Source organism: Lepidochelys olivacea, assembly GCF_965140295.1.
Source record: "Lepidochelys olivacea isolate rLepOli2 genome assembly, chromosome: 20".
NCBI lineage: Eukaryota > Metazoa > Chordata > Testudines > Cheloniidae > Lepidochelys > Lepidochelys olivacea.
In genome coordinates, this window is record NC_140430.1 from 17735915 (window position 1) to 18016159 (window position 280245).

Sequence of the window (280245 nt, forward strand, 5' to 3'; positions counted from 1 at the left end):
TCTAATTACCCTGTAAGGTATCTACCATCCTGATTTTACAGAGGTGATTCCTTTACTTCTATTAAGTCTTCTTGTAAAAAAACTGAATGCTTTTTCATTGTTCTCAGATCCAAGGGTTTGGGTCTGTGGTCACCTATACAAATTGGTGAGGATTTTTACCAAACCTTCCCCAGGAAGTGGGGTGCAAGGGTTGGGAGGATTTTGGGGGGAAAGACGTGTCCAAACTATGTTTCCCAGTAAATCCAGTTAAAGTTTGGTGGTGGCAGTGGACATTCCAAGGGCAAAGGGTAAAATTAATTTGTACCTTTGGGAAGTTTTAACCTAAGCTGGTAAAAGTAAGCTTCGGAGGTTTTCATGCAGGTCCCCACATCTGTACCCTAGAGTTCAGAGTGGGGGAGGAACCTTGACATGGTGGCAGAGTGGTGGGATTAACCTGAAATCCTTTTGAGATCAATTTGAGATTTTTTGAACCAGAAAAACAGATTTTAAAAAGGAAATATTTTTTTTCCTTTGGGGCTGCTGGAAAGGAGGTCCAACTGAAAGCAGCTAGTTTTTTCTCTGCTTTGGGGCCAGAGCAGAGACAAAAGGGGATTATCTTTGTGAATTGCAGGTTTTCTTTGCCTGGAGGCAGAGTAATTAACTCCTGCAGGGAAATTCACAGTCTTTGCAAACCAGAGGGTTCTTTTTCCCTAAAAGTAAATAAGGGGGGTGTTCTACTTGTTTGCCTGGAGACAAAAGTGGCAGGGGGTTTTTTTAGGATTTTGATTTTTTTTTTTTTTTTTACGAGGAGCACAGGTTTGAAAGGATTTTTTTTTCCTTTGGGCTGCTGGTAAGCAGGTTTCCAAGTAGTTGGAGGTTTTTTGCTTTGATTTGGGCCCAGAGCAGAGACAAAGGGAATTGTCTTTTTCTGTAGGCTGACAATCACTATCAGAGAATAGGTATCCTATTCCAGCACAGCAAAATTTTACAGCCAAGTTTTGTTTGTTTATTTCTAAACCTCGGGTGTAAAGTTAGTTAAAAACAGAGCGTTTAGAATGACAGAATCCGCGGCTCAACAAAAGCTGGAATTAGCCAGATTTCAGGCTGAGGAAAAACAAAAGGAACGTGAAAGACAGATAGAACTCATGCGGCTGCAGAAGGAGGTACAGGAGGCTGCCCACAGGAGGGAAATGGAGGCAAGGGCCAAAGAACTGGAGGAGAAGGAAAAAGAGAGGAAGCATGTGGAGGAGATGGAGAAGATAAAGGCTCAGCAGAATATACCAACAAACCCTAGCAATCCTTCTCCAGGTACCACTTCCCATCCCAGAAAGTTCCCCACCTACAAGGCAGGCGATGATACGGAGGTCTTCTTAGAAAACTTCGAAAGGGCCTGCCTTGGGTACAGCATCTCTACCGACCAATACATGGTAAAGCTGAGGCCACAGCTCAGTGGACCCTTAGCTGAGGTGGCGGCTGAAATGCCTAAAGAACACATGAACAAGTATGAACTGTTTAAATCCAAGGCAAGAGTCAGAATGGGGATAACACCCAAGCATTCTCGTCGGAGGTTCAGAGCCCTAAGGTGGAAACCAGACGTGTCATTTACCAAGATACCTACCACATTGTGAAACATTGGGATGCCTGGATATCAGGAGCAAGTATTGAATCTCCAGTAAATTTGCCCTTCCTAATGCAAATGGAACAATTCTTAGAGGGTGTTTCTGAGGAAATAGAAAGATACATCCTAGATGGGAAGCCCAAAACTGTAATCGAGGCAGGAGAGATTGGAGCCAGATGGGTGGAGGTGGCAGAGAAGAAGAAAACTGGTCGAGTTGGAGCGGAGACCAGAAGGGACAACCCCAGACCACACCCTATTACCGGGGGCCGCCCAAAGCCCCACCTACCTCCCAAAGAACCCTCCAGACACCTTATCGTCCCACCACCCCGTTCTCCAGCAACCCACCTCGCCCCAGTGACCCGTCAGCTGGACAATGTTTTAAATGTAATGAGCTGGGGCATGTAAAGGCCAACTGCCCCAAGACCCCCAACAGATTACAGTTCATTGCACTGGAATCACACCAGAGGTCTGCAGGCCCAGATACCTCCCAGATACCCTTGGAGCGGAGGGAAACTGTGAGTGTGGGCGGGAAGAAGGTCACCACGTGGAGGGACACCGGAGCACAAGTGTCAGCTATCCATGCTTCCTTAGTGGACCCCAGTTTAATCAACCCAGAGATCCAAGTGACGATTCAACCCTTCCAGTCCAACTCTTTCGATTTGCCTACAGCCAAGTTGCCTGTCCAGTACAAGGGCTGGTCAGGAACGTGGACTTTTGCAGTCTATGATGATTATCCCATCCCCATGCTGTTGGGGGAAGACTTGGCCAATCATGTGAAGCGGGCCAAGAGGGTGGGAATGGTCACCCGCAGCCAGGCTAAACAAGCCATGAGGCCTAGCTCTGTTCTGGAAACTTCTATCAGGACCCAGTCAGAGGTGATGGACCCGGACCCCAGGCCAAGGTCTGCAACAGCAGTCGTGGATCCAGTCCCAGAGACCCAGACGGAACCAGTTCCAGAACCGGAACCAGCCGAACAACCAACACCAGACCCCGTGTCAGCACTGAATCCAGTACTTGCAACCTCAACACCAGAGGGCCCCACCGAACCTGAGCCGGCAGCAGCCCATAACCCTACACAAGAGGCTCAGCCGGAGCCTGAACCCCAACATAGTGTCCCAGCGGAAAGCGGTTCACCGTCAATGGAAACAGCCCCATCCCCTACATTGCTTCCAGAGGGACCAAGCATAGGTCCACAATCCAATGAGGAACTGATGTCTCCAGCATCAAGGGAACCATTCCAGACTGAACAGGAAGCAGATGGAAGCCTCCAGAGAGATAGGACGGCGGCACAGAGCAACCCACCGCCTCTCAGCTCTTCTAATCGATCCAGGTTTGTTGTAGAAAGAGGACTTTTATATAAGGAAACTCTTTCTGGTGGACACCAGGAAGACTGGTGTCCTCACAGACAGTTGATAGTTCCAACTAAATACCGGGCCAAGCTCTTGAGCTTAGCCCACAATCATCCTACTGGCCATGCTGGGGTGAACAGGACCAAAGACCGTTTGGGGGGGGTCATTCCACTGGGAGGGAATGGGCAAGGATGTCTATCTACCGATGTCCGATCTTGTGAAGTATGCCAAAGAGTGGGAAAACCCCAAGACCAGGTCAAAGCACCTCTCCAGCCACTCCCCATCATTGAAGTTCCATTTCAGCGAGTAGCTGTGGATATTCTGGGTCCTTTTCCGAAAAAGACACCCAGAGGAAAGCAGTACATACTGACTTTTCATGGATTTTGCCACCCGATGGCCGGAAGCAGTAGCTCTAAGCAACTCCAGGGCTAAAAGTGTGTGCCAGGCACTAGCAGACATTTTTGCCAGGGTAGGTTGGCCCTCCGACATCCTCACAGATGCGGGGACTAATTTCCTGGCAGGAACTATGGAAAACCTTTGGGAAGCCCATGGGGCAAATCACTTGGTTGCCACTCCTTACCACCATCAAACAAATGGCCTGGTGGAGAAGTTTAATGGAACTTTGGGGGCCATGATACGTAAATTTGTAAATGAGCACTCCAATGATTGGGACCTAGTGTTGCAGCAGTTGCTCTTTGCCTACAGAGCTGTACCACATCCCAGTTTAGGGTTTTCCCCATTTGAACTTATATATGGCCGTGAGGTTAAGGGGCCATTGCAGTTGGTGAAGCAGCAATGGGAGGGATTTACACCTTCTCCAGGAACTAACATTCTGGACTTTGTAACCACCCTACAAAACACCCTCCGAACCTCTTTAGCCCTTGCTAAAGAAAACTTACAGGATGCTCAAAAAGAACAAAAAGTCTGATATGATAAACATGCCAGAGAGCATTCCTTCAAAGTAGGGTACCAGGTCATGGTCTTAAAGGCACTCCAGGCCCATAAAATGGAAGCATCGTGGGAAGGGCCATTTACAGTCCAGGAGCGCCTGGGAGCTGTTAATTATCTCATAGCATTCCCCACCTCCAACCAAAAGCCTAAGGTGTACCATATTAATTCTCTAAAGCCCTTTTTTTCCAGAGAATTAAAGGTTTGTCAGTTTACAGCCCAGGAAGGAGACGACACTGAGTGGCCTGAAGGTGTCTACTACGAAGGGAAAAGTGCTGGTGGTGTGGAAGAGGTGAACCTCTCCATGACCCTTGGGCGTATGCAGCGACAGCAGATCCAGGAGCTGTGCGCTAGCTACGCGCCAACGTTCTCAGCCACCCCAGGACGGACTGAACAGGCATACCACTCCATTGACACAGGTAATGCTCACCCAATTAGAGTCCAACCTTACTGGGTGTCTCCTCAAGCTAAAACTGCTATAGAACGGGAGATCCAGGATATGTTACAGATGGGTGTAATCCGCCCTTCTGGAAGTGCATGGGCATCTCCAGTGGTTCTAGTTCCCAAACCAGATGGGGAGATATGTTTTTGCGTGGACTACCGTAAGCTAAATGGTGTAACTTGCCCTGACAACTATCCAATGCCACGCACAGATGAACTATTAGAGAAACTGGGACGGGCCCAGTTCATCTCTACCTTGGACTTAACCAAGGGGTACTGGCAGGTACCGCTAGATGAATCCGCCAAGGAAAGGTCAGTCTTCACCACACATCTCGGGCTGTATGAATTTAATGTACTCCCTTTCAGGCCGCGAAATGCACCCGCCACCTTCCAAAGACTTGTAGATGGTCTCCTAGCAGGATAAGGAGAATATGCAGTTGCCTACCTTGACGATGTGGCCATATTTTTGGATTCCTGGGCAGAACACCTGGAACATCTACAAAAAGTCCTTGAGTGCATAAGGGAGGCAGGACTAACAGTTAAGGCTAAGAAGTGTCAAATAGGCCTAAACAGGGTGACTTTCCTTGGACACCAGGTGGGTCAAGGAACTATCAGCCCCCTAAAGGCCAAAGTGGATGCTATCCAAAAGTGGCCTGTCCCAAAGTCAAAGAAACAGGTTCAATCCTTCTTAGGCTTGGCCAGTTATTGCAGATGATTTGTACCGCAATACAGCGGAATCGCCGCCCCACTGACAGACCTAACCAAAAAGAAACAGCCAAATGCCGTTCAGTGGACCGAACAGTGTCAGAAGGCCTTTAACCAGCTTAAAGCGACACTCATGTCTGACCCTGTACTAAGGGCCCCAGACTTTGACAAACCGTTCCTAGTAACCACAGATGCGTCCGAGCGTGGTGTGGGAGCAGTTTTAATGCAGAAAGGACCTGATCAAGAATTCCACCCTGTAGTGTTTCTCAGCAAAAAACTGTCTGAGAGGGAAAGCAACTCGTCAGTCATTGAAAAAGAATGTTACGCCATTGTCTACGCTCTGGAAAAGCTACGCCCATATGTTTGGGGACGGCGTTTCCACCTGCAAACCGACCATGCTGCACTGAAGTGGCTTCATACCGCCATGGGAAATAACAAAAAACTTATTTGGTAGAGTTTAGCTCTCCAAGGTTTTGATTTTGACATCCAACACATCTCAGGAGCTTCTAACAAAGTGGCTGATGCACTCTCCCGTGAAAGTTTCCCAGAATCAACTGGTTAAAATCGTCCTTGAGATGTGGAAAATATTGTTAGTCTTTATGTACTTGGTAGTATATTTAGAGGTGCATGTGTCTTATTAACTCTGTTTTTCCTAGAGCTCCAGGAAGAAATCACAGCCAGCGTTCCCCCCTAGCTGAGATTTGGGGGGCGTGTCATAAATATAAAGGGAAGGGTAAACCCCTTTAAAATCCCTCCTGGCCAGAGGAAAAATCCTCTCACTTGTAAAGGGTTAAGAAGCTAAAGGTAACCTCGCTGGCACCTGACCAAAATGACCAATGAGGAGACAAGATACTTTCAAAAGCTGGGAGGAAGGATAAAAACAAAGGGTCTGGGGCTGTCTGTATGCTGCTTTTGCCGGGGACAGAACAGGAATGGAGTCGTAGAACTTTTAGTAAGTAATCTAGCTAGGTATGTGTTAGATTATGATTTCTTTAACTGGCTGAGAAAAGAACTGTGCTGAATAGAATGACTATCCCTGTCTGTGTGTCTTTTTTGTAACTTAAGGTTTTGCCTAGAGGGATTCTCTATGTTTTGAATCTAATTACCCTGTAAGGTATCTACCATCCTGATTTTACAGAAGTGATTCCTTTACTTCTATTAAAAGTCTTCTTGTAAGAAAACTGAATGCTTTTTCATTGTTCTAAGATCCAAGGGTTTGGGTCTGTGGTCACCTATGCAAATTGGTGAGGATTTTTACCAAACCTTCCCCAGGAAGTGGGGTGCAAGGGTTGGGAGGATTTTGGGGGAAAAGACGTGTCCAAACTACGTTTCCCAGTAAATCCAGTTAAAGTTTGGTGGTGGCAGTGGAAATTCCAAGGGCAAAGGGTAAAATTAATTTGTACCTTGGGGAAGTTTTAACCTAAGCTGATAAAAGTAAGCTTCGGAGGTTTTCATGCAGGTCCCCACATCTGTACCCTAGAGTTCAGAGTGGGGGAGGAACCTTGACAGTACCTTATCGTCCCCCTCTCATCCTGGGCTAGTGAGCTCGTTGGGGTGGGGACCGTGTCGCAGTCGGTGTTTGTGCAGCACAATAATTAGCACTTAGAGCACATTACAAAGGAGATGCGTATCGCTCACCCCATTTTACAGTGGGGGAAACTGAGGCTCTGCGATCTGGCAGGACTTGCCCAGGGTCACCTAGCAGCAGAGAAATAGAACCCGGGTTTCGTCAGTAGACGTCCCGTGCCGCTCGCTCGCATGCATGCACCCTGAGGCCACAATGTTCTGCTTGAAACTAAGTGCTTCCGTTTTCCTTGGGTTTCCTGGAATATTGCACAAACTCAAGACCCGGGGGAAAATGCTGAGCCAGGGTTGAACTTACTGGTAGCTCACCAAAACACTGTAATGTATTCTGGCTCTGATCCCAACACTCTCCCACCCCACTTTTATCTCTTCCCAACCCCCATGGCCACTGGGCCTAGGCCGCATTTCCCTGTGTTGTGGAGCCTAGCAGGGGCAACGTGCTGGCCTGGCACACCCACACCTCGGTTTCTGTGCCTGACTCTGCTGCTGGGTGACGTGGGGCAAGCTGCTTCCCTGCTCTGTGCCTCAGTTTCTTAGAGAACCATATTATCACCACCACCACACCATTTGGAGGTAACAGCGCCATTTAGGGGTAGCTACTTTGGATGCTAACACAGTACTAGGCCTGGCGTGGCTGGGAATTGATGCTAAAGGGTGTCCGTGTCCCCAGGATCTACCCTGGCAGCTCATCCCCCTGGAAAATGCACTGCAGAGCCAATGGAGCAGAAGGGAGGAAACCCCACACGGCCTGGGGTTTAGGCAGCATAGTGCAATGAAATGAATGAGTGAAGCGGACAAAAGGGAGGGGAACGTACATCAGCAAATGTTTTGGTGCCTCCTTTTCACTTTCATTAAGTTCCATTCTCAGCTCTGGGGGTGGAATGGGGGCTCATGAGTTAGAGGGGAATGGGATTCAGGACTCCTGGTTTCTCTTCCCTCTTCTGGGAGTGGAGTGGGGTCTAGCTGTTGCAGGGGTTCTCAAACTGGGGGTCATGAGGTAATGGGGGGGGCGCATGTCACAGGCCCCCATGCATGCCCGGGCTCTGGCTGTCCGCCTTGTGCAGGGCGGACTGTCTGAGCCCTTCAAAGCTGGGTGTCTGGAGAGCAGCGGCTGCTGGCCAGGCGCCCAGCTCTGAAGGCAGCGTGGCCTCCAGCAACAGCTCAGAAGTAAGGGTGGCATGGTATGGGGTGGAGGGGTCGTCACTTTTGTGGGGGGGTCATCACAGCCTGAAATATTTTCGGGGGGCGGGGCCAGCAAAAAAAGGGTGAGAACCCTTCCATTAAAGCATGGTGGGAGAATGGGAGTCAGGACTCCTGTGTTCTCTCCCCAGCTCAGGGAGGGGAGTGAGGCCTAGTGGTTAGAGCGGGAGGAGGGGCTCTGAAAGTCAAGACCCCCAGGTCCTAATGCTGGCCCTAAGAGAGGTTTAATTTAGTGCTTCGGAGCGACGGGCTGAAAGTCAGGGCTGCTGGATCTAACCCCAGTGCTGGGAGGAAGTGTGTGTGACGGTGCCCCCTAAGACTTTATGGAAATAGGCTTATGAATATATATATATATATATATATATATATATATATATATGACATAACTGGCATATGTTTTATGCTACATATACCATGTAACATATCTATGTAAAGGTTATGATCTATTGAATCTATTAATCCTACTTGTAGGCATATGTCAGTTTTGTATTCAAATATGAATATTGGCTGTGTACTGGCTTGATTTTTTTAAGTAGCCTTTGTAAAGCATTTGGTCAGCTTCTTGAGAAAGGAACGTGCAAATTAAGTATGCAGTCAAGCAGCATTTAACAAACAATGGATGTTGGAAGGCTCCAATCCACATAAGAAGTCTTCCTGGAGACATTCAAGATAGCATGTGGGCAATGGCTGCCACCTGTAAGTTCTGACTCATGCATGGACATATGACTTGCCCATGTGACTCCAAAACTCCATCGTGTAGCTGGACTTTGCATAGGAGAGAAGAGGGGGGCTCCACCCACAAGAGAGTCTATTTAAGCCCGTGGGAGACCCCCTCCATTTGGTCTTCAGCTGGCTAAAGAGAGAACCTCTCCACCCCCAGCAAGGATACCTGAAAGAAACTGGAACAAAGGACAGTACAGGGGGTGTGAGTGATTGCTGGACCCAGACTAGAAGGAGGCTAGTCTGTAAAAGGAAGCTTACTGGATGAGGATTTTATCTGTATTCAGTTTTATTACTGTTCTAGACTTAGACTTGCGTGTTTTATTTTATATTTTGCTTGCTAATTCACTTTGTTCTGTCTGTTAGTATTTGGAACCACTTAAATCCTACTGTCTGTATTTAATAAAATCACTTTTTACTTATTAATTAGCCCAGAGTATGTATTAATACCTGGGGGGGGGGGGGCAAACAGTTGTGCATATCTCTCTATCAGTGTTACAGAGGGTGAACAATTTATGAGTTTACCCTGTATAAGCTTTATACAGGGTAAAACAGATTTATTTGGGGTTTGGACCCCATTGGGAGTTGGGCATCTGAGTGTTAAAGACAGGAACACTTCTTAAATTGCTTTCAGTTAAGTCTGCAGCTTTGCGGCATGTGGTTCAGACCCTGGGTCTGTGTTGGAGCAGACTGGTGTGTCTGGCTCAGCAAGACAGGGTGCTGGAGTCCCAAGGTGGCAGGGAAAGTTGGGACAGAAATAGTCTTGGCACATCAGGGAGTTTCTGTGATCCAACCCGTCACAGTGTGGTCTAGTGGTTAGAAGAGGGGCCTGGCTGTCAGGACTCCTGGGTTCTGTTCCTGGCTCATAAATTGACTTGCCAGCAAGTCCCCCACCCCCACCCCGGATGCCTTGGCTCACCCTGCTGACCAACTTAGTAAAGGGTTAATGTGATACCCGTCAGCTCTGTGTTCTTGGGGAACCAGGGCACAGTATCCAGCCTGTCTGACTCATAAAGGATGCCCCCAGCCTCTGCTTCAACCAAAATCGATCGGAGAAAAGACTTGCAGAGAGCAGTGAAGGGCAGTGTGAGACACACCTAGACCCCTCCTGACAAGGGTGATAGGATTAAGGCAACTCCCCTAGCCTCATCTGCATCAAAGATAGGACAAGGAGGCATCTCCATTAGCATACAGAACGGAGAACGGAGATTCCAAGGCAAGAACCGCAGGGAACTCTGGGACCAGAAAAGCAGGGAAGCACAGCATGATGAGGGATCTCTGCTCCAGATGTTAATGAACCCATGCCTGCACACACCCAGCTCAGCAGTTATCAGACCAATTCTAGTAACGAATCCTTGATTGGTATCCAAAATACTGAAACTGCCTAATTGCATTGTGAGCTCTCTCCAAGGAACATCACCCATAGCCAGGAATGATCAGCTCCCATGTCAAGCCTGAATGATGTAGTGTTCTCCCATGAACCATTGATGTTTCTCTACAAAACCCCCCTACCTATGTTCAAGTAAGTGTTCTGATGCCTGGATCCAAACTCTGCATCAGTTCTATTGGGACTTCATCTTCTCCTGACTGATCATGCTGGGGGCTCTGCCTGTTTCCAGCATTCAGGGCCCTGAGCAACTACCATCACCTGGGAACCCCGACCAGTTCAAACTTCATGGAGCAGTGAGATCCTCCCCACTCTGTTTTCTTTTCTTCCTCAGGTATAACTTTCTAACCCTGACTTGTTTGATCAGGTACCGTTTTCTATATATGACTTTTGTAACCTTTAATAATGTAACTGTTATTTTGGTTTAGGCTCTCCTTGTGTAGTTATCACTGTTATTCAATAAATAACTTTTATGGTTAAGCTGGTTGCTTCCCTCCCTCTCTTTCTCTCTGAACTTTACTCTTTTGTGGTTTTGGCTTCCCCATTTACTCTGAAGCAATGCTCCTCTTACCTAAGCTAAAGATCCCTATAGCGCCCCAAAATCCTGTGGGGTTTGCTCATCCACCCCACCCCCACCCCCCTAGAAGAGTAACCCTAATAAATGAGCATACCTAACGGGCAAATCTGGTAACAAAGGGCAATCACGTGAGCCTGTTGCCATCTGGGCTCTGCCTATGCTGGAGGGAATATAAAGGTGACAGTGGGCAAGAGATCCTCCCTCCTTAGGGGACCGCCTCCTACCCATTCACGTGGTGGCAGCCCTCTGGGCTCCATACTCCGGCGCCTGATGGGGCAGTTGGATCATGGCACGGACTGGAGAGAAAAGGGCTTTTGGGGGCAGGGTGGCAGACGATACATCCCCAGCCCGTCTACCCATCCAGTTTATTCAACACAAAACTTCCTTTACATGCGTGAGAGAAGAGAAAGAGAAGAGGGTTCCGAAAGTTCATAAATTAATAGTCCAGGGGGTGCTATTTCCCGCCGCACTTGCCACTGGGCACCAACACAACATTTCTTCCTGCTACAGAGACCCCTTCCAGGCCTGGCTCCGCGTGAGCTCACAGTGTGAGCTCTGCGTGAGCCCACGGGAATCCTGTGGGTCATGATCTCAGGTGGGAAAAAAATTACACAGGGCTCCAGACCTCAGCAATATTCCGAATAATCTTCCTCCACGTAATTCGCTGGGAACCAGCCAACCTAGGAGGGGAAAACCCAGTGAGACGTTCAGTTGTTATCACAAAACAGCCATTGGAACATGGCCCATGTGTCAGATACACATTGCTGCCCTCTTCTGGATGAGATGGGTGCTGCTTACCTGTGTGTCATAAGCCCTTTACTGCTAAGAGCTAACAGGGATTCTCCTGTAACTCAGCTGGTTTTCACAGCAGGAAGATCTGTGTGCTACCCCCAATGCTGTGGTGAGATATGCTGGCCATGCCATGTGGCACAAGGGCCACTAACCTGAGGCATGGGTAGCAGGGATTGAACTGTGGACCTCTGGATCTAAAGGCACCAGCCTCTACCGCTTGACCTAAAAGCCCCGCTCCATTAGCTGGCTCCTCAGCCGCTACTGTCCCAGCCACCACTAGGGGGAGACAAAGTGCCACGGAAGTCACCAGCTGGCCACAGATTTCTTGGCATTTTATACTCGCTCTGATACCAGATGCATCAGAACGTGTGGGCGCAGGCATGTGGCGCGATCGGGCGTGTGCACGTACGTGTGTGTGGAGAACGTACATGTGTGTGTGCAGGCATGCAGAGATTGTGGGCGCGTGGGCACATCACGCGCGGATTGTGTGTGTGCATGCAGAGATTGTGGGCGTGTGTAGAGGTGTGAAGAACCCTGCCCTCTGCTGGATGGGATATGTCAGAGCGGGGCGTCTGCGTGTATATGTGTGTAACACTGCCCCCTAGTGGACGGGTTTGTCAGGCCCGTTCTGGTGTATAAGGGGGCTGTAAAACTCCGCCGGTCCCAACCCCCTCTTGGCGGTGCACTCACCCGGCCATAGATCTCCCCTTTCCACCAGCCCTGCTGCCCTTTCTTGCTCAGGATCTTTATGATGTCACCCTCCTTGAGTGTCAACTCCGTCCGGTCCCGCGCGCAGAAATCGTAGCGAGCCTTTGCCGAACCAAAGTACTTCAGCCCTCCTGCTGCAAGGGGACAGACCCACACTAGAGACAGGACTGGACACCCTCAAATAAAGATCTACCCCTCTGGTGGGATCCTGGAAAGCGAGCAGCCCCCAGAAGCGCTCGTCACCCACCACATGGCTGGAGGCAGTGAACTCATGGTGAAAGACTGGCTCTCTCCCCTCCTAGGGCTCCGAAGGCTTGAGCCGCAGAGCGTTAATTTCAAGAGACCACCAGGGTGGAGTCCATGCACCAGCCATGATGCACAGAATCATGGAAATATCATGGAGCAGGTTCTCAAGGAATCAATTCTGAAGCACTTAGAGGAGAGGAAAGTGATCAGGAATAGTCAGCATGGATTCACCAAGGGCAAGTCATTCCTGACTAACCTAATTGCCTTCTATGACGAGATAACTGGCTCTGTGCATGAAGGGAAAGCAGTGGACTTGTTGTTCCTTGACTTTAGCAAAGCTTTTGACACGGTCTCCCACAGTATTCTTGCCAGCAAGTTAAAGAAGTATGGGCTGGATAAATGGACGATAAGGTGGATAGAAAGCTGGCTAGATTGTTGGGCTCAACGGGTAGTGATCAATGGTTCCATGTCTAGTTGGCAGCCGGTATCAAGTGGAGTGCCCCAAGGGTCGGTCCTCGGGCCGGTTTTGTTCAATATCTTCATTAATGATCTGGAGGATGGTGTGGATTGCACCCTCCGCAAGTTTGCAAATGACATTAAACTGGGAGGAGAGGTAGATACACTGGAGGGTAGGGATAGGATACAGAGGGCCCTAGACAAATTAGAGGATTGGGCCAAAAGAAATCTGATGAGGTTCAACAAGGACAAGTGCAGAGTCCTGCACTTAGGACGGAAGAATCCCATGCACCACTAGAGACTAGGGACTGAATGGCTAGGCAGCAGTTCTGCAGAAAAGGACCTAGGGGTTACAGTGGATGAGAAGCTGGATATGAGTCAACAGTGTGCCCTTGTTGCCAAGAAGGCCAATGGCATTTTGGGATGTATAAGTAGGGGCATTGTCTGCAGATCGAGGGACGTGATCGTTCCCCTCTATTCAACGGTGGTGAGGCCTCACCTGGAGTACTGTGTCCAGTTTTGGGCCCCACACTACAAAAAGGATGTGGAAAAATTGGAAAACGTCCAGAGGAGGGCAACAAAAATGATTATGGGACTGGAACAGGTGACTTATGAGGAGAGGCTAAGGAAACTGGGATTGTTTAGTCTGCGGAAGAGAAGAATGAGGGAGGATTTGATAACTGCTTTCAACCAACTGAAAGGGGGTTCCAAAGAGGATGGATCTAGATTGTTCTCAGTGATAGCACATGACAGAACGAGGAGTAATGGTCTCAAGTTGCAGTGGGGGAGGTTTAGGTTGGATATTAGGAAAAACTTTTTCACTGGAAGGGTGGTGAAGCACTGGAATGTGTTACCTAGGGAGGTGGTGGAATCTCCTTCCTTAGAAGTTTTTAAGGTCAGGGTTGACAAAGCCCTGGCTGGGATGATTTAGTTGGGGATTGGTCCTACTTTGAGCAGGGGGTTGGACTAGATGACCTCCTGAGGTCCCTTCCAACCCTGATATTCTATGATTCTATGATTTTTAATAGAGAGGGCCCTCGGGGGGCCATGGCCGCCGACCAGTATGATCGGTTCCAGCTGGGGCTGGGAAATGACGGGTTTTGCCTCCAGACATTTTTCTCCTGGTTTTGTCCCAATTTTACCATTTCTGTTGAAAGCCCCAATTTTGGGGCCCCCCACACTAAACCCTGGATATTTGACAAAAACTAGGAGGGGGGGGCAAAAAATTGGGTTGAAAAGCCACCGTCCCTCAAGAAAAATGTTTTGGGGGAAATTTCCATCCCACATATGCCCAGTCATGAGAATCTATCCCAAGAACCCCGGGGGCTGAGATCCTGCAGCCCTGAGGGAGGGCTCTCAAGGTCTCCCTGCCCCAGCTTCAGCACTGGTCCCCGAGCACCCTACCAGGAGGTCTGGAGATGGCCCTCTGCTCGGGCTCCTTGAACGGGAACTGCAGTGTGGTGTCGAGTGTTTTGAAGCAGTCTTTCAGGGAGTTCTGCTGGTAAAACTCCACCAGCTCCTAGGGAGGAAGTACAGAGGGGCTCTGAGCATGCGGAGATTCCTTCTCATAGGTATCAAGGTCAGAAGGGACCATTATGATCATCTAGTCTGACCTCCTGCACAATGCAGGCCACAGAATCTCACCCACCCACTCCTGCAATAAACCTCTCACCTATGTCTGAGCTATTGAAGTCCTCAAATCGTGGTTTAAGGACTTCAAGGTGCAGAGAATCCTCCAGCAAGTGACCCATGCCCCATGCTACAGAGGAAGGCGAAAACCCCCCAGGGCCTCGGCCAATCTGCCCTGGAAGAAAATTCCTTCCCGACCCCAAATGTGGCGATCAGCTGAAACCCTGAGCATGTGGGCAAGATTCACCAGCCAGATACCCAGGAAAGAATTCTCTGTAGTAACTCAGATCCCATCCCATCTAACTTCCCATCACAGGCCATTGGGCCTATTTACCATGAATAGTTAAAGATCAGAGCAGGAACAGAGACCGTAACAACTAGACCCCACTCCCCCAGCCCCTCCAGCCAGAAATAGAACCCAGGAGGCCTGATTCCCAGCCACCTCCTCCTCTAACCCACTAGCCCCCCTCCCCCCCCCGCCCTCGCTGGGAACAGAACCCAAGAGTCCTGGATCCCAGCCCCTCCTGCTCTATTCAGTACACCATACTGCCTTCCTGAGGGCTAAGCGGCTGGTGTTGCACTAAGCATTCCCCCAGTGGCCGGAGCCTTCCAGTGAAGATGGAGTTGAAGCAGTGGATGGGAAATCCGCTCAATCCTTACTATGAGTCCTTTGAACGCCTTCTTCTCCGTGATGCGGTACAGGCCCTCCGACGTCAGGATCTTGATGTGTTTGATTTCTACGTTAAACCTGGGGGGACAGACACCAGCTCTCAGGGGACCGCAGGTTTCCTAACGATCTCAACAGCTGTAATTTTCCAGTGTATTGCACCTTTCAATTTCTAGCTGTCTGCTCTCTGGGGAGGGCAGGGCTTTGTGCATGGAGGGTAGATGCAGCTGGTTACAGAAGAGAGGCACACATTGTACTCTCTCTCTCTCACAGGGTCTTTCAGAAAGAACTAAGATGGAGATCTGGCCCCACCGACTCCAATGGAGCGACACCGATTTATGCCAGTTGGGGCTCTGGCCCTAGGAATATAGGATTCTCCATAATTGCACCGCTCTGGCCTTATATCCCACCTCAAGTGGCAAGCACATCCAGATGGAAGATCATTCTATGCACTGCAGCTTAAGGCACTTTCCCCTGCTCCCCTAGCTGGTGCTGTTGGAGATGCTATTCTTAAATATCTAACCCTATCTTCTTAACTTACGAAGCAATTTACCTTCATAAGATCATGAGGTAGGGAGTCCCACAGGTTAACTACCTGTTGCATATAAAAATATTTACTTTTACCAGGTCGGCATTTAATTTTGTTATGCGCCCCCTGGTGTTTGCATTATAGGGAAGGGCCCAAAAGAGTTCTTTCTGAGCGGCAGGCTATTCACGCACACAAAGATGTTGCTCTTTAGAAGCTGTTACTAAGGTTAGGATTACTTGATGCTGATGGCAAACTCGGCCGCGTCCTTGACCCTCTGCCGCACCAGGAATGTGCCGTCTGAACGGTTTGTGAGGATTTGCTCCGCCTCTGCTCTCTCCATAGGTCCCGCGTACCTGGAAGGAGCGACATCCACACAGGAGTTATTACTTGAAGTCTACAATTCAGCCACTAGATGTTGCTGTGGGCTGTATGCCATACCAGCGAGGGTGTGGTTTCCTGGTAAACAATGGAGGCAAATCTGGAACTCAAGCTGGTTTAAGACAGTCTGTGATTTCATAGAGCATGATGCATAGAAGGCTGGACTCCAGACTAAACAGCAATAAATTATGTAGATGCAGAAATGTTTCAATTCTATAATTTTACTTACCAAAGATAAACAGAAAAATCTGGGGGAGGATTCTGGGGGGGGGAAAGAAAAAGGTTTTATTTTCTTGCAGTAAATAAAAGGGAGAAGAAAGAGTTATGTCTGGCCCAGGAGAGCTGATGTCTGATGTCAGCACTCTGTTATTCTGGAGTTTCATTTTGCTCCCAGTGTCATATCACAAATAATTCATTTTTTTAAAAATTATGTATATAACAGAACAAAGAATGGGTCCCCATTGTGCCAGGCATTGCATAGACCTTCCCCAAGATCAGGGCCCTGGGTGCTGCCCAGACACATAGTGAAAGACAGGTCCTGCCCCAGACAGCATATAAACAAAGAAAGAATGATTATACTCCATTTAAAAATGAGGAGATGAGGTACAAGGAGATGAAGTGACTTGCTCACAGGCAGTCTGTGGCAGAGCCAAGAATTTCACTCAAATTTTCTGAGCCCCACTCCAACGCCTTACCCACAAAACCCACCCTTTCTTCTGCTGCTAAGCATCCTGGATTGTAGACGGACATCTGCCCTTTGTCCCCAGATCAGATGCAACCCACCCAAACTTGTCTAAGGAATTTAGAGACCCTACAAAAACATCCAGCATCTACCAGCTAATCAAGCAAATGTGAAAGGAGTTGCTACTCACACACACATACGGTTTGACTTTTTGGCATGGGAACCAGCCGATCTCATTCGTGGATGTGTTTCTGCCCTGCAAAGCGGAAGCCAATGCATGTCAGATCTATCGTAAATCGGGTGACCAGATGTCCCAATTTTATAGGGACAATCCCGATATTTGGGGCTTTTTCTTATATAGGTGTCTATAACCCCCCACCCCTCATCCCGATTTTTCACACTTGCTATCTGGTCACCCTAATCATAAAGAGCTATCATGGCAGAGGCCGAAGGGGCTGCTCTGGGCCTGGTTTGCAGAGGGACTATGGTAGGCTGGAGGTTTAAGCCGAGAGCAGAAATATTTCAATTTGGCTATCTTGCTGTGGTGTTTCTTGGGAATTGTAGTTTGGTTTTCTCGTGCCCCTATTCTCTATGGGCCAGGCTCCCCAGCCAGACTACTTCTCCCAGGATGCACCATGGTCAGGGCCTCCCATAATACAACCGTCTCCCCTCACCAAGAGGGCAGACTGTGGTGCATCATGGGAGATGTAGTCTGACCAGGAAGCATGGCCTTTTGAAGAGAAATGGGAGCATGAAGCAACCGAACTACAACTCCAACAAGGCACCGGGACTACAGTCCCCCACCGTAATATTTCATTTTTTCCCCCAAAAGTTGACCATTTTGCACAGGAAAAAGCCCCCTTTTTCCAACCAACTCTAGCCTGAAGGCCTGAGCCAACCCCCACTGAAGTCAATGGGCATCTTCTCCATGGGCTCCTGTGGGTTTTGGATGAAACCCTGCCCACCTCTTTTCCACTGGCTCCAGTGGGTTTTGGATCAAACCCTGCCTAACACTCTGATCAGAGCCAGCACTGAGATCAGGGCCCCATTGTGCCAGGTGCTGCACAGACTCCAACTGAGATCAGAGCTCCATCGTGCCAGGAATTAACTGGGAGAAGACAAGGCATGGGTGACCCTGCCAAAGGGGCTATTTATTGCTGCTAAAGCCTGAGGTATAAACACAGAGACACTGAAAGCAGGTTGGACACCGCGGCTGCTGGACGGGGCAGACCCAGTGGTTCTCTCTGGCCTTCACTGCCTGGCATCACCACTAAGAGGAGTCTGCCTCCCTCTTGGCCTCATCAGGAAAGTCGAATACAGGGCTCAACAACTGAGCCATGCTCAGAAGTGGCCCAGATCAGTTGTTTCATCATTCGGAGCCTGATGCCGCCTGGCCTCCCGAACAACAAGAGGCTAAAGCACGAATTGATTTATGCTGCTCTCCTCTTTGACACCTGATTTTAAAGACACCCCTCCCCACCATCATTTCTTATCATGAGCTACGGTCATCAGCAGGGCTTGGCGGCTGGAATGTCAGCGCTGACAGACCTCTCCCACTTGAGCTAACGTGAGCTCCATTAGCCAGCTGCACTAATTTGCGGTGTCTTGAAAACTGCATTGCACCTGTACGCTATCCCTTTAAACGCTCAAGGGGTGGTGGTGGGGTGTTCCTGGTCCTGCTTATGGGCAGAGAGCTCTGTAGGAAGTTCTGAGATGTGGGCCTAGCAATAGTTAGATTGCAGCCAGCCAGCTTGGAGTAAGCTGGGGTGAGTTATGCCTCAGGGAGAAGCCTGTTTTGTCTCTCTCTGTTTTGGGGTTCTTATGTGTTATCATTCTGGATTCAATTAAATAAAGTTGTGTTACATTGCAACCTTCCAGCAAGAGTATTCTGGGTTTATCTAGTTTCTCGGTTTGTATGCCATGAACATAACAGTAGTCAGACTGTTACCCTCTGGGTGGACCAGCCATCCAAAGGAGATGTCCTCATGTGGCGGAGCCCTGTGGTTTTGGAACCAGAAGTCACAGCTTCAAGTCCCCACTGACCAAATTTATGTGCAATTCCTCTAGTCCAGCAGTTCCCAAACTGTGGGTCTCAACCCCAAGTGGGGTCACCCCATCAGCGGGTGGGGTTGCAAGTCCGAGTGCGTAGACAAACGAAATCTCAGCAGCAGGTCTAGCGATGTAGTTATGGGGTGGTGGGAATCTGTGGGATTGAACGCTCAGGAACTGCTGTTCTAGTCAGCATTTCTCCATGAGGGCACCCGGAGTGGGGGGTGGATGGCTGCGGAGACACCTACCTCCCACCATAGCTGCTGCGCCTCAGCTTTGGTCAGCTCCACAATGTCCCCCAGGCTGAGTCGCAGCGACGGGCCAAATGCCACGGGTGGCGGGGGCAGCCCGTAATACTCCTGGCAGACCTCCATTTTGGGCAGCCCTAAGGAAACAAGGACATTGGCAAGGAACCGGTCACAGAGCAACCCCATGTATCTCCCTGCAGCAAACGCCTGCCACCCGGCCTTATCTGCGCCCAGCGCTCTTCCCACCCACTACGGGGACACACGTGGACGGCCACATCTTCCTGGTGCGAGGGGGACAGAAAATCCTCCCCATGCTCTACATGGGGGATAGAGGGAAAGCCCTGGGGCAGGCCTCATTTGCCCCTCCAGGACAGGGATTCTGCATGCAGGAAGGTGTATTTTAAGGGCTTATTGTCTCCTGAACCCTCGTCCACCCAGAGCTCCCATGAGCCAGTGGGGCTTTCCTGCAGGTGCCCTGAATTTAAGCTGGAGCTCAGCATCCCAGCACAGATCAGGAATCCAGCTAGTCCGGTGTCCAGCCTGTGGGAATGGTAGCTCAGTTACCACATGTCCTCCTCTATGGGGCAAGCTCCCCAGCCGGACTGCATCTCCCATGATGCACTACAGCTTCAGAGGGATGTGGTTATAGTATTCCAGTCCCCCACAGTACAGCAGATCTAGCAGAACTTAAAGGGGGGTCCTTTATTGAGGCGTTAGACCCAGAGCAGACCCTCGGCTTTCTCCAGGCTGCAGTGCCTGGTGTCACCAATAGGGGTCTCCATCACACCAGGCCTAATCAGGACTGCTGATTACAAGAAAGGAAATTCCTTCCTGACCCCCCTGCCTGCCCTGAAGCATGAGAGTGGGTGCCTGCCACAGGACTTACCAAGGTCATTCTTCTTTCTCTCCTGGGTGTGTCGGTTGGATTTGTTCTGCAGAGGGAAGACAAGGATCCTGGCTCAGATAAGGAGGATGTGTGGGATCTGTCTGAAGTTCAGCAGGCACAGACCCTGCTATAAATCAGCAGGGGGTGTAGTATTATGAGCAGAACTGGAGTAAGAGGGTGGGGCTTGAGGAGGGACTTAGGCCAGTGTGGTACTAGGGGAGGGCTCAGCAAGGCAAATATAACAACCCCCCATGTGGTACTTAATCCCCTTCTAATGGTAATTGAGCCATAGACAGAGGCTGATGAGCCTGCTGCTAGGTCAGGTTTTAGACCCAAAGGTCCCAGGTTTGATGCCCATTCGTGGTGACTCCCCCAGCAACATCATATAAGCTGGGACCAAGCTCCTTTGCGCCCAGTCTCTAGACCCTCAGCATGTAAAGATCTCCCTTGTCCCGCATCACTTATTGCTAAGAACCATGGGTAGGGCTCTGTGATCTCCTGATGCTGCCATTTAGGCTGTGACTAGGGCTGATCCGAAACATTTTCCATTTGGGGTTTTTCTGAGAAACACCATTTTTTCACGAAAAGTGTCAGCTTTCTGCAGAAAAATGGCTAATTTTTCATCAAAAAATCCCCCAAAGGCCTGAAAATTTCCATATGCTGCCCCAGTGCCTCCTGGGAGTTGTAGTTCAGTGGCCCCGTGCCCCCGTTTTCTTCTATGGGCCTGGCTCCCTGGCTGGATTACATCTCCCGTGTGCTCTCCCGCATCAGCCAGAAGGCCTGGCTCTATGCTCACTGACACTGGAGCATCACAGGTGTAAAATAAGGCATGGGTGAGCGAGAAATTAGGTGCAACATCTGTCTGATAAACAGTATTAGGAGCTGGAAATGGCCCACCTTGATTATCATACACATTTTAAGGAGAGTGATCACTTTACATAAGCTATTACCAGCAAGAGAGTGGGGTGGGGGGAGAGAAAACCTTTTGTAGTGATAAACACCCATTTTTTCATGGTTTGTGTGTATAAAAACATCTTCTGTATTTTCCACAGTATGCATCCGATGAAGTGAGCTGTAGCTCACGAAAGCTTATGCTCAAATAAATTGGTTAGTCTCTAAGGTGCCACAAGTACTCCTGTTCTTTTTAGTATGAGGAGAGAAAGCCAGGCAGCAAATGAGCTGAGGTGAAGGGAACCTTGATTAAAAGTTAGTGGTGCTTCAAGGGGCAGTATTGCCCAGCGGATGGAGCACTGGACTGGGACTCAAGAGACCTGCCTTCTATTTCCAACTCTGACTTGTGTGATCCTGGCCAAATCCCCTCCCCTCTCCAGGCCTCAGTTTCCAAACCCTCCTACTTAATTATTATTCGTATTTATTAGGTGTCTCACGGTACGCCTAGGACTCCGCCTCCCCCCCAAACCCAGGACTCCGTTGTGCTAGGCGCTGTACAGACACAGAACAAAAAGACAGTCCCAGCCTCTTACTAGGCGCTTTTCGGAGCCCAGCACAGTAAAAGTCTCAATCTCGGCTGGGGCTTCTAGCTCCTATCACAATACAACTACTAAATCCACCCCCCAGATGAGAACGTTTTCTCCCTAAGAGATTTAAGGTTGTTCGGGGTTGGTTTGTTTGTTTACCTTTTTCATCGTAGACCCATAATCTGGATTAAACAGAAAAGGGGGGAAACGATTACTCAGTTAGTTGCGAAATCTCATCCTGCGAGTTCTCAGACTGAATCAAAGCAGAATTGTATTTCTGGTTGTGAGTGACCAGTATGTGCCAGGGAGGCTGGGATAGAAAACCCACCTCCTGTCCCACGTGATGCCCCTTTGTCACCCCACTGGCACCTCAGCGGCACGTGGCCAAAGCGCAGATGGTGATACAGAGCAGCAGCAGTGAAGGGGTTAACTCGTGCCCGTAGGCCAACCCTTTCCTTCCTCTGCTCTTGTATTCAGCCACTTGCAACTGCAGCCTCCTCAGATGTATCCCAGAATCCTTTGTGCTGCCATACCCCAGCTGCATCCCAGAATCCCTTGCACCATTTTGCGCATCCCTTGCATGACTTTGTCCAGCTGCATCCCAGAATCTCTTGCACCTCATGGCCTAGATGCATCTCAGAATTCCTTGTCCCAATTTGTCCCAACTGCATCCCACAATCCCTTGCAACACTTGGCCCAGATGCATCCCAGAATGCATTGCACTTCATGGCCTAGAAGCATCCCACAATCTCTTGCCCCCAACCCTTCAGATAAGACGCTCTGGGAATCAGCTGATTAGTTTCCGGGTTGTCCTAAGGAGGGCTGGCCTCAGGCAGGCTCAGGTAGCAGGAACGGAGTTGTACCTCCCGCCAACGCTGCTGACCTGGGCTGGGCACAGACACGTACCTGAGCTCGACTTCCCGCAGGGGGCTACCCGGCCCAGACACTCCTTGTGAGCCGGGGCTTTGCATCGGCTGCAGCGATAGCCCTGGTAGAACGTGCCCCTGTTCCCACCGCCAAGAGAGAGAACATGTGTGTTAGAGTCACCGTGGTAAATCGGGGCTTGATGTCATCCCGCCACACCCTTCTGCCCTGCCCTATTAACCCCTACCTCCCCATGCCCCATTCCCAGCTCAGCCCTGCCCCACAAATTAACCCCAAGCACGGGAACGGCCAATCTCAGGAGACGCCTTAGCTGGGAGCAGTAGTACAGATCAGTGGCTGGCATGGGCATCGCACATGGATCCAGGCAGCGCCTACCTGAGCAGCATCTGGCAGGATTTGCAGGACGCATTCTCCTCGAAGGAGTACATGTGGAAGTCGTGGCCATTGGACGTGGCATTCTCGGGGTAGATATTGGAGCTACGGGAATCAGGAGAGAGAGACAGACCGAGTTATGCTTATGATTATTATGATTATTATTGTTATTTATTAGGTGTATTACGGTAGCACCTAGGCGTCCCAGTCATTGGCCAGCTCCCTTTCGTGCTCGGCACTGAATATTACGGTAGCACCCAGGAGCACGTCATCCCCTCGTTCTGATGGAGCCGGCGCGCTGAAAATAGCAGTGTAGCCGAGGTGGGGTGAGGAGCGGGACGATCTGGCCACCCTGAGGACGAGCCTACAGGCTTGGACGGGATCGTACTCAGGGCGGCTAGTCCCGCCTGCCGTTTGCACCCCCACAGCTACACTTCCATTTTTAGTGCAAGGCTTGAACAGATCTAGCACAGGTATGTCTGCTCGGGCTGGAAATTACAGCCGCAGTTCAGATCGTAGATTTACCCTATGTGTCTGTGCAGTGCCTGGCACAACGGGGCCCTGATCTCAGCTGGGGCAGGGACCGTCTCTCGCTGTGTCCGTGCAGCGCCTGGCACAACAGGGCCCTGATCCTCATCAGAACCTCTGGCCACTGCCACTTTACCACTAATAATCTAGCGAGCAACAACCAACCGAGGGGAGAGGGGGGCAGGACATGGCAGAGAAGTTTCAGAGAAGGGCTGGGACAGTTTTTTGACACCGAATCTGGGGAGATTCAGTGGGGAATGATGGGAGTGAGGGTGTGTGGGGTGGAGGGGGACGTACATGGACATTTCAAACTGCTCCATCCACTTCTTCTTCAGCTCTCGCGTCTTGAAGAAGAGCTCGTAACCCTGGGTCCCGTAACAACAGATCAGGTGGAACATGTGAGTCCACTGGAAAAGACAAGTGCACGGATGTTTAACAGTCCCCCTGGAACTCATGGGCAGTGGGGGGGGGGTCCCACCTTCCCAGTAACTGCATATCAGACAAGGGGACTCAAAGAGAGACGTGAAACCACACTCCCGCCCACCAGCAGCAGACAGGGGCAGTGCGGACTAGAAATTAGAGCAAGGGAGTGGGGAGCCAGGATGCCAGGGGTCTATTCCCAGCTTTGGAAGGGGAGAGAAGTCTAGTGATTACAGCTAGGGAAGCAGGAGTTGGACTACCAGGGTTCTACAGCTGGCTTTTGGAAGGAGCGTTGACTAGTAGTTAGAGCAGGGTGTGCGTGGAAGCCAGGACTCCTGGGTTCTTTTCCTGGCTGTTGGGAAGAGTGTGCCCAGGAGTCGAAGCAGGGCGACTGGCAGCTAGGATGACTGGGTTCTATTCCTGGCTGATGGGAGGAATGTGCCCAGGGTTAGAGCAGAGGAACTAGGCATGGGAGTTATTTTGCTGACTCTCCCTGGCAGCCAGAACTGGCAGGTCTCATTAGCTCCAACCCAGGACAGAAAAGGGTTGAGCCAGGGGGAAGCGGAGCTAGCACAGGGCCAAATACTGGGATCAGCCAAGCTAAGGAGACGCCTTGGGCTGAAGACTGTGTGGAAATGGTGCAGACTCTGTATGTGTGTGGTCGCTGCCCCCTACTGGGGGGAAATACCTGCTCTGAGTAAGTGTGGGTATGGATGTGCAGGATGGAGTGCACACATGTTGTGTTAGCAGGGTGGGAGAGGCTCCAGCTCACACACACACACACATCCCACAGCGTTACCTTCTTATTGTCCTTTTCTCCTGAGGAGTCATCCCGGATCTGGTAAGTATGGAGGTCGATGAAATCCCTCATCTCGTAGGAGTCCCCTTTTCTCTTGCAAATGAGCAGGGCTTGGTCCAGAAGGAAGGCATACCTGCAAGGAACAGGCCCCAACACGGAGAAGGATGCAGACAGAACCTGGGACAGATGAACCACCGACGGGCCGGGGGCGGGAGGAACGCACATCTGGCTTATATGAGCCCCAAGACTTGAGCCCTGCTCCTGGGAGGCCGTACACTTAAGCCAGGTCTACATGCAAAAATTACGTCGACCCAGCTATGTCACTCCGGGGTGTGAAACATCCACACCCCTGAGCGACGAAGTTAAGCTGATCTAAACCCCAGTGCAGACAGCACTAGGTTGCTGAGAGAATTCGTCCATCAGCCCAGCTACTGACTCTTCGGGAAGTGGATTAGCTGTGGCGATAGGAGAACCCCTCCGGTGATTGTCTGCACAGAAACGCTGGCTGTTCTCTGGCTTTTCTCTAAGATGTTCTCCAACCTTTGTTATTCTCTGGACCTCAGGATGACACTATTAAGGACCGTATCTGCTCTAGATCCCCCTACCGCCCCAGAGCTTGATTTTGAAATAGGCAGAGGGGAGGCGGTTCAAGACAGCAAATTATTTTAATTTCGTTTTAGTTGCAGGAAGTGTCCTTAAAAAAAATCAATTTTGGTTTTATCAAAATTTCCTGTCCCCCCACCCCAAAACTGTGGCCCAAAAACCCCAACCAACCCAAATCTGGTTTTCCAGTTGAAATTGTCGATACAAAGGATTTCTGAAAAAAACATTCATTTTTGTAGGAATCATTTTGTCCAGCAAGGGCATTTCCCCACCACCCCATTTGTTTTCAATGAAAAGCTGGTTTTTGTTGTTGAATTTGAAAAGAACCCAACCAACCCTGCCAGGAAAGGCCAGATTTTGAATGGTACTAAGACATGCTATCCCTTGAAAACGCTGATGCTAAAACCCCAGTTCAGGACAGCACTTAAACATGTGTGTAAGTGCCCTTCCTGAAAAGGGACGTGCTCCTGAGTGGATGCCGGATGCATGCGCTGAATTCTAAGTGCGTGAGCAGTCAGTGTGACTTAAAGCTCAGCGTGTACTTAAATGGGGGCCCAGAGCTCTTAGCATCTTGCGGGCTGGAGCCCCACTCTGTCGGTCGCAGAGATGGCTGCCATGGGCCATGGCCTGAGAACCGCTGTCTCAGACACTTGTTATGTGATCAGATGCATCGTGGTCCCTTCTGCTGAAAGTCAGCAGCCTAAGAGCAATGGGATGAGCCCTGGAGTTGGCCCCACAACTCAAGGAGGTAAAAGAGCTTGTAAACCACTTGTAGGACCTTAAGTCAAGATGGCAAACCTTCCATCACGTCGGGGGTTTATTGATCGTATCTGTACTGCATGGACAAGCCCTCCACCATCGATTCAGCCCCCACTCCCACCTAAGCGACATGCCCACGGTCACCCAGCAGGCCGGTGACAAAGCCGGTAGAACCCAGGTCTCCAGTCCAGTGCTCTGTCCACTAGGCCGCGCTGCCACCCCTCAAAGCCACACAGCTCAGCCTGCCCTTACCTGTCCGTCTTGGAGCGTTTCTCAGTGCTGGTGACCTTTAGCTCCCCGTCAATCTTCGGCCTCCCGTACTGAGCCAGGGACCGTGACTAAAAGGAGAAGGGGGACAGAAAACCAAACCCGTTTACAGGAATTCAGTCTGAGACAAAAGGAACCAGCAGGCTGAACAGATGCCATATACCTCCCTAATGGCTGGCCCAAAGATGGTAAGAGTCTACGACTGCTACTGGATGATGGAGCAACTCTTATAGCTACAGAGGGAAAACCTCTGTGCTTGGTCCTGGGTTCACTCCATGGGAGGCCATATTAGGCTGCACAAGGTTCCTAGAGCTGTACAAAGGGTGGTAGCGAGAATGCTGGGAAATACCACAGCGACCAGGAGGAGCCAGGAAAGGGAACTGATCTAGACAGGAGCAGCTCTAACAAAGGCCAGCCAGCAGGAAGCTGTTGAGTGTGTATAACATGCACTCAGGTTTGTATTGTATATACGTATTCCAGGGGAGAGGCGAAGAGTGACACAGGCAGCTGGGGAAAAAATAATTTCATGGCACTTGTTTGAAATAATTAGTTCATTAAAGAGAACGCGCAAATGAAAAGAACTGAATGAAAGAACAACAAAAAATGAAAAGAAAAGCGTAAACCAGTGAAAATGAATGAAAAAGAATGAAAGAGGGGAAACGAATGAACCAGTGAATGAAAGAACCAACCAACAGGTGAATGAATGAAAAAAAGAACAAATGAGTAAAAGAAAATGAATTAAAGAACAAAAAAAAAAGAAAAAGAGGAAGAATGATCGACCGAACAAATGAATAAAGGAGCGAACAAAAGGTTGAGAGAGGAAAAATGAATGAACAAGTAAAGGAGTGAATAAATACAGGAGTAAACGAACGCAAGATTGAAAGAGGAAGAATGAACGAATAAAGGAATGAACAGATAAAGGAGCGAACGTGAAACATGGTGGAGGAAGAATGAATGAATGAATGCAGGAAGAAATAAATGGAGGAATAAATAAATGAAAGAGGAAAAATGAAGGAATGAATGAAGGAACAAAGAAACAGACAAGGAAGAAAGGAAAAAGAAAGACAGAGACCGACGGAAGCAGCAAAGGCAGCCAGGCCAGGTGACAGTAGGTGTGGCCCAGGGACTCACCAGTTTCTCTATGGAGAGCTGGAAGTTGGTGATCTGTTTCAGGGTCTCGTTGTCTCTCTTGATCTCATTCACGCACTGTGCCAGGTCCTAAGGGATGGGGGGGACACAATGAGCCCTTGGTCAGCACCAGCCGTGCTTGGGGATGTGATCCATGGTTGGGTTTTCCCTTCAGGGTCCCCAGGGCATTCTCTGCTGGGGGGAATGGCCGTCTGATGTCTGACTATCAAAGAGGGCAGTTTCCTTGGGGCAGAGTGACATCCCTTGCTAGCAAAGGGGGCGCCAGACCCCCTCCATTACTGCTCTGCCCCGCCGCCACCCAATGGGGTGTACTGAATAGCCCCAGCCCAGCACCCCAGTAGCAGCCCCAGCCTCCCCACCCCACAAACCCCCCCACTCTGCAGCCCCCCCCGCCCACAAACCCCCACCACAGTAGCACAAGCCCCCCCACCACTCCCCTCCGCACCATCCTCCCCACCTCACGAGCCCCTGCACTTGGCACCACTTCCTCCACTCCCAGCCCATTGCACCAACCGCAAAGTAGTCACCGGATATTTCCTACAGTGTATTTACACGGTGTTTATTCTCGTGTATTTGTTTAGGGTGAGCAGATTTTTTTGAATTTTCACTGAGACTATGAACGTTTTTTTTTTAATCGATTTTTGTAGATTTAAATTTTCACAGTTGCACGAATTTACGGGTTTTAAGCATTTTTTCCCCCCTATTTTTATTGGTCGAAATGTTCACACTTCGGGATAATTATGAGGTGCTCAGGCGATGCACTGACAGCAGATTCAAAACCTGTGAACATCACACGTCACGTACACAAAGTAAAGACCCTCCAATCAACAAATCACCCCTGTTTTCACGAGTCATTTGCTAGTCCGGTGGTTCTCAACTGGGGGTCCGTAGCCCCCTCGGGGTCCACAAGCCCTTTCAGGGGGGGCCGCAGAACCCCGCCGCTGAAACCCAGTGCCCCGCGCCCTGGCACCCCCTGTAGGGCTGAAGCGTTGAGGGGGCACAAGGGTGCTGCTCCCCAAACTGCAGTGCCTAACCCAGAGTGGAGTAGTTCTGGGGGCAGCTCCTTCCCCCCACCCCCTCCTCTCCCTCAGCCCCCCGCCCCCCGGCCAGATCCTAGGCAGGAAGACAGAGCCAGGTAGTGCGAGGCAGCTGCTCTCTGGCTGATGGTGCCAGGGAGTGGGCAGCGGTGGCATCCCCCCATCTGCCCCTGGTGCCTGGGGTTGCGTCTGCTTCTCAGCTCCCAGCCTCCTTTGACTGCTCACGCAGATGGTCAGAGCTGCCCAGGCAGCTCCAGGCCCAGCAGAGCCCTTGGGGAGTAGCCACGGGCTACAGCCCCAGACAGGTGGGTGGCCTGATGAGGTGAGTCATGGGGTGGAGATGGTGCTCCCTCCCCAGACCCCGCTGTGCAGAGCTGGCCCGAGCCCTGACGGCCCTTCCCCCTCTGCCCCCCACAATAGAAGTCAAACTGCGGCTGTGCCCCAGGGTCCCGGGCCCGGAGCCCCCACCCCACCCCACCCTGGCTGGGCCCCGGCATTTTTCTAGCATGTTGAGGGGGCCTCAGAAAGAAAAAGTTTGAGAACCCCTGCGCTAGTCCACTTGTAACACACCTAACTCAAAAGTCTAAGTCCCTGGATTTGGACTCTAATACGGTCTCAACTGGCATTCTTCTTACTTTGCCTACCTCTAAATGTCGATTATCATCAGTGGAAATATTTTTGTTGGTTTGTGTGTGTGCGGTGAAATCGATGCTTACCAACATTTACGATAAAAATCAAATACTTCCAAGCCTTATTAACTAATTTATTATATTACCTCAGGAGCGGCGGAGGTAAGTGCCCTAAAAGCGGGGGGCCACAGGCACCCGAACCGTGGCCCCGCACTCCTGTGCCCCATCACCCCCCCCAGCCCTGCCCCCACACTGCCCCTTCTCCCCAAGGCGTCCCCCCTGCCTCTTCCCCAGATCCTCTGCTTCCACACTGCCTCTTCCCTGCAGTGACCCAGCCCCCCGCTCGCTCCTCTTCGCCCCCCCATCACTTGCCCTTACAGCCAGTGAAAAGTGGGGGGGGCCATGACCCCCTGGTCCCCCCCGTTCTGGTGCCCCTGTATATTATATTATATTATATTATATTATATTATATTTAAGGTGTGTCTACGCTTAAACATTTTCAGAAGTAGCTATTCCGGAATAAATCCACTTCCAAAGTGCATTAAGCTAAATTGGAAAAGGCATTCATCTTCCAGAATAAGAGTATCCACACTGGTACTTATACCAAAAGAACTATTCTGGAATAGTGAAATTATTATTAATTATTATTACAGTTATTATTTATTATTGTTGTTGTTGTTATTATATTTTATCATTATTCCAGAAGAGCTATTTATAATTATTACTATGATGTCATTTATTTAATAATTATTCCAGAGTAGCTACTTATAATTATTATTTTCATTACTATGTTTATTTTATTGGTATACAATAATTATTCTGGAATCGATTTTTTTATTATTACTCCATTTTAAAAGAATTATCCTAGAATTTTCTTATTAGGTAATTATTCCAGAATTATTCCATGTCTCCACAAGCCCTCGAGTCCCTGAGATGTTCCGAATCAAAATTTTTCAGCAGTTCCATTCTCAGGAAAATTTCAGACTCAGGGCGATGGTCCCCATCCCCCTCTCCCTCCCCCGTACTTGCAGTGTCAGAATTTCCCCTGGGAGGAAAGTCCCCCTTCCACCCAGCCTTACACAGGAACTTTCCTACCCTCACCCCGCAAGCATAAGCCCCTCTGGTGCGCACACCCACCCACCAGGCCCCGGAGCGTTTTGCGACCAAAACACTGAGAGTCCCTCATGACCATCCCGAAAGTTGGCGGCACCCAAGAGCCGGAGAGCCGGCCTCACCCGCATGGCATCCAGCGCCAGCCGCAAGTTCTCCTTTTCTGTCGGCTCCACGGTATGTTTCACCAGCTCCTGGAGAGAGGAAATTAACCGGGATGGATTTGACTGACTCAAAGGCATTTCTGGCTCCTCCCGCAGAGGGTTCCAGGGTTCCCCAGCTCCCCAGAGCGAAGCATCGTGGGGCAGAGCCAGGAACCCATATAGTGCTGGGCGCTGTATGTGATTTATTAGGGGTATTACGGTAGCACCTAGGTGCCCCAGTCGTGGCTCAGGACCCCGCAAAGAGAACATAAAGACGGCTCCTGCCCCAAAGAGCAGACTTCCTAGTCTGAAGCTGACCCCAGGCTTCGATGGAAGAGCTGGCCAGACCCAGCTGGCACTGATGGGGATTATACCATGCCAGAAACCTATAGGGCTTTCTTTCTGATGGTGGTCATTGTTCTGCCTATTTTATAGAGAGAAACTGAGGCACTGAGCGGGGAAAGGACTTGCCTATGGTCACACAGCAGGCCAACGGCACAGCCAGGAATAGAACCCAGGAGTCTTGATCCCCAGCCTACCCCCTGCTTTAGCCCACAAGACCCCACTCCACTCCCTGAGCTGAAAATAGAACCCTGACTGCCAACCTGTGACCCTTCTGCACAGACTACCCCCACCTCCCCATGACCAGGGCCTTTCGTGCCCACCCCCAGCTTCCCGCCAAGGGTCTGTACCTGCAGAAGCAGATGGTACTTCAGCACCCGTTGCATGGGCACCATCAGCAGGTCACGCAGGGTGAAGCGCCCATTGTTGGCTCGTTGGGAGCATTCCTGCACGACAAGAAGGGGCATTGGCGGGGGAAATGCCCAGTGTGCTGAGGGCTGGCCAGAAGGTCCCACAGAGACTAGGGCCAGTCCTATGCGATGGGACACCCATAGGGCCCCAGCTAGCTCCTGACTGAGCCAGGACTATGGAACCCATCCACCCCTGTGACCCCATGGCACCTCCTGCCATGCCCTCTGAACCCCCTGACCCTGGCACCTCCTGCCATGTTCTCTGAGCCCCCCGACCCCATGGCACCTCCTGCCGTGCCCTCTGAACCCCCCGGCTCAATGGCACCTCCTGCCATGCCCTCTGAACCCCCCAACCCTGGCACCTCCTGCCACATTCTCTGAACCCCCCAATCCTGGCACCTCCTGCCGTGCCCTCTGAACCCTCCTGGCCCCATAGCACCTCCTGCCATGTTCTCTGAGCCCCCTGACCCCATGGCACCTCCTGCCACGTTCTCTGAACCCCCCCAACCCTGGCACCTCCTGCCGTGCCCTCTGAACCCCCCTGGCCCCATGGCACCTCCTGCCATGCCCTCTGAGCCCCCCGACCCCATGGCACCTCCTGCCACGTTCTCTGAACCCCCCAACCCTGGCACCTCCTGCCGTGCCCTCTGAACCCCCCTGGCCCCATAGCACCTCCTGCCATGTTCTCTGAGCCCCCTGACCCCATGGCACCTCCTGCCACGTTCTCTGAACCCCCCCAACCCTGGCACCTCCTGCCGTGCCCTCTGAACCCCCCTGGCCCCATGGCATCTCCTGCCATGTTCTCTGAGCCCCCCGACCCCATGGCACCTCCTGCCACGTTCTCTGAACCCCCCAACCCTGGCACCTCCTGCCGTGCCCTCTGAACCCCCCTGGCCCCATGGCACCTCCTGCCATGTTCTCTGAGCCCCCCAACCCCATGGCACCTCCTGCCACGTTCTCTGAACCCCCCAACCCTGGCACCTCCTGCCGTGCTCTCTGAACCCCCCTGACCCCATGGCATCTCCTGCTGTGCCATCTGAACCTCCCAACCCTGGCACCTCCTGCTGTGCCCTCTGAACCCCCCTGACCCCATGGCACCTCCTGATGTGCCCTCTGAACCCCCTGACCCTGGCACCTCTGCCATGTCCTCTGATGTCCCCAGCCTATTCCTGCTTAGGGGGTTTCCGTTAGCACGGAGGGATGTGGGGGATGGGGCTGTTGTTAGAGGATGGATGGGGAGGGGGGAGTGGCTAGGATGATTCAGAACCATGGCCCTGACCTCCAGCTTCATCCTCACGTCCATGCTGGCACCAGCCACTTGGTCCAGACACCGGCTGGCTGCTTCCACCTGACTGCAGTATCTGCCATAGAGCAGGAACCTGGGAGGGCAAAAGGAAGTATGGCCATGAGCCGGGCGAGGGGAGGGAGAGCTGGCCCTGGCCTAGTCTGGAAAGGACCCTGGGCTTGTCTTCTTCCCGTCTCCACTCATAGCCAAGGGGAGAAATAGAAAGGTGGGAACTCGGGAAAGAGGTGCTGGGAGCCCCGTATCGTGGGAATGGAGAGTGGGGAACACTGGTACCATCTGTGCCCTGACTCCCTTGTCCCTCCTCTGCTCTCCACGTGCGAAGAGAGCGCCCACAAGGTGGGCTTAGTTTTCTTGCTCGGCTGGGGGGGTGCCATGTGGGCAGGGAATACAGAAGTGGGGTGAGGGGGTGGACAGAAGGGGACATCTCCACGGATTCTTCTAGATACTGAGCTCTCAGGGCAGGAAGGAGAATGGGGAACCGACCCTCCCCCCAGCAAGGGGGTCTGGGTCGAGGGGGACGGGGAAGAACATGTGGCTATGGAGCATACCCAAGAGACCCCACTAGGGGAAGCTCCTCCACCCCTTCCCAGGGGTTCTTCTCCCCACCATCACCTTTCCAGACAATCCTCACCTTTCCTTGTACTTGATAAAGACCTGGTAGAGGTTCTGGGCGTTGCTGAAGGACAGGACGTTCTTCAGGTCATCCAAAAAGAATCGATGCACCTTCACGAGGTCCTGGGAGCGTGTTGGGGGGGAGGTGGGGGGAAATCAGCTCAGAGCCACTCAACCTGCTACAACTAGCTCAGTCACCAGCTATGGGCTGTACAGAAACATCACGTGCACCACAAGTCTCATGCTGGAGGCCCAGGGGAGGCGGACTTAGATCTAGACCCCAAGATTAGACTGTGGAACCCACCAGGACATGGGCTTCCTGGGCTAACAGCTGATGTGAAATTTGCCCAGTCCCCACTTACAGAGCAGGAACCCATTGTACTGGGTGCTGTACACACACAGAACAAAAATATCAGTGGGGCCAGATCCCCGGCGGGTGCAAATGGGTGTGGCCCCACTGAAGTCAATGGGCCAGACCCCCCAGTTGTGTTAATGAGATCCCCTGGTTGTAACAATCAGGCCTCACTCCTATCCAGGACCAGAAAGAGAATCCAGGAGTCCCGACAAACAATCCATCTTGATCTAACCAATAGACCCACAGCAAAGAATAGAACCCAGGAGTCCTGACTACCAATCCTTCTTGATCTAACCCCTAGACCAGATTCCTTCCTAGAGCCAGGAATAGAACCCATGAGTTCTGACTACTAAGCTGGCTCACCCTAACCAGTAAGCCACACTCCCCTACCAGAGCCTTTTAGTTCTAGGAACCTACCCATGACCTACTGCAGGAGACAGTGTGACATTCATAACTACCCCTGCATGGATTGCCAATGAAATTTGGATCCAGGGCCTTCAGCACAGGCTGCTGCCTTTTGAGCTAAAAGAGCAACTCCATTAGCTGCTAGCAGTAGCAGGTTGTTATACACTTTGTGGAACAGCCACTAGAATGTGGGGATATATAGCACATACTGAACTTCTGAGTCACACAGTCCCCTAAACAGGGAAGGTGGATTGATGGGTGGTATTTAGCCTGGGTTTCCAGGATGGAGCTCAGTTTGAGTCAGGAGAGGTACATGAAGAAGAGAGTAACTTACCTCAATGTTGATGAAAATGTTCTCCATGTCCTCCAGCTTTAGAAATCTCTGCAGGGGCTTCATAAAGTGCTGCAAACACACAACGGGGAGTTGTCAAACAGGGCAGACCTGTCTGAATCACACGGCTTGGGGCCAGATTCCACAGACAAACCCTGGCTGGATTTTCATGGAACATACCCAAGGGAGCGAGATTGGGTAGTGGGAAAGGAAATAGCATTGTCATTTAAAGGGACCACCCTCCTGGAGAGGGTAAAACATGCACCTCTGTGATTCAGGGGTTCAAGGTCAAATGTGTATGCTAAAGGTTGAAGGTTAAAGTAATCCAGGAGTTAAAGCTTCGCTCAATCTAAAGTTAAAGTGAGCTCAATCCATTTAGCTTAACAAAGAGAAGGTTAAGGGGTGATGTGATTATGGCCAGTAAGTACTGACATGGGAAACAAATATTAGATAACGGGCTCTTCTGTCAAGCAGAGAAAGGTCTAACATGATCCAATGGCTGGAAGTTGAAGCTAGACAAATTCAGACTGGAAACAAGGCGTAAACTTTTAACGGGGAGGGTAATTAACCATTGAAACAATTGACCAAGAGTTGTGGTGGATTCTCCCATCACTTTTTAAATCAAAATTGGATGTTTTTGTAAAAGATCTACTCTAGGAATTATTTTTGAGGAAGTTCTTTGGCCTGTGTCATTCAGGAGGTCAGACTAGATGATCACCATGGGCCTTTGTAGGCTTGGAATCATTCTATGTCTCTATGCTTGAAGGGTAAAGTGATCCAGGAGTTAAAGGTTGGTCCAAATTTTTCTGTTGAAATTTTTTGGATGAAAAATTGGAGCGTTGACATTTTCACAGAAAGCGTCTGCCTTCCTCCAACATTTTTGATTTTTCTTTTTTGGGTCAGAAAACTGAAAAACGTCCAGCTTTGGACCAAATCTCTTGGAGGTGGTTTCGTTTCTTTTCATTTTTTCATCAAAAACATTTCAGGTTTTTGATGTAAAATCAAAATTGGTCACTGAAAACTGTGTTCTCAATTAAATGTTTTGCAGAACCCCCAGCATTTTTCTACCGGCTCTAGGGGAAAGCTCCTCTTCTCCTTAGGTACGGTGAGAACTAGCGGACTCATCCCCCATGGTGGGGAGGTTGTCTCTGGGGACTGAACCTGCAGCATCTGGAGCTAAAAGCTGGTCGTTCTGTTGCTTGAGCTGTAGGTGGTAGAATGCTTTTACACGGCTACATATGGTGCAGTCACTAAAGGGCTAGGAAGGGCTATACACTCTGCAGTCACTGCCTCAAGTAGCACCATGGTGACCTTTGCCCACATGGGCTCTGACCCTCTTTCATGCCAACCTGGCCTTTTCAAGGGTGTCCCCCCAGCTCCTGCCGCCCACACAACCCTCCCATTAAGGGGGCAGGGGAAGCCAAACTGAGATGAGCCCCTTGTTCACCATGTCATAAAATCATAGAATCATAGACTATCAGGGTTGGAAGGGACCTCAGGAGGTTCTCGTCCAACCCCCTGCTCAAAGCAGGACCTAATCCCCAACTAAATCATCCCAGCCATACCTCTGCCTATGTCACAGGGGGAACGGTCTGCACCCCCAGCGGGCCGAGTGGCCAGCAGAGATGGCAGGACTGGTGGGCCGCCCACCTGCCATACCTGGTAGATTGATTCTAATGTGTCTGTGTATTTCTCCTCCGTCTGTCTGATTTCTTGAAGGCAGCAGTTCCGCTTATCCAGCTCTGTCATCTTCTGTTGCAGGAAGACACAGTGCAGATACCTGCCATTCAGTAACCTTAACCGCTGGGGCCAGATGCCCAGCTGGAGACCCACAGCCCTCCCCAAGCTCGTAATCGAACCCAGGGGTCCAGACTCAAAGCCCCCTCTACTCTAACCACTAGACTCCAGCTCTCTTCCCAAGCTGGGAACAAAGCCCAGGAGAGCTGACTCCCACTCCTCTCTGCTCTACCCCCTAGGCTCCACTCCCCTTCCAGAGCTGGGAATGGAACCCAGGAGTCCTAGAATATCTCCACATGCTGAATACCTCGAGCCACCTTCGGGGTACATCCCACTCCAGCAGCAGGGACTCAGAAACGTACCCTTCCTGTTACTTACTGGCATGACAACCGGCTCCGACCTCATCAGGTCTTCGTAGATTTCATCTCCTTCTGCCTCCTCATTCTCCACGCAGTCGTACAGGTCGTCATCTTCCTCCACCGTGTCACTGGGGAGTTGAGAGCGAGAAGGAAGCTCAGTGCCCTGCACCGGGTCTGACCCCTTATCTTGCAGAACATCCAGATGTTCCAACTCACAGGCCAAAATTCAATATTTAGGCACCTAAATAAGTGGTCTGATTCTCAGAAGTGATGAGCTCCCCCAAGGGTTCCTCAGCACCCAATGATTAATATCTGTACAGACCCCAACTGAGATCAGGGCCCCATTGTGCCAGGTGCTGCACAGACCTGGATGGAGATCAGGGCCCCCATTGTGCCAGGTGTTGCTAGGGTTGCCAGGTGTCCGGATTTTGACCAGAACACCTGGTCAAAAAGGGATCCTGGAAGCTCAGGTCAGCACCACTGACCAGGCCATTAAAGGTCCGGTTGGCAGGGCTGGCAGGCTTCTTACCTTGCTTCGCGCATGTCCCTATGGTCCCTAGACGTAGGGTCTGCCAGGGGGGCTCTGTGTGTTGCCCCCCCCCCCCGTGCCAGCTCCTCAGCTCCCGTTGGCCGGGAACTGCGGCCAATGGGAGCTGTGGGAGCAGCACCTGCGGTGGACGGGGGCAGTGCATAAAGCCGCCTGGCCGCACCTCCACCTAGGAGCCGAGGGACATGTAGCCACTTCTGGGAGTCACCTGAGGTGAGCACCACCTGAAGCCCGCACCCCTTACCCCCTCCCCCACCCCAATCCCCTGCCCCAGCCCCGAGCCCCCTCCTGCACCCAAACTTCCTCCTGGAGCCTGCACCCCGCACCCCCTCCCGCACTTCAACCCACTGCCCCAGCTCAGAGCCCCCTCCCGCACCCCAAACCCCTCATCCCTGGCCCCACCCCAGAGCCCACACTCCCAGCCAGACTCTACACCTCCTCCTGCACCCTAGCCCGAAGCCCCCTCCTGCACCCTGAACCCCTCATTTCTGGCCTCCCCTTGAGCCCGCACCCTCAGCCCCCAGCCCATCCCCCGTCCCACACCCCAACCCCCTGCCTCAGCCTGGAGCCCCATCCCACACTCTGAAGCCCTCACCCCCCTCCCACACCCCAACCCCCTGCCCCAGCCTGGTGAAAAGGAGCGAGTGAGGGTGGGGGAGAGCAAGCAACAGAGGGAGGGGGGATGGAGTGAGCGGGGGCAGGGCCTCAGAGAAGGGGCAGGGCCTTGGGGAAGGGGCAAGGCAAGGGTGTTCGGTTTTGTGCTATTAGAAAGCTGGCAACCCTCTGCATGGACTGAGATCAGGGCCCCCATTTTGCCAGGCGCTGCACAGACCCCAACTGAGATCAGGGCCTGTTGTCTCGGGCACTGCACAGACTCCCCAGAAAGATGGGGGCCCCCGTTGTGCCAGACACCTCACAGACTCCAAGTGAGATCAGGGCCCTCATTGTTCCAGGCACTCCACAGACCCCAACCAAGTTCGGGGCCTCCCCGTGCTGGGCCAGTGCTTGGCAGTGCAGAGCCCCGGCACCTCCGGGCTTGGTAGTGCGTCGCCCCGGCACCTCTAGGCTGGGCACTTCAGAGCCCCGGCACCTCCGGGCTTGGTAGTGTGTCGCCCCGGCACCTCTAGGCTGGGCACTTCAGAGCCCCGGCACCTCCGGGCTTGTTGCATCTATTCGACATTGGTGAGGCCTCATCTGGAGTCCTGTGTCCAGTTTTGGGCCCCACACTACAAGAAGGATGTGGATAAATTGGAGAGAGTCCAGCGAAGGGCAACAAAAATGATTCGGGGTCTAGAACACATGACTTATGAGGAGAGGCTGAGGGAGCTGGGATTGTTTAGCCCGCAGAAGAGAAGAATGAGGGGGGATTTGATAGCTGCTTTCAACTACCTGAAAGGGGGTTCCAAAGAGGATGGCTCTAGACTGTTCTCAGTGGTAGCAGATGACAGAACAAGGAGTAATGGTCTCAAGTTGCAGTGGGGGAGGTTTAGGTTGGATATTAGGAAAAACTTTTTCACTAGGAGGGTGATGAAGCACTGGAATGCGTTGCCTAGGGAGGTGGTAGAATCTCCTTCCTTAGAGGTTTTTAAGGTCAGGCTTGACAAAGCCCTGGCTGGGATGATTTAACTGGGAATTGGTCCTGCTTCGAGCAGGGGGTTGGACTAGATGACCTTCAGGGGTCCCTTCCAACCCTGATATTCTATGATTCTATGATCTGTTATGAATCTAAAAAAATGACTTGAGTCCCAGCACCTTTTTCATTACATATGAAGCACCGTGGGGGGCACTGCACAGACGCGTAATGAGAGAGTCCCCGCCCCGAAGATTTTGCAGAATAAACAGGCAAGACAAAGTCAAGAGCGTGGCCTCCATTTTACAGAGGCAGAGTCGCCCAGTGGAAAAGCAGGGAACAGGACCCTTTCGACTGCCAAGCCAATGCTCTCTCCAGGTCACGCCCTATGGCTTTTGGTGGAGACGCAGGGGGGCACTTACTCAATCTGATCCGAAAGGTCGCCGTAAATGTCATTGTCCGCGACGCTGTCCTCGGTGGGGAAGGGGCTGAAAGAGGACGGAGCCAGCTCATGATCAGGTTATAACGCGGGCAAGCCTCGGTCGCGACCGTCTCCTCTCCAGGAGGGTTCGTCTCTCTGGCCTTTTCTGCCCTCAGTTTTACCCCGGCTGCCCCCATGTCCCAGCGGCACAGGGCTGCCTGCATCCCTGCCCCTCTCATGGAGCTGATCAGCCAGAAGGGGTCACTCAAGAGACTGTCCGTGGGCAAACTTGGACAGATGTCACAGTCAACCAAGGTGGCCATTTACTAACCACATGACCACCACAGCTGATAACTTCTAATTGAGGGGAAGGTCTAGGAGGTAGGACTAGGCCCTCAGATAGGGTTTGGTGGGGAAAGGTTTTCCCGTCCTGCGAATAAGAGTTGAAAATTTTTTCCATAATGAATTGGGGGCAAAAGGCTGCAATCTTGAAACTAGTCCCGCATGGAGAAAACTAATTTTTTTTTTCGTTTCTGGTGCACTGAAATGTTTCATTTCAATCTTTTCAACCCCAGTTTTGTTCAGACTGGCCAATTTATTCTCTTTTTTTTAAATCCTTTTCTTTTTTTACCCATCTGATTAGCTTCAATCTCCCAATGAAAAGTTGTTTCCAACTGGAGAACCGAAATTTTTCCATTTTGAAAATGTCCAAACGACACATTCTGACCATCTCAAAACTTTCTTCAGAGTCAGGAAGAATTTGGTCAACCTGTCCCTCTTTCACAGCCAGTTTTGGTGTCAACGAATCAGCATTTCGGATGAAAAAATGATTTGCTGGAAAATTCCTACCCTCGATATCACCCAGTGCAGGACTCTGGATACCTGGCTCGTGGATTCTAGACCCATGTAGGCTGCCTGATTTGGACCATAAACTAGGATCCTTCCCAGCAAGGAGAGGCCAGGTGATATTAATGAACTACCAGGCTGATTTTCCCATCCACCAGCACATTCCAAAGAGAAATGAAGCCACCCCTCTCATGCATATTCAAATTCCTTGCTGTAGCACTTAGCCGAGGTTCGTCACCATCCATACTTACATGATCCCTTTGGATTGAGCTATCTGAGTCCATGAGAGAATCGACAAGGTCTCGATCACCTGTAAGGGGAGAGAGGGGCGTGCTACATCAGGGGACAAGATGGACAATTGCAGGGATGGCAACAGAACTGTAGCAAGGGTGGATTGGACCCACAGAACCCGGATTGGAACTCCCCGAGGCTCTGGGAATGCAGCGTTGCCCTGTGAGATGCTCTAATAAATTTCTTAGTCTCTAAGGTGCCACAAGTACTCTTTTTCTTTTTACGGATACAGCCTAATACGGCTGCTACTCTGAAACCACCCATTGAGCGCTATGGAAACTCCCACTGCCAGGGGAGCTGCTGAATGCTCAGCACGCCTGCAAATATGGCCCATTGGTGCTAAACCCGAGGGGTTTCCATGCCCTGGGTTAAAATGAGCAGCAGGCTGGGGATCTTCCCAGGATTTTCGCAGCCCCAAAGCCTGCTGGGCCAGCTGACCTCAATCCCCAAATGTGAGGCTTTCCCAAAGTACAAAAAGAAAAAACCAGGAATGTCTCTGTCCAGGGAGCTTTTATTCCGGAAAGCAAGAAAGAACCAATGTAAAGTCTCCATGAAAGCGAGATGAACATGTACTCAGAGACGCAGGGTCTCTCACACACAAAGCCCCTTTGTAACACCCGGCACCTGGACTGCAACACAGAACAGAAGCTGCCCAGCAGCTGTCTCTGCAAACAGATAAGGAGAACCCTCCTGGACACAGATCTTCTTTCAAGCACCATATATCGCTACAAACAGCACACCAATTATCTGGGGGCTTTGGGTGCTCCCCACTAACCCAAGACATTCACATTCTTGGGCTTCTTCTGTACACATGATTTTAAGGACTTTGGGATGTTTGGATTGAAAGGGGCAATATAAATCTATGTGAAACTCCTGCTTCCAGAATGCCCCCTGCTGCTGTGATGGGGAAAGCACCACAAAACCAACACGGGAGCTACTCAGAGGCCAGGTGGGGACACCCACTCACTTCTCAAGAACTGTTATTTATTATTGTTATTATTTATTCGTGTTACAGTAGCACCTACAGATCCCTAAGTGAGATCAGTCCCCCCCCACATTGTTCTGGGCACTGCACAGACCCCCCCCCCCGCCCCAAGATCAGGGCCCCATTGTTCTGGGCGCTGCACAGACACAGTAAGAGACAGTCCCTGCCCTGAAGAGTTTATAATCTAAATAGACAAAGGGTAGGCGGGGAAACAGAGACCCGAGGGGGGAAGCGACTTGCCCAAGGTCACCCAGCAGTTCAGTGGCAGGAAATGCTCCCGACCTTGTCCCCAAACTCTGGGGCATTTGACAAGGGTCTCGGTCCGAGACTGGGGCTCCCAGGCACGGCCATAAACACGATAAATAATAATTCTCGGCTCGATCCAGCAACACCGAGGTGACACTAAGGGACTATTCCAGACCCAGAACGATGTCGCTGGGCCGCAGCGTGACATGGCAGCCCTGCAGACAGTGCCCAGCGCGCTGATCCTGCTAGGCAAAGGTTGTGGCTCTGACCTCCTGCCTTCTTCCCTAAGACAGAGCTGGAGCGTCGGGGCTGGCTGGGGAGCAAGGGAAGTGAGTTTTTGGGGGTGCGTACAGTAGGGCCTAACTCGCTCCGTGGCTCCGGATGGCTCTCCAAGATGGCTGCCTCATGAGCCAAAGCCCCAAGTGACTCCAAACTAGGGCTGCCAACCGGACAGTCCAGGTTTCAGCTTGTGTGTCCGGGTGCCATTTGACAAGCCCTGAGGTCCTGCATTTTGAAGTGGGGGAGAGGTGGAGCAGGGCGGGGCTTTGTGGAAAGAGGCGGGGCCTTGGGGGTCCGGTTATCAGTCATTAGAAAGGTGGCACCCTACTCCAGTCAAGGCCAAAAGGGGGTGAGGGAGGGTGTGGGTGTGCTTGGGCACTCAATGGTCCACAGGCACCTTAAAGCCTCTTAAAGGGGGCAGGGCAGGGTGGAGAAAGACGCAGTGATAAGCTCTGTGGGATATCTCGGGCCATTTGATCTGCGGTGCAGGTTATGTCACCTCAGACTGGCCTGTCTGGGAGGAAGCACAAAACTCTCCACTTCCTCCTTGGCCAAGACTATTCGACATGCTCTCGGGCGTGCCGGGGGAGCCTTTCCCTTTTCCCTGCTCAGCAGAGTTCATGGGAGACAGCTCCGGGGAGGGTGTCACTGTCACAAAAGTCACTGAGAGGCAGCAGGGAGGTGGATTTACTAGCACTGACCATGAAGCCTAGTGCATGGATGGGGGGCTTTAGAGACGGGCGACGGGAATGATCAGGAGCCTGGAAGAACTCTCCTATGAAGAGAGATTGAAGCGAACAGGAGATAAATATACGGATACAGAATAAGGAATTCATAGATTATAAAACCAGAAGGGACAAATTTGATCAAGTCTGACAACTAGAGAAAACAGAGGGGGAGCTTTTAGTTGCCCTGTCAGGCTACCGGCACAAGTGGCCCCTTTGAATGAAATTGAACAGTGGCAAAGGAAGTGCTTTTTCCACAACACGGGTGATTAGCCGGTGGAACTCATTGCCACAGGACACTGCCATGGCCAAGAATTCGCCAAGATTCAAAGGGGAATTGGCTGTTTACCTGGACAACAAGGAGATCCAGAGTTAGACCAGCAAATGTTAAATGTTTTGGAAGAGAGAGAAACGCATGAGGGCACAAAACAACCCCTCACTATTGGGGATTAAGAGAAGATTTTCCTGAGGGGAGATTATCCCACCTGAGTCTCTGCAGCATGTGGTGCTGGCCACTGTCTAAGGCAAAATAGGGGACTAGATGGATTCTGAGTCTGACTATTATTGTTATTTATTAGGTTTATTATGGCAGTGCTAGAAACCCCATTTCTGCACTAGGACCCCATTGTACTAGGCACTGTACATTATTTATTAGGTGTATTATGGGTAGTGCTAGAAACCCCACTCATAAATCAGGTGCTAATTGTGCTAGGTGCTGTACAAACATAGACAAAAGAGACAGTCCCTGCCTCAAAGAACTTTTTCAGTCTGGCAGTTCCTATGTTATTTCCCCAAAGCCCGGTAAACTACTAGTTCTCTTCCCTAGGTGCTTATCTGTCCCCCACCCCTGTCATGTCCGAGCACCTCACAATCTTTACTGCATTTACTCTCACAATACCCCTGGATGGCAGAGCAGGACTGTTGTGCCCACTGTACAGATGGGAATTGAGGCACAGAGATTTGCCCAAGGTCACACAGAGAAGCTGTATAGTATAAAGGGGGAAACTGAGGCACAGGAGGTGGGGGCGAGGAAGCGATGTGCTTAAAGTCATGCAGTGAGTCAGTGGCAAAAATGGGAATAGAATCCAGACTCCCAGGCACCCTGCTCTAACCACTAGATGCCACTCCCCTCCCAGAACTGGATTTAGAACCCAGGAGTCCTGACTCCTAGCCCACCCTGTTCTAAACACTACACTCCCCTCTCAAAGCTGGGGAGAGAACCCAGAAGCAGCTATTACTCCAAAACTAACAAATGCCAGACCGTGGCACATAGGTAAGGAGACCATCCATCCATAGTTGGAAATGCCAGGCAAATAGGAGACAGCTTGCTGAGTAGGCAGCCCAGGAGACACTGAACCAGGGGATCTCCACAGCTTTCAGCATGAGTCTCTCCAGCTTCCGCTCCACAAGCAGCTTCATTGCAGCTCTGGACAAAGGCTAATGTGGTGCCCATCTTTAAAAAAGGGAAGAAGGAGGATCCTGGGAACTACAGGCCAGTCAGCCTCACCTCAGTCCCTGGAAAAATCATGGAGCAGGTCCTCAAAGAATCAATCCTGAAGCACTTGCATGAGAGGAAAGTGATCAGGAACAGCCAGCATGGATTCACCAAGGGAAGGTCATGCCTGACTAATCTAATCGCCTTTTATGATGAGATTACTGGTTCTGTGGATGAAGGGAAAGCAGTGGACGTGTTGCTTCTTGACTTTAGCAAAGCTTTTGACACGGTCTCTCATAGTATTCTTGTCAGCAAGTTAAGGAAGTATGGGCTGGATGAATGCACTATAAGGTGGGTAGAAAGCTGGTTAGATTGTCGGGCTCAACGGGTAGTGATCAATGGCTCCATGTCTAGTTGGCAGCCGGTATCAAGTGGAGTGCCCCAAGGGTCGGTCCTGGGGCCGGTTTTATTCAATATCTTCATAAATGATCTGGAGGATGGTGTGGATTGCACTCTCAGCAAATTTACGGATGATACTAAACTGGGAGGAGTGGTAGATACGCTGGAGGGGAGGGATAGGATACAGAAGGACCTAGACCAATTGGAAGATTGGGCCAAAAGGAATCTGATGAGGTTCAATAAGGATAAGTGCAGGGTCCTGCACTTAGGACGGAAGAACCCAATGCACAGCTACAGACTAGGGACCGAATGGCTAGGCAGCAGTTCTGCGGAAAAGGACCTAGGGGTGACAGTGGACGAGAAGCTGGATATGAGTCAGCAGTGTGCCCTTGTTGCCAAGAAGGCCAATGGCATTTTGGGATGTATAAGTAGGGGCATAGCGAGCAGATCGAGGGACGTGATCGTTACCCTCTATTCGACATTGGTGAGGCCTCATCTGGAGTACTGTGTCCAGTTTTGGGCCCCACACTTCAAGAAGGATGTGGATAAATTGGAGAGAGTCCAGCGAAGGGCAACAAAAATGATTAGGGGACTGGAACACATGAGTTATGAGGAGAGGCTGAGGGAGCTGGGATTGTTTAGTCTGCAGAAGAGAAGAATGAGGGGGGATTTGATAGCTGCTTTCAACTACCTGAAAGGGGGTTCCAAAGAGGATGGCTCTAGACTGTTCTCAATGGTAGCAGATGACAGAACGAGGAGTAATGGTCTCAAGTTGCAGTGGGGGAGGTTTAGATTGGATATTAGGAAAAACTTTTTCACTAAGAGGGTGGTGAAACACTGGAATGCGTTACCTAGGGAGGTGGTAGAATCTCCTTCCTTAGAGGTTTTTAAGGTCAGGCTTGACAAAGCCCTGGCTGGGATGATTTAACTGGGAATTGGTCCTGCTTTGAGCAGGGGGTTGGACTAGATGACCTTCTGGGGTCCCTTCCAACCCTGATATTCTATGATTCTATGATTCTATGATTCTAACCAACCCACTGTCTCTGTGGCTCAGGCACAGAACGGGGGACACATAACACACACAGATTGCACGTGCACCCCAACCCCTTCCTGGATGGAATCAGAACTGGGTCAACCCTGTGTGTGTGTGTGTGTGTGTGTCATAGGCCCTATACTGCCAACAGGAAATGGCATTTCCGCCATTGCACTGGTGTCAGAGGATGACCTATAGCAATAATAGTATCATCTAGCGCTTTTCATCTCAAAGCCCTTTGCAAAGGAAGCCAGGTTTGTTATCCCCATTTTACAGAGGGGAAAACTGAGTCATGGGGAGGCAACATGATTTGCCCACAGTCACCGGCAAAGCTAGGACTAGAACAGAGGTCTCCCAGTTCAATGGTCTAACCACTAGACCACACTGCCTCATATTATCAGACCTTTATGGCCCCAAATATCACAATATCTGAGCACCTGACTCTCTTTAATCTGTATGAATCCTCACACCATCCAGAGCGGTAAGGCAGTGCTATGATCCCCATCTGATAGCTAGGGGAGCAGATGCACAGAGAGATCTGCCCAAGGTCACACTGGAAGCCTGTAGCAAAGCAGGGCCTTGCACCCAGCTGGGCAGCAAGTGCTCTAACCATTGCACCACCCCGTCCCTGAGTCTCAGCTCTGAAGTTTGAGCCTCCACCCCTGTCACTGTGAAGCCTTCGTCCCCCATGATGTACAGCAGCATCGTAGCACGCAGCCGGTACGTGACACCCGCACCCAACCATTCAGCTCTGTGAAAGCCAGAGAAAGCTGCCGGCCCCAGCTCCTCTTCCACGCCCCAGCAGAACAGAAACTGAGCGAGCAGCCCAACCTCGACAGGATGCGAAATCTAAAAGAAAAACCACACACGGGCTGCAGCACCAGAGCCTCAGAGACACAGCAGGCGCGTCTCACGTGCAGTGAGAACGCGGCCTTCGCAGATCCGCAGATTTTGGGACCAGACGAGACCATTCAAGCATCCAATCGACGCTCCCGTAGAGCTCAGGCAGGAGAATTTCACCCCGTCACCGTGTCTTGAGCCCAACCACTTCCGTATTTGAAGACCTCAAGAGATGGAGAATCCACCACTTCCCTGGGGAGTTTCTGTCAATGATTCCCACCCCCTCACTGTTTAAAATTGGTGCCTAGTTTCTAATTTGAATGAGTCTGGCTTTTCCCTTCCAGCTGCTGGTTCTTGCTGATCCTTTCTTCAATTGATTAAAGAGCCCTTTAATAGACGGTATTTTTCTTCTGGATCTGTGGGTATGTTGTCTACACTGTACATTCTGTCATGTTTAAACTGCAGTCATAGACCCATGGCACGGCCGAGGCTGGCCCAGGTCAGTTGACTCGGGATTGCAGGGCTGGCAAATTACAGTGTAGTTATTTGAGCTCGGGTTGGGGGCGGGTCTCAGAACCCCGGGTCCAGCCTGAGTGTCTACACTGCTATTTCTAGCCCCGCCGCCCAAGCCCCACAAGCCCGAGTCAGCTGGGCCAGGCTCTGAGATTTGCTGCCCGGGGTTTTATAATCACAGTGTAGACGTACCCCAAGCCTGGGGTCTGATTCAGGTTTGAGCCCAAGCCCCCCTTTCGTCTATGCACAAATCAGTCTGTCTCGGGTCAGCAAGCACTCCACATCTTTTAGGGGACTGGGTCAGAGCCCAAGTCCTGCGGTGACTTGGGTCCAAGCCCTGTCATTTTACTGTGTGGATGCAGCTCAAGCCACAGATCCGAGTCGGAAAGCCTGTGTCGTGCAGTGTGAGCCGAGTCCAGCAACTGGCTTACGATGCAGTGTGGACAGTCAAGCTCGGGCTGGGAAACACTGAGTCCACAAGCCTGGATCCCATAGACCTGGGCTTCCTGTGCAGTGTAGACATACCCAGTGGGATCAGGAGGGCTAGCAAGTCAACTTTTCTTGGGGAAAGGTTGACACTCCCTAAAGCAGTGGTTCCCAAACTTGTTCAGCCACTTGTGCAGGGAAAGCCCCTGATGGGCAGGGCCGGTTTGTTTACGTTTCTCAAACGCAGCCACCATGGCTGCATGTGGCCACCAGGGGCTTTATGTGAGGCCACGAAGGCCTCCTGGGCGGTGATGGGGGGGCAAAGCATTGCAACCCCCCCCACCTTTGTTGCTCCTGGATGCGCCGCCCCGCCCCGACTCTGGAGACAGGTGGGGAACAACGCTGCAGGAGCAAGGTGAGTTCTTAACCCACGTTGGAGGGAGGGGGTTTGGGCGACAGGTTCCAGTGGTGGGACTCCAAGATCCTGGCAATGCAGCCCCGGGCTCTGACCGCGGGGCAGCGGGTTCTGAGCCCCCTGGCTCTGGCCACGCGGCCCTGGCTTCCAGCTGCCGGGCTTCAGCCTCCAGCCCCTGGTTCCAGCTGGGTGGCCGGCAGGCGCTGACCCCTGGATCTAGTCCCAGACTCCAGCCGCACAGCAGCAAGCTCCAATCCCTGGCTCTAGCCACGCGGTTCCTGTCCCCAGCTCCAGGTTCTGGCTGCGGGCACTGGGCCCTGGCCCTAGTCACATGGCAGCAGACACTGGGTCCTGACTCTGGCCACACAACAGTGGGGCTCATCACTCCTCCCCCCCCAGACCCTGCTACCTTCCTGGCCTCGCATCCATCCCCCGCATTGCCCTAGGCCCCCGCTGCCTCCCCTTTCAGCTCCCTCATCCCCCCAGTCCAGGGCTTAATGGGTCCTGGGGCTTGCTGAGAAAAGTGATATTAGCAAACATGCAAGTATCCCTTTTCACAGCAGACTTACTAGCTATCTGTGAAAAGTGATACTTGTATGTTTGTTAACATCACTTATCGCTTTTCATAGCCTCCCAGGTAGCTACTAACTGTGCTGTGACATTAACAAATACACAAATAGAAAAGGAGCACTTGTGGCACCTTAGAGATGAATAAATTTATTAGAGCATAAACTTTCGCGAGCTACAGCTCACTTCATCGGATGCATTCAGTGGAAAATACAGTGGGGAGATTTATATACACAGAGAATATGAAACAATGGGTGTTACCATACACACTGTAACGAGAGTGATCAGGTAAGGTGAGCTATTACCAGCAGGAGAGTGGTATAGGGTGGTGTTTATGTGACCATTGCTTATTAGCACCGTAGTGTCCAGGAAGTGGATCTCTTGTGTGGACTGGTCCAGGCTGAGGTTGATGGTGGGATGGAAATTGTTGAAATCATGGTGGAATTCCTCAAGGGCTTCTTTTCCATGGGTCCAGAATATGAAGATGTCATCAATGTAGCGCAAGTAGAATAGGGGCATTAGGGGACGAGCGCTGAGGAAGCGTTGTTCTAAGTTGGCCATACAAATGTTGGCATACTGTGGGGCCATGCGGATACCCATAGCAGTGCCGCTGATTTGAAGGTATACATTGTCCCCAAATGTGAAATAGTCATGGGTGAGGACAAAGGCACAAAGTTCAGCCACCAGGTTTGCCGTGACATTATCGGGGATTCTACTGGAAACCTACTGACTGCTATGACTACCTACATGCCTCCAGCTTTCATCCAGACCACACCACACGATCCATTGTCTACAGCCAAGCTCTACGATACAACTGCATTTGCTCCAACCCCTCAGACAGAGACAAACACCTACAAGATCTCTATCAAGCATTCTTACAACTACAATACCCACCTGCTGAAGTGAAGAAACAGATTGACAGAGCCAGAAGAGTTCCCAGAAGTCACCTACTACAGGACAGGCCCAACAAAGAAAGTAACGGAACGCCCCTAGCCATCATCTTCAGCCCCCCAACTAAAACCTCTCCAATGCATCATCAAGGATCTACAACCTATCCTGAAGGAGGACCCATCACTCTCACAGATCTTGGGAGACAGGCCAGTCCTTGCTTACAGACAGCCCCGCAACCTGAAGCAAATACTCACCAGCAACCACACACCACACAACAAAAACACTACCCCAGGAACCTATCCTTGCAACAAAGCCCGTTGCCAACTGTGCCCACATATCTATTGAAGGGACACCATCATAGGACCTAATCACATCAGCCACACTATCAGAGGCTCGTTCACCTGCACATCTACCAATGTGATATATGCCATCACGTGCCAGCAATGCCCCTCTGCCATGTACATTGGCCAAACTGGACAGTCTCTACGTAAAAGAATAAATGGACACAAATCAGACATCAAGAATTATAACATTCAAAAACCAGTCAGACAACACTTCAATCTCTCTGGTCACGCGATTACAGACCTAAAAGTGGCAATTCTTCAACAAAAAAATTTCAAAAACAGACTCCAAGGAGAGACTGCTGAATTGGAATTAATTTGCAAACTGGATACAATTGACTTAGGCTTGAATAAAGACTGGGAGTGGATGGGTCATTACACAAAGTAAAACTATTTCCCCATGTTTATTCCCACCCCAACCCTTCCTCAGACGTTCTTGTCAACTGCTGGAAATGGCCTACCTTGATTATCACTACAAAAGGTTCCCCCCCCCCCGCCCCGCGCTCTCCTGCTGGTAATAGCTCACCTTACCTGATCACTCTCATTACAGTGTGTATGGTAACACCCATTGTTTCATGTTGTCTGTGTATATAAATCTCTCCACTGTATTTTCCACTGAATGCATCCGATGAAGTGAGCTGTAGCTCACGAAAGCTTATGCTCAAATAAATTTGTTCGTCTCTAAGGTGCCACGAGTCCTCCTGTTCTTTTTGAGGATGCAGACTAACACGGCTGCTCCTCTGAAACCTGAACTACGCTAATGCCACTTTTCACAGCAAGCCCCAGGATCCATTAAGCCCCGGATGAGGGGGCAGAGGGGGGAAGGCATTATTTTTGTTATTCAGTCTGCCAAAAATCCCTAGAAATATAAATTACAGTGATCTGGGTGTGAATCTGTGCATAGTGAACTGTTTTTCCTACAGTTAATTAAGTATTTTAGGGGGAAAGTGTCAGTGCACCCACCAATGAGAGTTGTTGTGAGACCCCTTGCCCTAAAGAGAGAAGATTTATTGTCCAACAGATACATACTCAAAGCACTTTACAACAGTGAGCCATTAACCCCATTTTACAGTTGGGGAAACTGAGGCACAGAGCAATTTGTCGCGTCTTCAAGGTCTCACAGAGTCAGGAATAGAACCCACTTCTTGTGAGGGTTAGTCCACTGCTCTAGCCACTAGACCATACTGCTTTAGGAGGCAAGTGGCTCTCCTTGAAGGCTTAGCCTGAAAGTCCCAGCCTTGCAATGGCCTTGGCTGCAACGATAAATTCATTATGGCCAGCCCCAAGCATTCAAAAATCGGGAGCCAGATTGGCTTACACATCACGAGATTTAAAAACAATAATAATGCTCCATTTGGGGTTCTTTTTCAGATCTTTCGTTTAGCATTTTAATACGAAATTTTTCAGTAGAGGAAAAAAATGCAATAAAACGTGGGACAATTATTTTGAAAAAAAACGTTAATGACAATTTTGGTAAAAATGTCACTAAAATGTTCACCCCCAAATTCATCAATATTTTCACTTTCCCCCTTTTTCCCCCCCCAAATATTGTCCCCCTAACTCACTAGTATTTCTTGAAGATTTTCATTAATATTTTCCCCAAAATCTGTGTGCATTTTTCCCCAAAACCACTAAAGTTTCCAAGAAAATTTTCACTAATATTTTCATGACACTTTTCACCATTAACGCACAATTGGTTGCTAACATTTCCACCAACGTTTCACATTTTCACACACAAAAGTCACCCACAAAAATTCACAAATATTTTTGTGCAAATGGGTCTGTTTCGATCCATGTTGACATGTTGATATTTTTCACCAAATCGGTTCACAGCTTGTCAACCACTCATTACGGCACTTGCTAAATGCTAGCCGTGACTCATTGAGGCTGGGGTTAGGGGGCAGGGGAGCTGGGTTTGGGAGGACTCTGACTCTTTCTGAAACTATTTGAGAAACCTCAGGTGTAAAAAGAAACTGAAAAAACCAAAAAGAGGTTCCACTTCTCTGGTGTGGGTGGAGCGGGGAGAGGCAAGATTGGGGCAATGGGTCTCACTATGGCACGCTAAACACACAGATCTCTCACAGATCTTGGGAGACAGCCCAGTCCTTGCTTACAGACAGCCCCCCAACCTGAAGCAAATACTCACCAGCAACCACACACCACACAACAAAAACACTACCCCAGGAACCTATCCTTGCAACAAAGCCCGTTGCCAACTGTGCCCACAGATCTATTCAGGGGACACCATCATAGGGCCTAATCACATCAGCCACACTATCAGAGGCTCGTTCACCTGCACATCTACCAATGTGATATATGCCATCAACTGCCAGCAATGCCCCCGTGCCATGTACATTGGCCAAACTGGACAGTCTCTACGTAAAAGAATAAATGGACACAAATCAGACATCAAGAATTATAACATTCAAAATCCAGTTGGAAAACACTTCAATCTCTTTGGTCACTCGCTTACAGACCTAAAAGTGGCAATTCTTCAACAAAAAAACTTCAGAAACAGACTCCAAGGAGAGACTGCAGAACTGGAAATTAATTTGCAAACTGGATACAATTAACCTAGGCTTGAATAAAGACTGGGAGTGGATGGGTCATTACACAAAGTAAAACTATTTCCCCTTGTTTATTTCCCCGCCTACTGTTCTTGTCAACTGCTGGAAATGGCCCACCTTGATTATCACTACAAAAGGTCCCCGCCTCCCACCCCCGCTCTCCTGCTGGAAATAGCTCTCCTTTCCTGATCACTCTGGTTACAGTGTGTATGGTGACACCCATTGTTTCATATTCTCCATGCATATAAAATCTCCCCACTATATTTTCCACTGTATGCATCCGATGAAGTGAGCTGTAGCTCACGAAAGCTTATGCTCAAATAAATTTGTTCGTCTCTAAGGTGCCACAAGTCCTCCTGTTCTTTTTGCGAATACAGACTAACACGGGTGCTACTCTGAAACCTAAACACACAACGTGGCCATTTATTTTGATACGGGCAATGGTTATACTGTACACTGTCTAAACAGCAGTGGGGTGTAGGTTAGAGCAAGGCACGGAGCGGATGGGAGTCAGGACTCCTGGGTTCTATCCACAGCTCTGGGAGGGGGCTGGGGGCTAGTGGTCAGAGCAGGGGGGCACCCAGGAGCCAGGGCTCTTGAGTTCTTTCTCCAGCTCTAGGAGAGGAGGGGAAGGCAGTGAGGTCTAGTGGTTAGAGCAGGGAGGCTGGGAGTCAGGACACCTGTGTTCTGTTGCCAGCCCTGGGAGGGTAGTGGTGTCTGGTGGTTGGGGGGGGGGGGCGGCATTGGGTTGGGAGCCAGGTCTTGTGGGTTCATCACCAGCTCTGAGAATAAGTGTGGTTTAGTGGTTAGAGAGGGACACTAGGCGCAAGGATTCTTGGCTTTACTGCTGATGCGCTGTGCGGCCCTTTGTCAAGACACTTCCCCTCTTTGAGCCTCAATTTCCCCACTAGGGTGACCAGACAGCTAATGTGAAAAATCGGGATGGGGTGGGAGTAATAGGAACCTATATAAGAAAAAGACCGAAAAATAGGGACTGTCCCTATAGAATCGGGACATCCGATCACCCAATTCTCCACAGACCATCTCAGAGTCGAGAACAAGACTGGGGGATCCATTCCCTGCTCTGCCACCGACTCCCTGGGGAACCGTGGGCAAGTCATTTAGCCACCCTGTGCCTCAGTTTCCCCATCTTAACACAGGGATATTAGCATTTCCCTGCTATGCAATGGGGTTCCATGGAAAAATGCATTAAAGACCATGAGTTGCCCAGATGCCACCATGACGGGCACCAAATAGATACCAATCAATAATCCAACCAAACAAAGGCTGACCTTCCCGAAATCCCGTACGTCGAAGAGATCGAAGACTTCAAAGAGCTCGTTCTTGCGCAGGCCGAATTTATCACAGCAGGTGGAGAGGAAGGTGCGGATGTTCTTGAGACACAGGAACTGAAAAGGAAACAGGAGCTGATGCTTAATCTGCAAGCTCATTGGGGCAGGGACTTCCCTTTTATGGCCACGTGTCTGTGGCAGCCCCAGAGGTCCCTGATCCCTGACTGGGGGCCCAGGGCCTGCTGCATTACAGATACATGATAATAAATTGGGGATGGCAGGCCTTTTCCTCACCAGTGCCTCCTCTGTGCTGGAACTGGTGGCCACCAGTAAAGCAGCATCGCGTCCCACTGCTCAGTCCCCAGGACATGAGCCTGCTACTGGCCGGCTCATCCGCTTGAGCCCTCAGCTCAGTCCCTGTTTTGGAAGCCACTGTGCGGGGTTCGTCAGGGGGAGAGCAGATCTCGAGAGAGGGGGATCTGGGAATGGTGACAGGGCAGTCCCAGGGGACAGGGAATTGGAGAGTCAGACAGAAAGTGGGCTCCGGGGGGGGTGGGGGGAGATTCCTCAGAGAAGGTGCGGGACACCGCAAGCCGTTCCAGCCACCCAAACAGCAAAGGCTGGTGCTGGGAGGTGACATCAGGCACAGCCAGGTCATGGCACAAAATTTGCAAATGAAGAAGCTTAAGACAGAGTGACACAGATAGGGTGAGATGAGCAGTTTCTGTGCATAAACTTGTTTTTTTAATACGTCCAGCTCCGTGTTGGATTAGATTTGCTCTTAGTGTAATAAATATGACACTTTGTTTTCACTAACTCCAAGCCTATGGCCTAGTCTACGCTAAACACTTCAGTCGACCCAGCTACGTAGCACAGGGGTGTGAAAAATCTACCCCCCTTGAATGGTGAAGTTAACCGACCTAACCCCTAATGTAGACAACACTAGGTTGATGGAAGAATTCATCTGACCTCCTGTATAAAACAGGCCACAAAACTTCCCCAGGGTAATTACTAGAACAGAGAAACACACTCATTCCCAGAGACTTGGGCCCAGACCATCAGAGGTGTTTGAGCTCCTAACTTCCACTGAAATCAATAGGAGTTAGGTGCCTAAATACCTCCCAGAAGCTGTGCCTCTGGGACTGCCTGGGGGCAGCGAAAAGGCTAGGGGGGCTATCAACCCCTTCCCAGTCCTGCATTTTGAGGCCCTGCCTGGCCACTGGGGTCATTTAGAGCAGCCTCAAGGCTGTTCTAATTCTTCCTCTGCTTCACTAGGAAGCTGAAAATAGCTGTCGTGCAGTGTATTCTGGCTGTGAGGCTGGGAACACAGTACCTGTAGGACTCTTACAAGTTCCACACTGGTCCCCTCTCTGAGGAGATTCTCAGGGAGGCTGTTTCCACCCGCTTTAAGGCCCCTCTATGCTGCACCAGTTTAGCTACACCGGTGGCTTAAAATCCCACCATAGATAAGGCCCAAGTCTGAGTCCTGTTTTAGTCACCATCACTGAAATAGACTGAGATGTGTCTCCAAAGCATTGTGAGGTCTCAGTGGTCAGGTGCAATCCGTGAGACATTCAAAACTGGCCTGAGATTTGTGTCTGCTCGTTGCTCCCGGAAGAGATGGCTTAGGTTCCTGGCCTGTGCATGCTCTGAATGCAAAACCCACGTGGAGCTGCTGAACCAGCTAAGCTTCGGACCTTCATTGTAGCCGGTCAAAGCTACCAACTCTCCCAGGGGATCTGCTCTTGGAAGGCCTGAAGGCTGCAGAATGGGGCACCATCACTTGCAGAATGGACAGTGGCAAAGGGACATATCCTTTTCCATTTGCCGACCTCAAATCCCTCAGGTGACCCTCTTCCTTGACCTCAGCCTTGGACACTGCAATCTCCTTGATCGTCTGCCGCACTATCCTGGTGTCCTCAACCCCTAAATAACATGTGTTGCACGCCCCACCCCTGGGCATCTTGTCTCGTCTCCCTCTCCAGGCCACACCCTCTCCCATGGTGGTTAGGCCGTTTCACACTTTAACCACAATTGTCCCCTTCCTGCCAACTTTCTCTCTCACGCCGGCCCCATCAGTAAGCTGGCTCCGTCTTACCTCGAGTGGCAGTCTGGGCTAGCGGACAGGGCACCAAGCTAGGACTTAGTAAACATGCGTTCCATTCCCAGCTCTTCCGCTAGCTTACTCAGTGATGCTGGGCATATCTCTTCTCCTTGCCGTGCCTCAGTTTCCCCTCCCACCTTTAGACTATAAACCCTTTGGGGCAGGTGCTGCCTCATGTGTGTACTACACCCCCACAATGAAGCCCTGATCTTGGTCAGCATCTCTAGATGTTACTGTAATACCCATAATAGCTTCATGAACCTGCTTTCCCATCTTATAATCTTGGGAGTCATCCTTAACCTTCCGGGTCTCCTGGCATTCCTGCCCCCTTCAAAAGTTTGCCAGAAGATGCCCACTTTCCTGTGGTGAACAGGAACAGGGTGGTATCCCTTTAAATACCGAGGGAGCCCTCTGATGGTGCACACTATGTTCCGTAAAAAGAAAAGGAGTACTTTGTGGCACCTTAGAGACTAACCAATTTATTTGAGCATGAGCTTTCGTGAGCTACAGCTCACTTCATCGGATGCATACCGTGGAAACTGCAGAAGACAATTATATACACACAGAGACCATGAAACAATACCTCCTCCCACCCCACATTGTGAAGAGAGTGGTCACTTTGGATGGGCTATTACCAGCAGGAGAGTGAGTTTGTGGGGGGGGGAGGGTGAGAAAACCTGGATTTGTGCTGGAAATGGCCCAACTTGATGATCACTTTAGATAAGCTATTACCAGCAGGAGAGTGGGGTGGGAGGAGGTATTGGTTCATGGTCTCTGTGTATATAATGTCTTCTGCAGTTTCCACGGTATGCATCCGATGAAGTGAGCTGTAGCTCACGAAAGCTCATGCTCAAATAAATTGGTTAGTCTCTAAGGTGCCACAAGTCCTCCTTTTCTTTTTGCGAATACAGACTAACACGGCTGTTACTCTGAAACCTGTCACTATGTTCCGTGTTTTAGAAGCCACCAGAAACCAACCAGAGCAAACGGTGTGGCCGGAGCTGGGCCTTGTGTGTTTGTATATATGCAGTGAACACAATAGGTTATTTGGTTATGCCCACACGGCTGTTTTGCGTAAAGAGCAGAAGGCACAACACATGGCCTGGGAGCTTATCCTCTGAGATTCAGCGGAGATCTGAGCTGAGCTCTGCTGAAAACCTGGTCACCTCTTCCGGTGCCTAAGTTGGAGCCCAGATCTTTGGAGATCTGGCTCCAGTTTGACTAGGAGCTCAACACAGGTCACGAGTGGATGGCCGGGTGTTATGCAGGACAGCAGACTAGATGATCGAATGGTCCCTCCCCATCTGAAAATCTCTGGTGATGAATTTCATTCCCTAGCCCTCTGCCAGTAAATTGGAGACCTAGATATAAAGATTCCAGATCACCACAGCCAACCATTCCTCCAAACACCTGCTTCTGCGGAGAGTCACACGTTGGCTGCTGCAGAATGGGACCTATGACACATACTTGGACAGATCTTACATTTCAGCCATGATGCTACAGGCTTTTTAAAGCCTCAACATGGCTGCCATGAGACCAGGCTGGGAATTTTGATAGGGTCTCCATCCCTCCTCCCCAGGCAGGAAGCTGTCAGGAGAGAAGATCTACTGGTGGACTGTCTTTGCAGCTCTCCAGCTGCAGTGGTTCATCACATCAGCCCCGCTACTATGGCTGCTCCTTGAATGGCCTTTATCCCAAAGACACAAAAGCCTCCAGAAATTATCTTGGCAGTACAGATTCATAAAATAGCCCTTTTGCCATTCTAAGCAAATGGTCCAGGATTAAGTTTGCGTAACAAATCGTGTGTGTGTGTATGGCATTGTTAAAGGGGAAAAAACAAGCATTATGTTTCAAAGCACACAAGGAAAGCTGGACAGCCCAGGGGCATCAAGGTTTGGAACCCTGTGTGGCAAGGTAGAGCTATTTCTCCTGATTCAGCCTGGCAGCCAGGACAGGTGGGTACTTTTATTGCCAGCTCAGGAGTATCGAAGGGTTTGAATGTCCTGCTGTCAAGTACCAAGAACCTTTGCAGAGATGCAGGGCGACTTCTGCTGATGCACCCCAATGCCAGGACCATGCTGAGCGATATCTCTGCCAATTCACCCCAATGCCAAGAGCTTCACGTGGAGCGGCAGAGCTACTTTTGCTGACTCACCCCGATGCCACGTCCCTGCACAGAAAGATGGAGCCTTTGCACCACTCTCACAGCTCAGAAACGCAGCACTATTTCTGCCGACTCACGCTTGCTTCCAGAGCAGAGGCTTCCTACTAATTCCAGCCTGGGAATATGAAAAGGCATGTGCGTCCCAGAGAGAATTAAGGTTAGGAACTGAGGAGGTTTTATAAAAAGCAACAGTCAAGCTCGAGAGGAAGCGCCAGTTGAAGTCTGTGTTTTGGTGTTGTTCAAATGAGGAAAGGGACAAGCACCGAGAAGCCCTGGTTGTGGGTTGGTGCTGCAGAGGCTACAGGGAGGAAACACTTTAATGCACCCCTACTCGTCTCTCATCCCAAGGACCAACCGGCTCTGGTCATGCTTAGTCTCCAAAATCGTAGCCTAATCCCCCCGTGTCAGCGTGTAACTACAGATCCCAGTCGGTCCCTGATCCACAGAGGATATGAGTCGATTACAGCGTGAGCTAGCACAAGCCACAGCATCAGTCTACGCTCTGGAGGTTCCCAGGTCTATCCCCAGTGTGGCAGTCAAAATGGTGGCCATCACGTTAACATTTCTTGAGACTAGAGCCAGACGGGAACTTTTCAGGAGAAGGTTTTTTCACTGACAAAATACATCTTACGAAACGTTTCAGGGGAAAGGGTTGGTTCTGACAATGATCTCTGCTAAGAAAAACAGGTGAAACAGGTTTTTGACTTAAAAAAAAAACAAAAAAACCCGTTGAAAAAAGTTCTGAAGTTGTCAAACGGTTCTGCGTCGACGGGAGAAATTTCTCAAGGAAAATTCTGGTTCCCTCTTTGAAAATGTAAGCAAATTAGAGTTGAAAAAAATTGCTTTTCAATCAAATAAGGGATGAAATCAAAATGAAACATTTCAAAATTCTTGAAACCGAAATATTTCTATTGACCTGAACTGGGGTGGGGGTGGGGGAGAACCTGGCTTATCGGTCTGTGAAGTTTTACAAGATTTCAACCTCGTTTGGGGGAGGAAACTTTTGCAGGAAACTATGGCCTAGCCCTCTGGGGCCTGACCGAGGCTGAGGGCCGGAGCAAGGGACAGACCCGTGATATCTTTGGGGAGGATGCACCACCAACTCTGGCTCGTAGAAGTAGCGTGTGTTTGGCCTGGCCTACTGGGGAATTTTGATTTTAAACACCCCAGAAGTTTGCGGGCGCTCACATTTGTGGGGGGGGTCCTCCAGTTTGAGGGGATGGGGACACTCGGGCCAAGAAGCAAGGCCTAGCTCCACCCCGTCTCTCACAGGAACATCCAGCTGCAGCCCCCCGCACCCCAGCGACGGCGGGACGGGGGGTCCACAGGAGCTGAGCCACTTCTGCTCTTTAAAATCACTTGTTTTCTCTCCTCCACCCCTGGATTCCCTCCCCCACGCCTTCCTCTTCCTCTCTCCTGCACCTCCCCTGGTATGCCCTCCCCTCCCCCTACTTCCTTTCCCTCACCCCTTCTCCTCCCCCTCCCCCTTCCCCTGCCTGCCTCCTCTCCTCTAAACTTCCTCCTTCCCCCCTTTTTCTCCCCCCATTTACAGTAACTGGAAGCTTCACACCCCCTGTCAGCTAGCTCGTTCACAGCCCGGAGGCCCTGGGCCAGCTAAGCCCACAGAGCCCACCGCAAGCTGAGCTCATCAGCCGCAAATATGCCCCCGACTCCCTGGTTTCACTTTCCTCTCCTTGCTAAATTTCAAGGACCCCGAGTTCGAAAGAGAAAGAGAGACTGGGGAAGGGGGCACGTCAGACCCAGAACCCCGGATCGGAATGCGCCCAGCTCTGGGGGAGCACCTGGGGCCCTGGTGCTAGAACAGGCCAAAGAATCCAGACCTGAACTCAGTGTAACCAGGCCCAACTCAGCAGAGCAACGAGATGCCACTGCCAACCCTGGGGCAATGGAAACCAGCTCTGCTGCTTGGGGAATGCCCAAGGTAGGGGTGGTTAAGTGGCTTTATGCACCCCCTTACATTCCCTGGATGCTGGGGCTGTGCAGAGCCCTGCCTGGCTCTTGGCATCAGTGAGAGCAACCTCTGGGCTGCTCTAACTCATGCTCTTCGCCCTATGAACCCAAGGGGAACAGGGAATAGTCACAGAGCAGTGCACGCCAGCCATACCCCTCATCCACCCCCTATGGGCTCAGGGCCGGGAGGGAGGGAGGGGTGGAAAATACACACAGTTCAGTGTACTCCAGCCATGCTCTCAATCCGACCCCTTCGGGCCCTGGAGAGTAGGAATAGCCACAGTGAAGCACACGACCCAGTCCACCCCGGCACTAGAGGCTGGAGGCTCCCTGCACTGGAAGGGTTCTCAGGGGCCAGAGCAATCGGAAGGATCTTAGCATAAGCAAGAATCCAGCCCAATGGGTCAAAACTCATCTCTGGTTTGACTCCACCAAACTCAACAGAGCACTAATGGACAGAGAAGCCAAGAGAGAGTGTAGCCTGGGAAAGTTCACGGCCGCGGGATAGTTCAAGGGGAGAAGGAGCAAACCTGAATTTGGTAAACACCAGATTATGTGTATCCCAGACAGGAAGGATCATCCAGGGGTAAAGGCATTAACGTACAATTTGGGAGACCCAGAGTCAATTCTTAGCTTCGCTCCAGATTCCCTGGGTGACCATGGGCAGGTCACTCCATCTCTCTGCGCCTCAGTTTCCCCATCTGTATCATATAGATAATAGCAATGACCTGTCTCATAGGATGTTGGGATGACTACATTAAAGACTGGGAGGTGCTCAGATCCGACAGTGATGGGGGCCAGCTAGGTAGCTTACGTAGCTATCACCCAGGACTCCATTGTGCTGGGTGCTGTACGTACACAGAATGAAAACACAGTCCCTTCCCCCAAAGACCTCACAATCTGAAGCTTGAAACTCTGAAACCTAAAGGGCACAACCACTAAAAGGCACATAAAGAGAACCCCCACTTTTGTTGTTATTTAAAAATCTCATGATTTTAAAGCCAATCTCACAATTTTTATTTTTTTGGATGGGGCTGCACTGTATTTTTTTGGCAGACGTGAGGCTGGCAGCATTGCGTGGGACATGGCAATGTCACAGCCAGGCCGGCAATGCTGCAAGGGGACTGGCAATGCGAGGCTGGGGCTGGGGCTGCCGCCTGGGGGCTGACAAAGCGAGGCCGCATGGGGGTCTGGTGAGGCTGCACCGGGACTGGCGATGCCCGGTTGGGTGGTGCAAGATCCACCGAGAGGTCATGCTCCCTTCTACCAGCCACATCTCTTTACGACTAGGGAGGGCTGGGCCGGAAACAGGAAGCTCTGCAGAGCCATCAGAACGGCTTCCTCCTCCCCCGACCCCCCACGGGGGAAATTGGCTACCGCAGAGAGCAACCAATGAGCGCAACAGGGCTGGCGTTTTCCTCTGGTTGCGTCTGCACAGCCTGGGCTGGGGATGTCCCATATCAGACCTACCCACTGGATGCTGTGCTGCCTGGAGCATACGCTTAGCAGCAAGCGAATCCAGACCGAGTCTGAGCCGGCGGCTCATCGGTGTCCATTACATCATTGGTGTCAGTTACACTGGCTTAGACCCCACCCCTCGCGCTTGATTCTCAGTTACCCCATTCCCCTGCTTTGGGCAGGAATGGGGGGGGGGCTTTTAAACCACCCTTTGTGGTCCTCGTATTCTGGGTCCTGCCCGGCTTCTGGTCCAAGTTAGAGCAGCCTCAGGGCTGCTCTAACTCAGTGGCCCCTGGGAAGCAAAGAACAGCTGCAGCGCGGTGCACTGTAGCCGTGCCACTGCTCCACCCTCTGTGGGAGCAGAGCCTGCCCCTTCCACCAGATCCATCAGGTGGGGAGGCCCCCACGTGGGTGGAGGGGATGCTCAGGGCGGGTGTACGCTCCTGCAGCAGCCTAAAGGGCCCTTAGCATCACCAAGAATCAAGCCCCCGGGGCCTCCAGCTGCCCCACTGGGATGGCCAGTGGGCTATGAGCAGCCCCGATGCAGGATGCTAATGGAGTTGCCACAGGGCCAACTCCCACCAGTGCCACGATGCTGCCTCCCTCGCTATTAGCGATTCAGGGGCTCGGTGCAGAGCCCCGCTCTACTCGCGAGGTCTGACCTTAGCCAGGCTGAGTCTGGGCTGCAGACACCCATCTCCTCTCTCTGCGGCTGCTCTGGAGACAAGCTCCTCTGTGGCTTGGGGGCCTTGTGCTAGCTGGAAACCACCGGCTCTGTCTGTAGCTGCCCTTTCAGAAACCCCAGAGCTCTGAGGTCTCCACGCCCCCGCAGGGCTCTGAGCATGCTCCCCAAAGGGAATCAAAGCACAAGGCGAGTTCCCAGGTGAAGAGCAGGTCTTCACTGCAGAGTTAGCCTTTGCAGCATGGCCCCGCAACTCCCCTTCTGGTTCCATCCACACATAAACCCCGCCCAGCTGGCCCAGCGGGTTAGAGCCGGGTGCCACTTGCACTTTGCAGTGTGGATGCAGGTTAAAACCACTCTAGTTCTCCAACGCCTTCCCACAAGGGCAGAGAAGTTCTCCCACAAGGATCAGAGCTTAATGCCGCACTGAGATCCCCGGGCATGTGCCTGCAGCCGTTCGAGCAGCGGCAGCTAGTGGACCAGTAACTGGGGTCGGGCTGGGCTGCTCCCGCCCGGGCTAAGCTGAGCCAGGCGCCAATCAGCTGGGCTATGCAGTGAAGCACTATCTGGGGTCTGTTGTATTTGCCTACACCGCACTGGCTTTGTACTGGAGAAGGCCGATCGAAGAAGTGTGTCTGGTGCTTGGAAGAAGAGGAGGGGAGGTTTGGAATGGTCCCTAGTTCTTGTGGCAGGTAGTTCCACCGTCTGGGACAAGGAGGCTCTGTCTGGGGCCTGAGCAGCAGGAATGTTGACTATAGGCCCCGTCCCGGAGCTTAAGGCTGGGCCCAGGCCAGCAAGAAGCTTGACGAGAAAGACCGAGCCCTTGAACTTGACTCTCTATCCAACGGGAGCTGGTGCTGAGAGCAGCAGGCAGGGTGATGGGTTTGCGGGAGGCGTGCTGCAGACTACTGTATGAGCTGGAGTTTCCCACACACTGAAGGCTTCAGCCAGGTCTATCACATGGCTGTAGTTCAGTGACGAAGGCCTGAGTCACTGAGGCCAGGTCTTTGTCCAGCAGGATGGGATGGAGTCCCCTAGCCAGCCGGCTGCACGCTCCTCAGCGGGCTTCCCTCAGTCCTCCAGCGTCACCTCTGTCTTGCTCAGGTTCAGTGTCTCTTCAGCTGTTCTTCAGCCACGTGCTGACCTCGTCCCGTCCCTGGGCCACATGGGGGTGGGCGGTGCATGGTGATGGATAGGCAACATCTGCTTATTGCTGGTACGTAAGTCCATGTTGTCTGACCTCGTGCCCGCATGGAGATGTTGACTGGGACCAGCGGAAGAATGGATTTCTGTGGGACTCCACCAGGGAGGGGTCCAGTGGCCGAGGGGCAGTTCCCCATCACTGCTTGTCGGGCGCATCCCTCCAGGAAGGACTTAAACTATTTCGGTGCATTCCCTGGACCCCATGTCATGGCGCAATGATCCCCACGCTGTGACCCACCGCACCACGAGACGGGATGCCGGAGTAGATGGGCCATTGGTCAGATCTGGTTGGGGCAGGGACCATCTTTTTGTTCTGTGTTCATGGGCAGTGCCTAGCACCATGGGGTCTCGATCCACGAGTGGGACTCCTAGGCAATACCATAATGTACCTAATACATAATAATAATATGGCAGTGGGTCGCACACCAGGCTAGTTAGACCGTTGCTCTGATTCAGTGCAGCAGGGGACGAGAACCAGATTAGATTACTAGGAACACAGGGATTGCTGGACAGGATCGGACCCGAGGTCCTTGCAGCCCAGGATCTTTTCTCTGACAGTGGTCAGTGCCAGATGGTTCAGAGGAAAGGGAGGAGGTTTGGGAATGGTCCCTAGTTCTTGTGGCAGGTAGTTGCACCAGCTGGGACAAGGAGGTTCTGCAGTAGCAAATAGGGAATAATCTGCCCCTCACATTAGGTCTCCTGGTCTCAGAGATCATCTCAAACCCTGAAGTTTAATCTCCTTTCCCAATGTGGCCACCAATAATTATTACAATTCTGGATATTATGTGTATTACGGTAGCAGCCAGAGGCCCCAACCTAGATCGGGGTCCCCCATTATGCCAGGCGCTGCACAGACCCCGACCAAGATCAGGGCCCCGTTGTGCCAGGCGCTGCACAGACCCTGACTGAGATCAGGGCCCCGATGTGCCGGTTGCTGCAAAGGCCCCAGCTCTATTTAGGTGCCAAAATCCCATTGACTTTCAATGACACTTAGGCTCCTGGGACCCCAATTTACTTCTGAAAATGGGACTTTAGGCACCTAAGTCATGTAGGCGCTTTTGAAAATCGCACCACAACAAGTTGGGAGCAGCGTGGAAAGCAGCTCTGGGGAGAAGCAGCGAGAGCGAGCGGCTCCTGCAAGCGGAACTGAGGAAGGAACTTGAGTGCAAACCCAGCAGAATGACGAGTTTCAGCGAAACAAACAGCTTTGCTCTCTCAGCATCTGCCCGAGTCACACACACGTGCAGGGAGGCTGGTACGTTTCATGTCTCCTGGGAAAGCTCTGATTGGCCGCCCCCCTCACCCGTCTTCCCCTGCAACCAAGGGGCTAGAGACTCTCAACCAAGCCTGTGTTCACTCACCAAAGGAGTAGCTAGCACACCTAGGGTTGGATCCAAACGCCCTCTGAATATCGGTTCATGGACTGCACTGAAGTTCAAGTCCACCTCTAATTTCCACAGCGCATCATCCATCCCGTGAGACCTCAGAGCACTTTACAAACTAGACAAGGATCGCTTTGCCACCACTAAAATGCAGCCACCTCTGAGGTAGGACGTGGCAGCTGATCAACGGCACATGGTGATGCTGAGCAGGCATTGCTCACCCTGCACTGAAATGCAGCTAACTCTGGTGTGGGACACAGCAACTGTCCAGCGGGACACAGCAACACTGTGCAAGGGATCACTCAGCAAGTGTTGAAATGCAGCCACTTCTGGGGTGGGATGCAGCAGCTGCTTAATAGCTGAATTGCAATGCTACACATTGATTGCTCACCCAGCACTGAAATGCAGCTGCCTCTGAGGTGGGACGTGGCAGCTGATCAATGGTACACGGCAACACTGCGCAAGGGATCGCTCACCCAATACTGAAATGCAGCTATCTCTGGGGTGGGATGCAACAGCTGCTTAACAGCTGCACAGCTGAAACGCGCAACAACTGCCTGGGACAGAAAGCGAAGGAGAATTAAAACAGCAAGGGGGATAATTTAGAGAGGCAGAATGGAATGACTGAGATTAGAAATCGGGTAGAGCACCAGAGTTCACACCCTTGAGCAAATTGCCCTGGGCTCTTTAGTGACCTAAATCCCCCAGTGATAGGTGCCTCCGAAATATAGAAGTGGTGAGAGCCTCAGAACAGGTGAGAGCTAGCCAGCAGGGCTTTCCATGGCGGTGACACCAGGACTAAGTGACACCAGGGGCCAAGAGAGAACCATAGGGCTGGTGTGCGTCCAGCAGCCTCCGTAGAGAATCCTATTTACAGTCATCACAGCTGAGTCCTAGGTTGTTCCGACCACCAGGGACGCTCTGGATGGTCTCCCAAAGTGCAGCACCCTGGTGACGGTGTATTGGGGTCCGTCCTGGAGTCAGGTGGCAACCCTCCCCCAACAGCACTCTGGGTTTCCCATCCAAGAAGCAACAAGACCTGGCTAAACCACAGTATAACCCAGCACTGAGTGCACATTACGGATCTCCCTGAAGCCCCTATCCACGGGGAACACGAGCTTGTTACAGCCCCAGAGCACAGGGCTCACCCACCCACCACTGAAATGCAACCACCTCTGGAGTGGGATGCAGCAGCTGCTTAACAGTGGCAGAGCCATAGCAGACAACAGTCCAGGACGGGAAGTGGGGCAGTGTTAAAACCGCCGGGGGAGGGGGATTTTGAGAGGCAGCTAGGGAAGCCTGGCTCTTCAGTTCAAGCCGCTGTGGCTTTGAGCTCTGGGGCATTCAGTTCAATGACCGTGACCGGTGTGTCAGCCAAGATAATTCGCTTAGCAGCTTCCTTAAAGCTCCTCTTCTTGGGAGGGCCTGCCTGGGGCATTCTGGTTCCATTGTTCAGTCTGTGGTCACCCTAGGAACAGTCCCGTAACACGGCAACCTCACCGGGGATTTGACTATCTAAACACCGCAGGAGCTGTTTACAGCATTTTCCCCAATCAATGGGGATGTTGTTTTTAAACACGGGGCCAAGTTTACATCTTGTTGGGGCCAGTTCCTAGAGGCAGTAGAGCCTAGTGGGCAGAGCACTAGACTGGGACTCAACAGACCTGCATTCTAGTCTCAGATCTGCAGCTGGGTGACCACGGGCAGCTCTGTGCTTCAGTTTCCCCACCTGTAAAATAGGGATGTTGGTGCTTAACCTCCTTTGAGATCTACCAATGAAAAGGGAGAGCTAGGGATGATTATTATTCAGGACCCAAGTCCTATTTGGCGATAGGCAGGGAATATACGGTCTGCCAAACTCTTATCGACCAGCACTCCCTTGAGCCCAGTGCCAGCTAGTTCCACAGTCTCATAGAGTTTAAGGTTAGACGGGACCATTAGACCACCTAGTCTGCTCTCCTGTGGAGTACAGGCCACTATATCCCACCCAGACACCCCTATACTGAGCCCAGTGACTCTACTTAGACCAAAGCACTTCAGCCCTCAAGAGACTAAATTGCTTTGTACCACACACAGAGACCTGGAGAAACTGAGGCCCCTGTGATGGCAGATCAGGTGAGACATGCCCCGGTGATCCGCCAGAAAGGCATAAAACCACCAACATCCCTGCCAATTTGACCCAGAGGAAAATTCCTGTTCCGATAAGTTGCTTCAGAAGCGAGGGGAGCCCATATGCTGCATCTAATGATGTGACCGCAAAGCACTCCCTATCCGCAAGTCTCAAAGAGTTTTATTCTCATCCCCAGAGGGAGGAAACTGAGGCACAGAGCGAGACCGGTCACCCAAGCGTGTTGGTGGAACCCTGGCGTCCTGACTCCCAATCTGGTATCCTGTCCACTAGAGCCAGGGAGCGGATAGTTCTCGCTGACCCTGGTCAGCGGTCAGCCCTGAAACCTGGAGACGGCACTGCAGCATAACGCCTTTCCAAAGAAGTTCCACGTCGTCATCTGCCATTTGTGCAAATAGGGAAACGGAGGGCCAGGAGGGGAAGCAGCTTCACAGGCAGAAGCAGTGGCAGGCTCGGAAATGAAACATAAAAGTCCCAACCGCCCCACCCCTTGCGCCACTCACCCGCACTTCCCTCCCGGTGCTGGGAATAGAGAGAACTCAGGAGAGCTCCCAGCCAGCCTGCTCCGACCCTGCTTCCCTCCCAGAACCCAGGAGTCCTGATACCCAGTCCTGCTTGTCTGATCACTTCCTCCCAGAGCTGGGACTAGAACCCAGGAGTCCTGAGTCCCAACACCATATAGAACCCAGTTAGTAAACACTGCAATTGGGACTCAGCAGCACACAATCATGCCAGGGTTGGCCACACACACTCTCCTGCTCTGACTGGTTTCTGGCAGCTTCTCAAACACAGAACACAGGGAGCGTCACTCGTCACTCGGGGACTCACAGATCATTTAAAGGGAGACTCCCCTATTCCCACGCACGCACGACAAAAGGCCTTTCTTGCCAAGCAGGATTCCAAGATGATTGTCACCCTAGATATGGCGCCCGCCCGGAGGAAGACCTTAGTTAACAAAGACAAGGGCTCACCTAACACAACCCCCCACATTTCCTTTTGATCTGGTGTAAATCTGGAGTAAGTGCCTTGACATGCTGGATTTACACCGGGGTAAGTCAGAGCCTGCCCTAGCCTCCCTTTTTCCTCGAGTCTCTGAGGAGTAAGAGACTGAGAGCGATTTGTTTCTTTTGTCTCTCAGCGCAATCACATGGGAATGATTGAGACACCCGAGGACTCATTTCCAGACAGTCACTGTCTTACCACTAAGAGAAACGCTGGCCCATTCTGCCCTGCTATCCTGAACCCAGACCACTGCCAGTACCGATCAGTGCCCCCTCACCCCAGAGCATGTGTCAGGGGTGGAAACCAAGCCCAACTTTTGCCTTATCTCAATACACCCAATTCCGGATTTTCCATCCCTTCTGACCCTCCTTCGAGCCTAGATCAGATTTCATGGAGGCTTAATTCACCTCCTGGCCATGATTTCCAGATCTCACACGTTTGGGCCTGGTTATTTAAAAGTAACGCCAGCCTAGCTGCATCAGTTAGGGATGTGGGTTTTTACCGCCCTAGCTAAGCTCTAGTTTGTAGGGACGCGGCTATACCAGGAGAAGAGGGCCGGAGAACCAAAATCAGCAATTCCAGCGAAAGCCCTCCGAGGACAGGTCTACATTAAAAACGTTGCCAGTGTAATAATGTTGCTTAGGGACGTGACATCCCCTTACCAGCAAAAACTCTGCTAGAACTGCAGTTACCGTGGCCTAGACGTGTGTATGCCGGTATCATTTATTTTGTTGTACGATGGAAGCACTCGTTTGCCACAAGCTGCGTCTCTAATAACTATCCGTTAGCCTTTAAGGTGCCACCGGGCTCCTCGTTGTCTTTATACTAGGAGGGTTTGCCGGTGCAGCTATTCCAATATAAACCAGGCCTTAGTGTCCACACTAGGAGGGCATGGCTGGTATAGCTATGCTGGGAAAACTTAAGTGTAGACGTAACTTGAAGGTCCATTTCGTAGAATATCAGGGTTGGAAGGGATCTCAGGAGGTCATCTAGTCCAACCCCCTGCTCAAAGCAGGACCAATCCCCAATTTTTGCCCCAGATCCCTAAAGGGCCCCCTCAAGGATTGAACTCACAACCCTGGATTTAGCAGGCCAAAGCTCAAACGACTGAGCTCTCCCTCCCCCCATTTGTACTGGCATCTTTCGTAGCAGGACAATTGTTGTTGTAAAAGTTGGTCCAATATTTCCTCACCCACCTTGTTTCTCTAATAGCAGGACCATGACAGAGCTGGGAAAGGAACCCAGGAACCTTGACTTCCAGCCTCCCCTGGTCTAACTACTAGACCCCACTCCCTTCCCAGAGCCATGGATGGAACCCAGGAGTCCTGACTCTCATTCGCCCCTGCTCTCACCCACTTGACCCTACACCCCTCCCAGAGCTGGGAACAGGGCTCCCCAGTCCTGTCGTAAATTCCTCTCCACCTACATGCATGCTGCACGCACTCACCCGGATGGTGGTTAATGCATTGAACCTCAAATTTACTTTGAGAAATGGTCTTATTAAAGCACAAGTCTGAGCATCAGGACTCCTGGGTCCTGTCTCCAGTTCTAGGAGGGGAGCAGGATTTAGGGGTTAGAATGGGGCGGGGGGGGTCAGGAGGGTGCGAATCAGGACTCCTGGGTCCTGTTCCCAGTGCTGGGAAAGTAATGAGGTCTAGTGGACTGAACCAGGAGGGCTGGGAGTCCGGACACCTGGGTTCTATTCCTTGCTACCATTGGCGTGTTATGAAAGGCTCCGATTCTGCCCACTTTGAGTCTCACACCAAGCCCCAAAACTGAGGGCCTACTGAGGGCCCAAAACTGAGGGCTCACTGAGCCTGCCACTCTCCAATTCCGGGCACAGCTGGGTATCCGTTCCCCAGTCCCCTCCTATGACTGTCGGTCCTCTACAGAGCCAGGGCCTGCTCGCGTCTCCCGCCAAGGCTTTGCAGCTAGGACTCCAACCCCGCTCAACAGGGCTTGCCAGCCCCCACCCCACCATCATTCACCCTCCTGCCTGTGCCCTGACCCAGGGGAGCTGCCCCAGTGCCCTGGCCCTGCTCCAGGGGCTGCATTCCCATGTGCCAGGTTCACCCCAGGGCCCATCTCAGCCCCCACCGCCACCCAGCCATCCCTGCTGTTAACCCCTTAGCTGCTGAAGGGTTCGTTGCCGGTGTCTGCTTCCCCCCACTGGATCCCATTTCCTCCCCATCCCCAAAGACAGCAATGCCTGCAAGCACCCTCCTCCCACACCACCCACCTTCCTGTTAACCCCTTAGCTGCCAGGTGAGGAAGCGTGTAAGACTCCCCAGTTCCGTGTTAACCTCTTAGCTGTCAACTGGGGCCCATAACCACCCACCACCCTGCTGTTAACCATTTAGCTGCCAGCTGTCCCAGCAACTCCCCACCCCCAGACACACACACTACTGTTAACCCCTTGCTTGACAAACGGGTCTCATAAACCCGCTCCATCTCTCTCTCAAACACACACACAGTGTTAATCCCTTAGCTATCAGCTGGACTCCATGAACTCCCCCTCCTCTTGGATGTTAACCCTTTAACTGTCAACTGGGTCTCAATCCCTCCACCCCTTTGGGGGGGGGGTGGATATTAACCCCTTAGCTGCCAGTGAGCCCCCATAAGCCTTGCCTCCCCCTTTTGACGTTTACCCCTGAGTTACCAGCTTGATGCCATTAACTCCCCCACCCCATGGACATTAACCGCTTCACGGCCAGCTGGATCCCATAAGCCTCCGGCTCAGCTCCCAGATTAACACCTTAGCTGCCAGGCCCCATTCCTCCCCCGGTTCTCCCGCTCACCCACCTGGGACATCTGGGGCCGCAAGTTGATCTCCCGCAGGTTGACGGCATGGGGCATTAGGTTGTTGAGAAGCTGGCAGAGTAGGACGCCGTCGCGCAGGGCCTGAGCCAGTTCGCACACCTGGGAGCTGGGCCAGGTCACTCGGTGGTTGGGGGGCAGCACCCGGCACTGGATCAGCCAGTTGGCACACTGCTTCCACAGCTCCATCTCCCTGACCGAGCGTCCTTGCTGGCTGGCTGCTGACGGCTTCGGCTGCCTCCGCCTCCTCCTCGTGTCTGGGAAACCGATGCCTGAGAGCGACAGCTTCCTCTTTTGCAACTGACAACACCAAACCACAGAGCAAGGGAGCCCATGTGGGGGCTGGGGTGGAGCAGGCCTGGGAGCTTCCCCCTCCCTCACCCCAGGGAGGAGCTACAAGGGAAGGGTGCCCCTCTCCTCCAGGGGCATCAGAGACAGCTTCTCTGGTGAGCAGGATAAGTGCTGGCAGAGGAGGCAGGCCCCTTTTAAAAGCACCTACTGGGAAAAAAAAGTCACAGTTCGTTCCTGTGTGCACACAGCTTGGGGAGCCGGGGCTAGTCGCTCTGCTCTGCTCCCAAAGACTTTGGTCCCCTGAGCTAAAGGAAAAGCTCCTCTGCTTGCGGCAGTAGTAGACACCTTATCTTCTCTGTAGAACCGGGCAGTATGCTCTTGCTGTCTCTTTCACACACACGCACCACATGGCAGGCAGGTCAGTATGATCCCTGTTTCACAGGTGGGGAAACCGAGGCACAGAGCAAGGGAGCGATTTCCCAAAGATCAGCTAGGAAGTCGCCAGCAGACTTAATAGAAGCGACTCCCTGTTTCTGTCATAAGAAGGGTGGGTGGCTGTTCTTTATGGCATGTTTGCCCCTCGTAAGGCAAATCAGTTCCCATCAAGCACAGCCGGAGGGGGTGACAAGAAGCAGAGACGCAGCCAGCGATCTGAGCAGTGGAAGCAACAGGTGGGTTTGCTTCCATGGGGAGATCGTGGGAGGGGGCAGGCTGAGGAGCTGGTATCTACAGTGAGATGCCCTGGGTGGGTCAGCTTCTGCACTGAGCCTAGAGCAGTCTCCATCCACTAACCTCCCCGTCCCCACTGCAAATTCATAGCAGTGCTTCCAACCCTATCTCCTCCTCCCCACACCTTCTCCATTTAAATCCCTGCGGGGCGGCCACCTGTTTGCCCAAAGTGACCACTAGGGGTCACTCTTCACCACATTTTGCAGGGGAGGGGGCAGGGCTTGCAGACAGATTTGTGAGTGGATGGTAGGAAGTGGTTGGGCTCGGACCTGAGTCTGATCTCTGGATTTACAACGCAGTGTAAACAGCACATTGGGATGCCTGGCCCTTCACACCCACACAGCTGGGATCTAACCCTTTACCTGGGCTAAAGGGCTGTATCCAGATTGTATCCTCAGGGTGGGGAGTGGAGTATGGAGAGAGAGAGACAATATCTATTTATCCCCATGGTCACCTATTCATCTATCCCCATTAACAACCCAATGCCCCTCTGCCATGTACATTGGGCAAACTGGACAGTCTCTACATAAAAGAATAAATGGACACAAATCAGACGTCAAGAATTGTAACATTCAAAAACCAGTCAGAGAACACTTCAATCTCTCTGGTCACTCGATTTCTGATCTCAGAGTGACTATCCTTCAACAAAAAACCTTCGAAAACACACTCCAAGAGAGACTGCGGAATTGGAATTAATTTGCAAATTGGATACAATTAACTTAGGCTTGAATAGAGACTGGGAGTGGTTGAGTCATTATACTAAGTGAAACTATTTCCCCTTGTTTATTCCCTCCCCCCCCCTTCCCGGTTCCTCAGATGTTCTTGTTAACTCCTGGAAATGGCCCACCTTGATTATCACTTCAAAAGGTTTTCTCTTCCCCCCACCCCACTCTCCAGCTGGTAATAGCTCATCTTAAGTGATCACTCTCCTTACAATGTATATTTTTTCAAGGTCTGTGTGTATATAAAATCTCCTCACTGTACTTTCCACTTTATGAATCCGATGAAGTGAGCTGTAGCTCACGAAAGCTCATGCTCAAATAAATTGGTTAGTCTCTAAGGTGCCACAAGTCCTCCTTTTCTTTTTGCGGATACAGACTAACACGGCTGCTACTCTGAAACCCAGACTCTGTCTGTCAAAAGCAGTGGATCTCAACCCGAGGTATGCATACCCCTGGGAGTACACAGGGGTCTTCCGGGGGGTCCACCAACTCATCTGGATATTTGCCTAGTTTTACAACAGGCTACATAAAAGCCCTAGCGAAGTCAGTACACACTACAATTTCATACAGTGATTGGTTTAAACTGCTCTATGTACTATCCACTGAAATGTAAGTACAATACTTATAATCCAATTGATTTATTGGATAATTGTACGGTAAAAATGAGAAAGTCAGCCACTTGTCAGTTTTGTAATACTGTGCTGGGACACTTTTGTATTTTTATGCCTGACTTTGTAAGCAAGTGCTTTTTAAGTGTCGTGAACCTTGGGGTACACAAGACAAATCAGACTCCTGGAAGGGGTACAGTAGCCTGGAAAGATTGAGAGCCACTGATCTATGTAGCAGTAGTTGTCAACCTGTGGTCCTTGGATTCCTGTGGATCCACAGACTGTGTGTAAGATTTCCAAAGGGGACCAGACCTCCTTTTGAAAATTTTAGGGGTCCACAAATGAAAAAAGGTTGAAAGCCGCTGATCTATAGCCAGGAGAACTGTTTGGAAATGGATGCTGTGTTTCATAATTTTTTTTAAAGCTCATTTTCCAAATTTTCAAAAATCCACAGAAAATTTTGACCCCCAAAAACCCAAAAATGTTTTAGTTTTTTAGTTGTGAGGGCAGGAATGGTCTCTTGCTATGTGTCTGTGCAGACCTGGCACAACGGGGGCCCTGATCTCCGTCAGGGTCTGTGCAGCATCTGTGTTTGGCTAAAGCATGTTTTCTGGAAAGGCATCCACTCTGGATCCGAAGACATCAGAGATGGAGAAGCTGCCCCTTCCCTTGGTAGTCTGTTCCAATGGCTATTCACCCTCACTGTTAAAAATACCTGCCCTAGTTTCTAACTGGAACGTGTCCAGCCTTCCTGTCCAGCCGTCAGCTTCTGTGCTGCCTGTGGGAGTACTTACCCAGCCTGATCAAGTCACCACATCTGTGGTCGTGGGTTTGGAGCTGAGTTAAACCAACCTCAATGCCAGGTCATTTCCTGCCCAGTCACCCAGCTCAGAGTTCCCCATCAGAGCACCTGCAAGGAAGGTAGGTTTCTGAGTCACCACAGCAGCAGTGGAGACCCCCAGTGCCAAAGCTCCAGTTCAAAATCTGTGAAACTCCTCATCGCTCACATCTGCCATGCCGCACCTGATAACAAGCTAGGCATGCTGCAACCACTGCTCCTGTTTGGCCAAGGATCGGGCCCATCCAATTCTTCCTGTAAAACCAACTTCCCTGGCCCCCCACCCCCACCCCCCGGCATCTCATTTGTCTCACCCACCCTATTACCATATACCTCACCATACATGAGGCAGGAAAGGGATTTTATGTCAGTTTCACAGTTGGGGAAACCGAGGCACAGTCACACATACACTCTGTCTATAGAAAAAGGGGAGAGTGGAAGCAACTTTGCCAGGGCTGCAGACAAAGCCTGTGACAGAGCAAGGAATTGAACCTGGTCTGCCTTAAACCCCAGGCTAGTGCTCTAACCACTGGACCACTCTTCCCCTTTCTTTTCTGCTTTGTCTACTTGACTCAGAAGCCCCTCGGAGTGGACCTGACATTTTCCATGTTTGTCAGCACCTAGCACAGCTGCAGCTCTCTGTGCTACTGTTTACTGTTTAAAAATTTAATAAACAACAACATACTCTGGCATGTGAGAGGCAGTGGGGTCTAGTGGCTAGGGCATGGGCTAGGGACTGAGAACCTCTGGGTTCTAATCCCGCCTCTCCCGCTGTCCTGCCAGGTGGCCTTGAGAAAGTCATGCCCCTCTCTGTGCCTCAGTTTCCCCTCCCTTTGTCTGTTTGGAAGGGGAGCCCTTGGGGGTGGGGACTGTGTGTAAGTGCACCATTGAACTCCCTGGAGTTCAGCCGATTTACACCAGCTAGGGAGTTGGTCCCCAGGTCAAGGCTGGTGATTGCAGCCCCCGGGTGACCTAATAGTGACAGCATCATCCTTCCCGACGCAGAGATTACTCATGGCCCCGGACACGGTGCTGCTGAGATGAGAGTCAGCCAGCTTCTCTCAGCCTCAGCTCTGTTCCAGGCTGACACAGTCATGGTAACAGCGGGGAAAGCTGTCAGCAAGTACCCACCACCTGTCCAAGAAACTCGTTGGAAAAGTCAACCCACTCCTTCCAGCCCCAGCTGCCACCAGCCATCTGGCCCATTGTTCCTGCTTCAATCCTTACTGGGCTCCTACTTCCACAGTCTTTTATAAGGGAAAAGTCTTTTATAAGGCCGCGATCTAATCCCTCAAGCGAGGTCGGGCTGGATCCGACCTGGGATGGGGAACCTTGCACTAAAGAGAGTGGTGAGGGTGGTTCCGAAGGGGGCGCTCTCCGTTCCGAATCAGCGCTGGCCCCACTACCCCAGGGCAGCACTAGGGGGCGCTGTGCTGCAGGAAGCAGAGTGGGTGGGTGGCTGGCTTATTCAAGAGGGCTCTCCCCTCCGAATCAGTTCCGATCCCAATCCCATAGCCTGGTGGCAGGGGGCGCTGTGCTCCAGGGAGCGGGGTGATGACTCAGTAGGGGGCGCTCTCCCCTCTGAATCAGTTCCGATCCCAATCCCATAGCCTGGTGGCAGGGGGCGCTGTGCTCCAGGGAGCGGGGTGACGACTCAGTAGGGGGCGCTCTCCCCTCTGAATCAGTTCCGATCCCAATCCCATAGCCTGGTGGCAGGGGGCGCTGTGCTCCAGGGAGCGGGGTGATGACTCAGTAGGGGGCGCTCTCCCCTCTGAATCAGTTCCGATCCCAATCCCATAGCCTGGTGGCAGGGGGCGCTGTGCTCCAGGGAGCGGGGTGATGACTCAGTAGGGGGCGCTCTCCCCTCTGAATCAGTTCCGATCCCAATCCCATAGCCTGGTGGCAGGGGGCGCTGTGCCACAGGGGAGTGGTCACATCTACCGCACAAACAGCAACCCTCGCCATGGCTCTGCTTACACCCTCACCCCCCATCACACCCACACCAGCTGCCCCTCCACAATCGGACTCACAATAACTCATAATCACGCAGGCTCCCAAACACACTTCTCACACCTTCAAGGCTACACAAACACACTAGCACCCAGGCACACTCGAAACACAGACTCACAAAGACAACCCAGCTGACACCCACAAGCCTACCTGAGGGCGAACGTGCCATTACACCAATGTACACCCAGAGATCAGTCAGACTCGCAGACATACCAGCTCACACTCATACTCTTCAAACTCACACCCAAAACACACAACCAGACTCACCATCTCAGTCAGAGACACACTCAAACTCACACCCATATCACATCCAAAACACAAAACCCAACTCACCATCACACAGATACATTCAATCTCACACTCACTAACACACCCAGAATACACAATCCAACTCAGCAACGCACAAACTCAGTCACATACACTCCAATCACACCCAAAACACACAACCAGACTCACTTTCTCACAGTCACAGAGATGCTCTCAAACTTACACCCACTATCACCCCCAGAATACACAACCCGACTCACCAACTCAGTCACACAGATACATTCAGACTCACACCCACTAACACACCCATAATACACCAGACTCAGCAACACAAACTCACAGTCCCAGAGATACACTCAAACTCACACCCAGAACACACAACCCAACTCACAGGGATACACTCAAACCCACACCCAGAACACACAACCCAACTCACAGTCACACAGATACATTCAGACTCACACCCACTAACACACCCATAATACACCAGACTCAGCAACACGGACTCACAGTCCCAGAGATACACTCAAACTCACACCCAGAACACACAACCCAACTCACAGGGATACACTCAAACTCACACCCAGAACACACAACCCAACTCACAGGGATACACTCAAACCCACACCCAGAACACACAACCCAACTCACAGGGATACACTCAAACCCACACCCAGAACACACAACCCAACTCACAGTCACACAGATACATTCAAACTCACACCCACTGTCACACCCAGAACACACAACCCAACTCACAGCCACAGGGGTACACTCCACCTCACTCCCAGACTCACAAGCGTTCCCCACCTCACATCGTCACCCCCACAGCCCCTCACCGTTGCACGCAGCCCCGCCCACACCCACAGGCTCGCAACCCCCCCGGCTCCGGCGCCCCTGCCTGCTCCCGGGCTCCGCTGCTCCCGGGGGTGGGTCCGGGCCCTGGGCGGAGCCGCTGCCGGGCGCTGGAATGTGCGGAATGGGGAGAGCGGCGAGCCCGGGGCTGGCGGGGACCTGCCGGGGCTGGAGGGAGCCGGAGCCGCGCACGGGACCCCCAAGCGCTGCGCCCCAACCGCTCAGGTACGGGAGAGACATTGGACACCCACCCCTGCGCCTGCCCTGGCTGGGGGTGGCCAGGAAGGGGGAGCCCTGCGGGGGGGGGCTGCAGGGGACCCGTTGCTTCTGTTTGGGGGAGCGGCTAGAATCGGGGGGGGGGGTGTATCCTGGAGGTGAGATCTGGGTGGGTGCCCTGCCCTATAGGAAAGGAAAGGAGCCAGATGGGGTGGGGGACTGCCCGGGAGGTGAGGTGCGGGGGGAGGGGACCTTGCCCATAGGAGGAGATCCAGATGGCGGGGGTGTCCTGGAGGTGAGATCTAGCGGGGGGAGCCCTACCCTATAAGAGGTGGCCAGGATGGGGGGCAGCTATCCAGGGCCTTGAGGGGAGATCTGGAGGGGGTGCAGCCCAATAAGAGGTGGCCAGGATCTGGGAGGGGGGAATCTACTCTGGGGACCCCTGCCCTGGCAGTGACATGGGAGACGTTCCCACTGGCTCCTGCCCTGATGGGGTACCCAGTTACAGGGGTGGGAGGAGATTTGTTTGCGGGGAGTATGTTAGCAAAGACCTTCTCCCCCACCCCTCGGAGCCTAGGGGGAATCTTCTCTCTGTTCCCCATCGCCGTTTTTCAGACTGTTTCCCCAGAGAGACTGGAGCTCTCCCTAAATCCCCTGCATACCCTGCCCACACCCCAACACCCTTTGTTTGTTGGTTACCCCCCAACACACACACAAACACACACACACACCCTACAGCTGGCTTAAAAGCACAACCCCCCTTATCTAGCCCTTGGAAAAGGGGCTTTGGCTGCGTGATGATCTGTCTGCGGGCAAGACAATTGGGGGGTGTAGGGGCTGGTTCAGCCCCGACCCCGTGGCAGTCGGAGGGGGACCCTGGATTTACCCTGGGGTATCTGAAATCAGCACGTGGCCAGCATGTGTCCTGCCTATGCTGCGGTCAGGTGGCCCGCGGTGCCCACGGAGCCCTGGCAGGGGTGAGTCCCACAGGCTTCACTGGTGGTGGTGGGCCGTGGCTGATCGGAACAAATACACGTCACGTCACTTATTTCGGGTGACCGGCTTCCTTCCCTGGCAGTCGTCCAGTCGTTGGTGTCCGTTCCCTTTGCCAGTTTTCCTTTTGGGCCCCGGGTAGATGGGCGTTGCTCCGCGGGAGTTGATGGGGCCAGATCCCCAGCTGGTGTAAACTGGCTCTGCTCCTTTGAAGTCGTGGCTGATTTACACCGGCTGAGTTCCCCAGGGAGTGTGGGAGGAGGATCCAATCCCTGAGCCTGCCTCAGCGCTGGTGCTGTTCCAGCAAACCGGGCCTGCAATGGCCGGCGGGGTGGGGGGGGAAGCACGCCAGGGTGGAGGATTTCCTCCCCATTGTGTGGCCGCCCAGCCCTTTGTGTTTGGATTCCCAGGGATGGAGCCACAGGGCCAGGGTTTCCATGTCCTGAGCCAGGCGTGCAGCTCCCGTCCAGTGGGGCTGCGCTGGGGGATTAGAAGGGTGATGAGAGCCAGGAAAACTACAGCATCACCAGGCCCCTGCATTGCCGCTCACCTAGTGCCATGGAGTTCAGGGGCCAGGACTCAGGGACTGTCCTGCAGGATCAGGCCAATGAGCCCATCTAGCCCGGTATCCCACCTCCTCCCTCCCCACCCCATGGTGCCAGGTCAGGCCAATGGGACCATCTAGCTCAGTATCCTGCCCGCCCCACCCTGGATCAGCTCCATGGACCCATCTAGCTCAGTATTGCCTCACCCTTGATGGGCCCATTGGTCTGAGCTGTCACAGCCAGCCTGGTATCCCCTCCAGCCCCCCCAACCCCCCGGTCCCTGTTGCATTAGATCCAGACAATAGTGTCAATCCGGGGATGTCACTGAAGTGACTCTGGATTTACACCACCCTAGCCGAGGCCAGAGCCCGACCCTGCGTCTCCCCATTCTCCGTGGAGCTTGACTGGTGCACGCACCTGGCTTAGCTGCTTATTTGGTCTGCCCCACGGATAAAGATCAGGACCCAGCATGTGTCATCATCTCCCTGTGATTTTTTATCTGTCTCTTTAATTCTTTGCTGATGAAGACACCAGGGCTCCGGGTCTGGGCCCAAGAGCTTGGGAGCCGCCCCTTCTTTCATCTCACTTGACTCGCCATTCAGTTTCTTCCCAGGGGGCTTTTGATCTGAATCTCATCCCCTTTTAGGAGGAAGCATCTCTGCGGGGGGTTGGCGTGAGCCCTGGAGGGTGGAGACCCAGTGGTGAATGGTCCTAGCGGGTTGGATGCCCCGTCAGACTGGGCATCCCCTCACGTGAGGCCCCGGAGTTGCCTGTACGTCGTAGATTCTTGTATCCCTTGATCAGAGTGATTCAAACCGGCCTCAGAGTAACAGCCGTGTTAGTCTGTATTCGCAAAAAGAAAAGGAGTATGCATCCGATGAAGTGAGCTGTAGCTCACGAAAGCTTATGCTCAAATAAATTGGTTAGTCTCTAAGGTGCCACAAGTCCTCCTTTTCTTTTTTCAAACTGGCCTGACTCTGAGAGAATTAAGCAGCCTGATTTGTTTCGGTTAAGAGGTGACTTGATCACAGCTTAGAAGCACCTATGCTAGGCAGCTCTGACATTTAGCAGGAAGAGATGCAGCGGCTGGAAGCTGAGGCCAGACAAATTCATGCTGCAAATAAGAATCACATTTTTAACAGTGAGGGGGAATTAGCCACGGGGGAGGTCATGTCAGATCTGGGCTTGTGATTTACAGAGCTGGGAAGCTGCACTGGCTGGCTCTGGTGTAGGGGGCTCAGCCCTTCTGTAGACGGGGGCCTGTCCCTGACCTTGGCAGGAATTTTGTCTTGGGAGCTCTGCTGCAAAGATCAAAGGAAAAAAGCAGAGGGCTGGCTGGCTGAGCAGGGGATATAATCAGAGCTCTAACACGGTGCTTTTCACAAGCAGATCTCAAAGCCCTTCACCGGCTTTAATACATTTATCCTCCCAACTCTTCATCTGAGACAGGACACTGCTGGTACCCCCATTGTACAAATGGGGAAACTGAGGCTCAGAGAGGCTACGTGACTTGCCGAAGGTCACCCTGGGAGTCTGTGGCAGAGCAGGGATTAGAACGTGGGTCTCCCAAGTCCTAGGCTAGGGCCCAAATTATTGGAACATCATTCCTCTTGGAGCCTTTTCCTCTCTGATTCCAGCGCAGGTCTGTAGCAGCTGGTGCCCACCCTTGGCAGCTCAGCAGCACCTGTGTTGAATGAAGGGGTGGGTCTGAGCCCTGTTCCATATGGGCTTGTGTCCCTCCTGTGGGAACCCGGTGTCAAGATTCAGGGGGGGCAGAGCATCCTGGCATCTGCAGGATGGCGGCCCAGGGGGTGAGTCACCATCCTTTAGGTCTCCAGGGACAGCCTGAGGTCCAAATTAGGACTGTGGGGTCCTAAATTGCAGGCCATTGTGCCACATGTTTGTGCCCATGTGGGAAAATGCTCCCTCCCAGTCCCACGTGTGAGTGGTGTGGACGCTCGGGTAGCTAATGCATGGGGCTGGGAGTCAAGAGAACGGACCGCTGCCCACACTCAGGGCCTGATCCTAGACCTGTTGCCATCAGCTGCAGAATGCCCACTGAGTGGGATCAGGTCTGGAGGTAGAGCTTTTCTGATGCCAGAGCTGGGGCGGGGGGCCCATGCTGCAGCACCCCACAGCTGGAGATGGGACACCACGGGGACCGGTGCTCTGAGGAGGTCCAGAGATGTCTGGCTGGTGGGTCTTGCTCACCTGCTCAGGGTCAAACTGATGGCCAGATCTGAGGTCAGGCAGGAATTCCCCCCCCCTGCCCTGGATTGGCAGGGACCTGGGAAGTGACGGGATTTGCCACCTTCTGCAGCACGGAGCGTGCATTACCTGCCGGGGTCATCTGGGCATGTCCCCATGCCCTGATCATTTTGGGCCTCTAGCTTGTTGGGCCGAGGAAGCGGGTTAAACGGCAATCGCTCCTCTTTCGCCCAGCAGCATCCTTGTGCCGGATGGGCCTGTCCTTGTTAATTGCATTCGAGGCAAGCAGGCTTTGCGGGCGCCTAGTCCCCTGCGAGGAGGCTTCAGACCAGAATCCCAGTTGGCGGCTGTCTGATGTCGTCTAAAGGGGGTAGAGCGTCCGTCCGGCTTGGTTGTGGTACCTGCGGGTGCAGAGATGCGCTAAGTCTAGACAGGGGTTCTCAAGCTTTTTCTTTCCGAGCCCCCTTCCCCTCTCCCCCTGCCCCATGCTATACAAATTCCACGGCCCACCTGCGTCACAAGGGTTTTTCTGCATATCCGGTAGATTAAAAGACAGGGCGGAGGTCAGAGGGTAGCAAGCAGGGCAATTGCCCGGGGCCCCACGCCCCACAGGGGAGCCCCCGTGATGCTAAGTTGCTCGGGCTTCGGCTTCAGCCCCAGGTGGTGGGGCTCGGGCTTGGGCTTCCTGCCCTGGGCCCCAGCCAGTTGAACGCCGGCCCCGCTCTGGTTTGTTTTGGCGGGCCCTGCTGAAACCGGCTCGCAGCCCCCCGAGTTGAGAACCACTGCTCTAGGGTGCCCGTCGTGGAGACGCACCCAGGCCACAGGGAAGGACGGTGTTTGGGGCCAAAGGGCCTGGGTGAGCCTCAGTGACCCACCGAGTTTGGGATCCCTCTGCTGCCTCTGTTGTAGAAGTACCACGGTAGGAAATGTAGGCTACCCCAGCCCTGGCCTCTCCCAGCAGGGGGCGCTGTGGGGAGCGGGGCAGGAGCGCTGGCTGTCGTGGGAGCTCCTGGCTACCCCAGCCCTGGCCTCTCCCAGCAGGGGGCGCTGTGGGGAGCGGGGCAGGAGCGCTGGCTGTCGTGGGAGCTCCTGGCTACCCCAGCCCTGGCCTCTCCCAGCAGGGGGCGCTGTGGGGAGCGGGGCAGGAGCGCTGGCTGTCGTGGGAGCTCCTGGCTACCCCAGCCCTGGCCTCTCCCAGCAGGGGGCGCTGTGGGGAGCGGGGCAGGAGCGCTGGCTGTCGTGGGAGCTCCTGGCTACCCCAGCCCTGGCCTCTCCCAGCAGGGGGCGCTGTGGGGAGCGGGGCAGGAGCGCTGGCTGTCGTGGGAGCTCCTGGCTACCCCAGCCCTGGCCTCTCCCAGCAGGGGGCGCTGTGGGGAGCGGGGCAGGAGCGCTGGCTGTCGTGGGAGCTCCTGACTACCCCAGCCCTGGCCTCTCCCAGCAGGGGGCGCTGTGGGGAGCGGGGCAGGAGCGCTGGCTGTCGTGGGAGCTCCTGGCTACTCCAGTCCCAGTCTCTCCCAGCAGGGGGCGCTGTGGAGAGCGGGGCAGGAGCGCTGGCTGTCGTGGGAGCTCCTGGCTACTCCAGTCCCAGTCTCTCCCAGCAGGGGGTGCTGTGGGGAGCGGGGCAGGAGCGCTGGCTGTGGGAGGTGCTCAAGGCCACTCCAGTCCCAGCCCCTCCCAGCAGGGACTGGGAGCCCCAAGGTGCAGCCCCTAACTGGAGGGACCACAGCTGTGAAGAGTCATGTGACTTATTGGGGGTCTCTGTAAGTAGAAGAGGCTGGGTGTCCGGGGTGGGTGGAGGAGACGGGGTGCTTGTGGGGGCTGGGGGAAGTCACAGCAGGAGCAGGGACAGGAGTCCAGCAGCAAGGGTAGCAGGGGGTCCTGATCCGAGGGTGACCGAAGCCCTAGGAAAGGACTAGACGGACGTGGGGATCCTGGATCCAAGGGCTGAAGGTGACTGTTTTCTGTTCAGTAAGATGAATTAACCAGGCTCTGGGAGGGCAGTGGGGTGTAGTGGTCGGTGGGGAGACTGAATTAGAACCCAGGAGTCCTAGCTCTGGAAGGGGAGCGCCAGGCGGGCTGGGGAGTAGGACTCCTGCATTCTGTTCCCAGTTGCCATGGTCTCTGAGTGCCACCACGGTGAAGGAGGAGGGGAAACTGAGGCACACACGCAACCAGGGTGCAGTGACCTTGTGGGGCGCATGCTGGCTGCAGGGCAAACCCCCAGCTCCTGCAGTGCCCTCTCCCTCTCCTCCATAAGCAGGAGCGCAGACTTGTATCGAACGGCCCCGTCCCCTGTGCTGAGAGCTCTTGCACGCCAGCCGGTTGGAGCTGCACCACGGGGCCCGCTCGCTGGGCTGGAACTCTTCCGGCCTGCCAGGGTCACGGGCTGCTGGCGGGCTCCCAGTGCCGCTGACTCAGAGCCCAAGCATCCCAAGGTGTGCTCGGCGTCTGATAACCTGCCTAGGCAAGGAGCTGCGTGAACCGGAAGGAACCGCCCCGAGCAGGCAGTCCGGAGGAGCCACCGTTGGGACAGGAGGATCTGATCCTGAGGACTAGACTCCTCCGGGGCCGGGTGAACAGCCAGGCTCCTCGCTGGGTAAAGGGATCGGAGAGGGTTACATGCCATGGCTGCTTTTGGCACTTTGCTCTTTCCACTCCCCCCGTCTTATCGTCTTCCCCTCATCTTCCCCCTCTTTGCACAGCCATCCCGGGCGCCAACCGCAACCTTAGTGGTGATCTGACAGTAGGTTCTAGAGCCGTGGTTCTCAGGAAATCAGTTACTGTGGCATGGGGGGCGGGGGGCGGCGTGGAGTTTTTATAGCATGTTGGGGAGGCCTCACAAAGGAAAAAGTTGAGAACGCCTGGTCTAGAGGCTCCCCCTGCCATCGGGCTGGGTGCTGTGCAGGCCCCAGTTGAGATTGGGGGTGCCCCGGCCATGCCGGGTGCTGCTCAGCCCTGAAGAGCGTCTCTGCCCTGAAGAGCTCACAGACTAAAGAGACACAGCGAGAGGAAGGATTGGTATCCTGCATTTTACCATTTTGTCTATTTCTCGTTGTCTGCAGTGTCCGGCACAGCGGGGCTCTGATCTCAACGGGGGTATGGACATGCAGGGGGTGGGACTCGATGACCTCCTGTGGTCCCTTCCAACCCGGATAGTCTGTGATTCTATGACACTGCCCTGTCCTGAGGTCAGAGGCTGGGAGAGATCAGGCTGCGTGGGTCTGGGGGGGACGGGACGGGAGGTCAGAGTCCGGGGGGCGGGGAGAGGGGGGCACTAAACCAGTTGCTGGGAGGAAGATGTTGCTGCTGACCTGTGACCCTTTGCCGCCCAGGAGGCCTACGCAGAGGTGACCATGGAGTTGGCCAAGGAGAAGCTCAGGAAGGAGCTGGAGGAAGAGCTGAAGCTCAGCACGGAGGAGCTGCGGAGCCACGCGTGGTACCACGGCTGCCTGCCACGGGAGGTACCCACGATTCCGATCTATTAGGCGTATTATGGTAGTGCCCAGAGGCCCCAGCTGAGGTCAGGCCCCATTGCCCTGGCTGGGGCATAGATCCCATGGAGCTCAGTCCCACCAGCCCAGGAGGCTCGGTATCCCTGGTTTACGGAGGGGGACCCAGAAGTGCAGGGAGGGGAAGTGACTTGGCCAAGGTCACACAGAAAGTCAGTGACAGAGCCAGGGATGGATCCCAGGAGTCCTGACTCCCAGCCCCCCTCCCCCCCGCTCTAACCACTAGACCCCACTCCCCTCCCAGAGCCAGAAATGGAAAGCAGGAGTCATGACTCCCAGCACCCCCCCGCTCTAACCACTAGACCCCACTCCCCTCCCAGAGCCAGAAAAGGAACCCAGGAGTCCTGTCTCCCAGCCCCTGCTCTAAACACTAGACCCCGCTCCCCTCCCAGAGCCAGAAAAGGAACCCAGGAGTCCTGTCTCCCAGCCCCTGCTCTAACCACTAGACCCCGCTCCCCTCCCAGAGCCGGGAATGAAACCCAGGAGTCCTGTCTCCCAGCCCCTACTCTAACCACTAGACCCCACTCCCCTCCCAGAGCCAGGAATGAAACCCAGGAGTCCTGTCTCCCAGCCCCTGCTCTAACCACTAGACCCCACTCCCCTCCCAGAGCCAGAAAAGGAACCCAGGAGTCCTGTCTCCCAGCCCCTGCTCTAAACACTAGACCCCGCTCCCCTCCCAGAGCCAGAAAAGGAACCCAGGAGTCCTGTCTCCCTGCCCCCGCTCTAACCACTAGACTCCACTCCCCTCCCAGAGCCAGGAATGAAACCCAGGAGTCCTGTCTCCCTGCCCCCGCTCTAACCACTAGACCCCGCTCCCCTCCCAGAGCCAGAAAAGGAACCCAGGAGTCCTGTCTCCCAGCCCCCCCCGCTCTAACCACTAGTCCCGCTGCCTGCCATCCCCGCCAATGAACAGCCCTTGTCTCCCCAGGAGGCCGAGTCCCTGCTGGGGGAGGACGGGGATTTCCTGATCCGGGACTCAGGCTCCAGCCAGGGGGACTATGTGCTGTCCTGCCGCTGGCGGGGCGAGACCCTGCACTTCAAGATCATCCGGGTGGTGCTGCGCCCTCGCCAGGGCTACTCCCGCACCCTCTTCCAGTTCGAGCAGGACCAGTTTGACAACGTGCCGGCCCTGGTGCGCTTCTACGTGGGCAACTGCAAGCCCATCTCAGAGACCTCGGGCGCCGTGGTCTCTCGGCCCCTCAACCGGGACGTGCCGCTGCGCTGGCTGCAAGAGTGCTACGGGGCCACCGGCCAGCCCCGTCTGGACGAGCAGGAGCCGGCCGAGGGGGACGCGGCTCCTGCCCAGAGACTCGGCCGCCACAGACTCACCGCTGGGGAGATGCCGACAGAGGGGAACCTGCTCCGGTGAGCGCTGGGATGGGAAATGGCGCTGGTTAGAGCTGGGGCTGGGAGTCCGGACTCCTGGGTTCTCCGCTCAATTCCAGGAGGGAGGTGGGGTCTAGTGGTTAGAGCCAGGGAAGGGCAGGGAGTCAGGACGCCTGGGTTCGGTTCCCAGCCCTGGGAGGGGAGTGGGGGGGGTTGTGGGTTTGAACAGGGAGGACTCGGAGTCAGGACTCCTGGATTCTATTCCCGCTGTACCATAGAGTCACAATGTGACCTCGGGGGAAGCCCGTTCCCCTTTCCTTGCCTCAGTTTTCCCATCAGTGAAGTGGGTCTTCTGATCTTCTCACCTGGAGATGGGTTGTGATGCTAAATTCCTTGCTAAGTGCTTTCCGAACCCAGGGGGATAGGGGCTGCCCTCATTATTAACCCTGTGTCTGCCAAACTGCCCCCCGCGCTGTGGGCTGGGTCTGAAAGGCCGGTCCCTGGTGCCGTGCATGACTCACACGAGTGACTCGGGCTCCAAACTGGCTTCCCCACGAATGATCACGTTCCATGAAGCAGCCCAGCCCTGGCACGGAGGGCAGGATCCCCGATCCAACAGCTGGGCACATTACTCCGGCATCCCCTTCATTCTGGGCGTGGGTCCTTTGCAGCTTGGGGGTCTGCAGCGGCCGGGGGCTCACAGTGTCGCCGCTTCTCCCTGCAGGGTGAAAGACAGGAGCGGGAGCCAGCCCACCGGGCTGGATCAGCTGGGCCGGCGCCCCCTGCTCTACACGGCACAGTCAGACAGTAACCTGCGGACAGGTGCGTGGGAGCTGGGGCTGGAGGGCAAAGGCTGCCTCCACTGGGGGGAGGGGTATTAACCCCTTTCACCACCTGGGGGGGTACAGGGCAGGGGATGGTTTGGCTGCTACCTTCAATGCAGTTCCTCTGGATTTACGCCGGTGTAACAGGATTTGTGCAGCCCCCTAGTGCAATGCTCCCAGGTGGTTCCGTAATGCACCTAATAGATAATGTACAGTGCCTAGCACGCTCCTGGTCCATTAGCGGGGCTCCTAGGTGCTACCATAATGCATCTATTAGATGCCTTAATATGCAGAAGGTTTAAAACAAACAAAAGGAAGTATTTTTTCACACAACACACAGTTAACCTGTGGAACTCCTTGCCGGAGGATGGTGTGAAGGCCAAGACTATAACAGGGTTAAAAAAAGAACTAGATAAGTTCATGGAGGGTAGGTCCATCAATGGCTATTAGCCGGGATGGGCAGGGATGGTGTCCTTAGCCTCTGTTTGCCAGAAGCTGGGAATGGGCGACAGGGGATGGATCATGTGATGATTCCCTGTTCTGTTCATTCCCTCTGGGGCACCTGGCATTGGCCGCTGTCAGAAGACAGGATACTGGGATAGATTGACCTTTGGTCTGACCCAGTGTGGCTGTTCTTATGTATAATGTACAGCGCCTAGCACACCCCTGGTCCACGAGCAGGGCGCCTAGACACTACCATAATACATCTAATAGATAATGTACAGTTCCTAGCACAACAGGGTTCTGGACCATGACAAGGGCTCCCAGGCATTACCGTAATACACCAAATAACGGACTCCTTATAAACCAGATCCTCAAGCTGGTGTAAATTTGCATCTCTCCATTGACTCCAATGGAGCGATAGCCCATTTCTGCCAGCTGGGGATCTGGCCCTGCTACATATCACCATCGCTCTGATTGCCACCCCGCTGCTTTCACGCCGGTGTAACTCCCCTGTCCCTTTGGGAGCGACTCCGGATTCACACCAGTCCTGGCTGAGATCAGAACCAGGCTCTGTGGGAACCATGTGTCCGGCTGCTCCGCTCCCCGCTCTGACATGGTCCTGTCTCCTTCTGCAGGCAGCCCGGAAGCTCCAGCCGGCACCCAGGAATGGAGCAAGCTCCCGCCCCCCTCACCCGTCTTCCGCACTGGCAGCGACCCCGTGCTGCGGCCCCCCGCCCCCCGGTGCCTGGACCCCGAGGGGGGTGCAGCCCTGAGCGGCTCGGAGGGGCAGCTGCACTCCAGGGCTCCCCCCAAGCCCCTGAGGGCCCCTTCCATGCTGGTGGGCGACGCCCCCCAGGAGCAGCCCAGCACCTACTGCGAGCTGGTGCCCAAAGCCCCGGCCGGCCTGCGGAGCCACGTGGCTCGGCTGCACACCGAGGAGAAGTGGCGTGGCCGGGCCCGGGCCACAGACACGGCCTTCGGCTTCCTCGAGGATGAGGGGGTGCCGCTCCCCCGGCCACGCCACTACGAGGAGGACTTTGTGCGCCCCCTACTGGAGACAGCCTCCTCCTTCCAGCCCCACAGCTTCCCCTCGCTCCTCCTGCCCCCCGACAACAAGCCCCTGGAGCCCGGCGCCCTCAAACGGCTCAAGGACCTCTTCACCCGGCATGACTGCCGGACCATGGCCCTGCATGTCCTCTACATGGACTGTCTGGTAAGGGGGAGCTGGGAGCCAGGACTCCTGGGTTCTATCCCTAGTTCTGAGAGGGGAGTGGGGTGTAGTGGTTAGAGCAGGAGGGTGCTGGGAGCCAGGACTCCTGGATTCTATCCCCAGCTCTCGGAGGGGACTGGGGTCTAATAGTTAGGGGGGGCACGGTGCCAGGATTCCTGGGTTCCAGTCCCAGCTCTCTTGCCAACTCACTATGCAACTATGGCCTGTGCCTCAGTTTCCCCCATCTGTATGGTGAGGGGGATGAGAGTGCCCTCCAGGGCAGTGGGGTGCGGGGAGGTGAGCTGGTTGTGAGGTTTTGAGATCCTTTTTGTGGAAGACCCCACAGAGCCATAGCATTTAAGGCCAGACAGGATCACTGGCCTGGATATCACGGGCTACCAGCGCCATGGTAGCCAGTGGCACCCAGCACCCAGACGCTAAACCCGACCGGCATGGGTATGTGGGTGGCATTACCCCCTGCCTCTAACAGCCCTGGACCCCAGGACCCCCTGGGAATGCAGTCGGACCCTGGGGGTAAAAACTGGCCACTGGGGTCTGTGCACTTGTACCCCAGCCATGCCCGGCGGCTGCTCCGCTCTCCCCCGGGGGGAAGCTCAGGGGGCTTGTTATCCTGCGCGGGTGGCCCCATCTCATACCTCTCCAGCCCAATTCATAGAGAGCTCCTCTCCTCTCATGCCCAGCCCCACCCGTGGTTCTCAGACTCTCCCCCCTCCAAGAGGGCCCATTGCACTGGCCCTTCCCAGAGCTGAGACCTTGCCAGCTTAGTGAAGCTGCAGCCTGTGGGTAGAAAGGGTTAAATATTGAGGGGGTGGGGGAATGCTTGGGGGGGTAGGGGATCTCGGGGGCTATGGAACTGTCCCCACCCCCACCATAAGGGGAATGGGTAGGAGCCCCATAGCTCCGATGGGAAGCAGCCCTGGAGAACAGGAAGTCGGAGATCGGCATAGTTATAGCGGGTTGGGGTCGGCACTGCCTGTGGGGGGAGAGTGCCCCCTCCTGAGCCCCCCGCCCTGCTCCTTTGTAGCACAGTACCCCCTAGCATAACTGTGTGGGGAGAGCGCCCCCTACTGATCCCCACTCCCTGCAGCCCAGCGATCCTGGAGATGAGTAGGGGGTGGCTTATGGACCGACGGGGACCCTCCCTCCTTGGTCTTTGCATGGGCCTGCTTAAGCCTGGCTGGGGGTACTGCTCGCTCCCCAGCAAATGTGGAATGGGGGGATCGGAGTATCCAGGGGCTCTCAGTGTAATAAGAAAAGGCCCTGTCCCTTGGGGGACCCAGTGACCTCGCTCCCCCCGCCGGCAGGAGGGTCCCTTTGTCCCGGCAGATCTCAGGCCCTCACCCCTGCGCTTGTTTGTTGCTTGCACCAGGTTAGCAGGATCACCAGGGTGCCCAGGGAGCAGCAGCAAGCGATGGGGGTAAGCTCGGGTCTGGAGCTGATCACCCTGCCTCACGGGCACCAGCTGCGCCTGGACCTGTTGGAAAGGTACCAGCCTGGGGGAGCAGGGTGTGGGGACGGAGGCTGCGGGATGAGGTGTAGCAGTGTGGAAATGCGGCTGCCTCTGGGTGAGGGCGTGAGGGTGGCGCAACAGCTCAGCAGGATTTGCACTGGCAGGAGGAGGCGCTGGAGTCTAGTGAAAGCCGCGGGGGACAGTTAGAATAAAACTTAGCCGGGACATGGCTGGGTAAAGCCCTTTACTGACCACAGAATAGGTTAAGACTGCACTTAAGGGCTCGTCTGCATGAACATTTAGTTTGCGGCAAGCTAGGGTGGGAGCCGACCCACCCCCCACCCTCCCGGCCTGCACGCTCTGTCCCTGTGCACCCAGGTGACGTGCGACGTGCAGTACCAGCTTGTGAATGTGCTTTCAAACTCGACTGCATCAACTCACATTTCCAGGGGGCATCAGCCGGGGGGCTGGTGGTGGGGGGCAGTTCCCACCCCTGGGTGCCGGAGTTATAGGTGTGTAGTGGAGACCAGATCTTAGAGCGTGGCCGGCTGGGGTAAGTTCCCAGCCCCAGCTTGCTGGGGACTAAATGTTTGTGTAGACAAGCTCGGGGCCTCCGGTGAAAGATGGCAGAGCGCCTCCTAGCACTGCAGTGTGGTACTGAGGTCTGCACTGGCTGCCAGGGGGAGAGCGCCCCCTCCTGAAAGCCCCACTCACTGCAGCAGACCCCAGTAGCACCATGCTGGGGCATTAGGATCTGCGCGGACTTAGAGCATGTCTACGCTACACGCCCTACGGCTGCAACGTGCCCCCCCCCCCCCCGGCACGACAGAAGGGGTTTTCCCATCGCCAAGCCACCCCCTCCAGCGGCAGTAACTAGGGCAACGGAAGAATTCTTCTGTCACCCTAGGGTGTTTGCATTGGGGCTTAGCTTGGCTGATCTAGATCATAGGGGGAAAGGGGGGGGGATTAATTTCTTACACGTAGGCGGTTAACCTATGTTTTAAGGAGCACTCCCCCTCCTGAGCCCCTCCCCACGTTACGCAGGGGGGTGTTTCCCTTGCAGGTCTCCCATTTAACACACGCCCAAGCCCAGACCTGCTTAGCTTGCCCCAGGTAACGCCAGCCTCCCTTGAGCAGCTACAGGCCCACCGCCCGCCCTGCTAGCGAGCGGTGGGGTTCAGCCCCTTGCGGTGTCTCTGTCCCTTCCAGGCACCATCTCATGGCCCTGGGCATCGCGGTGGACATCCTGGGCTGCACCGGGGGCGTGGCGGAGCGAGCCGGCACCCTGCACAAGATCGTCCAGCTGGCTGTGGAGCTGAAGGGCTCGGCCGGGGACCTGTTTGCTCTGTCGGCCGTGATGAAGGGCCTGCAGCTGCCCCAGGTGGGGGGCGAGCCGGGGGGGGAGGGGGGGACACTTAGCTCCTGCTCCCCATGGAGGCTGGCCCTGGCCCCAGCCTGTAAGGCAGCCTTGATGAGGCCGACAGAGGGGGACGGTTCGGGCTGGCCCATAGAGAGGGGCGTATGGAATTGTCTCGTCACGGGGTGGGCTGTGAGCCCTGGAGCTTGGGTGGCTGGATGGAGCCCTGGGGAAAAAGACGGGAGGGAGCAGAACTGTCTTGGTCCCCATTAGTGGGGAGGAGAGGGAGGGTTAGGGGGAGGTAACGTGTTAATGGACGAGGGAGACCTGTGACCTTGGACAAGTCGCTTCTCGTCTCTGGGCCTCGGTTTCCCCTGCCCGCACTGTGCGTGTTCACAGTGAGCTGTTCAGGGCAAGGACTGCCTATGGGTCTGGGCAGCACCCAGCCCATGGGGGACCCCCCCGATCTCAGCCAGCACCTGAGCAACACCTGGCACCAGGTGGCCCCGACCTTGGTCAGCTGGTCTGTGCAGTGCCCGGCCCAGTCTTGAGTCGCTCCATCGTAATGGGATCCAATAGGCCTTGATCTACCCCTAAGGAACGGGACTCCCATCCATCTGGCGAGCGGCCTGCGTCTGGTCCACGACGCTTGCCCCAAGGCATGGCACCCACCGTAGCCCGCCCCCCAATGTCTCACTCCTGTCCCTGCCCCCCCCCACCACTCTGCAGGTTGCGCGGCTGGATCAGACGTGGCAGAAGCTGCGGCAGACCCACACCGAGAGCGCCATCGCCTTCGAGAAGGACCTCAAGCCCTTCGTGAAACGCCTCAACCAGGGGGAAGGTGAAGCACGGCCTGCTGGGTGCCCAGTCCGTGGACCTGAGAGGGGATGAAACAAGCTGGGGAGGGATCTGCCTGGGCAAGGAGGGGCCATGGTGGGAGCATCATGGGGGTGAATCTCGCCCCGGGAAGAGAGGGCTGCAGGGGGTGGCTGACACCTGGAGAGGTGGGAATTAGGCTGGGGCAGGGGGGTATGGACGGATGGCCTCACCTGGGTTTGTGTGCCACCAGCCTGGGCTGGCTCAAAGCCAGGCCCCCTTCCCCCACCTCTGATGCCAAATGGTACAGGTCCCCTAAATGTGCTGCTCTTCCCCCCCCACCCCACAAATACCCTTTTATGCCAGAGTCCTGGCCCAGTCCAGGAGGATGGCTTTCCCAGTGGTTAGAGTGATGGCCTGAGACTAGGGAAAACTAGCTTCAAGTCCCGGCTCTGCTCCAGCAGCCCGGTGGACAAATCACATAGGCCCTCTGTGCCTCAGTTTCCCCATCTGTACAATGGGGATGAGAGCCCTGCCTCTCTGGGGGTGGTGAGGATAAATGCATTAATGACAGGAAGGTGCCCAGCTGCTAGGGTGGTGGGTGCCAGGTCAGTATCTAAGCTAGAGTGGACACCCTTCTTTCTGTCCATGCGGGGGAGAGGATTCCTGTCTCAAATGGGATCCAATCTTCTTCTTCTCCCAGCATCCCCTGCACTGAGCCTCAGTGCTGGCCATGGATCCACCCTTTACACCAGGGCTGCATTTCACCCTCCATGGCCAGTCCTTCTTACTCTAGCCCCAGCCTGCAACAGCAAAGCATCATTCAGGTAGAAGGGAGAGAATTAGACCCTCCCCTCCAGGCCCCATACTGACTAACGCTAGGTGTGACGTGTGATGGCTGGAAGCACCTACAATCATGTGGGAGGGCACGGGGGGGAAGCTGTTGCCCATTTATCCGAGCAGCTTCCACTGCAGTTTCGGGGCGGGGGGATGTGATTAGGACAGACCTCTTCTGTGCCTGGTTGCCGGATACATCAACCCCAGTGGCTAGACTTGCAGAGACCAGGGCCCGAGATAAAAAAGCTGCTGCTGAAGCGTTCTTCCAGCTTGAGCGGCCACGGTGTGCATGTCTGGGGTTGCCGGCCCAGCTCCCGCTGGGTGCCTGGCCTCCAAGGCACAGGCTGGATACGTGACCCTGCTTGGAGGTGGCTCTCTGACCCCTTGTCCCCCTACTGCAGGGAACTCCTCCCCCGGAGAGGTCGCCATCCCTCACCTCCTGCCTCTCATCAGCCTCATGGAAGGGGAGCAGCTCTGGGACGACCACGAGGAGAGCTGCGACCTCCTCTTACGGACGCTGGAGTCCGCCCGCTCCATTGCCACCAGCGCCGGGGCGTACAAAGCCACCGCAGAGGCCAAGCTCCAAGGTAGGGCTGCAAGGAGCCGTGTCTATCAGCCCAGCTTGGGGCAGGCTGAAGGTTTTCCAGAGCCTCAGCGGAGTTGTAGTTCGGTTACCTCCTCATGCTCCCCGTTGTCTCTGGGCTGGATTCCCCAGCTGGACTACATCTCCCATGATGCCCCCCTGACCTGGGACTCCCATGATGCCATTGCTTTACTGCACCATGAAGTGATGCTGTAGTGAATCATGGGAGATGTAGTCCAACAAGGGAGCCCTGCCCCTAGAGGTGGTGGTGGAGATGCGGCCACTGCACTGCAACTCCCACAAGGCAGGGCCGAGGCAGATCCAAACAGTAATATTCTCAAACCCAGCTGTGATGGAAATGGTTTGAGTAGCCCCACTGGATGTAGAGCTTGGTCTCGCCTTCAATAAAGCCAGTTCTTAGTCCCCGGGCCTGCGATTACACAAACAGCATAGGAAGGGGCGGGGGGAGGGAGAGCTCAGTGGTTTGAGCATTGGCCTGCTAAACCCAGGGTTGTGAGTTCAATCCTTGAGAGGGCCATTTAGGGATCTGGGGCAAAAATTGGGGATTGATCCTGCTTTGAGCAGGGGGTTGGACTAGATGACCTCCTGAGGTCCCTTCCAACCCTGATCCTCTATGAAGGAATGAGCCAGAGCCCCAGCCCTCCTGCACCTCTCAACCCTTCCCTGGTATCTTCTCTCCTCTTGCTAGGATTCCAAGCCACGGCGGAGCTCCTCGAAGCTTTCCAAACCGAGTTCGCGCTCCGCTTATTCTGGGGCAGCAAAGGAGCAGCCGCAGACCGGGCCGAGCGCTACAGGAAATTCGACGCCATCCTCACGGTGCTGTCCCAGAAACTAGAACCAGCGAGGAAAACGGAGCCCTGAGTTTCCTCCACCGCCACGGCACAGCCCACGAACAATGGCTTGCAGAGCCAAGACAGGATGGAGGAGCAACAGCGCCCCACTGCCTGGAGATCTCTCCCTTAGCCTGGCCGCCAGTGCCGGTAGCAGGATGGGGGCAGGGGAACGAGCCCGAGCCCAAAAGCCTCCTGGGCCCCACCGCTGCAGAGGACGGGGGGTACAGAAATTTCAGCGGCTTACGCCCGGGCAGTATTCTACCAGCCCCCCCTGCCCCGCGCCTTGCTGCTGGAGGCGGCTGCTCCGTGTGCAGAAGCTTGCAGGAGTGAGGAGGATTGGTGGACCCATTGCACCCACGGCTTTTTAAATGCAAAATGCCAATGCAGCTGCAGCTTCCCCCGCCTCTTTGCCAGCGTGGGAGGGTGTGAGATGGTGAAAGGGAGCAAAGCAGCAGGGGGGAATCCCCCTCCCAGCAAAGCGTGTGTGGGAGGGATGGTGGTTGTAGCAATAGTAATAAACCAAAGCCTTCCAACTGGTTTTGGTAACGGCTGCAAGGGTTGCTCCAGGTCCTGGGGTGCTGCAGTTACGCAGAGGCGGCGATGCGGGGCTCTGGCAGAGGGGGGCTAAGTTGCAGCCTAGGGCAAGTTGGACTGGTGCAGGAGGAGTGGGGCTAGAACTCTCAGCCTGGGGCTTGAGGGCTGTTGTCTTTCCCAGGACAGGGCAGGGCGGTAGACACCCACTGGGCCCTATACCCCCATTCAGGGGGTGCCCTAGCCTGAAGGGGAATCCACGCCCTGCCCCCTTAGAATGACCAATGGAGGCTTAGAGGAAGTTAAAAATCTCTGCCCCTGTCCCCTTCTCCCCTGAAATGAAGCAGGTTTGTGCTGCCCTCAATGCATGGGGGGAGCTCCCCTGAGCAGGGGTGGCAAGGAGGCTGTTATCTCTGCCCCGGAGGTGAAGAATTGCCTAATGGTTACAGCAGGAGACACCTGGGTTTGGCAGCCAGTTCTGCAGCAGCAGGAGCAGAAGGGGTGAAGACCTAGAAGAGGCTGGCCAGGAGTTAGACTAGGACCCCCGCAGCGTCCCCACCGCCACCCCGGTCCCCCAACACGCTCCTCAGCCGAGGGCAGTGGGGAAGTGAAACCAGACAATGCACCACAGAGGGGAACAGTCCAAGCCAGGCTGTGGTGTCCCCCCCGAGTCTATGCTCATGTGAGGGGAACCAGCTTGAGGCAGTGCCCTCCCCCCCCCCCCCCCGAGTCTATGCTCATGTGAGGGGAACCAGCCTGAGGCTGTGCCCGTCCAATGCCCTAAGGAGCGGCTGGCCAGGAGGGTTATGCCTATGAGAGCCTAAGCTGGGAATTTAAACGAGGGTAGTTACAACAGGGCTTAGCCCTGTGTGGATGCTCTGAACTCAGGCGAAGCCCTTGTCTGAGGGGAAGCCATACCACTCCAAGTGAGGGTGTTAATTTAAGCCCCCTGCTCTCTGTAAACCAATGCACACTCCAGCTCCACTAAACTGCTCTTCCCTTCATGGGGTCCCCCTCTCTTCCCCACATCCACTGTGGAGTAAGAAGGGGGGTGGCTGGAGACAGCACAAGGGTGGCTGGCCCCTTGCTCTGCTCTAGCAGAAATTAGCAATTGAAATGTTGCCTCTAACACACTATTGAGAACTTCCGAATGGAAGTAAAAGTACCACGTCCCTGACGGGGAAACTGAGACAGGCCGATAGTCACACAGCAAAATCAAGGGAAGGCAAAGATAGGACTCCACACCTACTTGAGCCCATGCCCCTCCCACAGCTGAGAATAGAACCCAGGAGTCCAGACTCCCAGTCCCCCTCCTCCCCTGGGCCTAGCCCTGCTAATGGAACCCAGGAGTCCTGGTGGCCAATTCCCCCTACTCTAAACCCACTAGCACCCTGTGAGGCCACCTGTGTTCCCGTCCACCACGGCGCAGCTGGGGGGTTGTCACTGCCTCTGTTCCTCCGTTTCCCCAAGCGAAAAACAGGGATAATCGTTCCTTAGCTCTGTCCTCACTGAAAAACCAGGATGCATTTTTACTGCCGGGTAGCCGCAAGAGGGCTGTACATCGCATGAGCAGACAGGGTAATTTACCTCACCCGAGGTAGTCCAGAACAACCCTCCAAAGCTGGGGCTGGCCTCAACTAGCTACATAGCATTTAAAAGCTTCCCGGGCCACATCCCCATCCAGGCTCTCCAGCACACGAGCAAAAAAGAAGCGCCCTTAACTCGTTAGCCAACACACTGACGCAAGGCGGAGCTCCAGGGAAGAGCGGGCATAGCCTCAGGGAAACCTTAAGCCCCTCCGTAGTTTGTAGCTGGACCTGCTAGCACCTGTGAACACTAGACCCTGCCTCGGCCACACGAGAGCGTCCTCACCTGTATGAGAATCCCTCCGGGTTTGTCTTCGCCGTACAGCTGCATCGCTGTAGTGCGGGAGTGAAAACGCTCCTCTCCCGCCAGGGGAGCTGCTCCCGGCGGCGTAGTTAAGCCTCCGCCCCGAGAGGCAGCAGCCATGGCGCCGGGAGAAACTCTCCCGTCAACAGAGCGCCGTGTACACAGGGGGTAAGTCGGTATAACGGCATTGCTCAGGGGTGTGGATTTTTCACACCCCCTAGATCGACAGAGGGGGTGTGGTGTAGACCTCACCCTAGTGAGGACGAGGACCGGATGCCTGGCCCCCGGGCCACCACAATGGGGTCCTGCTCTCAGCTGGGGGGCTTCTAGACAGGACGGTAACCTACACAACTAGCCACGCCCCTCTCCCTAAGAGCAGGGTGGGCTAGGTGGCGCTGGAATATGGACGAACCGCTCTGCTCCCCTCCCACGGCCGAAACAAACCGAGGCCACAGAGTCTGTACTGTTTTTATAAACTTCTTAAAAACTGCACTGGGGAAGGGAGAGAGAGAAATCAACTATTTACATAAAGTGTAAAAGGCACCAGGCTGCAGTGGAAATACATTCTATGGCTCGGGGGCCACGGGCTCCAGCACAGCGACACCCCCCCCAGACCCACTTCTCAGAACCGGAGGGGAGACAGGATCTGCCCCCCCCACCCCCGGTAGGGTGAACAGACGCCAAGACCACTGGGACATTTACACTTATGTTACAGGTTAACTGAGGCATAGGCTAAAACGAGCAGTAATTGGTCACTGTATAAAAGGCTAATATATTAGAGTCCTCTAAAAAAAATTACACACAAGGGGTGGGCTGCAGCGCGGACCCCTGGGCTCCCCCCCAGCGAGATCACCCCCCCACATTCCCCCCCAGGGGACAGATTCATTTATGCAGCAGGCACTTTATGCATATTTTTCCCCCCTTGGCTGGGCGAGTTTTGGAGTCTGGGGAATAAAGTGCATTTCGTGGCCCCAGCGGCGGAAGGGGAAGTGGGCTGGAGCTCGGCCAACGCTCGAGCTGGTGGCATTAGCTGCAACGGGCACTCGCTCCCACCCATGGCCCCTGGCAGAGAATGGCCAGAGGTTCAGGCCCGGGGGCTCCCGGCCGGCTGGCACCTCTGTTCCATTAACATCTGGGCTGGCGCCAGCCTAAGCAGGAAGCCACAGGTCCTGGGTTCAAATCCCAGAAAGGCAACAACTGACCCAGGACTGAGGTTCGGCATGCTGCTTAACATGCACCTGGAAGACACCCAGATGCCAGGGTGATGAACATGGAAGAATCGATGCACTTTCTATTCCATAGCCCCGCTATTCCATACAGGCTCTGCTCATCACACCCCCATTGAGCCTGGATCCCTTTGCCCTAAACTAGCAGGAGGCAGTGCAGCTCCCTTCACCCCAAAGACCTCATGCAGCCGCCCCCCCCCCACAGGAGGAAATAATAACAGGCTCCTATGAGCCCCACCCAGGAGGGGGTGGGGGGTAGCATGGGAACCATGTCCCCACTGAGTATAGAGGGATGGAATCTGAACCATACCCCCTTGTGGACACAGGGATTATTGCAGCCACGCCCCTGGGGGAAATGTGGGGTTCACAGCCCAGGTGCTTAAGAGCAGGGGAGAGGGCAGGGTGCAGCAAATGCTTTTAGGAGGAGGTTGAGTTACTCACTCACGGGGAACTGACAGAGGGGGCACAGTATGGGAGTATGCAGGGGCAGCAGCCAGAAACCCAGTCCACCCCTCCCCCCAGCACCCACTGCGACCTCCCCCCGCAAGCCGAGAGGCCGTGCTGAAATGCGAAATGCCATAGAGCTGGGGCTTGGGCAGAAGGGGGGGGGGGGGGTTCTCCTTCCCCTCACAGGCGATCTGCTTTGCAAGCGGGCACCACTGCTTGCCCACAAGGGCCACTTGTCTATGCAGGGCCAGGGGCCACTCCCAAGCCTGTACCCGTGGAGTCCCAACCCCCAGGCTCCAGCAGCGTTGCTCCAATCCCCGCCGCCCCCCCTGCAGCTCCACAAGCCGGCTGCCGCTCTCCAGCCGGGCGGGGAGGCCCGCGCTCAGTTCAGGGTGACCCGCAGGTAGGACGTCGGCACGTAGCCCTCGTCGCCTTTGCTCCTCCGCACGCGGGTCCAGCCGTCGCCTTTGTCCTCCTCCATCAGGCTCAGCTCCTCCCCCTCCGTCATGGAGATGGTGCCTTCGCTGGAACCTGGGGGGGGGGGAGAGGGAGGGAGGAAGGGGGTGGGGGAAATCCAGGCAACGGGGTGAGAAGAATCGCTCGTTTCAGAGCTCAGCTAGGTTCCCCTCCCTCATCCCTGTGAAGGGATGGGAGGGCCCGTATGTTAGAGCTCCCAGAAGCCCTGGGGGAATCACACCTGCAGCAATAGGCCACTGGGGGCTGGAAGTTTCCACTGGAAGACATGGGTGAATGACACAGACCCTAAGTGACCCTTCCTTGTCCCCCATTAGCCAGGAAATATCCCAGTGGACAGCAGTTAGAGGGGAACTTATGCCAAACCCCTACCTGGGGGTGTGGACCGAACAGGGGGTTGGAGATGTAGCCTGCTTGGCGGTGAAGGCTCCAACCCCTAAGCGGAGTTTGAACTCAAGGCCTTTCAGTAGGTTCCTACTGTTTGACCTAAAGGAGGAGCTCTGTTAGCAGCCAGCACTAGTAAGACTGTTATCCTCATTGCGCACCAGGCACTGGGGTGTGGAGGGAGGGGGAACTGGCAAAGGATGGTTGAAAAATTTCCAGCAGAAAACTGGTTTTTGACTAAATGAGATTTTTCAGGTTAAGTAACAGCTTCCCATGGAAATGTCCATTTTCTGTTGAAAAACTACCCAAAAAGCAGAATATTTTTTATGAGGAAATGCTGCCATGATGCCTCATGGGAGTCATGGTTCAGGTGTGCCTCATTCTCCTTTCTGGGCCCAACTCCCAAGCGGGACTTCATTTCCCATGATGCACCATGGCCCAAGACTCCCATAATGCACTGCTTTCTCAGTCAAAGAGGGGCAAGACCCTGGTGAATCATGGGAGATGTAGTCCAACCTGGGACCCTGCCTCCGAAGTGTCTTGGGCAAGTACCTTCAAACTGGTACATGGCCACACAGGTGCCGATGGGCGAGGCCAGGTCCTCCTCGAAGTCCTCATCAAACTCTGTGTAGATTGGCTGGTTCAGGGCATCTTGGCTGTCGTCAGAGTGTGTAGCATCAGGGCTGAGGGGGGAATGACACAGAGTGAGCAATTGTTTCTGGGGGTAGCTCCAGCCACAGGGAGTCCAGTGTGGCTGTTCAGAAGCAGGAGTGTCGTCTAGTGGTTAGAGCAGGGGGTGGCGGGCTGACAACCAGGACTCCTAAATTCTAATCCCCATTCCGGGAGCGGTGCAGGATCTAGTGATGAGAACAGGGAGCTAAGGAGCCAGGACTCCTGGGTTCTGTTCAATGAAAAAAAATCCTTCCCTGGCGAGACAGACGGTACCCGGCCCAGAGATCCCAAACCACACATGCGGATGAGGATTCAGCAGCACCCACACCTGGGTATTACGGCTGCCTGCTCCCTCTAGCTCCTGGAGGCAGGACATTTCACCTCCTCACCTGTCCTTCTCGTGGGAGCCGTTGTTGTTCAGGGTGGTGGCGTGGTCCAGGTGACGGCTCTGTCTCAGGATGCTGTCCGGCCGGTTACTCAGCATTCTGCTCTCTGCTTCAGCCAGCCATGACTGGGAGGCGCGGGGGAGAAAGAGAGAGGTTCAAGCATTTCATTTCTGCCTCCCCACAGCAGAGATGGCTCGCACATGGGGGCAAGCGTCTTCATTCACATGGGGCTTCCTTCTCTGCTCCTAGGCCTAGTCCCCTGGCAAGGCATGCCCCTCAGCAGCTGTCCCCCGTGGGGTCTTGGCCCCATCCCTGCCCTCAGACTATCTACAAACCCAGTCCTCGGCCAGGCAGTCAGGTGCTTTTCCAGAGCAGCTGCAAGTACCCCGATGCTCAGTTCTGCTTCACGCAGTCTTTGGGCTCCCCATATTTTGTCTTGCCCGGCCCGACCCGCCCCCAGCGTAAGGTAGTGCAAAATCAGAGCTCAGAACCCAGGAATCTTGGCTCCCTGCTCTAACCACTAGACCCCCATTCCTCCATGGCGGTGCTAGGCATAAGCAGACTAAGCAACTGCTTATGGCCCCAAACGGCTCACGGGGGACCCGCTTTAGTATTACCCCCAAAATACCATTCACCCTATTTAACAAGCTTATCAGTTAAGTGTGTTGGTATAGTTATGGAAATACCATTCGTAGTTTTAGGAGGTGGGTGAGGGGCAATGGGGGGGCTCCCCCCAAAAATATTCCCGTTGAGGGCCCCCAATGGGCTAGCATCGCCTCTGCCACTTCCTCCAGAGCTGCAAATAGAACCCAGGAGTCCTGCCTCCCAGCGAGTTTGATACTGGAGTGGGCAGGATGGGACTGTAGCTGAGACATGGGCTATGTATGTACTGTAGGAACAGGACACACCCAAGAGGGTCTGAATCACCGGAGGAAGGGGCGGGGGAAGGTGCCACGACCTGAGCTTTTATCAGGTTATGCAAACTCAGCCGACTCATTCATAAAATAAACCGGTGGCCGAGAATAACTTCCTTAGCGAATAAGGAAACTGGGCAGAGCCTTTTAACAGGTTTGTCTAGTGTAACGTTCGTCGCTTGAGAAAGAGGAAGCGACTGAAGGCCCAGGTTGTTTCTGTGAATGAAACGATACTGGACACTGGGTTACACACGATTCACCCCAGAATAACTTAGGTCTGACTCAGCTGCTCATAAATCAAACCAGCAGCCTTTGAGTCATAAGGACACCTAACCTAAGAACCAATGCAGTCGTGACACCATTATTTGTAGGGTCTCTGCCTGGTTTAAGATATTTTCTCATCTTTTGATATTATTCATATTGTGGGTAATGCCTAGGAGCCTCAGTCATGACCCAGGTCTCCGTTGTGCTAGGTGCTGTACATTATTTATTAGCAAAAAGAAAAGGAGTACTTGTGGCACCTTAGAGACTAACCAATTTATTTGAGCATAAGCTTTCGTGAGCTACAGACTAACACGGCTGTTACTCTGAAATTATTTATTAGGTGTATTACGATAGTGCCTAGGCACCCCAGTCATGGCCTAGGTCTCCACTGTGCTAGGTGCTGCACGAACACAGAACAAGATGCTGGTCCTTGCCCCAAATAGCTTCTAATCTGAGTGGGACCCCACTACGCCTTACAGAAGCAGGATGGTGCAGCAGATAGGGCACTAGCCTAAGACTTAAGTCCCAGGTTCAAGTCCCTGCTCTGCCACAGACTTCCTGTCACTTAGCTTCTCTGTGCCTCAGTCTCCCCATCTGTACAATGGGGATAACAGCTTTGCCCTGGGAGGATAAATACACTAGAAATGGTGCGATGCTCAGCTGCACCTGTGACCGGGACCAGATAAGGACCTAAAATACTTAGAATCTCTCAGTAAGACAATGGACAATGAGTGGACCTGGAGCACATTGTGCTGGGGACCAGACAATTTTGACCATGTATTTATATCGGTTAGGGGGTGTGATTTTTTACATTCTTATTGCAATATACAAATGCTATTGCTAATGTCGCTTATTTCGCTTGGAGAACCAGTAGACGCTACCCTATCGAAAGCATTCTTCTGCCACTACAAGCTGCGTCAACTGCGTCTACACTAAGAGTAGGCTTCCTAGCGTCCACTTGCTAGTGTAGATGAGGCCTTAAATGCAGAGTAGCGTGGCCTAGTGGATAGAACACTTAGCCAGGGACTCAGGAGATCTAGGTTTTATTCCCAGCTCCGACACTGGCCTGCTGGGTCAGCCTGGGCAAGTCACTTCCCCTGTGTTTTGCCTCAGTTTCCCCCGCCGTAACATGGGGATAACACAGCTCCACAGATGAAAAGCGCTCGAGAAGAGTGAGGTGCTGTTACAGGGTTCGGCCACTAGAGGGCGATAAAGACATCCCTTATGGCTTTACCGCACTTTGAACCGGTTCAAAGGAAGGACTGGCCGGACACACCGGGCATCGCGTGTGTCTGGAGCCACAGATGGCAGGACAGCAGAGCCAGATGCGTGGATTCCCAAAGGGGCCTGGGGAGCGTGTCAGAGGTAACCCCACCCTGTGACCCCCGCACTCCCCCCTTACCTCGTACTTCTGGATTTCTAGGCGCAGCTTCTCGATGTTGCTGAGGGTCTCCGAGATCTTTGGCTCCAGGCTAGCGGGATCGCCCATCTGGGGCGTCTTCTGGTACACGTCCTTCATCTTGTTTAAGGCATCTCTGGGGGGAAAGCGTGGGGGGGGGGGGGGCGGGAAAGAGTTCGGGGAAGGAATTTAAAGGGACAGCACACACAAAACTTCTGCCTTCTGGCAAAGAGATCTGAATGCAAATTGTAGGATGAAAACTGATTGGTTCCCTCCCTATATATCCTCCTGCATATAGAGAGAACAAGGGGAAGGAGTTCTTCCTAACAGATAGGGCACTGGACTAGGAGCTACATAACATCAGAATGGCCTCACTGGGTCAGCCCAGTGGTCCATCTTGCCCAGTATCCAGTCTTCTGACAGTGGCCAACACCCGACCTTTCACAGGCAGTGAACAGGACAGGCAATTATCAAGTGATTAAACCCCTGTCATCCACTTCCAGCAAGCAGAGGCTAGGGATGCCCAGAGCATGGGGTTGCATCCCTGACCATCTTGACTAATAGCCATGGATGGACTTATCCTCCAGGAACTTATCTAGTTCTTTTTTGAGCCCCGTTTAGTTTTGGCCTTCACAACATCCTCTGGCAAGGAGTTCCGCAGGTTGACTGTGCGTTGCGTGAAGAAGCACTTCCTTTTGTTTGTTTTAAACCTGCTGCCTAGTTCTTGTGTTATGAGGAGTAAATAACACTTCCCTAGTCACTTTCTCTGCACCAGTCACGATTTCATAGACCTCTATCACACCCCCCCTTAGTCTCTTTTCAATTACTGGCTGTGCCCCTGACCTGGGGGAAATCATTTCTCCTCCTCCTGTTTTCCCATCCTACCCTGGTCTATTTAGACTGTAGACAAACTGGGGCAGGGACTGGCTCTCACAATGCATGTCCAGCGCCTGGCACAATGGGGCTGCCCATCTCGCTTGGGGTCACTGTACAATGATTATTTGAAGGAGTGATTACAGTTCAAGCGCACACGCTATGTGGAAATAGCTTTTCCCTATTGTGCGCAATCTACAGAACTCACTGCAGCAGGAGGCCAGACTGTGGATAAACCCTCAGGGACTAAGAGCCTGGAGAAGGGAGGGGTGGTGCATTGCGGGAGTCCCTGTCCGTGAAGCCTCATGGAAGAGGTAGTCCAGCAGGCGAGCCGCCACCAGAGGAGGAGAACAAAGACAGGAGACACCCAAAAGGCACCGTGCACTTGTACCTCTGGTCGATTTCCTTCTGCAGCTCCCGGGTCCTCTCCTCGATCTTCTGCTGCAGCTTTTTCCTCCTCTGCTCCGGCGGCAAGTGGCTGAAATCTTCCGTGATCACAGGCTGGCGGCGGGAAGGGGAAGAAAAGGATACATCAGTTCCCTTCATGATGAAACACCCCCCCACCCCCGTGGCCCCCGACTCCTTCACACCATGGGTTGCAGGGGCTGCCGACAGCCCCTGCCCTGACTTGCAAGACGCTGGCCAGTGCCAGGGGAACGTGCGTGTCCCTCTCTGAGGGCCCGGGCCTCCTCAACCTTCACTGGTCACTGGGAGAGCTCGGTACCTAGCAGGATCGGGACAGCCCTTGGAAGCAGGGCAAGACGCTGCACGAGGCCGTTCTGCAGCAGTGGCCGGGATCCGGAGATCTAGGGTTGTGCAGCGAAGAGCGCTTGGCACCTAGCTGTCAGGGAGACACCAGCCACGGCCCTGCAGCTTTACACCAACGCGGGCCGGATCTCGGCCTCCACCAGCAGCACGGAGGGTTAAGATCCCGGCTGCAGAACCCTCAGCCCGTGGAGGAGGAGACAGCTCACAGCATCCGCCCCAGCAGTTCCGGCTACGGGGGAAACCCAGCACTGAGCTGGGACTCAGGAGACCCGGGTGGCCCTCCGGCAAGTCACTTGGTGGACAGGCCTTGGACAGCGGTATGCAGCACTACAGCCCCGTGTAACCAGGCCCAGGCAGAGCAAAGATCAGCCCATCGAGGCCAGGTCCTCGGAAGCATCAGGCGCCGCTCGAGATGCTACTAGCTGGACCGTGGTCCAGCCTGGCAATACTTTTATTCACACGACACAGTTACTCAGTTGGAGAGCAACTAATTTCCACCCCTTGCCAAGGCAGCACCAAGCAAAGACATCTGTGATTTTATTTATTTATTTATTTATTTTAAAGCGAAACACACTGGGATCTTGGCACAATAACCACGTGCCCTCAGCCTGGCAGAGTCAGGGCCCCCCCCCGCGGCATGGAGGGTGAAAGCCATGTGGGCAAGCCCTGGTTTGTGGAGGTGCTCCTACGTCCTGGGAATCCTGGAGGTGGTGGGGGAAGAGGTGCCGGGGGAGAGGGAGAGAGGAGATGAGAAATTGGCTGCTAGATTGGGTCTTTGGTCTCCTGCCTTGCAATGGTTCATTTAGAACAGGAAACGGTTTGATGTTGACTGGGGCTTGACCCCACCCCCACAGAGTCTGTACCCCAAGCAGCAAATGCAGCTTCCTAACAGGAGAAGGCAACAGAAGGGAAGCCTGGAAAGCAAGGGACGGCTTGGGGTTTGATGTGGCACAGGAGCGGAGGCTGCAAATGCTCCTGGCTGGAGGATGCAAAAGGGGCAGCTCCTGGTTTGGATGGGCAGAACAAGGTGGAATATGGTGCTGTGAGGGGCAGGCGAAGGGCTGGGCTAGGAAGACTGGAAGGAAGGCGCATGTCTGGGGAGCTGATGTTTTTGAAATGGGTGGAAGCACTGACTGCTGTACCATGCAAGGGAGGCTGGAGCTACGTGGAAAAGAGCGAGAACATGGGGGTTTAAGAAGTGACCAGTAAAATAAGAAATAATTGGGTGTGTGCTGGGGCTGGGCAAAAATTCCCATGGAAACTGAATTTTTATGGGAAAAACTTGGATTTGGGGAAACACATCTGCTTTGGGCAGAAAGATCTGATGTTCTCATTGAGCAAAACAAAGACCTGAAACCCAATGCATTTAGATTTGACTATGCTGCCGCGGTGCCTCCTGGGAGTTGTAGTTCAGTTAGTCTCTGTCAAGCTCCTTCAGCGGGCTACATCTCCCATAATGCACCACAGTCTGCCCTCTTTGTAGGGGGAGGTGGCGCATCATGGGAGATGCAGTCCCATCAGGAGCCGAGCTCACAGCGGAGAACAGGGACATGAAGCAACCGAACTGCATATTCCTGTTCTCCTTTGTGAGCTCGGCTCCTGATGGGACTGCATCTCCCATGATGCACCACCTCTCCTTACAAAGAGGGCACACCATGGTGCATTATGGGAGGTGTTGTCCAACCAGGGAGCCTGGTCCAGAGGACAATGGGCTCATAAGGCACGTGAACTACAGCTCCCAGGAGGCACTACGGTAGCATTTCTGAATAGTTCCATTTTCAGGGGGGGGTTTGCCAGAAAGCCAAAGTAGATGCAATAGGGCCTTTAAAAAAAACAAAACCAAAAAAAACCTTTAAGCCTCCTTCCTGCACAGCCCCGCTGTGTTTCTCTCTTTGCAGGTGCCCTTCATAACAGCAGCAACTTCCCCCGGCTTGGTACAAAGCAAAAGACAAGACACAAAACTTACCCCCCGTTTGAGGCTGCGGAAGGAGGCGATGCGGGGTTTGACTGTCTTATTGATCTCATTCAGACAGTAAGACAGAGGGTCCCGGGTGAATTTGGGGGATGGAGGTCCGTTGGTGGCAGACGAGGAGGAAGGAGGAGGGGCAGAGATCACCGGGGAGAGGGGAGGGGGTGGGAGCTAGGGACAGACAAAGGGACAACAGAACACATGGGGACACACAATGGAGAGAACTCTGTAAGAAAATAAACAGGCACGCACACACACAAAAAAAAACCCCAACGCAGCACAGGGAATAAAGGGGAGAGGGGTCAGGACAAGCTGCACCATCACAACCCACCAGCCGGGGGCAGCGAGGGGGAGGCCCACCACTCATTTTGGCTGTCTCCCACGTGTAGAGAATCCCAGCAGCGAAGGGAAGGGGATTAGGCTCAGAACCCTTTCAAGGCCAGGTATTGTTCAAATGATCCTAAAGGGACCCGAGTCCCATGGGAAGACAAAGGACTTTGGGTGACTAATTCCCCTAAGACCCTTGGAAATATGCCTGTTTTAAACCCTTGGGGTCCCATCCTGCACCAGGGGTGTGACTGACACCATGGATCAGGCCCCACCCTGCACCCTTGGCCCTTCCTCGCACCCATGTGACTGGGAAGCTTGACACCGACAAGAGGACCTGGCTTTCGGCTCCCACCTTCCTCTCTTGGTAGAGGGGCACTTTGGTGGGAAAAGTGAACTTTGTTCATGTCTCCCATGATGCACCACCTACCCTCACAAAGAGGGGAGACCATAATGCATCATGGGAGATGGTAAGGAGACTTGGGGAGGGGGACATGTTACAGCAGGAGGTGAGCAACATGAAGGTCCCTTGTCTGCTAAACCAGAGGCGGCTTTGCTCCTACAGGCCTGTGTATAACCCCCCCACACACACCCTCATCTCACTCTCTCAGCCTACCTCCCTTCCCATCACAGGCCCCCCCCAGCTAGGGCAGCTTGAAGCGTTTCGCTGGATCCGGGCCTAAATTCCTGCCAGCTTCAGTGTGGACAGTTGGTCTCATTCCCTTTAGCAAACCCCTGCCAGGGTGTGGGGGGAATATCCATTCCCCTACCCCACCCCTTACAGCAAGCTACTAGTCCCTCCATAGGGATCCTTCCATGTGATAACTCCCCCCCACCTTCTTGAGTGCCTTGCACCCCATGACATATCCCCCCATAGAGGGAGCTTTTGGTTAACTGATGCACCCTCACCCCAGAGGTCACCTACCTCAGCTGGAGTGGGGGAGGGGGGAAAGGAGAGGGGTGTGGAAATCTGAAGGCAGGATAGAAGGGTGAGGGTCTGCAGGAAGCATTCATGGGAACACATGGCTAATCAGGGGGTGGGGACTGATGCCCTAGAGTCTCTGCCTTGGATATATGTTCCCTAGGCCTCCTTATCTCGTCACCCTCCTTACCCACCCCTGCATGGCACCAATGCCCCCTGCTTGCCGCATGGCACAATGTGCCCTACCCCCACTGCAGCTCCAGGGGTGAGAAGAGGCGAGATGCTATTTTTATACCCCTGCTGGCAGAGGGGAAATAGGGCCCCAAGCCAGAAACCCCAGATCCAAACCACAGCTTGGGTTTCCCACCCGTGGGCTACCTCCTACAGGGGAGACCCCTTCGGGTTTTCCCCCATGCCACCCCGCTCCCGGGCGGACGCAGGGCGCCGAGCATCGATGTCTGCGTGTTGCCAGGTAGGAGTTTTTAGCGCATGCACAAAGCGAAGCAGCAAGCGGCTTGGCTATGAAACAGGCGCGAGACGAGGAGAGCAAGAAGTTCCCTCTGGGGTGGGTGAGGGAGGGAAAACTTGACCCGGCCAGCAGTGCCTGTGAAATGGGCCCAGCACACCCAGGGAGGCCCACGGAGCCTGGGGCGTAGTAGTGGCTCGGCGTGCAGAGTGCTAGAGCCCAGGTCCTTTTCTACAGGCTGCCATAAGCTGGGAGTCCCCATCCAGCTTTGCTGATTGGCCGGCCAGATCTGGAGCAGGAGGGGGTACTTGGCCTACTAACCAATTGGGCTTCACTCAGCCCTTCCCCGCCCCCTTCTCCTGCTCAACGTCCTTCCTGAGGGCTGCTCTAACTTACTCTCTGCTTCCCATAGGTCCCAGGCAGCGGAAAAAGCCATAGCGTGGATCACGCTGGCCATGTCCCCAGTATGCTGGGGGGCAGGCCCTTATGCCAGCTCCACGCTGGCCTGGGAGGTCCCTGAACAGGGTCTTCTCCACCCACATTAAGTCCCCTTTATGCACTGCAAAAAGAACGAGGAGTACTTGTGGCACTTTAGAGATTAAATTTATTTGAGCATAAGCTTTCGTGGGCTAAAGCCCACTTTATCAGATGCATGCAGTGGAAAATACAGTAGGAAGATACACACACACACTGAAAAAATGGGGGTTGCCATACCAACTCTAACAAGACTCATCGATTAAGGTGGGCTATTATCAGCAGGAGAAAAATACTTATGTAGTGATAATCAGGATGGCCCATTTCAAACAGTTGACAAGAAGGTGTGAGTAACAGTAGGGGGAAAATTAGCATGGGGAAATAGTTTTTAGTTTGTGAAATGACCCATCCACTCCCAGTCTTTATTCAAGCCTAAGTTAATGGAATTAATTTGCAAACTATTTACCAGTTCTGCAGTTTCTCCTTGGAGTCTGTTTTTGAAGTTTTTTTGTTGAAGAATTGTGACTTTTAGGTCTGTAATTGAGTGACCAAGGAGGTTGAAGTGTTCTCCGACTGGTTTTTGAATATTATAATTCTTGATGTCTGATTTGTGTCCATTTATTCTTTTATGTAGAGACTGTCCAGTTTGGCCAATGTACATGGCAGGGGGCATTGCTGGCACATGATGGCAGATATCACATTGGTAGATGTGCAGGTGAACGAGCCTCTGATATAGTGTGGCTGATGCGATTAGGCCCTATGATGGTGTCCCTTGAACAGATATGTGGACACAGTTGGCAACGGGCTTTCTTGCAAGGATAGGTTCCTGGGTTAGTGTTTTTGTTGTGTGGTGTGTGGTTCCTGGTGAGTGTTTGCTTCAGGTTGGGGGGCTGTCTGTAAGCGAGGACTGGCCTGTCTCCCAAGATCTGTGGGAGTGATGGATCGTCCTTCAGGATAGGTTGTAGATCCTTGGTGATGCGCTGGAGAGGTTTTAGTTGGGGGGCTGAAGATGATGGCTAGGGGCGTTCCGTTACTTTCTTTGTTGGGCCTGTCCTGTAGTAGGTGACTTCTGAGTACTCTTCTTGCTCTGTCAATCTGTTTCTTCACCTCAGCAGGTGGATCTCTTGTGTGGACTCATCCAGGCTGAGGTTGATGGTGGGATGGAAATTGTTGAAATCATAGTGGAATTCCTCAAAGGCGGAATCATGGTGGAATTCCCCGATAATGTCACAGCAAACCTGGTGGCTGAACTTTGTGACTTTGTCCTCACCCACAACTATTTCACATTTGGGGACAATGTATACCTTTAAGTCAGTGTCACTGCTATGGGTACCCGCATGGCCCCACAGTATGCCAACATTTTTGTGGCTGACTTAGAACAACGCTTCCTCAGCTCTCGTCCCCTAATGCCCCTGCTCTACTTGCGCTATATTGATGACATCTTCATCATCTGGACCCATGGAAAAGAAGCTCTTGAGGAATTCCACCATGATTTCAACAATTTCCATCCCACCATCAACCTCAGCTTGGACCAGTCCACACAAGAGATCCACTTCCTGGACACTTCAGTGCTAATAAGCGATGGTCACAAACACCACCCTATACCGGAAACCTACTGACCGCTATTCCTACCTACATGCCTCCAGCTTTCACCCAGACCACACCACATGATCCGTTGTCTACAGCCAAGCTCTGCGATACAACCGCATTTGCTCCAACCCCTCAGACAGGGACAAACACCTACAAGATCTCTATTGAGCATTCTTACAACTACAATACCCACCTGCTGAAGTGAAGAAACACACTGTTTCTCTACTGTTACTCACACCTTCTTGTCAACTGTTTGAAATGGGCCATCCTGATTATCACTACAAAAGTTTTTTTTTCTCCTGCTGATAATAGCCCATCTTAATCGATGAGTCTTGTTAGAGTTGGTATGGCAACCCCCATTTTTTCATATATATGTGTGTGTATGTGTATCTTCCTACTGTATTTTCCACTGCATGCATCTGATGAAGTGGGCTTTAGCCCACGAAAACTTATGCTCAAATACAGTTGTTAGTTTTTAAAGTGCCACAAGGACTCCTCGTTCTTTTTGCTGATACAGACTAACACGGCTGCCACTCTGAAACCTGTCTTTATGCACTGCGTGACCAAATGGGGCCTCCAAACCATCTTTCACTAGACAGCAGCTCCAGGATCCCCAGCATCGGAGAGACGGGACAGCCCTGTGACAGACTTACAGTAACCCCTAATATCCTGGACAAAGTGAAGAGAAACTTTCCTGAATGAAGCTGCACTTCTCTGTGTTAAGAGTTCATACCTTGGGGGAGCGCTGTATGAAAATGCACCGGGCTGGGTGTGCATGGGGTGTACCTTCTCTAAGAGGGAGGGGGAATGCTAATTAACTCGGTTGGCCACCTGGGGAGGCATCCATGTCCCTGTTCAAACAGGATTCTCCATAGACCAGGAAGAGACGATCTGGATAAAAGCCAGGGTTCTAGCTAGATCAGAGCCTTCTTTCTGATCCAGCCAACGGACTGGTCCACGGAGGGGCCAGATCCTCAGGGAGCCTTGAAAGGACTAAGGCTGTTGGGAGCCGAAGTGCGGAGGAACCGCAAAGGAATGGGTAGGGCAGGGTGATACCGGGGGAGCTCGCTCGCTAGCGGGCATATGGGTTCTTTTATTGTTCATAGAGGTTCTCTCTGTAATGCTCTTTATCTTAAGCATGAAGGTGTAACACAGATCTGAAGCAATCCCTCCGTTCTCAGCAGGGCTGTCCTTGCTAGGAAACGCACAGCGAAGGCAGGGAACCGTGCAGCCGGGACTCCCCCCGGCAGAAGAGCGAGACTCGGGGCTCCCTGCAGAAAGGGGACCGCCGCCGTTGCCCCAAATTGTGACGAGCCTCAGTGGGAGTTATAGAAAAGCCCAGAAAAGCCGAAGGGAGCTGACCGCACCATTGCCCCCATCCCCAAGGATTTCTCTGCCAGAAACATGTCCCTTCCTCAGAGCAGCAGCCTGCGCTAGCCTCCCACACAGGCCAGGATGTACAAGGGGAAAGGGGAGAATGCAGCCAGAACGTGGACGCTGGAGGAAGATGGAGCATGCAAAGGACAAACGTGACGCGGGGGAGCAGAGCTCAGAGGACAGCCAGGTCAGCGGTTCGGATCGGGGCTCCGTTCTGGCCTTAGTCTGACCTCCTGTGTCACCCACCCAGCACCTGCCCACTAAAGCCAATAGGCCAAATACAGCCCACTAGAGACTAAACACACACATGCCGCAGGCAGAGAATCGGAGGGACCCCTCCCTGGGGCCCTGTGTCGGCAGGGAATTAAGTGAGATAAACCCAGATAAACCGACTCACACTCCACGCTGCAGAGGAAGGTGGAGAAAAAAAACAAAACCCAAGGCTGTGGCCACTCTGACCAGTGCGATCTGGGGTGATCTCTGTTCTGCACAGTACAGACGGGACATGGGGGTTAGGACACAGGTAACACATGGGGGAAGAGGACGGAAGAGAAATCCTACAAACACAGACGTGACCCTGGGGGGCGGGTCTCAAAGGGCTGAGACGCATGTGACTGTGACCTGCTTTTGCTAACAAGCCTCTTGCTAAACCGGGCGTGTTGGGAGACCGAGTTTTTTTTATTATTATTTTGAAAAGGATCCCACAGACGAGAGAGAGCTGTCTTGGAGCATGGCCATCATTGATCCTGACCCATTCCACAGGGGAGCGTGTGTGTGTGTGGCGGGGGGGGCAGGTTATTAATAAACAGCCTCAGTTATTCAGGGATCCCAGAACCAAGATGCAAAAAACACACCCACCCCCTCCCTGCCCCAAGAGCTCTAACCTGGCATAAAAGCCAGGTCAAGATTCCTTGTTGGAACAGCATGTTCCCAAGGCTGCTCTCCTAGGGCGCGGGAGGGAGGGGTGCCTCGGATGTGACTCATGGAGGACAAGAGGACTGGGCAGGGCCAGCAGTGGAGGAGACAGAAAGAGAGGGGCTCATGCTGGCTGATTTGCAGCCTGTGCTCCAGAACTGGTTAATTATTATTAGCATCTCAGCCTCGCTGGCTCACACCCGACCAGCGCTGGAGAAAGACAGGGGCTTAATGCTCTTTTATGGCATCATGCATAGGCAGGAAGATGCAGCCAGGGAGAACGATCACAGACCGGGGTCAAACGGGGGCGTAGCCTGCAGCAAAGGGGGTTGCAGGCCACTAGCTACCCGGGCATCTTAGCAGCGCTCGGGCCGGGGGGTGGGGGGGCAGCAGCCGAGGCCCAGAGCCCCCAGAACTGCATTTGGCAGCTGTTCCTCTACAGTTGATAAGGGATGTGGCCCAGGACCGGTGCCTGGTAGCACCTGCCCCTCTGCATAGCTAGTAGGCTAGACAAAGGGGCAGAAGGAGATATGGACGGGCTCATGCCAATTGGTAGTGTAGGAGGTGGGGGGGGTGTCTAGTGGTTAGGGCAGGGAGTCAGGACTCGTGGGTGCTAGTCACAACTCCGGGAGGGGAGTGGGGCTGGGAGTCAGGACTCCCGGAGCTGTGAACGGAACCCAGGAGTTCTGACTCCCAGCCCCCCTGCTCTAGCCACTAGACTCACCCGCCACAGCTGGGACTAAAACCCAGGAGTCCTGACCCGCACCCCCGAGAGGGGACTAGAACCCAGGAGTCCTGACTTCCAATTCAGTGCTTCGACCGCAAGGTCCCGCTCCCAGTTCCAGCCAGGCTGAGCTGCCCCAGCCCGAGCAGCGCCCAGAGCCAGTGACTCAGGGCCTTACTGCCAGTTCCTACCTTATTCTTCTTGCTGAAGAGCCAGCGCTTCCCTTTATTCTTGCCTAGCAGGCGGGGGTCCAGCCGGCCATCCAGGGTGCCCCGGGGCGTCCCCAGGCTGCTGTCCGAAGAGGTGCGGTTGATAGGCTGGCTGAAGTCTTCGAAGTCCACGTCTCCCGGCCTCTCGAAGCCGGACTTGTGTAATTCGATCAGCACCTGGGAGTCCTGCCGGCGGTGGGGCGAGGGGGAGGGCGTCACCGCCGGGAGAACCAGAGCTGCTACCCTCCCCACCTAGCGCCCGCTCCTCCTCACTGCAGCGTTCCCATCTCCCCAGAAACACTTGCACATAGGGCTGGGCTCCAGCTCCTTGAAATGGGCTCTTCCCCCGCTCCACATTGATCTCTACAGATCGGACGCCAATCCTTATTCTATCCACGGACACAAGTCCAAATAGGACCCAGGCATCCTGACTCTCAGCCCTATCCCCCCTCCACTAGACCCCACTCCCCTCGCAGGGTCCTGACTCCCTGGGTCTGCAAGAGGAGCAGGTGTGGTGGTTAGAGCAGGGTGAGTTGGAGTCAGGATGCCTGGGTCCTTTTCCCATTCCCTAGGACACAAATACCCACAAATCCCTCTGGGTTTGCAATCTGGGGCCAGACTGACTTAACTCCTCCAGGTGAAGTAAAAGCAAAACTGCCCCCATGCTGGCCCGGGGCCCCTAGTGGAGGGTGGAGGTTATGACACCTGGATCCCACCCAGTTAGCCCCGCCTACTTGGGGGGGGAGGTCTGCCTTCCTATTGGACGGCAGGTGCTGTAGCAACTCCAATGGGCTTTCCACTCCTGGGGCACTACATTTAAAGAGACTGCAGGACCCACGTTCTTCTCGTTCACTGAGTCGGCCGCTGCCTTCATGCCGTCTAGGCACTTGCCGATGATGGGCATGACTTGCCGCTCAGTCTCGGAGAAGATGCCGTAGCCTTCCTTCAGCCGCACCGTCCGCCTTTCGTCCATCTCCTGCAGCTTCTGCAAGGGGCAGGGAGCAGAAAACAGTGAGAATGATAAAAGCCCTGGAAAAGACTACAATTATTATTAATTATTATTATTAATACCCAGCTCTTATAAAGTGCTTTATCCACAGATCTCCCAGTGCTTTACAAAGGAGGTCAGTGCCATTATCCCCATTTCACTTATGGGGAAACAGAGGCACAGAGAGGGGGCATGACTTGCCTAAAGTCACGCAGCAGGCCAGTGGAAGAGCCAGATATAGGACCCAGGAGTCCTATATGCTGGATGGGCAGCTAGTTTGATTGAAAAAGGCTAGAGTTGTTTACCTTGGGGATGAGACCGACCCCACAAAAATCCACACAATAATGGGTGAGATTGAGAAGGGAAGATCGGGTAGGGCTGTTCCCACAACACAAGAGCAATGGGATATGTGTTTTGAATTTTCCACCTTTCAGTTTTAGTAGATGAGGAAGAAATACTTTTCCTCACGTGTGTACTTTGCCATCCTTGAGCAGTGAGTTCCGCAGGCTACGAGACCAGGACCTTCCCAAGATTCACACACAAAAGCTATGTAGTGAAAGCATCACAACTCCCCATAGCGCACAGGCTGTTCTATTCCCATCTAGCTATTTCCTTACTTAGGCTGGAAGCTGTCTGAGGCAGTGACGACAACTTGATCCGTGTTTAGACAGCACCAAGCACGGGAGTCCAAGCCACGGGCCAGGACTCTGCTAACATGTCAAAACCTGGCCTAGTGGTTAGAGCACTGCACAGGGCCTCGGAGACCTAGGTTCTATTTTTGGCTCTGCCACTGGCCTGCTTGGTGACCTTGGGAAAAATCACTTTCCCTCTCTATACCTCAGTTTCCCCATCTGTAAAACACGGATAATGATACCTTTTGTGAAGGGCTTTGAGATCCACAGATAAGAGCTAGAAATCATTATTATATTGGTATAACTGGCATGAAGAGGGAAAGAAAAAGAAGGGAAGGACAGAAAGGAGGAGGCAGGGCTAAGATTAAGTAGAAGGGGCTTATATTGATGGGGAGGAGCTTACAGTCAAGGGGAGGGGCTTACATTGAAGATCTGCGGCATCTCCAGGAAGTAGAACTGGCTCTGGTCCCGATTGAATTTCTGCAGGAAGGAGGCGTATTCGTTCTTGCTCTCCTCCGCCATGTGACTGCGCAGATTGGCCTGCTGCTTCGCCTGCCAGGGTTAGAGCGATCATCACACCAGGCCCAGCTCCGTCCCCGGGGGCAGACGCAGCCCAGGGAATCCCTTGTATCCAAACCTTGGGCCGGGGGCAAATTCCCCATCCTCAATGGCAAGCCCTGGGGAGGGCCTCTCTCCCACCTGCTCTTCTCCCCTGCACCATACAGTTAACCCCCCCGCCCCCCCATCACTGCACCCCCTGGTAAGGCTGGGAGGGGAGTGCCCTGCATCGTGCCAGGTGCTGCAGACACGGCCCCTGAGAGGTCAGCCTGAACAGCCTCAGGAAGGATTGTTAGCCCCATCACAGAGAGAGTGAAACTGAGGCACAGATGAAGTGACTGGCCCAAGGTCACCTGGAGCTGGGGGGGGTGGTCTATGGCAGAGCCAGGAACTGAACCAAGATCTCTCCAAGCCTGAACTCCGGCACCATCCTCTTTCTCTAATGCAGCCTCTCTGAACGCGGCCAGTTCTGGATAGTCAGCTCTTTGGGGCAGAAACCTGGTCTTCATACCAATCTGTGAAGCAGCTAGCAAAACCCATGGACTACATCACCCAATGGGTCCCCTCCTATCCTGCTGGACCCATTCCCATGCTGCCTGATGGTTCCCCCGTCCCCAACAGGCCCACGCTAGAGGGATTCAAGCCAAGGAGACAGCAGTGTTCCAACCTTCTCCACGTCCGCCTTGGTGGCATTGAGGTCCTGGTCGAGCTTCTCGGCTGCCAGCATAGCTTTCTCCGCCTCCCTGCAGTCCCGCTCGAACTTGCGTTTGCTCTGTGGGGAGCGGGAAGGGGGGACGGCGGGGATACAAGCCAGCGTTACCTTGCTGGAGCGCACAGCCCCTTCCCACCCACAGGATTTGGGGGAACCACAGGGAAGGGGGCTCAGGGACTCTCCCCCATTACAGAGGAGGAAGCTAAAGTGAAAGGTTAAGGGACTTGCCCTAAAGCATGGAGCGAGTGTGTGGCAGAGGTGGGAATGGAACCAAGGTGTCCTGACTCCCAGCTAACCCACTTGACCCCACTCCCCTCCCAGAGCTCGAAACAGAACCCAGGAGTCCTGACTCCCAGCACCTCCCATTGGTCTAATGCAGCAGTTCTCAAACTGTGGGTCACGACCCTACTTTCGCGGGGTTGCCAGGGCTGGCGTTAGACTTGCTGGGGCCCAGGGCCAAAGCCCGAGCCCCACTGCCTAGGGCCAAAGCAGAAGCCTGAGGGTTTCAGCCCTGGGTGGCGGGGCACAAGTTACAGGCCCCCTGCCTGGAGCTGAAGCCCGTGGGCTTCAGACCCCACTGACGGGGGACTCTGGCTTTGGCCCCTGCACCCGGGATGGCGGGACTGGGTGCGGGGGGAGGCGCTTCGGCTTCAGTCCCCCCTCCTGGGGTCATATAGTAAATTTTGTTGTCAGAAGGGGGTCATGGTTCAATGAATTTTGAGAACCCCTGGTCTCATGCATCAGAGCCCACTGCCTTCCCTGAGTTAGCAACAGAACCCAGGAGTCCTGACTTCCAGCCTTCCCCCCACCCGAACCACAGAACAGTTTTGCTGCACATGTTCTGAACTTCCTCTGAATAAAGCCCCTTTCATTCTCCTGAAGGCATTTCCTTCCACCAGCTGTGCTCTCTGCAAAGCACCAGCTGACCCGTGCAGCTGGGTCTTGGCGAGTGCCATCCAAAGCTTCCTCGCGGCCAACGGAAAGGCTCCAGGCGGCTCCAAAGAGCTTGGATCAGGCCCAAAGCGAGCATGAACAGAACGTAAACAGCTGGCCCTGTTCCCCGGGACTCACGTTTTCGAGTTGCTTGAAGGAGTTTTCTAGCTGCTGCTGGGCTCGCCGGCCCTCCTGGAAGTGCTGCAAAGAGGAGAAACGTCAGCAGAACCTCGTGATTTTCAGCCGTCTCTCCGTTCTGTGTTTGTACCGCACCTAGCGCGGCAAGGCACTACCAATGAATAACGTACAGCGCCTAGCACCAAGGAGCCCTGGCCTCTACCGTAATACACCTAACGAATAAATTAGCCAACACCAGAATGTTCTTCATCACAACCAGAATTTGCAGAAGTGGCTAGAGATTTGGGAAGTTTGAGACTCCTTCAACTGACCCTGATTTTCAGACAGCACCAAGCACCCTGCCCCAGTGAAAAAGTCGGGGTCCCTTTAAGAAGTCTCAAGGGCCCCAAATCACTAGGCACTTCTGAAAATTCAGGCTGTGATGAAAAACGCTCTGGTGTTGGCTAATTTATTCATTAGGTGTATTACAGTAGCGGCCAGGGCTCCATGGTGCTAGGCGCTGTACGTTATTCATTGATAGTGCCTTGATAGATGTCCTGCTGTTGGCTATTTATTAGGTGTATTATGGTAACACTTAGACAGCCCCAGTCCAGGGACGCTCTTGAACCCCTATAAGCTGTATTACAGCAGCACCACGGGGCACGTACACGTCCCTTCTCCTCTCCAGGACGACGGCAATTTTGGTAGTTCCCCAGATTCTAAAAAAGCTCCCCAAAAGCAGCGTGACTACTGCACCCTACGATGCGCCCACCGATCCCATGTCCAGCCACGTGCAAACCCTCCAGGAAGGCAGAGGTGGCCCCAACTCCCAGAGGGAACGTCAGTCATTACAGCGAGCTGGCCGAAATTCTCACCCAAAGGACGCAGCATCTGCAGGGACTGAACCTGGGTCCCGCTGGAGCTAAAAGCACCCTCCCTCTACCACTTGAGCCAAAGGCCCCAGTACCTTACTTCAAGGCAGTAGCAGGCTGTTTCCCCCTAGTGGGTGGGCCCTGCAAAGAGGCACACTTGGCTGGTACCATTACCCAAGCTCTTCAGGCTCAGTGGGGACCCCACGTATGTAACCCGGCCGCAAAGGATGCTCAGGGCTTAGCTGGATCCACATCCCCCACCCCTCTAGATATTACTAAGCCCTGGACAGTTGCACTGGAAGACAGGGAGGGAGAAAGCGTTACCGATTTCCTCTCCTGCTTGAGCTCCTGGGCATTCTTAGAGAGCTCCATGCAGATCTGTGTCATCAGGTTCTCCGCCACCACCTCCCTCTGCCCAGCAAAGTCATTGAGCTCCTTCACCACCTGCAGGAAGGCCTGGTACTGGCAAAACCTGGAGCACGGGCAGAGTTATGGGGCGAGCAACAAGATCATGCGAAGGTCGTTGGTGCAGAGGCTCAGTACATACACCCCCAGCCCCTCAACCCCCCAGCTCATCTGCCCCAGGCATCTCCAAACTCAGCCTGGATCAGAACAGGTTTCAGTCTAGGCCAGGATCCCGCCTCTGCTAAGCCCAGATGGGAATCTCCATGATGCACAAGGCCGCTCCACCGTGAGGAGGGGCTCAGTGCAACTACCTCTGGAGGGAATCCTCCAGCCTGCAGGAGGTCACGGATTCAAGGTCAAAGACTTCGAGTGATGGAGGATCCACCACATCCCTCCGATGAGTTGGCCCAAACCTGTACCTGGAGGGGTCTACCTAGCTTCATCTTCCGGCCATCAGATCTCATTCTGTCTTTCTCTGCTAGAACAAGAGGCCTCAGCTACCGGAAACCTTCTCCCCAAGTGGCTATTATAAAATAATCATAACGGTTCATTCTGGCCTTAATCTAGGAATCAATATGAGCTGCCTTAGAGGATGGTGCAAGAAACTCTCAATTAGTGCATGACAGGATAACCTGCTGACAGGGAAAGATGTCTCCGGCCCCCCTGCAGTTAAAGGCTGGGGCATATGCCTTGAATCATGAGGCTTTATATCCTTTCCAAAACTTTTTTTTTTTAAACGTTATTATTCTAACTCTAGATTTTCTAGATGAGGCAGGGAGAAGAGAAATCCATTACTAAAACCGGAGCCTTATCTGAGCTTTGAGATGGTTTAACTGTCAATGAAACAGAACTTAGATCCAAAGCCACTGAGACTAAAGATTTTGCAAACCCAGAACCCAGTTTCCTTCATCCACAATAGTGACATCCTTGTCTCTCAATACAGCCGATTGCAAACACTCCGGCGCAGTTCTCCAACTGGCCAGCAGGGGGCATCCTACTATTGACAGATCACCTGGCAGCTCTATTAACGCTCCCAGCACTACAATGGTAATCCTGGCCCAGTGCAGAGGCAAGGCTGGGGGGTGGGCCTGGAAAGCAAGCCCCTGCCCCTATCCCCACTCACCCCGCAGCAGCAGCAGCTCGGGCAGCCCCTGTGTCCCGGGGAGCTGGGCCCAGCGCTCGGCTCCCGGCATGGCACCCTGGCGTACGGGATCAGCGTGCTGCTTGGGCTTGGCCCGGCCAGACCTGAGCAGCGCCGTGAGCCGGTGCTCTGGGTGGCGACACCTGCAGCGGGGAGCTGGGTCCAGCCCCACAGGAACCGCTGCTGCGGGGTGAGTCACAGACACAGAAGAAAGCCACGGACAAAATGGGAAAAGTCACAGGGGTTTTCCCCAGCCACAGCATTTATGTTTTGTAGCCAATTTCTCTGTAAATGGAACAGCCACCTGTTTCGTGCAGGCCCAGCAAGGGGAAGACGTTTGGGGTGCAAAGTTCTGGGCTGGAAAGTTCTAAAGGAAGTGGCCAGTCTCGATATTGGCAGCGGAGCAGAGGGTTAGAGGAGGGTGTCTGATGGGCTGGATTAGGGCCAGAGACAGAGGTTGATCCAGGCTGAAGGTTTGGATCAGCCATGGTCACCGGCTCCGGTGGGCTGCCTGGCAAGCTAAGTGTTCTGCCGCTTCTGGCCGATCTCATGAGAGCAGCAGATCTCAGTCAATTTCCCCACCATCCAAGGGCAGAGCCCGGACCCAAACTGGGGGGCAAACAAACAACAAGATCAAATCCAATGGCCCGACACTCCTGACGTTTCTGGGGTCCGGCTGAGAGGTTCCAGCCCATCTCTGCACCCTCACAGAAGCCTTTCCAGTGCTCTGTGCCAATCAGAAGTCATGGGCCTGGGGCAGGAATACACCAGACTGCATCAGACAGGCAGTCTACTCCATCGAGTCCAGGATCCGGACAATGCCAGCACTAGACTGGATCTAGACTGTTCTCAGTGGTAGCAGGTGACAGGACAAGGAGTAATGATCTCAAATTGCAGTGGGGGAGGTTTAGGTTGGATATTAGGAAAAACTTTTTCACTAGGAGGGTGGTGAAACACTGGAATGCGTTACCTAGGGAGGTGGTAGAATCTCCTTCCTTAGATATTTTTAAGGTCAGGCTTGACAAAGCCCTGGCTGGGATGATTTAGTTGGCGATTGGTCCTGCTTTGAGCAGGGGGTTGGACTAGATGACCTCCTGAGGTCCCTTCCAACCCTGATATTCTATGATTCTAGACGGCAGGTGTAAGAACCCCGCTGTATCCCATGTAAAATAATCTGCTCCCAGCATTAAGTCCCATCCTGGCCTCTAATAGAGAGCAGTTTAAATCCCAATGCCTGAGGTTTAATAACCCTTCCAGAATAGTCGTTAGCTGTAATTGTGATCACTCTGGATATTCCTGCTCCCCACATAAAAGTGTCCAATCCCTTTTTGAAACTTACTAAATTCCTGGTTTCAACCACTTCCTGTCGCAAGGAGTTCCAAAGGGTGACATTCTCTGGCCTTTTATGTACATCAGGCTAGAGGACAATGCTCCCTTCTGGCCTTTAGATCTATTAAAGAAACTTGAACCATTCCAATTCATAGAGTTTAAGGCCAGAAGGGGCTATTCTGTTATCTCCTCTGACCTCCTGGAGGGCACGGGCCAGAGAATTTCACGCAATTACTCCTGTGCCAAGCCTGATAACTTGCGTTAGTCCAACACAAATGCACCTTCCAGAAAGGCAGCCGGCCTGGATTTGAAGATCAAGGGATGGAGACTCCACTGCTTCCTTGGGGAAGTTGGACCAATGGTTTATCACCCTACCATTAAAGCATTGTGCCTTATTTCTAACTTGAAGTTGTCTGGCTTTAAACTTAGAATCATAGAAACATTGGGCTGGCAGGGACCTCAAAAGGTCATCTAGTCCATCCCCTGCCACACTGAGGCAGGACCATTTATACCTAGCCAGGCATTTGTGTCCTTAAAAACACCCAGTCTTTGGTTCTCATTCTGTCTCTCTCAACTAGCTTCAAGAGAATGACGCGCCAAGATCAGATAGACAGAGGCACTTACTTGGATTCTGGATCTTCTCTTGTGTTCCGTTTCGGAAGATACTTTTTCACCAGATTCCTGCAAACGGGAAAGAAAAAAACCCACAGGAGAGTGGAGGTTTCCTGGGAAACAAGGGTAGGGGGTTCCCTGCACCAGGAAGATTCCAAGACAGTTACCAGTCAGAGAGAGGCCATCAGACCAGAAGGCCCCGGATAGATAGAAACCATCGTAAGAAGTCGTCAAGGAACCCCGAGCCCCAGTTCCAGCACCAGAAATCTACCAGCCCCACCCTGAGGACAACGGGAAAGCTGCAGACTTTTTGTGAGAGCGCAGCCCTGCTCCAAACTGTTCGTGAGCTAATCCAGGCCAGCAGTGTGAGGGGCAGCTGAGGCAGGGAGAGAGGTAGTGACTTGCCCAGGGTCATCGGCAAAGCTGGGAACAGAATCAGCTCTGCCAAGTCTCAGTGCAGCATCTGATCCACTGGACCCAGCTGGAACTATGTTGTAAAGTCCTTGGAATCCCTGTCTGTCTGTCGTACTTACCTGGTACTGTAACGTCTGAGTGCCCCTCAAACTTTAATATACTTCTCCACACAGCCCATCAGGTAGGGCTGTTATCCCCACGTCACAGATGGGGAAACTGAGGCAATGAGCAAGAAAGAAAGAAAGACGGACAGACTTGATCATTTCCATATAGTGAACCAGTGGCAGAGTTGAGATGAACCCAGGAGTCCTGATTTCCAGGTCCCCTCTGCTTAACCACTGCACCTCACTCCCAGAGCTGGTCACAGAACCCAGGAGTGTAGTCTACTAGCCAGAGCAGGGCACAAGGAGCCAGGACTCCTGGGTTCTCACCCTGGCTCTTGGAGGGGAGTGGTATCTAGTGGTTTCAGCAGGTGGGGCGGGGAGTCATGACTCCCGAGTCCTACTCCCAGCTCAGAAGAGAAGATTCTGTACTTCCAATTTCCCCTCTGATGTGGCACTAAACCACGATAAAAACCCAGGAGTCCTGACACCCAATCTCCCACTGCTCCAACCATTCGACCCCACTCCCCAGAGCCAAGAAGAAAACCCAGATCTCCCACTGGGGCAGTGGAAGAAAGAGGGCATCATGGGAATGGAACAAAACAAAACAAAACCCTTTTCTACACACAGCCATGACGGGAAGGTGCTTTTTGGTGGGATTTCACCCCAAGGCCTGACGCAAGCGGTCTCTGAAAAAGCTGGGCAAGAAAAGAGAAATGAAACCAAAAATCTCCTCTGCTAGGAGCTCGGAGAACCCCCCGGAGTGGAGGGACAGACAGGCAGCCTGGTGTGAAATGGGCTCGAGAGGGCAGCTCCCTGTAATGTGGTTTGCAAGAAAAAGGCAGCGTTCAGACTTCTCTGCCACATGCCTGCTCTTCTTGTCAGCTACCCCGGGGCTGAGCCAGCCTGGATGGGGCTCTTCCTTCCTCCTGCTAAATATAGCCCAGTGGATTCTGACTGGCCTGTGGCAGAGACCTGCTTAGCAGAAAGGCTAGTCTGGCCTGGCACTTGCCCGCAGCGTGAACAGCGGCTGCTGCCCCTTAAAGGGGACAGGACGAGGTGGCTGCCTTCACCACCAGCGTCAGCAGGAGGTGAGGGTCTGAGAAGCAGGAGATGGGGATGAGGTTTTAAAGGAACAGGCCACCCCCTTCCCACCCACCCATTGGGCCCAAGCCTCTTGATCAATAATAAAGCACATTTCACCCACAAGCCTTCAAGCACTTCACAAAAGCATCACAACCCTCGTTTTAGAGATGGGGAAACTGAGGCACAAGAGGCAGCAGCAACTTGACCCAGGACACCCAGCTCTGGCTGCCGGCAGAAACAGAGGCCCAAGCCCCAGCACATCCATTCCCAGATACACACAGCCCACCCTGCTAGCACGGAACCAACCATTGTTTATTACAGTCACAGCTACAGGGCCCCAGCGGAGACCGGGGTCCGCCATGTGCTGGGTGCTGCCCAGACAAAGGCCCTGCCCTAAAGGGGCTAGAGAAGAGTGTGTCCTAGGGAAAGTGAGGCAGGGAGTGGGGACACAGAACAGGGGAGGGGCAGAGCTCAGAACAGAACCCAAGTCTCCCAGCCCACTAGGCAACGCTGCCTATGCTGGCTGGTTGGTTCAGGACAGACTTAAATGGCACGACCCCCTCTGCCTCAAACAGAGAATTTCCTAGCCCTGGCAGGAAACTCCCCGCCTCTCTTACATGATGCAGCCTTCCTAGAAACCAGAGCCACGGAGAGAGCCAGGCAGCCCATGGTATCACCTGCAAGTTTGGGCACAGCCCCTCCCAAGAGCTGGGAGTTTCTTTCCTGGTTAGAAAGGAGATGGAGCCTATTAGATGAGAAAGAGGGAAAAAAAAAAAAAAAACACTGGACATCCAAGAAGCACCTTGCAAACAAATCCACACCACACTGCTGAGTTGGCAAGATCTAGCTCGCTCAATTCACCAACAGACGAAGCACGGCAGAGCTGGCCATGAGCCCACGATACTGCCAGACGCTGCCTCTCCCGGCTTTGTCTGCCACTCTTTAGTCATGATCTGGAGGCAGGGCTGTTGCATAGCAAAATCTTGTCCCCTCGCCCTGAGTTTCACGTTGGGTCTTTTTTTTTTTTTTTAATTCACCTACTGGTGGGGGCCCGGGGGGGGGTGCTTTTTGGTTTGTTTGTTTGTTTTTTACTTCAAGTCAGTTTCAAGCTTTTCCCAGCAGCCACAAGGGCTAGAAATTTACATTTTAAACCATCTTGTCAGCAGAGATGCTTGCGCAGACAGCTGCGGCCAGGAGCCGAAGCGTTCGGAGACATGCTGTAAGTCGCGAGACTCGCAATACAGTGACAAGAGTTGGCTGCCCCCTACTTGAATTACGCCTTGCGTGCGTGTCCGCCCAGGCAGAACGCTGCCCCCAGCTGGCGGGGTGGATCACAGCTCTGCAAGTGTGTATTTACAGCCCACTGACCGACCACATCCCCTCCCCCCACCTCATCCGCCATGGCGCTTTTGCGCCAAGGCCAGCAATCATCATTGCCGCTTGGCCCCATTTAGACAGGGGAGCAGCGGATATGGACAGTCGCTCCTCTGCTGCATTGTACGCGGTATTATTGACCGATCGGCGTCCCAACTCACTCACCCACAGCGACTGGGATCTGAAGTGGCCACTAACCACGGGCCGCCGAAGGCGTAACACGACTAGATCGGTTCTGTGGCTGGATGGGTCTGGCCTGCGAAAGTTTGTTGGTAAGAGACCAAGGACTGGGCCAGGCTGGAGAAAGACGCCGAGACAGATCGCTCTAGGGCAGGGAGTGGAGGTGCACCAGCAGAGGAAGGGGCAGCAAGACACTTAACTCACTTAACGCCCTCCCGCTTAACGTTGTTTCCAAGTTACGCTGCTACTCCATTAGGGAACGTGCTCCTTTAAAGTTGTGCAATGGTCCCTTATAACGTGGTTTGGCTGCCTGGTCTGTCCACTGCTTGTATGATTCTGTGAAAGAGCAGCGACTTTACAAGGGAGCATTGCCCAAGTTCCTCTTCACCGCCTCCTTCCTCTCCCTCCCAGCGCTTCCCCCGCCGCCAAACAGCTGTTTGGCAGTGCTTAGGACTTTCTGGGGAGGGAGGGAGCAGGGAAGCTGCCCTCCCCTGGCGAGGCAGGGGCATTAGGGGCTGCAGGACCCTGGGCTGAGGGGTCCCGGGGCCCTGCCTGAAGCTCTAAAGCCGCTTTCGGAATGTGGCGGGCCGGAGGAGAAGGGGCAGCCGCGCAGCCAGTGGCCGGAGAGAAGCTGTACTTTCCCCTTCAAAGCACCGCTTCTCTCCGGCCGGCTGGCTGCGTGGCTGCCCTTGCTGCTCCCGAGTCCTCCAGCCCGTGCTTGCAGGGCCGCATTCCAAAAGGGGCTTTAGAGCTGCAGGCCAGGGCTCTGCAGCCCCCGCGTTCCAGGTGGCCCTGCCTGGCCAGGGGGGGCAGCTCCCAGAATCGTGGCCATGGGGGCGGTGCTTCACTGCGCAGAGCCACCTGCACCAAACAGGAGCTGCCCCAGGTAAGTGCTCTGCACCTCCTGCCTGCCCCAGCCCTGAGCCCCCTCCCACACCCTAACTCCCTCCCCGACCCTGCACCCCCACCTTGAGCCCCCTCCCACACCCTAACTCCCTCCCCGACCCTGCACCCCCACCTTGAGCCCCCTCCCACACCCTAACTCCCTCCCCGACCCTGCACCCCCACCTTGAGCCCCCTCCCACACCCTAACTCCCTCCCAGACCCTGCACCCCCACCTTGAGCCCCCTCCCACACCCTAACTCCCTCCCCGACCCTGCATCCCCAGCCCCAGGAGGAAAATGGAGAGAAAAAATGAAAAACGGGGGGGGGGGGGAGATGAGGGGATGCTCCCCCTGCGGGGTGGGGGGGGTGGAATGAAGCTGAGCACAGGGCCCCACTAACTCTAAATCTGCCACTGGAGGGAAGGGGAGGAACGGGGAAGTGCCGCGTCCCTGCTCCTCCCCCCCTCTCTCCCAGAAAGTCCTAAGTGCCTCCAAACAGCTGTTTGGCGGCAGGGAAGCGCTGGGAGGAAGTGGGAGGAACAAGGATGCGGCGTGCTCCGGGGAGGAGGTGGAGTGGGGGTGGGAAGAGGCAGGCCTGGAGCAGAGCAGGGACGGGAAGAGGCAGGCCTGGAGCATCCCACAGCAAAGTTAGGGCTTGTTCTTCTCGGGGGAAGCTGCTGCTGCACAAGGTACTTCCCAGCGTCCTTGCCTGCCTCATTGTCTGCAGCGGGCTGTGCCTGTGTGGGATAAGCCAGGGGCGCATCCCCACCACAGTACAGTACTGTGCAGTATAGAATGCCAAAACAGCTTCCTTGGAACCTAACCCCCCACATTTGCATTAAATCTTATGGGAAAACTGGATTCATTTAACACAGTTTCACTTAAAGTTGCATTTTTCAGGAACAGAACTACACTGTTAAGTGAGGAGTTACTGTATCACCACGACTCCTAGTATCTTCCAGAGGAGCTTTTCTGAAAGCCAGTGGGGCAATGAAACCTTTAAAGGGCCAGTGACCACTTCAAAGCACTGTTCCCTAGGCCGGGTAGAGACCCCCAAACAGCCACTAAGAGCTAGCATAGGAGGACCCAAGTATGAAAGTGACACATCAGAGGGAAAGTGACTTAAGGCTCCCTGGTGAAGAAAGCATGTAAATAGGGAACCGGCCAGAGAGCAGGCCTTGAGGTTTGTATAATTAGTCATCCCAGTGCACCACAACCGTGGGGGAGGGAGAGAAGAGGAGAGTTTGTTTTATTTTTAACACTATTTGAATTTATTGTCTGGCCAGCATCCCTGCAATAATAGGAGGGGATGTGGGGTTGGGCTGAGCAGGGGGGAGAGAGTGTGTCCGTGTACCACTCACTGCTCTCTGCTAGGTGGAATCAGAATGACTTGATTCTGTGTCATAGGCCCTGTACTGCTAACAGAGATTCTTCTGGGGAGGACAAAGGAGTGGGATGTGGGGGGATATTTGGGGTCGATCCCAGCTGCTCTTATCTGTCTAGCTAAGGAATTTATCTAACACCCCTGCCCCACACACACACACACACACACACAGTGATACCCTTCAGGGCAGGAACACTTTACAGGTGGGGAATGGAGGCCGGGAGAAGATAAGGGCCAGGTTTTACAAGGTATTTAAGTACCCAATTCCTGTTGATTTCAATAGAAATTAGGCATCCTAAATACCTTGAAAAATCTGACCCTAAGTGACTTGCCCACATCTCCCAGGGGTTTGGGCAGAGCTGGGTTTAGAACCCAGATCTCTTACATCTGAACAGCCAGTCCCCCGTCCACTGAACCATACGGCCACCCAAGGCCCATGCTAGAGCCCTAGCCACCGCACTGTCCAGGCTTCCTCGGGATAAAATGCCCAGCAGCCGTGCTGTGCCACATAGGGGCAGTCGTGTAGCATACGTGGGAATCACAGAGCCCCTAACTCAGAAAGGCTCACCCCTGCATCCTCAGAGTCCCCCCTGAACAGCACAGTGTGCAAGGGGGAGCAGCAAGTTGCTCTCTTCCACCCCAGAAGCAGCCGCATTCAGCCAGCATCCAACCCTCCCCAGATGCTCGAGAGAAACATGTTACCCGGCAGCCAGGTCAAGAAAGCACCTTGCGTTTCCACGCTGGGTCAGCTCAATGGGGTGGGGAGGAAGCCCCGAGCAGGGCAGAGGGACTCGGCAGACAGAGGTTAGAGGAAAAGGCTGGGACCCAGGTGACCTGGATTCTGTTCGGGTTCTGCCACTCATCTGCTGGGTAAGTCACCGCCGCCGGCACTGCAGAGGAGCGTTAGGTGCTTTCCAGCTAGGCTCCCTCCACTTTCTCACGCAGTTTTTGGTTCCCTCCCTTGGAGGTTGCTAGGATCCCTGACTGATATCGCCAGCCCCCTTGCCCCGGGATCTGAACACCCGATTCCTTTTAAATTCTAACAGGAAGGGAGTGTCTACACCCCTTCGCCTGCTTGGGAGCATTCCCCTGCCATCCTCTGAGCCGTCTAGTCCCCCTTGCCTGGGTGGGCCTGGCTTGGCCGCTTCTCCCTGGGCTCGGTCTTCTCTGCAGAGTTAACTGAAGTGTTGTCCCGAACACGGGTCCTGTCGGTGCACAAACCCCTCCCTCCTGTGCTGCGGGGCTGCTAACTCGAGCCAGTTGGCCCAAGATGGAGCATAGGCTAAAGCCGGAGCGAGCACATCTCATCAGCTGCTAACACAGCCACCTTGGAGTGTAGACTTGGCCGCAGGCTCGTGCCCCTTGGATGCTGCTAGCCTTCCCACCATCCCCCACACAAAAGGATAGCCAAGTTCTCCCAGGATGCACTGGGAAGGAAGTCACAGAGGGGCTCAACTTAGTGCAGTGCTAAGAATCATGGGACACGCCCCCAGAAGCCCCAGCAAGCACAAAAACTGGGGTAGTGATGAATACTGAAGGGGTCAGGTCCCTCACACAGAGTGATCTGGGTGGCTTGGTAAAATCGGTGGAAGCAAACCACGTGTGTTTTAATACAGCTAAATGTAAATGTGTACATCTGGGACACCCAGAACGCACGCCATGCTTACAGGATGGGGGCCTCTAGCCTTGGAAGCGGTGACTTTGGAAAGGATCTGGAGGTCATGGTGGATAATCAGCTGAACACAAGCTCCCATTGTGAAACTGTGGCCAAAAGGGCTAATGCGATCATAGAAGATTAGGGTTGGAAGAGACCTCAGGAGGTCATCTAGTCCAACCCCCTGCTCAAGGCAGGGCCAACACCAACTAAATCATCCCAGCCACGGCGCTGTCAAGCTGGGCATTAAAAACCTCTAAGGATGGAGACTCCACCACCTCCCTAGGTAACCCAGTCCAGTGCTTCACTACCCTCCTAGTGAAATAGTGTTTTCTAATATCCAGCCTAGACTTCCCCCACTGCAACTTGAGACCATTGCTTCTTGTTCTGTCATCTGGGACCACTGAGAACAGTCAAGCTCCATCCTCTTTGGAACCCCCTTTCAGGTAGTTGAAGGCTGCTATCAAATCCCCCCTCACTCTTCTCTTCTGCAGACTAAATAACCCCCGTTACCTCAGCCTCTCCTCATAAGTCATGTGCCCCAGCCCCCTGATCATTTTCGTTGCCCTCCGCTGGACTTTCTCCAATTTGTCCACATCCTTTCTGTAGTGGGGGGGACTAAAACTGGACGCAGTACTCCAGGTGTGGCATCACCAATGCCGAATAGAGGGGAACAATCGCTTCCATCGATCTGCTGGCAATGCTCCGACTAATGCAGCCCAATATGCCATTGGCCTTCTTGGCAACAAGGGCACACTGCTGACTCATATCCAGCTTCTCATCCACTGTACTCCCCAGGTCCTTTTCTGCAGAACTGCTGCTTAACTAGTCGGTCCCCAGCCTGCAGCGGTGCATGGGATTCTTCCATCCTAAGTGCAGGACCCTGCACTTGCCCTTGTTGAACTTCATCAGATTTCTTTTGGCCCAATCCTTCAATTTGTCTAGGACCCTCTGGACCCTATCCCTACCCTCCAGCGTATCTACCTCTCCTGCCAGCTTAGTGTCCTCTGCGAACTTGCTGAGGGTGCAATCCATCCCATCATCCAGATCATTAGTAACGATGTTGAACAAAACCGGCCTCAGGACCGACCCCTGGGGTACTCCACTTGATACCGGCTGTCAACTAGACATCGAGTCGTTGATCACCATCTGTTGAGCCCAACAACCTAGCCACCTTTCTATCCACCTTATAGTTCATTCATCCAATCCATACATTTTTATGGATTGGATACTGGCAAGAATACTGTGGGAGACCGTATCAAAAGCTTTGCTAAAGTCAAGATATATCACGTCCACCACTTTCCCCATATCCACACAGCCAGTTATCTCATCATAGAAGGCAATCATCTTGGTCAGGCATGACTTGCCCTTGGTGAATCCATGTTGACGGTTCCTGATCACCTTCCTCTCCTCCAAGTGCTTCAAAATGGATTCCTTGAGGACCTGCTCCATGATTTTTCCAAGAGACCGAGGTGGGGCTGACCGGTCTGTAGATCCCTGGGTTCTCCTTCTTCCCTTTTTTAAAAATGGGCACTATATTTGCCTTTTTCCAATCGTCCGGGACCTCCCCCGATCACCACACGTTTTCAAAGATAATGGCCAATGGCTCTGCAATCACATCAGCCAATTCCCTCAGAACCCTTGGATGCATTAGATCTGGACCCAGGGACTTGTGTATGTCCAGCTTTTCTAAACAGTCCTTAAGCTGTTTTCACCACTGAGGGCTGCTCACCTCCTCCCCGTGCTGTGTGGCCTCTGCAGCAGTGGGATGTGTAAACAGAGGAATCTCAAGCAGGGGCAGAGAGGTTATTGTCCCTCTATCTGGCACTAGTGCGACCACTGCTGGAATCCTGCATCCAGTTCTGGTGCCCATAATTCAAGGAGGATGGGGAGAGGTCAAAGAAGAGCCACGAGAATGAGGAAAGGGTTAGAAAACCTGCCTGATAGCGAGAGACTCCAGGAACGCCAATTTCTTTGCGTAACAAAGACGGTTAAGCGGTGACTTGATCACTGTCTATACGTACCTACCTGGGGGACAAATCTTTTATAAGGGGCTCTTCAATCTAGCAGCAAAAGGTCTAACACGGTCCAATGACTGGGAGCTGAAGCTAGACCAATTCTGACTGGAAATAAGGCATACATTTTTTAACAGGGAGAGTCACTGAACACTGGAACAACCTGCCAATGGCCATGGTGGATCCTCCATCACTGAGGTTTTAAATTTAGGTTGGATCTTTTTCTAAAAGCTCTGCTCTAGGAATTATTTGGGGGCAGTTATCCAGGAGGTCAGACCAGATGATCACAGTGGTCCCGTCTGGCCTGGGAATCTGTAAATGTGGGCAGGAGGCGGAGGGCAGCCTACCCTGCCACTGCCCCATGCCATGCGCCAGTTTCTCCTGATGCCCATCACCAGGGTATCTGGGAGGCAGCGAGCATATCTGCTTTGGAGCTAGGCAGAAGACGGTCTCCGGGGCAGTCCACAGCAGATTCACCAACAACTCCCCCCGAACCAAGGGCCAGAGCATAAAGCAAGGAGTCACTGGTAAAATCCAGCCAGCAACCCGGGAAGGAGTCAAACAAACTTGGACAGCAGGTCCCAAATCTCCCCCCCAATTCGTCTGTATTCCAGGCTGGAAGCGCCAAGGGGCTGGCTGCCCTGCTGGCAGAGCAGCAGCTTTTGGGAGGGGAAGAGGTGGAAAATTAACTAGGAAACATTGAGTTGCACCTAGTTAACCCTTTGCTCCCTGCTAGGCCAGGCCAAGCAGGGATCTTGGAGCACAATGCAGATAATATGGCAGACATGACGCATGGGAGTGGTGGGGGGGCATGCAGGGTCATGTGCCTCCTCCCCCCATTTGCTCTTTGGCTTGTACTGAGCATGCTCAGTAACACTACTGAAGCCAGGAGCCCTCACTCTGCCACCGCCCCCCTCGCCCCCACCGACTATCGGCAGGTATGAGTGGTCTCTGCCACAAGGCATGGACAGGTCAGGGATGGGGGAGAGACAAGGGAAGGACAGAGCTGTGAGTGGGGCCTGGGATCCGGCCATCCTGCCAGCCAGTTCCCTGCACGACTTTGGGCAAATCCCTTCTACTGCCTTTGCCTCAATTTCCATTTCACAGATGGGGAAATGGAGGCACAGAGGGTCTATCTACACTGCAACGAGCCCCAGCCGTGGGACTATAAGATCGCAGTACAGACGTTTGGGCTCAGGCTCTGGGACCCACGTTACACAGCTCAGGCTCCAGCCCGAGCATCAACACTGAAAATGTTTAGCCCCGCATCTCAAGTCAGCTGACACGGGCCAACCCCGTGGGCGTTTTACTGCATTGTAAACATATCCAGAGAGAGGAGACTGTTTGCTCCAAAGGTACCAAAGGAGGAGCTGAAGAGAAAGAACCCAGGAGTCCTGGAACCTGGCTCCATCCTCTAACCACTAGACCCCATTCCCCTCCAAATGCAGGGAATGCGACCCAGGAATCCTGCCCGGCCCTAGTTCTGGAAGGGACTGTGACTAAAATCCAGGTGCCCTGACCACTAGGCCCTTGTGCCTTAAGCAGCAGTTCTGGCCTTTGTCCCCTGCCCTCCTACCTGAGCTGCTTGGCGTAGGCCTGCTCGATCTCCGTCCGCTCCTTCACGAACTTCACGTACTTCTCCATCAGATCCAGCCCCCACTGGGTGTGACGCTCTATGTCGTCAAACTGGTCCTGAGGGGGAAGAGAGGTGGGAGGTGTCACCGCACAGCTGGAAACAATACAGCGTCCTTCCTATGCCCAACCGCCCACTCTGATGCCCCCACCCCGAACGCTGGGCTCAAACCGCAGCGTTCCCCACCCCACCCCTCGCAGAACCCCGGGTTCAATTCCCAGCTGTGCCAGCTCGCACCCGTGGCAACCCACCCCTCTTCCACCCCAAACACAGGGCTCAATCTCCTGTGGTCACACAAACACCCCCCCAGCCCATGCCCACTAATCTCAGACCACCCCCCACCTCCTCAGTACCGTTCCTCACCCCTTGTGGCCTCTCTTGATCCTACAGACTGGGCCCCAGACTTGGGCCCCAGGAAAACACAATGGTAGGAGTCCCTAGTGCTCCCCCCATACACCCCCCCCACTCCCACCCCTCTCCACATCCCTGTCCCCACACCACCTCCCCCAGATCACCAGCCCTGACCCCCAACCTCCCCTCCTCCCCACTGATCCCAGCTCCCCTGCATCCCCACACCTTCCCCTTCAGGCCCTCATCCTCCCTAATCCCCAAGGCCTCCCCTAAGATCCTCAGTCCCAATTCCTGCCCTCCCAGAGGCTGGGAAAGGAGCCCAAGTGCAGCAGCTCGCCTTCTGCAGGCAGTGGAGGAAAGGCCTGCGTTCCCGTGGGCCCCCCCACGGGCTCGCCTCGCTGGCCGGCAGCCAGGCCCATTCAGAGCTTGGAGGAGAACGACGCCAGGGCGGGGGGGGGGGTGTTTATAAACCCAGCCACACAATGCGGCCTTGTTTACAAGAGCAGCTTTTGCCAGGGCTCAGGCAGGTTTCACATGGAGACCAGATTCCCCTACCCAACGGCTCTTCTGGGCAAGGGAGAAATCCCTGGCACCGGACCCGTGCCCTTCCCACCCCGATGCCAGAGCCACCCACCAACCCAGCTGCAGCCCAGTCAAAATGCATCCTTACCCCCGCCTGGCCTCCAGCCCCTGTCACAGTGCCAGTCGTCCACCCCCAGCCCCCTCTGTCCCTTCTCCATGCCACCTTGGCACCATGGGTGCAACCCTCCCCCGCTGCAGGTGGGCAGCGCCTCTCAGGCATGGTCTGCAATGGGATTTTAGCCACTGGTGCCTCTGTGCAAACGGGTACACCCCCTCCCCGCCCACCCCAACCTGGGGCAAAAACTGCACTGTCGCTAACAGGGTTTTCGGCCTCAGAGTTATATTAGTCGTAAGGCATTAAAGTCAACTCAACCCAGACACTCAGTAGTATGAAAAGGATAAAACCCTCATGCTCCAGAGCCAGATGTCAGGTGGAAAACATCCCCATGGGGGAAAACGTGCCTCTAACGGCCACCCACAGAGTTTCTTGCACCATCCTCTGAAGCACTGGATGCTGGCCCCCGTCAGAGATGGGATGCCGGACTAGACGGGCTCCCTGTTCTGATCTGGTGTGGCAAATTCATATGAAGACACATTCCCTGACCTACGCCCCTTCATTTCTCTCTCCAGTGCTCTGTGTATGATGGCAGTGCCTCGAGGCTCAAACCAGGCCCCATTGCACTAGGTGCTGCAGAGACACAGTCCCTGCCCTGAAGACACAGGCAGAACAAGAACTGCCGGGCGTGTGCATTAACTATTATAAAAAAAGGGATATAAAACCTCAGGCTTAAAGCAATCTCTGTTAGTAATTGGCACAAGACTTCACAGGAGCCTGAATTAGGAGACCTATGGGTGTCAGCTAACATTAGACACACTATCTAGATTCACACACTGAAAGGCCAGAAGGAACCACCATGATCTACTGAGCCTAACCTTCTGCATAACACAGACCAGGACGAAATAGACCCAGAAAGGGTGGAAGAGGAACACAGCATCTGGGGCACGATTTTCAGAAACCATTAGTGGTTTGGGTCCCAGCTAGGGCCCACCTTAACGCTGTGTTGGCTCAGTTCTCGGGACCCTGATCCTCAGAGGGCAGGTGCTCGGAATTGTGACCCACGTCTCTTTAAGGAGCCTCAGATCATGCACTTGGTGGCTTCTCCAAACACTTGAAGCCGTTTAGAAAGAGAAACCCGGGCTTGATCTAAAGGTATACTCTCTAGCTCAACCACCAGATGTGGGCTGGAGGCAGGATTCTCTGGGTTATAAAACAGGTCAGGTTCATCCAGCGTTTCTCAGCCCTTTCAGCTTGGCAGCTCCTTATTCAACATCAAACATTCACGGCAAATGTCCCTGCTGGGTCCTGGGCATAAAGCCAGCCTTGGAGACGCAGCTCACAACACACTGCTTTTGGGCTGCCAAAGCCACCCCACAAGGCTGGGGGCCTTGCTCCCCCCCAGGAGCCAGCACTGGGACCCCAGCAAGTTACCGTCAGCCCCCCTCCCCTCGCCCATGGGGAAGAGCACACTTTCCCTGCTGTCCCAGCACTCAGCAGGGCATCTCTCCCCTGCTCCCGTCCTTATACAAATAAAGAGACCAGACTGGGACTCAGGAGATCTTAGTTCACTTCCCAGGTCTGTGTCACACTCCACGTGACATCAAGAACCTCTCTGTCTATTTCGTTATTACCATAGTGTCTCAAAGCTCCAGTCATGAACCAGGACCCCACTGCACCAGGCGCTGCACAAACAGAATAAAAAAGATGGCCCCTGCCCCAAGGATCTTACAATCCAAAGAGAAAAGAAAAAGATGGCAGCTGGATATGGACAGACATACTTAGCCCTCCATAGCACAAGGAAACAGACTATATTGGTCAGCCTGTCTCCCTCTCTCTGCAGTCTGTGCAGTGCCCAGCTGTCTTGGTGCAACTCAAACAACATGGAAAGATTTTGTTCAAAATATTAGATGCGAGATTCCAAGCAAAAATAAAGGTGGAGGGGAGAGGTTTAAAACACGGCTCGTTAGTGAGGAGAGCTCAGCAAACAGGTAGGAGCAGGGAGAAAGGAAAAGTCATGACTTGGACTAGAAATAAAGTGAAACGGACCCATTTTAGGCCCGGATCTCTCTCAAGAAGATTTGCTCTGCTGCAACTAGATCGATAGGGGCTACAGGAGTGCAAAGCAAGAGGGTATTTAGAGAAAGAACTACGCCACTTTTTAAACCCACATCCTATGTTTGGCTGCCGTCTCTGGCAGACTAAATCCAATCCACCTTGCATGAAGGAGAAAGATCAGTACTGAGGGATATTTGAAATACTTTGCAAGGCACCTAACGAGCTCCTTCCATCAAAGGCTCTCTAAGCCCCTTGGAAACTTTGCAGTAACCCTCCCAGCAATTTGTTAAGTAGGGAGCTATCCATGTGTAAGATGGGGGGCGGGGTGGGAGCGAATGACCCACAAGGAGGAAGTGAACTTGCCTTAGGGGAAGTTCTGTTGCCTGTTATACAAGAGGTCAGACTAGATGATCACAAGGGAATGTTGGAGTCTCTGAATTTACAGGTTTCAGAGTAACAGCCGTGTTAGTCTGTATTCGCAAAAAGAAAAGGAGGACTTGTGGCACCTTAGAGACTAACCAATTTATTTGAGCATAAGCTTTCGTGAGCTACAGCTCACTTCATCGGAAGTGATGAAGTGAGCTGTAGCTCACGAAAGCTCATGCTCAAATAAATTGGTTAGTCTCTAAGGTGCCACAAGTACTCCTTTTCTTTTTTCTGAATCTACAGTTAGTGAGGGCCCACAGGGCAGAAGTGGCGGAGCTGGGAGGTGGGAGGTGGGAGGTGGAAAGAACCCAGGAGTCCTGCACTTCCACCCCAAAATCATCCTTCTCCCCGTCCCCAAGCAAATGAGGATTAACGAGACAGGCTGAGATTTCAGGCCTGCACTCTTTGAAGCTTAAGTAATGGACCATTCTCCCTAGCGGAGTTGTCAGAGAGGAAGGCTGGCACCGTGGTTAGGGTACTAGTCTAGATCTTGGGAGATCCAGGTGTAAGGCCCTGCTCTTCCACAGAGACCTCGGGAGAGTCACTTAACTTCTCTGTTCCTCAGGTCCCTAAAAAGGAGATAGCCTCGTGAGGTAGCACATCACTAATGAGAGGATAAACAGACATTGTGAAGTGCTCAGCTACTAGTGACGACGTGGGCCAGAGACGTGCAATAAATGGTTCCGTTTGCGGAGTCCTGACAGGATGTGACTAGAACAGTCAATTCCCAGAGTCAGGGCACGTCTTCACTAGACAACAAGGCGGCCTCAGAACACGACCTCGGAGTCTCCTTAATGAGCACAATGTCAAACTAATACTTTGCAGATCGTGTAGATGGGGGAGCGAGCCGGGTTTAACATCCAGTCAGCTAGTCAGGATGGACTAAGAGAGCTCACCCCAGCCAGCTGACGCAATGTTAAACCCAGCTTGCGCCCGTCCACACAGGAGCGTTTTAATGTCCTGCTAGTTAACATGACTCTTCGAGGTTACAGTCTAACACTGCCTGGGGAACCCACAAGGTCATGGGCCACCGCGCTGTTCAGAGCGGGGGGAAAGTGACTCCTATTGCTTGAAGGGTTTAAGGCCCCCATAAAAAGAAACTTCACTGATCTAATCACCTCTGTAACCCCCCTCTCCCCCAAATGAGACAAGAAAAGCCGAGCCAGCCACAGAGGGGAAGACAGGACTGCCTGTGACAGAATAGGGTGTGGCTTTAGGGGCCTCACCTCGCATAGCTCAGAGCAGGCAGGGAATGGGGCCATTCAGATAACGGACACCACGCCTGTCACCTGAGGATCTCAAATGCTTTGCAGAACGTCCAGCAGCATCCCTGGGAGGGATTTTTAAAAGTTTTTAGAAGGGGGGAAACAGGCACAGAAGGGACTGTCACCTGATCGAATAGTGAGTTACTGGCAGAGACAGGAATAGAACCCAGGAGTCCTGACTTTTCACTAGACCCCACCCCATGCTCTAGCCACTGGACTCCACTCCCTCCCCACAGCTAGGGATAGAACCCAGGAGTCCAGGCACCTGGGATCCTGTTCTAACCATTAAGCCAAAGTCCGTCCCACAGATGGAAACAGAACGAAGTTCAGACGCCCTCCTCCCCCCCCCCCTCGTGCCCCTCCCAGAGCCAGGAATAGAACCCAAGAGTCCCGACTCCCAGCCTGCCTTGCACTAGTCATTCGACCCCGCTCCATCTCTGGTGGTAACTGCTGTGCAGCAACACTGAGGGGCATGTTCGCAACCAGAGTTACAGGGGAAGTTGAAGTAGAAGATTTACCCAAGATAAAGCCATTATATTAGGGCTAGTCTCCACTGGACCGTGTAGTCGGGGCACAGCGCTGGGAAAGAGCAAAAAACCCACCTCCTTGAGGGGTGTAGCTCCCAGCACAGGGCACTGTCTACATTAGCACTTTACAGCGCTGAAACTTGCTGCACTCGGGGGGTGGGGGGGGCGCGTTTTCTCAGACCCCTGAGCAAGAAAGTTGCAGGGCTGTAAAGTGCTAGTGTAGACAAACCCTTAGTTTCTCCTGTAGCGAGCACAAATTTTATGTATTTATTTTAAAACAGACATTTGACACAGGATTGTCAGAACCTGGGAGTCCTGGCTCCCAGCCCCTCTGCTGCTCTAACCACTAGACTCTACTCCCCTCCCAGGGCCAGGTATAGAACCCAGGAATCCTGGCTCCCAGACACACCATGATCTCACTCCCCACTTTCTGAATACAATCCAGGTATCAACTCCCCATCTTCACTGCTCTACTCAGAGCACACTGCCCCTCCCAAAGCTGGGAACAGAACCCAGGAGTCCCAGACCCCCACACCGCCATCTAGGAGGCTGTCCTTCCCTAAGGAATCAGCCAGGAACCCTTCCCCAGTGACAGTGACACGCTCGCCCTTTCGAGTGGAGTTGGCCCGTTTGCCATCGGACTAGGGCCTTGGCACCAGGGCCCTGAAGCTCTCAGCACCACGCACAGGCTTCCCCAGCTGGCGCCAAGCGTGACTCACCAGCTCCCCTGCCTTCCTGCCGTGCGTCGCAGTTGATTGTACTTAGATGCCAAAGAGCTACATGCCAGGTTAGATCAGCCTGGGGGCGGAGGCACCCGAGTGTGAAGGGGAAGGCAGCTCTGTATCACCGGCATAAAAAGCCACAGGACGCTGGTTCTCAGTTACCTTGACCTTAATGGACCGTCCCTCTGCACCATAAAAGGGCCTTAGTTAAGGCAGCAAATCTTCCCCATGCAAGGGGCACCGAGCTGACACCTGGGTTCAGTAGTCAGCACACCATGTACTGGGCATAGCACGGTGCCTACTCTCTGCTCCCACCGGCTGTGGCCTTGGCTCCAGCTCCCATCCATACAGTGTGACCAGATGTCCCGAGTTTAGAGGGACAGTCCCGATATTCGGGGCTTTTTCTTACAGAGGAGCCCCCAACTACCCCCCAACCCCTGTCCTGAGTCTTCACACTTTCTATCTGGTCAGCCTACATCCACACCAGCACAAGCGATTATATATCAGGCTGGGGCTGCCAGAGCAGCTAGGATTCAACTTCCTTGTGTTAGGCAGGGTTGTGAAGGAGTCCAAAAAGCTCAGGTTCTAAGGCCACCCTCCTCAGGTCTGATCTGGTACAAACACAGGCCACACGACTTGCCTGGATCCCTTCCTCTTTGAACTGAAGCAGATCTTTTAGGAAAAAAAAGCATCCAATCTCGATTTAAAAATTGCCAGCGATGGAGAATTCACCACAGCTGTTGGTAAGTTGTTCCCATAGTTAATCACACGCATCGATGAAAGTTTACAACATATTTCTACCCTGAATTTGTCTAGCTTCAACTTCCAGCCATTGGATCACGTTAGACCTTCCCCTGCTTGACTCAGGAGTCCTCTGTTATCAAGTTTCTGTTCCCCATGTGGGTACTTATAGATCAAGTCACCCCTTAACCTTCTCTCTGCTAATCTGAGTAAATTGAGCTCCCCAAGTCCCTATTTGCCAATCCTTTAAATCTTTCTCATGACTTCTCTGACTCCTTCCAATATCTTGACATCCTTCTTGAATTGTGGCCACCAGAACTGGACACAGTATTTCAGCAGCGGTCGCACCACTGCCAAATTCAGATGTATAACCTCTGCTCTAGATTCCCGTTTACACATCCCAGGATCGCATTAGCCCTTTTGGCTACAGCGCCACACTGGTAGCTCAGGATCAGCTGATTATCCACCATAACCCCCTGATCTTTTTCAGTCACTGCTTCTCAGGAGCGAGTCCCCCCACCCTGTAAGCATGGCCGACATCCCTTGTTCCTAGTTAGTGTCACATCACAGTTAGTCTGACGGATCTATTTTCCATAAACTCATGTTGATTAGCATTAGTTACCTGCCTTTAATTCTTTATTATCTTGAGTCCCAAATCAGCTGTTCCATTATTTACCCTGGGATCAACATCAGTCATCCTGTTTAGCCTTTTAAAATATTCTTCAAATAGACCCTTTCATCCAGACTTATAGATCTTCCACAATGATCAAAGAGTTATTGGGGGAAGGGGGCGGAACAATGCAAATGGTTCAGGGAGCTCCTCGCCTAGCTCTTTTATAACTGTTGGGTGCAAAAATACTCAAGGAAGGTTGACTTTGCACAGAATCTAGTACAATAGGGTTCTGGTTAACGCCTGGGGTTTCCAGCACTACTGTACCCATGGCTCTTCTATGGTGCCTTCCACCCATAACCGCAAAGCACTTTACAAAAGGTGGCACATCACCCTCCCTCCCATTTCACAGATGGGGAAACTGAGGGACAGAGACACAAGCTCAAGGGCTCACACAGAAAGCAGAGTCGGAAACAGAACCCAAGCCACCTGCCTCCCTGACTGGTGCCCGATCTGCAGACAAGACCTAGAAGTTTAGCCCAGCGTTCCACGTAACTCTGGGCCTGACCCCAGCTGTATTAGCATGGGAGGGTGGAGAATGAGGTCAGAGTGCCAGGACTGCCCTCCCCAACCCTCCAATAAGCCCTCCAGCAACTGAGACAGGGTGCAGTCATATCTTTTATTGGACCAACTTCTATGGGTGAAAGACAAGCTCTCGAGTTAACATGCAAGCCACTAAAGGTACATCTACACTGCAGTTAGACGCCAGCCGACTTGGGCTAGAGCCCAGGCTCTAGGACCCTGAGAGGAGGGAGGGTCCCAGCGCTCTGGCCCGAGGCCAAAACATCTACATTGCAATTAAACAGCCCCTTAGCCTGAGCGCAAGTCAGCTGGCAGGGGCCAGCATGGGTTTTTAACTGCAGTGTAGACAGACCTGGTCAGCGCAGCCTGGAACGGATGCTGCAGCACAAACAATGCGCCAGATTCTGCTCCCATTCACGCCATCATAAAACGTGATTGCAGGCAAGAGGAGTCACTCCGGATCTACGCTGGCAAGCAGAGATCAGGACGTGGCCTGTAGCCAGTTCCGGGATTGGAGCCTCCTTCCCGAGCAGCGGACCTCATGTGACCTGCAGCCGTTCCAGATGCCTGGTTCCATGGCTCTCGCTGAGCCTTTCCCCAGCCAGGAGGGTTACGATCTAAGCTGCAAACTATTTATCCTAGGGACTCCCACTCCAGCCAAGTCTGCCCCACCCAGGAAACAATGACCCCCGCCCGGGCAGAGTTAACTTCTTGAGTGACAGAGCCGTGTCCCCCTTGAAAGACCCCCATCGTGACAGCGGCACTGATCCCGGCAGATGGCTGAAATCAGCCCAGATTTCCACCCCCGTCCGTTATCTGATGAGAGACAGATGGCAGCAGATTGGGTTGGAGGAGAGAGGCTTCCCAGTGGCCCCACTTTCAGGCATCGGTGCCCAAAACCAAGAGCAACATAAAGCACATCAGGAAATCTGGCTCAGGACAGGGGCCTGGCATGTGTATCAGAACAGAGCAGCCCAGCTGGGAGCTAAGGTGACAGACGCCGATAGATGAAACACCCTAGAAGATCAGTCTTCTTACTGACCCAAAACGACCAGCCCATAGAGCGTGTACAAAAGTCTTGCAACAGGCGCCTATGAAACTTCTGAGACTGCTTTTAAAGTTTGGGGGTCTTTTTCCATTTAATTCCTGGATTCCAAGCCTTTGCCGTCAAGTTCTGAAGGTTTCCCCCACAGCCCTGAAGGTTAGAAACTTAGAGACCGTCACATTCACATGACTCCAGAAGCCTCTGCCTTTAAGAAAAAAACAGCCATCGAACGGCATGAGAGGCGTCAATAGGTGGCGAAAGAGGGCAAGTTCCCCTTAATGCACAACCCTCACCCAACTCATGACATCTGCTTACAGAGAACTAGCCTCCATCCCACCAGGGGGATGGGGGGGGGGGGGTCAGATTAAAGGATGTTCTCTGCTGTGGGTTTCCCCAATCCGACTGGGGAGTGTCCCAAGTGACCCTATTATTTCCAGCAAGAGGCCAGGATCTTATTGATCTCACTTTTCTCTTGCCCTTGGTATCCAGCCAAGATTCAGTTCCAGGTTACACACTAAGGTAAGGCCTTTACTATTAGCGGTTACAGATTGAGATCGGGCCCCCATTGGGCTAGGTGCTACACGGTCAGTCCCTGCCCTGGAAAGAGGAGACAAGTCCTGAGAGGTGAATGACTTGCCCCAGGTCACACCAGATGGCAGAGCGAAGTCTGCTGATTACCAGTCCAGTGCCCTACTCCTGGACCACCCTAAGCACTGAGGAAGGAAGATGACCCTCCCTGCACAGACTCCTTTGCGCTAAAGTAGTAACTCCATTAGCAGGCAGCAGCAGTAGGCTGTTATCTTTCAGAAGGCTGGCCACCAGAGGGAGACATGATTGGGTGTATTAATACCACCTAGCCTTACATACAGCCCCGTTCATCCACAGATCTCAAAACACTTGGGGCCAGTATCATTATCCCCATGTTATAGACAGGGAAACTGAGGCACGATGAGGGGAATGACTTGCCCAAGGACACCCGGCAGGCCAGTGGCAGAACCAGGAAGAGAACTCACATCTCCCAAGTTCCAGTCTTGTGCTCTGTTCACTGGGACACACTGCTCCTTGCTTAGCCAAGCTGGTTAGTTCTTACCCTCTGATCCCCCGCATCCAATAGGATGCATCCTCATGTTCCTAGTTGCAATGCTACGTCTTGCCATGCTGCAGAGACACATCTCAGCTTTCCTGATGGGTGGGGTGGGGGGAGGAGAAGAGAGAAGGAACAGGACTGTGAATTTGAAGGAAAGGAGTACTTGTGGCACCTTAGAGACTAACCAATTTAGCTGAGATTTGGGGGGCGTGTCATAAATATAAAGGGAAGGAAGGGTAAACCCCTTTGAAATCCTTCCTGGCCAGGGGAAAGCTCCTCTCACCTGTAAAGGGTTAAGAAGCTAAAGGTAACCTCGCTGGCACCTGACCAAAATGACCAATGAGGAGACAAGATACTTTCAAAAGCTGGGAGGAGGGAGAGAAACAAAGGGTCTGTGTGTCTGTCTGTATTCTGTCTTTGCCGGGGATAGACCAGGAATGGAGTCTTAGAACTTTTAGTAAGTAACCTAGCTAGGTACGTGTTAGATTATGATTTCTTTAAATGGCTGAGAAAAGAACTGTGCTGAATAGAATAACTATTTCTGTCTGTGTATCTTTTTTGTAACTTAAGGTTTTTGCCTAGAGGGGTTCTCTATGTTTTTGAATCTAATTACCCTGTAAGATATCTACCATCCTGATTTTACAGGGGGGATTTCTTTATTTCTATTTACTTCTATTTTTATTAAAAGTCTTCTTGTAAGAAACTGAATGCTTTTTCATTGTTCTCAGATCCAAGGGTTTGGGTCTGTGGTCACCTATGCAAATTGGTGAGGCTTTTTATCCAACATTTCCCAGGAAAGGGGGGGTGCAAGTGTTGGGAGGATTGTTCATTGTTCTTAAGATCCAAGGGTCTGGGTCTGTAGTCACCTAGGCAAATTGGTGAGGCTTTTTACCAAACCTTGTCCAGGAAGTGGGGTGCAAGGTTTTGGGAAGTATTTTGGGGGGAAGGACGCGTCCAAACAGCTCTTCCCTAGTAACCAGTATTAGTTTGGTGGTGGTAGCGGCCAGTCCAAGGACAACGGGTGGAATATTTTGTGGTTAGTCTCTAAGGTGCCACAAGTCCTCCTTTTCTTTTTGCGAATACAGACTAACACGGCTGTTACTCTGAAACCTGAATTTGAAGGGCAATTCACGGTTAAGTACCAGGCCTGTAGGACAGGAATGATGGAGCCTTCTCTCCTGGGAGCTCCCTCGATAAACAGCCAAGACACCCTCGCAAAGGATGGAGCTAGAAGCTGAGTTGATCACATCTATGCTGCACCTAGAGCTACCCAGCCCCAAACTCCTGTCCCCAGCGGCACTGGGCCAGGATGAGTTTTCCAAGAGCCAGCATTCTCCTGCCTGGTGGTCCCGGCCCAGAGTCAGGATTTGGAGGTGGATGTTCCCCAAGGTACACAGTACGCTCCGAACAGGAGCCACGTGAGTGCAAGAGACACCCGCCACCGCAGACGACAGAGAAACGGAGTCAACATGTCTTATATGGCCCCTGTTGACTGTTCTGACCTGGCCGCTCTGCAGGAAACATAACGGGTAAAGGCAGGCAGACCTCCTGCCTTCCAGCCCCAGCAAGCTCAGTAATCAGACGCCAAAGCCAGATACTACAAACCCACCTGGCCTTTGCTACCGAGTGATACCGACGCCGCCAGTTTTGAAACAGGCTTGGAGGGGAGATATGCTGCCGAGGACAGACAGAGGCCTCCTAGAGCCAGGAAGCTGGAGGTTGGCTCGCTCAGATCAGCTGAGGTTCGGCTGTAATAGACAGAGACTTGCTCTCCAACCGCAATCCTCCCGGAGCACGGACCCTCCGAGGGCTGTCATGGAAGGAAATGCCAATCCACCCACGGACTTCGGTGTCTTTCAGTGAGACGGGGGTGGTGGGGGAGGAATGTAACTCAGGGAGGTTTGTTGCAGGAGGAGTTTCCAGAGTCCGAAAGAAAAGCTACCCGCAGGAAGACAAGTCCTGGAGTTGGATGGAGAAGGGCCACAGGTCGAGAGAGATGGAGCCTATCAGACAAGGCCCATTTTGCCATGCAGTGGAAACACAGAGGTTCTCTCGGCCAGCTCTTCGGTTAGGATCTGGAGCAGCACAGGAGACATGCGGACGGCCAGGATTCCTGGGGCTAAAGGGGCGTTGTGCTGCAGGGAGCAGGGCTCAGGAGAGGGCGCTCTCCCTTTACATTCAGTGCGGACCTCAGTGCAGCGCTAGGGAGCAGGGTGGGTGCTCATTAGGGGCAGCTCTCCTCCCCTCGCAATCCGTGCGGACCCCAGTGCTCCACTAGGAGGCCCTGTGCTGCAGGGGGGCTCAGTAGGGGGACTCCCAAGTCCTGGGCTCAGATCATTTTCCCCCAGGACATTCTTCACTTCCCATCCTGAATGGGGTGGATATTAAACAGTCGCTGTGCCCCACTCCAGAGCCAGCTACGTCTCAGTGCCAGGTGAACGATCCCCGCACAAACAACTGCCATGTGCCACCCCAGAGGCAACTGCACCCCAATGCTGGGAGCAAGGAGAAGATGGTTCCGTGGTTCGGGCATTAATATGGGACTCAGAAGACCTGCCACAGACTTCTTGTGGGACCTTGGGCATGTTGCTTATCTCCATTTTATGGCTGAGGAATTAATACCGCTGCCTTCTCTCAGAAGGTGTGTGAAAGGCACTGCTTAGGAATAGGGCATTCAAAATTGAGAGGCACTCTGATACTGTGGTAATGAGAGCCGTATCAGACATAGAACGGCCCATGCTCCACCCCAGAGCCTGCTGCATCTCTGTGCCAAGCAAGTGCACAATCCTCATGCCCCACCCCAGAGGCGGCAGCCTCTCACGGGTGGCCTTAGCTATCCCTGTGTAGCTTGTGAAGTACTTTGGTCCCTTCAAATCTATGAATCCTGTCGAATGGCATTGTGATTATCTAGTGTGGCTCCCTGTAAAATACAGGCCATAAAACTTCCCCAGAAAAATTCCTAGGGCAGATCATCTTGAAAAACTTCCAATCTTGATTTAAAAATTCCCAGTGCTGGAGAATCCATCACGACCCTGGTACAGAGGCAGATAAGGAGGGTGTGGGGGGCCATCCCTACCCCTTCTGGCTGCAGTCCCCCCCACCTCCTGGAGCACCGGGTGGGCGGAGCCAGGTTGGAGTGCAGGGGCTTCCATTTTTCCAGGGGGCCCCCCCAACTGGCTAGGTCCTGTGCCCACGGGCCCTGTTGGCTCAGTGGCTAATCTGCCACTGCCCTTATAAATTGTTCCTGTGGTTAATTACTCTCGCCATTAGAAACATTTGCCTTTTGTCCAGTCTGAATTTGTCAAGCTTCAACCTCCAGCCATTGGACCGTATTACACCTTACACAAATGTTTATTCTGCCAACGACCTGCAGCATGCGGGTACGGAGCAATCCCTGCCTTCGCGATTCCCTTTTCACTTGCCCAGTGATCAAATCCATAGCTACTGGCGTCGAGATGCAGCTGGCTCTGGAGTGGAGCACTGCTATGGCGTAACTCCACCACCATTCAAGATAGGCAGCTACCACCACCACCCTACCTGCTTCAACCCTCTAAGAAGCAGTGCCCCAAGACAGCAGCTCCCCCTCTGCTGACTGGGTCAGGCAAAGAGTTCTCCCCCGCACCCCACATAGCTGGATCCAGACTCCTGCAGCCATTCACCAGCTGGGGGAACACACAGAAGGGAGTATCACAACAGACTCCCTGGGGATCTTCTGGTTGTCAGCTTCCCACAGCAAGGTGTGTGTGCGCGCGGTGGGGGGGGTGGGGGGGGCTGGAGGGGGAAGGGTGGTAGGGAGTCTCCGAGCAACTGCGCCCAAGGATCCAGCTTGTTGGCTCACAGAGGGTTCATTCCTCCCTAGCCCCCAGCTAGCGCTTCTGGAGTTCACATTAGGGCAGAACGCTGTGGCTGGCTTTTCCTGGCTCAGGGCGAAGGGGAGAGGAGCAGAAGCAGCAAACAGGAGTGTCTCCGTGTTTTGCAGAGGGCAGTCTGGAGATTGGGGGGGGTTGTCAGCAAGGGAGTCATGGAAAAGAGATTTACCATCCCTTCTACCAGGGCCCTGCCCCTATTTTAGGGCCAGGTAGCATATGGCACAGAGCCACTAGCGAATCTGGGAAGCAGTTTAGCCTAGCAGTTAGAGCAAAGGGAGCTGGGAACAGAACCACGGAATCCCAAGTTATTCGCACACCCTGCCTACATGCACGACCTCACAGCTCTACACACTGGACCACACTCCCCTCCCAGGGCCAGGAGGAGAATCTGATCCACACACGCTCTGCTCCAGACCCCACTCTTGCCCATCACTGGAAACACAAGCCAGGGATGTTGCCTAGTGGTTAGAGCAGCAAGGCTGGGACTCAGGACTCCTGGGTTCTACTTCTGGGGTCTAGTGATTAAAGCAGGGGGGGCTGGGAGCCAAGACTCCTGGGTTCTATTCCCAGCTCTGGGAAGGGAGTGGGTTCTAATGGTTGGGGGGAGGGAGGGGCTGGGAACCAGGACTCCTGGGTTCTATACCTGGCTTGGGGAGTCGGGTCTGGGGTGGCAGAGCCAGCATGAAGGACTCCTAGTTCTCTTCCCAGCTCCGGGAAAGGAGTGGAGTCTAGTGGTTAGAGCAGGGGCTGCTCATCAGGACTCCTGGGTTCTATTCCTATGACTCTCTGTGGGACCTTGGGGCTGGGGGTAGGAACAACCTCAGCATCCCCCTCTAAAGTGGGGGTAACCAGGGGCGCTGGAACTAGGGGTGCAGCAGCACCCCCTGACTTGAAGTAGCAACAACAAAATACATGGTTTCCGCTTTAAGTACTTGCAAGATACAAATTGCTCCAGCACCCCTGGGGGGCAACTCCTATGGCAGGGGTGGGGGGCAGAGGGTTAGCTAATAAGTGTTCTTTGAGATCTTCCAATGATAGGCAGCAGAGCAGGATAACACACGAGCTAAGAGACTCATCGGCGCGATGAAGTTTTAATAACTCTCCCCAATACACACCCCCCCAGAGCAGCCCAGCACTGCCAATGCTCCCCACTCGCTGCTTCACCTCACCACCCTCAGCCACGTGACCATTATTTGACTATTCAAACCAGACGACCCCCACGTCGGCCTATTTGCCTATTCAGAGGAAGCTGCAGCCTCATTCCCAGGCAACGCCTTTGGTGCGGCATGGAAGATCAGGCAGAGAGACTGGTAGAGCCAGCCCCACCAGGTGGAGGATCAGCAGGGCCGCGGTTAACGCTGTTAAAAGGGCAACGGTTGAGTGTCTGTGAGAGAGAGAAAGAACGAGAGACAGGACTAGTTAGAGGACTAGGGCCTGCTTTTTCATCGATCCCAAGGCCACTGTGATCCTCTGGTCTGATCTCCTGCAGAACACAGGCAGAGACCTGCCCCCAAACAATCCCTGTTTGAACAAGAGCAGATCCTTCGGAAGCAAGCCAGTCTTGATTTTCAAATTGCCAGCGAGGAGGCCCAATGGTAAATGACCCTTGCTCTTAAAGATGCACACCTTCGCTACGGGCCGAGTTTGTCTAGCTGCAACATCCAGCTGTTGGATCTGGTCATCGCCCATCCCTTGCCCGCCCCCCCCCCCCAGCTCTGCTCTTCACAAGCAGAAAGAGACCATGCACATTTCATGATTTAGCTGCATCCCCCCCCCCCCCCACACACACACACACACACTGTTCTAAGCAAAATAAACAGACCAAGTCCCTTCTCAGGACTTATCCACATGGAGAAACTGACTGGAATAGCTCCCCATTTGCACACACTACTCCAGAACAAAAAGCCACTTGACTGCAGTTCTTCCCCTCCCATTTATTCTGCCCTTCTCTGCCACAAATGCACAAGAGAGTCAGCACAAAGTCACTAGCTCGCCCTCTGCAGCTGGTACCCCTGCCCTCTCCTCCCCATGAATAGAACCCAGGAGTCCTGCCTACCAGCCCCCCAGTTTAACCCACTACCACCACAGCTGGGAATAGATCCCAAGTGGTCCCAACTCCCACCCACCCTGCTCTAACCCTACTCCCCTCCCTAACTGAAAGGGCCGACTCCTTGTCCACCCTGCTCTAGCTGATAGACTGCACTGCCATTTGGCCAGGATGGAGAGTTACAGAGAGGGCACAATTAGAGGGAACAATTCTCTGACCAGCGGTAACGGATGCAAATTTAGTATACAATGCCAGAAACATCTCACGCAAGTGGGAGACCTCCCACCCCATGGTAGGCAATGGTGGGAGTAGACCAGAGAACACAGGAAACCTGCAAGTTGGTACCACGTTGGACTAAGATCCCAGCTGATCACAGAAGCTAAAGAGGGTCAGGCTGGGTCTGTGCTCGGATGGATGACAGACACCTGAAAGGGTATTAGTGACACCCACTGTGTGTTTAAATAGCCCCAGCGGACAGATAATTCTGTCCAAATTCCATCTCAGGTGACTCATTCTGCTGCCTTAAACCTCCCCCTAGGTACAAAAATCGCCGGAGCAGACTTCAGGTTTTAGCTGCCGAATACGAGTCGGTCTAGAGCGCCCCGATGCAAGAGAACTGGATCATTATCCAGCAGCACTGCCCTGACCCGGCTCCAGCCACGGCACAGACTGCCACCCAGGATTACCGCTAGGAGACGGTCTAGCCCATGGGCAGCGCTCCCGCTGCTGGCACTGGGCTCCTTGGACTGCCGGTCACAAAATCAGTTTGCAATTCACAAGGAGTCTGCAGAGATCTCCGCTGGAATCCAGGGTCTAGGGTTCTGGGAGCGGAACACAGCCCCCGTTTTTAGAAACTAGGTGCAAGTTGTTGTTTTTTTAAACAGCGAGGGTGATGAGCCACAGAAAAAGCCTGCCTATTGCCGGAGTAGATTCTCCATCCCCTGAAGTCTTTCAATCAAGGTGGGGTATTTTGGTTAAAAAGCAGCAACAGCTCAAACAGAAGTTACTGGTTTGATACAGAAATCATCGATCCCCAGCCTGGGCTATGCCGATGTCAGGCCATAAATGTCCCTTCTGGCTTTCAAATATATCAATCACCAGCAAAACGTGTGGGCTTCATGGCAAACTCCCCAGAGCCCAACCCACCGCGAGCGAGAGCAGAGAATTTTCCACATCAGCAGGCTGCAGGTTATTAGGTGTATTACGGTAGCATTTAAAGGCCCCCAGCTGAGGTCTTGTCTACATGGGGAAGTTGCACAAATTTACCTTAATTCAGTTCTTAAGCAGATCTCCTTTGACTGGTGCAAACCCCAGCGTGCATGTTCCCATTTTGGTTTTACTCAAGTAGATTCAGACTTTTTTTGGTTGAGCACAATTCAGCTGGGAACAGGATTAAACTAAATGGAGAAAAAAGCATCCAAATGGGAGTTCGCACCCGTTTTAACTACATCGGTTTAGAGTCTCACCTTCGTTAAATTGGTGCAACTTTCTCGTGTAGACAAACCCAGAGATTTGTCTCCACCTCCCCCATGCAGGGGTGCTGAAACAATGTGTATAGCAGGGTGCTAAGAGCCATTGAAGCAAGCGGTCAGCACTGTATATGACGGAAACCACTTCAAGCCAAGGGGATTCTGCCACACCCCCAGCACCCGTGTCTCCACCATGCTGGGTGCACAGACAGTGCAAGGCAGTCCCTGCCCCACAAAGGAAGGACTGTGATCCCCATGTTAGAACTGAGGAAGTACAGCCCCGGAGAGGACATGATGGGCCCAAGGTCATACAGGAGTTAGTGGCAGAGTCAGGAACTGAACCGAGACCTCCCAAGCCCCGTCCACTAACCACAAGGCCACCCTCTCTCTTTGATGAGGTTACACCACTGGCCTTTGACAGGGGTCTCTGCAAAAAAAACAAAACATCCTCCTGGAGAGTCTAGTGATTTTTGCAGCAGCCGATCAACTTTTCGCCCTGCCCTCTGGGCGGAAGGGGCTGTGGACTCTTTACAAGTTGATTTACCGCTGGCCTGTCAGACCTGGAGTCTGGAGTCCTCCTGATAACAGATCAGGTAATAAGGTACAACTCCCACCCACCCCCATCCACACACCAGTGAGTCGCTGCCCTATCCTGGGGGGCAATACAGGGGGAGCAGGAGTGGAAGGGGAATTCTGTCTCCAAGAATCATTCTGTTCTTGTTGAGATCTGCAGTGGGGGTTGGGGGCGAGGCACCCCACACATGGAGTGAGCTGTGGAGTCTCAGCACAGTTCATAGCACACACAAATGGGGTGTGATTGTCCAAGACTTGCTGCAATCAGCTGGGCTGAATCCGAGCTAGGAAGAAGAGCGAATGGGCTTTGTGTCTCATCCCTGACCTCCACCCCCAAACTAGCGAGCTCCCGCCCCCATATAATCACAGCCAGGTCTCCGTCACCAGCCCCTTCCCATCTCCAATTTCCCAGCCAGCCAGCCAGCCAGCCCCCCCCCCCCCCCAGCCCAGCTCTTCCACGAGCCACTCCCAGGGTTTATGCAACCAGTACAGTGGCATGCCAGCTCGACAAAGAGCTGCGAAGCCCATTGTGCAAAATCGAGAGCCAGCTCCAAACCCCAGTGCCATGGAGGGGCATGCATGCTAAAAGTGCCCCTGCAGCCCAGCCCAGCCAGGGAGATCCACAGCTCAAGTGACCCCCCCCAGTCTCCCGATCAGCAAGAGGGGAGCCTGGGGGAACTCCAATCTGGATAAACAGAGCCGGAATTCTAATGAGGCCACGAGGAGTGAGTCACTCCCGTTCAGAGCCAGAGAGCTGCATTGTTCGAGCTAATCAGCTCAGCAAACCCGTGGCTGGTTTCTGGACTGTCTGCCCCAGCCCTGAGACGCGAGCCAGCCTGCAGCAACGAGCGCCCAGTTTGACAAACAGCAGCTGGACGGCGTGGGGAGATCACACAGCGAGTCGCACGGAGCCGGGAATCGGGGTCTCAGCCGGGCACCTTATTACAGCAGTGCCTACCCGAGAGCAGGGGCCTATTGAGCCAGGTGCTGTCTGTACCCCAGCTCTCTGGGGCAGATTGTCTCTTGCTTACAGTCTTAGTTGACAAGAAAGTCCAGGGATGAGAGCAGGGAGGTCGGCAGTCAGGACTCCTGGGTTCCACTCCCAGCTCTGGGAGGCAAGTGGGATCTAGTGGGGTCGAGTAACGAGGTCTGGGAGTCAGCGGGTAGAGAACAGAAGAAGGTAAAGAGGTTACACAACTTGCTGGCGGCTGGGGCACGTGTCGGCGTCCGGATGCTCCTCTGCGAGAGGGATAAGCTAGAGGACGAGCGAGAATATCGGTAACCCACTGCTGCTCTCGAGTTTCAGTGCCCTGTATTTATACACAGCCTTGTCGATCGCCAGGCTTAGCACCTTCCAGCCAAGGACACCGAGTGCAAGTACAAACGCATTCAAAGCTGGGAGGGGGAATGGTCAAGTGCCATTTTAATGACTCCAAAACTGGGGGACGCAGAAGAGAAGTGACTTGCCTAAGGTCACCCAGCAGGTCAGTTGCAGAGCCACGAATAGAATCCAGGAGTCCTGACGCCCAGCCCCCTCCCCCAACCTACTAGACCTCACTACCTTCCTAGAGCCAGCAGTAGGACCAGGAGTCCTGACTCCCACTACCCCCACCAGACCCCCCTTCCCCTCCCAGAGGTGGGGGGCACAACGCAGGCATCCTGACTCCTGAGCATAGGACCATCTTCGCCACCCCTGCAATAGGGAGTCTACCAGCGGCAATCTCCGGCCGGCTCGCGAGTTTAAGCGGCATGTTTCACTCCAGGTGTCGTCCTTCCCTCGCCCTGCTTGGTTTCAGAGGACCCCCCCACCCTTCGGGGTGGGGGTGCGGTCTCAACGTCCTGCTGTCTCTCTTCCCCAGCAGAGCAGGAATAAACACAGGCAGGAAGTGGAAATAAAGTCCAGATGTGGGACCTGCAGAAATGCCTGCTGCATCCCGGTTCTTTTCTCTTTAATCCCCTGCCCCCTCCCCCCCCATTAGGGTGGGGCTCGAAGGGCTCAGAGGCAGGAAGGCTTGGATTGGAGAGAGAGCACCCCGGCAGCAGCGGTGGAAGAAAGAGGCAGAATTGTCCTGTCTCCTGTACCCCTCCACAATGATGCTTAGAGAGGAAATTCAGCCCCCAGGCCACACTGATTAGAAACACGATTTATAATCATCTGTCACAACTCCGGGTGGGGGAGAGGGGGCGGATGATGAGGAGAGACTGATAGGAGTCAGCTGGTACTGAAGTTCCTGAAGCAGATCCAGGCTGGCTCAGATGAGAAGAGACCAGATCAGGCCTAGCGGCTAAAACAGGTGACAGGGGAGACTGGGAGCATCAGCACCAGGTCCTGCATGCCCCAGTCAGTCGGGCTTTGTACAAGTCCTTTCCCTGCTCGGTGCCTCTGTTTCCCACCCACTCCTCTCATCCTACGGATGGGGGAGATCAAATTATGAGGCTTGCTCACTAACATTTGTCTAGGGAAGCTCTAGTCTGAAAGCGACAGGGAGATGCACAAGCTCCATCACCGTGAGGTGCTTAAACAAGACCAAGTATTCAAACAGTCTCGCTCTGAGCAGGGGCAGCAAGAGTGGCCTGGTGGTTAAAGCAGTGGGCTGGGTCTCAAGAGATCTGGTTTCAGTTCTTGGCTCCAAACGCCACCATGAGCAAGTCACTGCCTCGCTCTATTCCTCAGTTTCCCCACTGCAAAAGGGGGACGATCCTTCCTGCTCTCTGGGGCAGGGACTGTCACTTGCTAGATGTACATACAGCACCCAGCACACTGGGGTGAAATTATCCGGGGGGTCAGATAAGATGATCATCATGGTCCCTTGTAGCCTGAAAATCCACTAGTCTCAGTTGGGGTCTCCAGGTGCTACAAATAAGGCAGCGGGCTGGGCCCTGGAAGATGTAGGTTCAATTCCTAGCTCTCCCACTCATTCTGTGCCTCAGTTTCCCCATTGGCAACTATTAGCACTGTCCATTTCCCTACCTTGCAGGGGTGTTTGGTGATGCAACAGCAATGGGGAGGGACAAACGAATCTAGCTAGAGGCCCTGATAGTTCTTTCCTTCCATGATCCCTCTGCTTCTACAGCAAAACACGTCTATTTGAAAACTCTGCTGGGATTCCTGCCCAATTCCTTTCAGCTGCTCGACCTGTTTGTGTCCTAAAAATAGCCCATGACAGAGTCTGCTTCTCCTGGCCTCTGCAGAGCAGTGCCTCACACACACACACACACACACACTTTTTTGCTCCTAACAAACAGGCCCTTGCTCACTGCAAACAGGTGGCGGAGGATGGAACAAAGAGGGCAGATAATGCTCTGATCTCCCCTGACAAACTGTTTTCCAAGGCAGGAGACCCAGTTCCAGGGCTCTTTCGAGGAAAGGCCAGTGGAATGGAAACCTAGGTCTCGGATCCCACCCCTCCTGTGTCCTACGATCTCCTCCCACACGATGTGGCTGGGAACCGGAACCCTGAGCGCAGACAAACTCACTAGCGGAGGCACAAATGTATCAAGATCATTTATTCCCATGGTTGGGATCTAATTCTGTGACTGTTCCACCCCCCTCCACGCACAGCGGATCTGTAGCAGATCAGGCATCCTTGGAGTTAATAAGGACGACTTTGTGGTTTAGGCTTGGGAAGCAGGACTCCTGGGTTCTCTTCCCAGCGTTTTTTTTTTTGGGGTGGGGGGATGGGAACAGAATCCAGCAGTCCTGACTCCCAGACCTGCTGCTCTAACCAGTCGGAGTCAGGACTTTTGACTTCTATATTACACAGGTAAGTCTGCTGAATTGGGAATGTTAAACAAGTCACCTCCCTGTTCTGGGCCTCAGTTTCTCCTCCCATCCTTTGTCTATTTAGACTGAGCTTTCGGGGGCAAGGACTGTTCCTCACTCGGTGTCTGTGCAGCACCATGGGCCCCTGATCCCAGGTGTGGCCTCCAATCAACACAGATAATAAATCTCTCCCCAGGATCAATTCTAAGGTCCACTCATGGCAAACTGTGGACCCCACCAGGCTGAGTAAGTGACTGCTTGCATGCCCCTTGACCGGCCCCCCTCCCAAACACACCCACATCCCACCATCCTGCACCCAGGACCAATGGTTTCTGCATAGCTTGGGCCCACAAACTCTTACAGGCATTGTTATCTTTCCAGATAAAGTCTTTGTTACACAGCAAAGATCGCTAGGCCTCACAATAGACAGGGCAATTCGGGCCATTGTATTGGGAGTTGGTTATCGACAGGGAACACAATGACTGGCCAGATTAAGTTGAAGCCCAGAGATTAACCGAGGAAAATCGGCAGGGCCATGGCCAGGAGGAGGACTGCACAGACTGGGATTTTAGGTACCAGCTTAACTTGCACTAGTGCAAACCACTGAGCACAGACGTGACTTACAAAACCCGAAGAAGAGCTCTGTGACATTCAAAAGCCTCTCTCTTTCACCACCAGAAGGTGGTCCAATAAAAAATATCACGTCTCCCCCCCCGTCTCTCCTATCTCCGGAGACCTCACCGAGGGTCGTGGTGAATCTCTGGCCATTTTTAAATCAAGCTTGGATATTTTCTAAAAGTTCTGCTCTAGGAATTATTTGGGGAAGGGTCTGTGGCCTATGTATTACAGGAGGTCAGACTAGATCATTTGAAGGCCAGAAGGGACCGTCATGATCTATGAATTTATGACCCACCCACCATTTTGTAACTAGGATAAACCACAGCATCGTTTATGTTAGGTGCAAAATGGTGTATTGGTGTAAATCATGTCTACGCTGAGGGGTGGCTGAAATCCCAACATAAACAAGGTCTTTCATGAGATCTGATCTATTTCACAGGAAGAAAGGATGGGCCCAGCGGTTAGGGGCACAACCGAAGACCTGGGGCACCCAGGTTCTGCACCTGCTCTGCCACAGACTCCCTGTGTGACCTTGGGCATGACCTATGTGATTTTTGAGGTGACACATTGGATATGTCTAGGCTGCAGTCAAGAGATGTCTTTGTCTGAGGGATTGGAGCAAATTCGGTTGTATTTTAGGGAAGGAGGCCCTTGAAGAATTCCACCTGGATTTCAACATTTCCACCCCACCATCAACCTCAGGCTGGATCAGTCCACACAAGGAGATCTGCTTCCTGGACACTACAGTGCAAATAAGTGATGGTCACATAACCACCACCCTATACCGGAAACCTACTGACCACTATACTTACCTACATGCCTCCAGCCTCCATCCAGGACACACCACACGATCCACTGTCTACAGCCAAGCCCTAAGATACAAACGAACTTGCTCCAATCCTTCAGACAGAGACAAACACCTACAAGATCTTTTTCAAGCACTCTTAAAACTATAGTACCCACCTGGAGAAGTGAGGAAACAGATTGACAGAGGGAGATGGGTACCCAGAAGTCACCTACTACAGGACAGGCCCAACAAGAAAAATAACAGAACACCACTGGCCAACACGTACAGCCCCCAGCTAAAACCTCTCCAGCACATCATCAACGATCTACAACCTATCCTGGAAAACGATCCCTCACTCTCCCAGACCTTGGGAGGCAGGCAGGCTTACAGAAACCCCCCCAACCTGAAGCAAACACTCACCAGCAACCACACACCACACCACAGAAACACTAACCCAGGAACCAATCCCTGTAGCAAACCTCGTTGCCTACTATGTTCCCATATCTACTCGAGTGATACCATCAGAAGACCCAACCACATCAGCCACACCATCAGAGAGGCTCATTCACCTGCATGTCTACTAACGTTATATATGCCATCATGTGCCAGCAATGCCCCTCTGCCGTGTACATTGGCCAGACTGGACAGTCCCTACGTAAAAGAATAAATGGACACAAATCCGACATCAGGAATGGTAACACACAAGTGGGCGAACACGTCAATCTTTCTGGACATTCTATAACGGATTCGAAAGTAGCTATACTTGAACAAAAACACTTCAAAAACAGACTTCAAAGAGAAACAGCAGAACTAAAATTCATTTGCAGATTTACCACCACTAATTTGGGCTTGAACAGGGACTGGGAGTGGCTGGCTCATTACAGAAGCAGCGTTGCCTCTCCTGGAATTGACACCTCCTCATCTATTGTTGGGAGTGGACACCATCCACCCTGATCGCACTGGCCCTGTCCACGCTGGTTCTCCACTTGTGAGGTAACTCCCTTCTCTTCATGTGCCAGTATATTTACGTCTGCACCTGTAATTTTCACTCCATGCATCTGAAGAAGTGGGGTTTTTACCCACAAAAGCTTAGGCTCAGATAAAGCTGTTAGTCTTTAACGTGCCACCGGACTCCTTGTTGTCTTCACTTTTTTTGGTTAATCTCCAATCGGTTTAGATGGATACTTATTCCCAATTACAAAAAAGGCAGCTGAACTATTAACTCAGAAAAAGGCAAATCAGAGACACGAATTCTAAAAAACCCACATGCATGTCCCCACCATGCAGCCATTCTTGCTGGAATATCTGACATTGCCTATTCGCCAGTCAATCAACCGGCTTGCCAAGCTCACCTGAGCTAGCTTTAAGCATGGGCTCCCTCTTCTCCGAGTCTATACCCAGGTAGACCCCGGATGGGCTTGCACTTGAGCAGCTAAGCACGTGCTTCCACAGCTTCACCACTATTGATAGCAGAGCCGGATTCAAGCTAGCTCGGTACGTCTATACACGCTGCAATCAGACCTCTGACCACAGCGTACCCACACCCTTACGTGGGGCCTCCAGCTCGTCCCTCCCTCACTGGAGGGTTGTGCAGAAAAACACATGAACAAGGGAGATGATCAGATACCATGCTGATGGGAGCCACATCTGAGACAGACATCTGCGAGACTCACCTTACGGACACAAGTCTCTGCACCATCAACTCAGCAGTGAGTCTATCCATCCTGATTTCAAAAGCTGCCTTTGCCAGACGCTTCAGAGGAAGAAATCCTCGTGATTATTATTTGTCTTACTGTAGTGCCTTAAAGCCCCCGGTCATGGAGCAGGACCTCGCTGTGCTAGGTGCAGTCACAGAACAAAAAGATACTCCCTGCCCCAAAGAGCTTGCAGTCTAAGCAGTGAGGGGACAACTTTCCCCCAGGGAAAGTTTCCACCTAAGCCCAAGAGAGTTACATGCCACAGCAAGCTTCCTAGCCCACAGAATATCAGGGTTGGCAGGGACCTCAGGAGGTCATCTAGTCCAACCCCCTGCTCAAAGCAGGACCAATCCCCAATTTTTGCCCCAGATCCCTAAACGGCCCCCTCAAGGACTGAACTCACAACCCTGGGTTTAGCAGGCCAATGCTCAAAGCACTGAGCTATCCCTCCCAAAAGCTTCCTTTTAAAGCTCCTGGTTATTTGTTCCATTCTCACACATCTGGCTTCCATGAAATCTTGTGGCCAAGGGTTCCACTGGCTAGTTGAGTGGGGAAGAGCGTGGTTTCCTTTCCTGGGAAAATAAGGGAACATGTAGAAACCCTGGGAATCTAGGGAAATCTAGAGCGGGGAAAGACAACACAGAGCAGGGGTTAGAAATAAACGTTAATGCTCCTTTTACTGTGACGAGCCAGACACACTAATTTTCAAGTGTTGGTTTTACGACTGTTTGAGAGGGGGAAATTACGGCTTAATTCTGTCCCCACGCAGAAGGGATCAAAGCACCGCCAGATCTATACTCCTACATACAGAGCTGTAGCTCCAAAATCCATCCTGGTGAGATTTAAGGGGGCCGTTGGCCGTTGGCTCCCCTCTCCCCACACCTAGCTGTCCCAGTCCCCCAGGGAAGTGCTAATCAGGGATGATGGTAATCGCATTAGCAGCAACACACAGCACAAGGGATTTTAAAGGAAGCAGGGAAATCTGGACTGGGGTATTTAATCTCAGAGTCCAAGCAATCAACACCTTGGTATTTTCGCTACCTATTTCTCTCTGCGCAGTCAAGAACAGTGTCCAAGGGGGCGTCACCTGAGAATGATGCAGCATTAAACTTGATGTTATTTATGCGGCCTCAGACAGGATGCACCCCCCCCCCAACACCGCAAGTCTTCCGTAGCCCTTTTAATGACCATTACCCAGGAGGGCGGGAGGCCAGACAGCACCTTCAGGCTGCCATTTAGAAAATAAAAACCACACATCAAGGTTAAACAACGATTAAACCGCCAATAATGAGAGTAGGGGCACTGAACACACACATCCTATTTACTGCACCAAAAGCAGCTGTCTAACGGGACAGAGCCACCTTTGCTGGTGCAGGGCAGCGCCCAGGCGTAAAAAATTTTCCCCAGCTCAAAGCCGGGCGATTAAACAGGTGGCTCCATTTTCAGGTCATCGCCAGGGTGGGAGTTAGAGGCTCGACGGCTACTTGGGTGCTAGAAGTTTTAGCCCTAAAGGCCCTTTTCTGCATTGCGAGCCGGACACCCACACAAACACAGACCGCGTCAGTGCAAACAGGCAAAGCAGAGTTTTGACCTGGAAGAGACTAAAGCAGAAGCAGCAAACCGTAGTGCTGCAAAGCCCAGTCTAGAAAATCTTACCCTGTCTACCAGTAGTGAGGCCTAGTGGTTATCTCCTGTCACCTCAGGAGACAGGTTCTGTTCCGGACTCTGCTACTGACTTTCTGGGTGCCCACGGGCAATTCACTTCCCTTCTCTGTGCCTCAGTTTCCCCTCCCACCCTCTATCTGATTGTGAGCTTCTTGGCGGGGGCAGGGACTGTTTCTGCAGAATCTAGTAGGATGGGACCCTGATTTCAGTTGGGGTCTGTAAGTGTGGCTCTCCTACTATTACTAATCATGTTTCTTACGGTAGCTCCAAAAGACCAGCTGAGATCAGGGCCCCTTTGTGCCAGGCGCTGCACAGACTCACAGCAAGAGACAGTCCCTGCCCCCAAAGAACAGAGAATCTTAATCCCAACCCCTTGTTTGATGCATCTACATGAGGGACTAGACACTGAAGGCTGTGGAAGTGGGGCAAATCCCCATTGCCAGATAAGGCCTCCATGGCTCATCTCTGCTCAGAGGGGGAAATTCCCCATGGGCCCCTCCTCACAGCTGCGGGTGGGAAAGGACCTTGAACAAGGATGGGGGTTGCGTCAGAGAGCCATTTATCTGGTTGGAGAGCATTTAAAGCCCCTAGCAAAGGAATGAGGACGGATCAGATCCAGAAAGCCACAGCCCCTTTGTGCCCTTACACATCAGCTCCTCACATCTCCATCTCCAGCGTTTTGGCGGTTTAGATTGGCAACAATTAACTTCCCGCTGTTGTCAGCACTGCAGAGCTGTTATAACCTGTGAAACGAAATGTCCACCCTGCTGCAGGAGATGTCAGACCCTCCCCTCCAGAGCACTGATTGCCGAATAGCATATGCCCTGTGGCAGTGAAAAGACTCATGTGGGCGGGGGGAGGAAGGGGGGGAACACAGAAAGGTTCAGGGGCCGACAGAGGGAGTGCACCTTGGGGGGGGGAGAGAGAAAGAGGGTCGGTCTGCCCTTGGAGAGGACAGATAGAGCAGGGAAGAGTTGTATAGTTCCAAGGCAACATGGTCAAGTAGATAAGATCAGAGGGAATCAGGATTCCTGGGTTCTTTTCCCAGCCCTGCCACCGACCTTGGAAAAGTCACATCCCCCCTCACCTGGCCTCAGTTTCCCCTCCCTTTTGATTTATCTGTTTAGAGCGTAGTTTGTGTGGGGCTGCCTCTTAGGCTGTGTCTTCACTAGGAAATCGGCATATTACACTGGCACCCCCCTCCTAGCACGGATGCAGCAACACCCGCAAAGCTGCACCTGGTACCACTGTATTAAAATCCACCCTGAGCTAAAATCCAAGCTGTGCCGGTTTTGCCGACATCGCTGCGTCCACACTTGGGGCTTCTGCTGGCCCAGCGGTCGATCACCCCTCTTCACAGAGCTGACTGACACAGCTTTGCCGGCAGAAGCCTGCAGTGTAGACACAGCCTTATCAGGGAGTCTGATCTCCCAGCGTGACAGTAATACAAATAATCATCATAAAATCAGGGTTTCAGGTATACACACAAGTGACAGGATTTCTTGCTTAAAGGGCTGCCATCAATTTAAAAGCAGCGTCCTTTCCATCGGAATTCCACCCTCCTGTTGTTACAAGTCACACCCAAGGGTTCTTACAGTTTAAAGATAGAAAATCACACACACACTGCTGCTACTTGATGCATCTGAGAGTACTTGAATCTGGTCAGTTTCACCAGTTTTCGCCTGCAGCTGCCTTTTACATAGCAACAAGGGGAAGGGAAATTCCTTTTTAAAAAGAGAGGACAAACAAACTGTAAAACCGCAGTAAACAGCAGGGAGAAGCTTACAAGCCCCTGAAGAGGTGAGGCTTCTGTTAACACTGAACATTGCCTCAACTACAAACTGGGGATAGGAATCGCCATGCTGGATAAAATGAACCATCCGTCTCGCCCAGTGGCAATCTCTGCAGCAGCACCAGATGCTTAGAGGAAGGCGCAAGAAACCCCAGAGTTACTGGGGACCCGAGCGAGAGGTCAAGAGGAGCCTGGCCCTGGGGGGGAGGAAGTGTCTTTGCTGCAGAGTTAACTACTGTGATCAGCCCCCGGATCTGAGCAGCCAGCCAGGGTAGCCTAGGCCTGGCGTGAGCAGCCACCCTGCACAGTCCTAGCGTCATCCCCGCTGCTGGGTCACTAGGCCATCTGGAGGGCACATCCCATTATCCTCCGTGCTGCAGTACACTCCATGATTCTTCCCCTGGTGAACGGTGGGAGAACCTGTTGGTCCTCCTGGACATGCAGAGGAATTGTGGGCAGGTACCGCAGGACCAGCGACTGTATCCCCCTGCACACTGGACGGGTTCTAGGCCAAGTGAAAGGTGTACCACCAGGCAGACCAGCTTGCCTGGGGCGAGATGATTGTGTGGATAAGAAAGTGGTGGGGGTAACACCCAAGTAAGACCCTAAGTTAACTCTGGTTTCAGAGTAGCAGCCGTGTTAGTCTGTATTCGCAAAAAGAAAAGGAGGACTTGTGGCACCTTAGAGACTAACCAATTTATTAGAGCATAAGCTTTCGTGAGTTAAGTTAACTCTGCAGAGAAGAAGGTATCAGCCATCCTAAGGCAGGAGGATTCATGGCCTTACCTAAACTTTGGGTGTTTCATTTTTTGTTTTATTATAAGCCAGGATGCTCTCATCCATATAAGTGCCTTTTTTTTAAATCCTGCTGAGGTTTTAGCTAACAGTGTCTTGTGGCAATGAGTTCCACATGGCAGCTATATGTAATGGGGGGGAGGACTTCCTTTTATTGGCTTGAACTCTACCACCTTTCAAGACATCCCTTAAAAGGGAAGCTCCTACGTAGTTTAGATCCAACATTTATAACTACTTAAAAAAAGTTTCACAGCAATTTAGCAGAAATCAATCTTTTTGTGACAGTTTGTGCACATTTTGAAGGGGTGGCGGGGGAAGGGGGGGGGGTCTTCCCATGCATGGTCTGCCACCAAGCTATCCCAGCAGGCACTGTTAACTAGGAAGCGAAACAGTCTAGAAACAGTAGTGAAACTGACTAACACAACTTCAATCTTCAAGCTGAGCGAATGTGAACTAGAGCTGTAAGAAACCGGATTTTAAGTAAGAGATTCAGGTGTAATCACCTCCAGCGTCTCTAGCACGCTTCGTTTTACAGGTGGGTGGAGAAGATTAAATGGACTTGCCCGAGGTCATGCAGCAAGACTGTAGCAGAGTTGAGGATTGAACCCAGGAGTCTGACTCTGAGCACAAAACCACACCCATCCAGAATCTCCACTCCTAGCTTTTCCCCCTCCTCCAGAGGCTACAGATTTCTGCTTCCCTTCAGAATCGTCTATTTCACCATACTCATAAAAACCCAGCCGAGAAGTTCCTTTACCACTCCCTCCAAATGACTTTCAAGATTTTGGATCAAAGATAAGACAACCAGGCTTCAGAACAGGATTGATCTTTCATGCAGAAGATTTAGGAACCGAAAGCAAGAGGCCAAAAAGGTGTGGGGGGAGAAGGACACACATTTTAAGTCAGAAACGTGTTGTAAAGTTTCTGAGTGGACTTAAAATTCAAAGCAAGGGGGATCATCACGCTAACACTCAGAGAGGTTTGAACTGCTAGGCACCAGTTGGGTCTGCTGAGATTTGGAGAAGCCAATGCAAAAGCAACACAGCACAAAAATAAAAAGTTCCCTGAAAACTGATCCTGCTTTGCTGGAAGCTGAGACCTTGCAATAGCTGCTCGAATTGATATGGCAGCAACCTGAAGTGACCCCACTTCCTCACCTCATCCCCTCTCATTGGCATCATCTGGGGAAAGTAACCCACCTAGTAGCATCCCCCCAGAGGGGGGGTACTTCGTGTTGCAATGCTCCCCTGATGGCTCCATGGGTTTGGACAGATTTTAAAGGGCCAGAGCTTCATTTACACTAAGGTCCCTTTTACGCCTCTCAGGCAGCCAAACGAAGCCTTAAAATTGGCATCAGCATTAAAAGAATTTGGCGTGAGAATCACGTCCAGAATTCTCTTTAGCTTTCAGATCCAGGCTTGGGCCACATCGGGAATTAGCTGCGTTGGTGTTGCCAGGTCAAAACTGCTATTAGCCCAGCGGGTGCTGACCCCCACCTTGAAACCAAAGATTAGTCAGCACTGGCAGCAGCCTCAGCGTTTGGCTTCTGACCCTGTCCCGAGGCTCTGTCGAGGGTGCAGCTGCATTGGAAGGATTAGGTGGCTTCCAGCCAGCTGGACCCCTGGCCAGTAGCGGCTTCACAAGCGGCCTATCTGGCTGAGCTCGTGGAGAGTTGTGGGATAGCGGCGAAGGACCAGCCCCATTTGTGTGTGGTAACATGACCCAGCCCCGCATTGGCACCCACACATGCCACTGGACAGCCACAGCCTGCAGCAGAACCAGAACCCTCCATGCTATTTAACGGGGCTCACAGGGAAATTATTCCAGAATGAAGTACGGTTTGGACTTTCAGTGCTCTAGCTATTCTGGAATCAGAGCACCCACATGGGGAGTTTATCCAGATTAGCTATTCCGGCCAATTTCATCATACAGACAAGCCTTTAGTAGTAGATTACAGTAGCACATAGAAGTTTTAGCATATATCAAAGCCCTGCTGTGCCAGGCACCATCCATGCACCTAATAGAAAGTTCCTACCCCAAAGAGCTTCTCAAAGGACACAAAGGAAAGATCCTTATTTTACAGATGGAAAACTGATGCACGGAGCAATTAAATGACTTGCCCAAGGTCACACAAGTATGCGGCAGAGCCAGTAACTGAACCCAGGTCTCTCTCATCCCAGCCCAATGACTTAACCACCCTTCTTCCCCACCCACCCACCTCCCCCTGTCCTCACAAGCCTCGTAAGACTGGTACTAACCTCACTCAGCAGGGCTGGTTACTAGGTTGCGTTTTGATACAGTCCCTTCCGGGAAGGCCCCTCCCTGGTGTCAAATGCAACCCACATGCCACACATCACGGAGGCCAAGGACAGGCTTAGTCAGGGAAGAGGAAGCCAGCAATCCTATCCATCCGTGAAGTCGCACAACAAACAAGGGACATTAGGACGCAGCAGTCCAGCGCCCGCTAGAGAGGTGCCAGAACAGACACAGCAGCAGGGCTAGCTCCAAAGACAGCCCACCCCCTGGGCCGGGACCAGTCCCCATGGGCCATTCAGACTCTGCTGAGGGAGGCAACAAGAGATGGTGCTAAATAGGAAAGTGGTGGGGGAGGTTGTATGAAGCAGACACTTGGGAACAGAACCAATTTGCCTAGTCACACGGCATAAGTGCTCGCCCCCCTGCCACTACCCATGGACTTTGGGGGCACCATGGGGATTGTTCAGTCTGACCTCTCGCAGAACACAACTTGCAGAGTCCCACCCAGCTGTGGGGCCTAGTGGGTAGAGCACTGGACCAGGTCTCAGGAGCCCTGGGCGTTATCAGCTCTGAGACAGGCCTGCTGGGTGACTTTGGTTACATGTCCCTGCCCTGTGCCTCAGTTTCCCCTGCTGTAAAATGAGGGTAATCCTGTGGCCCTGCCTTTGTAAAGCACTTTGAGGTCAGCTGATGGAAAGTGCTGTAGACCAGCTAGGTGATATTACTCCTCCTGAGCGAAAGCCACCCCTTCATCGCCACACGCAGGGCTAGCTCACTTCTTAGCAAAGAGACCCTCTGTGCTCCTAGAGCACCAGGGACAGTCTCAGGTTACCAGCCACAAGTTACAATAGTAGCTTCCCCGTGCACAGTCTGTCCTCCAAACATAGTCCCCTTCACAAATGACTAGACCCAGAGCTTGCATCCTTCGCTTCCTCTACACCCCCTTCCCCAGATGCATTGTTTTCCTGCCCCCACTCAGCCTCTGATCCACACCCACCGCTTGCTTGAGCCTACAAAGTGTGAGACAGTCTCCATGGTAACTAGGGCTAAGGCTTCTCCAGGCAGAAGCCAGATTCAATGGGAAGGGAGCGGGGAGCTCAGTGGGTTCTGCAGACACAGGAGAGACCCCGAGACTTGCAAAAAATGTACCATTTGCACCAAGCGGAAGACTAGCCCCTCCACTGCCACCAGCAAAGGTCTGGGGCAGGGCCCTAGCAAAAGAGACGCACGCTGCTGGGAAAGGGGCTCTTGCTGGGATTCCTCCGCTGGAAGGATATCATCTCATGTCAGCTTAGAAGAGGAGCTCTGCAAAAGTGCCTAGTAAAAAGGAAAAACCCCTCCCCGTTTCCCCCACCCCATCTTCATGCCCTTCAAAACACAGAGCTGTCCCATCGCAAGGCATGGCGGGTTTGCTATGCGACCCTCTCCTTCCCGCCTCCGTCTGTTTGGGGTGTGGGGAGACTCCTCTTTCCCAGCAGAGGGAACTGTTCCCTTTCAGGGATGAGAAACTCCCACAGGGGGCCCCCCCCAACAGCAGCTGCAAAACTTACCAGTCTTGTTCATTTCGTTACAGCTGCTGTGGGCAGAGACGCCCTCCCTCCGCCGCATCAGGTCTCCTTGGGCTATAACATTTTTAAATCAAAACTCGTCAACTCTGCAAAAGTTGATGGCTCAGGGTCATTCCACCCCCCACCCGCCCGCAAATCTTCCTCAGGAATTTCCTACTTACTTACCCACCTGGGAGTGGACTTTCCCCAAATGTATTCAGAAAAGCAGGGGGGGGGGATTCCTTCAGCAGAGAACTGGGGGGGGGAGGGGAGGGGAGGGGGAAGGGAGGCGATGCACCATTTCCAAAAGGTGTGTCAGTCAAGGTAGCCACATCTACTCGAGACATACTAACTACGGAGAGCGAAACATCACCTTTCCCATTCAGAGCAGGCGAATTGGGTTTCTTAGACTTTCCTCTGAAGCATCTGGTGCCAGCCACTGTCAAGACACTGGACTAAACAGATCCCGAGCCAGATCTGGGATGGTAATACTTTTGTTAACCCCTTCGCCTTACACTTTGAGGGTGCGAACTTGTACAGAAGAGTCCATAACGCCAAGATGGACAGACGTGTGTGAGAACACCCCAGCCCCAAGGAGAGAAACCGAACACGCTGGTGAACCCAGATGCAGCATCGCCAACGAGCAGAGTTTTCTCAAGACTGTCATGATCTCTGAGGCTTTTTTTTAAAAGCTCCAATGTCTGGAACCAAGAAACTGCATGAGAATAATTCTTTTTCCCCATTAAAATAAAAGAAGGGTTCTAGCCTCCAGCTGCAGATAAAAGCCTGGAAATTTGAAGCTAATGCACCCTTAAGGCTCAGAAACTGGCAGGCAAACAAAGTGGCCCCACAAGTTATTTTTTTTAAAAAAAGGGTTTTTTTGGGGTGAACCCTCAGGGTTAGCAATGCTGCAGATGCATTGTTTGCAAGTGGCATCCCAGACTGGAGAGCATCGTACACAGCTTCCTATGGGAAGAGAGGAGAACATTGATCATATCTGCATGTAGGAGGAGGGGGCAGAAAAGCCTGGCTTATTACACATTCTTCCACAAGAAGTTCTGGCCAGGCTGTAAACATGGAACATGCTTGATCCCGCTCAACTCATTAGTTGAAATGGGCTCCCTTCTCCTCCCCCTCCTCCCCCACCCAAAGCGCACAGATCCACAACTAAGACAGCCAAACAGAATACAGTAGGCCCTACGTAAACGCTGGATAGAACTGAGCAATGGATTAACAGATCACGCAGCGCTTTGCAGATATGAAGCAATTATTACTAGCAAGTATAGGTTCCATAGCCTCTTTCAAACACGGATTCAAGTCGTTTTAGGAGTTAAGCCTCATCATCCTTCTCTCCTCCCCAAGGTATTAGCCGCACGTTATAGACAGGGAAACTGAGACAAAAAGAGGTTACAGGACTTGCCTTCCCCAAATCTCATGGCAGAGTCAGGAAAAGAACCCAGGAGTCCTGGCTACCAGCCCTACCATGCTAGCCACTAGAGGCACAGGCCCACCCAAAGCTAGGGAGGAAAGGCAGGAGGAGTCCTGGCTGCCAATCTCCTGCACCAGCCACAACTCCTCCTAGAGTTTACAGTAGAATCCAGGAGTCATAGCTACCCCCTCCCCTGTACTCACCACTAGGCACGTCACCTCCCAGAGCTGGGAAATAGAACCCAGGAGTCCTGTTCTAACCACTCCCGCACTGCTCAGGCATGCATTATAAAGGTGTCCCTATTTCATATAGGCAGGAGCAAGCCAAGATCTGTACGACAGACAGATAAGAGCAACAAACATCTGGGAGTCTCCATATTCCCCCCTCGCCCAGGGCAAGCACTCCCAGCCACAGTCTGCTTTTGCCCAGGCAGGGGTGGGCACTGAGAACTCCTCCCCCCTCCCCCAAAAAAATAAGAGATTTTTTACTCAAGTGACCCAGCTCAAAGTAGATCTGATGCCTGTAGAAAAATTTGAGATTAACCAGATTAGAGGCAGACCAACTCCTTTCAGAGGCCAAGGGCAGTTTTTCAAATGCTTCCTACCCACCCACCCTGCCCAGTGGCATTTGAACACTTTTTATAGCAGGGGCACTGAAAACCATGGATAGAAACTTCAAGCCAGGGGGTGCTACCGTACCCCTAGTTCCAGCAGCTCTGCCCCCACCGCCCCCTGGCCTAAGGGAAGCCATGATCCCAAAATGGCAGAGAAACTTCTGGAGCTTAACTTACAAAAATGCTCCGGGGAGAAAACTACACAGTAGAGTTACACACACAAACTTTTAGCCCAAAGGACCACACAGAGAAGAAATTGACCCACACAGGCTGGGGTCAGGAAGCCAAGTCTCCACAGAAGCCCCATTACAAACCCATCACAAGGAAGGGGTTGAACCAAAAGTGTGGTGCAAAAATGGATCGCAACCCCCCCACTACTGAGACAACATCCCCCTCAAAATAAAGTGCTTGCAGAAATGTATCAGTGTGAACACTTAAGATCTAGACTAGGTATGTTGCTTTCAAATGAGGGTGAGTCTCCATTTTTGTGATCTGGGGGCCACTGACAAAGGGGGTTCATACAGGAGGAATGGGGGGGTGGTAAAGTGCATCCCAGCACTGTGCAACTCCACCACCCCAGAGGCTCTAAGGGGGGTTGGGTTGGGGGGATAAGTTACATGACATCACATATACACCCCAACCCACATGCCCCATTACAAGGCTGGGGAATTCCATACCCAGGAAGTGTGTCCATCCACTGGGGGAGGAAGGGGAAACACCCACCCTGACAGGAGAGCTGGATGGAAATAAGGGCTTCCCCCCCCCACCAGGGCTGGGAGAAAATCAGCACTAAGCTGGGCCAGGGGAGGGAGAAGCAGCCACAGTGGAAAGGGGGAGAGGGGAACAGGGAGGTAAGAAGACGGGAAGGGAAGAGCCAGAGGGGTTTGGGGGATGATCACAAGGAAAAGGAAATGGGGCTTAGATAGGGGAGAGAGAACCAGGATAGAGGGAACAGGCTCCCAGGAACTGGGGAAGGGACAGAACTGGAGGAAGAGGGAAATAATGGGGAGCCCAGACCGAGGATATGGGGGGACAAAGACAGAAGAAGCCTAGCCCGGGGGATGGGGTGGGGATGGGGGAAAGAAAGCCAATCCCAGGGGATGAGCGGGGGACAGGGGGCAGAGAGAGAAAGGGGACTGGGCAGGGGGGAGGAAGCCCAGCCTAGGGGGAATAAAACTGGGGGGCTTGCCCAGGGGCTCAAGAGGGGAAGGAAACCCAGCCTTAAGGAAGCAGGAAAGAGGGAGGGAATTGAGACAAGGGGAAACCAGCCGTGGGATGAGAAGGGGAGTTGGGGGGGGGGCTGGCCCCGAGGAGGGAAGGGGAAGGGGAAGGGAGGGGAGTTGGGGGGGGGGGCTGGCCCCGAGGAGGGAAGGGGAAGGGGAAGGGAGGGGAGTTGGGGGGGGGGGCTGGCCCCGAGGAGGGAAGGGGAAGGGGAAGGGAGGGGAGTTGGGGGGGGGGGCTGGCCCCGAGGAGGGAAGGGGAAGGGGAAGGGAGGGGAGTTGGGGGGGGGGGCTGGCCCCGAGGAGGGAAGGGGAAGGGGAAGGGAGGGGAGTTGGGGGGGGGGGCTGGCCCCGAGGAGGGAAGGGGAAGGGGAAGGGAGGGGAGTTGGGGGGGGGGCTGGCCCCGAGGAGGGAAAGGGAAGGGAGGGGAGGGGAGTTGGGGGGGGGGCTGGCCCCGAGGAGGGAAAGGGAAGGGAGGGGAGGGGAGTTGGGGGGGGGGCTGGCCCCGAGGAGGGAAAGGGAAGGGAGGGGAGGGGAGTTGGGGGGGGGGCTGGCCCCGAGGAGGGAAAGGGAAGGGAGGGGAGGGGAGTTGGGGGGGGGGCTGGCCCCGAGGAGGGAAAGGGAAGGGAGGGGAGGGGAGTTGGGGGGGGGGCTGGCCCCGAGGAGGGAAAGGGAAGGGAGCGGAGGGGAGTTGGGGGGGGGGCTGGCCCCGAGGAGGGAAAGGGAAGGGAGGGGAGGGGAGTTGGGGGGGGGGCTGGCCCCGAGGAGGGAAAGGGAAGGGAGGGGAGTTGGGGGGGGGCTGGCCCCGAGGAGGGAAGGGGAAGGGAGGGGAGTTGGGGGGGGGCTGGCCCCGAGGAGGGAAGGGGAAGGGAGGGGAGTTGGGGGGGGGCTGGCCCCGAGGAGGGAAGGGGAAGGGAGGGGAGTTGGGGGGGGGGGCTGGCCCCGAGGAGGGAAGGGGAAGGGAGGGGAGTTGGGGGGGGGGGCTGGCCCCGAGGAGGGAAGGGGAAGGGGAAGGGAGGGGAGTTGGGGGGGGGGGCTGGCCCCGAGGAGGGAAGGGGAAGGGGAAGGGAGGGGAGTTGGGGGGGGGCTGGCCCCGAGGAGGGAAGGGGAAGGGGAAGGGAGGGGAGTTGGGGGGGGGCTGGCCCCGAGGAGGGAAGGGGAAGGGGAAGGGAGGGGAGTTGGGGGGGGGCTGGCCCCGAGGAGGGAAGGGGAAGGGAGGGGAGTTGGGGGGGGGCTGGCCCCGAGGAGGGAAGGGGAAGGGAGGGGAGTTGGGGGGGGGGCTGGCCCCGAGGAGGGAAGGGGAAGGGAGGGGAGTTGGGGGGGGGGCTGGCCCCGAGGAGGGAAGGGGAAGGGAGGGGAGTTGGGGGGGGGGCTGGCCCCGAGGAGGGAAGGGGAAGGGAGGGGAGTTGGGGGGGGGGCTGGCCCCGAGGAGGGAAGGGGAAGGGAGGGGAGTTGGGGGGGGGGGCTGGCCCCGAGGAGGGAAGGGGAAGGGAGGGGAGTTGGGGGGGGGGGCTGGCCCCGAGGAGGGAAGGGGAAGGGAGGGGAGTTGGGGGGGGGGGCTGGCCCCGAGGAGGGAAGGGGAAGGGAGGGGAGTTGGGGGGGGGGGCTGGCCCCGAGGAGGGAAGGGGAAGGGAGGGGAGTTGGGGGGGGGGGCTGGCCCCGAGGAGGGAAGGGGAAGGGAGGGGAGTTGGGGGGGGGGGCTGGCCCCGAGGAGGGAAGGGGAAGGGAGGGGAGTTGGGGGGGGGGGCTGGCCCCGAGGAGGGAAGGGGAAGGGAGGGGAGTTGGGGGGGGGGGCTGGCCCCGAGGAGGGAAGGGGAAGGGAGGGGAGTTGGGGGGGGGGGCTGGCCCCGAGGAGGGAAGGGGAAGGGAGGGGAGTTGGGGGGGGGGGCTGGCCCCGAGGAGGGAAGGGGAAGGGAGGGGAGTTGGGGGGGGGCTGGCCCCGAGGAGGGAAGGGGAAGGGAGGGGAGTTGGGGGGGGGCTGGCCCCGAGGAGGGAAGGGGAAGGGAGGGGAGTTGGGGGGGGGCTGGCCCCGAGGAGGGAAGGGGAAGGGAGGGGAGTTGGGGGGGGGCTGGCCCCGAGGAGGGAAGGGGAAGGGAGGGGAGTTGGGGGGGGGCTGGCCCCGAGGAGGGAAAGGGAAGGGAGGGGAGTTGGGGGGCTGGCCCCGAGGAGGGAAAGGGAAGGGAGGGGAGTTGGGGGGCTGGCCCCGAGGAGGGAAAGGGAAGGGAGGGGAGTTGGGGGGCTGGCCCCGAGGAGGGAAAGGGAAGGGAGGGGAGTTGGGGGGCTGGCCCCGAGGAGGGAAGGGGAAGGGAGGGGAGTTGGGGGGCTGGCCCCGAGGAGGGAAGGGGAAGGGAGGGGAGTTGGGGGGCTGGCCCCGAGGAGGGAAGGGGAAGGGAGGGGAGTTGGGGGGCTGGCCCCGAGGAGGGAAGGGGAAGGGAGGGGAGTTGGGGGGCTGGCCCCGAGGAGGGAAAGGGAAGGGAGGGGAGTTGGGGGGCTGGCCCCGAGGAGGGAAAGGGAAGGGAGGGGAGTTGGGGGGCTGGCCCCGAGGAGGGAAGGGGAAGGGAGGGGAGTTGGGGGGCTGGCCCCGAGGAGGGAAGGGGAAGGGAGGGGAGTTGGGGGGCTGGCCCCGAGGAGGGAAGGGGAAGGGAGGGGAGTTGGGGGGCTGGCCCCGAGGAGGGAAAGGGAAGGGAGGGGAGTTGGGGGGCTGGCCCCGAGGAGGGAAAGGGAAGGGAGGGGAGTTGGGGGGCTGGCCCCGAGGAGGGAAGGGGAAGGGAGGGGAGTTGGGGGGCTGGCCCCGAGGAGGGAAGGGGAAGGGAGGGGAGTTGGGGGGCTGGCCCCAGGGAGCCCTGCCCGGCGCTGGGGTCCCGCAGCCCGGCCCCACTCACCCACAGCTCGGTGCCCCAGTCCATGCTGGCGGCGCCCGCTCCCCCCGCTGCGGTCAGAGCGCGGCCGGGCCCGGATCCGCCGCCGCCGCCGCCTGCTCCGGGCTCACAACATCCCAGCGCGGCGCTGCCTCCTGCCGCGGGGCCGGGCGGCCCCCGCCCCCTGCGCCTTAAAGGGACAGGGACCCAGCCCCGGCCCGGGGACGCCCCACAGCGAAGGGCACCCCCCCCGCCGTGTCCCCTCTAGAGAGTGGGGAACCCCACACACTGCCCCATAGCGAAGGGCATTCCCCACTGTCCCCCATAGAGAGTTGGGGACCCCACTTTGACCCTTATAGAGAGAGGTGAAACCCCCCCCCCCCCACACGCACACTACCCCTAGAGAGAAGGGCTTTCCCCCACTGGCCCCAAGAGAGATGGGAGCCCCACACACTGCTGTTATAGGGAAGGGCGTCCCCCCACTGTGCCCTATAGCAAGATGGGAGCCCCACACACTACCCCCTAAAGAGAGACGGGAACCCCACACGCTATCCCTATATAGAAGGGGATTTCCCCACTGGCCCCTATAGAGAGAGGAGGACCCTACATACTGACCCTATAGAGAAGGGCATCCCCCCCCCCAAATTCTCCCCACACCCCCCTATAGGGAAGGGCATTTCCTACACCCTCCTCTGACACATCTGGCTCTGGCCATGGGATACCACCCACCTGTCATGCTGACCAGGTTTGCCTCACCCTTTCCTTGTCGTGCCCCGTCTGTCTGTGTCCATCTGTTATCGCCTCTCTTATACTTGGCCCTGGTGTGCACTTCGCAGCTACAGCACTAAGGGGGCTGCTAAATCCGCACCTCCAAGCGCCGTAGCAGGGCCAGCCCAACCCCAGGTGTAGACGCAGCTCGGCAGGTGGACGACCGCTTCTGTCGACCGAGCTATCGTCGCTCAGGGACGCGGGGGCCCTACCCCGATGGGAAAAGCCCATCCGTTGCCATCCTCGGCCTCTACACCGTGGAGTTATGCCAGCATAGATGTGGCACCATAACTGTGCCGCTAGAGAGAGCGCCCAGAGCGTAGACGTGGCTTGGGATTGGGAGCTCTTTAGGGCAGGGGCTGTGTTTTTAGTCTGTGCCTCTACATCACCGAGCACTGCGGTGTCCTGCTCCCTGGCTCGGGCCGCTGGTCACTATGATAATACAAAGAACGCATAACAGGCCGCGGACCATCAATTATGTTCATCTGTTGTGGCAAATTCCTTGGGATTGGGATTCCTACCAGTCAGCTAGAGGCAATTAGATATATACCCCATCCCTACTCTCAGACACCTTCCAACTGCTCCCCTCCCCCAAAAAGGTAAAATGACCCTATGGGTGGCAAATTAGACAGGAGTTTGCATTGTGATACAGCAGGAATTTAATGGCCAGTGTGATCTGTGCTGTATAATGTAACCTGCCGTGTGGGTCTAGAGCCCCCTCTCGTGGCCGGTTCTTGTAAGAGGTTTAGGAGTCTGCTATGGTGTCCAGCCCGGTAGCTCAAGTGTTCCTGGTTCACCTGTTTTGCGGTGAAGGTGCTGGGTTCAAATTCTGCTGTTGGCCTGAGGCACATAGATAGAAGCATCACCACAAAGATCAGGGAGTTAATGGCCTCTGTACGGCTCGAGGGAGATCTAGCGCACAGGAGCTTGATTCTTGGGGTGGGTTTGTCTGTTAGCTTGCTTGCATGCTTGAAGATTATAGTGTGGTCTGTTCTGAGGGCTCTGTGCTGAGTCAACCAGCAGGCTAGGCTAGGCTGAGAGCTTCCTAACGAGGCTCTAGCCTGATGCTATCCCTTGGTCCATGACCCCTTTCGGAACCCTTGACAAGGAGGTGGGGCTAACTCTGGGAGAACAGGAGTTTAAAAAGCCAGCTCCTAAGCAAACAAGGGAGTTTTGAGTGGGAGTATGAGAGGCCTTCCTTCCGGGTCCGGTTTTTGAGCAGCGAGCGCCTCGTGATGGGGAGCAAGATGGAGTGAGCTACCCAGGTAAGGAGAGTTTAGCAACGGGGCGGGAGGCCGACAGACTATAAGCTAACTACTAGAAGGGTGCTAGCAAAGCTTCCTCAAAAAGAAATGGGGGTGGGAGTAAGGAGAGAGAGAGAAACCCAACCCACCTAACAAACATATGCTAAACTTCAGCCAATAATGTTCTCCCCTAAAAAACCCACAACCCTGGCAAGAGTAAAAATAATGCAGCCAGAAGTCCAGCCACAACGCAGTTTATTGCACGGAATACAGCATGGGCCAGTGATGTGTGTGTGCACACGGGACAAGCAGCTCATGGCCCGCAGAGACACAGTGAGATCTATGAGATCTTGAGATCACACTCTTGAGATCTATGTGGCTGAACTGGAGGAGCAAAGGGAGACAGAGAGATACCCAGAGGACACTTGCAGGGGCACAATAGAGTGGTCCCACCCCCAATCTGACAGCTTCTGTTCTGTTATGGAGAATGAAAGTCTCAGGGAAGGAGAACATCAAGCTGGAGCAGAGGGAAACAATTCCATAGTGGGGACCCTCTTCCAGATGAAGTTGTGGTATCCCCTTGCATCAAGGATACCCCTCTGGGGGAAGGGACCCCAGTTACTAGGAAGATCCAGGTAATCGTAATGGGGGATTTGGTAGATAGTTGAGTTTGTGATGGCCAGGAGAACCACGTGGTAAATTGCCTGCTCGGTGCAAAGGCTGCTGACCACATGAGACATCAGTGCTGGTGAAGGTGGTTACCAATGACATAGGGAACGGTAGGACAGAGGTCCTGGAGGCCAGATTTAGGCTGCTAGATAAAAGATTAAAGTCAAGGACTTCCCTGGTGCCATTCTCTGAAGTGCTTCTAGGGTTTATTTAGTGGCATTATATTTTCTGTCTTATTATCCATCTCCTTCCGAATGGTTCCTAACGTTGTTAGCTTTTTTGACTAAGATGGGTGAACTAGAGTGCCCGGCATTAAATGAGGATATTGATATAATAGGCATCATGGAAACTTAGTGGAATAGGGTTAATCAATGTGTCCTGGTAAGACCAGGGTACAAAATACACAGGAATGACAGAGTAGGTCATGCCAGTGGGAGAGTGGCACTATATGTGAAAGAAAGCATAGAGTCAAAGAAAGTAGAAATCTTGAATCAACGAAGCTGTACCACAGAATCTCTATAGATAGAAACTCCCTCCTTGAGCAGTAAGAGTATAACAGTAGGGCTATATACTACCCACCACCTGACCAGGATGTTGATGGTGATTGTGAAATGCTCAGGTTGATTAGAGAGGCTGCAAAGGCAGAAAACACAATAACAGTGGGGGATTTCCTCATGTGACTGGCCATATGTCACCCCGAAGGCATGAATCCAGATCTTGTACCACCCTGAGTCTTTCCTGCGCCCAGCAGTGTTTCAGCACCGCACCGTTTAGCTGTGCCTCAGTTTCCCTGCGGTCAGTGGTGGTGTGGCCCACAGCTTTCCTAGCTGTGCCAGAATCTCACCACACTCTGCAGTCTTCCCTGCTCTCAGCAAAGGACTGGCCCACAGCTGTGTTAGTGGCTCACCGCTCCCATCAGATTTTGGCCCACAGCATCTCTTAGCTGTGCCACAGACACACTCTGCACTGACTCAGTTTCCCCAGTGAGCGTTCACCCCCTCAAGCACTGAGTCTGGCCATGGCAGGCTTGTACCTGAGCACCCTTGAGATCAACTCTGTTATAACAGTACAGAAAATAACAAATACCAAAAAAAAAACCCACTTCCCAATTTCCGAATCCCAGAACAACCTTTAGGGCCCACAATGATCCAGGCTACAGGCAAAGAGATGGGGTCCAGCATTCCAACATCTGGTTGCTGGCTAGCCCCTGATCCAGCACATCACCAGGCCTTCCTCCTCCTGGGTCCCATGGGCCTGCTTTGACCCTCTTCTGCTGTTCGTGCTGCCTGCATTTGTCCTGGTCAACAAGTTTCTATTGTTCCAGGTCAGCCTCCTCGCTCTGACACATGGCCTTGCATTCTAGCCATCTCTCCTCCCCTAGCAGCCTCTGGCTAAACAAGACCTCTGCCTTCTCCAGCTTCATTAGCCAGAGGTTCCATCTTCCATAGATACAAAGTTCTGGCTTCTTCGTTCTCCCAGCCGATGGATCCCAGAATGGCTCTTTGCTTCTGTTCAAGTTTCCCAAAACTCACGGTTTTATCCCCAGAGTCAGGATGACCTTCCTGTTGCCTTCCCATCTCCCTGATGCTTTGATGGTGTGACCACTGTTGTGATTCCACAATGCTTAATTTACATTGGAGACAGGTAGGTAGCTGCCTTTCCTCCTGTCCGGGAGAAAACCTGTGTATCTCTATGTTTGGGCACAGACTTGAAAGCCTAATATCCATATGTATCCATAATTTGTCACATGAGAGTTAATACAGACATTTCACTGTCATATTAATCACCAGCATATCACCAGCTTTCATAAAAGACTGCCCTCGATACACTTTTATAGTACAATAATAGTGTATCTGACTCAATTGCTTATTATTCAGGGTTCAGACCCCCAATTGTCCCCCTGGGGTGTTTGGACTTTGATTGTCACAAAGGTCCTTCAGCAAAGACTCTTAAGCAAACTAAGCAGTCACAGGATAAGAGGGAAGATCCTCTCGCGGATCATTGACTGGTTAAAAGATGGGAAACAAAGGGAAGGAATAAATGGTCACTTTTCACAGTGGAGAGAGGGAAATAGTGGGCCAGGGAGCAGTACTGGGACCTGTGGTCTTCAGCATATTCATAAATGATCTGGAAAAAGGGGGTGAACAGTGAGGTGGCAAAATTTGCAGATGGCACAAAATTACTCAAGCTAGGTAAGCCCAAAGCTGATTGTGAAGTATTACAAAGGGATCTCACTGACTGGGCAAGAAAATGGCAGATTAAATTCAGCCTTGATAAGTTAAAAGTGATGCATGTTGGAAAATGAAATCCCAACTATATATAAAATGATGGGGTCTAAATTAGCTGTTACCATTTAAGAACGAGATCTTGGTATCATCAGGGATAGCTGACTGAAAAAATCTGAAATCTGCTTTATGTGTAGCCTCACTCAAAAAAGCAAACAGACTGTTAGGGACCATGAGGAAAGGGATAGAAAATGTCATAAAGCCACAATACAAATGATAGAGATTTCTAAAATCATTACTGGTGTGGAGAGAGTGAATAGGGAAGTGGCATTCACCTCATCACATAACACAAGAACTAAGGCTCAGCTGATGGAATTATTAGGCAGAAGGTTTAAACCAAAACAAGGAAGTACTCCTTCACACAACACACGGGCAGCCTGTGGAACTTGTTGCCAGGGGATGTTGTGAAGGCCAAAAGTCTAAATGGGTTCAGAAAAGAATGAGATACGTTCGTGGAGGACAGGTCCATCACTGGCTATTAGCCAAGATGGTCAGGGACCGAGCCCCATGCTCTGGGTGTCCCTAAACCTCCGACTGCCAGAAGCTGGGGCTGGATGACAGGAGATGGATCACTCCAAAATGCCCTGTTCTGTTCATTCCCTCTGAAGCATCTGGCACTGGCCACTGTCGGAAGACAGGATTCTGGGCTAGATGGACCATTGGGCTGACCCAGTATAGCCATTCTTATATCATTATGATCCCCCTACCCTTTTGATCCTAAACATAATTCAATGGGCTTATTTATGGGAATGGTTAAAGAGGGAGAGGAGTTTTTTTAGGTGGTGTGACAGAGTTAAATTAAACCTTAACTAGGTCTCTTGTCAACTGTCTGTAATGGGCCACTCTCTTACCACTTCAGAAGTTATTTTTCCTCCCTTGGTATCCCGCTGTTAATTGATTTCACTCGTTAGACTGACCTCACACTTGGTAAAGCAGCCCCACATCCTTTCATGTATTTATACCTGCTCCTGTATTTTCACTGCATGCATCTGATGAAGTGGGTTTTAGCTCACAAAAGCTTATGCCCAAATAAATTTGTTAGCCTCTAAAGTGCTACAAGGACTCCTCGTCGGTTTTGCTGATACAGACTAACACTCTGAAAGTGTACAGTGCTCACTTTATATTTATTTTTGATTACAACTATTTGCACTGTAAAAGAACAACAGAAATAGTATTTTTCAATTCACCTAATACAAGTACTGTCGTGCAATCTGTTTACCATGAAAGTTGAATTTACAAATGTAGAATTATGTAGAAAAAAACTGCATTCAAAAATAAAAACCATGTAAAATTTTAGAGCCTGCAAGTCCTACTTCTCGTTATGCCAATCACTCAGACAAACAAGTTTGTTTACATTTGCAGGAGATAAAACTACCCAGTTCTTGCTTACAATGTCACCTGACAGTGAGAACAGGCGTTCTCATGGCACAGTTGTAGCTGGAATCGCAAGATATTTATGTGCCAGATGCACTAATGATTCATATGTCCTTTCATGCTTCAGCTACCATTCCAGGGGACATGCGTCCATGTTGATGATGGGTTCTACTTGATAGCAGACCGACACATGGTCATTTTCATAATCTGAGTCAGATGCCACCAGCAGAAGGTTGATTTTCTTTTTTGGTGGTTCGGGTTCTGTAGTTTCTGCACTGGAGTGTTGCTCTTTTAAGACTTCTGAAAGCAAGCTCCACACCTCGTCCCTCTCAGATTTTGGAAGGCACTTCAGATTGTTGCCGGCACCCAGTGCCGAGAGGCTGGTGGCCATGCCCCAGTGTTCCCAACAAGATTCTTAAACTTTGGGTGGAGTGCTGCAGCTATCTTTAGAAATCTCACATAGAATCATAGAATATCAGGGATGGAAGGGACCTCAGGAGGTCATCTAGTCCAACCCCCTGCTCAAAGCAGGACCAATCCCCAAGTTTTGCCCCAGATCCTAAATGGCCCCCTCAAGGATTGAACTCACAACCCTGGGTTTAGCAGGCCAATACTCAAACCACTGAGCTATCCTTCTCCCCAATTGGTACATTGGTACCTTCTTTGCGTTTTGTGCAGTGAAAGTGTTCTTAAAATGAACAACATGTGCTGGGATATCACCCGAGACTGCTATAACATGAATGATATGGCAGAATGTGGGTAAAACAGAGCAGGAGGCGTACAATTCTCACCCAAGGAGTTCCGTCACAAATGTATTTAACACATTATTTTTTTAACGAGCGTCATCAGCATGAAAGCATGTCCTCTGGAATGATGGCCAAAGCAGGGTGGGGTGGGGCCTATAAATAGGGGCATAAGCAGCATGGGGTGGGGTCTTGGGGGAAGGGGTGGAGTGGGGGCGGAGCCAGAGGGAACACCCTCCAGCAGATTAAAAACTCAGCGTCTATAACATTTCCACATTTTCAAAACGAAAGTTTATTTTTTTTTAGTTCCAAGCAACGTCTCATTTTGAAATGTTCATGAATTCATGAGAGAACATGTAAAAATTATTTTTAAAAGGTCAACATTGGAACGAAACGCTCCTAAATTATCAAAGCAAACTGTTCTGATTGACTCAATGGCTCAATATTTTTCAGCTTATCCCAAGAATCTTCGAGATTTTGACTTTTCAACTTGATTCAAGATCGAGATGTGGAAAAGATTTCAAAATCTCAAACCCTTGCAGGACAGGTTCCCACCCAGCTCTAGCTCTGATCCCACCGGCTTTCAGCTCAGCACTGCTTTATTTCCATAACAAACGAGAGGAGTGTTGTCAAAGTGAGAAAGCTAAGATACTAGTCTTCATTTTAACCCCTTTCCTATCCCCACCCTACCTATCATCTCTTATATGTATCAACATATCACATCCACACCAAGTCCCTCCTCTTTCCAGAAATGATGGCAATGTCTTAAATGTTCATTTAAACTTTTCCCCCCACAAGCATCTTTGAGCATTCTCCAAGCATTTTCTCCTTCCAAGCCTTCCTTAAAATGCTTCTCTGCTGGGACACTCATAAAAAGCTTGATGGGGTAAGGCTACAGATTTGAGATTTTCACTGTTTTTCATGCTAATCAGTATCATTTTATTGTTTCCTTGTGTTCCCCTCACTAGACAGCTGTTTTTTTTATCACCTGCTGTCTTTTGTCTTGGTCTGTAAGCTCTTTGGAGCAGGGACGCTCTCCTTGTTATATGTTTGTACAGCACCAGCAAAATGTTGGGGGCCTCCCAGTGCTATTGCAAGACACCTAATAATCATGAAATAATTAAACGGGGTTAGGCAGAGGTGTTGGGCTGTAGTAGGAGGTGCTCTCTCCTATGACTCAGCTGGAAGTCAAGGCTCCAGTGTGCCGTGAGGAGGGTGTGGTGAAGATGCAGCTTTGAGACATAAAATTGCAGCGCCGAGCAACTGTGGTTATGAAAAAGCCCCTGCTATTTTCGCAAGTTGTGATGAAGTATTCATGTTCACAGTTCAGCTGGCTCCACCAGCGTCTATCCCAGGGCCTCAAAAGTTCTTTACTGGCATGTCTGTACTGAGCCTCAGAACCCCACCAGAAAGCCCCACCCCTCCCTTGGGAAATCTAATGGGAATTAGAATCCGGGGGTCCTGATTCCCAGCTTGCCACTGCTCTAACCACTAGACCAAACCTCCTCCTAGAACCAGGATAGAACCCAGGGGTCCTGGCTCCCAGCTCTAACTGCTAGACCACCCGAATCCATCCCAGAGCTGGGCCTAGAACCCAGGCGTCCTAGCTCCCAGGTGCACCCCTTTCCATTGTCTTAGAATTCAGGGCTTCTCAAACTTCATTGCACTGTGACCCCCTTCGGACAACAAAAATTACTACATGACCCCTGGGGCGGGGCGGGGGGAGCCAAAGCCTGAGCCCCACCACCCCAGGCAGGGGGGCTCAAACAGAATCCCCAGGGCTTCAGCCCCAGGCAGGGGGGGCCTGTAACCGGAGCCCCGGCACCCCGGGCTGAGGCTTTGGCCCCAAGCGGTGGGGCTCAAGCTGCAGCAAATCTAAGCCAGCCCCAGCCCCCCATTAGAACAGGGTCACGCCCCACAGCCTCTCTGCCCCCTGTAGCTGCCACACCCCACCCCAGAGGTGCCCACAAGGTAAAGGCCCCAGAGCATCCTGGGAATTGTAGTTCCAGCCAATGAGCTCCAGGAAGGGGAAGCCCTCTCTGGCTAGGCATCATGGGAAATATAGGGTTCCCCCTCGGGCTGATGGGAAATGTAGTTTCTAGCGCTAGGCATCATAGGAAATGGAGTTCCAGCCCAAGGCAGCATGGGAAACGCTGCCATTGGTGCGTTTCCCTGTCAGCCTCAAGGCCTGAGGGCGGGGATAACGGACGTCGCGCTTGTATTGGTTGACCTTCCCGGCAGGGGGCGGGTGCAAGTGACGAGCTGGGCGATGATTAGCGGCGAGGCGGGGTCGCGGCGCGCCGATTGGCGGACCCGGAGGCAGGCGGGGGGCGGAGTCTGAGTGGCCGGACCGGGACGGGACGAGGCGGGGCGGCCAGCCGGTGCCCAGGGATGTTCGGCCGGAGGCGGCGGGGGCCCGGGGCCTCGCGGGGGCTGGGGCGGCTCCTCCCGCTGCTGCTGCTGCTCGGGGGCGCCGCGGGCCGGATCCACCGCCTGGTGCTGACGGTGAGCGCGGCCTGGGGAGACCGGACCGGACCCGACCGGACCCGACCCTCCCCTTCCCAGGGATCAGACCGGACCGGACCCGACCCGACCCTCCTCCCCCCCTCCCAGGGATCAGACCCGACCCGACCCCCCCCCACCCCTCCCAGGGATCAGACCCGACCCCCCCCACCCCTCCCAGGGATCAGACCCGACCCGACCCCCCCCCCCCACCCCTCCCAGGGATCAGACCCGACCCGACCCCCCCCCCCACCCCTCCCAGGGATCAGACCCGACCCGACCCCCCCCCACCCCTCCCAGGGATCAGACCCGACCCGACCCCCCCCCCACCCCTCCCAGGGATCAGACCCGACCCGACCCCCCCCCCACCCCTCCCAGGGATCAGACCCGACCCGACCCCCCCCCACCCCTCCCAGGGATCAGACCCGACCCGACCCCCCCCCACCCCTCCCAGGGATCAGACCCGACCCGACCCCCCCCCCCCCCCTCCCAGGGATCAGACCCGACCCGACCCCCCCCCCCACCCCTCCCAGGGATCAGACCCGACCCGACCCCCCCCCCCACCCCTTCCAGGGATCAGACCCGACCCGACCCCCCCCCCCACCCCTCCCAGGGATCAGACCCGACCCGACCCCCCCCCCACCCCTCCCAGGGATCAGACCCGACCCGACCCCCCCCCCACCCCTCCCAGGGATCAGACCCGACCCGACCCCCCCCCCCCACCCCTCCCAGGGATCAGACCCGACCCGACCCCCCCCCCCCACCCCTCCCAGGGATCAGACCCGACCCGACCCCCCCCCCCCACCCCTCCCAGGGATCAGACCCGACCCGACCCCCCCCCCCACCCCTCCCAGGGATCAGACCCGACCCGACCCCCCCCCCCACCCCTCCCAGGGATCAGACCCGACCCGACCCCCCCCCCACCCCTCCCAGGGATCAGACCCGACCCGACCCCACCCCCCCACCCCCCAGGGATCAGACCCGACCCGACTGGACTGGGCTGACACCCCCCTCCCCCACGGATTGGTCCTACCCTACCCCCCACCCGGGATGAGACCAGCCCCTGAGCTGGGGACCCCTTCCCCTGGGACGGGACAGGACTGGACCCCCCCCTCGGATGGGGATCATAATCCCAGGATGGGACTTCCTGACCCTCAGGACTTGACCAACCCTATCCAACCCTGGGAAGGGACCGGCCTACCTTGGCTTTGGGGACTGCCCACAACCCACACCTGGCATGGGACTGACACCCCCCCCCTCAGGCTTTGAGCTGCCAGCTTCCCTTCCCCCCTCCCCCCCACTCTGAGGCCTCCCCTGCATGATCCCCCCCCCCTGCTTGCTGGGACTTGAATTACCCTTGGGAACACCCCCGGGAATCTCCCTGAGTCCTTCCTCTCTCCCTGACTTCCCTTGCCTTCTCCCCAGCACCTCATGATCCCCCCCCAGCCTCCATCTCTCCCCTCCTTGTCTCAGTTACACCTTCCCCATCGTCCACCTCGGCCCTTCCACAAACCCTCTCCCCTCCGCCACTCCTCCCCATGGCGCCTGGCCCTGACCAACTTCCCAGACCACCTCCTCCCTTGGTGACCCCTCACGCAGCAGCCCCTGGACTTCCAGGTGGAAATGCTCTGAGAACGCAGTGGTGGGGGAGTGGGGGTCTGGGTAACTGGGGGGGGGCCTGATGTGGACAAGGTCATTGGTGTTTGGGGGATCCCCAGATGGGGACTGGGGGGAGTCTGGAGCGGATCTGAGTTTGCAAGGTGTTGAGACAATGTCACATGGATACATGGGCTGCGGTTTGGGCAGCCCAATGTTTCCAGGGTGTGGAAGCCCAGAGAAGGAACGGGGGGTTGGACCCTCAGGCATGGGCGGCTGAGAAGGGTGTCAGCCAGACTTTCCAAGCTTTCTGTTTTATTTCAGTACGTTTATTTAGCAACTGAAATGCAAATAACACCGGGACACTAGATAACACAATTAAATGATCAGATGAACTCGTTGGCTACATGGGGGGTTGCTTTGTTTCCACATGTTCTGCTGGATGAAGACAGCGCCCTGCTCTCACCTTGTGTCCCACCCCTGGCCACCCTCCCCCATTCTACTCACCCAACACCTTATCTCCCCCCCCCCCCCGCCCATTTCCCCCAACCTGTTCTTCTCCCTCCTCTCCTCTAACACATCCCAGTCTGATCTCCTTGGGGCCGGAGATCTATTATTTTAATTACAAACGGGCCAGAGCTCCGGTCTAATGTTTGTGTGCGCTTGGAGGGGGTGCTGACGTCTGGGATTTGCTTTGCCTGCTTAACAGAGATTGGAGCTGGCTATGGATTCAGGTGTGAGCTTCCCTACGGGCTGGGAGGAGCGCTCAGTTCTCAGGCTTTGATTTAGGTGGCATCACAGCTGACTCCCTTCTCCGGGAGAAAAACATGGCTCAGATCCTGGGCTCAGTACCGCTCTGAGCCTGTCTGGTGCTGAGCAATGAACTCATCTTCTTTAAGCAGCTGTGTCTACGGGAGCAGCCCGTCGCTGTAGTATGTGGGCTGGGTTAGATTTGGTGCAGTCCCGTCCCTATGGGTCACCATATTGCCACATCCCAGGTGACTCCGTGTGACGAAATGGCGCTTGGCTGATGCAGACACGTGATCTGGATCCGAAACCCTCTAATCTCGCTCCTGCTCCAGCCTCTACCCCCCTGCGCCTCCGAAGTCACTTCCTCTTCTGAAGGGGAAGCAATTCTGATGCCTCTGCAGCTCTGGCAGTGAGATTAATCTGGCTCGCCAAGGGTGGAAGAGGCGTTCTGGGCCCCACCTCTCTGGCTGGCTGCACCAGAGTGACTTTAAAGGGCACCTTGAGGTGCTGCCCTCTGGCTGGAGGCTGCTGCGTGGGGCTGTCCCTTGTTTCCCATCCCTGACCCCTGGAGCCTTGGGAGTGGCGTGGAGCCCTGCCTTGTGTTCTGTTGCTGTTGTAAGCCAGTCTAATGGGCTTGGTGGTGTGATGGCTTCCTGCCTCGTCTATTTCAGGGCGAGAAGAGGGCTGACATCCATTTGAACACCTTTGGCTTCTACGCGAATGGCTCCCTGGAGGTGAACGTGAGCCGGCTGCATCTTGGCCTTGGCAGCGCCAAGCAGGAGAAGCCATGGGTAAGCGCAGCGGCTCTTCCCAGGAGGACTGCAGTCACATAATAGTTCATGGTGCATGCCAGGAAGCGAACCCCACCTCTCCCCGCCCGTGATTCCCAAGGGGACAGCAGGTGTGGGTGTGAATGGCGCTGCCCCAGGGTGGTTCACACCTGTGGGGCGCTCCTGCAATGAATCTAGCATTCTCTCCGCTGGGAGCAGAGATGGCTGGGTTGAGCTAAACTTTAGGTCTGAGACACCTGCTGTCCTGGGTTCCAATCAGGCAGAGGAAGAATGGCCCAGGTCCCTGGCCTACAACTGGGAGATCAGTTCTGTGCTCTGCCACCAACTTCCTATGTGACCTTGGGCAAGTCACTTAGATGGAGAATAGAGGCCCATTGAGATACTTCAAAAAAAAAAAAAGATGTTAACAGCACTTGGAAGGTTAAATACATGAAATATTGTGGGGTTGTGTGTGTGTGTGTGTGTGTGTGTGTGTAGGTCATTTAAGTACCTAAGATGGATCAGATTCCTGGCGCTAGCCTATACCCTCAGCCAGGCCAGCTGGGGGAGTGTTTTGTTTGTGGGGGGGTAGAGGAAACCACCTGAATAAGAGCCCGAGTTACCTCTGTGACTGCGGTGAAGACATACCCTAGAAGCAGCCAGCAGGGCTCCCCCTCCAAAGGGCTGTCCATAAAATTCATAATGCATTAGGGGCTGGGTGGGTCCTTAATTTGGCGGGTTTCAGTGTTCCAAGGGGTGGGTGGGTCTGAACACATTTTTTGAGAATGGTCAAGTAACTTATGGACTTCCCCCAACACTCAGTCCATCTGGTAAGAAATCCAAGTAGCCGGATACCTTCGGGCCTCCTGGAGTTGATCAGTGAGCTGGTCTGGAGGGCCGTAACTGTGTATCATGGGGCATCTTGATGCCCTGTATGGGAGACATCATGGCTGGCTGCCTCTTGGCAGAGTTTCTGTGCCCTGCCCCACCCGAGCCTTCCCCATCTGCGAAAGGCTTAGGGATTTGCCCCTTGCTAATGCAGAGAAGGGCTTGGTTATAACAGATGAATCCTTTCTCTTTCCAGGTCGGCTTCAGCTTGTCCAGGACGAGGATTCGCGAGGCCCTTTCCTACCCAGTGAGTTGCCATTCTCTGTGTGTGCATGCAGACTCTTCTGAGTTTGTTTGGGAAACGCTGGTGTTCTGGAGGGGGAGTCCTGCTCAATGGGTGATGTGTTGTTCTTGAGTGACCCCTTCTGGCTGATCCCCTGAGCAGCGGTAACTGGCTTCACCGCATGGAACCCAGATGGGTTCTCCAGGGCTAGGCTGTTGCAAAGGAATCCGGAAGGGGGAATGTCCGGAATCTGCCATCGGTTACCTCTGGGAGCCACTGGAAAGACTGGCTGTAGGGGAAGTGAATGTGAATCAGTCCCTTGGAGAGGCAGCAGGGTCTAGTGGGTAGAGCTCTGGACTGGAAGTTGATAGGACCTCAGTTCTATTCCCAGCTGTGCCACTGACCTGTTGAGTGTCACATCCCCTCCCTCCCTCCCTGTCTTTTGGCTATTTAGATTGTAAACACTCTGAGGCAGGGACTGTCTCTTACTACGTACAGCATCTTACACAGCAGGGCCCTGATTTGGGGCCTACTGTAAATCCAGATGGTGGTAATTAGTTAGCTTGTACATGTTTTTTTTTTTTGTCTGATCTGATGCGGGGCAGTTTTCCTCTCTGCAGGGGAAGGAATCTCATAACTGCACCTTGGAACAAAATGGAGCGGAGTCACGAATCCTCTTCCTCATCGACGTCAACCAGAAAAGGCAAGTGAAATTCTGTCTGCGCTTATGTATATTTCATTGGATTCCTCATCCGGCCTCCCGCTAAATCGACTGGAGCCGTTAACGGCAAGTTAGCCTAGTTCCTAGACTCTTCCGGGTCCAGGGATCAGAGCAGCCCCTAGCAAATATGCAGACAGCTCATGTCACCATCGCTGCCTGCAACCACCCCTGATATCAGGTGGTGTGTGAAAGAGGACTAGGATTAGACAGGGAATAAATAAGGAGATGTGATGGTGGTGTATAAATTAATGAGTGAATGGTAGACAGAAGATCAGTCAGGTGCTCCTACGTATCCTCTTGTTACAGGAGGTTACACAGTGAAATGGAAAAGGCAGCAGAAAAATTAAACTGCTACTTTTACTCTGAGCACTAGACCCTCCCAGCTGGGAGTAGAACCCAGGAGTCCTAGCTCCCAGTTATAACCACACTAGACCCCACGTCCCTCTCCCAGAGCTAGGAACAGAACCCAGGTGTCCTGGCTCCCAGTGACCTGAAACAGGAGGCATCCTTTAGTAGGGTGTGTTGGGAGAGCGACCCTTTGCATTACTGATCCCGCCCCCTCTCTCCACGTCCCTTCCGACTCTGGGGGGGTGAACCCATCTCCATTGTGTCACGCCCCCCGTACTGACGCTTGGTTCTGTCCTTTCAGGGTCCAAGTGCGGAAGCTGGGAGAGCAGAAGAAGCTGCAGATTTATTCCGGTCTGATCCCCGAGGTGCAGAATGGGGGCTCAGATCCGAAACCAGCCAACGATAGCAAGGCCCAGGCTGCTGCCAGTAAAGGTGAGGGAGACTGGAAGCGGCCTAGACGCCCAGGTCTTGCTGTCTCCTACTTGCCCGGCGTGAAGTAGCCTTCTCCATGCTGCTCAAGAAGGAGCTAGTTTTCTCCCTAATGAGAGCGCTGCAGTTAATTGCTTAACATGGCAGGTGCATCTGATCCCGCTAGCATTGCCCCATGCACTCAATATGTAACTCTGTGTGCTTCGGGGGTACCTTTGTTCCAAGGATCTCAAAGCACCAGGGGGAACATGGCCAGATTACAGATGTAGCGGGACCCCAGTGCTTGAAATGCAGCCATCTTTGGGGTGGAATGTGGCAGCTATGTAATAGACACCCAGCACTCGTGCTCGTGTTTAGGATAGGAAGTTGAGGCTACTACGGCAGCTAATGCCAAGGAGGCAGGTCATCGTTGTCGGAGTTGGCCCAACGGACGGCTGGAGTTAATGTCAAGTATCCCATAGTATGTACTGTATAATCATATTAGTCCTGTCCCAGCCACAGCTGCGATTGAGGCCCTATTGTGTTGGGTGCTGCATAGACACATAGTAAGAGACGGTCCCTGTCTTGGAGAGCTCCGTCTAAACAGACATGGGAAGGCTTTTCCCCAGGGTATAGATGGGGAAACTGAGGCATAGAGCTGGAGTGACTTGCCCAAGGTTGTGCAGAGCCAGCGATTGAACCCAGATCTCCTCCGTCACGGTGCAGTGCCGTAACCACAGCCGATCCCTCCTGTCTGGCGCTGGCTTGGAAGGGAGTGTGCCATCCGCTTGTTCGTTGGAGGTCTCTCCTCCGCGTAGTAACCCATCCTGACTCTGCTGAGCTTGTGGGATTGAACAGCTGCACAGCAAATGGGGCAAGCCAGCAAGGAGTCTGCCTGGTGCAAGGTGGCTTTTTGGGGAGCAGCTGATGCAAGGGCCTGAGAGGAGGTGGGGGGCAGGAGTGGCTCCCAGCCTGAGCCACGCCAGCAGGAGCTGGAGTTAACGCCATCTAGTCCTTGACGAAGGGGCGTGTTCGTTCTTCCAGGCACAGAAACACAGCAGGAAGTGCCTGGTAAAGGGCCCAATGCGGGAAGCCCCCAGAAGAAGACAGAGGGCGAAGCCAAGCAGGTACATGCCCTTCAGAGACTGAGCCTAGGGCGGTTCCCAGGCAGCTGTGCCAGGTCACTAGACTTCTGCTGGCACCTGCTGCCTCCCGATTCCAGCACCGTTCTCTCAGCAGAGCCCGGGGTGCCAACTGCCCGTTGTGGGACAGAGAGGCTGGGGAGAGGGGCAGGCTTTGGGGAATCGGGCTGGATGGGAAGCGGGGAGCGACAGAGTCCTGGTCGTTGCTTGCGGCGGTATGACAAGCAGCCCTCGCCCACGGACCAGCAGCTGGGAACTGTAGCACGGCTGAGCCGCTGGCGTGGTGGTAAGCCAGGCTCCAGGCGATCCCTGGGCAGAGTAAGCCCCACTCTTTCCTCCTCTCCCACGGGCGGCAGGGGACTCTCCAGCTCTGTGCACGTTGCTCCTTACTGGCCTTTCTTGTGCAGCAGGATTCCGGCCACAGAGTGGAAGATCTGGTCCTGGCTCTAGGGAACGTGAACGACTCCTACAACTTCAGCGTAAGTGTCGCCCGGCTGGATGGAGGAAGGGCCCTCCTGGAACAAGCCAACAGCTTGTGTTCTTCCCCTGTGTTTTTCCCCCCCGCCCCCAAGCTCAGACCTGTGGGCCCATCCGGCCTGGCATCTCCCCACCCTCACTTCCAAGGCAGGTCAGCCTGGCCCAACTATCCTGGTATCTGCTTCCCTGTAGCCTGTTCCCCTCTCCTCCCTGACACATCAGATCAAATAAGTGGCCTGGTCCAATGGCATCCCACCTCCTGCTGTGTGGGATGAGCCCCTTTGGTCAGTCTAGTCTGGTATCCCTGATCATTGCTGAATGGGGCTGGACCCAGCTGTCTCGCTACAAGGCCTGTCCTGGCCAGTGAGGGCTGCACACTGCTCCTTAGAACTGCTGCTGGGTTGACTTGCTCCCCGCCCTTCCTGGGCCAGAACGGGCTGCAGCCCAGAGAGGGAGGGGCAGAGCCCCTGGAGTCTTGACGTGTCTGTAATGGGAACTCCACTGAGCAGGGGGGATCCTCGGCCTGTCTCCTGCAACGAGTCAGGCTGGATACTTCCGATCAGAGCCCTGACCGGTAACTCGGGTCTCTCCCCCTCTGTCTTTGCAGTTCCACGTAGTGATTGGCTCGGAGGCGGAAGGTCTGTACAACCTCAACTTTCACAACTGCCACAACAGAGCCCCGGCAAACCAGATGCCTTACGACATCACCGTGAGTGTGCATTTGGGGGACGGTAGCCCCCCCCCCCCCCCCCCCCCCGTGGAGGCACTAGAGTTCTGATCCTCTGCTACAGACTTCCCCTCTCTGCCTCCGGGCGGATTAGAAAGCAGAGTAAAGCACTGGGACTGGGACTCAGGAGACCTGGGTCCTATTCCCTGAGTGAGCCACTTTCCCCCCCCCACCCCCCGTGCCTCAGTTTCCCCATCTGTAAAATGGGGATAATGACACTGACCTCTGCGAAGTGCTTTGAGATATGTGGCTAGAAAGTGCTATATGAGCTAGATATTTGTATTGCTGTAGTGGCTAGGAGCCCCAGTCCCGGCCCAGGACCCTCCTGTGCTCGGCAATGTACAGACACAGAACGCAAAGCCAGTCCCTGCCCCAAAGACCTGACCACCTAAGTAGAAGCCCAGGCTGCTCAGATTCCCTACACTGAGCCCCAAACGCTTGTCCTGCTGCCATCGACAGGATGAATGGGCCATGAGGGGTCCTTACGGGGCTGTGGAGTACAAGTGCCTGGGATTTGAACCCAGGTCATCAGTGTTCCAATTCAGGGCTTTATCCGCCAGGCACGGCAAGTCTAGAGCAAACTGCGGGCACGCCACGCATTTCCAAAGCCACAGCACGCGGCGGGGTTTGTCATACATCCTTGGTCTGTGTTTGTTGCTCCCAGTCCCATCTAGCCTCCTGTTGCGCCCCTGCTATGGGAGATCAGACCAGCTAGCCCCTCTGGCCTGGTATCCCCCCCTGCATGTTGGATCAGATCAGTGGTCCATCCAGTGTTTCCCCCACCACTCCAGACCAAAGCAAGGGGCCCCTCTAGCCTGGTGCTCCCCTGCCACCCTGGATCAGACCTCCTGGCGGTGGCATCTCCCCCAGCCATAGCTCCCACTCTGCACTGACTCCGTCTCTGCTTTGCAGGTGATGATCCGGGAGAAGAACCCGGACGGGTACCTGTCGGCTGCCGAGATCCCCCTCATCAAACTCTACCTGGTCATGTCCGCCTGCTTCCTGGCCGCGGCCACCGTGTGGGTCTACTTCCTCTGCCAGCACAAGTGAGCCCCGCCCCTCTGGTCGACTGTGTCCACACTGCTTTTCCCGGGCAGGCAGCCTTCTCTCTGTTGTACCCCACCCTGCCCTGCCACGGAGCCGCCATGGGCACCCACCTGATTGTGTCTCTCTACCTGCAGGTTCAGCGTGTTCAAAATCCACTGGCTTATGGCCGCCTTAGCGTATACCAAGGCCCTTTCTCTCCTCTTTCACAGTGTAAGTAGACAGCTACGCCAATGCAGGTGGGCCCAGGGACAAAGGGCTTGAGAGACCTGGGCGCGAGCCATTGGCCTGCTGGCTGATTTCAGGCAAGCTGCTCCTCTGTGCCTCAGTTTCCCCATCTATGAAATGGGAATGATGCTGCCAACCCTCCTTTGTAAAGTGCTTTGAGACCCATAGATGAAAAGCAATCTGTGAGCTAGGTGTTTGTAGTACGGTTGCTCTTACGAACCCCAGTCATGGACCACGACCCCATTGTGTTAGGTCTGGGACACGCACAGAAAGCTGGTAGAGCCTGGTGTTATTGGACAGCAGCCATACCTGGGTTCACTGCAGTCGGGCTCCCGCTGACCCCCATGAGCCTCGGCCTCAGCCTAGTTGAGGTGTCCCTGTCTAAGAGGTGACATGTGCCCAGGGCCTGCTGGCTCAGGGGATTGGGTAGAGGAAGACGCTAGCCTGTAAGGTGTTAGCCTGAATCCAGCGCCCCTCGAAAAGCTTCGGGGCAAACTGAACATGATGGCCTGCCTGGTCCCAGGGTCCTCTCTGCTCTCAGCGCGCTGGCCGGGACAGTGTCCCCCTCCCTCCCTCTAAGCCTGGGTCACCCCTGCTAAGAATCTCTGACCCTTCTCGGGGAAGGGCTGGTCTATCCCCAAGACGACAATGGTGTCTCTCTGGCATGCGGGGCTGAGACCCGTTGGACTCCTCTTGTGCACTGGCTGCCCGACAGCTGTCTCGCGATGGCTGTTACCCGGCCGGGACACGGAGGTGAATGGCTCCGAGTCCCCTCGGCTTTGCCACCAGCTCCCTAACAAGCAGATGGCCTTTGGGTGGCTGTGGTGGGCGCTCTCCCAGCCTGTCTAGCCTGAATCGGGAGGCTCCAACTGAGACCCCGTTCTCTGTCCTCTCTCTCAGATCAACTACTATTTCATTAACACCGAGGGTCACCCGATCGAGAGCTTAGCCGTCATGTACTTCGTGACCCACCTGTAAGTTCAGAGCGTCCGGTTACGGGGCCTACGCAGAGGGGACATCGATAGCCCAGCATCACGGCTGGCTCCGGGGGTGGGGGCCCTGGGGGAGCCACTGGATAATGGGGGAGCTTGCAAGTATTGTAGTCCCAGTTTCTCCCACCAGGGGGCACTGGCTGGGGGTGGTGCTTGCCACCACTGGGAGGGTTGCTGGGGAGGTCTCGCTACCACAGTCCACCCAGCATGAGGGGCCCTGGAGGGTGTCGTAGGACACTGACTGCTTGGAGCTGATAATTGCAGGGGATGGTGTAGGAGGGCTGGCTGTGGGCGGAGCTTTTAGCCACTCCAATCGCAGCCTCTTCCTGTAGGGGGCGCTGTATAGAGCAGGGCAGGAGCGCTGCCTGTGGGGGAAGCTCCTGGATACTGCAGTTCCAGCCTCTCCCAGCAGGGGGCGCTGTGAGGAGCAGGGGCAGTTGCGCGGGGGAGGGGGGCGTGTCCCGGTTTCTTCAGTCCCACAGCCCCTCTGTGGCTCGCCCTGGGCCCGCCCTGCCTCCCAGAACAGGGCGCCCGCCTGAGTTGCCTCTGGGTCCCTTGCAGGCTGAAGGGCGCCCTGCTCTTCATCACCATCGCGCTGATTGGGACAGGCTGGGCCTTCATCAAGTACATCCTGTCGGACAAAGAGAAGAAGCTCTTTGTGATCGTCATCCCCTTGCAGGTGAGAGGCGCGACGGCTGGGGAGGAGGGGAGCTGCCACTTCTGTGGGCGGCTGCCTCCTCGCCATTCTGCCTTAAAAGCCAGAGCTGTGCTGGGTGGGGACATGGGGCTGGAGTCGGGGTGGGGTCGCTTACGTCCACCCTGAGGTGCCCCCTCCCCACCTCCTAGGGACACCGTAGCCGGATCTGTCCGGGCTCATTTTGGACTCCCGGTGCTGAAAGCGAACGATTTGGGCAAGCGATTCCCTCGGTGAAGCCCCGTTGGCTCATGGACAGAGCCCTGGGCTGGACCTTGGGGGATGTGGGGTCTGCTACCCGCTCCGCCCCTTGTCAGCTGGGTGACTTCAGCCAAGTTGCCTCCCCACCCCCCCCTTGTGCCTCAGTTTCCCCATGTGCGAGATAGGGATGATGGTACTGCCCTTCCTTGTGGAAGCGCTTGGAGATCTTCAGATGAAAAGGGCTAAATAAGAGCCAGGTGGTAGCACCCTGCTCTGCCCTGGCGTTTCGGCAAGCGGGGGGAAGATACAGGGCCCACGCTGGGGTGGCAGGTGTTTGGGCAGCGACGGCTAGTGCCCGCCTGCAGGATGCCCATCTGGGGCTGCGAAGTCCCTTCACCACCCGCCTTTCCCATTGCGCAGGTGCTGGCAAACGTCGCTTACATTATCATCGAGTCCTCGGAGGAGGGCAGCAGTGACTACGCCTCCTGGAAGCAGATCCTCTTCCTGGTGGACCTGCTCTGCTGCGGGGCCATCCTCTTCCCCGTGGTGTGGTAAGAGCCGGGGGGGGGGTTCTGCCCCGGAGCCCATCTCAGCAGCACTACTGCCTTGGGTTGGGAACCTGCCAGGTCTCGCAAGCTAAGCTGGGTCAATGCTTGGATGGGAAATGGAGGAAAACTGCAGGGTGGGGGGTCTGTAGGGGGCTCTCTCCCAAGTCAGCTGTGACCCTGATGCTGCTGTACTGCAGGATGAGGGGGTTAGTAGGGGGTGATCTCCCCTTGGAGTCAGCGCTGACCCCACGGTGCTACGGGGGACTGTCATGGGAGGTATTGTCATGTCCGTCTCTCTGGGGTCATGGTGGTGCCAATCACTCTCCACCCCCCATACGTCCCCATGGGAAGTGTCCGGTGCAGAGGGGCATCCCGGCTTTGTGCACTAACCTGGGTGCCCGACACAGTGCTGGGGGACCATTGAAGGCTTTGTGGGGTGGGGTGAAGGGTGCAAATCTTCCCACAATCCCATGGGAGTCATTGCTTTGGCTTGGCCACGTCCCCACGGAGGTGATCTCTGCATCCTGCCCCTGTGAGCCATGGGCCCAGCAGGCTCGTCTGCTCCAGGCCGGTGGAGTTGCCCCTGGGAAAGGCAACTCCAGAGCCGAGGGCGGGAACCGCTGAGCATCTGTTGGTCCATCCACAGGTCCATCCGCCACCTCCAGGAGGCCTCCAGCACAGATGGCAAAGGTGAGTCCATCTTGGCTTCCTCCGGAGAAACCCAGCTGCTCCCTCCACCCCCTTGCTCTGGGGGGGACTCTGTCCCCCTCCGTCCCCCCCAATGTGGAACCTGCTTCCAGTGCCGTTTGACAAACTCCCCTTGTTTTATTTCCAGCTGCCACAAACCTGGCGAAACTGAAGCTTTTCAGACATTACTACGTCATGGTAGGTGCCCACAGCCCTGGCTCCTCTCTCAGGGACACTGGCAGCATCAGCACTGTGTGCGTGACGGGACCGGGACCCTGCCGTGGCCTCAGTCGCTCTCTCTCTCCCCCTCTTCCAGGTCGTGTGTTACATTTACTTCTCCCGCGTCATTGCCATCCTGCTCAAATTCACCGTCCCCTTCCAGTGGCAGTGGCTCTATGAGGTGAGGCTGAGGAGGGGGGGTGGGGTGGGAGGCAGGATTCCTGGGTTCTATTCCTAGCAATGTCACTGATCCATTCTAAGATCCTTATTGGCAAGACGGGGGACATCTCCCGCCCTCCCAGCTGGGCTCTGGACGTGAGTGGTGGCGAAGTGCTTTGAGATCCATTGGTGAGATGCTGTATTGTAAAGACGTGTATTATAGGCCGAGTTTTCTTGCCTCTGGACTGGAAGTGGCGACTGGGGATCTGCAATGCAGGTGCCTCTGACTGGTCCCCAGCCTTTGCTTACCCTGCAATCCACCCAGCTGGGACTGTGAGCTGGTGCTAAGTAGACGTCTGCTGGGCCAGTAGTTGGCTAGGAGACCACCAAGGAGAGCCCAGCTGCTTCGGGAGATGCTGTGAGCTGCAGCACTCTTCCCACTGGCTACTGCAGCCGGCTGGTGCTAGGGGGCGCTATGCTGCACTCGGTCAGATTTCATGTAAATCCAAGGGTCTGAGATAGCTGCAGACGTTTCAACAGCCCCCCTTTCCCAGGTCAGTTTCCTTCCCAAATTCCAGGGTGGGCAATACACATTCAGGCCTCGTTGTTGTTTTTTCCCTATCACTCATTGTGTGATTCTTCCCTTCCCGTCCTAAACTGTTGCTGTGTGCTGTTATGTCCCACCCCAGAGCCAGCTGCATCAACAGCAGCTGCACTGATCTTGGACTCCAATCGCTAGGCCTAAGGACCCTTCTTTCCTTCCTTGCAGCTCCTGGTCGAAGTATCCACCTTGGTTTTCTTCATCCTAACGGGATACAAGTTCCGCCCGGCTTCGAACAACCCTTATCTACAGCTGCCCCAAGAGGATGAGGAAGAGGGGGAGGAACTGCAGATGAATCAGGTGTAAGCAGCTGGATCTCTGGGTGGGGCGGGGAAGTCGGGCTCATTCCCAGTGCTACTGGGGCTGGTGTAGACTGTGAGCAGGGAAACTCACCCATCTTGTCTCTCTAACATCCTGGGACCAACAGGGCTATACCCAGTTTGCATACATGGAATAGCTATTTGGGCCTGAGTTATGCTCATTCAGTTTCCCACCTGTGTGTGAACCTGATGAGTAGGCTTGGCAGAATTCGATGTTTATGGTTTTTATCATTTTGATGGATAATATCAATATTTATTTTAAAATATTCCCCCCCCCCATTTTTATCATTTTTCAATTTTCACAAGGAAACTAGAAGAGGATCCGGCAAGGGGGCAGACAATAATTAGCTAATGACAGTGGCCATTGAAATTGTCCGTTAAAGTTTTAAACACCAATTGGCAGTGTTCCATGGCAATATGTACCAAGTAAATAGCCTTCGATCAAACACTGAGGTCTCAAGTTGCATTTTTCTTACTTTGCCTCTCAGTTATGAATGGAAATATTTGTGTGTGTGTGTGGATGTTGGGTGAGATCCACCTTCCACATTTACCAGTAAAAATCAAATCCTTCCAAGCTCACTGGTGGAGGTCAGACTAGATCAGTGGTTTTCAACTCTTTTTCTGGCAACCCATTTGAAGAAAATTGTTGTTGCCCGTGACGCAACAGAGCTGGGAATGAGGCGTTCAGGGTGTGGGAGGGGCCTCTGGGCTGGGGCAGGGAGTTGGGGTGCAGGAGAGGGTCAGGGCTGTGGGGGCAGGCTCTGGTGCGGGGCTGGGGATGAAGGGTTTGGGGTGCCAAAGGGGCTCCGGGTTTCGTGGGAGGCTCAGGGCTGGGGCAGGGGATTGGGGCATGGGCTTACTTCCGGTGGCTCCCAGTCCGTGGCACAGCTTGGGTGCAGAGGCAGGCTTCCCGTGCTGCACCCCGGAAGTGGCCAGAAGGTCCGGCTCCTAGGCGGAGGCACGCAAGTGGCGCTGCATGGCTCTCGCCCACAGGCACCTCCCCCCCATACTCCCATTGGCCGGGAACTGGCCAATGGGTCCGTTCCCGGCCAATGGGAGTGCGGAGCCAGTACTTGGGGCAGGGACAGCGCACGGAGCCCTGTGGTCCCCCTGCCTACAAGCCGGACCTGCTGCTGGCCGCTTCTGGGGCGCAGCGTGGTGTCGGAACAGGTAGGGACTACTGGCTTTTACTGGCCGGCTGCCAGGGTCCCTGGGAGCTGAGCAAGGCGACCCAGTGCCTTGCATTCCGCAACCCGAACTTTGAAAACCACTGGACTAGATCTCGAGGGTCCCGTCTGACCTTCAAGTCTGAGTCCTCTTGCTCCTGCTCCACAGCACCCTCTGTTGCTTGTCCGGGGAAGTTCCAGGTGTTAGGTGTAGCGGGTGTTACTGCTTTCCATAAGGGAGGGAACTTATCCCTGCAGTTCCAGGAGCTGCAGGACCCTTGCTAGGGCTGTAGAGGAAGCACCCAGGTCTGATCCATCCCATCTGAGTCTGGGGTCGTCTGTCTCGCTTTCTCTCTGCAGGGTCACAGAAGTCGGCGTCCATGAGGGTCTCTCCAAGCTGAAGAAGAGCAGGGTTGCCCGTGAGGCAGTGTGAGGCCTATCCACCCAGACTGTTGCTCGCGCTCGGACCCTGGGGAGGCCGCCGGGTCCCACCCTGTGGCCTGGCCGAAGACTCCCAAGTGGGACAGAGAAATCTGGGGGTTTGTGTTGAATTCCTGCCTCTCTGCTCCCCTGCCCCACCTTGTGGCAGTGCTGAGAACTGCATGGTCCCGTGCAATTCCAGCCGCTGTTCCCAGAACCAGGCCTGTTCTCCAGACTGCAAGAAGATCAGACGAACTCTGGATGGCTGGGGGCTGCTGTCTCTTGTACGGGGCTGCGGGGGGGGGACTTTGGCCAAGCTCTGCTCTTCTCCTGCAAGAGCGGTTTCCAGACCCACTTCCTGATCCGTGCATCCCTGCTGCTGGCTTAGATGCATCCTCCACCAGCAGCCCCCATCCTCACCAGCTCTCCCACCCCCTTCTCCTTCACTCCATTGACTAGCTGGGGCCAAGCAGCAAAGGTGGAGCTGGCCTTAAGCACCAACATCTGGCTGGGGTCAAAGAGGTCCTGTACCACTGGGGTGAGGCGATAGATGGTTCCAGGGCGGAGGAGAAGTAGTGGCTATCTTCAGCTGAGGCCAAGAGCTCCCCAACCCCACTACATGCTGGTGGTGCTGAGCAATAGGCCAGGATCTAGACAACAACTGAGCAGTGACGCTTGGCTTTCGCTCGTCGGGATCTCTGTGTGGTACCCGGTTAGCTGTGGGCCATGGTTTTCACTCGAGCATTGGTGGTCCCTCCTTCCTGGGAGAAGCAGGTTTTCAGGGGCATGCTGCTCCTGGCTTCTTGCTAGACCCTGTCGGGTGGTAGGTTCAGGTGTGATTCTCACACCAGCTGGGCCTGCAGGGCTTGCGTCTTGGTTGCCTCTCTGTGACTCCAGCGTGCTCGCCTGCCGCGTCTGTCTGCTCTGCCTGTCTCCCCAGGAGCTGAGATTGGAGCTGGCTTCCTTCCTGCTCAGACCCCAGCGCTAGATCCTGCCCTTGGTTACCTGTGCAGCTAGGTGGAAACGGGGGTTCCACCCTTAAAGGGAATGAGCAGGGGAGAACCCAGCTTCATTTAGCTCCCAGCCTGCCCCTGTGAGCTGGGGTAACCAACCTCCTCCTCCCGTGGAACAAACCTCTTTAACCCCAGACACAGAGTAGGTGGGACCCGCTCATGCACAAGGCCTGTACCCCTGCTGGGATTGGCCCAGCACCCCTGAAACAGCAGGCCCTTAGCTGCTGTGCACCAGGCCAGAGGCAGGAGCTAACAGTGTGAGGCCACGGAGGAGTTTGGGACCCGGCCCCTGCTTGTGACACTACTGGAGTTCAGGCCAGCGTAGAACAGCCAGCGTCCTGATCCTCAACGCAGGCTCTGTCTGCATTTATGCGACCTGCTCGGTGGCTGCAATGGGGGGGAGGGGGCCTCCCCACAAGGGAGATCCTACTGCCGGGGTGCCACCACCCTCTCTCTGGCTGCCTCTGTTCTCTACCGAATAACTCTGCCCTTGGCTGTGATGCCCTTGTAAGTGCGGGCTCAACACCTCTCCTCCCCCCCGATTTAAATTCCTCATTATTTCTGGGAACTGTGATTATCACACTCCTAACCCCTGGGTGGATCCCCATTGTCTCAGCAGGGTTGGGTCAATATGCCCACGTGGTAAGGAGTTCCTTGGCTTAATTGTAACTTTCTGCACAGCCTGGCGCGGGAGGTCTCTGGCTTTGTCTTAGGGGAGTGGGCTCTGTGTATAGAGGGCAAAGCCCTGCATTCCATGCTGGTGTATAAATGGCCCTTTCCGTATCTTGGCTCTGGCTTATTCATTTGGGTAAAACAGCTGCTCTAAGATTGAGGCTTTTCGAGCATGGCGCGCGTGACGGTGGGGGCCTGCCCGGTGCGAAGTGTCGTGACTTGATCCTAAAGCAGTGTTCATCCTAACGCACGTGGTATCCAGTTCTGAGCTGGGCTCTAGGGCGGAAGGACCTGATCCTGATCCATCAGCCCTGGGGCCTGCGTGGGCATGAGGGCTGAAGGCTCAGCCCCTGCCTCCATTGCAGAGGCATGGATCAGCGTTCACGTCACGCTCCCCGTCAGTACCCGGCTCCGGCCGGAGCAGCTCCTGATCCAACCAGCGGATCAACTTCGGCATGCGGCATGTTGCGTCTGTGCTAGGAAGAAGATTGCCCTGCTAACGCTGGAAGCTATTTGACTGACATGGGCAGGCCTTAGGTCGGGCGGGCAAACATTTTGGCCTGAGGGCCACATCGGGTTTCCAAAATTGTATGGAGGGCCGGTTAGGGGAGGCTGTGCCTCCCCAAACAGCCAGGCACGGCTTGGGCCCCAGTCCCTATCCATCCACCCCCCCCGCTTCTCACCCTGACGGGCCCCCAGGCCTTCTGCCCCATCCAACCTGCCCTGTTCCCTGACTGCCCCACCTCCGATCCCCCACCTGCTTGCCTCCTGCTGCCCCCTCCAAACCCCCCCCTCCCTCCTGACTACCCCCCCCGGACCCCTGCCCCCATTGAACCCCCTTGGTCCCTGGCCTCTGACCGCCCCGACCGCTATCCACACCCCCGGCCCTGCCCACCCCGCAAACTCCCCTGCGCTCTAGCCGACCCCCCCTGCCCCCTTACTGCGTTGCCTGGAGCACCGGTGGCTGGTGATGGTACCACCACTCGCCGTGCAGCACAGAGCACCAGGTCAGACCAGGGCTCGCGGCCCGCCTGCCCCGAGCACTAAGCTGGTGGTGTAGTGAGCTGAGGCTGCGGAGGAGGGGCCGGGGGCTCGGGGGGGGGCAGGAGGGTCCCACAGGCGGGATGTGGCCCCCCCCCCCGCCTTAGGTGATGCTTGTTTGGATGCAGTGGTGCTGGACCAGAGAACACAAGGCTGCCGCTGGGGTGCAATGGAAGCAATTGATTATACATTGGGCCTATAGCCCTGCAGGATCAGCACGGTCTAGGACGTCCAGCGTCCACCCCAGCACAGCCCCCATTGCGGGTTACGGCCCTGAGGCCTCCAATCCTGGAGCTGGGTTAGTGCTCAGGCTCTCAGCTCTGCCCCCTCCCCTTGATCTAGGCCAGGGGGCTTCCACCAGGTTCCACGTTTGCCGTGTCCATTCCATCAGCTAAGATGGAGTTCCTGGCTGTTGCTCCAGGCAAGGAGCCAGGTTCAATGCGGGGAGTGGAGGGTGGCTGTTGGGGGCAGGGATGGTGCTCTCCTCATGGGGGTAGAGCCCCAAGCACAAGAGGGCTTCTCCAGGCAACCATGATATTGCAGGGGTTTGGGCACAGCTGCCCTGATCCTGCCTCTGCCACAGCCTTCCTGCATGACCATAGGCACCTCACTTAGCCCTTCTGTGCCACTTAACCCCTACTGCCCCAAGGGGGAGGGGGGGGAGACTAAATACACTTGCAGTTGTGAGGGGCTCAGCTACTACTGTAATGGGGGCTGTAAGTACCATGGATGGGGGGGGGATAACTTATGGGGCAGCTGTAGGGCCCCAGCTGTCCTGCCTCTGCCCTTCCCTCTGCGGACGAAGAAGTGAGAGTTCCCACGCCCCTGCCGGGCAGCTGCCATTTTCCAACGACTTAAAAATTGACCCCAGCCACCAGGCTCCAGCACCTCTGTTTATTGAGGGATTCCTGCACCCCGGCAGGTTGATCGGATGGGCTGCCCGGGCCCTGAACAGCTGCTGGGGGAGTCATTGCACGCTCTACAAGTCATGCTCCCAGCACTACCGCAGGTGCTGGGCAGGGGGCAGCGGCCCCCCCCAGCGGGAGATTGAGGAGAGGGAGAGATCAGGAAACTGGCCTTTGGAGGGTGCAGAGCCGTGAGGAAGAGGCTGCAGACTAAACGCTCACCCCCTCTTGGGACTGTTGCGGCCCCCAGGGCGTGCCTAAGAGACGCCAGCTAAATTGCTTTGCTGCCCCCAGCCGGGCCACTCAACCCACTTGAACCCAGGGCCAGGAGCTGCATCGAACCCTCGTTGAGAGTCTGCCAAGTCTGGTTGCGCTAGTTCCCTCCCAGCCTGCCGGCAAACACGGTGCCCCTAACTCCAGCCAGTGCCGTAGTCATCCCCGCCCTGGACGAGCCACCCCGGCCATCTTCCTGCAGGCCTCCCTGGTAGTGTCAGGGGGACACAGCCTGATGCCCCATGGCTCCCTTCGCCCAGGGCTACAAGCCGTGGCACACACCTGCTGGGCTACCTCCTCGTGGAGGATGTCTATCACCCCCCCCCCCCAGTGGAAGCACAGCTGGGTCCACCCTCTCAAGCAGGGGTGTGTGTGTGTGTGTGTGACAACTTAATACATCCAGAGATCTAGCCCCAGCTGTGGAAGGGAAGTGGTGCCTAGTGGTTAGAGCATTGGGACAGGCACCCGGACTCCTGGGTTCAATCCCTGACTCTGGAAACGCCTGGGTTCTGTCCCCAGCTGTGGGAAGAGGTTGGGATCGGACTCCTGAGTCCTATCCCCAGCTCTGGGAAGGGGATGGGACTCCTGGGTCCTATCCCCAGCTCTAGGAAGGGGATGGGACTCCTGGGTACTATCCCCAGCTCTGGGAAGGGAGTGGGGGCCGGGACTCCTGGGTCCTAGGCCCAGCAGGGCCTCCTTCCTCTACTTTTTGAAAGTTTTTTTTTTTTTTTAATCCTTTTAACACCCAAAATTTACTTTAAAAAAAAAAAAATAAGATACAAAAGAATCAGCTGGCTAAAAAGAGGGCAAAGCGGGGGGTGTTGCTAGCCCCCTCCTGGATTCATGCTCCTAAACATCCTGCCCCTCCCCCCCGGCTCCCCCCATCACCCACCGTGCTGATGCCTCCCCCTCGGTCCAAGGGTTTGTGCTTGTACCGTGGCTGTCCACACTGGAAGCTACAGGGCATGGGAGCGGGGTGGGATCTATAGCTGGAGCTGTCTGTGTTGTCCAGGGAGGAGGAGGAAGGGGCCTGGTGCCTTCGTCTCAAGGAGACTTGTTATAGGACACGTCCCTCCTCTTCCTCCACTGCAGCATCTTGAGGAGGCTGAGGCTGGCTTTGAAGAGCCGGTCATGCTGGAAGATCATCTGGTGGAAGGTGTTCAGAGGCAGGTTCCCGGTGGGGTCGGCGTGTTTCAGGGTGGTCATGGGCGTGTAGAGGCTGTTGGTCTGATAGCGAAAAGGCGGCTTCTCTGCCATGATCACCTTGGCCGTATGCTGGGGAGAGCGGAGGAAGGGCCTGCCCGTTAGACGCTCAACCGACACGCCCTGGGCTTAACCTGCACGGGGCAGACCCCCCGTTGGTATGAAAATCAGCCACAGCTCCACTGGGGTCAATGGGCCACGTCCCCAGGTGGTATTTGTACAGCACCTAACACAGTGGGGTCCTGGGCCGCGGCTGGGGCGCCCTAGGCTCTACCGTAACACACCTAATACAATGGGGACCTGGGCCACGGCTGGGGCGCCCTAGGCTCTACCGTAACACACCTAATACAATGGGGACCTGGGCCACGGCTGGGGCGCCCTAGGCTCTACCGTAACACACCTAACACAGTGGGGTCCTGGGCCGCGGCTGGGGCGCCCTAGGCTCTACCGTAACACACCTAACACAGTGGGGTCCTGGGCCGCGGCTGGGGCGCCCTAGGCTCTACCGTAACACACCTAATACAATGGGGACCTGGGCCACGGCTGGGGCGCCCTAGGCTCTACCGTAACACACCTAATACAATGGGGACCTGGGCCACGGCTGGGGCGCCCTAGGCTCTACCGTAACACACCTAATACAATGGGGACCTGGGCCACGGCTGGGGCGCCCTAGGCTCTACCGTAACACACCTAACACAGTGGGGTCCTGGGCCGCGGCTGGGGTGCCCTAGGCTCTACCGTAACACACCTAACACAGTGGGGTCCTGGGCCGCGGCTGGGGCGCCCTAGGCTCTACCGTAACACACCTAATACAATGGGGACCTGGGCCAGGGCTGGGGCTCCCAGGCACAACGATAATATAAATAATCATGGCTCCATTGGACTCAATGGGCCAGAACTGGGGTAAATCAGCACCACTCTGATTAGCACTTATTGTTGGTCTTGGTAGCACCTACGAGCCCCAGCCATGGCTCAAGCCCCACTACACTGGCTACTGTATGTTATTTCTTCAGTGTATTATGGTACTGCCTAGGTGATTAGAGTGGGGGGGCTGGGAGCCAGGACTCCTGGGTTCTGTTCCCAGCTCAGGGAGGAGAGTGGGGCCTGATGGTTAGAGCAGGGGGGGCTGGGAGCCAGGACTCCTGGGTTCAATCCCAGCTCTGCAAGTCCCTTCCCTTTTCCATGCCTCAGTTTCCCCCCTCTGTAAAACAGGGATAGCTGTGCCGAGCTCAACAAAAATGCTTTTTATCTGTTGATCTCAAAGGGCTGAGCAGTAACATACTTGCTTCACCACTGGTCGCCCTGCCCTTACACAGACTCACACCCCACCCCACCCCACGTGGCAGATGGCTGGGACAGAGGCTGAGTAGCAACTGAAGATTTAGCCCAGAGCTGATCTGACGGCCCCGGCTGTTCCCGATGCCACCATTAGATTTGGGGGTGCTGAGAACCTCTGGCAAGCAGGCCCCTAGGATCTAACTCCCCACCTGTCCTCCCTGGGTCCCCAGTGCCAGTGTGGTTAGAGCCGAGTACTATAGGGCTAGGAAGGGGGTAGCGGGTCAGCGTGGGAGGGTGGGGAGATGGCTCCCTACCTCAGCCACCTCGTCTGGCGACTGCCCCAGCACTGTGAAGACTTCCTTGGAATAGGCCATGTAGAAGCCTTGGAATATGTCCAGTGTCTCCTGGTCAACGGCGGACAGGTCCATGCAGGCGGCTTCTTCGTAGAGTTTCCTTTCGAACTCGGTCACCACCGGCCCGGGTTCGATCAGGCTGATGCTGGGGAGGAGCAGGAGACAGTAACACATCGCAGCTCATGTACCCCGCCAGGGCCTGGCTCCGGGCCCGTTAGGGCACACGCAGATAGGAGCTGGCATGCAGGGGCAGAGCACTGGGTTGTACAGGTTGGTGCAGCACCTCCTTAGGCCAGTGGGCCCTCTAGTCCAGCACCCCACCTGCTGCCCTTCCCATATCAGACCACCCACCCCTCCCTCCTTCCAGCCTTTCCTCCCTCTACCCACCTACTGCTCCACCCAACCATCCCTCCTTCCTCCCTCTACCCACCCACTGCTCCATCCATCCCTCCTTCCAGCCCTTTCTCCCTCTACCCACCCACTGCTCCATCCAACCATCCATCCTCCACCCTCCCAACTTCCCCTCTATACTCACCCACTGCTCCCTGCCTCCCGCCACCCGCTTACTTCCATCCCTTCCTCCCACCAACTCTGGAGTCCCACCTCCCGGCATTGCCATCTCAGATGGCTGGGCCATATAATCCAATATCCTTATACCTGGTGCACCCAGCCTAAGATCCCAGCACTGCAGTCGATTCCTCCCCTTCCGTGCACACATGATGCACTAAGCCAGTGGTCTCCAACCTTTTTATGTCCAAGATCACTTTTTGAATTTAAGGGCAACCCAGGATCTACCCCGCCCCTCCCACAAGGCCCCGCCCCTTCCCCAAAGCCCCACCCCACCCACTCCACCCCCCCCCCCCCCCCCGCTTCCCCGTCACTTGCTCTCCCCCACCCTCACTCACTTTCACCAGGCTGGGGTAGGGGTTCGCAGTGTGGGAGCGGGCTCTGGGCTGAGCCTAGGGGTGCAGGAGGGGGCTCCAGGCTGGGGCAGAGTGTTGGGGTGTAGGAGGGGGTGCGGGCTCTGGACTGGGGCAGAGTGTTGGGATTCGGGGGGGGGGTCAGGGCTTGGGCAGAGTGTTGGGGTGCAGGCTCTGGGAGCGGGGGGCAGGGTTAGGGTTCAGGGTGCAGGAGTGGGCTCAGGGCTGGTTCGGGGTACTGGCTCCAGTAGGGGGCTGAGGTCTGGGGCTTAGGGGCAGGAGGGAATTCAGGGTGCAGGAGGGGGTTCGGGGTGCTGGCTCCAGAAGCACTTACCTCTGGCGGCTTCTGGTCGGCGGTGCAGCTGCTCCCAGAAGGGGCCAAAGCACTCCTGTGGCCCCGGGGAGGGGGAGCGTGGAAGGCACATGGCTACGCACTGCCCCCCTCTGCAAGCATCAGCCCCGCAGCTCCCACTGGCTCCCCGTTCCCAGCCAACGGGAGCTGCGGGGGCGATGCTTGCAGGCAGGAGCAGCGCGCGGAGGGAGACCCCCGCCCCCGGGGCCGCTTCCGGGAGCAGCGTGGGGCCAGGGCAGGCAGGGAGCCTGTCTTAGCGGCAGCCCCACTGTGCCCCCGGAGATTGCGATTGACCGGCTGGTGACCGCTGCACTAAGCCAACAGTGCTAGGATGCCCATGGGGCAGAGGGGAGGGAGAGGCCTTCTGGACCCCACCCCTCACAACCTTGGTGGGTCCGTCCCCCTTTTCTGAGCACCAGCAAAGTCAGCCCCGGGGGGGGGCTGCCCAGTCGGCCTAATGGATCAATGGAGCGACCAAGCACCTCCCGTCCGCTCCCTGCAGCCACCTGCCTGCAACCCCTCTGAGCTTCGGACGGGGGGGACGGCTGGGAATGTCCACTGCCCCCCTGTAGCACTGGGGCTCATCTCCCCTACACAGCCCTGCCCCCCCAGACTTACTTCACACCAAACTTCAGTGCCTGCAGGGCCAAGCTCTCACAGAAACCCTCCACAGCGAACTTGGAGGCGCAGTAGATGTCATTGAAGAGGAGGCCTGGCGAGCAAAGGCGAGAGCGAGTCAGGTCAAGCAGAGAGAGGGGAGGGAGCTGGGCCGGCAAAGGGTGAGGCTCTGCTGTGCCGGGAGGGCCTGCCCAGAACTTGACGAGGGGTCGGCCGCCAGGGAGCGGAGACACCTGCCCGTGGTACTGACCAGAATTGTCCCACCATCTCCTGTCTTATAGCTCGATTGTAAGGTCTTGGAGGCAGAGACCAGCTGCTTGCTCTGCGTTTGTACAGCGCCTAGCGCAGTGGGGCCCTGGGCCATGGCTGGGGCTCCTAGGGGCTACCGTAATACACCTGTGATGCATGGCTAGAAAGGGTTAAACATCCTGCAAAATAAATAACCCTCAAAAGACCTGTGGGGAGATAATGTTTGTGTTTTTGTGTATTTACAGATGTGTGAGTAGGGTGGACAATGTAATCAACAGTCCCTGTCTACGCTGTATTCTATCATTCAGAGGTCAAAAGAAGATCCTAGCATTTAAATGAATTGCAAACACGGGATATCTCGGTATTCATCTCTCTTTGAACTGTACTGTGAATGGTGGAGGAACAACAAATGGCCTTATGCTAATTCATATAGCTAAGAACCGGTGATGGACCTCCTTCAAAGTCATCGTAATTACCTTTTGTTCCCCAAGGAAATCCCAACTTGTCAAAGAGGACATGACATTGTATAAAAGAGCCTTGGGTCCTGATTCTGTGATCTCAGATCTGCTTAGACTTCATCAGGGGAAGTTCGAGTCACAAGACTGAGGTCCCAGTTATGCTGGTACACCCGGAATATGAGATTTGGACATTGGACTATCGCCTATGAACTATTTCCAAAAGAACTCTTTGCCACTACAAAGCTCACTGTCTCTGCTGTGAATCTGCACCTCAATGGATTGAACTCATGTCTGTCTGTATATTGATCTTTTAACCAGACTCTCTCTCTCTTGTGTTTTAATAAATTTTAGTTTAGTTAATAAGAATCGGCTGAAGCGGGTGTTTGGGTAAGATCGGAAACATGCGTTCACCTGGGAGGTCATGTGTCCGATCCTTCGGGATTGGGAGAACCTTTTCTTTTATAGGATGAAATAAGATTTACAGAAATTTTCATCATATTTGACGTGGGTACCTGGATGGAGGCCGAGGCTGGATCACTTTAAGGGAACTGTGTTCTTTGGACTTCTGAGCAGCCAGTGAGGTAATAAAGAAGCTATTTTAAGCTGGCTTGGTAAGTATTGGAATATCCACCAGCTTTTGGGGGTTTGGCTGCCCCATTCTTCCCAGCTCACCCTAATTGAGTGACCACAGCTGGCTCCCCATTAGGACCCTGGTCACAACACCTAATAAATAACACACAGCACCCAGCACACTGGGGTCGGTGTCTCACGGGGGCGGGAGAGCCCAGGGCTCTGGGTCCCAGCAGGAGAGTGGGGAGGCGGGGTCCCGTGGGGAGGAAGCCCGGGGCTCACTGAGGGGTCCCAGAAGGGAAAAGGGGGGAGGTCAGTGTCCCATGGGGGGCAGGCTGCGGCTCTGGGTGGTTTCCACACAGCAGGGGCCCCGTCACCTCCAACAGGAGCCTGGACCTGTCCCCCTCCCCCACACCAAATCAGCAAGGTGCAGCCGGTCCTCAGGGGCCACAGCCCTCCCTGCCCCGTCCCCCGGTCTCACCTTGCAGCCCCAGCACGCTGCTCATCACCACGATGTGGCCCCGGCGTCGGCGCTTCATGTCGGGGAAGACTTCGCGCACCAGTCGCACCAGCCCGAAGAAGTTGGTGTCAAAGAGGCTCTTCATGGCAGCGACGCTCTGGCTCTCCACCGGCCCGATCATGCCCAGCCCCGCGTTGTTCACTGCAACGGGGGGAGGACATGCGAGCCCCAGGAACCCCCCAGGGTATGGCAGCTACTGGGGCGGGGGTGAGCGCAGACTGGAAGTGGGGAGCCCCACGGAGACAGGGGGCAGCCGGGATCCTCTTTTCCCCCCGGCTCCGATCACCAAAGGCAGAAGCATAAACGGCCCATCCGGCTCTCTGGCGGGCCCACACCATGGGGCTCCCTATCCTTTCCTTCGGGCGGGGCGACCCCACAGGCCTCATGGCCTGACATCCTAGATGGGCCCATCCAAGGTAGGAAGGCATGGGGGCTGGGGGACGCCAGGCTAGATGGGCCCATGGGTCTGATCTCATATGGCGTTTCCTATGCTCTCCCTGAGCAGGGGCTCAGCTCTGCTGGGGAAGGCATCAAGATCCCCACTTTACAGCGCATCCCCTTCCCTGTTCAGCCGAACCCTCCGCTGGGTCACCACCCAGCAAGGCCAGCCGGGCGCACGTGCGTGAGATCCGGTGTCAACCGCCCCCTTGCCCCACACAGCAACCTTAGTGCCGAAGAGCCCTCGCATCTGTGGCCGGATTTTTAGCGGGGGCAAATGAGCAGGGCGAAGCCACCCAGCTCCTCCAGTTACACCAGCCTCCCCTCTGAGCCTCACACCCCTTTACCAACGCGTGTGCGTGCACAAGGTTTGCCACTGATGCACCCAGGAGTCAGGGGTAGAGACTCAGGGGGGCAAATGCAGCCGCTACCTGTAAGGGGCTGTGTAAGTTACAGGCGAGAAAAACGGGAGTGTCTAAGTGGGCGGGGTCCAAGGCACCCAAGACAAGAAATTCCTTAGACTCCCTCCGCTGGAGGAACCCCCAGCTGCTCCGGCCCCCATTCCCACGGTGGGTCTGTGGGGCCAGGGAGCCACACTGCCTGCAGGGAAGAGCGCAGCGGTCCCCCAACCTCCCCCCACCGGGTGCGTTCCAAGGAAGGCGGCCCACGCAGCCCCGAGCGGCCGGGCCGGCTGTCCTACCCAGCACGTCCACTCTCCGCTGGGGAATGTCCTCCACGCAGCGCCGGATGGATTCCTCGCTGGTCACATCCATCTGGCGGATTTCCAGGGTCTTGTCCAAAGCCGGCCCCGCTTGCTTCTCCAAGGCCTCGCGCTTGTCCAGATTCCTCATGGTGGCGATGACTAGGCAGAGAGATGGGGGGTGGCCAGGAGGGTTCAAACCAGCCAGGAAGCTCCTGTGCTAAGCAGGCTCGGGCCTGGCCGGTGCTTGGATGGGAGACTTCCAGGGCAAAGATGGGTGCTGCAGGGTGAAGGGCTCAGTAGGGGGCACAGGAGAGTTGGGGGGGCTGTCTGTGCAGACTCTGATGCACTAGGGGGAACTGTGCTGCAGAACCAGGGTGGGGGCTTAGTAGGGGGTGCTTTCCCCTCGCAGGCTATGCCAGTGTGGCACCAGTGGGTGCTGTGAGGCAGAAAGGTGCCATTTAATGGGGCAGGACCAGAGGTGGCTGCATCTCCGCAGTGGCTGAGCAATCTCTGTATTAACAGCTGCTGTGCCCCACCCCAGAGGCGGCTGCATCTCAGCAGTGGGTGAGCATAAACTGTTACCACACCCCATCCCAACAGTGGCTGCATTTCAAAACTGGCTGAACAATCTCTGTATTAACAGCAGCCACATCCCACCCCAGAGGTGGCTGCATCTCAGTGGTGGGAGAAGTGATTCGGCACATAGGGCTATAAAGCCCCTGGGGATAAAAGGCCATAGAAGTAGTAAAATCATTATCATTTCCCTGCCCTATGCCCCATGTTCCTCTTCTTCTCCAGCTCTTTATAATCCCCATCCCGACCTTCTCACCTCGGAATCTCTTCAGCTCATCTTTAGCCAGCCGGACGGCCAGAGCCAGCCCTATCCCGGAGGAGCAGCCAGTCAGCAGCACGGTCCTGCAGGACATCCCTCTGTCTGTCTGTCTGTTACAAACAGGCAAGAGAAGTCAGGTTCAAAGAGGGTTGAGGGAGTGGGGTCTAGTGGTTAGAGTGGGAAGGTTGCAAGTCAGGACCCCTGGGTTCTAGCTGCAGCTCTGGGAAGGGAGCAGAGCACCCAGAGGGGAGGGCGGCATCAAGACTCCTGGGTTCTATCTATACGGGGAGAGTGGGGCTTAATGGGGGCTGGGGGTGTTAGGCGTGAGGCATAGAATCATAGAATATGAGGGTTGGAAGAGACCTCAGGAGGTCATCTAGTCCAACCCCCTGCTCAAAGCAGGACCAATCCCCAATTTTTCCCAGATCCCTAAATGGCCCCCTCAAGGATTGAACTCACAACCCTGGGTTTAACAGGCCAACGCTCAAACTACTGAGCTCTCCCTCCCCCCACTGATCTACTCGGTTGTGCCAGTCCCATCTCCTGCTTCACTGATCTGGCTGCCCTCTGCATGACACCCCCCCGATCCCGGTCTCTTCCTAGGAGAGGATTTCCACCAGGTGAAGTGGCACCAGCCTCCGCCCATCCCCCTCCCGCGGGAGCACATGTGGTTCTATTCTGGAACCGCCTCAGCCTCTTATCCCCGGGGCCGGCTCCGCCCGTCAAACGGAGGCCGACGTGAGCGACCGGGCGCAGGGCAGCAAAGAGCCCAACCCCCGCGCGCCATAACCAACCGCCCTCACCCCTGGTGTAGACGCAGCCAGGCGGGACGCCCCCGTCGTCCGGGGCCGGGGCCGTTCCCATGCTGCCAGGAACCCGCTGCTGCCCAGAGGCTGCGTCTACACTCCAGGGCCCCGGCACCCGCCAATGCGGCCGCGTCAGCACGCTTGGGAACGGGGGCGGGGGGGAAATCAGGGCTTGCTGGTGACCCAGCTCTGCCAGGAATCCACAGCATGGGGGGCAGACGAGGGCAGTGGTTCTATTTCCCGGCTCGGCCTCTGGGTGAGCTTGGGCAAGGCACAGCTGCTCTGTGCCTCTTTTCCCCCTCCCCTCCTTGGTCTATTTAGGCTGGGAGCTCATTGGAGCATGGGACTGGTTCTCACCCGGCACGACGGGCCCCCCGTCCCGATCGCAGATGGGGTCTCCAGGGAATACCACAACACCCCCAATAACTCGACAAGTTGGCAAACATCAGGTTTCGTCAGCGGAGCCGTTTGACGGGCCAGACACGACAGAGGGCCCCGAGCCAAGGCAGTCGGCAATTAATAATGACCAGGCAACAGCTCCTCATGGCAACTCCTGCCCTGGATCTCAGTTATTCAAGCCGGACCCGGGCCTTGGGTCTCTCCCCTGACCCAGTTCAGACTCAGCAAGGCTGCTCGCCGGTCGGCCGCAACACCGGGTGGGGAATTATAACCAAACGAAGGACGGAAGCTGGGCTATTATTGATCTAAGCTTTGATTTCTTTGTGGACGAAAGGCCCGTCCTGCTGATCTCACCCGGCTGAGACTTCCGTCACAACTGGGTAGCACAGGGAAGCACCCAAGTGGGCAAAGGGGCCAGGGGACGATTAACGAGGGGGTTGGGCCTGGAAGGAGGAGATCCTTCTCCAGATTTATTCTTGTTCAATTACGCTCTCTTATAAACTGCATTTATATTGACTGAGGAGATAAAAGCTCTTTAAAAGGGAGCCCGAAGTCCACAGCCGACGGCTGAGCAGGTGGGATATGCACAAAACAAGCCCAGTCGCTCATAGAATGAAAGGCCCTTTAAATGCAACACTTCTCGGACTGTAATTTTGTACTTTGGGGCACCTACAAGCCAGAGCTGAGATTGGGGTCCCCCGTCACACCAGGCGCTGCACAGAGTAAGAGACGGTCCCTGCCCCAAAAAAATCTAAAGTGACAGGCAGACAAAGGAGAACTGGGCTCAGTTTCCAGCTCTGCCCCTCGCAGCCCTGAGGCAAGTTACGGCCTCAGTTTCCCTGCCTGCAAAATGGGGACAATAATAATTCCTTATACCCAGCCTTCCTCTGTGTATACTGTAAAATCTCCAGGGCTGGGACTGTCTCTCACTATATGTCTGTGCAGAATCTGGCATGATGGAGGTCTGTGTAGTGCCCGGCACGATGGGGTGGGCCCTGATCATGGCTGGGGCTCTGTGCAAGGCCACGACCTACGTGTTTCTGTAATAGCAACACTGATGAAATGCAGAGGGCCGTGTCAGTGTTTCACCCAGGCCTGCGGGTCAGAGAAGACACAGAACCCAGGTGGGTCACCCCAGAACCCAGCGAGTACCAAGGGTCGGTACAAACTTTAACTGACCACAGGTACGGTCCAGAATTATGGGCCATGTGAGTCAGGGGGACTCCGGGGCTGTGGGAGTCTGATCCAGGTGGGAGACAGGAGGGGAGATGGTCAGCGCTCCCGGGAAATTCGTGGTTACTGCTCAAAATGGCACCAGCCTCAGAGCTCTGTGTCCGTCCTTGGCTCTCTGGGAAAGTAGCAGACACAGCAGCTGTAGCCAGCCTGACTAATCTTGGCTTATTCTGGTGCTAGACCCTGCAGGATCAGGCTATATATAGAAGATGGGGCTCCGCTCTCCACAGGAAGATCTCTGCCGGGCTCCCCACCCTGGAAGGTGGTTCTCAGGCAGCTCCCCAGAGAGCCACTCTGTACTGTACTTCCGATGGACACCCCCAAAACACCTTGTCACTGCTGCAGGCCCAGTTCCCGACACCCCCATTGCACTTTGCACCCGACTGCCAGCTACACCCACTGCACCCGCCTCCCAGGGGTCCTCAGTTCCCAGATCTTGCTCCCCAGTGCACCCCTGCTCTCAGAACCACATGGCACCCCGATCTTTCCTGCCCCCCACCCAGCTTTTCCCCTTCATCAATGCACCCCCGCTCCCCTTAGCTCTCAGCTCTTCCCAGTGCACCCCTGGGTCCGCCTGGGCTCCGATCCGCATTGCACCCCTACCTTTCTTACCCCCCCCCCATGCACCCCAATCTCCCAGCCCCACAGGATCAGGGGAAGGCTGAGCACAAGGCGAAGCCCCGCTTTATCCCCCTCCCGCCCGAGACGGGGGTGGGGGGAGCCCCTTGCTGCAGGATTCAGCTGCCCTTGGAGCCGGGAGCTCGGAGCCCAGCCCCCCGCCTACCTGCACCGCTGCGAGCTGGATCGATCCCCGGCTCAGCCAGTCCCCGCCTTGCAGCGGCTCCAGCTACGGCTCCTTCACCCGACCAGCCGAGGGAAACGCCCCGCCAGCCCGCAGCACGCCGGGGCTTGTAGTCCCTGCAGGCCGGCCGCCCCCAGGTCCCGGGGCGGGGGCAGAGCCCTGCCCAGCGCCCCCCTATGCCCCGCCCTTCTGCCTGTCGCGCCCCGGCGGGGGGCGGCACCCTCCGGTATCCCCGCCCCCCTCCAAGGTAACTCGGGGTGCAGGGGGGCTTGTTATTGCGGGGCTGGAGCCTGCGCGTGGGGCTTTGTTATTGTGGGGCTGGAGCGTGCAGGGGGGCTTTGTTATTGTGGGGCTGGAGCCTGCGCGTGGGGCTTTGTTATTGTGGGGCTGGAGCGTGCAGGGGGGCTTGTTATTGCGGGGCTGGAGCCTGCACGTGGGGCTTTGTTATTGTGGGGCTGGAGCGTGCGCGTGGGGCTTTGTTATTGTGGGGCTGGAGCCTGCGCGTGGGGCTTTGTTATTGTGGGGCTGGAGCCTGCACGTGGGGCTTTGTTATTGTGGGGCTGGAGCCTGCGCGTGGGGCTTTGTTATTGTGGGGCTGGAGCCTGCACGTGGGGCTTTGTTATTGTGGGGCTGGAGCCTGCGCGTGGGGCTTTGTTATTGTGGGGCTGGAGCCTGCACGTGGGGCTTTGTTATTGTGGGGCTGGAGCCTGCGCGTGGGGCTTTGTTATTGTAGGGCTGGAGCCTGCGCGTGGGGCTTTGTTATTGTGGGGCTGGAGCCTGCACGTGGGGCTTTGTTATTGTAGGGCTGGAGCCTGCGCGTGGGGCTTTGTTATTGTGGGGCTGGAGCCTGCGCGTGGGGCTTTGTTATTGTGGGGCTGGAGCCTGCACGTGGGGCTTTGTTATTGTAGGGCTGGAGCCTGCGCGTGGGGCTTTGTTATTGTGGGGCTGGAGCCTGCACGTGGGGCTTTGTTATTGTGGGGCTGGAGCCTGCGCGTGGGGCTTTGTTATTGTGGGGCTGGAGCGTGCAGGGGGGCTTGTTATTGTGGGGCTGGAGCGTGCAGGGGGGCTTGTTATTGTGGGGCTGGAGCGTGCACGTGGGGCTTTGTTATTGTGGGGCTGGAGCCTGCGCGTGGGGCTTTGTTATTGTGGGGCTGGAGCGTGCAGGGGGGCTTGTTATTGTGGGGCTGGAGCGTGCAGGGGGGCTTGTTATTGTGGGGCTGGAGCCTGCACGTGGGGCTTTGTTATTGTGGGGCTGGAGCGTGCAGGGGGGCTTTGTTATTGTAGGGCTGGAGCCTGCACGTGGGGCTTTGTTATTGTGGGGCTGGAGCGTGCAGGGGGGCTTTGTTATTGTTGTGCTGGAGCCTGCACGTGGGGCTTTGTTATTGTTGTGCTGGAGCCTGCACGTGGGGCTTTGTTATTGTGGGGCTGGAGCGTGCAGGGGGGCTTGTTATTGTGGGGCTGGAGCGTGCAGGGGGGCTTTGTTATTGTGGGGCTGGAGCCTGCGCGTGGGGCTTTGTTATTGTGGGGCTGGAGCCTGCGCGTGGGGGCTTGTTATTGTGGGGCTGGAGCCTGCGCGTGGGGCTTTGTTATTGTGGGGCTGGAGCCTGCGCGTGGGGCTTTGTTATTGTGGGGCTGGAGCGTGCAGGGGGGCTTTGTTATTGTGGGGCTGGAGCCTGCGCGTGGGGCTTTGTTATTGTGGGGCTGGAGCCTGCGCGTGGGGGCTTGTTATTGTGGGGCTGGAGCCTGCGCGTGGGGCTTTGTTATTGTGGGGCTGGAGCCTGCGCGTGGGGCTTTGTTATTGTGGGGCTGGAGCGTGCACGTGGGGCTTTGTTATTGTGGGGCTGGAGCGTGCAGGGGGGCTTTGTTATTGTACTGTGGCTCACGACAGCCGAGTTGCTGCTGTCCTTGATTTCTTTTTATATGCGCACTTTATTTTGAAGTCGCCCAACTTTGAAGCATGTGGCTAAGGTGTTTTTTGAGGTTTGGGCCATTTTGTTGTGCACTTCCAAACAACTGTACCCTAGGGCTGAGCCGCCGTCAGTTTATGCCTCTTGAATAAATTGCACAGCGTTAGCATGCCAACGTGCTCCTGTACTGGCCATGCCCAGCTCAGATATTTCCAAACACAACTTGCTGGGTCTCACTGTGTCGTGTGAGCCCCTCCCAGTCCTCCATGTTCTGACCCCGAAAATGCTTTTGAGATTCAAAGTTCAATGATAAATTCTTCAAAATGATAAAGGGGGACCCTGCAGAACTACTCACTGCAGTATGTCACCAACACTTAAATCAGCTTCTGGACCACATGACTGGAGGATAGCGAAGGTGATGCCAATTTTTAAAAAAGGCTCCAGAGGCGATCCTGGCAATTACAAGCTGGTAAACCTGACTTCAGTACCGGCAAATTGACTGAAACTAAGGTAAAGTACAGAATTGTCGGACACACAGATGAACACGATTTGTTGGGGAAAAGTCAACACGGCTTCTGTAAAGGGAAATCATGCCTCACCAATCTACTAGAATTCTTTGGGGGCTCAATAAACATGTGGACAAGAGTGATCCAGTGGATATACTATACGTAGACTTTCAGAAAGACTTTGACAAGGTCCCTTGTCACAGGCTCTTAAGCGAAGTAAGCCGTCATGGGATAAAAGGGAAAGTGCTCCCACGAACTGGTTAGAAGATAGGAAACAAAGGGTCGGAATAACTGGTCATTTTCAGAATGGGGAGAGATAAATAGTGATGTTTCCCAGGGATCTGTACTGGTGCCTGAGCTGTTCAACGTATCAATAAATGATCTGGGGAAAGCTGTAAATAGCAAGGTGGCAAAGTCTGCAGATGATAACTACCTTGAGCAATTTTGTAAACCCAAAACTGACTGCGAAGAGTTACAAAGGGATCTCACTAAACTAGGTGACTGGGCAAGAAAATGGCAGATGAAATTCAGTGTTGATAAATGCAAAGTAATGCACATTGGAAAATATAATCCCAGCTGTCCATACAAAATGGTGGGATCCAAATTACCTGTCACCACTCAGGAAAGAGATCTTGGAGTCATTGTGGAGAGTTCTCTGAAAAGATCCATTCAATGTGCAGCGGCCGTCAAAAAAGTGAACAGCCTGGTAGGAACCATTAGGAAAGGGATAGATAATAAGGCAGAATGATCACAATGCCACTGTATAAATCCATGGTACGCCCACATCACGAATACTGTGTGCAGTTCTGGTCGCCCCAACTCAAAAAAGATGTATTTGAAATGGAAAAGGTGCAGAGAAGGGCAACACAAATGATTAGGGGTGTGGAGCAGCGTCCATAGGAGGAGAGATTAAAAAATCTGGGACTGCTCAGTTTAAAAAAGAGATAATTAAGGGGGGGATAAACTGGAGGTTTCTAAAATCTGGACTGATGCGGAGTAAGTGACTAAGGAAGAGTTATTTACCCCTTCACCTAACACAAGAACTAGGGCTCACCCAATGATATTACTAGGCCTCAGGCTTAAAACAAACAAAAGGAAGTATTTCTTCGCACAGCGCACAGTCAACCTCTGGAACTTGTTGCCAGGGGCGGTTACAAAGGCCAAAACTATATCTGGGTTCAAAAACAAATTAGATACGTTCATGGAGGTTAGGTCCATCAATGGCTATTGACCAAGACAGTCAGGGACCAAGATGCTCTGGATGTCCCTAAACCTCTGACTGCCAGATGCTGGAACTGGGCAACAGAGGATGGATCACCTGATGATTGGAAGCATCTGGCATTGGCCACTGTCAGAAGACAGGACACTGGGCTAGGTGGACCATTGGTCTGACCCAGTATGGCCGTTCTTATGGTCTTAGTAACAATTTCCCTGCTCACTGCAGTTCTGGGATTTGGCTGGAGCAAGGCCCAGAACCAGCCCAGTGAGAAGCTGCTCACATGGGGGCTTTGTACCCCACAATTGCTGGAAACCCTGGGCTGGGCCCCTGATTCCCTGCTCTGGCTGAGATCCATTCACCACTGGCATCAGGGACAGGGGCAGAGGTGGGTTTACACCATTTTTGCCCCTTCCTGCTTAGCTGCCTTGAGGCAACTCTAACCTACACACTGAACAGCCACCGGGGCTTCCCTGCAGTGATGTGGAGCACAAGTGCGGCCAGAGCCAAGGGGGCATGGCTAGCGCACCACTAACTAATCTGGACCGCTGTTTGGCTAGTTTTTCATGCTGGCCGTGCCCACTCCAGCTTGACCACATCCCCTGTGTCAGGAGCTTCAAGGGGTTAGCAGCTCAAGCAATGCCCTCTGCCAGGAGAGATCTCTCAGCTCTGTGGTCCCTTTACTTTGCAACAGCAGCATCAAAGGGGCTGTAGGGCAAGTGAGAATCAAGCCTCTGGATCATGGAAGGCTTTAAACAAACCCGCCACTTGCTGAGATGTGCCAGTTCCGAGCAAAAGCCAACCCGAATGCTCAGCAAAACAGCACGGGAGGGTCCTTTGCCTTTTACCCTAGAGATTGCTTGGGGTTGTTTGATTGCAGGCGGAGCCCAGATGTGCCGAGGCTGGGTCCGTGCTCAGGAATCTTAGCCAAAATGTTCCCCCTTCGTCTTCCTGCTGCGTAAGAAGGGGTGGGCACAGGGGGAAGCTTGGTAATGAAATAACGCCGATTTCTGATATGGTGCTTTTCATCACTGGAACTCAAACACTTCACACTCTTTAATGGGTTTATCCTCGACCCCCTGTGAGGCAGTGCTGTTATCCCTGTTGTTCAGTGGGGGAACTGAGGCACGGAGAGGCCATGTGACTTGCCCAGGGTCAGAAGAGGACAGAGTAGGGAATTAAACCCAAGGCTCCCACATCCTAGGTCAATGCTTTAACCACTAGACCATCATCCTTCCTTGTTTATACATAGACACTGACTGGAGTAGCTCCTCCTGGATACTCAATTCCAGACCAGAAATCACTTTATTCTGCAAGTATTAGGGTGCTTCTAATGCAGAGTCATTCTGGAATAAAGTCACCTTTATTCCAGGCTATTTTAAATTATTTGTATGATCACAGCACCCAGGACCGCACCGTGCCAGGCGCTGTACAACCACAGAATGAAAAGACAACTCCTGCCCCAAAGATCTTACCATCTAGAGCATCCACATGGCGCATTAAGTTTCCCTAGGGTTATAGAGGGCTTGGAGTCAATCTAAAGCAGCCCATGAAATAAATCTCCCCTTATGGGTGCTGACAGCCGTTTCCCTGCTGCCGCAAAACTTTATTCACATTCGTGGGATAAAACAGGTACAAACCCAGACAGATGCCTCAGGATAGCTCCCTCAGGAGGCACAAAGTTTCTGGATTGAGGATTCAGAGGGGATGGGCATTGTAACAGGTGCTGTACAAAGGAGTATTCAGTTCAGTTCAGGGACGGTTGAAGTGTGCCACGGTGTAAAGAAATGACAGAGGCCTTGGGTATCTCAGAGGTGGGAATGACCCACACAAGCTACGGTTCCGTGCTCTGTCCTCTGTGTCCAGAGAGCTTGGATCAGTAGAAATCGCAGAGCAGGGGGTATTACAAGGATAATAGAGGGTTATGGAAAACAGCAGTGTCATGAGCTGTGTACACGTCCACTGCTGCCCTCTACTGGATGGAATTTGAACTGCATAACTGTGTGTCATAAGCCCATGCTACGAGCAGCTGTAGGAGATTCTCCTGCAGATCCAGAGGCAGGGGACTGCATGCAGGAGGATGTGAGTCCTACCCCTGCTGCTGTGAAATGTATAGAGGTTCTGCCATGACTCCAGTTAACATTATAGATGGGGGCATGGGGGACAAGGGAGACCTCCCCACAGAAAGGGTGACAGCTAGTGACATTCCTGGGTCCTCCTCTTCTCGGCCTATGAAGGGCAGCCGTTCGTCATCATGTGCTGGGCAAACTCCTCCAGCCCCTTGCAGAGGGCACGGAAATGTCCCTGTTGGCATTCCATGGGGTTTGGCCACAGCTCAACCCAGGAACCGCTCCCGAGCAAGTAAGCCATCCTGGGAAAGAGAGCAGGAGGAAACATTACCACAGCCCTTCGCGGGTGAGGGGGTGACCCCGCATGTCCAGCGTACAGCCTGGCAGAGATCACAGGGCATTAAGGGGAACCACCTCCCATTGTTAGTACGGGAGCACTTGGCTCAGGGCCCCACTGTTGCAGGGTGCTGCACAGAGCAGGAACTGAGGCACAGAGATGAAGTGACTTACCCAAGATCACATGGGGTCAGTGGCAGAGCTGGGAATTGAACCCACTTCTCTTGAGTCCCAGCCTAGTGCATTAACCACCAGCCCACTCTTCCCCCCCTTCCTCATAATCCTCCTGCCTCTCCAGGAGCCTGCTGGAGACTCACTCAGTCTTCAGATCCCACAGGTCACTGCTGAGGCCCCAGATCAAGTAGCTCCTGTTCTCCAGCAGGTTCAGGGTCGCCTTGCAAGCCACTGGGCTGATAAATCGACGGGTCTTCCCCTGGATGCCTTGCTCTGTCCCTTTAAAAAAAAAAAAAAGCCAGCGATGGCCTATGAGCGTGGGGAGCAGAATGATCGCTGATGGCAGATCAGCGAACAGGAGCCAGACCCACTGCAGAAGAGTCTGATCTCAGTTAAACAGGTACCAATCCAGAGTGACTCTCGATTTCAAAGGGGTCTCTTTTAGTTTGACATGTGCTCAGAATCTGTCTCCCTGGGGTCGCTCTGGATTGACATTTGGAGGATAGGTCCATCCATAACTGTTAGCCAAGATGGTCAGGGATGCAACCCCATGCACTGGGTGTCTCAAGCCTCTGACTGCCAGAAGCTGGGAGTGGACAACAGGGGATGGATCACTCGATGATTCATTCCCTCTGAAGCACCTGGCATTGGCCACCGTCAGAAGATAGGATATTGGGCTAGATGGACCATTGGTCTGACCCAGTATGGCCCAGTTCTTAGGACATCGGGGCAGGTGAGTTCAAAATCCCTGTCAATAGAGTCACTCCTGATTTATGCTGGTGTAAATGAGATCAGAATCTGGATTCCTCTGTCTTGTTGGAAAAGGGCTCCCATGGTCACAAAACATGGAATCACAGTCCTTTAAATAGGGGGCGTTTATTAAAGGAAACAATCAGAGACTCTAACAAACTGGCTTCCACAGAGCTTGACACGCAACTTTGTATCTCATGTTTACCAGGGACCACATGCTGTCTGGGCCTCTTCATTGCACAGCGACAGTGAGTGACTGAAATATATACTGCAAGTAAACATGTGGCGGGTTTGATATTTAGGCTGGGCTTCTCAAAGGAGTTAAAGGGATTTAGGAGTCCAAATCACACTGACTTGAGTGTCTATCTCCTCCAGTCATCTTTGAAAACATGCAGCTGAATGGGATGAAAGCAGCAGCCGGCTCAGGGCCGGCATCACAAAGGGGCCTGGCTGCCTCTCAGGCAGGGATAACGCTGATCAATGTTTTTTTAACAGGACAATTTTCCATTGCAAAATACCGGTTTGTTGAAATCAGGAGGAACGTGTCGATTCGGACAAAACTTTGTTTAAAAAAACGTTGAAAGGAGTGTGCTGATTCAGCCAAAATCCTCCACTTTGGGACTGGAATACTGAGGGTTTTTTTGGTTCGAAAATTATTTTATTTTCTACTAGAACCGTCGGGAAAGTCGAGATCAGAACGGAAGCGTTTGGTTTGATCGCAAAGGAGCGTTGCTGCTGACCCGAATCAAAATTTGGTTGAGCAGGAAGTTTCGGTTTTTGGCTGTGTTCTGATCTAGAACGAAGACAACGTTTGGAAGTGTCGGCCTCTCCCGCGGAGCCCCTGGCAGGCTCAGGGAGCGGTTAGGAGACTACCAAGGTCGAAGCTGACAGCTAAAAGCCACCGGGAGGGACGCGGGGGCAGCGCCATGCTGGAGATAACTGGAGCATTGATCAGTCTGGAGCGTTTTCTAGCCGCGCACCTCAGTGTGACGGGCTCTCGGGGACGGGCAAGGCCGTTTTTCACAATGTCTCTGATGATACCGATGGGCATGGGCAGAGCTGGGGGGGGAACACAGGACTGGAATAGCAGGCGGGCTGTGGGGTAGGATTAAGGCGCATCAGCAGAGCTAGGGAGAGGGAAGCCCAGGTGTGGCATGGCCGGTACCGGGTTTACAATGATGCTGTGGCGTTGGGCTCACGCTCAGAGGGGGCCCTGGCCCCGGACCATGGCCCCGCCCCCTGTGGCTCCACCCATGGCTTGCTCCTCTCCTCCCCACTTGCACTGGGGGGCGGGGCCTTGGAAGGAAGAGACTGAGCAGGGGCGGGGCCTCAGGGCAGAGCATGGGAGGGGTCTCGGTGGGAAGGGGCTGAGCAGGGGCGGAGCGGGGGACAGGGCCAAGGTCTGGGTGCCGGGGCCCACAAAAGATTAATCCAGCCCTGGGCATAGCAGGGGGTCTAAGGGACATGACTGAAGGTGAAAGGGGAGCCCAGGGGGCTGTGGGTCAGGATGGAGTGGCACCGGCAGAGCTGGGGGGGGAAGGGGGAAGCCCAGGGCTGGGCCAGCAGGGGGCTGTGGGTCAGGATGGAGGGGCACTGGCAGACCTGGGAGGGGGGAAGCCCAGGGCTGGGCTAGCAGGGGGCTGTGGATCAGGATGGAGGGGCACCGGCAGAGCTGGGGGGGAAGGGGGAAGCCCAGGGCTGAGCCAGCAGGGGGCTGTGGGTCGCTGTGGGTCAGGATGGAGGGGCACTGGCAGAGCTGGGAGGGGGGAAGCCCAGGACTGGGTCAGCAGGGGGCTGTGGGTCGGGACTGTGGGGCATCAGCTGCGTGGACTGACTTCATGAGCCCTCCTGAACTGTGCGGTTCTCAGCTGGTGCCATGTACTCCATCGTTTTCAAGGAGCACTAAATTCACCTCCCCAGATGTAGAGAAACAAAACGCAGGTTAAAAGCCCCTGAGTGGGGGACGGCGGATGAGAGAGGAGCAGCATTGCACCCTGTGATGAGGACAGCCAGCACGCAGGGTGAGACGCGGACAGACATTCACCGCAAGGGCCGTTACCTTCCTTAACGACCTGCACGATCCTCATAGTGAAGTAATTGTACATCCCGTTCTGCTCCACCTTCACCAGCCGAGCTTTATAGACTGGGGGAGAAGATGGCAGTCAGAGATCTGTTAAAGCCCGAAGGCACCATCGTGACCGTCTAGGTGGATCTACAGAATACAGGCCAGATACCACGGTGATGGGGGTGTCTGCAGGGGACTGGACTTGATGACCCAGAGGGTCCCTTCCAGATCTGTGTCTTATGGGACAAGAACCTGTACAGAATAGAATCAAATCCCATCCACTGGGGCAAAGGGGCAACACCAGTTGTCATCTAGAATCCCACTTGCTCAGCGCTTGGCTGCTTCCTTGATCAGTGAGGGCGTGGGATGTAGGGTCCTATATCAATGGGTCTCAGGCACTAAAGGGGAACCTGCAGGTGGGGGTGGGAATGGGCTTGATCCAGGTTGTCTTGCTGTGTAAAAGGCCTGGGGGAAGATACATGATGAATTCAGACTCTTCCCCACCCCCGCACCAGAGGGCTCTGTGTTTGCCCAGAGAGCGGATCTCCCAGGCATGGCTGTCCTCAGTCTAACTGGGAACGGGGAGTGGGTTTTATTCAGACTGTTTAAAACTTGGTGGGTTTTAAATATTTAACTCAAATGGCTGAGCAACAGGTGGGGAAAAAACACTTGTTAAAAAAGTTCAGCCATTCATTTCAGATAAATCATTGTACCTAGGTCTTATCATCGTTAGATCTCAAATTAGGTCAGTATCATTATCCCCATTTTATAGTTGGGAAAACTGAGGCACTGAAGGGATATGACCTGCCCAAGGTCATCCAGCAGGCCAGAGGCAGGAACAGATCCCAGCTCTGCTGAGTCCCAGCCCAGAGCCCCCATCTCTGTATCAGCCAAGGAATGTGGTGGAGTCCACACGTACCCTGTTACATGGCCTGCTGCCACTACGCTCATTGCAATTATCTCTGCCCAGATCAGGAGTTCATTGCCTCTGGGATCACTGGCAGATCTCGCCCCACCACCCCCCAGCTTTGGCCCTCCCTTGGACAACAGCTGATCAGGAGAAATAGGGCCAGAACACAGGGCCTGTCTTACCATAATCCACCCCAGCCTCACACGCGGCTTCGATGCGGACAGAAATGTCAGCAGGGGGTTGTTTAAATTTCTTGATCAGGCTGCATTTCTCTGGGGACAGAAGCAGACGATCCTAGTGAAGTAGCAGGTTTACAGCCCCTTTCACACCAGGCTTTCGCTGCCCTTTACGGACATGAATGAATTCAGCTTCACAGCCCCCATGGGTGATGGGTGGGCGTCACCCTCATTGCACAGACAAGGAAGCTGTGGCATAAACAGGGCAATGAGTTTGCCCTAGGTCACATGATGAATCAATGGCAGAGGTGGGAATAGAATCCAGGAGTCCTGACTCCCAGCCCTCCACTGCTCTGACCACTAGTCCCCGCTCGCTTCCCAGAGCGGGGAATAGAACCCCGGAATCCTGACGCCCAGGCCTGTGCCCCCTCCCTGTGGGAAGGTCCCAGAGGCAGCCGGAGATCAGGGCCTGGCCAAGGGGAAGAGGTCACTTTGCATGTTATCTGTACGAAGGTGGGAGCTAGAAGCGTCCACAGATTCTCCCCACCAGAGAATCAGGGAGGGAGAGTTCTAGGAGCGCAATCTGGACCCAGAACCATTAAATCCCCCAAGCTCGCCCCACGCTGAGGGCTGCTGATCCCAGAGCTGCCACGGGCCAGCACCCGGCAGGGCTAGTGCATTAGTGCTGCATCCCCCGTGCTCTCACTGGCCCAAGCCCACTAGGTCAGTCGTGGTTCCAACCTGTAGCATAGAAGCCAGTGAAGGGACAGGGCAGAGAAATTTCCCCCTCCCTTTGGTCTCCCTTTACCTTCCATGCAACGGCAGGCGTCTTCCTCACACAGCACCTTCAGCAAGCCGCTGTCTTGGGTTGGATGGTAAAATTTTGTGCAGCGGTTTTCTGAGAGAGAGAGAAAAGGTTTGTTACTAAGTGTATAATGGTAACACCTAGAGTTTGAGTTCACACCATGCACAGATGCACAATGGGAGACAGACCCCCGTGCTGGGACACGGACACTCACACAGTGAGAGCAGGGCCGCCTCGTGCCAGATGCTGTACCAACAGCGAGAGACAGTCCCTGCCCCGAAGCTCTACGGGTAAAGGACGGGTTATTCTGTCCAGAAAATCTGGCTTTGATTCCCTGGGGAATCTCTTTGTGTACTTGAGGATTTTATCCAGCTGCCCATCACTGTAGTATCTGGGCATCTTCCATGTAAAATCACTAGCGAAGTCCTTTGTGAACTTAATGGAGACTCTGGCTTGTCTCCCTTTTTAGAGCTAAAACTCAGCTGGGGAAGGGGTTTGATTTTATTTTTGAGATTTTATTTCTGTTGCCCATCCTGTACTGCCCCCTCCTGGCCTAGTGTGGCACTGCAAGCACCTTCTGCTTCAGTTTCCCTTTAGAACTCCACACAAAATGTATACGTTCAAATTCCCCTGCCGGGGTTCTTCTTTATTAAACACAAATAAAATTGAATTCAAGGCTTTTCCCTTAGGGTCAGGGGGGTTGCACAGCCACCTGCCTTTATGGGGCCTCTGTTTCTCCTGGCACTCCTCACCTTTAGGAGGGCTTCTCTCTATCAGTACCCCCCTACTAATGATGGGCTTTTATCATGCCCAGGTGCTCGTTAGTCAATTAACTACCCAGGTGGGCTCATTCCCCTTAAATTAGCTCCTCAGAGGTTTGGATGCTCTGGTTTAAAGAGGCTAGCAAACTGGTGATCATTTCCTTTTGGGGGGAGGGGGGGCAGAAGGGGACGGAAGTGTTATTCTTATGGTAGAAAGGCTGTTTCCAGAAAGGAAACTGAGTCATAGAGTGACAAGGTCAAAAGCAGAGCTGGGGAATCAAATCCAGATTTCCTGCCTCACAGGCTAGTGCCCCAGGCACTGCCCTGGTTTGCCTCCCTGAAGAGCTAGTCGGGTGATAAGGCTCAAGCCTGGCCTGACTGGGTAGCACACTGCACCAGGGTTCTGTCTGACTGTTTGCTGGGGCCAGCGTGCTTTGCTGGGCGCTAACGAGATGAGCGAGTGATGAATGCTCTAACCCAGGGAGTAGTACTCGTACACCATCACGGCTGCCGGCTGGATCAGACCCACTTCGAAGTGCTGGTGAGCTTTAAATTTCAGACAGTCTGTCTCTTTGCTGGACACCTAGCGAGGAAGAGAAAGGCCCTTAGGAGCTGCAATGGCATAGTCATTGCAGGCAGGAGAGAGTGCCAATAGCATGGCAAAGGGCCCGATTCCCAGTTACTCCACTCTGCACTTGGGACAGGGGGCACAAGGGGGTGGCAGGGGCTTTAAACCCCATCCCCCTTTGTGCTCCCCATATTGCGTGACTGTGCAGGGCCCCAGTGTAAATTAGAGCCGCTTCAGGGCTGCTCTACAGTTCTGGCCAGGTGCCTGATCTGCCCCTTACACTGGGAACTGGGAGCAGGGTGGATGCTGGATCCTTATGCAGTTTGGGGAGATCCCCTTCCCCAAATTAGAAAACATTAGCGGGAACATTGCCCCCCACCCCCAATCAGGGACTTCTGGGAGCCACCCAAATAGAAATATTGGTCACACTTTGGAATCGAACCTTACTCTGAAGGGCTAATGCATGATGAATGGAGGCTATCCCCATGTCAGCCAGGAGCAGGATGTGCCACAGACGACTATCAGCGGAAGGAGTTATAGGCCATGTCTACACAGCAGTTGGGAGGTGTCATCCCCAGCTTGGCAGACGCACACGTGAGCTCGTGCCTGAAAACAGAAGCATGGCTGCAGCCTCACGAGTCACAGCAGCTCAGGCTGGTTGCCCAACTCTAGTCTGGTCTGAGAGCTCGGCTGGCTAGCTGCTGCAGCCACGCCGCTATCTTTAGTGCACTAGCCTGAGCTGGGAATCACACCTTCCGCTGCAGTGTAGACGTACCCAGAGATGGGTTAAGCAACCTACTGATCTGCTGGGCTCCAGAACAATTGATTGGCCATTTATTAGTAGCTCTGAAGCATTTATTAATCCATTATCAGTGGGACCTTAATATTAAGTGTGACAAAGAGAGAGAGAGAAGGTGGGGAAAGAAAGAAAGAGAAAGAAGGGGGGGGATGGCCAAGCCGTACCTTGTCTAGATAGAGGATGAGGGAACCTCTCTCAGACAGATCCGTGTCCAGTTCAAACTTGGAGATGTATTTGTCCACACGGTTTGTGAGCTGGGCATGGAAATCAAACTGATCAGCCAGTAGAATCCACAAGCTGGACGGTGCCCACTTGGGCCCCCAACTCTTCGAAAGCTTTGGGGGTGCCCAGCTTTGCCCCTCCTGACTTCACACCCCCTTTTCCACCCCCCTACTGTCTGCCTCTTGCTCTCCGCTCTGATCCCATGAACAAGGCTTGGCCCACTGACATTCCCAGGGTCTCAGTCCTCTTGTGACACCTGGACAGGGCATCGACCGTGTGAGTTCCGCGCTCCTCACCCTCTCCGGATGTGGTTCAGCCCTGCCTGGGGGGGACCCCGCATTAGGAATGAGAGGGGAGCACCATCTCCATGGCCCATCTGACACAGGGGCTGCCAACGAGGGGGCTGGTTCGTGCCAATGACACAGTGACTTTCCTGTCCCACTAGGAACTGGGCTGAGAACCCACCACACAGCCACCAGCTGAGAACACCTACCGCTGCCCCAGTCTGTGACCGAGAATGACCAAGAGGTGAAAGGCACCAAGCCCCTGAGTCATGACCCAACAAGCATCAGGAGGTTGTGATGCCCTCCCCAGATTGCTAAATTTGTGTGTGTGTGATCCTGGCATGGAAGAGGTTAAAACCCCTGCCCGAACCACCACTCTTAGGTTGGTCCCAGGGGAGCAGCCAACTCCCCACGCGTTGAGGGGGTGGGGCTCACCTTATCCAAGTCGTCCATGTCTGGGGAGAAGCCGGTGGGCATGGAGACGTCTAGGATGGTCATGGTGGAGTCCACCGTTCCCAGGAACCTGGAGGATGCAGAGAGGATTTGGCTAGGAAAGCACCTGCCAGGCAACAAAGCGGATCCTCTCTGGAGGCCACCGGCACTGACCAGTGGACGCTGGCTGGACGAAGCCACTGGGGAGGCTGCTAGCCCAGCCGACTGCCTCCACGGCCCTTCCTGGTTGCAGCGGGAGAGGGGACGCGTGGATCCCAAGTAGCACCAATTCAGGTATCAATGGCTGCCGGACAGACCTCGGTGGGGAAAGCAGATCCTGGAGGCCACCCCCTCAAAAAATAACCCCTTGGGGGGCTGTGGAGGGGTGTACTAGCCCTTTAGGGGGCAGTCTGGAGCTTGTACCCAAAACAGCCGGGGTGCAGCCAAGGAGATCTGCCGGCCTTGGGGTGGGCACTATAGCCAGGAAAAGAAAGCCGAACGGGGTGGGGGGAAAGGATGGGACTGGAAATCATGCATGTTGTAGGCCCCAGGTTCCAGATCCTCCAAGGTATTTAGGTGCCTAATTCCTATTGGTTATTATTGTTACAGGGACAGTAACCACTAGACCAGGGGTTCTCAAACTTCATTGCATTGCAACTGCCTTCTGACAAGAAAAATTACTACACGACCCCAGGAGGGGGGACTGAAGCCTGAGTCTGCCTGAGCCCCACCGCCCAGCATAGGGGGCCAAAGCCTGAACCCCACCACCCAGGGCAGGGGTCCAAAGCAGAAGCCTGAGGGCTTCAGCCCCAGGCAGGGGGCCTGTAAACTAAGCCCCATCACCCAGCAAGGAGGGTCAAAGCCTGAGCCCCACTGCTCAGGGCTTCAGCCCCAGGCCTCAGCACGTCTAATGCCAGCCCTGGCAACCCCATTAAAATGCGGTCGTGACCCACCGTTTGAGAGCCGCTGCCCTAAACGGAGACATGGACACACACCTCAAGCCAGGATCTGACACACTCTCCACCATTCTAGGGGGGGGGGGCGGCTGTGGGGGGGGTGATGGCTGCCGGGGATGACTCACCGCATGCAGATCTGGATGAACACAGAGGCCAGGGCTCCTTCTGGCTTCTTGGCTGCAAAGACCCATCAACACAGCAGGGGAGTCACATTCCTGTCTCATCAATGGTGCCCCCCCACATCACCAGACCCATTTAAAAATGGTTCCGGAGAGGAAACGCACCAGGATCATCCCAAATTTATTCCCAGGGGAGGACTCCCCCCTCCTCAGGGATTCCCCCACCCCACTTACAGACACAGTCACACAAGATGGGCACCAAACTATCCCAGCCTGTTGTACACTGGTCCTTATCCTGCTCCCGTCACCCAGTCGCTCATCTAAGCGACATGATTCTCATCTGTCCTGTGTGGTTACTTGTCTCTCTTTCAGTGCCTCTTTGTCCTCGTGTCTCCTTTGGGAAGTGCTTGGGACCTGACAGTTAAAGGTACGTTGGTGTTTACCTCTCAGTGGTTTCAATAGGAGCTAGGTGCCTAAAGACCTTTAAATATCTGTCCCTTTGAGATCCACTGATGAAAAGCGCTAGATCAGAGCTCCGGGCTATTGCTCTTTCCGCACAGGACTTCTCCTCTCTCTCCAAAGTATTTCTCTGGGCCCCATCGCCATATTATCTGAGCACCTCACAGTCTGCCCTCGTTGTGGGGGAGGGAAGTCCCATTTTCCCCCCATTTCCAGATAGGGAAACTGAGGCACAGAGAGACTAAATGACCGGCCCAAGGTCAGACAGGAATCTGTGGCAGAGCAGAATTGAACACGGGTCCTTGACTAGGCTCCTTCCTTTGTATGCAGCTCTCTCACATCCTCTCAGTTCCTCCCTTCTCATAAACCGCCCTAATCTTTTCAATCTCTGATACAGTTTTCCAGGGAAGTGTCAATTGTGACTAGTTTGTCTGCCAAGTGCAAGTTGCTTCCGTCATGGGAAGAAAAAGGATCTTGTGGTTACTGGCATGCAAATCAGGAGCCCTAGGTTCTAGTCCCAGCTCTGGCAGAGGGGTGCGGTCTAATGGTTAGAGCAGGGGGACTAGGAATCAGATCTCCTAGGTTCTATCCTTGGAGGGGAATGGGGGTCTAGTGGCCCAGGTGGGGAATAGGAGCCAGGGTTCTATACCCAACAGTGCTGCTGAGTGACCTGTGCCTTAGTTTCCCCATCTCTAAGTGGCTAACACGTTCCCCACCACACTGGGACCTAATTAGGTTCTGAGATCAAAGCCTGTTGAAGAAGCAATTTTTCTTTTAGTGGGGAAATTCATCCACACCCCAATCTGCTTCCCCAGCCCCTTGCAGCTCCCGGCTAATCATGAGCCACGGGAGCAGTTGCTGGGAGAACCCCTTGCTCAAATGCTGACCGTGCGCACCCCTGCTCCAAGCAAGCCCCAAGCAAGCAGCTGGAGTCCGGTTCTGAAACAGCCTGAGTCCCAAATAAAGCCCAGATCTTCCCCCGCAGTGACTCTGAAGATGGAGACAGAGGCAAATCAACAAGGTCTTTCCCTACAGGGGAGCTTGTGACGCAGTCTGATTGAACCGATGAACGATAATGCCACGGTTACACAATTGCAACAAGTCTTGTACAAAGCGTGTCATACGAGGTGTCAATGGAAAAGTGATGATTTGCTAAGTAGGACTGTCCTGTTCATATGCATGGATCATCTGTGTACCTAAAGTTACGACTGTTGGCCAGGGACTTGTATTTTACACATGTGCTGTATTCCTGGGTAACACCCACCAGATAAGATTTACATCAAGGCTGGACAGCTGTGTGGTGGTGGCCCATTAAGGACACTTCACCCTAACAATGGGCCACAGGCAATGGCTGCCCCTGTGAATTATCGAACTTCCCAAGGAGGGGTGATCATTGTCCATGTGACCCAGACGCCATCTCAGGTCAGTCACTTTGCACAAACAGGTTTCAGAGTAGCAGCCGTGTTAGTCTGTATTTTCCACTGAATGCATCCGATGAAGTGAGCTGCAGCTCATGAAAGCTCATGCTCAAATAAATTGGTTAGTCTCTAAGGCGCCACAAGTCCTCCTGTTCTTTTTGCACAAACAGAGACAACATGTCCCTAGGCACATGGCAGAGGAGATAGAAGACCCCTGAGACAGCTTCATTTTGCCACTTTCCTGCCCTGATTCTCTGGCCTGTGAATTTACAGTTTTTGGAGCATTTTGAACTATATGGACTGCGGACCTTCGAATCTTTTGGAAGTTCCCAGAGAGACTTTACAAGCCAGCCATCTATTGCATCGTTGCTACAGGACTTTGCAATTATTTGTATGTATATTATCTTTTCTTCTTTTCTTTTCTTATTAAACCTTTAGTTTTAGTTACTACAGGATTGGCATCAAGATGATTATTGGGTAAAATCTGAGTTACAGATTGACCTGGCTAAGTGGCTGATTTCTTGGGATTAGAAGGACCCTACAGTTTGATTAAATTGGTTTTCAGTAACCACTCATCATAAAGTTGAGTGGCTTTTCTTACTGGCTTGCTATAATCTCGTGACAGAATAACCACCAGTGGGGGGTGAGTCTGCTCTAGTTTTTCACCAGTTTATCCTGAGTTTGGCATTCTCAGCTGTGACCCACTGAGGCTTGGTGACAGGGCTCTGTTCCTCAGCCAGCTTAGAAAAGGGGTAAGCTGCATGGAGGTTAACCCCTTCTCACCAGGGTATAGATAGCCATCTTGCGGCCTTGCACCCCTCAAACCAGTCCCCTCTCCCCTGATCAGGAATCCCAGGTCTTTACCATCAGGTGCCCTTTGCACAGAGACGCTAAAGTCAAACTTCTTGCAGGCTGCCGCCCCCTCCGTCAGGGGAGCGTAATAAACCGTCATCACCTGGGAAAGAAAGGGGCGATGAAGGGACGGATATTGACCAGGCTGCTCCGGCCCAGGGGTCTATGGGGAGGAGTCTCGGGCAAATCCAGGCTGTCGCAGGATTCCTAGGGCCAGATAGAAATGGCCAGACCGGAGAGAAGCTCGGGTTGGCGGAGAGAGAGACGGAACAAGGGATGCGGCCTCCCCAAAGCATGTCATTGCCCGGCAGCCCTGCTCAGATCCATCCAGCAGGGGGCAGCACTGAGATTGGGGGGCAGTTGCTGCCCCCTCAGATCCAGGAAGATCCCCGCCAGCTGGCGAAATGGACTTTCAGAGCCACACGCTGTACATCCAGGAGCCCCCTAGGCCGACGGGCGGGTTCTCAGCAGCCCATACGTACCGACAGTGTCCCTTTGCCGTGTCCCTTGGCAGAGACAGTGAAGCCGTCGGTCAGCTTGGTCTGTGGGGATGGGAGCGGGTAGGTTAGCGACCATGTTGTCCGAGACACAACTGGTTTGTTCCCCGAGTAAGGCTGGGTTTCCCCAGTTTCTGCAGGGGGAAGGCACTGCCCCCTGCCCATGGCACCCCCTCACCCTAGGGCCACCCCCCAGCCCTGCCTCCTCACACGTGGCCAATTTCCCACCCTCCGCGTGGTCTCTCTCCACAGTGACCGTGCCATCCCCTTGCCGTTCCACCGACCCCTCACGCCTGCTCCTCTCTGCTCGGCAACAGGAACTCCTGCTGCCATTCACCCTCATCCCACCCTCACCCATGCGGGGCGTTCAGCCCGGTCCCCCCTCTCCAAGCCCCTGGGACTTACCCGCTCCGTCCGGGCTACCATGGCATTGTCCCGGTTGATCCTCCAGAGCAGGGGCCTGCTCCGACCCGGCAGGTTAATGGAAACGTCCAGGGCCGTGTCCTTGGTTTCCGACACATCCATCTGGTACTGGGCCAGAGCCTGGAAGACCATGATCGTGGCCTGTCGCGAGGAAGGGGCAAATGGGTTAATGCACAAGGACCCAGAGGGACGCCCAGCAAACCCCGCAGCAAGACCCCTGCGGATGGGGTGCAGGGTGGCTGGAAATGCAGTGGCGGCTCTAGGGAGACCAGTGGAAGCTACGGCTTTGGGGAGGTGGGGCCCCGAGGAGACGGATGGGGGTGGCGGTGATTTGCGCTAAAAAAGGGCTCATCAGTAAAAGAGAGAAAATTTTACGCCACGGCCACGAAGGAGAACTGTGCTACTCCTTGGAGCGGCGACCAAGAGCAGGGAGGGGAGTTTTCCTCTGCGTGCGAAACGCTGCAACGCCGGGGGCGCTGGAATGTGGGGGGCAGGGGGCCATGGCCCCATCACTTTTCAGGCAAGCCACAGTGCGGAGGGGGCAGAGAGGAGTGAGCGGGGTGTGGGGTCTTTGGGGTGAAGAGGCAGCGCAGGGGCGGGGCATCAGGGTAAGGGGCAGCGCAGGGGCGGGGCATCAGGGGAAGGGGCAGCATGGGGGTGGGGCATCGGGGGAAGGGGCGGTGCAGGGGGGGAGGCTGCGCCTAGTTCTGGTGTGTGCAACAAAGGACGTGGGAATATTGGAACGGGTAGAAAAGAGCCACGAACATGATTCGAGGGGCTGGAGAAAATGCCTTTAGTGAGACACAGAAGGAGCTGAATCAGCTTCTCAGAGAGATCAAGAGGTGACTTGATAACGGTGTGTAAAGCACCTTTGTGGGGTGGGGGAGCCCCGGGTTCTAAAGGGTGCTTTGATCTAGTGGAGGAATGCAGAACAAGAACAAACAATAAGGCCAGACAGGACCATTAGACCATCTAGTCTGACCTGCTGGATTTCACAGGCCAGGGAACGTCACCCAGTTATCCTGGCATTGAGCCCTACCACTCTGTTAGGCGGAAGAAGGCCTTCCTGGAAGATGCTTTCGTCATTCTCTGTGCTCTGCGACATGCTCCGTGGACTGCCTGCTTTAGTCAGTGGGCTGCCATCATTAGGGACCAGAGTGAACACATTCTTCTGGTGAGCCACAGCAAAAAAGGAGCAAATAATACTCCATCACCAGCATTAGCTCCTGAGGGTTCAAACACCCCAGTGGGATAGCGAGGGGTCAGCTCCTTTCTCCCACAGCCATGTCAGACAGTCTGCAGACTCAGGCAGGCAGTGCACGCTTGGCTGGCAGCTTCCACAAAAGGCTAGAAGCTGAGATTCCGTGGCACAATTCTGTGGCCCCGGGGCAGATTCTGGGGCTTCATGGGATCTGCTGGGCCCTGCTTGCGCATTGTGGGGTGAGGCCTGACCCAAGATGCAGGTGGTTCAGACGCAGCCCATCTCGATCTCACCGGACCAACCCACGTGTTCACTGAGCTGCTGCCAAGTTTTTAACAAGAGGCTGCCCCTCAGTCTGTGATTAACCCAGGGTGGCTGGGCTGCACTTCCCCCTTGGAACAAAGAACCGTCTGTCTCCCATGCAAAACACAGGGCTGATAGCAACCTGCCTTGGCAAGGGAGTGTGGGAGAGGCCTTCCTGGGAACTGGGAGGGATACAGATAGTGCTGGAGGCTGGCAAGGAATGGGGGTGGGAGACGAAGGCTTTGGAAAGGGGATAATCCTGGGGCGGGGCATAACCCCTCCTTGAGGAGGAAGGCAAGGCTCTGAAAGGGGCAATATTGGGGGGCATATTCCCCTTGGGGGGCAAAGGCTCTGGAAGGGGGTAATTCTGAGGTAACATATCTCCTCGTGGGGACTGGGGGTGGGGGGATCCCAAAGGAGATGTATTCCCTCCTAGGAGCAGCGGTGGCAAAGAGTCTGAGGGGCATAATCCTGGGGGGCGGGGGACAGGAGGAGGGGGTGTATCCTACTCCTGGGAGCTGGCAGGGGGAAAGAGGGGGAAGGCCTAAGCCCCAGCAGCAGAGCAATGGCCCACACCTCACGGCCATCTGGCCATGGGGTTTTAGCAAGAAGCTCCCCAGAGCCCCTTCCCATCACCTGTGACGTTGGCAGCTTGCCTAGAGCCAGAGGGACACACTGAGCACCCACAGGCTGGGCTTTGGGGTGGGAAATGCTTTACAAAGGCGGCGGGGGGGGGGGGATCACTGTGCTTTTCCGAGGAGGAAAATGAAGCCCGGAGAAGGAAAGGGACGTATCCAAGGTTGCAGAGTAACACAGTGGAAGAGCTGGGAAAGATCCCAGGCCCCCTGCTCTAACACTAGAGCCCACTCCCCTCCCAGAGCTGGGAAGGGAACCCAGGAATCCTGGCTCCCAGTCCTATGCCCTATCTGCAGGGCCAGGTCACCCCACTACATAAGCCTCCCTAGGGTGTGGCATAGTCTCCCATGGGACAAATAGAAGCCCCATGCCAGGAGACGTCCCCAGAGATGGGATGATGCCCTGGACCCGGCAATATGCTGCAGTCAGCGGCTGGGCTAATTCAGCAGAGCCAGCTGCCAGATGGATCCTCACCTGCCATTTCTCATGTCACACGTGGGCCCGCCTCGGGTCTGGGTCAGGGATCCGCAGTGGTGATATTTACCTGGGTTGAGCCGTAGCCTCCTCCATAATACCGCTGCTCCGTCAGCCACCGGACAATGGGCCCTGTCAGCTCCAACCTCTTCTGCTTCAGCAAGGCCAGCAGGGCGTAAGAGGTGGATTCGATGGAGTAGAGACGGGACTGGGGGTCGGCCCAGTGCGTTCCTCCTGCGGAGCAGCGAGGGACCCGCCCCGTCACATACACAGCTGGCAGCTAGCACAGAATAGCCTGGTGCGTCTGGGAGCGGGAAGGGGTATCGGTCTGGGTGGGCCCGTTGGCCTGATTTTGGGGGCAGGGAGGCAGGATACCAGGTTGGATGGGCCCATTGGTGTGATCATAGAATCACAGAATATCAGGGTTTGGAAGGGACCGCAGGAGGTCATCTAGTCCAACCCCCTGCTCAAAGCAGGATCAATCCCAAACTAAATCATCCCAGTGCTGTAGTTATGGGGGGGGAGACACAAGGCAAGGTGGGGCTATTGGTCTCATCTGAGGTGAATAGGCACCGACTCCGTGGGTGCTCCAGGGCTGGAGCACCCATGGGAAAAAGAAGTGGGTGCTCAGCCTTCACCAGCCACAGCTGTTCGGCGGCACCCCCGATCAGCTGATCGGAAGCGCTGCCAAACAGCTGTTTGGTGGCTGAGGGAGGGCAGCAAGCAGCAAGCAGCAGGTGGGCGGGTGCCTTGGGGAGGGGCAGAGCATGGGTTGGAAGTGGGAGAGCGAGGGTGGGGCCTCGGGGGAAGGGTAGGGTGGGGGCAGGGCCATGGGGCAGAGCAGGGGTGGAGCACCCTGGGGAAAAAAAAAACCCAGCGCCTAGGCTGAGATAGCAGGAGATACCAGGGTAGCCGGGCCCATGGCTCTGACCCAATGCAGTGCTGGGGGAGATCTCAGCCCAGCTGGGCCTGTGGGTCTGATCTACACAGCAAAGGAGAGGTGGGATACGAGGCTAGTCAGCCCAATGGCTTGCCTGTCTCAGCGTCTCTCCTGCTGCCCGCCTGAGACGCAGACGTGGATTCTGGAGCCAGAGACTCACTCACCCGTGGAAAGCGCCATGAGCCTGTCTCCTGCTCCAGCGTGGCCCAGCAGCGCCAGTGCGTAGGACGTGATGGCCACGGAGTAGGGTTTCTTCAGGTCTTTCATGCGCCTCGCCAAGTAATCTCCAGCCTTCGTGATGCTTCTGCCCAAGCTCTGAAAAGGCACCGAGACCCCAGAGCCCACATTAGAGCCCAGAAGGGAGAGAGCGTCGACTAGGGAAACCGAGGCACGGAGAGGGGAAGGCATATTTTCCAAGGTTAAAAGGCGAATCAGCAGAAGAACCAGGAATAGAACCCAGGAGTCCTAGCTCCCAGCCCCCCGTTCTGACAACTAGACCCCCACTCTCCTCCCAGATCATGGGATAGAACCAGGGGTCTTGACTCCCAGACCCCCTACTCCAACTACCAGGCCCCACAGATCCTGCCTCCCAGCCCCTTGTCCTGACTACTAGACCCCCACTCTCCTCCCAGAACATCCTGGGATAGAACCCAGGAGTCCTGTTGCCCCATCTCTTCCCACCCCAGAGCTGGGAATAGAACCCAGGAGTCCTGACACCCAGTCCCCTAGTCGCTAGCCCCCACTCCTACATTCTTGTCCCTAGATGAAAAAACGCCACGTGCTAAACTCGGTGGCCTCGCATGCCGCCTGCATGACTCACCTTCACATACGGCTGACAGGCGTCTCTGGCCTCCACCATCGCAATGACAACGAAGGCCGTCAGAGAAGCATCCGGCTCCGAACCCTGGTACCCTCCCTAGTGAGAGAAGAGCCAGAGGAAAGGCTGGGTTTCTGGAAGGCTCCGCATCCCGCGCCCTGTGTGCCCCGTTCCCAGGCGCTGCCCGAACTCGGAACCCGGATCCCGATCTCCCAAGCCGCTGCTCCATCATGGAGCAAAGCGACACCAGCTCCAGATTCAGCCCCCCCCAGTGTGAGCAGCTCACCACCATCTCCCCGTGGATCACGGGGGCATCCTCCTGGAACACCCCGTCAGGCTTCTGCGTCTGCAGGATCAGCCACTTCACAGCCCCGCACAGCACCTCGGGGTTGATAGCGATCAGTTCGTCGGCCAAGGCAAAGACCTTCACCACGTAGGCTGTCAGCCTGCCGGGGAGGAAAGGCTTGGGGTGAGCAGGGGAGGAGCAGCCAGCCGCCCCGACCCCATATTAATGTGGGTCACACTTTAAATAAAGGGTACCTTCGTAACGAGTTAATACGCCACGGAGATGAGTTGCATGCCATGTCGATTGCTATCAGCCGTGTATAAAAGCCGGAGACTCTAATCATCTCTCAACCAGTTATTGCAACAGCTCTTAACCGTTTGTTAATCAGTTAAACAGTGACCATAAGCTGTCTTATGGTTGAACCTAGAGGTCCCCATCTGAGATCACACCCTACCCCCACCTCACTGTCATGCTGGGCACTGCCCGGGATCCCAACCAAGACGGGTCCCTCCCACCCACATCATAATGGGCACACTGCACAACCCCCCAACTGAGATGGGGTGCGCCATTGTGCCAGGCACTGCACAGACCCCGACCGAGATAGGGGTCTGCGTTGTTTCAGGTGGTGCCCAGACACTGACTGAGATCAGGGTCCCGTTGCGCCAGGCACTGCACAGACCCAGAGCCAGAGGCAGTCCCTGCTCCAAAGGGCTCACAATTGAAAGGAAAGGCCATTAACCCCATTTTACTGACGGGGAACCTGCGGGCCAGATCGACAAAGGGCCATGCCCAAGGTCCCACATGGAGTTGTCAACAGAAGAGGAAGAATTGAACCCAGGTCTTCTGGGTCCCATGCCAGGGAGACTTTAGTGGAGAGTCTCTGAAGTCAGATGTGTGTTAGGACAACAGCTCAGCCCCAGTTCCCACCACGTTTCTGCCCCCCGCGCCCCATGCTTTACCAGGTGCTCGCTGGTCTGTTTGTGAAGGCTGCATAGGAGTTATCTGCTTTCCGATAAGCCAGCTGCTGGGTGTACCCTGAAATCAAGCGATCAGAGATGGGGCCTGAGCTGCAGAAGTTAAAATCTGGATTCCCAGTTTGAGGTGCTCAGCCCAGCTGTAACACGCTCTGCTTCCGCAGCTGGGAATGGAACCCAGGAGTTCTGAGACCCACCCCCGCACTGCTCTAGACCACTAGTCCCCATTTCGACTCCCGGTCCCCACTGATACCACTAGACCTCTCTGTAGCTCTTCCATCTCATGAGTTCCCGGGACTCCTTGCTAGCCAAGGAAAGTACAGATTGCCACAGCATCTCCACCCCCCCAGGCATGAGGACCTAGCCACAAGTACCCACATTCCCATCCCCTTTGGGTTAGATTCTGCGTCGCAGTCTCCCTGACACTGAGCAATGCTGCTACAAGGCGACTGATGCTGGTGCAGTGCATGACGTAAGCAGCACAGGCCAGGATGAGCCTGTTGCCTCGGTGCTTCCCAGATACTGCCGGCTGCCTATTTGCTTCGGGGCAGACTTTACAGAACTGGGGCTTGATTTCCACTTACCTGTGGGCCCCCTCTAGCAGCATGACGAGGTCATAACAGGGAGTGTAACAGATCCCGGAGACTCCCCTTGTGAAGGGGTGATCCCAGCTGGAGTGCAGGGTCTTGCTCCCAGCTGGTTCCCAGCCTCCCAGTGGAGGGGGCAGATTGTTGGCGTGGCCAGAGCATGCTGCAATATAGTTCATCCCTGATTCCCATACCAGAGTAAATCAGAGCAGCCCCAAGGCTGCTGTTGCTCACACCAGGGGCCAGGAAAGGCCCTGTACAATCCTAGAATAGGGAGAGCACCAAGGGGGCTTAAAGCCCTGCCCACTCGGTCCCTGCCCCAAGCATGGGAATTGGGAATCAGGCCCCTGCTTTTAATCCACCAGGTTCCTCAAGGGACTGGGACCCAGCTCCTTTACAGACCCCAGGCTCCTAGCCAGCTCCACTCTACTCAGACAATTCAGCCAGGGTGGCTCAGTGCCTGGGGGCAGGACAGGGCATTCAGAGCAGCAGGAGCCCCGAGCTATTGCTCTTTGCCCGGCCCAACTCCTCCCCCCGACCCAGAGAGAGATTCACCCCGAGTGATGAACTTGATGGCCTCCGCCCTGCGTTCCACGCCGAGCCTCTCCCATTGCTGGCTGCTGTCCAGGTAGTGGGTGGCGATGACAGCGGGGGTCATGCCGATCATGTTCTGTTCCCCGCAGCCTGCCGGGACCTGGATCAGGTGCTTCAAGTTGGCACCGTCGATGGAGTTCTCCACCGTGTCGCCCACGATGTCCCCTGGGCAGGCCGGTCGGAGAGGGTGAGAGGTGGGCAGAGCCCCCCCCACTCCCTGCTACCCAGTCCTCACCCACCCAGCCCAGCCCCTTCCCTCCTTTGCCCTGGTGGGCATCAAGCCCCACACCCACCCCTCAAAGCCAGCCCCCTTCTCAGCCGCTTCCCCCCTATGCCCCTAGTCCTGCCCACTCCTCCCATTACCCCCCAACACCAAGCCCAGGCCCCTCCCCACCCTGTTGGGCGCTGTCCCCTCCAACCAGGGGTGCCAGATCAGGGGGTGCCATAGCCCCACCACTTTTTACCCGCCGTAAGGGTGAGCGATGGGGAGGGGACAGAGAGGAGAGAGTGGGGGGTGGGGTCTTGGGGAAGGAGCAGGGCCTCAGGGAAGGAGCAGCATGGGAGGCAGGCCCATGGTTCAGATGCCAGTGCCCCTCACACTTTTAGGGAGCCTCTTAGGGTTGCCAACTTTCTAATCACACAAAACTGAATACCCTAGCCCCGCCCCTTCCCAGAGGCCCCGCCCCTTCTTGAGGCCCTGCCCCCGCTCAACTACATTCCCCCTCCCTTGGTGGCTCGCTCTCCCCCACCCTCACTCACTTTCACTGGGTTGGGGCAGGGGGTTGGGGTGCAGGAGGGGGTGAGGGCTCTAAGTGGGGGTGTGGGCTCCAGGGTGGGGCTAATAATGAGGGTTCAGGGTGCGGGGGGGAGCTCTGGGTTGGGGCAGGGAGTTGGGGTGTAGTAGGGGGTGAGGGCTCCGGCTGGGGGTGCGGGCTCTGGGGTGGGTTTGGGGTGCAGGAGGAGGCTCCAGGCTGGGGGGTGGGGCCAAGGGACTTGGAATGTAGGAGGGGGCTGTGGGTAGAGGCAGGGGGTTGGGGTGCGGGAGGGGGTATGGGCTCTGGGCTGGAGCTGCGGTCTCTGGTGTGGGGCCGGGGATGAGGGGCTTGGGGTGCCGGAGGGGGCTCCAGGTTTGGGGGGGCTCAGGGCTGGGGCAGGGGGGTTGAAGCTTGGGGTTGGGGGGTGGGCTTACCTCGGGCGGCTCCCAGGCAGCGGCACAGCAGGGCTAAGGCAGGCTCCCTGCCTGTCCTGACACCATGCTGCACACGCCCTGGAAACAGCCAGCCGGTCCGGCACATAGACGGGAGGCCAGGAGGCTCCACCCGTGGTTCCTGGCCAATGGGAGTGTGCAGCCGGTGCTCAGGGTGGGGGCAGCGTGCAGAGCCCCATGGCCATCCCCCACCTAGGAGCCGGACCTGCTGGCCACTTCCAGGGTGCAATGCGGAGCCAGGACTGGTAGGGACTAGCCTGCCTTAGGCCCGCAGCACTGCTGACCGGACTTTTAACAGTCCCATCGGCAGTGCCGACCGGAGCCACCAGGGACCCTTTTCGACTGGGCGTTCCAGTCGAAAACCAGACACCTGGTCACCCTAGAGCATCTGCCAGTGCTCCCTCCAACCGCTCCTGGACTAATGAAACCGTCTGGCCTTGTAAAATGCCTGATGAAAGCTAGGGACTGTTCTCTCTCTAGCCATGCAGTGGGGGATTCGAGGGCTGATCAGAAACAGCTTAAGTGCCCACTGCCGGGCGAAAAAGCCCTCGATCCTGGTGCTAACGGGTTAAAACGTGGTGGATGGGGACCTCTTGCTGCCATCTTCCCTCCCCACTAGCAGCTCTCTCCCATACCCATCTCTGCCTACTTCCCCTCCACCCCCAGGCCTTACCCTTCACGCTGATGAAGGTCACCGGCTCGGTGTTGGGTACCACATTACTCATGTCCACAGGCGCGATTGTCTCCAGCTGCTCCCCAGAGGCTGCAAGAAACACATGGGTCACAGAGGGAAGCACCCCCGGAACATAACAGTGCTGGCGTGGCGAGCGATTTTGACCAGAGCTCTTCTGGTCAGTTACCCAGAGCCCTGCAGTGTCCAAAGAAGGCCCCCAATTTAGGGCATTTTAGGAACAGAGGTTTATCTTCCAGTGTGCAATTTTGGGGCCTCCCACATTGCCATGAAACATACATGCTGCTGGGGCTGGGGGTGGCGGGGGACTGGTTATGGGGGGAACCTTCAGAAACATTTCACCTCCTTAAACTGCTCTCATTTGATTTGTACTTTGCCCCTACCACCCCTCATGCTAGCTGGGCTAGATCCCCAGAGGCACACTTGAGCTAAAGGATTAACTCCATTAGCTGGCTGCAATGGTAGGCTGTTATCAGCTGCAGCCCAGCCACTAACCGCAGTCATATCCCACTCAGCACAGCACGGTGCCTTGTGACTCTGGGGGGTAGGTGGAACCATAAAGCCACCAGCTCCTCCTGACACATTTGATAAGAAACCAAAGCTCCGGAGGGGGAGATTTCAAAGCAGAGCCTCAGACCCACAGGGGCAACGCCCCAGCAGGCCCTACCTGAGCCGCGGGCAGTCGGATCCAGCAGGACACTCTTGATGTTCTTAAAGATTTTCATGCCCTCAGGCTGCAGGAGAGAAAAGCCAGACAGGGGCCAAACTGCTCATTGAGGGGGAGCACACGGGGCGAGGTCTCTGCCTCACCCACCCCCTGATTATCCTTATACCAACCCCCAGCACTGGGAACTACAGACCAATCGCAGAGAACTGACGCTGCAGGCTGGTGGGCATCTCCTAGCCACTCTCCCACACTGGCATCAGCTATTAGGACCCCCAAGTTGATCCCCTACTGAGCCCCAGGAGCACAGTACCCCTCCTCCCCCTAGTACCAGGGACAATTCCAAGGGGCAAGCACCCCCAGCTGAGCCAGCCACATTGTTCATTACAGTGCAACTGCCCCAGCACCATCCCCTACTGAGTTACCCCCACTTCTTCCTTGGAGGTCTCTCAGCTAAATTCTGAACAGGCCCATCCATGCTTAGCTTAAAAACAGCAGCGCTAGCCAGTCAGGTGATGCCCTGACTTGTAGCCATCTGTCTCTGACACTTACCACCACCCTGAGCTTCTTCTTCACGCCATCTGCAATGGGGAGCCCCTGGATGGCCGCTGTCACCTCGATCTCCACCTCCCCCAGCTCAAGGGGGATGATCACATAGGAGACGGCTCGAGAGGCTCCGGCTTGGATCACCAGCTCCTGCCGGAACCGGCTGTCACGCCTGCTGGAGCTGCAGACCTTCTCGTTGTACATCAGCTCCACCCGGATCTGCGAGCCACAAGCCAAGCAACCTCGTCAGCAGCCACGCTGGGGGAACCATCCTGTGGGTCCAGCTGGCACCACTCCAGGAACCACCTAAGCCCTCAAAGTAAGGCTAAGCGCCTAGGCCTTGTGAGAACCAGAATCAAAAAACCCAGATCCAAATACCTCCACATTCTAGGGAAGTTCTGATCCAGATCCAAACTGCATGTCTGGCTCCGGTCTCCATTATAGGTCAGAACCAGAAGCCTGGATCCAAATACTCCACAAGCTATGGAAAAGTTCTGATCCAGATTAAAACTATGTGTCTGGCTCCAATCTCCACTGTGGATCAGAACCAGGACACTCCAGAACTGTGGTAGGTAGAGGAGCGTCCTGATCCACACTGCCAACTTGGTGGCTGGGGTCTCACCTCTAAGTGTCTTACGCTCCAGGCCCCCATTGTGTTCTTCACCCCAGTCTACCCCGCCACCCTCTGGTGCACCCGGCATTGGCCACTGTTGGAAAACAGGACACTGGGCTAGACAGACCTTTGATCGGACCTACTGTGGCCGTTCTTATGTTCACCTCAGTATGTCACTGATCACCGCAGTCCAGGCAGTGATATTCTCCACAACAAATCTCCTTTTCATCCATAGCCAATTAACCATTCACCCTCCTCATGTAAAAACCTTGACTCGCTTCACAAGTGTATGTTAATTAACCCTCCCTCCCGGAGGTGAGTAAATATAATTAGCCCCGTTTTATAGAGAGGGAAACTGAGTCAGAGAGAGAAAAAGCAAGCTATTCACAGTGAGAACCTAGCTGCCCTAATTCCCAGCACCAACCACTAGATCACACTCCATCCCACCTTTAGCAACAGAACCCAGAAGTCCTGGGTTCCTCTTTGCTAATGGCTACACTGCTCTCACTTCTTCAAGGTAGGAATAGATCCCAGGAGTCCTGACTCCCATCCTTCCCTGCTCTAACCTCTAGACACCACTCCCATTGCCTTCCTTTACCAACAGGCAGCTTCCACCCATCCACCAGGGCAGGGCTGATCTCTACTCGCCTGGAGAGCCCGGGGTGCGTAGTTGTACAGCACGGCCCGGATGGCCACCTGCTCGTTCCGCACCACGGAGTAGGGCAGCCGGAGATCAACGAAGAACTGCTTCATCACCGTTATTTCATAAGGCTCGGCCACGCAGATCCCTGCAATGGGAAGGGAGTCCAGTCAAAGCCCACCCCTCTTTGGATCAGATCACTCGGCAGCGGGCACCTTCCACAGCCTCCTCTACACGCATCACCCGCAGCGAGGGTCCGGGAGTGCTGCGTATATGAGGATCACACCACGGAAGTGCACCCACCTCTGGGGTGGAATAGGGCTGCCCTCCCTCTCTGGGGGTCTGCATGACGTTGCCATCTAGTGGGTAGGTCCAAAGAGGAGATGCTACTGGTTTGAGCCCTGCAAGTGTTGGGTCCAGGCTGGCTTAGGTTGGAAAACATCTCGACCCTCCCAGGGTGGGCTCGGGTCGGCTCCCCTCCACGCCCCACGCGAGCCAGCCACCCCCGCCCTCCCTGGGCTGGACGCACACACACAGTGCAGCAGGGCACGGCGGCCGGCAGGAACAGCGCTCTGGGCCGCTGTCGCTCAGAGCTGCCGCCACACCAACCCCCTGGGCAGGAGGCAATGGTGCTGAGTGGGGCTCGGGCTGGAAAACCACTCAACCCGCTCGGGTTGCATGGGATTGGCTCCATTCGGGTCTGGGTTGGGCCTAAAATTTAGGCCTGACCAACCCGCAGCTTCTCCTACCAAGAAAGGGAATTTCTGTTTGCTCCCGGGGCAGCATCCTGTCTTTGCAGTGGCAAGTTCTAGTCCCGGCTCCCCAACCATCTGGCCTCATAGGAAAGGGAATCAGGGTGTTATAAATCACAAGATGCTCCAAAAATGTTAACTTGGTTAAGCCACAGGATTAACTCTGTTTCAGAGAGAGGGAAACTGAGGCATAGAACGAGGTAGTTGTGATGTGCAGGAGGCGGATGGCATGTCAGTGTCGGAGCTGGGAATAAAAGCCAGGAGTCATAGAATATCAGGGTTGGCAGGGACCTCAGGAGGTCATCTAGTCCAACCCCCTGCTCAAAGTAGGACCAATCCCCAATTTTTGCCCCAGATCCCTAAATGGCCCCCTCAAGGATTGAACTCACAACCCTGGGTTTAGCAGGCCAATAGCTCAAACCACTGAGCTAGCCCTCCCTCCGAGGCCTGAGGCCCAGTCTGCTGTAACCACTAGCCCTCACTCCCCTCCCAGAGCTGGGGATAGGATCCCGCTATCTTGGCTCCCAACCCGCTCTAGCCACTACTCCCTCCCAAAGCCAGGAGACCTGACTCCCAGTCCCATGCTTTAACCACACGCCTGTCCTTCCCCGCTTGGCTAAGGTGGACACACGGCTCCCAGTCTTACCCCTTGTCCTGGAGAGGCTCACGGCCAGCACCTCCCAGGTGGTGATGGAGTCCTCCAGGTACACCGGCACGGTTCTGGAAGCCAGCCTGGAAGAGACGGGAGCAGAACTGATCAGGTTGGGGGACCCTTCTGGCTGCAGAGACAAGACCGCCCCCCCGCCCCGGGTCTGAGTGCGAGTGGAGGCAGGGCATGGGGAGGGCCAAGCAGGGAGGGACCAGACTGGGAGAGGAAAGGGGCGTGGCCAGACTGGGAGAGGAAAGGGGCGGGGCCAGAGAACACCCATGCTCTGGGTATCGGGTGCCCCTGCAAAGCCCCGGAGGGGGCGACATGGAATATGGGAAGCCCAGCCTGCACCAGGAAGAATCTGCCCCTCAGTGTTTCTCCTTCGCCCTCGAGCGGTGTGACCCGTACCCGTCCGACTCGGCCTCCTGCGGCAGCAGCTCCATTTGCCAGAGCCAGCTCTCGGCAAACTGGCTCCTGGAGACGATGTCCTCGTCCGCCAGGTACTCCCCGTCCTCTGCGACTTCAGCCACAGGCTCCTGGCTCCTCCCGGGGGCCATCACAGGAACGGATGCCGCTGAGGGGGAGCAAAACGGGGTCAGCCCAGCCCTGAGCCAGAGCGAGCCCAGTGATGGGTGGGAATTCCTGGGTTTCCCTGGAAGCTACGGGGCCCGCACGCCTGGTGTGTTACAGCCAGGCTAACGTAATAGGCCTGACTGGGGGTTTGAACCCTGGACCAACGGTGCTAAAAATGTGAGCATTTACCCCTGGCGCTAATATACTGTGGCAAGGAGTCCCTTAGGCTGCTGTTTGAGCCCATTAGCTGGCGGACACAACAGACTCAAACTTCTTACGAGATCCCAGCTCTCCTAGTGCAGGCGACACTAATCACTGTTGCAACCCATATCCCCTAGTGCAGACGGAGTCTTACCTAACACGTGCTTTGAGAACAGGAACTTCCTGTGGACCTGGAGGGGCCTGTTGAAGATGTGCTTGCAGCAGTCGAGAAAGGCTTGGATGCACTCGCCGCCCTCCAGGATGTACTTGGCTCGTCGGTCGCAAGAGTAGCCCATGGGGTTCTCTTGCATGCCGTCCTGGCAGCACTTCCGCAGGCGCTGGCTTGGATACTGCCTCGCTGCGGGAAAGCAGGGCCCCCTCAGCGCGCGGCCCGGGCGCGAGAGAGGGAGAGGGTGCGTGCGAGAGCAGCAGCGTGAAGGGGGCACATGCAAAGGGCGTGCAAGGGCGTGCAAGCAGAGGGCACGAGAGTGCCTGCAAGCAGAGGGCGTGCAAGTCCGTGCAAGCCGAGGGCACGAGAGTGCGTGCCCGGGTGAGGCCGTGCAGAGGGGCACCTACCTTTGGCAGCTTTTCTCCCTGAGATCAGGGGCGAGCGCCGAAGCCGAGCGGGCTGGGAGCAGCGGGACTCTGGCAAGAGAGAGTAACACATGTCAGTGTCGTGGGGATGTGGCATTAGTCCGGCTCAGGCGAGAAACGCTGTGGCTCTTTCCTGGTCTTGGTTTCACGGTTCTCCCACCTCTGGTAGCATAGTGCTGGGGCATTGGGGTCAGCGCTGATTCAGAGGGAAGAGCGCCTCCTACTGATACTCCACCCTGCTCCCTGCAACCCAGCACCCCCTAGAGAGGGGTTCTCGACCTTTTCCTTCCTGAGCCCCTCCCGACACGCTATAAAAACTCCACGGCCCCCCTGTGCCACAAGAACTGCTTTTCTGCATATAAAAGCCAGGGCTGGCGTTAGGGGGTAGGAAGCAGGGCAGTTGCCCAGGGCCCCATGCCACAGGGGCCCCCACGAAACTACATTGCTTAGGCTTCAGCTTCAGCCCCGGGTGGCGGGACTTGGGGCCCCGGGCTTCAGTCCCATGCAGCGAGGCGTTGGCTTTCTGTCCTGGACCCCAGCAAGTCTAACTCTGGCCCTACTTGGCGGCCCCCCTGAAACCTTGTTGAGAACCACTGCCCTAAAAGACCAGGCTGGGTTGTACCGCCGGGGGAAAGGGGGGACTTAATAAAGGGACTTCTGGGGCTGTATTCGCTCTGTTCCCACGCGGTATGAGCAGCGGGCTCGATCCCAGGCTGCCCTGCACTGGAGAGCCCTGTGGCACGACCGGGTCACCTGCCCGCTGGGGCGTCTCAATGCCAACGTTGGTCTGAAGCAGCAGCCCAGCGTCCGCAAACACCCCGACGTGGTCCTTGCCGCTGCCGGGCGTGCAGCCGATGTCGCTCTTCTCCACTGCGTCCCAGATCTAGAGAGACAAGAGGGGACACGATGCCATTCCCTGCTCTGCCCCAGACTCCCTGGGTGACCTTGGGTAAGTCACTTAGCCTCTCTGGGCCTCAGTTTCCCCATCTGTACCATGTGAGACGCTCAGGTCCTACAGTAATTGTGGCCCTGTAAGTGTAAGGGGTTGTCCCCTTACTAACATTCAGTGGAGGTGTTTTGGTTGGTTAGCTCCCGGTACCAAAAAGGGAGAGGCCAATGCTCCAGGTCAGCCTGATTGACAGGGCAGGCAGGATAATCAGGGAGTCAGGAGGCCAGGGTGGGTTCCCTCCTCCATGTGAGCTGGAATTGTCTGGGTCAGTCAGAGTGGGGCCGAGCTAAGGAGAAAGCAGGGGCCCAAGCTGAGCTGGGGAGCAGAGCTGGGCCAGATCCAGAGCGATCCAGAGCAGGGCTGCAGCCCCAGAGCCAGAGACACAGCCCAGGGAGAGCAGACCCTGGGAGCCGAGCTGCACCAACCAGAGCCAGAGGGGCCAGAGAAGCAGCCCAGGGAGCTGGAGGCAGAGCAGCAGCAGCAGCCCAGCAGAGACCGAGTGGTGGGGCTGGGGCTGGAGCAGTCCGGAGCCGGGTGCGGTGAGCAGCTGGGGGGAGCGAGGGGGACCCTGGGCAGCAGGCCCAGTGCAGGGAGATGCCCCCAGCCAAGGGGCCCTGCAGGCCAGACGTGGAGGGGGATCGTAACCCCGACGGGGCGGGGGCGACGCTGGGAAGAGGAGTCCTGCCACTTAGAGCCTGAGAGCGTGTGGCCACCACCAGAGCAAGTGTCCAACCCACAGCCTCCCTGCCGCACAGCCAGGGCCTGAGAAGGGGCCTGGGACCTACAAGGAGCAGACTGTGAACTGCCCTGACATCCCAGAGACCCTGTTTGTAACGTTCCCTGCCACAGAGCAGGGTGATGAGTTTTCCTTTAACCGTTTCCATTTTTCCTTATTCCTTTTTAAACTAATTGCTGACTAAATAAATTGTATTTGCTTTAAATTGTATGCAGTGATCAGTGAAGTGTCCAGCACAGAGAGAGCACCCCGGAGTGGGGACACCATAGCCCCTGTCCTGGATGACCACAGCAAGGTTGGGGGTCGAGCCCCCCCAGGAATCCTGGGCCCAGCCTTGTTGGGGTGACGAGGACTCTGCCAGACAGGAGAATGGAAGGGGAGTCCTTGAGGGCAGGGAGACCTCTGGATAAAGGAAGTGGGAGCGAGGACTCAGATCTTTCCGTGAGCCCATTTCACCGGGGTAGTGTAGAAGCCAGGAAAGTTCCTCACAATAGCGGGACCATTCCCCTCCGCTTTCATAAGTACCTAGGGTAGATTCATAGAGGTTCAGATCAGAAGGGACGAGCCAGAAGAGTACCCAAAAGTTACCTACTACAGGACAGGCCCAACAAAGAAAATAACAGAACGCCACTAGCCATCACCTTCAGCCTCCAGCTAAAACCCCTCCAACGCATCATCAAGGATCTACAACCTATCCTGAAGGACGACCCATCACTCTCACAGATCTTGGGAGACAGGCCAGTCCTTGCCTACAGACAGCCCCCTAACCTGAAGCAAATACTCACCAGCAACCACACACCACACAACAGAACCACTAACCCAGGAACCTATCCTTGCAACAAAGCCTGCTGCCAACTGTGTCCACATATCTATTCAGGGGACGCCATCATAGGACCTAATCACATCAGCCACACTATCAGAGGCTCGTTCACCTGCGCATCTACCAATGTGATATATGCCATCAACTGCCAGCAATGCCCCTCTGCCATGTACATTGGCCAAACTGGACAGTCTCTACGCAAAAGAATAAATGGACACAAATCAGACGTCAAGAATTGTGACAGTCAAAAACCAGTCGGAGAACACTTCAGTCTCTCTGGTCACTCGATTACAGACCTAAAAGTGGCAATTCTTCAACAAAACGCCTTCAAAAACAGACTCCAACGAGAGACTGCGGAATTGGAATTAATTTGCAAACTGGATACAATTAACTGAGGCTTGAACAGAGCCTGAGAGTGGATGCGTCATTACACAAAGTAAAACTATTTCCCCTTGTTTATTTCCCCTCCGACTGTTCTTGTCAACTGCTGGAAATGGCCCACCTTGATTATCACTTCCAAAGGCTCCCCCACACCCACACCCCCCCCCCCCCGCTGGTCATAGCTCACCTTTCCTGATCACTCTTGTTACAGGCTGTATGGTAACACCCATTGTTTCATGTTCTCCGTGTATATAAAATCTCCCCACTGTATTTTCCTCTGTATGCATCCGATGAAGTGAGCTGTAGCCCACGAAAGCTTATGCACTAATAAATTGGTTAGTCTCTAAGGTGCCACAAGTCCTCCTTTTCTTTTTGCGGATACAGACTAACACGGCTGGTCCTCTGAAACTAGTCAGACCTTGAACCCCACAAGCAGACTGGCAGCAGTAGGATTCAACCCCTCCCAAAGAAACCAGCGCTTTAATGCAGCACCGGAGCCCACCAGGCCTGGGCCTGCCTGTAGGTCGAGAACACATGGTGGAGCAGCTCCAAGTCCAGGCAGCAGGGGGCAGCAATGCTCACGCGCACGCACAAAGCCAGCTCACAACCTTCCTTTAGGCCTCCCCCCAGTCCGTTCAATTTGATCCTCCCGGGGATGAAACCGGGCAGTCGTCCTCCCTCAGACCCATCATGGGGGTAGTGGGGAATCGAGCTTCACAGGTCATGCCAGCCCCAAAATCCTCCTGCAGTCAACACCCTCTCCCTGATGGGCATCCGTGTCAGAGCTGGGAATGGAACCCAGGACTCCTGCCTCCCAGCCCAGCCCCCAATCTTGCCCCGCTCTAACCACTAGGCACCACTTCCCACCCAGAGCCAGGAATAGAACCCCCCAGTTCCCTAAAACCACTAAACCCCATTCCCCTCTATGAGCTTGGGAAAGACCCCAAGGGTCCTGACTCCCAGCCTCCACAGCTCTCACCCACCAGGCCCCACTCCCTTCCCAGAGCCAGGAACAGAACCCAGGAGTCCTGACTCCCAGCCCCTCTGCTCTAACCACTAGACCCCACTCCCCTCCATCACCAGAGGTATAGAGACCTCAGCCTCTCATATAGCCCATCCCCCACTGCAGGTGGTACTCTGGCCTCCTCCAGGGGTGGACACACAGGTCCCCGGTTCGGTCCCCATGCCCGACCACCCCCTGCCGGTACGCTCACCTTGGCTTGGGAGAATTTATATTTCCTGTTTAACACATAAACAGCTTTATCCACAGCCACGAGCCCGACTCTGGCGCCGGGATCTCCCTTCACTTGGAGATTCATCTTCCCACCCGGCGCCTGGACATCGTTGTCTTGCTCCGTCGCACCTGTTACCTTCAGCTTTCATGGAGACGAGAGGAAAGAATGAATCAGCCACGTGAGGGTGACTGCTGAATGGGGAGACCTCCCCATGGCCATGGGGCTCCCAGGGTATGGAATCCCCACACTGCCCTGGGATTTGAACCCCGCTCCTTGGGCTGTAGAAACAAAGGCATCACCCACTGGAGCTAAAGAAGCGCTACCCTAGCAGTTAGAAGTGGAGGAGACTTGAGCCAATCCCTTTCTCAGGCAGCATTGAATGGGAACTTTTCAATGAAATGGTTTTCCATCAAAAAACAATCCTAATCTGTCAAAGGCAAACCATCTCTTGGGCAAGGGGCGTGTCCTTTCTGCGGAGAAAGATTCTCAGGTAGCGTGTAATTTCTGCTCAAAATGAGACAGCGAGAGAGAGAGAGAGACCCCAAAAGAGCTAATAAAGTTCAAATCACTGCTCTGCCCAAGTTGGCGGAGGGGCTTGAAATGGGTCTCCCATATACCAGGGGAGTGCCCTAACCATTGGGTAGACATCTTTTGCTCTCCTCCAGTGAAGATTTAGTTATCTACATGAAATGGAACAGAGCTGAGACCAGCCCAGTGGGATATGGGACCCTCAGGTTCACATCCCTCTTTCAGAGCAGAGACTTGGACCCATGCCCCCCCCCCCTCCCAGCCCAGGTGAGCGCCCTGGATACCAGGGTGGGGGTGGTCTTGCTCTGATCTTTTTTGTGAAAGACTGCAAGATCTCTGGTTTGTTCCTGAGCAGAACGGGAACCTTTTTGACAGTTCTGCTCCTGTCACCAGGGAGAGCTGTGCCTGAGGAAAAACAGAGGGCCTGATTCTCCTTTTGCCTCCATGGGGTGTAAATCAGGAGTCACTCCACTGAAGCCAGTAGAGTTATACCCTGGTGTAAGCGTGAGGCGAGAATGTCCCTATCTATCTTATGTTTAATCAGCGAGTAAGGACTGAGTCAGATCTACCCTGGGAATAGCTCACCATTTCTCCCACTGGGAACCTGCTCTCCTCTCTCAACCAGAATCCAGCAGGTTATTTAAATATATTGACGTAAGTACCAGAGAGAAGATCAACCCACCGTTCCCATACAGGAGTCCTGGATGTCCAACCAGATCGAGTCTGCCACGATCTCCTTCTGCCCTACGTGGTAGTAAGCCACGATTCGGAAAGAAGGGATGAGGTCTGGGGTGATGGGCAGGAACATGGTCACCAGAGTTTGTCCCGCTTGCCTGGCCTGCCTTCCAGCCTGGATGATCTTCCCTTTGTTCAGGATCTGATGGGGAAGCAGAAGGCATTCACTGTCACTCGATGAGTCTCCATGATACCGTTAGCACAAAATCACATACAGCCAGGAAGGAAACCCCGGAGTCCTAGACTCCACTCCCCGCCCAGTCCTGGGACTAGACCCCAGGAGTCCAGACTGCCAGCCCCCTGTCACCTCCTCCTCCCCTGCTGCGCACACAGAGATGCTGCCTCTTACCAGGTAGGTGAAATAGTGGATCTGCCCCTGAATGCCAGCGTCACTATTCCGCAAGCTGAAGCTCACAGGCAGGGCGTTCCCCGGCTGGAGCTGAGTGGCCGGCACCGAGATGTGCAGGTAGTTCCTCGAGCCCCCTTGCGACCCGTAGGCTACCATGGCCCAGACCGCCGAGCTCTGATGCTCCTGCCGGAGGTTGGCAACCACAGTTTCCACCTGCGGGACAGTGGGGGACGGTCAACAGACTTTCTTCGTCAGAGACAGCTAAGGACCAGGTCTAAAAGGGGCCAGATCCTGACACGGCTGGAGTCAATGGCAGAATTCCCACTGACTTACATGGGCCCAGCACTAGATAGTTGGGATCTTGCCGGCCCGATGTGGATTTAAGTCATCTTTGTGGTCCCTGCATCTTGGGCCCGGACCCCAGTTTCAGTTTAGAGCAGCCTTAGGCCTGCTTTGACCTACCCTCTGCTCCCAACAACCCCTATGGGCCACCACAAGCAGAGACTAGCCAGAGCGCAGCAGCCGTGGCATCTCCCTTCTCCAGCGTGTCCCTGGCACTGGGGTCTAGAGGGGAGAAGGCAGGGCTATGTCAGCCAGGAAGGCCCATTGCTCTGCGGGTGGGTCTTAGGTGGGATGAGCAATAGAGAATCAGACCCAGTTGCCTCCTGCCTTTGACATTGGCCGGAGCCCAGGACCTGTAGGGTCCTAGATCAGACCTCTCCCCAATCTGGTCCACTTCCATCATCAACAGAACGGGTAGGGAACCAGCACCAGGACCCAAGGAGCATCCTGCCCCAAGTGACCTGACATGCACCTTCACTGAGAATTGAGATGCATCTGCTGGAGTGTTGATCGCCAGCTGCACTGTCCCGTCAGCCTGTGTCAAACCGCTGGCACCTGTCCCGCTGCGCACGGGGACCTGGGAGGCGGGGGACCCGTCTGCGTTCACCACGGAGACCTGGGCAGCAGATGACAGGAGAGAGGATGGATGTGAACTTAGTGACGGTTGACGGTGCCCGGTAGGTCTCGTTGGAGCCTGATGTTCTCCACATACTCCCAGCCCAGGCATGTAACCTGCAGGTCAGCGTCCTCCCCTGTGCCGGATCTGGTCAGTTACAAAGCCTGGCTCTCGGCAGGCCCCTGATGCTGGGAGCAAGACGGTTGTTTGTCCTGGTTGTACCTATGACAACAACGCTGCTCAAATAACCCTGCACACCCTCCACTTAAGAGGAGCTCAGTCAATCCTGGGCCTCTATGCTGAGCCATGCCCAGTGGGGCCAGCCTGCACTAGCGGTGGTTGCAATGCAGACACCAGTCTCTTTTTGCCTGCTCCAATGACCACTTCCAGATAGGATTTCTTGTGAACCACTAAAGAGAGGCTCTCACGCTGTACACCCTTAGAAAGCGAATCATCCCTGCTCTCCAATGTCATGCAGATCTGTGTGCTAGCCATATCAGGCTGTAAGATAACACTATGAAGGTTATACGTCGGCAATGCCAGTGGTTGGACGTACCACCAGGTTAAAGGGCAGCCCGGGTTTGAAGTACGTAGCAGATCTGGAGAAGAGGATTTTGTAGGGAGAGGTCACAATGTGGATCCCGGATTTCTCAGCCTCCACCATGTCACTCCCTTGGGGATTAAAAAAAAATAAGAAGAAGAAGTGTGGTCTTGAGATGATGGCTGGACTGGGACTCAGGGGATCTGGGTTCAAGGCCTGGCTTTGTCACCAACTCCTGTGTGTGACCTTGAGCAAGTTATTCATCGCTCTGGGTCTCAGCTCACCATACATCAAATGGGGATAGTGATCGTTCCTCTGTCTGTTTAGACTGTGAGCTATCCAGGGCGGGAACTGTGTGTCCATGCAGCACCCAGCCCTGATCTCAGCTGGGGCAGAGACTGTCTCTCCCTGTGTGTCTGGGCAGCGACCGGCACCAGGGGCCTGATCTCAGCTGGGGCAGAGACTGTCTGTCCCTGTGTGTCTGGGCAGCGACCGGCACCGGGGGCCTGATCTCAGCTGGGGTTCTGCTGTAATACAGAGAACAGGAACTCTGAGGTTTGAAACACAACAGCGATGAAGATGAGCCCATGTTTTGCTGCTTTTAGGATACAAAGCAAAACCCAGCCCTGTGCTTCCCCTATCCCCAGTAACAGAGGCACTGGAAAGATCAGAAGGCCACAGCCGTGTGCCAAGCCTGCTGGGGTTAGCCATGCATCACTTAAGCTCTGCTCTGGTCTGAAAACCCAGCAACCAGCCAAGGGAACCACTCCGTTACCTGTGTCCGTCAGCACTGTCACTGTCACATAGATTGAGTGACCGAGAAGCTCGCTGGGTCTGGGGAACCTGCTACGCAGCATTTCTTTGGTTAGCTTAGCACAGCCTTTGCCATCCTTGATCTGAAATTGACAGGAAAATAACATGTTTCCATCACCTGGCCCCTTTCTTTCCTTCTTTCAGTTTTACCATCTCCATCTAGTTATGGGCTGTACCACTGCTAGGATATTTTTGTTCTTAATATACTTTAAAATACTCCTTATTGTTCTTAGCTCTGCCAGCCATGGATTTTTCCCAGCTGTCTTTAGCTTCCCTTATCAATTTTCTATCCTTCAAAACTTCTAATTTATATTAATTGCTACCTATTTCCCCTTTCCCCCCATTTGCTATACGTTGCCGGAGACAGGATATTTGCTGTATTTGGATATGGATCGAAACTCTACCTTTGGCTCCTGCTCTTATCTCGGACTCTGAAAGCAGAGCAGATATCCCCAAAAGCACCCTGCTCCACTACAGCCCCATCAGTGTATTGTAGCCAGAAAGCTACGTTCAGGGGCAGGGTTCTCACCGGGACTTTGTTGAGTGAGTTCACGATGCTCTTTTTCTCATTATCCACCATCACTCCAAAGAGCGCATAGGCTTGGCCTTGAACTGGCTTCCCATATAGGAACCTGCATGGAAAACAGACCGTGGCAGGAAGAGAAAATACTCAGCATTACTCCTATTTAATGGATAGAAGAAATTGAGGCACAGAGAGGCTGGTGAGCATCAGGACACAAAGCCTGAACCATTTGAGTGAAAGAAGTAAATCCACTTGCTGGTAGCGATAGTAGGCTGTTATCCACTTATGTGGAGTAGCCCCCAAGGAGAGACACAGCAGGTAACCAACGGACTCCAGCACTGAGGCTATTAACAGGAGAAATAAGTGGACTACAAAGGAGCAGCAGGTGTCTGGAGACTAGGGTGACCAGATGTCCCGATTTATAGGGATTTATAAGATTTTGGGATCTTTTTCTTATATAGGCTCCTATTACCCCCCATCCCGTCCCGATTTTTCACATTTGCTGTCTGGTCACCCTACTGGAGACACCGATGAGTGCAGATTAGAATAGGTCAGGATGTGAGCCGACCGTTAGCCCAGGAGATTATATACTTCATGCACAAGCCCCAGAAGTCTGCCCCGCAGCTCTGAACCACAGCAGAAACGCCAGAGAGAAAGAGGGGGACCCACTTCGCTGTAATGTCGATGCTAAGCTCATTCTGGTCAACAAGGAAGAACTTCTGGGAAGGCTCCAGGGTCACTTCGAAACTAGGCAGCACTGCAAAAGATCGGAGACACCGAAACAGTCACCCGAGGGCCCGGGGCCATCTGGCTGGAGGTCATAACCCCCACACGGTCCTAGGAGACGGTGTCCAAGATACACAGTGGGAGAGGGAGAGACTCTCCCAGGAAGCAGCTGATGGCCATAAGCTATGGAGAGATGGATCAACGAAGGGAATCGGAAGGTTGGGATTGATTCGGATACCTCAGGTGCTGGGTCTCTCGGGGTGCTCTCCCCGTAGGTAGCTGGCCCTCAGAAAGGCACCGCTAAGAGGTGCTTCCTCTAGGACTGTGGTCCTCTGCTGCTACGTCAGGCTTTTTCCCAGCATGCTCTTCTCTTTCAGTGAGAGGCGAGCCTGACAGGGGGGCTAATTTAACCTCTAGCTGCTGCAGCTGGTCTGCAGCTCCTGGCATGTCCCTATTCCCTCTCTTATCCCTGAAGAGGTGGCTGATGGGGCTTAAAAACCACCTAGAAGGTGTGAAGGATTGAGGCCTTACACAGCCTGCAGCTCACCCCAAAACTCAGGCAATCTTCGGGCTCCTGTCCCTGCTCACCCTGTAGGACTGGACCACAACACCCCCTCTGCTCAGTGCCCTAAGAGGTTCCACTGTCACACGGACCCTCATCGAAAAGGGCCTCCCCAAAGTTCTTCCCACTGTGCCCGGGAGGTGGGAGTGGAAGGGATAGAAATTCTTCCTGGATCCCGAAACCAGCCAGCCATTCAGCTGCGATAAGGAAACACCCTCCTGTTAGGGGCAGGGCAGGTACCGTATTCCTTGACTTCAAACTCGGCGGTGAAGGCCTCCTGAGAGGCATGCTCGTACTTGGAGACAATCTTCCACACTCCGCTGCTGCAAGACACAAACCCAGACCATGCGGTGGGGAGCAGGATCTATCTAGCTCAGTCAGGCTGGTGTGGTATGCTTGTGGAGCTAAAGCACTGGGCTGGGACTCAGGAGATTGGCATTCTGTTTTCTATTCTGGGAGGGGAATGGGGTACAGTGGTGAGAGCAGGGGGCTGGGAGTCAGGGCTCCTTCATTATGTTTTCAGCTCTGGCAAGGGAGTGTGGTCGAGTGGGTTAGAGCAGGGGGGCTGGGAGCTAGGATGCCTGGGTTCTATCCCGGTTTGGGGAGGGGAGTGGGGTCTAGTGGTTAGAGAGGTGGGGGCTGGAAATCAGTACAGCTGGGTTCTAGTCCCAGCTCTGGGAGAGGAGTGGGGTCCAGGGCGTTAGAGCAGTGGGGGCTTTGGGTCCCACATCCAGCCCTGCCACAGACACCATGTGTGACCTTGGACAAGTTCCCGAGGGACAGATTTTCCAGCAGAGCTCAAGCTCAGCTCCCATTTAGGCACAACTTGTCCTGGGCTCTTTTGATACAAATCTGGCCATACTGGGAGCAGATGAGTACTAAGCGCTTGAAAAATCTGAACCTTAAATCTCTCTGGGCCTCAGTTTTCCCATCTGCAAAATGGGAATACTAATATTTTGACACCTCCCTGGGGTGTTGTGAGACTATCACAATGCAGTCAGGTATCCTAGGGATGGGGGAAGCTGACAAGTAAATAGATAGAGGCATGCTTTCCTTAACTGGAACCTGCAACATTAAAAAAAACAAACCCTTTGGAAACAGAAGTAAAAAATGGGTGATTATTGTACAGAAAATATGGTGGCAAAGTGCAACAAAAACACATTGGAACGTGGATGTGCGGAAGCCACTCCCACTTAGTGTCTAAGCCACGCCCACTCAGTGTGGTACTCTGTCCCCTTCTAGTGGTGGTGAGGGCTCATGCAGAGATTGAGGTGCCTGCTACAGCCTTGGCTAAGAAAGCTGGTCCTTGTAGCTCAGGAAGTATACAAAGATCCTATTATAACCACCTTCCCCCGACTGTTACAGCTTACTTCACGATATCAGGGATCTTGTAGCTCCTGGAGATGATGCCACCTTGGTCCATCGAGGACACCATGTTCTTCTCTACAATAATCCCATCTGGATTCTGAAACCAAGCACCAGAAAGAATCAGTCTGAAACCACCGTGCAAGGCGCTGTACATTATTTATTAGGTGTATTACTGTAGTGCCTAGGAGCCCCAGTCACGGACCAGGCCAACTCACCAGCCAGCTACATCCAGGAAGCTCCCTCCAGCCCGGGTATTTCGGTCCCTTTTCCCAGGGACACATTTACGTTTCATCCACAGTTCAATGCCAACCAGAACAGGTACCTGTCCCCTCCCACTGCCCCTACAGCAGCTACCCTCAGCCTGGTTTTTCACCTCACTGGGATGCAGCGAGCCCGGTTCTGGGTCCCTTCTCTGATCCAGGGTCTCCTGTTGCAGCCCAGAGTCCTCCCTCTCAACTGAGCTACTTGCTGGCTTCTATTGGACCAGAAGACAGACAAGCTATCACCAGATCCAGAGCCTCAGGGGCTGGGCATCAGCTGGGAGACAGCTGGTTAGTCACAGGCAGGACTGGATCTAACTCCCCTTAAAGGGCCTGCCACTTGTGACAAGGAGTTAGCGCAACCTCCTGGCCTCTAGGCTTGCTAGTCCATGAAAGGAAGTGAAGCAGAGAGATCCGCAGAGGAGGAAAGCTGGGTAAATAGAAAACATCTTACCATGAGCTCCACAGATACCACCTTGAAGATGGGGTCCAACATGTGACCCACAGTGAAAAGCCGGTACCTCACTACCGAAAGAGAAAGATGGGGCAGTCAGTCGGCACAGGCAGGGGCAATTGGGGCAATAATGGGACCTAGCCCAGGAACTAGCATCGACATCTATTCGATGTTAAGGCTAGAAGGGACCACTGTCATTGCCTAGTCCAGAGTTTCACAACACGACCCCCACCCCATTACATTTACCATTGCTCAGTTGTGACGAAGTGGGACTGTTCTTAATGTTTCCTCTGAATAGTGTGGGGGTGCCTCAGTTTCCCTTAGGCAGTTCTTAAGTATCTAGGGGGTGGGGTAAGGGTGTATGATCACTGCAGAGCCCTAGAGGGCAGCGGTGTGCAGGGGTCTGGACACAGAGAATGGCCGACACCCTGTTTCCTGGCCACTGATGGCCTGGCCCTTCCCCCCTGCAAGGTGAGAGCTAAAGGGTTGGAGAACAAAGGGATCAGGTGACCTCCTGGCCCAGTTAAGGGACAAAGCCCAGAAGAGGAGGGGCTGGATGGAGTTTCAGTTTGGGGCTGGCTGGAGACATGGAGTGAAGGGCAGACGTGGTTGTCTGGCTCACTGCCTCCCAAAATGGACCCAGCTGAGGGGTCCTGTTCTCTGGACCTACAAGCTCTGTTTTAGACCATGTCCCTGTCGTCTAATAAACCTTCTGTTTTACTGGCTGGCTGAGAGTCCCGTCTGATTGCGGAGTTGGGGGGCAGGACCCTCTGGCTTCCCCAGGACCCCGCCTGAGCGGACTCGCTGGGGGAAGTGCACGGGGAGGGGCAGAGGATGCTGAATGCTCCGAGGTCAGACCCAGGAAGGTGGAAGCTGTGTGAGCTGTGTGCCCTGAAGACAGGCTGCTCACAGAAAGGCGACTGCCCCAGAGTCCTGACCGGCTTCGTAGGGAGCAGTTCCAGAGCATCGACATCTATTAGACCCCTGTCATTGCCTAGTCCAGAGTTTCACAACACGACCCCCACCCCTTCACATTTACCATTGCTCAGTGCTAACGCTGCGGAGCCCGTGCAACTGGGTGTTTTTCGAGAGGTTGACAGAGAACACTTGACCTGGACAGGGAAGGGGGACAGCCGAGGGACTCCAGATTGTTAGAACCTTTTCAGCACCAGCAGCTGCTGGCCAGGTGCCCAGCTACGAAGGCAGCACCAGAAGCAGCACAGAAGTAAGGGTGGCCTGGTACGGTATCGCCCCACTTACTTCTGTGCCACCTTCAGGGGTGGGCAGCCGGAAAGCGACGGCTGCAATATTGCCCTCCCCCTCCAGCTCGCTCTTCCCCCCGGCAGTGTCCTGCGTTTGGGAACTTGCAGTATGGTAACCCGATCTGAGGACATCAAGAGATGGAGAATCTACCACTTCCAATGGTTAAAAAACGTGGGTGCCTTAGTCTGAGAAAACCCTCTTAAACGCGTTGATTTGGCGCTACAATTCTAAGGGCCGATTTCTGTCTTCGTTCACATGCTACGTGCTGTTACGGGAGTCCTCTCTAAATGAGAGATGTCTGTATATATGAATATGGTTAGTTCATAGACAAGACGACTCTCCAGAATATGTAGCATAGTTCCTCTGGCTTCTTGTTGTGCATTGAAAGTGGCTTTTTGTGCTACATTCTTCACCCACGCCACCTCACTGAATTCAGCCCCACTGAAAAGGAGGCCCTTGCGGAGGGATTTGGGGAGGAGTAGTAACCCAGTAAAGGGAGGTGCTCAGAATTAGCAGCCACTTCTGAAAATGTTGACCCATGTGTTTAGACGCTGACACAAAAGGTAGAAGCAAAGCCCCAGCCAGGGACTGACCTGTAGACCCAGGTGTGTAGATGGTCTTATCTGTCTGGATGAAGATGTAGCCGCTGTGGAGTGAAAGCAGAACCACCTTCTCTAAGGTGAACAGGCTGCTCTTGGCTTCGATGTAGACATATTGCTTCTTCTGGGCATCCTTTGGCAGTAGCTGAGCAGGAACCTGGAGCATCGTTATATCATGGGAGAAGATCTTTCATTACGACCCTAACTTTTAAAATGTAAAGCCATTGGTAGAACTGGGAAGTCACTGCTGTACTCAATGACTTATACCAGTGCCCTTACAGAGACTCCATCTCTCCGCACCTAGGTTGCCTTTGGCTTGGACTACCTTGAGCAGTCTGAGCCATGAGCCAATCTGTCCTTCCCCTCACCTAAGTCACTTAGGTGCTTTGGAAAAGGTTCCCCCCAGTATTAAGGGGAAAAGCTTGGTATGCCATGACCTGTCCCTCAAACCATCCAGTTCTCTTCTGATTTACCATCTTATAAGACAGAGGTCAGGGTTTCCCGCCCAGATAAGTGTAGCCTCCCACTAGCCCCACCTTTATTTTGGCAGAATTCATCATGCCGTTCCCAGGGTTCAGGCTGACTGTGGTCGAAACCAAGGCACTCTTCCTCTGTGGGAAGTCATACACGGTGATCCTCGCCTCGATCGGGCTACGGTGGCCATGAGCTTCCACAATGACCATCTCTTCGCTGTCCACGCGCAGGACACTTGGAGTGATCAGCGTGCATCTGGTAAGGGAAGAGATGAGATGGTAGAGCAGAGTCAGCCAAACTCCAGCACCTTGCACCTGGCTTGGGCTACCTTGAGCAGTGATCTTTGCTGCCATCAGAAGGTAAGCAGCTGGAGCCTGGTGGTTGGGGAGCAGCCAAGACCCTGACCCCAGACCCCACCAGGTGGGTAAACTGAGGCACAAAATGCTCATGTGACTCACCCACAACAGGGTAGTAATAGAATTAGGAGTGGTAGAGCCCAGGAGTCTTGACTCCTGGTCTTTGTGCTCTAAATTCTGGAAAATATTCCCTCGCTGTTCTGAGAATTGGGCTAGGAGCTAGGACTTCTGGGTTCTCTGCTCTAAACGCTGGACAATATTCCCTCCCTGTTCTGAGAATAGAACTCAGGAGTCCTGACCCCTAGTTCCCTGTTTCAACCAATAAACATCACACATATATGGACATAGCTTCCTACACGCAGAAGCAGAACAGAGAAGACCTTTGTCTCCTGCCTTGATTATGCAAATAAATCAGACAACTTGCACCTCTTGTGTTTTTATAATTTTTTTTGGCCTATATGTTTTGCTTTTCTTTCTCATTCTTTGTGTCTCTATTTTTATGTCTAGCCTGTTTTTCAGAGCTTCTTTTAATTATGTTCACAGGCAAGAAAGGGGCTGCAATGTATCTTCTTTCTTTTTTTCCAGTGGGAGAAGCCCTCGTCACAGTGGAGCAATCTGCAAGTTCAGATTATTTATTAGGTATATTACAGTGGTACATAGGAGCTGCCTCCCTTCATTGTGCTAGGTGCTGTATGAACAAAAAACAAAAAGTCCCTGCCCCAAAGATCGTACAGTCTGATTATTTATTGTGTGTATCACAGGAGCACCTAGAGGCCCTGATCAAAAATGGAAGGTATCAGGTTGTAGGTTCTGTACACCTGTACGACAAAGAGACAGTCCCTGCCCCGGAGAGCAATCTGAGCCTGGGAGAGGGACGGGTCAGAGTTGGAAAGTTAAGCACATGAGTGTTTGCAGGATCAGGAACTGAGTATTAGGGATGTTTACCTTGGCTTCAGCTTTGACTTTGAATTTCTTGTCAATTTCAGGGGTAAATTTGGGGCAGCTGGTGCCGTAACCCAGCCCGGTGACTCAAAACTCTGGCCACCTTCTTTCCCCCTTGCAAACATTCGGTGCTTAGAACTGTCCCATTGCAACAGCCCTGTTGTGGGGCGGCCTCCTCCCACGCATCCCCTCATGGCCTCAAGCTAGTCCAGCAGGCAGCCCCCTGCCTCAGTTTCCCGCTTTCGAGGGGCTTCTGCAATAACTCACAAGCCCTTTCACAGTCTATTTCAGGTTTGGGTTTATTCAATGACCAAATATTTCAAAATAAAGTTTGCCAGTCCTTTCTCAAGTGCATCCATGCGCACCTCTTTATCAGGTCACCCCCAGACTTTTCCTGCCTGTTGTCCCACTCTCCACGTCCCAGCTGGCTGCACTGGAGTCTAGTCACCCTACAGCCTCTGTGCTAGTCTCTGCAGTCAATGATTTTAGTTTAGTATCCATTTATTGTGTGATGTTATCATTAATCAATGTGTTATATTACATATATTCATTGTATGTTCACCGGAGTTGATTTGTAGGATTATAAAAGTATAAGATTGATCAGTATTTAGGGGAACGAAGTAGTAGACATGAGTAAGACAAGCTGAAACTCAAGAACCTGTAGATTGAGGCCTGCAAAACTTTAGCTTAGCTATTTTAGACATTGGAGAGAAGAAATGATGGCGCAAGACCATGACCGAGAAATAACCCGAAAACTTACGGGAAAGAGGTACCAACTGGTAATATTCCAAAAATATAAGGTCTTAAATTTAAATAATAAAATGCTGTAACAACAGATAGTGTCTCTAACACGTGCCTTAACCGCAAGATAAAGATGGTACGCCAACGTTAATGAGAACCTACATGGCCTATAGAATTCGGGGTCCCTTGTGTTTCCAGGAGACACAGATAAATAAGAAAGAGTGGGTTGGGGGTGCCCAGAGCAGGAAAATTGAGCTTCCTGTGGGAAACTCCCACAGGAACCAATCCCGTATCGATCAACCCATGAGCGGGCCAACAGACTCTAACACCATCTAGGAGCATGTGGGTATGTCGGTAGGTATAAGTGGTCCATGGTACTTATCTCTAGGAATTGTATATGCTGTGACATTTATCACTTTGCTGGTGATTTTAATAAAACTACTAAAAGGCAGCACTCTGCTGCAGTTTCCACGGTATGCATCCGATGAAGTGAGCTGTAGCTCACGAAAGCTCATGCTCAAATAAATTGGTTAGTCTCTAAGGTGCCTCAAGTACTCCTTTTCTTTTTGCGAATACAGACTAAGACGGCTGTTACTCTGAAACCTACTAAAAGGCAGACGCTCTTGTAATTGTCGGTGTTATTTACCTGTGGTTTCATGTGTTCCTATGAACTCTAGATCCAGAACAAACAGAGATAACTCTCTGTTGAACTTTTTTCAGAGTAACAGCCGTGTTAGTCTGTATTTGCAAAAAGAAAAGGAGGACTTGTGGCACCTTAGAAACTAACCAATTTATTTGAGCCTAAGCTTTCGTGAGCTACAGCTCACTTCATCGGATATGAAGTGAGCTGTAGCTCATGAAAGCTTAGGCTCAAATAAATTGGTTAGTCTCTAAGGTGCCACAAGTCCTCCTTTTCTCTATTGAACTTGAGACTGTAGCCGACAGAGCTGATCCCACTGAAATAGGATTAACATTACATAGAATAAAAGGCCCCATTTCCCTAGAAATTTCCCGCTCTGCACATTCCTGCGGCTCTCGGCTCTTTAGAGGGAAATCAGCTGACCCCTGCTCAGCTGAGCCACCTTAGCAATTAGGGTTGGTTGGCCCCAGGCCTCTAGCCCTTCACAGGCCAGCCACCCACAAGCCTGATCCCACATGCAGAGTCAAAACTGAGAGCATGTGGCCAGTGTTGCCAACTCTCATGAGTTTACTGCAAGTCTCGCAAGATTTGGTGTTTGCCTTGAAGCTCCACCTTCCCGGAGGGCTGCGCCTGTGTGAGGATCTCGGTTTTCGTTGACATCAAATGCAAGTTTCTAGCACTGCTGATCGGGGACGAAAGCTTGAAAACATGGCCTGAGCATGACTCTAAAAGGCTCAGAAACCCAAAGATAAATAAGAACCCCCAGTTTGTTGTTTTTATAAAAATCTTGCGAGTGTCCAGCCAATCCCAGGATTTTGGGGGCCTGACTTGTCTTTTGAAGGCTTTTTAGCAGCGACTAGTCATTTGGGGCCCTTGAGTTTTCAGCACCTTTATAAGGGATCTTGGGATTTAGAGCACCCACCCTTCTGAAAATCAGGCCTCCAAAGCGCATCAAGTTGGGCGCTTAAAAACTGCAGCCCACCCCAACTCCCTATTGCGAATCTTGGCCAGGGTCTCTTCAGGGAAATGCCCCATTCCCACACATACACTTTGATCTCCACTGATCGTTGCTTTAGAATCCCGGGGTTACTTACAGCGGCTGGCTGTGAGACACGGCTGATAAGCTGAATGCAAACACAGCCAGCAGGTAGACAGCAGATCCTCCCATGGCACCAGAAGACGCCACTTCTCCCAGAAACGTCTGCTTTTTGTTCGGATGCCTCTTCTGTTGCGAGCTAACCCCTGGGCAGTGGTCAATATATAATTGCAGAAGCTCCCGGACCCCCAGCACTGACTTGATCTCAATACAGGGGGGCTAGCGTCCCTGCCGCTCAGTCAGGAAGCAGAAGAGGCTACTGTAAGAGGATGATCTTAGTGAATTTCATGCTGGGGGAAGGTAATAGACCAATGGATTGATGGTCTCTATTTATAGCCGGGGTACAGGACGTCTCTTGGCAAAGTGCCTCCAGCCCTAATCTAGGAGGTAAGGCCCTCTATTGGCAGGATGGGCAATTTCAGCTCTCTGGTCTATTCCGCTGCCTACTTGTGCCTGTGGTTTGGTAACGTGTGCGTGTTTTATCTAGGTATTGCACAGAGAACTCCCCCCCCCCAACATTTCAGGTGGCTAAAGCAGGACGCCGCGCCACTCGGGTTTTTGGCCCACTCGCCCTCTTTGGACGGAGGCGGATGGGTCAAATGTGAGTGGTGTTGCAGCCTAGCACCGGGGCTCACAACGCCACTCACATTTGGCTCGCCCGCCCCTCCGTAGGTGGCGTCAGGGGGCGGGCAGGCCAAACCTGAGCAGCACTGCAAACCCATGCACCAGGTCGCCGTGCCACAGAGTTTGGGGGCCCCCTCAAACTGGGGGCCCAAGGAAAATGGCCCCTTTAGACCCTCCCCTCTGGGCGACCAAGAATGCAGGAAATGTTCACTCCACCAGGAGAGGGGGTTTGGGGGGGTGTCAAAGTAGGACCGTCCCATGAACCCCAGGGCTGTTGGGAGATCTGGAACACCCCCCCCCATTCCGGAATGACTTTCAGACACTTGGAGGGGAAATTAGCCTTTTTAACGATATTCAGCCGAACAACAACTCCCTGAACAACCTGCACATGCTGCCAGTTCCCTGGCAATGCAGTGAAGGGGAGGGAGCGAGTCAAGGCTTAGAGACGCTGGGACAGAGGCAGGGTGGGATGATTGTGCTCACTGTACAATCCACAGAGAACATACCTGCCAAGATAAACCCATCTGTACCCTAAGGTCTTGTTTACCTTTTACATCAAGGAAGAACCAAGAAGGGGAAGAAAGATGATCTTGTGGTTAAGACACAAAACTAAGGAGTCAGGACTCCTGGATTCTATTTCCAGCTCTGGGGGCAGAGTGGGATTAAGTGGGTAGAACTGGCCTGTGGTCTATTGCTAGCTGAGGGAGGGTAGGGTTATCTAATGGTTAGAGAAGGGAACTGGGGGTCAGGACTCCTGGGTTCTACTTCTAGCTTAAAGAGGGGGCTGTGATCTATGGGTTTAAGAAGAGGATTGAGTGGTCAGGGCTCTGGGTTCTACTCCTCGCTATGGGAGTATGGTTTAATGGTTAGAGAAGAAGGGGGTGGGGCGGGGCACCTGGTTCTGCTCCTGCCATGGGCTTGCTGTGTGATATTAGCCAAGATGCTCAGAACCAAAATAGGAAAAGCAGCCTTTAATTCTGAATGCCTCTGTTTTTGGGGGTGCCCAGTGTGAGCTATGAAGGCCTGGGTTTCACAGGGGCTCAGGATCCACAGAGCCCATTCTCAGCACGGCCTGGGACACAGCGATCCTACCGGGGAACCTGAGAAACAGCCAACCCTGGGGAAAGGAAGCTGGCCTCGGATGCCTGGTATCTGGTTATTAGTTTGCTAATAAAGTCAGCTTCCAGGAAGAGAGTGGAATTGGCTGTGTATAATGTGTTTGGAACAGGCTGGGGGTGCCATCTGCTCATAGGTTCCCAAAATCCTCCTCACCAAAGTGCTGAACCTCAGATTTGGAGAAATCTCTGAATACATTTGAGAGTAAAAATTCCTCTATTTCCCATCAATCCTGGGTAAACAGTGAAGAAATCAAGGATTGTGAGGCTTTGACAGGAACTGGCAATGCCAGAACTGACGTGGATTCAGGAATGGGAGGGTATCTGGGGGAGAGTGGGGGAAGTGCCTTGTACCTTCCAGTGTAGCAACATGTTGGAATTTCCTTGTAATCTCTGTAGATGTGAGGTGTGGGGCGTGCCAGCCTCTTAGGAAACCCCAGGAAAAGAAAACTCAGCAGTTGCTCGTCAAAGAGCAACAAAACAAAGACTCTTCTGTATCTTAAATGGGTAGGGGGTGGGGTAGGTTAGAGCAAAAAGGCAGCTCACCAGGACTCCTGGGTTCTGTTCCAGCTCTGGCAAGGGAGTTCGGGCTAGTGATTAGCGCGGTGTGTATACTGGTATTCAGGACTCCAGAGTTCAACCCCAGCACAGGGAGGAGAGTGGGGTCTAGTGTTTAGCGTGGTGTGTATACTGGTACTCAGGACTCCTGGGTTCTTGTCCTAGCTTGGGGAGGAAAGTGGGGTTTAGTGGCTAGAATAGTGAAATGAGAGTCAGGACTCCTGGGTTCTAATCCTGGCTCTTGATTTGGAGTGTTTCCTCATTTACTTTTCACTCACATAGCAAGGAAGACACTTTGCATGTTCAGTGCCCTTTACAAACACTGTCACTGCCCTGGGAGGAAGACAGGGGAGTAAGCAGGCTCCAACGTTCCTACCAATAGGTATTAAGCCACTAGCCACACAAAGACAGGATCAGGGGAACTCCTGGCTGTCAATTCCCTTCTCAATCCATTGCACTCTTTCAAATAAGGATGTAATACACTGGCATTGCAGGTGTGGTCATGTCACTCTAAGGTGGCTGACCCTCAGAACCAGGACAATCGCTTGCTCATTACTCATTGCTAAGGTTTGACCAAGTAGCAGGAGATGTTGTGTTTGGCTCTCAGGCCCCCTGCTGTAATCCCACCAGGTGGAGGGCGCTCTCTACCTTACAGGGCTGGATCCAAACCATGGAGGCTAAATACAGTGCAGGGAGAATCTTGCAACATTACTTCCCTGAAGCACTCTCAAGACACGCACAAGAATGTGTGTGTTTCCTAGCTGATGCAGCTAAGATAGCAGGTAAGCTGTAAGGCCGTCCAGCTGCTAGAAAACTGGCACGCAAATAATCTGATCTGCAAATAATGGGGCATGCCATTAAACACAGTGGTATGGCATGCCAATAAACCACTATGAAAAAAAATTAGTATGCAAATCAGCAGCATGCAGCGATGCTAATGGGGTTCTTCCAGCTTTCCTGTGAGCACAGTAATAGCAGCTTCTAGCCCCTGGTACTAAGGCACTGCCTTTCACTGAAAATCCCCATAGGTTTCCCCGTCTCATGTTCCCCCTTGTTTGCAAATTGCATCAGGAACCTGTTGCCCAATAAATCCTTCCTCGGTCGAGTGTTGAACCCAGCTCTTTAGCCAGCCGAGATCACAGTCCACCCATGTGTTTGTTCAATAACATGCGCAGGTTGTCTGTAGACTGGAGGGTCAGGGCCATGTTCATCTGAATCTATCTAATATGAAATGATTCAGTGTGAAAGGTGGAATTTTCCAGAAGCCTGTGTCTGAAATTCAGCAAGTGTGCCTAGAAGCATGCAGTCCCTGGATATTTCCCACAGCAGCGCCAAGGTGGCTCGTTAATCCTGCAAATCGCACATATTGGACACACTGCATTTCTTTCACGTTCTTTTTGTAGCAACTTGTGGCAAATTTGGGTGACCAGATGTCCCGATAAAATTGGGACTGTCCCGTTATTTAGTTGTTTGTCCCGCGTCCTGACCGATGTACGGTCGGGACGCCATTTGTCCTGATATTTTGCTTCAGTGGCACGCCGGCTTTTTTATTTTTATTTTTGCTTCGGGCAGCAAAAAACCTAGAGCCGGCCCTGGTGAGCCTGTGGCTGCCCCCCCCCCATGTGTCCTCATATTTTCTTCTTGTCATTTGGTCACCCTATGGCAAATGGTATAAAGTGCAGATCTTAAACTGCAATTCGTGGGGGCCGCCTCAGGCTAAAGTTACTGTTCTGATGTTTATTTCTGTTTTCCACGTCGCGCTGTTTGGCTTTCGTGTTTTCACGTTTCACTTTTCATCATCGCGCCGATCTCACTGAGAGCATTGTTTTGATGTGTTGTAGAGCAGCGATTTAGTACGCACTTGAGTGCAGGCTTTACGAAATGGGGCCCAGAAATAGCTTTTGGGAAATGACTGGACTCCTCCTCCTACCTAATCCCCTGACTTCCAATTACATTTTTCAGGAGTTCCCTTCCTGAACTTTCAGAAGTATGCGCTGAAGTGAACCAAATACTTTATTTCATAAGTTGAAATACACCCCTTGAATTCTGCTTGCAGCTCTGGTCGCCTCATCTCAAAACAGGTGTATTAGAAGTGGAATAGGTACAGAGAAGGGCAACAAAAATGATGAAGGGGTTAAGCTTCCATATGAGAAGAGATTAAAAAGCCCGGGGCGCTTCATCTTGGGAAAGAGATGACTAAGGAGGGATATGACAGAGGTGTATAGAATCAGGACTGGTGCGGAGAAAGTGACTAAGGAAGTGTTATTGACCCCTTCACGTAACACAAGAACCAGGGGGTCACCCCATGAAATTAATGGGCAGCAGGTGTAAAACAACGAAAAGGAAGTCCTGCACACATCATGCAGTCAACCTGTGGAACTCATTGGCAGGGGATGTTGTGAAGGCCAAAACTATAACGGGGTTCAAAAAGAGAACTAGATAAGTTCATGGAGGATAGATCCATCAATGGCTATTAGCCAAGATGGTCAGGGATGCAACCCCATGCTGTGGGGGTCCTTAAGCCTCTGACTGCCAGATGCTGGGACTGGCCGACAGGGGATGGATTATGTGATAATTGCCCTGTTTTGTTCATTCCCTTTGAAACAGCTGGCGTTGGCCACTGTCGGAAGGTAGGATACTGGGCTAGGACCATTGGTCTGACCCAGTATGGCCGTTCTTATGTTCTTATCTTAATAATCCTCTTTCCACTGCTGGGAAGTCATCGTTAGGACAGAAAGGGCAAGATGACCCCTTTCATTGCAGGGCCACTGATCCCCACCAGTCCTAGAATAGTCAGAGAATTATTGTATAGTACAGCCTGGCAGAGTGGATACGGTCCAGCCTTTGTCTGTCTTCCTTATTCAGATTGTAAACAGTCTCTCATCATGAATCTGTGCAGCACCTGGTACAATGGGGCCCTGATCTCAGCTGGGGCAGGGGCTGTCCCTCACTAAGTTTCTGTGCAACGCCTGGCACAATGGAGCACTGATCTCAGCTGGGGCATCTAGGCACTGCTGTGATACAAATAATAACAAATATTCATTCATGACGGCACAAAATCTACTTGCCCATTGATAGTGGGACAACTAATGATGTTTTATCCGCCTGTTAAAATAAATTTGCAAGGCTGGTGTGTGGATTATGGATTAGATATTGTATACTCAGCCCCAAATCAACACCAGATACCTTTCTGGAAGGTATATGCTTTAGTCAGTCACCGGTTATCGGGCTCAGTACAGGGGTAACTGTGTGAAATACAATAGCCTGTGCTTTGCAGGAGGTCAGTCTCGATGATCAAATGGTCTCTTGAAAATCTGTGCGTTTTGGACTAGATTTTGCCTCTGTCAGTGTCATTCCACTGATGGGAGTCGGGGTAAATGGCTTGACATCAGCTGAGGATCTGTTCCCATTCAGTACTCAATACTCATTCAATACAGTAACTCCACCGAGACCAGCCTGTGATCTGACCCTGAGTGTATAAATTAACCCTTTATGGAAGACACTGCTTCTTGCTGAGTGTAGGTACAGCGCCTAGGACAGTGGGTCCCCGATCTCAGCTGGAGTTACCATAATACCAGGCCACGAACACAACTTGCTCCCCTGTCAGCCTGATGGAAAAATTAAAATCTTGCTTGTAAAACAAAGGGTGAGGCTGATTATAACAGTAGATTCAAGTCTTACGCGTTGGGCTCACACCCGGATTTGGGGCCAGCGCCTCGGCTGCTGCAAACCAGCATTGCTGTAACGAAGTCAATAGAAGTAGGGTCGTTTACGCCAGCTGAGGATGTGGCCGTCTGGCTTTAAATGTAGCTAATAATGGCAGCATCTGCCCAGCTCTGTATTTATGATTCATATAGCATTAGCACTTCGAGGGCCCAGCATGCTAGGCGCTGGTCATACATAGCAAGGGGCAGTGGCTCTGTCCCAGAGGTTCATCATCCAGAGGCAATGCGAGAGGTCACACCGCAGGTCAGGGGCAGAGCCTGGAAGAGAATTCAGATCTCCTGGGTCCCAGGCGACTGCCTTAGCCATGACACCATGTTGCTTTTACTTTCACCGCTCCCATTCCACTGAGCCCTCCTTGGTCCCGCTGGCCATATGGCATTTTCACCGCTCAGACTTGTGACACCCGTTGTTAGGTAAGCCCAGTCCGCTGCTTAGCTGTAAGTACATATGTTGCAACTGGATGTCTTTGGATATTGTCCAGACTGAAGCCCTGTCCAAATACCACTGCCAGGAAAAGAAACCTGTTACTGGAAGCCAGCTGATAACGTGCCTTCCCCCATTAACCCTTCCCTGGTTTGCAGTGGTTTGCTTTTACCCAGAGGAAGGGAAAAACAGACTCTGAGATGAGTGATCTCAGTGGGGCTAGGCGGGTTCATACCAGTGGAGGATCCGACCCAGAGATCTGAAGGTCTGGTTCATCAAGGAGGTTAACCTCTAAAAGGCCAGGTACTGGATTACAGGGTTATTGCAGGTGAAAAGCAATAGGTTAACCGGTGCCTGGGCAAATTGCTGTTTCGAGCTTCAAAGCAACCAAAGGGATTTTGATACCCATCCGCCATTAAAATGTGTCTGAATCCTCTCCATGGCTTTGAAGATGCCAGCCAAGATGTATTTTTCAGGGGCACAGGAAATGCCACACCAGATCAGATCATAGGGTCATCGCCAAGCATGGCTATTACCAGACATTTCAGAGCCAGGTGCAAGAAACTCTGCTGTGGACAATTATAGCCTGCCCAGGGGGGACATTACCTCTCATGTGGCAATGAGTTCTGGAGGCTAATTCCACATTATTATTTCCTTTGATCAGTTTTATGTTACCTGACAGTAGCACCAAAAGGCCTTCTTTGTGCTAGGTGCTGTGCAAACATACAAAGCAGGTGCAGATGATGGGTGGTTGAACATGCCGGTGCCCTCTCTTTATTAGCACTCCCACCATTGCTATCAGCAGCGTAGATTCCCTAATAGAGTGTAGAGGAGTCCTGGCCTAAGAGACAGTTTCTGCCCCAAAGGTTTTACAATCCAAGCGAGTGGGATAGACAGAGAGATCCACCCTTCTGGGACTCCCTTGAGGACTGGGACCGCTTTCCCTACTGAAACATCCCAGGACTTGCCCAAGGTAAAAGAGGGTCAAAAGGGAGATCCAGGAACAGAATCCAGGAGTCCTGATTCTCAGCCTGCCCCCTCGTTGTAACCCAGTAGATCCCACTCCCCTCCCAGAGCCAGGAATATAACCCAAGCGTCCTGACTCCCAGCCCCGAGTGCTTTAACACATTTGAACCTATTCCTCATTCACAGCTGGGAGCAGAACCCAGGAGTCCTGACTTCCAGCCCCAATTCTCTATGCTAGACCTGAACTGTGGTATTGATCAGCACCCCACCATTCTGATCTGTGGCTAGCACCTTGGCATGGAGTAAACACAAGCCCAGCCTCAGGTCCCTAATTCCAACTCCAGCCCTTGGAAAGACAACTAAACCCTTGTGTCAAGGGAGTGAAGAAAACAACTTTTGTTCTGAACTTTTCCCGTTTCCTGGGCTCCTCCTGGTCACTGACTAACCCGCCCAGCTGTTTGCACAAGGGCTCATCTTACAGGCAACTCTGAGGATAAATAGCCCAGGAGGAGCTACTTCTCCTCACCCTCCTGTCCTCACCATGGGGGGCTCTGCTCTCTACCTGGTGGCCGTGTTTGCTTTCTACTTCCCGGCTGTTTCTCACAGCCAACTGTAAGTACCCCCGCGCTTCTGCCACGGTGATGAGGATATTAACCAGGATTTGTTAAATGGCTCCCAATGGAAACAAAGCTCAATTTTCCTCTCTTCTCTGCTACTGTGTTTGGAGTGGGAACAGGCTGCAGAAATTCTCTTCCTCACCTGGTCCAAGCCTCTTCTCCCTCGCTCAGTTCCAAGGCTAATTTTGGGGTTTGGAAGACGGAATTTTTTTAAAAGAATAAACTGAATTTTGAACTCACTTGACCTAAATGAACCAGGTGTAGACAGGGAGTAATTTCACTGAAAACAATGGGGTTGCACCCCCCTGAAATGCACTGAAATCAGTGGGGTTGTCTTTCCCTTGGCTTCAGTGGCCTTTGGATTAGGCCCTAAAAGAAACCAGAATCAGGTTCTACAGGGCCATATTTTGAACTCCTTGCTCAGTTTCTACATCCACAAGACACCCAGTGGGAATAAATTCTATTTTCAGTGTGTACTGGTGCAAATCTGGAGTAACTCCACAGACTTCAATGGGTAGTTAGTTACACTGGAGTAACTCCACTGGCTAAGGGAATTGCTTATGGTGCATGAGGCAGACCAGAACCCAGTTCACTTCCAAGGGGCTGGTGGGCTTCCGAAGCACAGTGGTCCACCGCTTGGGCGCTGCACTGGGAGTCAGGACTCCTGGGTTCTATTTCCAGCTGTTGGAGGGAATGTGCCTCAGGGGCCAGAAGATGGGAATGGGAGTCGGAGCTCCTTGGTTCTACCTGATGCTCTCACAGGGGGGGTATCCTGGAGACGCCTGGGTTCTAGGAGGGGGATGATGTCTAGTGGTTAGAGCCGGGGGGTGTGACTTGGAGTCAAAACTGCTGGGCTCTATTCCCAGCTGAGTCACTGACTGGCTGTGTGACCTTAAGGAAGTCCCTTCCCTTTTCTGTGCTGGCCTCTCCCTCCTCTGTGAAAGGGGGATCACGACACTGTAAAGTGCTGCGAGATCTATGCCTGGCAAGTACTTTGAGTTTGACCCCGGGGCTAAGCTTCTGTTGTCCATCTGACTGACTGGCTGCCTGGCATGGTTACTGCCTCCCGGCCTGTTCATATCTGTGCTGGGGTGGCCCGATGAACAGCCCCGAGCCAGACCAATAGCCCATGTGCTTGGCTCTAAAGCTGGGAAGGGATCTTGGTGCAAGGGGGTGGCAGCGATAAAAGGGAGGAGGCAGGAACAGGTAGTTTGATTTGATTTGGTGCCGCCCCCTGTGGCCAGGCCAAACGATGGACGTGACACTGAGCAGGAGACAGAAGGAAACTCCGAGGGATGTCTCCCTTCAGAACTGCAGGGAGGGAGCTGCTTAAAGGTTCATCCTACCTCAGGGGCCTGCTGAGCCAGTGAGAAGCCAGCAGCTGCATGAGAGATGCTTTGATCTGTCAGGATGACCAAACTCACATACGAAGCCTGTGTCGGGTCCCCACCCTCCCCATGGGGCGGGAGGGGCTGCCGTCCGGATGCCAGACTTCAGGGTGATAGACAGACGTCCGGATGGGGGTTTGGGTTTTGCAGGGTGACCCCACTGGGAATGCACCACGGTGGGCTGCAGGCCAGATGTGCAGACCTCGTTGCAGCTTTCCCCAAAGTGTTCCAGAGATTTATGAAACCTGTTTCTGAGCCTGGGCCAACTTTCAGGAAAGGAGGAAGGGGGGTTCCCCCAGGAGGGAGAGAGATTTGGTAGCCACCATGCAGTGCTCACTCCAGGTCTCAACCCTGACCTGTGTCTCTAGGATTTCTAGAAGGAACATCAGGGGCCTACCTGGTCCATTTTGACCGTGTTCTGGTGCATGGCTGGTACCAAGCGGACGCCCTGCTTAGATGCTCCTGGTATTGCCTGAGGAAGCGATGAGCAGTAAACGTGGCCCATGCTCGACGACTCCCCAGCGCAGTGTGCTCCTCTCTAGGAAGGGTCATAGAATCATAGAATCATAGAATATCAGGGTTGGAAGGGACCTCAGGAGGGTCTAGTCCAACTCCCTGCTCCAAGCAGGACTGATCCCCAATTAAATCAAGCCTGACCTTAAAAACTTCTAAGGAAGGAGATTCCACCACCTCCCTAGGTAACGCATTCCAGTGCTTCACCACCCTCCTAGTGAAAAAGTTTTTCCTAATATCCAACCTAAATGTCCCCCACTGCAACTTGAGACCATTACTCCTTGTTCTGTCATCTGCTACCACTGAGAACAGTCTAGAGCCATCCTCTTTGGAACCCCCTTTCAGGTAGTTGAAAACAGCTATCAAATCCCCCCTCATTCTTCTGTTCTGTAGACTAAACATCCCCAGTTCCCTCAGCTTCTCCTCATAAGTCATGTGTTCCATTCCCCTAATCATTTTTGTTGCCCTCCGCTGGACTCTTTCCAATTTTTCCACATCCTTCTTGTAGTGTGGGGCCCAAAACTGGACACAGTACTCCAGATGAGGCCTCACCAATGTCGAATAGAGGGGAACGATCATGTCCCTCGATCTGCTGGCCATGCCCCTACTTATACATCCCAAAATGCCATTGGTCTTCTTGGCAACAAGGGCACACTGCTGACTCATATCCAGCTTCTTGTCCACTGTCACCCCTAGGTCCTTTTCTGCAGAACTGCTGCCGAGCCATTCGGTCCCTAGTCTGTAGCAGTGCATGGGGTTCTTCCCTCCTAAGTGCAGGACTCTGCACTTGTCCTTATTGAACCTCATCAGATTTCTTTTGGCCCAATCCTCCAATTTGTCTAGGGCCCTCTGTATCCTATCCCTACCCTCCAGCGTATCTACCACTCCTCCCAGTTAGTGTCATCTGCAAACTTGCTGAGGGTGCAATCCACACCATCCTCCAGATCATTTATGAAGATATTGAACAAAACCAGCCCCAGGACCGACCCTTGGGGCACTCCACTTGATACCGGCTGCCAACTAGACATGGAGCCATTGATCACTACCCGTTGAGCCCGACAATCTAGCCAGCTTTCTATCCACCTTAGAATCCATTCATCCAGCCCATACTTCTTTGACTTGCTGGCAAGAATACTGTGGGAGACCATGTCAAAAGCTTTGCTAAAGTCAAGGAACAACACGTCCACTGCTTTCCCTTCATCCACAGAACCAGTTATCTCGTCATAGAAGGCAATTAGATTAGTCAGGCATGACTTGCCTTTGGTGAATCCATGCTGACTGTTCCTGATCACTTTCCTCTCCTCTAAGTGCTTCAGAATTGATTCCTTGAGGACCTGCTCCATGATTTTTCCAGGGACTGAGGTGAGGCTGACTGGCCTGTAGTTCCCAGGATCCTCCTTCTTCCCTTTTTTAAAGATGGGCACTACATTAGCCTTTGTCCAGTCATCTGGGACCTCCCCCGATTGCCATGAGTTTTCAAAGATAACGGCCAATGGCTCTGCAGTCACATCCGCCAACTCCAACACATCCGCCATGCTCCAACACAGCATCGCTCTCCCCCAGGGGCACTGGAGTCAGCACGAGCTTAGATGGGAGAGCTCCTTCTACCGAGCCCCCACCCCTCTTCCTGCAGCACAGCGCCCCCTAGCACTGCACTGGGGCATTGGGGTCAGCAGGGACTGCCAGCGGAGAGTGCCCCCTGCTGAGCCCCCCCACAGTGCCAGATTAAAAAATTCTGGGGCCCTGTGTGCACTATGGAAATGGTGGGTGAGTGTGTGACACGGGGGGGGGGGGGTTGGGTCCTACCCCTAGGGGGTGGGAGGACCTAGGAGGGTATTGGAGAGTGAGGCCGCCCCCCAGTCACCCCACATGGTGGCTCCTGTCCCATGGGGCTGGCCTGGCTCCCTGCTCCAGCCCATTGGCTGTCACCATAGTGCACTGGCGGGGGTGGGGCCTCTGTTCCTATCCTAGTCCTGAAAGTGGACTGTGATGGGCCAAAACAAATAATCTGACAGGCTTTGTTCCCTCCCCTCTCCCCCACCGGGTGGACAGGCACCCCCAGAGATGGGGGCCTAGTGTAAGAGCACTGAATACACGTGGGTTAAACCGATCCTGCCCCCACCAGCACAGCACTAGCCTCCAACTGGGGCAGCAGGATCAGCATAGAGTTGGAAGAGAGCACCCCCTGCCGAGCCACCACCTTGCTCGTTGCAATGCAGCACCCCCAGCACCATGCCGGGGCATTGGGGTCAGCACTGACTTACAGGGAAGAGCATCCCTGACTGTATCGGTGTACAGCTGGGCACCCCACTTCAGAAAAGTGACAACAGCAATGTCTTTTATGACAGGATTAGGCCGGGGGACACATCCACTCACAGCAGTTTTCCGTAGGGACAGGAGCACATCATGTCCTGAACTTTTCGCCTACATGTGTGTGCGTATGATCTTTATCCTGTATGAAAAACTCAAGTCCAGTCGTCTGTCACCCTTCCTACCGGAGTGACACACAGACAACTTGGCTGACATTTAGCAAAACTTTTTATTTCCCCCCAGGCCTACTTCCTTGTGAATTCACAACACTGTGGGTGATGTGATCAGTCAGTTATTTCACCTGGAAGACGGTAACCCTGATTTAACTCCATTGCCTGAGGGGGGATTTTCCAGACAGCCTAGGTGATTTAGGGGCAAAGTCAACTGGACTCGGAAGGGCTTGTTTCCATGAAGAGTTAGTTCACAGCAAACCGAAGTGTAAATCTACCCCACACTAGCCCACTGCACACTAACTGTCTGGGTGGACACTGTTAATGTGTACTAACAGTTCCTTAGTGCCCTTTGTCTTCGTGCACCTTGGGCCCCGAATACTGTGGCCCTGCTGCAATTTTTAGGCACCAGCTCGATCAGAGCTAGCACCTGTATGCCCGGGTCTACATTTAACATTTACGTCAACCTAGCTACATTGCCCAGGGCTTTAAGCAGCAGCGTAGTTAAGCCAACCTAACTGCCGGTGTAGATGGGGCTCGGTTGATGGAGGAATGGATGGTGCATTATCTATAGCGAGTAGAGCCTGTAGTGTAGACAAGCCCTATGTCTACCCAAATTGGGAGTCACGCCTCCCAGTGGCTGTGTAGACATACCCCTAGGGGCAGGAGCTGTCTCTTAGTCTGTGTTTCTTACTATGCATCAGTCGCTGCTGGGATTTTGAGATGCTGCTGTAAAGCAAATAATAAATTATAAACCGTGGTAACAAGCCTGGTATAAAACCTCCTTCGGGATGTGGGAATCGCAACCAGTGGGGTTTTAAATACTGACTGAATTAATCACATCGACCTTTTTGCCATTCACAGCTACTCCCTGATCACTCCCAATGTCCTGCGGGTGGAGAGTGAAGAGACGGTCGTGGTGGAAGCCCATGGCCTCAATGCCCCAATCACGGTTACAGTCACCGTGCAGGACTTCCCGCATAAGAAACACGTCTTATACCAGGTCCGAACCGACCTCAACCCTGTGAATGGGATGATGGGCACAGCCATAATAAAGGTGGGTAAAACCCCAGGCTCCGGTCACCCAGTGAAACAAAGGGTATAATTTTCAACAGTGTCCCACTCATTTTAGGAGCCTCCAGTATTTTGGTTCCCCAACTCTGCAATACCGAGGCGTTCAGACCCCGTCCAGGTTGGATGTCGTTCCAGAAGAGACACTCTAGCCCAGCACGAAGTTATGAGTTTGAAATGCTGGGTCAAAGTCTATGGCCTGTGTTATACATAGGGCCCTATCAAATTCACAGTCGTGAAAAACGCATCATAGACCATGAAATCAGACCTCCTCTGTGAAATCTAGCTATTGGAGGGGAGGAGAAGGGGCGGGGCAGGGCTGGGGGGTGTCCCAGCCGGGGGCTCCTACCATGCCCCTGGCTCCAGCTGTTAGTCCCCTCAGGGCTGGGGAGGGACATGACTTACTGTTACCCGGCACAGCTGCTCTCTGGGGGAGAACAGACCCATGTCTGTCCTGTCCCTTCCCAGCCCCGCCGAAACGAGCAGCTAGGAGCCCCTGGCTGGGGCGCTCCCAGAAGCACAGGGGAGATCAGACCCACCTCCACCTCTGGGAACCTCCTGCGGCTGCAGGAAGCTGAGGGCAGTGCAGAAGTGAGGGTGGCAAACCTATGACCCCCCTGCAACAGGTTTGTGACCCCCCTCCTCATGAATCCCTTTTGGGTCAGGATCCTCCCAGTTACAACACTCTGAAATTTCAGATGTAAACATCCCAGAACATGAAATTGACTAATTTTCAAATCCTAGGTCCATGAAAGTGACCAGAATAGACTATGAATTTGGTTGGGCCCTAGTTATACAGGAGGTCAAACGAGCTAGCTGATCATGTTAAACATCTATGAATCTATTTGTGATGGGGGACGTATAGCTAACTAGTTAGATAAGTACAGTGGGGGTCTCTTGTTGGGGACCTAAAAACTGAGGTGCCCCTAGGGTGACCAGATGTCCTGTTTTTATAGAGAAAGTCCTGATATTTGGGGCTTTTTCTTATATAGGCTCCTATTACCCCCCACCCTCTGTCCCGATTTTTCATACTTGCTGTCTGGTGACCTAGGTGCTCCAAATTAGGAGGTAGGAGAAAAAGTTGAGAGGAAGGATGGTCGAGTGGTTAGGGTGCTAGCCTAGGACTCAGAAGACCTGGGTTTGATTTCTAGCTGTGTCACAGACTCTCTCTGAGTTCTTGGGTAAGTCACTTAGTTGCTCTGTGCCTCAGTTTTCCCATCTGTGAAATATTGATAATAGCGCCTCTTTCTTTTGCTGGGGGGCAGGAGGGGACATGCTGTGAGGTAATAATATACTGGGTAATAATATACTGACACGGTAATAGGGGCCATATAATAACTTAAATAGATAAACTGAATCACAGTGAGATCTAACAGCAAACCACACTGGACAGATATTAATTCCATTGCTTAATGCATGGCTGGGAGATACTCAGGTATTGCAGTGGTGGGGGCGGTACAAGAACCTGTATTGAACAAAACATTCAAATGACATGATTTTGTTCATTTTTTGGCATTTTCCATTGCAAATTAAAAAAAAAAAGACGACAATGAAATGGTTAAAGTCACAAGAGTTTTGGTGAATACCTTGGTCTTAATTCCTGTTGACACGTCAAAGCCAATTATTTGTGTCTCAGCTGACTTGGGAGCTACTTCATTCAATGCGCCGAGGTTGTGTGGTCAGGTACATAACCATACGCACTAGGGCTCGTGTTTGCACTGCCTGGGAAACTTGCTCAGAGCTTGCCAAATCCTGTCCCTAATCTGCGCTGGGCACAGCATCATTTCTGGGTGGGGTTCCCTGGTGGAGCAGGATTCTCGTTTTGACTTGATCCAAAGTCCTGGCCAGGAATGGAGAGTTGAGGGACAGTGGGAAGGTCTCTAAGATGGTACAGTTTTAGGGGAGGACAGTAGGAATAGTCGGGAGCACATCAGTGCAGTAGAACTGACTTCAGCAGGGCACCCAGGGGATGCTCTTTGGTTCACAAACATTCCATATAACAGGAGGTGATGGGATAATAGGTACGGGGCTGTCCAAGTGGTCTGGCCTGACTCACTGGTGGTGACCTAAGCTGACTCTGTGTCATCCTGGGAATCCCCCTCCACCTGGGGCATTCCCCAATGAGGAGACCCACCATCTTCTGGCAGCTGTGTAAGCTGCTGGAGGAACTGCATGCAGAGCAGGTTCGTAAAAGGCCATGATTTCTTATGGATTCTTTCCATGTATAACCTAAGCATCGTTAACACTGCAAAGGTCTTTTGCGTAGAGCATCCCTTGTGGTGGTGAGTAAAAGCAGGAAGAACTTATCCATGCTCTTCTTCTCATGCAGGTTCCCACCAAAGAGATAAAGAAAGATTCCAGACAAAACCAGTATGTTGTGGTCCAGGCTAAGTTCCCTCAGCAAACCCTGGAGAAAGTGGTTCTGGTCCATTTCCACAGTGGATACATCTTTATCCAGACGGATAAAACCATCTATACACCTGGGTCTACAGGTACTGCCTTCCCCTGGTTTCTTCTAATGGGAAGGGGTGGGAGCTGCTGATGTCATGCCATATCTACAGCAGCGCTGTGGGGTCCATCCTGTGCATATGGCTTTGCTTGTTGTCTGGCTGAAGATGGAGGACAGTTGGAGCAGAGACTCTGCCACCGCCAATTTGCAATATTTCACCCTTCACCATCGTCCCAGTTGGGATGTCCCATTGAGTGTTAGATACCGAAAGACTGGGTGGGCCATGGGATTGAGAATGGGCGATGGAACTTTTCAAATCCCAGTGACTGGTTCAGCTCCATCTTGTACTGAGATACATGCCCCCATCTGACAGCCGTCCAAAGCCTGTGTGAAATAGGGGCTGCTAATCCCAGCTCATTCAGAGCAGGACAGGTCCCTGCAATGACAAAGCCCTCCCACCTGGTACTTAGGGACAGGGGAGAAAAGCAAGACAACGCCCTAAAGAAAAAAGCCATGGAGATCTCCGACTTTAGAAAGAGGCTATTGTGAAACAACCCCTGATGGGGGCTGATGGCTCAGATCCTCCATGGAGTTAGGCACCGAACTCCCGTTGGTTTCAATCGGACTTAGACACCTAAGTAGTTTTGAGGATCTGGGCCAAGGTGTTTATCAGTTAACAACATCCCTCTCTTCTCTCTTTATTTTCTCAGTCCTCTACCGGATCTTCACCGTGGGTCACAAACTAGAACCAGTGACCAAAACAGTGATCGTGGAGTTTGAGGTGAGGTCGCTGTTCTGAGTGAGCCCGTGGGGGGATAGGTGGGTTTAGCCACTTGTCTGGGTAACGTGCAGCAATTTAATGTGTCTGAGGAGGCTGCATACAACCCCTGCCTGTAGCAGCAACATGGTACACCTGGGAGAAAATCAAATGATTGTCTGAGGTCCCTCCTTGCAAACCTCTGGCATGCAAATTCTCCTCCAGTCATGAGGGAGGTTACGAAGTTTGCAGGGGCAGCAGCCAGGCAGCTCTCACGGGAAGTCCCGTGGTTCTGCAGTGGTGTTAACCCTTGAGGAAAGTTGCATGGAGTTCTTCGGGAAGAGCCAAGCAGGTGATTGTTTGGGAAGGCTGAAGACAAGGAGCCACTGCAAGGAGCCCTTTGAAGGACGTGTAAAGTGGTGGCAGGAACAGGGATTAGAGCTCCAGGCTTTAGTCCTCTTAAGGCCCTTTCCACTGGGCTTTATGATCCATAAAATAAAGTAACTCAGCTGCAAAGCCCTGGGCAATAATTCCCAGGGGGTTCCCTCACCTCAGCCAGCTGGGAGGGGAGAAAACATGCCTGTCCCTTCAGTTCCTCTTTGACTCAGTTTCCCCTTTCTTTGACACTCTGCCCTGAGCAGCAGCATAACCAGCTGGGGCCTTGAGCAGCTGTGGTTGGCAGAGTGACCCAGCCCTTTGGGCAGCTCCAAGGTTTGCAGAAAGCTCAGGGTTAAGCCTGGCATCTGCAAGATTCTGCCGTGGAGGCTCTTCAGTCTTCCGAGCTGCTTCCTTGAGTTCTTTGGTGGCCTCGCTGAGCTATCTCAGAAGGTCAGGAGAGATTTGTCGGTTTTTCCAGGGTCTCTGGCTTGTTAAGAAATTCAAACCAAACAGTGCAAGCCAGACTGTTACATGCTATTGTTGGAAGTATGGAGAACAGTCCACTGGCCCAGGAATGTAAATGTGGCAGATGATGCTGTTAAGAGCAATTGACAGCATTTTTCTCCCTAAACTCTTAACTTGTTTACTTTTCAGACCCCTGAGTCCATTATTGTCAAGCAGATTCCCATCTCCGCCCCCTTGAAATCAGGCATCTTCTCCCTGAACCACAACTTGCCGGAGATTGTCAGGTAGATTGCCCTGATGTTACTATGCCTGGACAGAGCAGAGCTTTGCAGGAGTTGGGCAGAGAAGCAGAAGAGATGATGTGGAGCTAGTTACTATGTGTGGCCCATCAGCTAGATCATCTCCTACAGGCATTTCCAAGTGATGTGGAGAAAACAAACTCTCCTGCCACATACCCAGTCTTGGCATAATTTGATTTGTATTTCTTATCGTTTCGATGGATAATCATGTTTATTTGTAAGCCTTTTTTTTCAGTTTCTATCACTTCAAATGCTCAGTTGTGCAAAATTAAATTATGGGTTTTTATCGTCCCCCATTCTGAGTTTTAGCAATTTAAATTTCACAGGTGGGGGAAAACATGGGGGCCAGACCACGGTGGTGCGGTCTGATAATAATTATTTAATGACAGTAGACACTGAGATTCAAAAAAGCGAAAGCTTTATAGCCATTAAAACACAAATTGTCAACATCAGATGTCCAAATACGCCAAGTATAAAGCCTTAAATCATGCTGTGTTTTTCTTGCTTTGCCTATCTGTAAATTTCGATATTATCGATGGAAATGTGTTTTTGTTGGTATGCGTGTGCACAGTGAAATCAATGACACGTATCGATAAAAAAGTCAACACAGTCACCAGAATGAAGCTGCACTGACTTCCTTGCCATTACTCCTGATTTATTCCAGAGTATGTGAAGGCAGGATCAGGCCCTATTGGCCTGTTTTTCAAAAGTGCTGAGCACCCAACCTCCCATTCAGTGGGATTTATGAATGTTCAACTACTCTGAAAATTATGTCAGTGAGCTGGTGAGTGAGGGGCCTGATTTTGGTATGGATCGGAGTTTCCTTAAGTTTGGGGGTGTTTGGATTTAGGGTTTTGGTTCATGCAGACTGTAGAAACAAGTGCTGGCCACAAAGTTTAGATCGAAACTTCCCAAACCTTGCTAGGCAAAGGTTGAGGGGATTGTGGATCAAATGTTTTGTTCCAAGTACCCACCTCTAGTTCTGGTTCATGCAATCCTCAAGGTGAAGAAAAAAATGCCTTGTATGA

At 54.0% G+C, this 280245-nt stretch overlaps 7 protein-coding genes and 1 long non-coding RNA gene across 17 annotated transcripts in view; 4 read left to right on the top strand and 4 right to left on the bottom strand.

The window, feature by feature from the left end:
• Positions 1-10833: 10833 nt before the first annotated feature.
• Positions 10834-75739, bottom strand: VAV1 (vav guanine nucleotide exchange factor 1). Of its 5 annotated transcripts, XM_084610282.1 has the most exons (29): positions 75659-75739; positions 72499-72614; positions 69340-69626; positions 52444-52560; positions 39450-39508; positions 38354-38419; positions 35834-35942; positions 35378-35470; positions 33722-33790; positions 32647-32750; positions 31989-32088; positions 30650-30745; positions 29940-30008; positions 27021-27107; positions 25875-25960; positions 24261-24393; positions 23339-23448; positions 22517-22618; positions 22163-22260; positions 21416-21438; positions 19779-19824; positions 18893-19029; positions 16786-16851; positions 16143-16174; positions 15772-15888; positions 15000-15087; positions 14115-14229; positions 11991-12142; positions 10834-11188 (listed from the first exon to the last, which is right to left on the bottom strand). In XM_084610282.1, exons 3-29 carry the CDS (start codon positions 69541-69543, stop codon positions 11135-11137), a joined length of 2532 nt encoding a protein of 843 aa, XP_084466408.1. In that variant the 5' UTR covers positions 69544-69626; positions 72499-72614; positions 75659-75739; the 3' UTR covers positions 10834-11134. The 5 variants fall into 5 exon arrangements, with proteins under 5 accessions (XP_084466408.1, XP_084466410.1, XP_084466409.1 ...); XM_084610284.1 differs by lacking the exons at positions 72499-72614; positions 75659-75739 and having other exon boundaries at positions 11991-12139; positions 69340-69759; XM_084610283.1 differs by lacking the exons at positions 72499-72614; positions 75659-75739 and having other exon boundaries at positions 35378-35467; positions 69340-69758.
• A 29-nt stretch (positions 75740-75768) lies between these two features.
• SH2D3A (SH2 domain containing 3A) lies at positions 75769-95590 on the top strand. 3 transcript variants are annotated; one of them, XM_084610286.1, is made up of 11 exons: positions 75790-75899; positions 82699-82824; positions 82969-83097; positions 84074-84510; positions 85196-85293; positions 86375-86952; positions 88340-88455; positions 89630-89801; positions 90507-90618; positions 91832-92017; positions 92723-95590. In XM_084610286.1, the coding sequence occupies exons 2-11, from the start codon at positions 82735-82737 to the stop codon at positions 92893-92895; spliced, it is 2091 nt and encodes a 696-aa protein (XP_084466412.1). In that variant the 5' UTR covers positions 75790-75899; positions 82699-82734; the 3' UTR covers positions 92896-95590. The 3 variants fall into 3 exon arrangements, with proteins under 3 accessions (XP_084466413.1, XP_084466412.1, XP_084466414.1); XM_084610287.1 differs by lacking the exon at positions 82699-82824 and having other exon boundaries at positions 75769-75899; XM_084610288.1 differs by lacking the exons at positions 75790-75899; positions 82699-82824 and adding an exon at positions 81489-82232.
• Positions 95591-95742: 152 nt separating this feature from the next.
• Positions 95743-170293, bottom strand: TRIP10 (thyroid hormone receptor interactor 10). Of its 2 annotated transcripts, XM_084610290.1 has the most exons (15): positions 170166-170293; positions 131036-131151; positions 120380-120436; positions 117205-117352; positions 116030-116092; positions 114914-115018; positions 114112-114240; positions 112907-113053; positions 112051-112254; positions 105062-105235; positions 102719-102828; positions 101458-101590; positions 98881-99002; positions 98372-98502; positions 95743-97492 (listed from the first exon to the last, which is right to left on the bottom strand). In XM_084610290.1, the coding sequence occupies exons 1-15, from the start codon at positions 170187-170189 to the stop codon at positions 97344-97346; spliced, it is 1812 nt and encodes a 603-aa protein (XP_084466416.1). In that variant the 5' UTR covers positions 170190-170293; the 3' UTR covers positions 95743-97343. The 2 variants fall into 2 exon arrangements, with proteins under 2 accessions (XP_084466416.1, XP_084466417.1); XM_084610291.1 differs by lacking the exon at positions 105062-105235.
• A 9278-nt stretch (positions 170294-179571) lies between these two features.
• GPR108 (G protein-coupled receptor 108) lies at positions 179572-196851 on the top strand. 2 transcript variants are annotated; one of them, XM_084610647.1, is made up of 18 exons: positions 179572-179729; positions 182744-182863; positions 183927-183977; positions 184574-184656; positions 185324-185454; positions 186475-186557; positions 186980-187051; positions 187657-187758; positions 188689-188822; positions 188958-189033; positions 189949-190022; positions 190602-190719; positions 191356-191486; positions 192130-192173; positions 192319-192368; positions 192487-192570; positions 193318-193451; positions 194996-196851. In XM_084610647.1, the coding sequence occupies exons 1-18, from the start codon at positions 179616-179618 to the stop codon at positions 195066-195068; spliced, it is 1674 nt and encodes a 557-aa protein (XP_084466773.1). In that variant the 5' UTR covers positions 179572-179615; the 3' UTR covers positions 195069-196851. The 2 variants fall into 2 exon arrangements, with proteins under 2 accessions (XP_084466773.1, XP_084466774.1); XM_084610648.1 differs by having other exon boundaries at positions 186983-187051.
• A 1810-nt stretch (positions 196852-198661) lies between these two features.
• On the bottom strand, positions 198662-210822 carry LOC311510547 (retinol dehydrogenase 8-like). Of its 2 annotated transcripts, none has more exons than XM_084610292.1 (7): positions 210676-210822; positions 207451-207563; positions 206619-206780; positions 205442-205621; positions 203684-203777; positions 201755-201938; positions 198662-200234 (listed from the first exon to the last, which is right to left on the bottom strand). In XM_084610292.1, exons 2-7 carry the CDS (start codon positions 207545-207547, stop codon positions 200004-200006), a joined length of 948 nt encoding a protein of 315 aa, XP_084466418.1. In that variant the 5' UTR covers positions 207548-207563; positions 210676-210822; the 3' UTR covers positions 198662-200003. The 2 variants fall into 2 exon arrangements, with proteins under 2 accessions (XP_084466418.1, XP_084466419.1); XM_084610293.1 differs by having other exon boundaries at positions 207451-207567; positions 210676-210783.
• A 5085-nt stretch (positions 210823-215907) lies between these two features.
• LOC311510541 (complement C3-like) lies at positions 215908-261671 on the bottom strand. Its single transcript, XM_084610279.1, has 41 exons — positions 261387-261671; positions 257676-257868; positions 257134-257296; positions 255278-255348; positions 254566-254660; positions 253436-253518; positions 252577-252664; positions 251914-252016; positions 251347-251467; positions 250587-250702; positions 249887-250030; positions 249073-249285; positions 248671-248865; positions 247440-247601; positions 244093-244222; positions 243322-243390; positions 242900-243103; positions 242380-242545; positions 241969-242054; positions 240579-240718; positions 239324-239536; positions 238775-238841; positions 238090-238179; positions 236171-236374; positions 235014-235089; positions 234055-234214; positions 233772-233867; positions 233116-233266; positions 232082-232245; positions 229380-229538; positions 228960-229019; positions 228490-228580; positions 225755-225806; positions 224677-224764; positions 223900-223989; positions 222846-222951; positions 221611-221700; positions 220809-220898; positions 219711-219794; positions 217045-217180; positions 215908-216693 (listed from the first exon to the last, which is right to left on the bottom strand). The coding sequence occupies exons 1-41, from the start codon at positions 261458-261460 to the stop codon at positions 216552-216554; spliced, it is 5025 nt and encodes a 1674-aa protein (XP_084466405.1). The 5' UTR covers positions 261461-261671; the 3' UTR covers positions 215908-216551.
• On the top strand, positions 224849-228038 carry LOC311510549. Its single transcript, XR_014709107.1, has 3 exons — positions 224849-224967; positions 226121-226175; positions 227796-228038. It is a non-coding gene; the product is annotated as an uncharacterized lncRNA (long non-coding RNA).
• Positions 261672-269280: 7609 nt separating the features above from the next.
• The window catches only part of LOC311510542 (A.superbus venom factor 1-like), a 51490-nt gene continuing 40525 nt past the window's right edge, over positions 269281-280245 (top strand). Inside the window, exons 1-5 of the mRNA XM_084610280.1 lie at positions 269281-269412; positions 274663-274855; positions 277199-277361; positions 278029-278099; positions 279108-279202. Coding sequence (XP_084466406.1) covers positions 269342-269412; positions 274663-274855; positions 277199-277361; positions 278029-278099; positions 279108-279202 — 593 coding nt within the window. The 5' untranslated portion in view covers positions 269281-269341. The remainder of the gene's footprint in view (positions 269413-274662; positions 274856-277198; positions 277362-278028; positions 278100-279107; positions 279203-280245) is intronic.

Coding starts and splice junctions, on each gene's coding strand:
- VAV1 (XM_084610282.1), bottom strand. CDS start 69,543: ATGGAGCTGTGGAAGCAGTGTGCCAACTGGCTGATCCAGTGCCGGGTG. Junction 39,509..52,443: donor ACGTACGGGATTTCGGGAAG/GTCAGCCTTTGT, acceptor CTCCCCTTACAG/GTGATCGAGACCTTGTCGAT. Junction 19,825..21,415: donor ATGGGTCTACGATGAAAAAG/GTAAACAAACAA, acceptor TTCCCTCTGCAG/AACAAATCCAACCGACACAC.
- SH2D3A (XM_084610286.1), top strand. CDS start 82,735: ATGGACATGCAGGGGGTGGGACTCGATGACCTCCTGTGGTCCCTTCCA. Junction 85,294..86,374: donor AGACAGTAACCTGCGGACAG/GTGCGTGGGAGC, acceptor CTCCTTCTGCAG/GCAGCCCGGAAGCTCCAGCC. Junction 86,953..88,339: donor TCCTCTACATGGACTGTCTG/GTAAGGGGGAGC, acceptor TGCTTGCACCAG/GTTAGCAGGATCACCAGGGT.
- TRIP10 (XM_084610290.1), bottom strand. CDS start 170,189: ATGGACTGGGGCACCGAGCTGTGG. Junction 115,019..116,029: donor CCTTCAAGCAACTCGAAAAC/GTGAGTCCCGGG, acceptor CGCTCCCCACAG/AGCAAACGCAAGTTCGAGCG. Junction 102,829..105,061: donor TCCGCAGCCTCAAACGGGGG/GTAAGTTTTGTG, acceptor TCCCGCCGCCAG/CCTGTGATCACGGAAGATTT.
- GPR108 (XM_084610647.1), top strand. CDS start 179,616: ATGTTCGGCCGGAGGCGGCGGGGGCCCGGGGCCTCGCGGGGGCTGGGG. Junction 187,052..187,656: donor ACGACTCCTACAACTTCAGC/GTAAGTGTCGCC, acceptor CTGTCTTTGCAG/TTCCACGTAGTGATTGGCTC. Junction 191,487..192,129: donor ATCCTCTTCCCCGTGGTGTG/GTAAGAGCCGGG, acceptor GTCCATCCACAG/GTCCATCCGCCACCTCCAGG.
- LOC311510547 (XM_084610292.1), bottom strand. CDS start 207,547: ATGTCCTGCAGGACCGTGCTGCTGACTGGCTGCTCCTCCGGGATAGGG. Junction 206,781..207,450: donor TGAGCTGAAGAGATTCCGAG/GTGAGAAGGTCG, acceptor CTCTCTGCCTAG/TCATCGCCACCATGAGGAAT. Junction 201,939..203,683: donor GCACTGAAGTTTGGTGTGAA/GTAAGTCTGGGG, acceptor GCTCCTCCCCAG/CATCAGCCTGATCGAACCCG.
- LOC311510541 (XM_084610279.1), bottom strand. CDS start 261,460: ATGGGAGGATCTGCTGTCTACCTGCTGGCTGTGTTTGCATTCAGCTTA. Junction 229,020..229,379: donor TGGTAGCCCGGACGGAGCGG/GTAAGTCCCAGG, acceptor CCATCCCCACAG/ACCAAGCTGACCGACGGCTT. Junction 219,795..220,808: donor TGAGGCTGGGGTGGATTATG/GTAAGACAGGCC, acceptor CTTCTCCCCCAG/TCTATAAAGCTCGGCTGGTG.